The 235,916-nt window shown below is 47.3% G+C and overlaps 1 protein-coding gene, 46 non-coding genes and 1 pseudogene across 48 annotated transcripts; 46 read left to right on the top strand and 2 right to left on the bottom strand.

Moving 5' to 3' along the window:
• The first annotated feature begins 19,165 nt into the window (after window positions 1-19,165).
• TRNAS-UGA (transfer RNA serine (anticodon UGA)) lies at window positions 19,166-19,239 on the top strand. Its single transcript has one exon. It is a non-coding gene; the product is annotated as a tRNA-Ser (tRNA).
• Window positions 19,240-33,209: 13,970 nt separating this feature from the next.
• Window positions 33,210-33,283, top strand: TRNAS-CGA (transfer RNA serine (anticodon CGA)). The gene has a single exon. It is a non-coding gene; the product is annotated as a tRNA-Ser (tRNA).
• Window positions 33,284-33,678: 395 nt separating this feature from the next.
• Window positions 33,679-33,752, top strand: TRNAS-AGA (transfer RNA serine (anticodon AGA)). The gene has a single exon. It is a non-coding gene; the product is annotated as a tRNA-Ser (tRNA).
• Window positions 33,753-35,551: 1,799 nt separating this feature from the next.
• Window positions 35,552-35,625, top strand: TRNAS-CGA (transfer RNA serine (anticodon CGA)). The gene has a single exon. It is a non-coding gene; the product is annotated as a tRNA-Ser (tRNA).
• An 861-nt stretch (window positions 35,626-36,486) lies between these two features.
• Window positions 36,487-36,560, top strand: TRNAS-CGA (transfer RNA serine (anticodon CGA)). Its single transcript has one exon. It is a non-coding gene; the product is annotated as a tRNA-Ser (tRNA).
• Window positions 36,561-38,827: 2,267 nt separating this feature from the next.
• On the top strand, window positions 38,828-38,901 carry TRNAS-CGA (transfer RNA serine (anticodon CGA)). Its single transcript has one exon. It is a non-coding gene; the product is annotated as a tRNA-Ser (tRNA).
• An 857-nt stretch (window positions 38,902-39,758) lies between these two features.
• TRNAS-CGA (transfer RNA serine (anticodon CGA)) lies at window positions 39,759-39,832 on the top strand. Its single transcript has one exon. It is a non-coding gene; the product is annotated as a tRNA-Ser (tRNA).
• An 862-nt stretch (window positions 39,833-40,694) lies between these two features.
• Window positions 40,695-40,768, top strand: TRNAS-CGA (transfer RNA serine (anticodon CGA)). Its single transcript has one exon. It is a non-coding gene; the product is annotated as a tRNA-Ser (tRNA).
• A 2,265-nt stretch (window positions 40,769-43,033) lies between these two features.
• On the top strand, window positions 43,034-43,107 carry TRNAS-CGA (transfer RNA serine (anticodon CGA)). The gene has a single exon. It is a non-coding gene; the product is annotated as a tRNA-Ser (tRNA).
• Window positions 43,108-45,374: 2,267 nt separating this feature from the next.
• On the top strand, window positions 45,375-45,448 carry TRNAS-CGA (transfer RNA serine (anticodon CGA)). The gene has a single exon. It is a non-coding gene; the product is annotated as a tRNA-Ser (tRNA).
• A 391-nt stretch (window positions 45,449-45,839) lies between these two features.
• On the top strand, window positions 45,840-45,913 carry TRNAS-CGA (transfer RNA serine (anticodon CGA)). The gene has a single exon. It is a non-coding gene; the product is annotated as a tRNA-Ser (tRNA).
• Window positions 45,914-46,775: 862 nt separating this feature from the next.
• TRNAS-CGA (transfer RNA serine (anticodon CGA)) lies at window positions 46,776-46,849 on the top strand. Its single transcript has one exon. It is a non-coding gene; the product is annotated as a tRNA-Ser (tRNA).
• A 1,327-nt stretch (window positions 46,850-48,176) lies between these two features.
• Window positions 48,177-48,250, top strand: TRNAS-CGA (transfer RNA serine (anticodon CGA)). The gene has a single exon. It is a non-coding gene; the product is annotated as a tRNA-Ser (tRNA).
• Window positions 48,251-48,645: 395 nt separating this feature from the next.
• TRNAS-AGA (transfer RNA serine (anticodon AGA)) lies at window positions 48,646-48,719 on the top strand. Its single transcript has one exon. It is a non-coding gene; the product is annotated as a tRNA-Ser (tRNA).
• A 1,799-nt stretch (window positions 48,720-50,518) lies between these two features.
• On the top strand, window positions 50,519-50,592 carry TRNAS-CGA (transfer RNA serine (anticodon CGA)). Its single transcript has one exon. It is a non-coding gene; the product is annotated as a tRNA-Ser (tRNA).
• Window positions 50,593-51,453: 861 nt separating this feature from the next.
• Window positions 51,454-51,527, top strand: TRNAS-CGA (transfer RNA serine (anticodon CGA)). Its single transcript has one exon. It is a non-coding gene; the product is annotated as a tRNA-Ser (tRNA).
• Window positions 51,528-53,794: 2,267 nt separating this feature from the next.
• On the top strand, window positions 53,795-53,868 carry TRNAS-CGA (transfer RNA serine (anticodon CGA)). Its single transcript has one exon. It is a non-coding gene; the product is annotated as a tRNA-Ser (tRNA).
• A 391-nt stretch (window positions 53,869-54,259) lies between these two features.
• Window positions 54,260-54,333, top strand: TRNAS-CGA (transfer RNA serine (anticodon CGA)). Its single transcript has one exon. It is a non-coding gene; the product is annotated as a tRNA-Ser (tRNA).
• Window positions 54,334-55,195: 862 nt separating this feature from the next.
• TRNAS-CGA (transfer RNA serine (anticodon CGA)) lies at window positions 55,196-55,269 on the top strand. The gene has a single exon. It is a non-coding gene; the product is annotated as a tRNA-Ser (tRNA).
• A 2,264-nt stretch (window positions 55,270-57,533) lies between these two features.
• On the top strand, window positions 57,534-57,607 carry TRNAS-CGA (transfer RNA serine (anticodon CGA)). Its single transcript has one exon. It is a non-coding gene; the product is annotated as a tRNA-Ser (tRNA).
• An 861-nt stretch (window positions 57,608-58,468) lies between these two features.
• TRNAS-CGA (transfer RNA serine (anticodon CGA)) lies at window positions 58,469-58,542 on the top strand. The gene has a single exon. It is a non-coding gene; the product is annotated as a tRNA-Ser (tRNA).
• Window positions 58,543-59,871: 1,329 nt separating this feature from the next.
• Window positions 59,872-59,945, top strand: TRNAS-CGA (transfer RNA serine (anticodon CGA)). The gene has a single exon. It is a non-coding gene; the product is annotated as a tRNA-Ser (tRNA).
• A 391-nt stretch (window positions 59,946-60,336) lies between these two features.
• Window positions 60,337-60,410, top strand: TRNAS-CGA (transfer RNA serine (anticodon CGA)). Its single transcript has one exon. It is a non-coding gene; the product is annotated as a tRNA-Ser (tRNA).
• An 862-nt stretch (window positions 60,411-61,272) lies between these two features.
• TRNAS-CGA (transfer RNA serine (anticodon CGA)) lies at window positions 61,273-61,346 on the top strand. The gene has a single exon. It is a non-coding gene; the product is annotated as a tRNA-Ser (tRNA).
• A 2,264-nt stretch (window positions 61,347-63,610) lies between these two features.
• On the top strand, window positions 63,611-63,684 carry TRNAS-CGA (transfer RNA serine (anticodon CGA)). Its single transcript has one exon. It is a non-coding gene; the product is annotated as a tRNA-Ser (tRNA).
• An 861-nt stretch (window positions 63,685-64,545) lies between these two features.
• TRNAS-CGA (transfer RNA serine (anticodon CGA)) lies at window positions 64,546-64,619 on the top strand. The gene has a single exon. It is a non-coding gene; the product is annotated as a tRNA-Ser (tRNA).
• Window positions 64,620-66,886: 2,267 nt separating this feature from the next.
• Window positions 66,887-66,960, top strand: TRNAS-CGA (transfer RNA serine (anticodon CGA)). Its single transcript has one exon. It is a non-coding gene; the product is annotated as a tRNA-Ser (tRNA).
• Window positions 66,961-67,351: 391 nt separating this feature from the next.
• On the top strand, window positions 67,352-67,425 carry TRNAS-CGA (transfer RNA serine (anticodon CGA)). The gene has a single exon. It is a non-coding gene; the product is annotated as a tRNA-Ser (tRNA).
• Window positions 67,426-68,287: 862 nt separating this feature from the next.
• On the top strand, window positions 68,288-68,361 carry TRNAS-CGA (transfer RNA serine (anticodon CGA)). Its single transcript has one exon. It is a non-coding gene; the product is annotated as a tRNA-Ser (tRNA).
• Window positions 68,362-70,626: 2,265 nt separating this feature from the next.
• TRNAS-CGA (transfer RNA serine (anticodon CGA)) lies at window positions 70,627-70,700 on the top strand. The gene has a single exon. It is a non-coding gene; the product is annotated as a tRNA-Ser (tRNA).
• An 861-nt stretch (window positions 70,701-71,561) lies between these two features.
• TRNAS-CGA (transfer RNA serine (anticodon CGA)) lies at window positions 71,562-71,635 on the top strand. Its single transcript has one exon. It is a non-coding gene; the product is annotated as a tRNA-Ser (tRNA).
• Window positions 71,636-73,902: 2,267 nt separating this feature from the next.
• TRNAS-CGA (transfer RNA serine (anticodon CGA)) lies at window positions 73,903-73,976 on the top strand. Its single transcript has one exon. It is a non-coding gene; the product is annotated as a tRNA-Ser (tRNA).
• A 391-nt stretch (window positions 73,977-74,367) lies between these two features.
• Window positions 74,368-74,441, top strand: TRNAS-CGA (transfer RNA serine (anticodon CGA)). The gene has a single exon. It is a non-coding gene; the product is annotated as a tRNA-Ser (tRNA).
• Window positions 74,442-75,302: 861 nt separating this feature from the next.
• Window positions 75,303-75,376, top strand: TRNAS-CGA (transfer RNA serine (anticodon CGA)). The gene has a single exon. It is a non-coding gene; the product is annotated as a tRNA-Ser (tRNA).
• Window positions 75,377-77,172: 1,796 nt separating this feature from the next.
• Window positions 77,173-77,246, top strand: TRNAL-CAA (transfer RNA leucine (anticodon CAA)). The gene has a single exon. It is a non-coding gene; the product is annotated as a tRNA-Leu (tRNA).
• Window positions 77,247-86,559: 9,313 nt separating this feature from the next.
• TRNAL-CAA (transfer RNA leucine (anticodon CAA)) lies at window positions 86,560-86,633 on the top strand. The gene has a single exon. It is a non-coding gene; the product is annotated as a tRNA-Leu (tRNA).
• A 1,805-nt stretch (window positions 86,634-88,438) lies between these two features.
• Window positions 88,439-88,512, top strand: TRNAL-CAA (transfer RNA leucine (anticodon CAA)). The gene has a single exon. It is a non-coding gene; the product is annotated as a tRNA-Leu (tRNA).
• A 3,220-nt stretch (window positions 88,513-91,732) lies between these two features.
• On the top strand, window positions 91,733-91,806 carry TRNAL-CAA (transfer RNA leucine (anticodon CAA)). Its single transcript has one exon. It is a non-coding gene; the product is annotated as a tRNA-Leu (tRNA).
• A 2,737-nt stretch (window positions 91,807-94,543) lies between these two features.
• TRNAL-CAA (transfer RNA leucine (anticodon CAA)) lies at window positions 94,544-94,617 on the top strand. Its single transcript has one exon. It is a non-coding gene; the product is annotated as a tRNA-Leu (tRNA).
• Window positions 94,618-101,117: 6,500 nt separating this feature from the next.
• TRNAS-CGA (transfer RNA serine (anticodon CGA)) lies at window positions 101,118-101,191 on the top strand. The gene has a single exon. It is a non-coding gene; the product is annotated as a tRNA-Ser (tRNA).
• A 395-nt stretch (window positions 101,192-101,586) lies between these two features.
• On the top strand, window positions 101,587-101,660 carry TRNAL-CAA (transfer RNA leucine (anticodon CAA)). The gene has a single exon. It is a non-coding gene; the product is annotated as a tRNA-Leu (tRNA).
• Window positions 101,661-102,023: 363 nt separating this feature from the next.
• Window positions 102,024-102,097, top strand: TRNAL-CAA (transfer RNA leucine (anticodon CAA)). The gene has a single exon. It is a non-coding gene; the product is annotated as a tRNA-Leu (tRNA).
• An 865-nt stretch (window positions 102,098-102,962) lies between these two features.
• Window positions 102,963-103,036, top strand: TRNAM-CAU (transfer RNA methionine (anticodon CAU)). Its single transcript has one exon. It is a non-coding gene; the product is annotated as a tRNA-Met (tRNA).
• A 4,152-nt stretch (window positions 103,037-107,188) lies between these two features.
• Window positions 107,189-107,262, top strand: TRNAM-CAU (transfer RNA methionine (anticodon CAU)). Its single transcript has one exon. It is a non-coding gene; the product is annotated as a tRNA-Met (tRNA).
• Window positions 107,263-109,073: 1,811 nt separating this feature from the next.
• TRNAM-CAU (transfer RNA methionine (anticodon CAU)) lies at window positions 109,074-109,147 on the top strand. Its single transcript has one exon. It is a non-coding gene; the product is annotated as a tRNA-Met (tRNA).
• A 3,687-nt stretch (window positions 109,148-112,834) lies between these two features.
• Window positions 112,835-112,908, top strand: TRNAM-CAU (transfer RNA methionine (anticodon CAU)). The gene has a single exon. It is a non-coding gene; the product is annotated as a tRNA-Met (tRNA).
• Window positions 112,909-125,559: 12,651 nt separating this feature from the next.
• LOC144130703 (U2 spliceosomal RNA) lies at window positions 125,560-125,699 on the bottom strand (annotated as a pseudogene).
• Window positions 125,700-152,644: 26,945 nt separating this feature from the next.
• Window positions 152,645-163,840, bottom strand: LOC144127928 (selenoprotein P-like). 2 transcript variants are annotated; one of them, XM_077660933.1, is made up of 3 exons: window positions 163,681-163,840; window positions 159,790-159,987; window positions 152,645-153,375 (listed from the first exon to the last, which is right to left on the bottom strand). In XM_077660933.1, exon 3 carries the CDS (start codon window positions 153,339-153,341, stop codon window positions 152,838-152,840), a length of 504 nt encoding a protein of 167 aa, XP_077517059.1. In that variant the 5' UTR covers window positions 153,342-153,375; window positions 159,790-159,987; window positions 163,681-163,840; the 3' UTR covers window positions 152,645-152,837. The 2 variants fall into 2 exon arrangements, with proteins under 2 accessions (XP_077517059.1, XP_077517060.1); XM_077660934.1 differs by having other exon boundaries at window positions 159,790-159,984; window positions 163,681-163,828.
• Between the last annotated feature and the right edge of the window lie 72,076 nt (window positions 163,841-235,916).

The raw sequence follows: 235,916 nt of genomic DNA, 5'->3' as shown, positions 1-235,916 counted from the left end.
CACCGGATGCGATATTCGGAGGTTGTGGGTTCGGATCCCACCGGCGACATGGTTGTTTTTTCTGCTGGTTTATAAATAATTTTCTTTAGACAAATTGATTGGCATTCGAAATTAAAAAAAGAAAACACACCCCTATGCACCTTGGATCCGGGGACTGTTGTCTTCCTTCATATGTTTGTCAAACGAGCCCCTCATATCATTTGCTTTGTCTGCTGATAGCTTAACGGGGGTCTTGGTTCTGGCAGCCTTGATGCCATATTTAGCATAAGAGGGCTCTCGCACAGTTTTCGCCCTCGCCGTTACATGACGTTCTACGTCACACGCGGTATTAGAGGACGTGCTATGTCCACCGCTATGGACGAGGGTTTCGCTGGTGAACACTTTCAAGGTTCGCTTACACGCAAAACATAGATACCCACGAAAGCAGCAAATTGGACAGTCGTCGCCGTAGCTCAGTTGGTAAGAGCACCGGACGCGATATTCGGAGGTTGTGGGTTCGGATCCCACCGGCGGCATGGTTGCTTTTTTCTGCTAGTTTATAAGTAATTTTCTTTAAACAAATTGATTGGCATTAGAAATAAAAAAAAGAAAACATTCCCCTATGCACCTTGGTTTCGGTGACTGTTGTCTTCCTTCATATGTTTGTCAAACGAGCCCCTCATTTCATTTGCCTTGTCTGCTAAATGCTTAACAGGGGTCTTGGTTCTGGCAGTCTTGATGCCATAGGTATCATGAGAGGGCTGTCGCACAGTTTCCGCCCTCGCCGTTACATGAAGTTCTACGTCACACCTGCGGTATTACAGGTCGTGCTACGTCCACCGCTATGGACGAGGGTGGTGGTGGTGAACACTCTCGAGGTTCGCTTACACGCAAAACATAGATACCCACGAAAGCAGCAGATTGCACAGCCGTCGCCGTAGCTCAGTTGGTAAGAGCACCGGATGCGATATTGGGAGCTTGTGGGTTCGGATCCCACCGGCGGCATGGTTGTTTTTTCTGCTGGTTTATAAGTAATTTTCTTTAAAGAAATTGATTGGCATTAGAAATTAAAAAAAGAAAACATTCCCTTATGCACCTTGGTTTCGGTGACTGTTGTCTTCCTTCATATGTTTGTCAAACGAGCGGCACATTTCATTTGCCTTTTCTGCTAATAGCTTAACAGGGGTCTTGGTTCTGGCAGTCTTGATGCCATAGGTAGCATGCGAGGGCTCTCGCACAGTTTCCGCCCTCGCAGTTACATGACGTTCTACGTCACACTTGCGTTATTACAGGACGTGCTACGTCCACCGCTATGGACGAGGGTGGCGCTGGTGAACACCTTCAAGGTTCGCTTACACGCAAAACATAGATACCCACGAAAGCAGCAAATTGGACAGCCGTCGCCGTAGCTGAGTTGGTAAGAGCACCGGACGCGATATTCGGAGGTTGTGGGTTCGGATCCCACCGGCGACATGGTTTTTTTGTCTGCTGGTTTATAAGTAACTTTCTTTAGACACATTGATTGGCATTCGAAATTGAAAAAAAAGAAAACACTCCCCTATGCACCTTGGTTCCGGTGACTGTTGTCTTCCTTCATATGTTTGTCAAACGAGCCCCTCATTTCATTTGCTTTGTCTGCTGAAAGCTTAATGGGGGTCTTGGTTCTGGCAGTCTTGATTCCATAGGTAGCATAAGAGAGCTCTCGCACAGATTTCGCCCTCGCCGTTACATGACCTTCTACGTCACACTTGCGGTATTACAGGACATGCTACGTCCACCGCTGTGGACGAGGGTGGCGCTGGTGAACACTTTCAAGGTTCGCTTACACGCAAAACATAGATACCTATGAAAGCAACAAATTGGACAGCCGTCGCCGTAGCTGGGTTGGTAAGAGCACCGGACGCGATATTCGGAGGTTGTGGGTTCAAATCCCACCGGCGGCAAGGTTGTTTTTCTGCTCGTTTATAAGTATATTTCTTTAAAACAAATTGATTGGCATTAGAAATTAAAAAAAAAGAAATCATTCCTCTATGCACCTTGGTTTCGGTGACTGTTGTCTTCCTTCATAAGTTTGTCAAACGAGCCCCTCATTTTATTTGCCTTTTCTGCTAATAGCTTAACGGGGGTCTTTGTTCTGGCAGTCTTGATGCCATATTTATCATAAGAGGGCTCTCGCACAGTTTTCGCCCTCGCCGTTACATGACGTTCTACGTCACACTTGCGTTATTACAGGACGTGCTACGTCCACCGCTATGAACGAGGGTGGCGCTGGAGACCACTTTCAAGGTTCGCTTACACGCAAAACATAGATACCCACGAAAGCAGCAAATTGGACAGCCGTCGCCGTAGCTGAGTTGGTAAGAGCACCGGACGCGATATTCGGAGCTTGTGGATTCGGATCCCACCGGCGGCATGGTTGTTTTTTCTGCTGGTTTATAAGTAATTTTCTTTAAACAAAGTGATTGGCATTAGAAATTAAAAAAGAAAACATTCCCCTATGCACCTTGGTTTCGGTGACTGTTGTCTTCCTTCATATGTTTGTCAAACGAGCCCCACATTTCATTTGCCTTTTCTGCTAATAGCTTAACAGGGGTCTTGGTTCTGGCAGTCTTGATGCCATAGGTAGCATGAGTGGGCTCTCGCACAGTTTCCGCCCTCGCCGTTACATGACGTTCTACGTCACACTTGCGGTATATCAGGACGTGCTACGTCCACCGCTATGGACGAGTGTGGCGCTGGTGAACACTCTCTACGTTCCCTTACACGCAAAACATAGATACCCACAAAAGCAGCAGATTGGACAGCCGTCGCCGTAGCTCAGTTGGTAAGAGCACCGGATGCGATATTCGGAGGTTGTGGGTTCGGATCCCACCGGCGACATGGTTGTTTTTTCTGCTTGTTTATAAATAATTTTCTTTAGACAAATTGATTGGCAGTCGAAATTAAAAAAAGAAAACACACCCCTATGCACCTTGGTTCCGGTGACAGTTGTCTTCCTTCATATGTTTGTCAAACGAGCCCCTCATATCATTTGCTTTGTCTGCTGATAGCTTAACGGGGGTCTTGGTTCTGGCAGTCTTGATGCCATAGGTAGCATAAGAGGGCTCACGCACAGTTTTCGCCCTCCCCGTTACATGACGTTCTACGTCACACTTGCGTTATTACAGGACGTGCTACGTCCACCGCTATGGACGAGGGTGGCGCTGGTGAACACCTTCAAGTTCGCTTACACGCAAAACATAGATACCCACGAAAGCAGCGAATTGGACAGCCGTCGCCATAGCTGAGTTGGTAAGAGCACCGGACGTGATATTCGGAGTTTGTGGGTTCGGATCCCACCGGCGGCATGGTTGCTTTTTTCTGCTGGTTTATAAGTAATTTTCTTTAAACAAAGTGATTGGCATTAGAAATTAAAAAAGAAAACATTCCTCTATGCGCCTTGGTTTCGGTGACTGTTGTCTTCCTTCATATGTTTGTCAAACGAGCGGCACATTTCATTTGCCTTTTCTGCTAATAGCTTAACAGGGGTCTTGGTTCTGGCAGTCTTGATGCCATAGGTAGCATGAGAGGGCTCTCGCACAGTTTCCGCCCTCGCAGTTACATGACGTTCTACGTCACACTTGCGGTATATCAGGACGTGCTACGTCCACCGCTATGGACGAGTGTGGCGCTGGTGAACACTCTCTAGGTTCGCTTACACGCAAAACATAGATACCCACGAAAGCAGCAGATTGGACAGCCGTCGCCGTAGCTCAGTTGGTAAGAGCACCGGAAGCGATATTCGGAGGTTGTGGGTTCAGATCCCACCGGCGACATGCTTGTTTTTTCTGCTGGTTTATAAATAATTTTCTTTAGACAAATTGATTGGCATTCGAAATTAAAAAAAAGAAAACACTCCCCTTTGCACCTTGGTTCCGGTGACTGTTGTCTTTCTTCATATGTTTGTCAAACGAGTCCCTCATTTCATTTGCTTTGTCTGCTGATAGCTTAACGGGGGTCTTGGTTCTGGCAGTCTTGATGCCATAGGTAGCATAAGAGGGCTCACGCACAGTTTTCGCCCTCCCCGTTACATGACGTTCTACGTCACACTTGCGTTATTACAGGACGTGCTACGTCCACCGCTATGGACGAGGGTGGCGCTGGTGAACACCTTCAAGTTCGCTTACACGCAAAACATAGATACCCACGAAAGCAGCGAATTGGACAGCCGTCGCCATAGCTGAGTTGGTAAGAGCACCGGACGTGATATTCGGAGTTTGTGGGTTCGGATCCCACCGGCGGCATGGTTGCTTTTTTCTGCTGGTTTATAAGTGATTTTCTTTAAACAAATTGATTGGAATTAGAAATAAAAAAAAGAAAACATTCCCCTATGCACCTTGGTTTCGGTGACTGTTGTCTTCCTTCATATGTTTGTCAAACGAGTCCCTCATTTCATTTGCCTTTTCTGCTAACAGCTTAACGGGGATCTTTGTTCTGGCAGTCTTGATGCCATAGGTAGCATAAGAGGTTTCTCGCACAGTTTCCGCCCTCACCATTACATGACGTTCTACGTCACACTTGCGGTATTACAGGACGTGCTACGTCCACCGCTACGGACGAGGGTGGAGCTGGTGAACACTCTCTAGGTTCGCTTACACGCAAAACATAGATACCCACGAAAGCAGCAGATTGGACAGCCGTCGCCGTAGCTCAGTTGGTAAGAGCACCGGACGCGATATTCGGAGGTTGTGGGTTCGGATCCCACCGGCGACATGGTTTTTTTTTCTGCTGGTTTATAAGTAACTTTCTTTAGACACATTGATTGGCATTCGAAATTGAAAAAAAAGAAAACACTCCCCTATGCACCTTGGTTCCGGTGACTGTTGTCTTCCTTCATATGTTTGTCAAACGAGCCCCTCATTTCATTTGCTTTGTCTGCTGATAGCTTAATGGGGGTCTTTGTTCTGGCAGTCTTGATTCCATAGGTAGCATAAGAGAGCTCTCGCACAGTTTTCGCCCTCGCCGTTACATGACGTTCTACGTCACACTTGCGGTATTACAGGACATGCTACGTCCACCGCTGTGGACGAGGGTGGCGCTGGTGAACACTTTCAAGGTTCGCTTACACGCAAAACATAGATACCTACGAAAGCAGCAAATTGGACAGCCGTCGCCGTAGCTGGGTTGGTAAGAGCACCGGACGCGATATTCGGAGGTTGTGGGTTCAAATCCCACCGGCGGCATGGTTGTTTTTCTGCTCGTTTATAAGTATATTTCTTTAAAACAAATTGATTGGCATTAGAAATTAAAAAAAAGAAAACATTCCTCTATGCACCTTGGTTTCGGTGACTGTTGTCTTCCTTCATAAGTTTGTCAAACGAGCCCCTCATTTTATTTGCCTTTTCTGCTAATAGCTTAACGGGGGTCTTTGTTCTGGCAGTCTTGATGCCATAGGTAGCATAAGAGGGTTCTCGCACAGTTTCCGCCCTCGCCGTTACATGACGTTCTACGTCACACTTGCGGTATTACAGGACGTGCTACGTCCACCGCTATGGACGAGGGTGGCGCTGGTGAACACTCTCAAGGTTCGTTTACACGCAAAACATAGATACCCACGAAAGCAGCAGATTTGACAGCCGTCGCCGTTTCTCAGTTGGTAAGAGCACCGGACGCGATATTCGGAGGTTGTGGGTTCGGATCCCACCGGCGGCATGGTTGCTTTTTTTGCTGGTTTATAAGTAATTTTCTTTAAACAAATTGATTGGCATTAGAAATTTAAAAAAGAAAACATTCCCCTATGCACCTTGGTTTCGGTGACTGTTGTCTTCCTTCATATGTTTGTCAAACGAGCCCCTCATTTCATTTGCCTTGTCTGCAAAATGCTTAACAGGGGTCTTGGTTCTGGCAGTCTTGATGCCATAGGTAGCATGAGAGGGCTGTCGCACAGTTTCCGCCCTCGCCGTTACATGAAGTTCTACGTCACACTTGCGGTATTACAGGTCGTGCTACGTCCACCGCTATGGACGAGGGTGGTGGTGGTGAACACTCTCGTGGTTCGCTTACACGCAAAACATAGATACCCACGAAAGCAGCAGATGCACAGCCGTCGCCGTAGCTCAGTTGGTAAGGGCACCGGACGCGATCTTCGGACGTTGTGGTTTGGGATCCCACCGGCGGCATGTTTTTTTCTGCTGGCTTATAAGTAATTTTCTTTAAACAAATTGATTGGCATTAGAAATTAAAAAAAGAAAACATTCCCCTATGCAACTTGGTTCCGGTGACTGTTGTCTTCCTTCATATGTTTGTCAAACGAGCCCCACATTTCATTTGCTTTGTCTGCTGATAGCTTAACGGGGGTCTTGGTTCTGGCAGTCTTGATGCCATAGGTAGCATAAGAGGGCTCTCGCACAGTTTTCGCCCTCGCCGTTACATGACGTTCTACGTCACACTTGCGGTATTACAGGACGTGCTACGTCCACCGCTATGGACGAGGGTGGCGCTGGTGAACACTTTCAAGGTTCGCTTACACGCAAAACATAGATACCCACGAAAGCAGCAAATTGGACAGCCGTCGCCGTAGCTGAGTTGGTAAGAGCACCGTACACGATATTCGGAGCTTGTGGATTCGGATCCCACCGGCGGCATGATTGTTTTTTCTGTTGGTTTATAAGTAATTTTCTTTAAACAAATTGATTGGCATTAGAAATTAAAAAAAGAAAACATTCCCCTATGCACCTTGGTTTCGGTGACTGTTGTCTTCCTTCATATGTTTGTCAAACGAGCCCCACATTTCATTTGCCTTTTCTGCTAATAGCTTAACAGGGTTCTTGGTTCTGGCAGTCTTGATGCCATAGGTAGCATGAGTGGGCTCTCGCACAGTTTCCGCCCTAGCCGTTACATGACGTTCTACGTCACACGCGGTATTAGAGGACGTGCTATGTCCACCGCTATGGACGAGGGTTTCGCTGGAGAACACTTTCAAGGTTCGCTTACACGCAAAACATAGATACCCACGAAAGCAGCAAATTGGACAGTCGTCGCCGTAGCTCAGTTGGTAAGAGCACCGGACGCGATATTCGGAAGTTGTGGGTTCGGATCCCACCGGCGGCATGGTTGCTTTTTTCTGCTAGTTTATAAGTAATTTTCTTTAAACAAATTGATTGGCATTAGAAATAAAAAAAAGGAAACATTCCCCTATGCACCTTGGTTTCGGTGACTGTTGTCTTCCTTCATATGTTTGTCAAACGAGCGGCACATTTCATTTGCCTTTTCTGCTAATAGCTTAACAGGGGTCTTGGTTCTGGCAGTCTTGATGCCATAGGTAGCATGAGAGGGCTCTCGCACAGTTTCCGCCCTCGCAGTTACATGACGTTCTACGTCACACTTGCGTTATTACAGGACGTGCTACGTCCACCGCTATGGACGAGGGTGGCGCTGGTGAACACCTTCAAGGTTCGCTTACACGCAAAACATAGATACCCACGAAAGCAGCAAATTGGACAGCCGTCGCCGTAGCTGAGTTGGTAAGAGCACCGCACGCGATATTCGGAGGTTGTGGGTTCGGATCCCACCGGCGACATGGTTTTTTTGTCTGCTGGTTTATAAGTAACTTTCTTTAGACACATTGATTGGCATTCGAAATTGAAAAAAAAAGAAAACACTCCCCTATGCACCTTGGTTCCGGTGACTGTTGTCTTCCTTCATATGTTTGTCAAACGAGAACCTCATTTCATTTGCTTTGTCTGCTGATAGCTTAATGGGGGTCTTGGTTCTGGCAGTCTTGATTCCATAGGTAGCATAAGAGAGCTCTCGCACAGTTTTCGCCCTCGCCGTTACATGACCTTCTACGTCACACTTGCGGTATTACAGGACATGCTACGTCCACCGCTGTGGACGAGGGTGGCGCTGGTGAACACTTTCAAGGTTCGCTTACACGCAAAACATAGATACCTACGAAAGCAGCAAATTGGACAGCCGTCGCCGTAGCTGGGTTGGTAAGAGCACCGGACGCGATATTCGGAGGTTGTGGGTTCAAATCCCACCGGCGGCAAGGTTGTTTTTCTGCTCGTTTATAAGTATATTTCTTTAAAACAAATTGATTGGCATTAGAAATTAAAAAAAAGAAATCATTCCTCTATGCACCTTGGTTTCGGTGACTGTTGTCTTCCTTCATAAGTTTGTCAAACGAGCCCCTCATTTTATTTGCCTTTTCTGCTAATAGCTGAACGGGGGTCTTGGTTCTGGCAGTCTTGATGCCATAGGTAGCATAAGAGGGCTCTCGCACAGTTTTCGCCCTCACCGTTACATGACGTTCTACGTCACACTTGCGTTATTACAGGACGTGCTACGTCCACCGCTATGGACGAGGGTGGCGCTGGTGAACACTTTCAAGGTTCGCTTACACGCAAAACATAGATACCCACGAAAGCAGCAAATTGGACAGCCGTCGCCGTAGCTGAGTTGGTAAGAGCACCGGACGCGATATTCAGAGCTTGTGGATTCGGATCCCACCGGCGGCATGGTTGTTTTTTCTGCTGGTTTATAAGTAATTTTCTTTAAACAAATTGATTGGCATTAGAAATTAAAAAAAGAAAACATTCCCCTATGCACCTTGGTTTCGGTGACTGTTGTCTTCCTTCATATGTTTGTCAAACGAGCCCCACATTTCATTTGCCTTTTCTGCTAATAGCTTAACAGGGGTCTTGGTTCTGGCAGTCTTGATGCCATAGGTAGCATGAGTGCGCTCTCGCACAGTTTCCGCCCTCGCCGTTACATGACGTTCTACGTCACACTTGCGGTATTACAGGACGTGCTACGTCCACCGCTACGGACGAGGGTGGAGCTGGTGAACACTCTCTAGGTTCGCTTACACGCAAAACATAGATACCCAGAAAAGCAGCAGATTGGATAGCCGTCGCCGTAGCTCAGTTGGTAAGAGCACCGGACGCGATATTCGGAGGTTGTGGGTTCGGAACCCACCGGCGACATGGTTTTTTTTTCTGCTGGTTTATAAGTAACTTTCTTTAGAAAAATTGATTGGCATTCGAAATTGAAAAAAAGAAAACGCTCCCCTATGCACCTTGGTTCCGGGGACTGTTGTCTTCCTTCATATGTTTGTCAAACGAGCCCCTCATTTCATTTGCTTTGCCTGCTGATAGCTTAGCGGGGGTCTTGGTTCTGGCAGTCTTGATGCCATAGGTAGCATAAGAGGGTTCTCGCACAGTTTCGGCCCTCGCCGTTACATGAAGTTCTACGTCACACTTGCGGTATTTCAGGTCGTGCTACGTCCACCGCTATGGACGAGGGTGGTGGTGGTGAACACTCTCGAGGTTCGCTTACACGCAAAACATAGATACCCACGAAAGCAGCAGATTGCACAGCCGTCGCCGTAGCTCAGTTGGTAAGAGCACCGGACGCGATATTCGGACGTTGTGTGTTCGGATCCCACCGGCGGCATGGTTTTGTTTCTGCTGGTTTATAAGTAATTTTATTTAAACAAATTGAATGGCATTAGAAATTAAAAAAAGAAAACATTCCCCTATGCACCTTGGTTCCGGTGACTGCTGTCTTCCTTCATATGTTTGTCAAACGAGCCCCTCATTTCATTTGCTTTGTCTGCTGATAGCCTAACGGGGGTCTTGGTTCTGGCAGTCTTGATGCCATAGGTAGCATAAGAGGGTTCTCGCACAGTTTTCGCCCTCGCCGTTACATGACGTTCTACGTCACACTTGCGGTATTACAGGACGTGCAACGTCCACCGCTATGAACGAGGGTGGCGCTGGTGAACACTCTCAAGGTTCGCTTACACGCAAAACATAGATACCCACGAAAGCAGCACATTGGACAGTCGTCGCCGTAGCTCAGTTGGAAAGAGCACCGGACGCGATATCCGGAGGTTGTGGGTTCGGATCCCACCGTCGGCATGGTTGCTTTTTTCTGCTGGTTTATAAGTAATTTTCTTTAGACACATTGATTGGCATTCGAAATTGAAAAAAAAGAAAACACTCCCCTATGCACCTTGGTTCCGGTGACTGTTGTCTTCCTTCATATGTTTGTCAAACGAGCCCCTCATTTCATTTGCTTTGTCTGCTGATAGCTTAATGGGGGTCTTGGTTCTGGCAGTCTTGATTCCATAGGTAGCAAAAGAGAGCTCTCGCACAGTTTTCGCCCTCGCCGTACATGACGTTCTACGTCACACTTGCGGTATTACAGGACATGCTACGTCCACCGCTGTGGACGAGGGTGGCGCTGGTGAACACTTTCAAGGCTCGCTTACATGCAAAACATAGATACCGACGAAAGCAGCAAATTGGACAGCCCTCGCCGTAGCTGGGTTGGTAAGAGCACCGGACGCGATATTCTGAGGTTGTGGGTTCAAATCCCACCGGCGGCAAGGTTGTTTTTCTGCTCGTTTATAAGTATATTTCTTTAAAACAAATTGATTAGCATTAGAAATTAAAAAAAGAAAACATTCCTCTATGCACCTTGGTTTCGGAGACTGTTGTCTTCCTTCATAAGTTTGTCAAACGAGCCCCTCATTTCATTTGCCTTGTCTGCAAAATGCTTAACAGGGGTCTTGGTTCTGGCAGTCTTGATGCCATAGGTAGCATGAGAGGGCTGTCGCACAGTTTCCGCCCTCGCCGTTACATGAAGTTCTACGTCACACTTGCGGTATTACAGGTCGTGCTACGTCCACCACTATGGACGAGGGTGGTGGTGGTGAACACTCTCGTGGTTCGCTTACACGCAAAACATAGATACCCACGAAAGCAGCAGATGCACAGCCGTCGCCGTAGCTCAGTTGGTAAGGGCACCGGACGCGATCTTCGGACGTTGTGTTTTGGGATCCCACCGGCGGCATATTTTTTTCTGCTGGTTTATAAGTAATTTTCTTTAAACAAATTGATTGGCATTAGAAATTAAAAAAAGAAAACATTCCCCTATGCAACTTGGTTCCGGTGACTGTTGTCTTCCTTCATATGTTTGTCAAACGAGCCCCACATTTCATTTGCTTTGTCTGCTGATAGCTTAACGGGGGTCTTGGTTCTGGCAGTCTTGATGCCATAGGTAGCATAAGAGGGCTCTCGCACAGTTTTCGCCCTCGCCGTTACATGACGTTCTACGTCACACTTGCGGTATTACAGGACGTGCTACGTCCACCGCTATGGACGAGGGTGGCGCTGGTGAACACTTTCAAGGTTCGCTTACACGCAAAACATAGATACCCATGAAAGCAGCAAATTGGACAGCCGTCGCCGTAGCTGAGTTGGTAAGAGCACCGTACGCGATATTCGTAGCTTGTGGATTCGGATCCCACCGGCGGCATGGTTGTTTTTTCTGTTGGTTTATAAGTAATTTTCTTTAAACAAATTGATTGGCATTAGAAATTAAAAAAAGAAAACATTCCCCTATGCACCTTGGTTTCGGTGACTGTTGTCTTCCTTCATATGTTTGTCAAACGAGCCCCACATTTCATTGCCTTTTCTGCTAATAGCTTAACAGGGTTCTTGGTTCTGGCAGTCTTGATGCCATAGGTAGCATGAGTGGGCTCTCGCACAGTTTCCGCCCTCGCCGTTACATGACGTTCTACGTCACACTTGCGGTATATGAGGACGTGCTATGTCCACCGCAATGGACGAGTGTGGCGCTGGTGAACACTCTCTAGGTTCGCTTACAAGCAAAACATAGATACCCACAAAAGCAGCAGATTGGACAGCCGTCGCGGTAGCTCAGTTGGTAAGAGCACCGGATGCGATATTCGGAGGTTGTGGGTTCGGATCCCACCGGCGACATGGTTGTTTTTTCTGCTGGTTTATAAATAATTTTCTTTAGACAAATTGATTGGCATTCGAAATTAAAAAAAGAAAACACACCCCTATGCACCTTGGATCCGGGGACTGTTGTCTTCCTTCATATGTTTGTCAAACGAGCCCCTCATATCATTTGCTTTGTCTGCTGATAGCTTAACGGGGGTCTTGGTTCTGGCAGCCTTGATGCCATATTTAGCATAAGAGGGCTCTCGCACAGTTTTCGCCCTCGCCGTTACATGACGTTCTACGTCACACGCGGTATTAGAGGACGTGCTATGTCCACCGCTATGGACGAGGGTTTCGCTGGTGAACACTTTCAAGGTTCGCTTACACGCAAAACATAGATACCCACGAAAGCAGCAAATTGGACAGTCGTCGCCGTAGCTCAGTTGGTAAGAGCACCGGACGCGATATTCGGAGGTTGTGGGTTCGGATCCCACCGGCGGCATGGTTGCTTTTTTCTGCTAGTTTATAAGTAATTTTCTTTAAACAAATTGATTGGCATTAGAAATAAAAAAAAGAAAACATTCCCCTATGCACCTTGGTTTCGGTGACTGTTGTCTTCCTTCATATGTTTGTCAAACGAGCCCCTCATTTCATTTGCCTTGTCTGCTAAATGCTTAACAGGGGTCTTGGTTCTGGCAGTCTTGATGCCATAGGTATCATGAGAGGGCTGTCGCACAGTTTCCGCCCTCGCCGTTACATGAAGTTCTACGTCACACCTGCGGTATTACAGGTCGTGCTACGTCCACCGCTATGGACGAGGGTGGTGGTGGTGAACACTCTCGAGGTTCGCTTACACGCAAAACATAGATACCCACGAAAGCAGCAGATTGCACAGCCGTCGCCGTAGCTCAGTTGGTAAGAGCACCGGATGCGATATTGGGAGCTTGTGGGTTCGGATCCCACCGGCGGCATGGTTGTTTTTTCTGCTGGTTTATAAGTAATTTTCTTTAAAGAAATTGATTGGCATTAGAAATTAAAAAAAGAAAACATTCCCTTATGCACCTTGGTTTCGGTGACTGTTGTCTTCCTTCATATGTTTGTCAAACGAGCGGCACATTTCATTTGCCTTTTCTGCTAATAGCTTAACAGGGGTCTTGGTTCTGGCAGTCTTGATGCCATAGGTAGCATGCGAGGGCTCTCGCACAGTTTCCGCCCTCGCAGTTACATGACGTTCTACGTCACACTTGCGTTATTACAGGACGTGCTACGTCCACCGCTATGGACGAGGGTGGCGCTGGTGAACACCTTCAAGGTTCGCTTACACGCAAAACATAGATACCCACGAAAGCAGCAAATTGGACAGCCGTCGCCGTAGCTGAGTTGGTAAGAGCACCGGACGCGATATTCGGAGGTTGTGGGTTCGGATCCCACCGGCGACATGGTTTTTTTGTCTGCTGGTTTATAAGTAACTTTCTTTAGACACATTGATTGGCATTCGAAATTGAAAAAAAAGAAAACACTCCCCTATGCACCTTGGTTCCGGTGACTGTTGTCTTCCTTCATATGTTTGTCAAACGAGCCCCTCATTTCATTTGCTTTGTCTGCTGAAAGCTTAATGGGGGTCTTGGTTCTGGCAGTCTTGATTCCATAGGTAGCATAAGAGAGCTCTCGCACAGATTTCGCCCTCGCCGTTACATGACCTTCTACGTCACACTTGCGGTATTACAGGACATGCTACGTCCACCGCTGTGGACGAGGGTGGCGCTGGTGAACACTTTCAAGGTTCGCTTACACGCAAAACATAGATACCTATGAAAGCAACAAATTGGACAGCCGTCGCCGTAGCTGGGTTGGTAAGAGCACCGGACGCGATATTCGGAGGTTGTGGGTTCAAATCCCACCGGCGGCAAGGTTGTTTTTCTGCTCGTTTATAAGTATATTTCTTTAAAACAAATTGATTGGCATTAGAAATTAAAAAAAAAGAAATCATTCCTCTATGCACCTTGGTTTCGGTGACTGTTGTCTTCCTTCATAAGTTTGTCAAACGAGCCCCTCATTTTATTTGCCTTTTCTGCTAATAGCTTAACGGGGGTCTTTGTTCTGGCAGTCTTGATGCCATATTTATCATAAGAGGGCTCTCGCACAGTTTTCGCCCTCGCCGTTACATGACGTTCTACGTCACACTTGCGTTATTACAGGACGTGCTACGTCCACCGCTATGAACGAGGGTGGCGCTGGAGACCACTTTCAAGGTTCGCTTACACGCAAAACATAGATACCCACGAAAGCAGCAAATTGGACAGCCGTCGCCGTAGCTGAGTTGGTAAGAGCACCGGACGCGATATTCGGAGCTTGTGGATTCGGATCCCACCGGCGGCATGGTTGTTTTTTCTGCTGGTTTATAAGTAATTTTCTTTAAACAAAGTGATTGGCATTAGAAATTAAAAAAGAAAACATTCCCCTATGCACCTTGGTTTCGGTGACTGTTGTCTTCCTTCATATGTTTGTCAAACGAGCCCCACATTTCATTTGCCTTTTCTGCTAATAGCTTAACAGGGGTCTTGGTTCTGGCAGTCTTGATGCCATAGGTAGCATGAGTGGGCTCTCGCACAGTTTCCGCCCTCGCCGTTACATGACGTTCTACGTCACACTTGCGGTATATCAGGACGTGCTACGTCCACCGCTATGGACGAGTGTGGCGCTGGTGAACACTCTCTACGTTCCCTTACACGCAAAACATAGATACCCACAAAAGCAGCAGATTGGACAGCCGTCGCCGTAGCTCAGTTGGTAAGAGCACCGGATGCGATATTCGGAGGTTGTGGGTTCGGATCCCACCGGCGACATGGTTGTTTTTTCTGCTTGTTTATAAATAATTTTCTTTAGACAAATTGATTGGCAGTCGAAATTAAAAAAAGAAAACACACCCCTATGCACCTTGGTTCCGGTGACAGTTGTCTTCCTTCATATGTTTGTCAAACGAGCCCCTCATATCATTTGCTTTGTCTGCTGATAGCTTAACGGGGGTCTTGGTTCTGGCAGTCTTGATGCCATAGGTAGCATAAGAGGGCTCACGCACAGTTTTCGCCCTCCCCGTTACATGACGTTCTACGTCACACTTGCGTTATTACAGGACGTGCTACGTCCACCGCTATGGACGAGGGTGGCGCTGGTGAACACCTTCAAGTTCGCTTACACGCAAAACATAGATACCCACGAAAGCAGCGAATTGGACAGCCGTCGCCATAGCTGAGTTGGTAAGAGCACCGGACGTGATATTCGGAGTTTGTGGGTTCGGATCCCACCGGCGGCATGGTTGCTTTTTTCTGCTGGTTTATAAGTAATTTTCTTTAAACAAAGTGATTGGCATTAGAAATTAAAAAAGAAAACATTCCTCTATGCGCCTTGGTTTCGGTGACTGTTGTCTTCCTTCATATGTTTGTCAAACGAGCGGCACATTTCATTTGCCTTTTCTGCTAATAGCTTAACAGGGGTCTTGGTTCTGGCAGTCTTGATGCCATAGGTAGCATGAGAGGGCTCTCGCACAGTTTCCGCCCTCGCAGTTACATGACGTTCTACGTCACACTTGCGGTATATCAGGACGTGCTACGTCCACCGCTATGGACGAGTGTGGCGCTGGTGAACACTCTCTAGGTTCGCTTACACGCAAAACATAGATACCCACGAAAGCAGCAGATTGGACAGCCGTCGCCGTAGCTCAGTTGGTAAGAGCACCGGAAGCGATATTCGGAGGTTGTGGGTTCAGATCCCACCGGCGACATGCTTGTTTTTTCTGCTGGTTTATAAATAATTTTCTTTAGACAAATTGATTGGCATTCGAAATTAAAAAAAAGAAAACACTCCCCTTTGCACCTTGGTTCCGGTGACTGTTGTCTTTCTTCATATGTTTGTCAAACGAGTCCCTCATTTCATTTGCTTTGTCTGCTGATAGCTTAACGGGGGTCTTGGTTCTGGCAGTCTTGATGCCATAGGTAGCATAAGAGGGCTCACGCACAGTTTTCGCCCTCCCCGTTACATGACGTTCTACGTCACACTTGCGTTATTACAGGACGTGCTACGTCCACCGCTATGGACGAGGGTGGCGCTGGTGAACACCTTCAAGTTCGCTTACACGCAAAACATAGATACCCACGAAAGCAGCGAATTGGACAGCCGTCGCCATAGCTGAGTTGGTAAGAGCACCGGACGTGATATTCGGAGTTTGTGGGTTCGGATCCCACCGGCGGCATGGTTGCTTTTTTCTGCTGGTTTATAAGTGATTTTCTTTAAACAAATTGATTGGAATTAGAAATAAAAAAAAGAAAACATTCCCCTATGCACCTTGGTTTCGGTGACTGTTGTCTTCCTTCATATGTTTGTCAAACGAGTCCCTCATTTCATTTGCCTTTTCTGCTAACAGCTTAACGGGGATCTTTGTTCTGGCAGTCTTGATGCCATAGGTAGCATAAGAGGTTTCTCGCACAGTTTCCGCCCTCACCATTACATGACGTTCTACGTCACACTTGCGGTATTACAGGACGTGCTACGTCCACCGCTACGGACGAGGGTGGAGCTGGTGAACACTCTCTAGGTTCGCTTACACGCAAAACATAGATACCCACGAAAGCAGCAGATTGGACAGCCGTCGCCGTAGCTCAGTTGGTAAGAGCACCGGACGCGATATTCGGAGGTTGTGGGTTCGGATCCCACCGGCGACATGGTTTTTTTTTCTGCTGGTTTATAAGTAACTTTCTTTAGACACATTGATTGGCATTCGAAATTGAAAAAAAAGAAAACACTCCCCTATGCACCTTGGTTCCGGTGACTGTTGTCTTCCTTCATATGTTTGTCAAACGAGCCCCTCATTTCATTTGCTTTGTCTGCTGATAGCTTAATGGGGGTCTTTGTTCTGGCAGTCTTGATTCCATAGGTAGCATAAGAGAGCTCTCGCACAGTTTTCGCCCTCGCCGTTACATGACGTTCTACGTCACACTTGCGGTATTACAGGACATGCTACGTCCACCGCTGTGGACGAGGGTGGCGCTGGTGAACACTTTCAAGGTTCGCTTACACGCAAAACATAGATACCTACGAAAGCAGCAAATTGGACAGCCGTCGCCGTAGCTGGGTTGGTAAGAGCACCGGACGCGATATTCGGAGGTTGTGGGTTCAAATCCCACCGGCGGCATGGTTGTTTTTCTGCTCGTTTATAAGTATATTTCTTTAAAACAAATTGATTGGCATTAGAAATTAAAAAAAAGAAAACATTCCTCTATGCACCTTGGTTTCGGTGACTGTTGTCTTCCTTCATAAGTTTGTCAAACGAGCCCCTCATTTTATTTGCCTTTTCTGCTAATAGCTTAACGGGGGTCTTTGTTCTGGCAGTCTTGATGCCATAGGTAGCATAAGAGGGTTCTCGCACAGTTTCCGCCCTCGCCGTTACATGACGTTCTACGTCACACTTGCGGTATTACAGGACGTGCTACGTCCACCGCTATGGACGAGGGTGGCGCTGGTGAACACTCTCAAGGTTCGTTTACACGCAAAACATAGATACCCACGAAAGCAGCAGATTTGACAGCCGTCGCCGTTTCTCAGTTGGTAAGAGCACCGGACGCGATATTCGGAGGTTGTGGGTTCGGATCCCACCGGCGGCATGGTTGCTTTTTTTGCTGGTTTATAAGTAATTTTCTTTAAACAAATTGATTGGCATTAGAAATTTAAAAAAGAAAACATTCCCCTATGCACCTTGGTTTCGGTGACTGTTGTCTTCCTTCATATGTTTGTCAAACGAGCCCCTCATTTCATTTGCCTTGTCTGCTAAATGCTTAACAGGGGTCTTGGTTCTGGCAGTCTTGATGCCATAGGTAGCATGAGAGGGCTGTCGCACAGTTTCCGCCCTCGCCGTTACATGAAGTTCTACGTCACACTTGCGGTATTACAGGTCGTGCTACGTCCACCGCTATGGACGAGGGTGGTGGTGGTGCACACTCTCGTGGTTCGCTTACACGCAAAACATAGATACCCACGAAAGCAGCAGATGCACAGCCGTCGCCGTAGCTCAGTTGTTAAGGGCACCGGACGCGATATTCGGACGTTGTGTTTTGGGATCTCACCGGCGGCATGGTTTTTTTCTGCTGGTTTATAAGTAATTTTCTTTAAACAAATTGATTGGCATTAGAAAAATAAAAAAAAGAAAACATTCCCCTATGCAACTTGGTTCCGGTGACTGTTGTCTTCCTTCATATGTTTGTCAAACGAGCCCCTCATTTCATTTGCTTTGTCTGCTGATAGCTTAACGGGGGTCTTGGTTCTGGCAGTCTTGATGCCATAGGTAGCATAAGAGGGCTCTCGCACAGTTTTCGCCCTCGCCGTTACATGACGTTCTACGTCACACTTGCGTTATTACAGGACGTGCTACGTCCACCGCTATGGACGAGGGTGGCGCTGGTGAACACTTTCAAGGTTCGCTTACACGCAAAACATAGATACCCACAAAAGCAGCAAATTGGACAGCCGTCGCCGTAGCTGAGTTGGTAAGAGCACCGGACGCGATATTCGGAGCTTGTGGATTCGGATCCCACCGGCGGCATGGTTGTTTTTTCTGCTGGTTTATAACTAATTGTCTTTAAACAAACTGATTGGCATTAGAAATTAAAAAAGAAAACATTCCCCTAAGCACCTTGGTTTCGGTGACTGTTGTCTTCCTTCATATGTTTGTCAAACGAGCCCCACATTTCATTTGCCTTTTCTGCTAATAGCTTAACAGGGGTCTTGGTTCTGGCAGTCTTGATGCCATAGGTAGCATGAGTGGGCTCTCGCACAGTTTCCGCCCTCGCCGTTACATGACGTTCTACGTCACACTTGCGGTATATCAGGACGTGCTACGTCCACCGCTATGGACGAGTGTGGCGCTGGTGAACACTCTCTAGGTTCGCTTACACGCAAAACATAGATACCCACAAAAGCAGCAGATTGGACAGCCGTCGCCCTAGCTCAGTTGGTAAGAGCACCGGATGCGATATTCGGAGGTTGTGGGTTCGGATCCCACCGGCGACATGGTTGTTTTTTCTGCTGGTTTATAAATAATTTTCTTTAGACAAATTGATTGGCAGTCGAAATTAAAAAAAGAAAACATTCCCCTATGCACCTTGGTTCCGGTGACTGTTGTCTTCCTTCATATGTTTGTCAAACGAGCCCCTCATATCATTTGCTTTGTCTGCTGATAGCTTAACGGGGGTCTTGGTTCTGGCAGCCTTGATGCCATATTTATCATAAGAGGGCTCTCGCACAGTTTTCGCCCTCGCCTTTACATGACGTTCTACGTCACACGCGGTATTAGAGGACGTGCTTTGTCCACCGCTATGGACGAGGGTTTCGCTGGTGAACACTTTCAAGGTTCGCTTACACGCAAAACATAGATGCCCACGAAAGCAGCAAATTGGACAGTCGTCGCCGTAGCTCAGTTGGTAAGAGCACCGGACGTGATATTCGGAGGTTGTGGGTTTGGATCCCACCGGCGGCATGGTTGCTTTTTTCTGCTGGTTTATAAGTAATTTTCTTTAAACAAATTGATTGGCATTAGAAATAAAAAAAGAAAACATTCCCCTATGCACCTTGGTTTCGGTGACTGTTGTCTTCCTTCATATGTTTGTCAAACGAGTCCGTCATTTCATTTGCCTTTTCTGCTTTTAGCTTAACGGGGATCTTTGTTCTGGCAGTCTTGATGCCATAGGTAGCATAAGAGGGTTCTCGCACAGTTTCCGCCCACGCCGTTACATGACGTTCTACGTCACACTAGTGGTATTACAGGACGTGCTACGTCCACCGCTACGGACGAGGGTGGAGCTGGTGAACACTCTCTAGGTTCGCTTACACGCAAAACATAGATACCCAGGAAAGCAGCAGATTGGATAGCCGTCGCCGTAGCTCAGTTGGTAAGAGCACCGGACGCGATATTCGGAGGTTGTGGGTTCGGAACCCACCGGCGACATGGTTTTTTTTCTGCTGGTTTATAAGTAACTTTCTTTAGAAAAATTGATTGGCATTCGAAATTGAAAAAAAGAAAACGCTCCCCTATGCACCTTGGTTCCGGTGACTGTTGTCTTCCTTCATATGTTTGTCAAACGAGCCCCTCAATTCATTTGCTTTGTCTGCTGATAGCTTAACGGGGGTCTTGGTTCTGGCAGTCTTGATTCCATAGGTAGCATAAGAGGGTTCTCGCACAGTTTCGGCCCTCGCCGTTACATGAAGTTCTACGTCACACTTGCGGTATTACAGGTCGTGCTACGTCCACCGCTATGGACGAGGGTGGTGGTGGTGAACACTCTCGAGGTTCGCTTACACGCAAAACATCGATACCCACGAAAGCAGCAGATTGCACAGCCGTCGCCGTAGCTCAGTTGGTAAGAGCACCGGACGCGATATTCGGACGTTGTGTGTTCGGATCCCACCGGCGGCATGGTTTTTTTTCTGCTGGTTTATAAGTAATTTTATTTAAACAAATTGAATGGCATTAGAAATTAAAAAAAAGAAAACATTCCCCTATGCACCTTGGTTTCGGTGACTGTTGTCTTCCTTCATATGTTTGTCTAACGATTCCCTCATTTCATTTGCATTTTCTGCTAATAGCTTAACGGGGATCTTTGTTCTGGCAGTCTTGATGCCATAGGTAGCATAAGAGGGTTCTCGCACAGTTTTCGCCCTCGCCGTTACATGACGTTCTACGTCACACTTGCGGTATTACAGGTCGTGCTACGTCCACCGCTGTGGACGAGGGTGGCGCTGGTGAACACTTTCAAGGTTCGCTTACATGCAAAACATAGATACCCACGAAAGCAGCAAATTGGACAGCCGTCGCCGTAGCTGGGTTGGTAAGAGCACCGGACGCGATATTCGGAGGTTGTGGGCTCGAATCCCACCGGCGGCATGGTTGTTTTTCTGCTGGTTTATAAGTAATTTTCTTTAAACAAATTGACTGGCATTAAAATTAAAAAAAGAAAACATTCCTCTATGCACCTTGGTTTCGGTGACTGTTGTCTTCCTTCATATGTTTGTCAAACAAGCGGCACATTTCATTTGCCTTTTCTGCTAATAGCTTAACGGGGGTCTTGGTTCTGGCAGTCTTCATGCCATAGGTAGCATAAGAGGGCTCACGCACAGTTTTCGCCCTCGCCGTTACATGACGTTCTACGTCACACTTGCGTTATTACAGGACGTGCTACGTCCACCGCTATGGACGAGGGTGGCGCTGGTGAACACCTTCAAGGTTCGCTTACACGCAAAACATAGATACCCACGAAAGCAGCAAATTGGACAGCCGTCGCCGTAGCTGAGTTGGTAAGAGCACCGGACGCGATATTCGGAGTTTGTGGGTTCGGATTCCACCGGCGGCATGGTTGCTTTTTTCTGCTGGTTTATAAGTGATTTTCTTTAAACAAATTGATTGGAATTAGAAATAAAAAAAAGAATACATTCCCCTATGCACCTTGGTTTCGGTGACTGTTGTCTTCCTTCATATCTTTGTCAAACGAGTCCCTCATTTCATTTGCCTTTTCTGCTAAAAGCTTAACGGGGATCTTTGTTCTGGCAGTCTTGATGCCATAGGTAGCATAAGAGGTTTCTCGCACAGTTTCCGCCCTCACCATTACATGACGTTCTACGTCACACTTGCGGTATTACAGGACGTGCTACGTCCACCGCTACGGACGAGGGTGGAGCTGGTGAACACTCTCTAGGTTCGTTTACACGCAAAACATAGATACCCACGAAAGCAGCAGATTGGACAGCCGTCGCCGTAGCTCAGTTGGTAAGAGCACCGGACGCGATATTCGGAGGTTGTGGGTTCGGATCCCACCGGCGACATGGTTGTTTTTTCTGCTGGTTTATAAGTAACTTTCTTTAGACAAACTGATTGGCATTCGAAAGGAAAAAAAAAGAAAACACTCCCCTATGCACCTTGGTTCCGGTGACTGTTGTCTTCCTTCATATGTTTGTCAAACGAGCCCCTGATTTCATTTGCCTTGCCTGCTAATAGCTTAACAGGGGTCTTGGTTCTGCCAGTCTTGATGCCATAGGTAGCATGAGAGGGCTCTCGCACAGTTTCCGCCCTCGCCGTTACATGAAGTTCTACGTGACACTTGCGGTATTACAGGTCGTGCTACGTCCACTGCTATGGACGAGGGTGGCGGTGGTGAACACTCTCGAGGTTCGCTTACACGCAAAACATAGATACCCACGAAAGCAGCAGATAGCACAGCCGTCGCCGTAGCTCAGTTGGTAAGAGCACCGGATGCGATATTGGGAGCTTGTGGGTTCGGATCCCACCGGCGGCATGGTTGTTTTTCTGCTGGTTTATAAGTAATTTTCTTTAAACAAATTGATTGGCATTAGAAATTAAAAAAAAGAAAACATTCCTCTATGCACGTTGGTTTCGGTGACTGTTGTCTTCCTTCATATGTTTGTCAAACGAGCCCCTCATTTCATTTGCCTTTTCTGCTAATAGCTTAACGGGGGTCTTTGTTCTGGCAGTCTTGATGCCATAGGTAGCATAAAAGGGTTCTCGCACAGTTTCCGCCCTCGACGTTACATGACGTTCTACGTCACACTTGCGGTAATACAGGACGTGCTACGTCCACCGCTATGGACGAGGGTGGCGCTGGTGAAAACTCTCAAGGTTCGCTTACACGCAAAACATAGATACCCACGAAAGCAGCACATTGGACAGTCGTCACCGTAGCTCAGTTGGTAGGAGCACCGGACGCGATATTCGGAGGTTGTGGGTTCGGATCCCACCGGCGGCATGGTTGCTTTTTTCTGCTGGTTTATAAGTAATTTTCTTTAAACAAATTGATTGGCATTAGAAATAAAAAAAGAAAACATTTCCCTATGCACCTTGGTTTCGGTGACTGTTGTCTTCCTTCATATGTTTGTCAAACGAGCCCCTCATTTCATTTGCCTTTTCTGCTGATAGCTTAACGGGGGTCTTTGTTCTGGCAGTCTTGATGCCATAGGTAGCATAAGAGGGTTCTCGCACAGTTTCCGCCCTCGCCGTTTCATGATGTTCTACGTCACACTTGCGGTATTACAGGACGTGCTACGTCCACCGCTATGGACGAGGGTGGCCCTGGTGAACACTCTCAAGGTTCGCTTACACGCAAAACATAGATACCCACGAAAGCTGCAGATTGGACAGCCGTCGCCGTAGCTGAGTTGGTAAGAGCACCGGACGCGATATTCGGAGGTTGTGGGTTCGGATCCCACCGGCGGCATGGTTGCATTTTTCTGCTGGTTTATATCTAATTTTCTTTAAACAAATTGACTGCCATTAGAAATTAAAAAAAGAAAACATTCCCCTATGCTCCTTGGTTTCGGTGACTGTTGTCTTCCTTCATATGTTTGTCAAACGAGCCCTTCATTTCATTTGACTCTTCTGCTAATAGCTTAACAGGGGTCTTGGTTCTGCCAGTCTTGATGCCATGGGTAGCATGAGAGGGCTCTCGCACAGTTTCCGCCCTCGCCGTTACATGAAGTTCTACGTGACACTTGCGGTATTACAGGTCGTGTTACGTCCACCGCTATGGACGAGGGTGGTGGTGGTGAACACTCTCGAGGTTCGCTTACACGCAAAACATAGATACCCACGAAAGCAGCAGATTGCACAGCCGTCGCCGTAGCTCAGTTGGTAAGAGCACCGGACGCGATATTGGGAGCTTGTGGGTTCGGATCCCACCGGCGGCATGGTTGTTTTTTCTGCTGGTTTATAAGTAATTTTCTTTAAACAAATTGATTGGCATTAGATATTAAAAAAAGAAAACATTCCCTTATGCACCTTGGTTTCGGTGACTGTTGTCTTCCTTCATATGTTTGTCAAACGAGTCCCTCATTTCATTTGCCTTTTCTGCTAAAAGCTTAACAGGGATCTTTGTTCTGGCAGTCTTGATGCCATAGGTAGCATAAGAGGTTTCTCGCACAGTTTCCGCCCTCACCATTACATGACGTTCTACGTTACACTTGCGGTATTACAGGACGTGCTACGTCCACCGCTACGGACGAGGGTGGAGCTGGTGAACACTCTCTAGGTTCGCTTACACGCAAAACATAGATACCCACGAAAGCAGCAGATTGGACAGCCGTCGCCGTAGCTCAGTTGGTAAGAGCACCGGACGCGATATTCGGAGGTTGTGGGTTCGGATCCCACCGGCGACATGGTTGTTTTTTCTGCTGGTATATAAGTAACTTTCTTTAGACAAACTGATTGGCATTCGAAAGGAAAAAAAAAGAAAACACTCCCCTATGCACCTTGGTTCCGGTGACTGTTGTCTTCCTTCATATGTTTGTCAAACGAGCCCCTGATTTCATTTGCCTTGCCTGCTTATAGCTTAACAGGGGTCTTGGTTCTGGCAGTCTTGATGCCATAGGTAGCATAAGAGGTTTCTCGCACAGTTTCCGCCCTCACCATTACATGACGTTCTACGTCACACTTGCGGTATTACAGGACGTGCTACGTCCACCGCTACGGACGAGGGTGCAGCTGGTGAACACTCTCTAGGTTCGCTTACACGCAAAACATAGATACCCACGAAAGTAGCAGATTGGACAGCCGTCGCCGTAGCTCAGTTGGTAGGAGCACCGGACGCGATATTCAAAGGTTGTGGGTTCGGATCCCACCGGCGGCATGGTTGTTTTTCTGCTGGTTTATAAGTAATTTTCTTTAAACAAATTGATTGCCATTAGAAATTAAAAAAAGAAAACATTCCCCTATGCTCCTTGGTTTCGGTGACTGTTGTCTTCCTTCATATGCTTGTCAAACGAGTCCTTCATTTCTTTTGACTTTTCTGCTAATAGCTTAACAGGGGTCTTGGTTCTGGCAGTCTTGATGCCATAGGTAGCATGAGAGGGCTCTCGCACAGTTTCCGCCCTCGCCGTTACATGACGTTCTACGTCACAGTTGCGGTATTACAGGACGTGCTACGTCCACCGCTATGGACGAGGGTGGCGCTGGTGAACACTCTCAAGGTTCGCTTACACGCAAAACATAGATACCCAAGAAAGCAGCAGATTGGACAGCCGTCGCCGTAGCTCAGTTGGTAAGAGCACCGGACGCGATATTCGGAGGTTGTGGGTTCGGATCCCACCGGCGACATGGTTGTTTTTCTGCTGGTTTATAATTAACTTTCTTCAGACAAATTGATTGCCATTAGAAATTAAAAAAAGAAAACATTCCCCTATGCTCCTTGGTTTCGGTGACTGTTGTCTTCCTTCATATGCTTGTCAAACGAGCCCCTCATTTCATTTGCCTTTTCTGCTAATAGCTTAACAGGGGTCTTGGTTCTGGCAGTCTTGATGCCATAGGTAGCATGAGAGGGCTCTCGTACAGTTTCCGCCCTCGCCGTTACATGATGTTCTACGTCACACTTGCGGTATTACAGGACGTGCTACGTCCACCGCTATAGACGAGGGTGGCGCTGGTGAACACTCTCAAGGTTCGCTTACACGCAAAACATAGATACCCACGAAAGCAGCAGATTGGACAGCCGTCGCCGTAGCTGAGTTGGTAAGAGCACCGGACGCGATATTCGGAGGTTGTGGGTTCGGATCCCACCGGCGGCATGGTTTCATTTCTCTGCTGGTTTATATCTAATTTTCTTTAAACAAATTGATTGGCATTAGAAATTAAAAAAAGAAAACATTCCCCTATGCACCTCGGTTTCGGTTACTGTTGTCTTCCTTCATATGTTTGTCAAACGAGCCCCTCATTTCATTTGCCTTTTCTGCTAATAGCTTAACAGGGGTCTTTGTTCTGGCAGTCTTGATGCCATAGGTAGCATAAGAGGGTTCTCGCACAGTTTCCGCCCTCACCATTACATGACGTTCTACGTCACACTTGCGGTATTACAGGACGTGCTACGTCCACCGCTACGGACGAGGGTGCAGCTGGTGAACACTCTCTAGGTTCGCTTACACGCAAAACATAGATACCCACGAAAGTAGCAGATTGGACAGCCGTCGCCGTAGCTCAGTTGGTAGGAGCACCGGACGCGATATTCAAAGGTTGTGGGTTCGGATCCCACCGGCGGCATGGTTGTTTTTCTGCTGGTTTATAAGTAATTTTCTTTAAACAAATTGATTGCCATTAGAAATTAAAAAAAGAAAACATTCCCCTATGCTCCTTGGTTTCGGTGACTGTTGTCTTCCTTCATATGCTTGTCAAACGAGCCCCTCATTTCATTTGCCTTTTCTGCTAATATCCTAACGGGGGTCTTGGATCTGGCAGTCTTGATGCCATAGGTAGCATAAGAGGGCTCTCGCACAATTTCCGCCCTCGCCGTTATATGACGTTCTAGGTCACACTAGCGGTATTGCAGGACGTGCTACGTCCACCGTTATGGACGAGGGTGGCGCTGGTGAACATTTTCATGGTTCGCTTACACGCAAAACATAGATACCCACAAAAACAGCAGATTGGACAGCCGTCGCCGTAGCTCAGTTGGTAAGAGCACCGGACGCGATATTCGGAGGTTGTGGGCTCGGATCCCACCGGCGACATGGTTGTTTTTCTGCTGGTTTATCAGTATTTCCTTAAAACAAATTGATTGGCATTAGAAAAATAAAAAAAGAAAACATTCCTCTATGCACCTTGGTTTCGGTGACTGTTGTCTTCCTTCATATGTTTGTCAAACGAGCCCTTCATTTCATTTGACTTTTCTGCTAATAGCTTAACAGGGGTCTTGGTTCTGGCAGTCTTGATACCATAGGTAGCATAAGAGGTTTCTCGCACAGTTTCCGCCCTCACCATTACATGACGTTCTACGTCACACTTGTGGTATTACAGGACGTGTTACGTCCACCGCTACGGACGAGGGTGGATCTGGTGAACACTCTCTAGGTTCGCTTACACGCAAAACATTGATACCCACGAAAGCAGCAGATTGGACAGCCGTCGCCGTAGCTCAGTTGGTAAGAGCACCGGACGCGATATTCGGAGGTTGTGGGTTCGGATCCCACCGGCGACATGGTTGTTTTTCTGCTGGTTTAAAAGTAACTTTCTTTAGACAAACTGATTGGCATTCGAAAGGAAAAAAAAAAGAAAACACTCCCCTATGCACCTTGGTTTCGGTGACTGTTGTCTTCCTTCATATGTTTGTCAAACGAGCCCCTGATTTCATTTGCCTTACCTGCTAATAGCTTAACAGGAGTCTTGGTTCTGCCAGTCTTGATGCCATAGGTAGCATGAGAGGGCTCTCGCACAGTTTCCGCCCTCGCCGTTACATGAAGTTCTACGTGACACTTGCGGTATTACAGGTCGTGCTACGTCCACCGCTATGGACGAGGGTTGTGGTGGTGGACACTCTCGAGGTTCGCTTACACGCAAAACATAGATACCCACGAAAGCAGCAGATTGCACAGCCGTCGCCGTAGCTCAGTTGGTAAGAGCACCGGACGCGATATTCGGAGGTTGTGGGTTCGGATCCCACCGGCGACATGCTTGTTTTTTCTGCTGGTTTATAAATAATTTTCTTTAGACAAATTGATTGGCATTCAAAATTAAAAAAAAGAAAAAACTCCCCTATGCACCTTGGTTCCGGTGACTGTTGTCTTCCTTCATATGTTTGTCAAACGAGTCCCTCATTTCATTTGCTTTGTCTGCTGATAGCTTAACGGGGGCCTTGGTTCTGGCAGTCTTGATGCCATAGGTAGCATAAGAGGGCTCACGCACAGTTTTCGCCCTCGCCGTTACATGACGTTCTACGTCACACTTGCGTTATTACAGGACGTGCTACGTCCACCGCTATGGACGAGGGCGGCGCTGGTGAACACCTTCAAGGTTCGCTTACACGCAAAACATAGATACCCACGAAAGCAGCAAATTGGACAGCCGTTGCCGTAGCTGAGTTGGTAAGAGCACCGGACGCGATATTCGGAGTTTGTGGGTTCGGATTCTAACGGCGGCATGGTTGCTTTTTTCTGCTGGTTTATAAGTGATTTTCTTTAAACAAATTGATTGGCATTAGAAATTAAAAAAAAAGAAAACATTCCTCTATGCACCTTGGTTTCGGTGACTGTTGTCTTCCTTCATATCTTTGTCAAGCGAGCCCCTCATTTCCTTTGCCTTTTCTGCTAATAGCTTAACGGGGGTCTTTGTTCTGGCAGTCTTGATGCCATAGGTAGCATAAGAGGGTTCTCGCACAGTTTCCGCCCTCGCCGTTACATGACGTTCTACGTCACACTTGCGGTATTACAGGACGTGCTACGTCCACCGCTATGGACGAGGGTGGCGCTGGTGAACACTCTCTAGGTTCGCTTACACGCAAAACATAGATACCCACGAAAGCAGCAGATTGGACAGCCGTCACCGTAGCTCAGCTGGTGAGAGCACCGGACGCGATATTCGGACGTTGTGGGTTCGGATCCCACCGGCGGCATGGTTGTTTTTTCTGCTGGTTTATAAGTAATTTTCTTTAAACAAATCGATTGGCATTAGAAATTAAAAAAAAACATTCCCTTATGCACCTTGGTTTCGGTGACTGTTGTCTTCCTTCATATGTTTGTCAAACGAGCGGCACATTTCATTTGCCTTTTCTGCTAATTGCTTAACAGGGGTCTTGGTTCTGGCAGTCTTGATGCCATAGGTAGCATAAGAGGGTTCTCGCACAGTTTCCGCCCTCGCCGTTTCATGATGTTCATCGTCACACTTGCGGTATTACAGGACGTGCTACGTCCACCGCTATGGACGAGTGTGGCGCTGGTGAACACTCTCTAGGTTCGCTTACACGCAAAACATAGATACCCACGAAAGCAGCAGATTGGACAGCCGTCGCCGTAGCTCAGTTGGTAAGAGCACCGGACGCGATATTCGGAGGTTGTGGGTTCGGATCGCACCGGCGACATGCTTGTTTTTTCTGCTGGTTTATAAATAATTTTCTTTAGACAAATTGATTGGCACTAGAAATTATAAAAAAGAAAACATTCCTCTATGCACGTTGGTTTCGGTGACTGTTGTCTTCCTTCATATGTTTGTCAAACGAGCCCCTCATTTCATTTGCCTTTTCTGCTAATAGCTTAACGGGGGTCTTTGTTCTGGCAGTCTTGATGCCATAGGTAGCATAAGAGGGTTCTCCCACAGTTTCCGCCCTCGCCGTTTCATGATGTTCATCGTCACACTTGCGGTATTACAGGACGTGCTACGTCCACCGCTATGGACGAGGGTGGCCCTGGTGAACACTCTCAAGGCTCGCTTACACGCAAAACATAGATACCCACGAAAGCTGCAGATTGGACAGCCGTCACCGTAGCTGAGTTGGTAAGAGCACCGGACGCGATATTCGGAGGTTGTGGGCTCGGATCCCACAGGCGGCATGGTTGCATTTTTCTGCTGGTTTATATCTAATTTTCTTTAAACAAATTGATTGCCATTAGAAATTAAAAAAAGAAAACATTCCCCTATGCTCCTTGGTTTCGGTGACTGTTGTCTTCCTTCATATGTTTGTCAAACGAGTCCTTCATTTCTTTTGACTTTTCTGCTAATAGCTTAACAGGGGTCTTGGTTCTGGCAGTCTTGATGCCATAGGTAGCATGAGAGGGCTCTCGCACAGTTTCCGCCCTCGCCGTTTCTAGACGTTCTACGTCACACTTGCGGTATTACAGGACGTGCTACGTCCACCGCTATGGACGAGTGTGGCGCTGGTGAACACTCTCTAGGTTCGCTTACACGCAAAGCATAGATACCCACGAAAGCAGCAGATTGGACTGCCGTCGCCGTAGCTCAGTTGGTAAGAGCACCGGACGCGATATTCGGAGGTTGTGGGTTCGGATCCCACCGGCGACATGGTTGTTTTTCTGCTGGTTTATAAGTAACTTTCTTTAGACAAATTGATTGGCATTCGAAAGTAAAAAAAAGAAAACACTCCCCTATGCACCTTGGTTCCGGTGACTGTTGTCTTCCTTCATATGTTTGTCAAACGAGCCCCTCATTTCATTTGCCTTTTCTGCTAATAGCTTAACAGGGGTCTTGGTTCTGGCAGTCTTGATGCCATAGGTAGCATGAGAGGGCTCTCGCACAGTTTCCGCCCTCGCTGTTACTAGACGTTCTACGTCACACTTGCGGTATTACAGGACGTGCTACGTCCACCGCTATGGACGAGTGTGGCGGTGGTGAACACTCTCTAGGTTCGCTTACACGCAAAACATAGATACCCACGAAAGCAGCAGATTGGACAGCCGTCGCCGCAGCTCAGTTGGTAATAGCACCGGACGCGATATTCGAGGGTTGTGGGTCCGGATCCCACCGGCGATATGGTTGTTTTTTCTGCTGGTTTATACGTAATTTTCTTTAAACAAATTGATTGGTATTAGAAATAAAAAAGGGAAACATTCCCCTATGCACCTTGGTTTCGGTGACTGTTGTCTTCCTTCATATGTTTGTCAAACGAGTTCCTCATTTCATTTGCCTTTTCTGCTAATAGCTTAACGGGGGTCTTGGATCTGGCAGTCTTGATGTCATAGGTAGCATAAGAGGGTTCTCGCACAACTTCCGCCCTCGCCGTTATATGACGTTCTACGTCACACTTGCGGTATTGCAGGACGTGCTACGTCCACCGCTATGGACGAGGGTGGCGCTGGTGAACACTCTCAAGGTTCGCTTACACGCAAAACGTAGATACCCACGAAACCAGCAGATTGGACAGCCGTCGCCGTAGCTGAGTTGGTAAGAGCACCGGACGAGATATTCAGAGGTTATGGGTTGGGATCCCACCGGCGGCATGGTTGCATTTTTCTGCTGGTTTATATCTAATTTTCTTTAAACAAATTGATTGGCATTCGAAATTAAAAACAAGAAAACACTCCCCTATGCACCTTGGTTCCGGTGACTGTTGTCTTCCTTCATATGTTTGTCAAACGAGCCCTTATTTCATTTGCTTTGTCTGCTGATAGCTTAACGGGGGTCTTGGTTCTGGCAGTCTTGATGCCATAGGTAGCATAAGAAGGCTCTCGCACAGTTTTCGCCCTCGCCGTTATATGACGTACTACGTCACACTAGCGGTATTGCAGGACGTGCTACGTCCACCGTTATGGACGAGGGTGGCGCTGGTGAACATTTTCATGGTTCGCTTACAAGCAAAACATAGATACCCACGAAAGCAGCAGATTGGACAGCCGTCGCCGTAGCTCAGTTGGTAAGAGCACCGGACGCGATATTCGGAGGTTGTGGGTTCGGATCCCACCGGCGACATGGTTGTTTTTCTGCTGGTTTATCAGTATTTTCTTAAAACAAATTGATTGGCATTAGAAATTAAAAAAAGAAAACATTCCTCTATGCACCTTGGTTTCCGTGACTGTTGTCTTCCTTCATATGTTTGTCAAACGAGCCCTTCATTTCATTTGACTTTTCTGCTAATAGCTTAACAGGGGTCTTGGTTCTGGCAGTCTTGATACCATAGGTAGCATAAGAGGTTTCTCGCACAGTTTCCGCCCTCACCATTACATGACGTTCTACGTCACACTTGTGGTATTACAGGACGTGTTACGTCCACCGCTACGGACGAGGGTGGATCTGGTGAACACTCTCTAGGTTCGCTTACACGCAAAACATAGATACCCACGAAAGCAGCAGATTGGACAGCCGTCGCCGTAGCTCAGTTGGTAAGAGCACCGGACGCGATATTCGGAGGTTGTGGGTTCGGATCCCAACGGCGACATGGTTGTTTTTCTGCTGGTTTAAAAGTAACTTTCTTTAGACAAACTGATTGGCATTCGAAAGGAAAAAAAAAGAAAACACTCCCCTATGCACCTTGGTTCCGGTGACTGTTGTCTTCCTTCATATGTTTGTCAAACGAGCCCCTGATTTCATTTGCCTTGCCTGCTAATAGCTTAACAGGGGTCTTGGTTCTGCCAGTCTTGATGCCATAGGTAGCATGCGAGGGCTCTCGCACAGTTTCCGCCCTCGCCGTTACATGAAGTTCTACGTGACACTTGCGGTATTACAGGTCGTGCTACGTCCACCGCTATGGACGAGGGTGGTGGTGGTGAACACTCTCGAGGTTCGCTTACACGCAAAACATAGATACCCACGAAAGCAGCAGATTGCACAGCCGTCGCCGTAGCTCAGTTGGTAAGAGCACCGGACGCGATATTCGGAGGTTGTGGGTTCGGATCCCACCGGCGACATGCTTGTTTTTTCTGCTGGTTTATAAATAAGTTTCTTTAGACAAATTGATTGGCATTCAAATTTAAAAAAAAAGAAAAAACTCCCCTATGCACCTTGGTTCCGGTGACTGTTGTCTTCCTTCATATGTTTGTCAAACGAGTCCCTCATTTCATTTGCTTTGTCTGCTGATAGCTTAACGGGGGTCTTGGTTCTGGCAGTCTTGATGCCATAGGTAGCATAAGAGGGCTCACGCACAGTTTTCGCCCTCGCCGTTACATGACGTTCTACGTCACACTTGCGTTATTACAGGACGTGCTACGTCCACCGCTATGGACGAGGGCGGCGCTGGTGAACACCTTCAAGGTTCGCTTACACGCAAAACATAGATACCCACGAAAGCAGCAAATTGGACAGCCGTTGCCGTAGCTGAGTTGGTAAGAGCACCGGACGCGATATTCGGAGTTTGTGGGTTCGGATTCCAACGGCGGCATGGTTGCTTTTTTCTGCTGGTTTATAAGTGATTTTCTTTAAACAAATTGATTGGAATTAGAAATAAAAAAGAAAACATTCCCCTATGCACCTTGGTTTCGGTGACTGTTGTCTTCCTTCATATCTTTGTCAAACGAGCCCCTCATTTCCTTTGCCTTTTCTGCTAATAGCTTAACGGGGGTCTTTGTTCTGGCAGTCTTGATGCCATAGGTAGCATAAGAGGGTTCTCGCACAGTTTCCGCCCTCGCCGTTACATGACGTTCTACGTCACACTTGCGGTATTACAGGACGTGCTACGTCCACCGCTATGGACGAGGGTGGCGCTGGTGAACACTCTCAAGGTTCGCTTACACGCAAAACATTGATGCCCACGAAAGCAGCCGATTTGACAGCCGTCGCCGTTGCTCAGTTGGTAAGAGCACCGGACGCGATATTCGGAGGTTGTGGGCTCGGATCCCACCGGCGGGATGGTTGCTTTTTTTGCTGGTTTATAAGTTTTTCTTTAAACAAATTGATTGGAATTAGAAATAAAAAAAAGAAAACATTCCCCTATGCACCTTGGTTTCGGTGACTGTTGTCTTCCTTCATATGTTTGTCAAACGAGTCCCTCATTTCATTTGCCTTTTCTGCTAAAAGCTTAACGGGGATCTTTGTTCTGGCAGTCTTGATGCCATATGTAGCATAAGAGGTTTCTCGCACAGTTTCCGCCCTCACCATTACATGACGTTCTACGTCACACTTGCGGTATTACAGGACGTGCTACGTCCACCGCTACGGACGAGGGTGGAGCTGGTGAACACTCTCTAGGTTCGCTTACACGCAAAACATAGATACATACGAAAGCAGCAGATTGGACAGCCGTCGCCGTAGCTCAGTTGGTAAGAGCACCGGACGCGATATTCGGAGGTTGTGGGTTCGGATCCCACCGGCGACATGGTTGTTTTTTCTGCTGGTTTATAAGTAACTTTCTTTAGACAAACTGATTGGCATTCGAAAGGAAAAAAAAGAAAACACTCCCCTATGCTCCTTGGTTCCGGTGACTGTTGTCTTCCTTCATATGTTTGTCAAACGAGCCCCTGATTTCATTTGCCTTGCCTGCTAATAGCTTAACAGGGGTCTTGATTCTGCCAGTCTTGATGCCATAGGTAGCATGAGAGGGCTCTCGCACAGTTTCCGCCCTCGCCGTTACATGAAGTTTTACGTGACACTTGCGGTATTACAGGTCGTGCTACGTCCACCGCTATGGACGAGGGTGGCGGTGGTGAACACTCTCGAGGTTCGCTTACACGCAAAACATAGATACCCACGAAAGCAGCAGATAGCACAGCCGTCGCCGTAGCTCAGTTGGTAAGAGCACCGGACGAGATATTCGGAGGCTGTGGGTTCGAATCCCACCGGCGGCATGGTTGTTTTTCTGCTGGTTTATAAGTAATTTTCTTTAAACAAATTGATTGGCACTAGAAATTAAAAAAAAGAAAACATTCCTCTATGCACGTTGGTTTCGGTGACTGTTGTCTTCCTTCATATGTTTGTCAAACGAGCCCCTCATTTCATTTGCCTTTTCTGCTAATAGCTTAACGGGGGTCTTTGTTCTGGCAGTCTTGATGCCATAGGTAGCATAAGAGGGTTCTCGCACAGTTTCCGCCCTCGCCGTTTCATGATGTTCTACGTCACACTTGCGGTATTACAGGACGTGCTACGTCCACCGCTATGGACGAGTGTGGCGCTGGTGAACACTCTCAAGGCTCGGTTACACGCAAAACATAGATACCCACGAAAGCTGCAGATTGGACAGCCGTCGCCGTAGCTGAGTTGGTAAGAGCACCGGACGCGATATTCGGAGGTTGTGGGTTCGGATCCCACAGGGGGCATGGTTGCATTTTTCTGCTGGTTTATATCTAATTTTCTTTAAACAAATTGATTGCCATTAGAAATTAAAAAAAGAAAACATTCCCCTATGCTCCTTGGTTTCGGTGACTGTTGTCTTCCTTCATATGTTTGTCAAACGAGTCCTTCATTTCTTTTGACTTTTCTGCTAATAGCTTAACAGGGGTCTTGGTTCTGGCAGTCTTGATGCCATAGGTAGCATGAGAGGGCTCTCGCACAGTTTCCGCCCTCGCCGTTACTAGACGTTCTACGTCACACTTGCGGTATTACAGGACGTGCTACGTCCACCGCTATGGACGAGTGTGGCGCTGGTGAACACTCTCTAGGTTCGCTTACACGCAAAGCATAGATACCCACGAAAGCAGCAGATTGGACTGCCGTCGCCGTAGCTCAGTTGGTAAGAGCACCGGACGCGATATTCGGAGGTTGTGGGTCCGGATCCCTCCGGCGACATGGTTGTTTTTCTGCTGGTTTATAAGTAACTTTCTTTAGACAAATTGATTGGCATTCGAAAGTAAAAAAAGAAAACACTCCCCTATGCACCTTGGTTCCGGTGACTGTTGTCTTCCTTCATATGTTTGTCAAACGAGCCCCTCATTTCATTTGCCTTTTCTGCTAATAGCTTAACAGGGGTCTTGGTTCTGGCAGTCTTGATGCCATAGGTAGCATAAGAGGGTTCTCGCACAATTTCCGCCCTCGCCGTTATATGACGTTCTACGTCACACTTGCGGTATTGCAGGACGTGCTACGTCCACCGCTATGGACGAGGGTGGCGCTGGTGAACACTCTCAAGGTTCGCTTACACGCAAAACGTAGATACCCACGAAACCAGCAGATTGGACAGCCGTCGCCGTAGCTGAGTTGGTAAGAGCACCGGACGCGATATTCGGAGGTTATCGGTTCGGATCCCACCGGCGGCATGGTTGCATTTTTCTGCTGGTTTATATCTAATTTTCTCTAAACAAATTCATTGGCATTCGAAATTAAAAACAAGAAAACACTCCCCTATGCACCTTGGTTCCGGTGACTGTTGTCTTCCTTCATATGTTTGTCAAACGAGCCCTTATTTCATTTGCTTTGTCTGCTGATAGCTTAACGGGGGTCTTGGTTCTGGCAGTCTTGATGTCATAGGTAGCATAAGAGGGCTCTCGCACTGTTTTCGCCCTCGCCGTTACATGACGCTCTACGTCACACTTGCGGTATTACAGGACGTGCTACGTCCACCGCTATGGACGAGGGTGACGCTGGTGAACACTTTCAAGGTTCGCTTACATGCAAAACATAGATACCCACCAAAGCAGCAGATTGGACAGCCGTCGCCGTAGCTCAGTTGGTAAGAGCACCGGACGCGATATTCGGAGGTTGTGGGTTCGGATCCCACCGGCGACATGGTTGGTTTTCTGCGTGGTTTATAAATAATTTTCTTTAAACAAATTGATTGACATTAGAAATTAAAAAAGAAAACATGCCTCTATGCACCTTGGTTTCGGTGACTGTTGTCTTCCTTTATATGTTTGTCAAACGAGCCCCTCATTTCATTTGCCTTTTCTGCTAATATCCTAACGGGGGTCTTTGTTCTGGCAGTCTTGATGCCATAGGTAGCATAAGAGGGTTCTCGCACAGTTTCCGCCCTCGCCGTTACATGACGTTCTACGTCAAACTTGCGGTATTACAGGACGTGCTACGTCCACCGCTATTGACGAGGGTGGCGCTGGTGAACACTCTCAAGGTTCGCTTACACGCAAAACATAGATACCCACGAAAGCAGCACATTGGACAGTCGTCGCCGTAGCTCAGGTGGTAAGAGCACCGGACGCGATATTCGGAGGTTGTGGGTTCGGATCCCACCGGTGGCATGGTTGCTTTTTTCTGCTGGTTTATAAGTATTTCCTTAAAAGAAATTGATTGGCATTAGAAATTAAAAAAAGAAAACATTCCTCTATGCACCTTGGTTTCGGTGACTGTTGTCTTCCTTCATATGTTTGTCAAACGAGCCCCTCATTTCATTTGCCTTTTCTGCTAATAGCTTAACGGGGGTCTTGGTTCTGGCAGTCTTGATGTCATAGGTAGCATAAGAGGGCTCTCGCACAGTTTTCGCCCTCGCCGTTACGTGACGTTCTACGTCACACTTGCGGTATTACAGGACGTGCTACGTCCACCGCTATGGACGAGGGTGACGCTGGTGAACACTTTCAAGGTTCGCTTACACGCAAAAATTGGATACCCACCAAAGCAGCAGATTGGACAGCCGTCGCCGTAGCTCAGTTGGTAAGAGCACCGGACGCGATATTCGGAGGTTGTGGGTTCGGATCCCACCGGCGACATGGTTGGTTTTCTGCTGGTTTATAAATAATTTTCTTTAAACAAATTGATTGACATTAGAAATTAAAAAAAGAAAACATTCCTCTATGCACCTTGGTTTCGGTGACTGTTGTCTTCCTTCATATGTTTGTCAAACGAGTCCCTCATTTCATTTGCCTTTTCTGCTAATAGCTTAACGGGGGTCTTGGATCTGGCAGTCTTGATGCCATAGGTAGCATAAGAGGGCTCTCGCACAATTTCCGCCCTCGCCGTTATATGACGTTCTACGTCACACTAGCGGTATTGCAGGACGTGCTACGTCCACCGCTATGGACGAGGGTGGCGCTGGTGAACAGTTTCATGGTTCGCTTACACGCAAAACATAGATACCCACGAAAGCAGCAGATTGGACATCCGTCGCCGTAGCTCAGTTGGTAAGAGCACCGGACGCGATATTCGGAGGTTGTGGGTTCGGATCCCACCGGCGGCATGGTTGCATTTTTCTGCTGGTTTATATCTAATTTTCTTTAAACAAATTGATTGGCATTAGAAATTAAAAAAAGAAAACATTCCCCTATGCACCTTGGTTTCGGTGACTGTTGTCTTCCTTCATATGTTTGTCAAACGAGCCCCTCATTTCATTTGCCTTTTCTGCTAATAGCTTAACAGGGGTCTTGGTTCTGGCAGTCTTGATGTCATAGGTAGCATGAGAGGGCTCTCGCACAGTTTCCGCCCTCGCCGTTACTGCACGTTCTACGTCACACTTGCGGTATTACAGGACGTGCTACGTCTACCGCTATGGACGAGTGGGGCGCTGGTGAACACTCTCTAGGTTCGCTTGCACGCAAAACATAGATACCCACGAAAGCAGCAGATTGGACAGCCGTCGCCGTAGCTCAGTTGGTAAGAGCACCGGGCGCGATATTCGGAGGTTGTGGGTTCGGATCCCACCGGCGACATGGTTGTTTTTTCTGCTGGTTTATAAATAATTTTCTTTAGACAAATTGATTAGCATTCGAAATTAAAAAAAAAGAAAACACTCCCCTATGCACCTTGGTTCCGGTGACTGTTGTCTTCCTTCATATGTTTGTCAAACGAGCCCTTATTTCATTTGCTTTGTCTGCTGATAGCTTAACGGGGGTCTTCGTTCTGGCAGTCTTGATGTCATAGGTAGCATAAGAGGGCTCTCGCACAGTTTTCGCCCTCGCCGTTACATGACGTTCTACGTCACACATGCGGTATTACAGGACGTGCTACGTCCACCGCTATGGACGAGGGTGATGCTGGTGAACACTTTCAAGGTTCGCTTACACGCAAAACATAGATACCCACCAAAGCAGCAGATTGGACAGCCGTCGCCGTAGCTCAGTTGGTAAGAGCACTGGACGCGATATTCGGAGGTTGTGGGTTCGGATCCAACCGGCGACATGGTTGGTTTTCTGCTGGTTTATAAATAATTTTCTTTAAACAAATTGATTGACATTAGAAATTAAAAAAAGAAAACATTCCTCTATGCACCTTGGTTTCGGTGACTGTTGTCTTCCTTTATATGTTTGTCAAACGAGCCCCTCATTTCATTTGCCTTTTCTGCTAATATCCTAACGGGGGTCTTTGTTCTGGCAGTCTTGATGCCATAGGTAGCATAAGAGGGTTCTCGCACAGTTTCCGCCCTCGCCGTTACATGACGTTCTACGTCACACTTGCGGTATTACAGGACGTGCTACGTCCACCGCTATTGACGAGGGTGGCGCTGGTGAACACTCTCAAGGTTCGCTTACACGCAAAACATAGATACCCACGAAAGCAGCACATTGGACAGTCGTCGCCGTAGCTCAGGTGGTAAGAGCACCGGACGCGATATTCGGAGGTTGTGGGTTCGGATCCCACCGGTGGCATGGTTGCTTTTTTCTGCTGGTTTATATCTAATTTTCTTTAAACAAATTGATTGGCATTAGAAATTAAAAAAAGAAAACATTCCCCTATGCACCTTGGTTTCAGTGACTGTTGTCTTCCTTCATATGTTTGTCAAACGAGTCCCTCATTTCATTTGCCTTTTCTGCTAATTGCTTAACGGGGGTCTTGGATCTGGCAGTCTTGATGCCATAGGTAGCATAAGAGGGCTCTCGCACAATTTCCGCCCTCGCCGTTATATGACGTTCTACGTCACACTTGCGGTATTACAGGACGTGCTACGTCCACCGCTATGGACGAGGGTGACGATGGTGAACACTTTCAAGGTTCGCTTACACGCAAAACATAGATACCAGCCAAAGCAGCAGATTGGACAGCCGTCGCCGTAGCTCAGTTGGTAAGAGCACCGGACGCGATATTCGGAGGTTGTGGGTTCGGATCCCACCGGCGACATGGTTGGTTTTCTGCTGGTTTATAAATAATTTTCTTTAAACAAATTGATTGACATTAGAAATTAATAAAAGAAAACATTCCTCTATGCACCTTGGTTTCGGTGACTGTTGTCTTCCTTCATATGTTTGTCAAACGAGCCCTTATTTCATTTGCTTTGTCTGCTGATAGCTTAACGGGGGTCTTGGTTCTGGCAGTCTTGATGTCATAGGTAGCATAAGAGGGTTCTCGCACAGTTTCCGCCCTCGCCGTTACATGACGTTCTACGTCACACTTGCGGTATTGCAGGACGTGCTACGTCCACCGTTATGGACGAGGGTGGCGCTGGTGAACATTTTCATGGTTCGCTTACACGCAAAACATAGATACCCACGAAAGCAGCAGATTGGACAGCCGTCGCCGTCGCTCAGTTGGTAAGAGCACCGGACGCGATATTCGGAGGTTGTGGGTTCGGATCCCACCGGCGACATGGTTGTTTTTCTGCTGGTTTATAAGTATTTCCTTAAAACAAATTGATTGGCATTAGAAATTAAAAAAAGAAAACATTCCTCTATGCACCTTGGTTCCGGTGACTGTTGTCTTCCTTCATATGTTTGTCAAACGAGCCCTTATTTCATTTGCTTTGTCTGCTGATAGCTTAACGGGGGTCTTGGTTCTGGCAGTCTTGATGTCATAGGTAGCATAAGAGGGCTCTCGCACAGTTTTCGCTCTCGCCGTTACATGACGTTCTACGTCACACTTGCGGTATTACAGGACGTGCTACGTCCACCGCTATGGACGAGGGTGACGATGGTGAACACTTTCAAGGTTCGCTTACACGCAAAACATAGATACCAGCCAAAGCAGCAGATTGGACAGCCGTCGCCGTAGCTCAGTTGGTAAGAGCACCGGACGCGATATTCGGAGGTTGTGGGTTCGGATCCCACCGGCGACATGGTTGGTTTTCTGCTGGTTTATAAATAATTTTCTTTAAACAAATTGATTGACATTAGAAATTAATAAAAGAAAACATTCCTCTATGCACCTTGGTTTCGGTGACTGTTGTCTTCCTTCATATGTTTGTCAAACGAGCCCCTCATTTCATTTGCCTTTTCTGCTAATATCCTAACGGGGGTCTTTGTTCTGGCAGTCTTGATGCCATAGGTAGCATAAGAGGGTTCTCGCACAGTTTCCGCCCTCGCCGTTACATGACGTTCTACGTCACACTTGCGGTATTACAGGACGTGCTACGTCCACCGCTATGGACGAGGGTGGCGCTGGTGAACACTCTCAAGGTTCGCTTTCACGCAAAACATAGATACCCACGAAAGCAGCACATTGGACAGTCGTCGCCATAGCTCATGTGGTAAGAGCACCGGACGCGATATTCGGAGGTTGTGGGTTCGGATCCCACCGGTGGCATGGTTGCTTTTTTCTGCTGGTTTATAAGTAATTTTCTTTAAACAAATTGATTGGCATTAGAAATAAAAAAAAGAAAACATTCCCCTATGCACCTTGGTTTCGGTGACTGTTGTCTTCCTTCATATGTTTGTCAAACGAGTCCCTCATTTCATTTGCCTTTTCTGCTAATAGCTTAACGGGGGTCTTGGATCTGGCAGTCTTGATGCCATAGGTAGCATAAGAGGGCTCACGCACAATTTCCGCCCTCGCCGTTATATGACGTTCTACGTCACACTAGCGGTATTGCAGGACGTGCTACGTCCACCGCTATGGACGAGGGTGGCGCTGGTGAACATTTTCATGGTTCGCTTGCACGCAAAACATAGATACCCACGAAAGCAGCAGATTGGACAGCCGTCGCCGTAGCTCAGTTGGTAAGAGCACCGGACGCGATATTCGGAGGTTGTGGGTTCGGATCCCACCGGCGACATGGTTGTTTTTCTGCTGGTTTATAAGTAATTTTCTTTAAACAAATTGATTGCCATTAGAAATTAAAAAATGAAAACATTCCTCTATGCACCTTGGTTTCGGTGACTGTTGTCTTCCTTCATATGTTTGTCAAACGAGCCCCTCATTTCATTTGCCTTTTCTGCTAATATCCTAACGGGGGTCTTTGTTCTGGCAGTCTTGATGCCATAGGTAGCATAAGAGCGTTCTCGCACAGTTTCCGCCCTCGCCGTTACATGACGTTCTACGTCACACTTGCGGTATTACAGGACGTGCTACGTCCACCGCTATGGACGAGGGTGGCGCTGGTGAACATTTTCAAGGTTCGCTTACACGTAAAACATAGATACCCACGAAAGCAGCAGATTGGACAGCCGTGGCCGTAGCTCAGTTGGTAAGAGCACCGGACGCGATATTCGGAGGTTGTGGGTTCGGATCGCACCGGCGACATAGTTGTTTTTCTGCTGGTTTATAAGTAACTTTCTTTAGACAAATTGATTGGCATTCGAAAGAAAAAAAAAGAAAACACTCCCCTATGCACCTTGGTTCCGGTGACTGTTGTCTTCCTTCATATGTTTGTCAAACGAGCCCCTCATTTCATTTGCTTTGTCTGCTGAAAGCTTAATGGGTGTCTTGGTTCTGGCAGTCTTGATGCCATAGGTAGCATAAGAGGGTTCTGGCACAGTTTCCGCCCTCGCAGTTACATGACGTTCTACGTCACACTTGCGGTATTACAGGAAGTGCTACGTCCACCGCTATGGACGAGGGTGGCGCTGGTGAACACTTTCAAGGTTCACTTACACGCAAAACATAGATACCCACGAAAGCAGCAGATTGGACAGCCGTCGCCGTAGCTGAGTTGGTACGAGCACCGGACGCGATATTCGGAGGTTGTGGGTTCGGATCCCACCGGCGGCATGGTTGCTTTTTCTGCTGGTTTATAAGTAATTTTCTTTAAACAAAATGATTGGCATTAGAAATTGAAAAAAAGAAAACATTCCCCTATGCACCTTGGTTTCGGTGGCTGTTGTCTTCCTTCATATGTTTTTCAAACGAGCCCCTCATTTCATTTGCCTTGCCTGCTAATAGCTTAACAGGGGTCTTGGTTCTGGCAGTCTTGATGCCATAGGTAGCATGAGAGGGCTCTCGCACAGTTTCCGCCCTCGCCGTTACATGACGTTCTACGTCACACTTGCGGTATTACAGGACGTGCTACGTCCACCGCTATGGACGAGGGTGGCGCTGGTGAACACTCTCAAGGTTCGCTTTCACGCAAAACATAGATACCCACGAAAGCAGCACATTGGACAGTCGTCGCCATAGCTCAGGTGGTAAGAGCACCGGACGCGATATTCGGAGGTTGTGGGTTCGGATCCCACCGGTGGCATGGTTGCTTTTTTCTGCTGGTTTATAAGTAATTTTCTTTAAACAAATTGATTGGCATTAGAAATAAAAAAAAAACATTCCCCTATGCACCTTGGTTTCGGTGACTGTTGTCTTCCTTCATATGTTTGTCAAACGAGTCCCTCATTTCATTTGCCTTTTCTGCTAATAGCTTAACGGGGGTCTTGGATCTGGCAGTCTTGATGCGATAGGTAGCATAAGAGGGCTCTCGCACAATTTCCGCCCTCGCCGTTATATGACGTTCTACGTCACACTAGCGGTATTGCAGGACGTGCTACGTCCACCGCTATGGACGAGGGTGGCGCTGGTGAACATTTTCATGGTTCGCTTACACGCAAAACATAGATACCCGCGAAAGCAGCAGATTGGACAGCCGTCGCCGTAGCTCAGTTGGTAAGAGCACCGGACGCGATATTCGGAGGTTATCGGTTCGGATCCCACCGGCGGCATGGTTGCATTTTTCTGCTGGTTTATATCTAATTTTCTCTAAACAAATTCATTGGCATTCGAAATTAAAAACAAGAAAACACTCCCCTATGCACCTTGGTTCCGGTGACTGTTGTCTTCCTTCATATGTTTGTCAAACGAGCCCTTATTTCATTTGCTTTGTCTGCTGATAGCTTAACGGGGGTCTTGGTTCTGGCAGTCTTGATGTCATAGGTAGCATAAGAGGGCTCTCGCACTGTTTTCGCCCTCGCCGTTACATGACGCTCTACGTCACACTTGCGGTATTACAGGACGTGCTACGTCCACCGCTATGGACGAGGGTGACGCTGGTGAACACTTTCAAGGTTCGCTTACACGCAAAACATAGATACCCACCAAAGCAGCAGATTGGACAGCCGTCGCCGTAGCTCAGTTGGTAAGAGCACCGGACGCGATATTCGGAGGTTGTGGGTTCGGATCCCACCGGCGACATGGTTGGTTTTCTGCGTGGTTTATAAATAATTTTCTTTAAACAAATTGATTGACATTAGAAATTAAAAAAGAAAACATTCCTCTATGCACCTTGGTTTCGGTGACTGTTGTCTTCCTTTATATGTTTGTCAAACGAGCCCCTCATTTCATTTGCCTTTTCTGCTAATATCCTAACTGGGGTCTTTGTTCTGGCAGTCTTGATGCCATAGGTAGCATAAGAGGGTTCTCGCACAGTTTCCGCCCTCGCCGTTACATGACGTTCTACGTCAAACTTGCGGTATTACAGGACGTGCTACGTCCACCGCTATTGACGAGGGTGGCGCTGGTGAACACTCTCAAGGTTCGCTTACACGCAAAACATAGATACCCACGAAAGCAGCAGATTGGACAGCCGTCGCCGTAGCTCAGTTGGTAAGAGCACCGGGCGCGATATTCGGAGGTTGTGGGTTCGGATCCCACCGGCGACATGGTTGTTTTTTCTGCTGGTTTATAAATAATTTTCTTTAGACAAATTGATTAGCATTCGAAATTAAAAAAAAAGAAAACACTCCCCTATGCACCTTGGTTCCGGTGACTGTTGTCTTCCTTCATATGTTTGTCAAACGAGCCCTTATTTCATTTGCTTTGTCTGCTGATAGCTTAACGGGGGTCTTCGTTCTGGCAGTCTTGATGTCATAGGTAGCATAAGAGGGCTCTCGCACAGTTTTCGCCCTCGCCGTTACATGACGTTCTACGTCACACATGCGGTATTACAGGACGTGCTACGTCCACCGCTATGGACGAGGGTGACGCTGGTGAACACTTTCAAGGTTCGCTTACACGCAAAACATAGATACCCACCAAAGCAGCAGATTGGACAGCCGTCGCCGTAGCTCAGTTGGTAAGAGCACTGGACGCGATATTCGGAGGTTGTGGGTTCGGATCCAACCGGCGACATGGTTGGTTTTCTGCTGGTTTATAAATAATTTTCTTTAAACAAATTGATTGACATTAGAAATTAAAAAAAGAAAACATTCCTCTATGCACCTTGGTTTCGGTGACTGTTGTCTTCCTTTATATGTTTGTCAAACGAGCCCCTCATTTCATTTGCCTTTTCTGCTAATATCCTAACGGGGGTCTTTGTTCTGGCAGTCTTGATGCCATAGGTAGCATAAGAGGGTTCTCGCACAGTTTCCGCCCTCGCCGTTACATGACGTTCTACGTCACTCTTGCGGTATTACAGGACGTGCTACGTCCACCGCTATGGACGAGGGTGGCGCTGGTGAACACTCTCAAGGTTCGCTTTCACGCAAAACATAGATACCCACGAAAGCAGCACATTGGACAGTCGTCGCCATAGCTCATGTGGTAAGAGCACCGGACGCGATATTCGGAGGTTGTGGGTTCGGATCCCACCGGTGGCATGGTTGCTTTTTTCTGCTGGTTTATAAGTAATTTTCTTTAAACAAATTGATTGGCATTAGAAATAAAAAAAAGAAAACATTCCCCTATGCACCTTGGTTTCGGTGACTGTTGTCTTCCTTCATATGTTTGTCAAACGAGTCCCTCATTTCATTTGCCTTTTCTGCTAATAGCTTAACGGGGGTCTTGGATCTGGCAGTCTTGATGCCATAGGTAGCATAAGAGGGCTCACGCACAATTTCCGCCCTCGCCGTTATATGACGTTCTACGTCACACTAGCGGTATTGCAGGACGTGCTACGTCCACCGCTATGGACGAGGGTGGCGCTGGTGAACACTCTCAAGGTTCGCTTACACGCAAAACATAGATACCCACGAAAGCAGCACATTGGACAGTCGTCGCCGTAGCTCAGGTGGTAAGAGCACCGGACGCGATATTCGGAGGTTGTGGGTTCGGATCCCACCGGTGGCATGGTTGCTTTTTTCTGCTGGTTTATATCTAATTTTCTTTAAACAAATTGATTGGCATTAGAAATTAAAAAAAGAAAACATTCCCCTATGCACCTTGGTTTCAGTGACTGTTGTCTTCCTTCATATGTTTGTCAAACGAGTCCCTCATTTCATTTGCCTTTTCTGCTAATTGCTTAACGGGGGTCTTGGATCTGGCAGTCTTGATGCCATAGGTAGCATAAGAGGGCTCTCGCACAATTTCCGCCCTCGCCGTTATATGACGTTCTACGTCACACTAGCGGTATTGCAGGACGTGCTACGTCCACCGTTATGGACGAGGGTGGCGCTGGTGAACATTTTCATGGTTCGCTTACACGCAAAACATAGATACCCACGAAAGCAGCAGATTGGACAGCCGTCGCCGTAGCTCAGTTGGTAAGAGCACCGGACGCGATATTCGGAGGTTGTGGGTTCGGATCCCACCGGCGACATGGTTGTTTTTCTGCTGGTTTATAAGTATTTCCTTAAAACAAATTGATTGGCATTAGAAATTAAAAAAAGAAAACATTCCTCTATGCACCTTGGTTCCGGTGACTGTTGTCTTCCTTCATATGTTTGTCAAACGAGCCCTTATTTCATTTGCTTTGTCTGCTGATAGCTTAACGGGGGTCTTGGTTCTGGCAGTCTTGATGTCATAGGTAGCATAAGAGGGCTCTCGCACAGTTTTCGCCCTCGCCGTTACATGACGTTCTACGTCACACTTGCGGTATTACAGGACGTGCTACGTCCACCGCTATGGACGAGGGTGACGATGGTGAACACTTTCAAGGTTCGCTTACACGCAAAACATAGATACCAGCCAAAGCAGCAGATTGGACAGCCGTCGCCGTAGCTCAGTTGGTAAGAGCACCGGACGCGATATTCGGAGGTTGTGGGTTCGGATCCCACCGGCGACATGGTTGGTTTTCTGCTGGTTTATAAATAATTTTCTTTAAACAAATTGATTGACATTAGAAATTAATAAAAGAAAACATTCCTCTATGCACCTTGGTTTCGGTGACTGTTGTCTTCCTTCATATGTTTGTCAAACGAGCCCCTCATTTCATTTGCCTTTTCTGCTAATATCCTAACGGGGGTCTTTGTTCTGGCAGTCTTGATGCCATAGGTAGCATAAGAGGGTTCTCGCACAGTTTCCGCCCTCGCCGTTACATGACGTTCTACGTCACACTTGCGGTATTACAGGACGTGCTACGTCCACCGCTATGGACGAGGGTGGCGCTGGTGAACACTCTCAAGGTTCGCTTTCACGCAAAACATAGATACCCACGAAAGCAGCACATTGGACAGTCGTCGCCATAGCTCATGTGGTAAGAGCACCGGACGCGATATTCGGAGGTTGTGGGTTCGGATCCCACCGGTGGCATGGTTGCTTTTTTCTGCTGGTTTATAAGTAATTTTCTTTAAACAAATTGATTGGCATTAGAAATAAAAAAAAGAAAACATTCCCCTATGCACCTTGGTTTCGGTGACTGTTGTCTTCCTTCATATGTTTGTCAAACGAGTCCCTCATTTCATTTGCCTTTTCTGCTAATAGCTTAACGGGGGTCTTGGATCTGGCAGTCTTGATGCCATAGGTAGCATAAGAGGGCTCACGCACAATTTCCGCCCTCGCCGTTATATGACGTTCTACGTCACACTAGCGGTATTGCAGGACGTGCTACGTCCACCGCTATGGACGAGGGTGGCGCTGGTGAACATTTTCATGGTTCGCTTGCACGCAAAACATAGATACCCACGAAAGCAGCAGATTGGACAGCCGTCGCCGTAGCTCAGTTGGTAAGAGCACCGGACGCGATATTCGGAGGTTGTGGGTTCGGATCCCACCGGCGACATGGTTGTTTTTCTGCTGGTTTATAAGTAATTTTCTTTAAACAAATTGATTGCCATTAGAAATTAAAAAATGAAAACATTCCTCTATGCACCTTGGTTTCGGTGACTGTTGTCTTCCTTCATATGTTTGTCAAACGAGCCCCTCATTTCATTTGCCTTTTCTGCTAATATCCTAACGGGGGTCTTTGTTCTGGCAGTCTTGATGCCATAGGTAGCATAAGAGCGTTCTCGCACAGTTTCCGCCCTCGCCGTTACATGACGTTCTACGTCACACTTGCGGTATTACAGGACGTGCTACGTCCACCGCTATGGACGAGGGTGGCGCTGGTGAACATTTTCAAGGTTCGCTTACACGCAAAACATAGATACCCACGAAAGCAGCAGATTGGACAGCCGTGGCCGTAGCTCAGTTGGTAAGAGCACCGGACGCGATATTCGGAGGTTGTGGGTTCGGATCGCACCGGCGACATAGTTGTTTTTCTGCTGGTTTATAAGTAACTTTCTTTAGACAAATTGATTGGCATTCGAAAGAAAAAAAAAGAAAACACTCCCCTATGCACCTTGGTTCCGGTGACTGTTGTCTTCCTTCATATCTTTGTCAAACGAGCCCCTCATTTCCTTTGCCTTTTCTGCTAATAGCTTAACGGGGGTCTTTGTTCTGGCAGTCTTGATGCCATAGGTAGCATAAGAGGGTTCTCGCACAGTTTCCGCCCTCGCCGTTACATGACGTTCTACGTCACACTTGCGGTATTACAGGACGTGCTACGTCCACCGCTATGGACGAGGGTGGCGCTGGTGAACACTCTCAAGGTTCGCTTACACGCAAAACATTGATGCCCAAGAAAGCAGCCGATTTGACAGCCGTCGCCGTTGCTCAGTTGGTAAGAGCACCGGACGCGATATTCGGAGGTTGTGGGCTCGGATCCCACCGGCGGGATGGTTGCTTTTTTTGCTGGTTTATAAGTTTTTCTTTAAACATATTGATTGGAATTAGAAATAAAAAAAAGAAAACATTCCCCTATGCACCTTGGTTTCGGTGACTGTTGTCTTCCTTCATATGTTTGTCAAACGAGTCCCTCATTTCATTTGCCTTTTCTGCTAAAAGCTTAACGGGGATCTTTGTTCTGGCAGTCTTGATGCCATATGTAGCATAAGAGGTTTCTCGCACAGTTTCCGCCCTCACCATTACATGACGTTCTACGTCACACTTGCGGTATTACAGGACGTGCTACGTCCACCGCTACGGACGAGGGTGGAGCTGGTGAACACTCTCTAGGTTCGCTTACACGCAAAACATAGATACATACGAAAGCAGCAGATTGGACAGCCGTCGCCGTAGCTCAGTTGGTAAGAGCACCGGACGCGATATTCGGAGGTTGTGGGTTCGGATCCCACCGGCGACATGGTTGTTTTTTCTGCTGGTTTATAAGTAACTTTCTTTAGACAAACTGATTGGCATTCGAAAGGAAAAAAAAGAAAACACTCCCCTATGCTCCTTGGTTCCGGTGACTGTTGTCTTCCTTCATATGTTTGTCAAACGAGCCCCTGATTTCATTTGCCTTGCCTGCTAATAGCTTAACAGGGGTCTTGATTCTGCCAGTCTTGATGCCATAGGTAGCATGAGAGGGCTCTCGCACAGTTTCCGCCCTCGCCGTTACATGAAGTTTTACGTGACACTTGCGGTATTACAGGTCGTGCTACGTCCACCGCTATGGACGAGGGTGGCGGTGGTGAACACTCTCGAGGTTCGCTTACACGCAAAACATAGATACCCACGAAAGCAGCAGATAGCACAGCCGTCGCCGTAGCTCAGTTGGTAAGAGCACCGGACGAGATATTCGGAGGCTGTGGGTTCGAATCCCACCGGCGGCATGGTTGTTTTTCTGCTGGTTTATAAGTAATTTTCTTTAAACAAATTGATTGGCACTAGAAATTAAAAAAAAGAAAACATTCCTCTATGCACGTTGGTTTCGGTGACTGTTGTCTTCCTTCATATGTTTGTCAAACGAGCCCCTCATTTCATTTGCCTTTTCTGCTAATAGCTTAACGGGGGTCTTTGTTCTGGCAGTCTTGATGCCATAGGTAGCATAAGAGGGTTCTCGCACAGTTTCCGCCCTCGCCGTTTCATGATGTTCTACGTCACACTTGCGGTATTACAGGACGTGCTACGTCCACCGCTATGGACGAGTGTGGCGCTGGTGAACACTCTCAAGGCTCGGTTACACGCAAAACATAGATACCCACGAAAGCTGCAGATTGGACAGCCGTCGCCGTAGCTGAGTTGGTAAGAGCACCGGACGCGATATTCGGAGGTTGTGGGTTCGGATCCCACAGGGGGCATGGTTGCATTTTTCTGCTGGTTTATATCTAATTTTCTTTAAACAAATTCATTGCCATTAGAAATTAAAAAAAGAAAACATTCCCCTATGCTCCTTGGTTTCGGTGACTGTTGTCTTCCTTCATATGTTTGTCAAACGAGTCCTTCATTTCTTTTGACTTTTCTGCTAATAGCTTAACAGGGGTCTTGGTTCTGGCAGTCTTGATGCCATAGGTAGCATGAGAGGGCTCTCGCACAGTTTCCGCCCTCGCCGTTACTAGACGTTCTACGTCACACTTGCGGTATTACAGGACGTGCTACGTCCACCGCTATGGACGAGTGTGGCGCTGGTGAACACTCTCTAGGTTCGCTTACACGCAAAGCATAGATACCCACGAAAGCAGCAGATTGGACTGCCGTCGCCGTAGCTCAGTTGGTAAGAGCACCGGACGCGATATTCGGAGGTTGTGGGTCCGGATCCCTCCGGCGACATGGTTGTTTTTCTGCTGGTTTATAAGTACCTTTCTTTAGACAAATTGATTGGCATTCGAAAGTAAAAAAAGAAAACACTCCCCTATGCACCTTGGTTCCGGTGACTGTTGTCTTCCTTCATATGTTTGTCAAACGAGCCCCTCATTTCATTTGCCTTTTCTGCTAATAGCTTAACAGGGGTCTTGGTTCTGGCAGTCTTGATGCCATAGGTAGCATAAGAGGGTTCTCGCACAATTTCCGCCCTCGCCGTTATATGACGTTCTACGTCACACTTGCGGTATTGCAGGACGTGCTACGTCCACCGCTATGGACGAGGGTGGCGCTGGTGAACACTCTCAAGGTTCGCTTACACGCAAAACGTAGATACCCACGAAACCAGCAGATTGGACAGCCGTCGCCGTAGCTGAGTTGGTAAGAGCACCGGACGCGATATTCGGAGGTTATCGGTTCGGATCCCACCGGCGGCATGGTTGCATTTTTCTGCTGGTTTATATCTAATTTTCTCTAAACAAATTCATTGGCATTCGAAATTAAAAACAAGAAAACACTCCCCTATGCACCTTGGTTCCGGTGACTGTTGTCTTCCTTCATATGTTTGTCAAACGAGCCCTTATTTCATTTGCTTTGTCTGCTGATAGCTTAACGGGGGTCTTGGTTCTGGCAGTCTTGATGTCATAGGTAGCATAAGAGGGCTCTCGCACTGTTTTCGCCCTCGCCGTTACATGACGCTCTACGTCACACTTGCGGTATTACAGGACGTGCTACGTCCACCGCTATGGACGAGGGTGACGCTGGTGAACACTTTCAAGGTTCGCTTACACGCAAAACATAGATACCCACCAAAGCAGCAGATTGGACAGCCGTCGCCGTAGCTCAGTTGGTAAGAGCACCGGACGCGATATTCGGAGGTTGTGGGTTCGGATCCCACCGGCGACATGGTTGGTTTTCTGCGTGGTTTATAAATAATTTTTTTTAAACAAATTGATTGACATTAGAAATTAAAAAAGAAAACATTCCTCTATGCACCTTGGTTTCGGTGACTGTTGTCTTCCTTTATATGTTTGTCAAACGAGCCCCTCATTTCATTTGCCTTTTCTGCTAATATCCTAACGGGGGTCTTTGTTCTGGCAGTCTTGATGCCATAGGTAGCATAAGAGGGTTCTCGCACAGTTTCCGCCCTCGCCGTTACATGACGTTCTACATCAAACTTGCGGTATTACAGGACGTGCTACGTCCACCGCTATTGACGAGGGTGGCGCTGGTGAACACTCTCAAGGTTCGCTTACACGCAAAACATAGATACCCACGAAAGCAGCACATTGGACAGTCGTCGCCGTAGCTCAGGTGGTAAGAGCACCGGACGCGATATTCGGAGGTTGTGGGTTCGGATCCCACCGGTGGCATGGTTGCTTTTTTCTGCTGGTTTATAAGTATTTCCTTAAAAGAAATTGATTGGCATTAGAAATTAAAAAAAGAAAACATTCCTCTATGCACCTTGGTTTCGGTGACTGTTGTCTTCCTTCATATGTTTGTCAAACGAGCCCCTCATTTCATTTGCCTTTTCTGCTAATAGCTTAACGGGGGTCTTGGTTCTGGCAGTCTTGATGTCATAGGTAGCATAAGAGGGCTCTCGCACAGTTTTCGCCCTCGCCGTTACGTGACGTTCTACGTCACACTTGCGGTATTACAGGACGTGCTACGTCCACCGCTATGGACGAGGGTGACGCTGGTGAACACTTTCAAGGTTCGCTTACACGCAAAAATTGGATACCCACCAAAGCAGCAGATTGGACAGCCGTCGCCGTAGCTCAGTTGGTAAGAGCACCGGACGCGATATTCGGAGGTTGTGGGTTCGGATCCCACCGGCGACATGGTTGGTTTTCTGCTGGTTTATAAATAATTTTCTTTAAACAAATTGATTGACATTAGAAATTAAAAAAAGAAAACATTCCTCTATGCACCTTGGTTTCGGTGACTGTTGTCTTCCTTCATATGTTTGTCAAACGAGTCCCTCATTTCATTTGCCTTTTCTGCTAATAGCTTAACGGGGGTCTTGGATCTGGCAGTCTTGATGCCATAGGTAGCATAAGAGGGCTCTCGCACAATTTCCGCCCTCGCCGTTATATGACGTTCTACGTCACACTAGCGGTATTGCAGGACGTGCTACGTCCACCGCTATGGACGAGGGTGGCGCTGGTGAACAGTTTCATGGTTCGCTTACACGCAAAACATAGATACCCACGAAAGCAGCAGATTGGACATCCGTCGCCGTAGCTCAGTTGGTAAGAGCACCGGACGCGATATTCGGAGGTTGTGGGTTCGGATCCCACCGGCGGCATGGTTGCATTTTTCTGCTGGTTTATATCTAATTTTCTTTAAACAAATTGATTGGCATTAGAAATTAAAAAAAGAAAACATTCCCCTATGCACCTTGGTTTCGGTGACTGTTGTCTTCCTTCATATGTTTGTCAAACGAGCCCCTCATTTCATTTGCCTTTTCTGCTAATAGCTTAACAGGGGTCTTGGTTCTGGCAGTCTTGATGTCATAGGTAGCATGAGAGGGCTCTCGCACAGTTTCCGCCCTCGCCGTTACTGCACGTTCTACGTCACACTTGCGGTATTACAGGACGTGCTACGTCTACCGCTATGGACGAGTGGGGCGCTGGTGAACACTCTCTAGGTTCGCTTGCACGCAAAACATAGATACCCACGAAAGCAGCAGATTGGACAGCCGTCGCCGTAGCTCAGTTGGTAAGAGCACCGGGCGCGATATTCGGAGGTTGTGGGTTCGGATCCCACCGGCGACATGGTTGTTTTTTCTGCTGGTTTATAAATAATTTTCTTTAGACAAATTGATTAGCATTCGAAATTAAAAAAAAAGAAAACACTCCCCTATGCACCTTGGTTCCGGTGACTGTTGTCTTCCTTCATATGTTTGTCAAACGAGCCCTTATTTCATTTGCTTTGTCTGCTGATAGCTTAACGGGGGTCTTCGTTCTGGCAGTCTTGATGTCATAGGTAGCATAAGAGGGCTCTCGCACAGTTTTCGCCCTCGCCGTTACATGACGTTCTACGTCACACATGCGGTATTACAGGACGTGCTACGTCCACCGCTATGGACGAGGGTGACGCTGGTGAACACTTTCAAGGTTCGCTTAAACGCAAAACATAGATACCCACCAAAGCAGCAGATTGGACAGCCGTCGCCGTAGCTCAGTTGGTAAGAGCACTGGACGCGATATTCGGAGGTTGTGGGTTCGGATCCAACCGGCGACATGGTTGGTTTTCTGCTGGTTTATAAATAATTTTCTTTAAACAAATTGATTGACATTAGAAATTAAAAAAAGAAAACATTCCTCTATGCACCTTGGTTTCGGTGACTGTTGTCTTCCTTTATATGTTTGTCAAACGAGCCCCTCATTTCATTTGCCTTTTCTGCTAATATCCTAACGGGGGTCTTTGTTCTGGCAGTCTTGATGCCATAGGTAGCATAAGAGGGTTCTCGCACAGTTTCCGCCCTCGCCGTTACATGACGTTCTACGTCACACTTGCGGTATTACAGGACGTGCTACGTCCACCGCTATTGACGAGGGTGGCGCTGGTGAACACTCTCAAGGTTCGCTTACACGCAAAACATAGATACCCACGAAAGCAGCACATTGGACAGTCGTCGCCGTAGCTCAGGTGGTAAGAGCACCGGACGCGATATTCGGAGGTTGTGGGTTCGGATCCCACCGGTGGCATGGTTGCTTTTTTCTGCTGGTTTATATCTAATTTTCTTTAAACAAATTGATTGGCATTAGAAATTAAAAAAAGAAAACATTCCCCTATGCACCTTGGTTTCAGTGACTGTTGTCTTCCTTCATATGTTTGTCAAACGAGTCCCTCATTTCATTTGCCTTTTCTGCTAATTGCTTAACGGGGGTCTTGGATCTGGCAGTCTTGATGCCATAGGTAGCATAAGAGGGCTCTCGCACAATTTCCGCCCTCGCCGTTATATGACGTTCTACGTCACACTAGCGGTATTGCAGGACGTGCTACGTCCACCGTTATGGACGAGGGTGGCGCTGGTGAACATTTTCATGGTTCGCTTACACGCAAAACATAGATACCCACGAAAGCAGCAGATTGGACAGCCGTCGCCGTAGCTCAGTTGGTAAGAGCACCGGACGCGATATTCGGAGGTTGTGGGTTCGGATCCCACCGGCGACATGGTTGTTTTTCTGCTGGTTTATAAGTATTTCCTTAAAACAAATTGATTGGCATTAGAAATTAAAAAAAGAAAACATTCCTCTATGCACCTTGGTTCCGGTGACTGTTGTCTTCCTTCATATGTTTGTCAAACGAGCCCTTATTTCATTTGCTTTGTCTGCTGATAGCTTAACGGGGGTCTTGGTTCTGGCAGTCTTGATGTCATAGGTAGCATAAGAGGGCTCTCGCACAGTTTTCGCCCTCGCCGTTACATGACGTTCTACGTCACACTTGCGGTATTACAGGACGTGCTACGTCCACCGCTATGGACGAGGGTGACGATGGTGAACACTTTCAAGGTTCGCTTACACGCAAAACATAGATACCAGCCAAAGCAGCAGATTGGACAGCCGTCGCCGTAGCTCAGTTGGTAAGAGCACCGGACGCGATATTCGGAGGTTGTGGGTTCGAATCCCACCGGCGACATGGTTGGTTTTCTGCTGGTTTATAAATAATTTTCTTTAAACAAATTGATTGACATTAGAAATTAATAAAAGAAAACATTCCTCTATGCACCTTGGTTTCGGTGACTGTTGTCTTCCTTCATATGTTTGTCAAACGAGCCCCTCATTTCATTTGCCTTTTCTGCTAATATCCTAACGGGGGTCTTTGTTCTGGCAGTCTTGATGCCATAGGTAGCATAAGAGGGTTCTCGCACAGTTTCCGCCCTCGCCGTTACATGACGTTCTACGTCACACTTGCGGTATTACAGGACGTGCTACGTCCACCGCTATGGACGAGGGTGGCGCTGGTGAACACTCTCAAGGTTCGCTTTCACGCAAAACATAGATACCCACGAAACCAGCACATTGGACAGTCGTCGCCATAGCTCATGTGGTAAGAGCACCGGACGCGATATTCGGAGGTTGTGGGTTCGGATCCCACCGGTGGCATGGTTGCTTTTTTCTGCTGGTTTATAAGTAATTTTCTTTAAACAAATTGATTGGCATTAGAAATAAAAAAAAGAAAACATTCCCCTATGCACCTTGGTTTCGGTGACTGTTGTCTTCCTTCATATGTTTGTCAAACGAGTCCCTCATTTCATTTGCCTTTTCTGCTAATAGCTTAACGGGGGTCTTGGATCTGGCAGTCTTGATGCCATAGGTAGCATAAGAGGGCTCACGCACAATTTCCGCCCTCGCCGTTATATGACGTTCTACGTCACACTAGCGGTATTGCAGGACGTGCTACGTCCACCGCTATGGACGAGGGTGGCGCTGGTGAACATTTTCATGGTTCGCTTGCACGCAAAACATAGATACCCACGAAAGCAGCAGATTGGACAGCCGTCGCCGTAGCTCAGTTGGTAAGAGCACCGGACGCGATATTCGGAGGTTGTGGGTTCGGATCCCACCGGCGACATGGTTGTTTTTCTGCTGGTTTATAAGTAATTTTCTTTAAACAAATTGATTGCCATTAGAAATTAAAAAACGAAAACATTCCTCTATGCACCTTGGTTTCGGTGACTGTTGTCTTCCTTCATATGTTTGTCAAACGAGCCCCTCATTTCATTTGCCTTTTCTGCTAATATCCTAACGGGGGTCTTTGTTCTGGCAGTCTTGATGCCATAGGTAGCATAAGAGCGTTCTCGCACAGTTTCCGCCCTCGCCGTTACATGACGTTCTACGTCACACTTGCGGTATTACAGGACGTGCTACGTCCACCGCTATGGACGAGGGTGGCGCTGGTGAACATTTTCAAGGTTCGCTTACACGCAAAACATAGATACCCACGAAAGCAGCAGATTGGACAGCCGTGGCCGTAGCTCAGTTGGTAAGAGCACCGGACGCGATATTCGGAGGTTGTGGGTTCGGATCGCACCGGCGACATAGTTGTTTTTCTGCTGGTTTATAAGTAACTTTCTTTAGACAAATTGATTGGCATTCGAAAGAAAAAAAAAGAAAACACTCCCCTATGCACCTTGGTTCCGGTGACTGTTGTCTTCCTTCATATGTTTGTCAAACGAGCCCCTCATTTCATTTGCTTTGTCTGCTGAAAGCTTAATGGGGGTCTTGGTTCTGGCAGTCTTGATGCCATAGGTAGCATAAGAGGGTTCTGGCACAGTTTCCGCCCTCGCAGTTACATGACGTTCTACGTCACACTTGCGGTATTACAGGAAGTGCTACGTCCACCGCTATGGACGAGGGTGGCGCTGGTGAACACTTTCAAGGTTCACTTACACGCAAAACATAGATACCCACGAAAGCAGCAGATTGGACAGCCGTCGCCGTAGCTGAGTTGGTACGAGCACCGGACGCGATATTCGGAGGTTGTGGGTTCGGATCCCACCGGCGGCATGGTTGCTTTTTCTGCTGGTATATAAGTAATTTTCTTTAAACAAAATGATTGGCATTAGAAATTGAAAAAAAGAAAACATTCCCCTATGCACCTTGGTTTCGGTGGCTGTTGTCTTCCTTCATATGTTTTTCAAACGAGCCCCTCATTTCATTTGCCTTGCCTGCTAATAGCTTAACAGGGGTCTTGGTTCTGGCAGTCTTGATGCCATAGGTAGCATGAGAGGGCTCTCGCACAGTTTCCGCCCTCGCCGTTACATGACGTTCTACGTCACACTTGCGGTATTACAGGACGTGCTACGTCCACCGCTATGGACGAGGGTGGCGCTGGTGAACACTCTCAAGGTTCGCTTTCACGCAAAACATAGATACCCACGAAAGCAGCACATTGGACAGTCGTCGCCATAGCTCAGGTGGTAAGAGCACCGGACGCGATATTCGGAGGTTGTGGGTTCGGATCCCACCGGTGGCATGGTTGCTTTTTTCTGCTGGTTTATAAGTAATTTTCTTTAAACAAATTGATTGGCATTAGAAATAAAAAAAAACATTCCCCTATGCACCTTGGTTTCGGTGACTGTTGTCTTCCTTCATATGTTTGTCAAACGAGTCCCTCATTTCATTTGCCTTTTCTGCTAATAGCTTAACGGGGGTCTTGGATCTGGCAGTCTTGATGCGATAGGTAGCATAAGAGGGCTCTCGCACAATTTCCGCCCTCGCCGTTATATGACGTTCTACGTCACACTAGCGGTATTGCAGGACGTGCTACGTCCACCGCTATGGACGAGGGTGGCGCTGGTGAACATTTTCATGGTTCGCTTACACGCAAAACATAGATACCCGCGAAAGCAGCAGATTGGACAGCCGTCGCCGTAGCTCAGTTGGTAAGAGCACCGGACGCGATATTCGGAGGTTATCGGTTCGGATCCCACCGGCGGCATGGTTGCATTTTTCTGCTGGTTTATATCTAATTTTCTCTAAACAAATTCATTGGCATTCGAAATTAAAAACAAGAAAACACTCCCCTATGCACCTTGGTTCCGGTGACTGTTGTCTTCCTTCATATGTTTGTCAAACGAGCCCTTATTTCATTTGCTTTGTCTGCTGATAGCTTAACGGGGGTCTTGGTTCTGGCAGTCTTGATGTCATAGGTAGCATAAGAGGGCTCTCGCACTGTTTTCGCCCTCGCCGTTACATGACGCTCTACGTCACACTTGCGGTATTACAGGACGTGCTACGTCCACCGCTATGGACGAGGGTGACGCTGGTGAACACTTTCAAGGTTCGCTTACACGCAAAACATAGATACCCACCAAAGCAGCAGATTGGACAGCCGTCGCCGTAGCTCAGTTGGTAAGAGCACCGGACGCGATATTCGGAGGTTGTGGGTTCGGATCCCACCGGCGACATGGTTGGTTTTCTGCGTGGTTTATAAATAATTTTCTTTAAACAAATTGATTGACATTAGAAATTAAAAAAGAAAACATTCCTCTATGCACCTTGGTTTCGGTGACTGTTGTCTTCCTTTATATGTTTGTCAAACGAGCCCCTCATTTCATTTGCCTTTTCTGCTAATATCCTAACGGGGGTCTTTGTTCTGGCAGTCTTGATGCCATAGGTAGCATACGAGGGTTCTCGCACAGTTTCCGCCCTCGCCGTTACATGACGTTCTACGTCAAACTTGCGGTATTACAGGACGTGCTACGTCCACCGCTATTGACGAGGGTGGCGCTGGTGAACACTCTCAAGGTTCGCTTACACGCAAAACATAGATACCCACGAAAGCAGCACATTGGACAGTCGTCGCCGTAGCTCAGGTGGTAAGAGCACCGGACGCGATATTCGGAGGTTGTGGGTTCGGATCCCACCGGTGGCATGGTTGCTTTTTTCTGCTGGTTTATAAGTATTTCCTTAAAAGAAATTGATTGGCATTAGAAATTAAAAAAAGAAAACATTCCTCTATGCACCTTGGTTTCGGTGACTGTTGTCTTCCTTCATATGTTTGTCAAACGAGCCCCTCATTTCATTTGCCTTTTCTGCTAATAGCTTAACGGGGGTCTTGGTTCTGGCAGTCTTGATGTCATAGGTAGCATAAGAGGGCTCTCGCACAGTTTTCGCCCTCGCCGTTACGTGACGTTCTACGTCACACTTGCGGTATTACAGGACGTGCTACGTCCACCGCTATGGACGAGGGTGACGCTGGTGAACACTTTCAAGGTTCGCTTACACGCAAAAATTGGATACCCACCAAAGCAGCAGATTGGACAGCCGTCGCCGTAGCTCAGTTGGTAAGAGCACCGGACGCGATATTCGGAGGTTGTGGGTTCGGATCCCACCGGCGACATGGTTGGTTTTCTGCTGGTTTATAAATAATTTTCTTTAAACAAATTGATTGACATTAGAAATTAAAAAAAGAAAACATTCCTCTATGCACCTTGGTTTCGGTGACTGTTGTCTTCCTTCATATGTTTGTCAAACGAGTCCCTCATTTCATTTGCCTTTTCTGCTAATAGCTTAACGGGGGTCTTGGATCTGGCAGTCTTGATGCCATAGGTAGCATAAGAGGGCTCTCGCACAATTTCCGCCCTCGCCGTTATATGACGTTCTACGTCACACTAGCGGTATTGCAGGACGTGCTACGTCCACCGCTATGGACGAGGGTGGCGCTGGTGAACAGTTTCATGGTTCGCTTACACGCAAAACATAGATACGCACGAAAGCAGCAGATTGGACATCCGTCGCCGTAGCTCAGTTGGTAAGAGCACCGGACGCGATATTCGGAGGTTGTGGGTTCGGATCCCACCGGCGGCATGGTTGGTTTTCTGCTGGTTTATAAATAATTTTCTTTAAACAAATTGATTGACATTAGAAATTAAAAAAAGAAAACATTCCTCTATGCACCTTGGTTTCGGTGACTGTTGTCTTCCTTTATATGTTTGTCAAACGAGCCCCTCATTTCATTTGCCTTTTCTGCTAATATCCTAACGGGGGTCTTTGTTCTGGCAGTCTTGATGCCATAGGTAGCATAAGAGGGTTCTCGCACAGTTTCCGCCCTCGCCGTTACATGACGTTCTACGTCACACTTGCGGTATTACAGGACGTGCTACGTCCACCGCTATTGACGAGGGTGGCGCTGGTGAACACTCTCAAGGTTCGCTTACACGCAAAACATAGATACCCACGAAAGCAGCACATTGGACAGTCGTCGCCGTAGCTCAGGTGGTAAGAGCACCGGACGCGATATTCGGAGGTTGTGGGTTCGGATCCCACCGGTGGCATGGTTGCTTTTTTCTGCTGGTTTATATCTAATTTTCTTTAAACAAATTGATTGGCATTAGAAATTAAAAAAAGAAAACATTCCCCTATGCACCTTGGTTTCAGTGACTGTTGTCTTCCTTCATATGTTTGTCAAACGAGTCCCTCATTTCATTTGCCTTTTCTGCTAATTGCTTAACGGGGGTCTTGGATCTGGCAGTCTTGATGCCATAGGTAGCATAAGAGGGCTCTCGCACAATTTCCGCCCTCGCCGTTATATGACGTTCTACGTCACACTAGCGGTATTGCAGGACGTGCTACGTCCACCGTTATGGACGAGGGTGGCGCTGGTGAACATTTTCATGGTTCGCTTACACGCAAAACATAGATACCCACGAAAGCAGCAGATTGGACAGCCGTCGCCGTAGCTCAGTTGGTAAGAGCACCGGACGCGATATTCGGAGGTTGTGGGTTCGGATCCCACCGGCGACATGGTTGTTTTTCTGCTGGTTTATAAGTATTTCCTTAAAACAAATTGATTGGCATTAGAAATTAAAAAAAGAAAACATTCCTCTATGCACCTTGGTTCCGGTGACTGTTGTCTTCCTTCATATGTTTGTCAAACGAGCCCTTATTTCATTTGCTTTGTCTGCTGATAGCTTAACGGGGGTCTTGGTTCTGGCAGTCTTGATGTCATAGGTAGCATAAGAGGGCTCTCGCACAGTTTTCGCCCTCGCCGTTACATGACGTTCTACGTCACACTTGCGGTATTACAGGACGTGCTACGTCCACCGCTATGGACGAGGGTGACGATGGTGAACACTTTCAAGGTTCGCTTACACGCAAAACATAGATACCAGCCAAAGCAGCAGATTGGACAGCCGTCGCCGTAGCTCAGTTGGTAAGAGCACCGGACGCGATATTCGGAGGTTGTGGGTTCGAATCCCACCGGCGACATGGTTGGTTTTCTGCTGGTTTATAAATAATTTTCTTTAAACAAATTGATTGACATTAGAAATTAATAAAAGAAAACATTCCTCTATGCACCTTGGTTTCGGTGACTGTTGTCTTCCTTCATATGTTTGTCAAACGAGCCCCTCATTTCATTTGCCTTTTCTGCTAATATCCTAACGGGGGTCTTTGTTCTGGCAGTCTTGATGCCATAGGTAGCATAAGAGGGTTCTCGCACAGTTTCCGCCCTCGCCGTTACATGACGTTCTACGTCACACTTGCGGTATTACAGGACGTGCTACGTCCACCGCTATGGACGAGGGTGGCGCTGGTGAACACTCTCAAGGTTCGCTTTCACGCAAAACATAGATACCCACGAAACCAGCACATTGGACAGTCGTCGCCATAGCTCATGTGGTAAGAGCACCGGACGCGATATTCGGAGGTTGTGGGTTCGGATCCCACCGGTGGCATGGTTGCTTTTTTCTGCTGGTTTATAAGTAATTTTCTTTAAACAAATTGATTGGCATTAGAAATAAAAAAAAGAAAACATTCCCCTATGCACCTTGGTTTCGGTGACTGTTGTCTTCCTTCATATGTTTGTCAAACGAGTCCCTCATTTCATTTGCCTTTTCTGCTAATAGCTTAACGGGGGTCTTGGATCTGGCAGTCTTGATGCCATAGGTAGCATAAGAGGGCTCACGCACAATTTCCGCCCTCGCCGTTATATGACGTTCTACGTCACACTAGCGGTATTGCAGGACGTGCTACGTCCACCGCTATGGACGAGGGTGGCGCTGGTGAACATTTTCATGGTTCGCTTGCACGCAAAACATAGATACCAACGAAAGCAGCAGATTGGACAGCCGTCGCCGTAGCTCAGTTGGTAAGAGCACCGGACGCGATATTCGGAGGTTGTGGGTTCGGATCCCACCGGCGACATGGTTGTTTTTCTGCTGGTTTATAAGTAATTTTCTTTAAACAAATTGATTGCCATTAGAAATTAAAAAACGAAAACATTCCTCTATGCACCTTGGTTTCGGTGACTGTTGTCTTCCTTCATATGTTTGTCAAACGAGCCCCTCATTTCATTTGCCTTTTCTGCTAATATCCTAACGGGGGTCTTTGTTCTGGCAGTCTTGATGCCATAGGTAGCATAAGAGCGTTCTCGCACAGTTTCCGCCCTCGCCGTTACATGACGTTCTACGTCACACTTGCGGTATTACAGGACGTGCTACGTCCACCGCTATGGACGAGGGTGGCGCTGGTGAACATTTTCAAGGTTCGCTTACACGCAAAACATAGATACCCACGAAAGCAGCAGATTGGACAGCCGTGGCCGTAGCTCAGTTGGTAAGAGCACCGGACGCGATATTCGGAGGTTGTGGGTTCGGATCGCACCGGCGACATAGTTGTTTTTCTGCTGGTTTATAAGTAACTTTCTTTAGACAAATTGATTGGCATTCGAAAGAAAAAAAAAGAAAACACTCCCCTATGCACCTTGGTTCCGGTGACTGTTGTCTTCCTTCATATGTTTGTCAAACGAGCCCCTCATTTCATTTGCTTTGTCTGCTGAAAGCTTAATGGGGGTCTTGGTTCTGGCAGTCTTGATGCCATAGGTAGCATAAGAGGGTTCTGGCACAGTTTCCGCCCTCGCAGTTACATGACGTTCTACGTCACACTTGCGGTATTACAGGAAGTGCTACGTCCACCGCTATGGACGAGGGTGGCGCTGGTGAACACTTTCAAGGTTCACTTACACGCAAAACATAGATACCCACGAAAGCAGCAGATTGGACAGCCGTCGCCGTAGCTGAGTTGGTACGAGCACCGGACGCGATATTCGGAGGTTGTGGGTTCGGATCCCACCGGCGGCATGGTTGCTTTTTCTGCTGGTATATAAGTAATTTTCTTTAAACAAAATGATTGGCATTAGAAATTGAAAAAAAGAAAACATTCCCCTATGCACCTTGGTTTCGGTGGCTGTTGTCTTCCTTCATATGTTTTTCAAACGAGCCCCTCATTTCATTTGCCTTGCCTGCTAATAGCTTAACAGGGGTCTTGGTTCTGGCAGTCTTGATGCCATAGGTAGCATGAGAGGGCTCTCGCACAGTTTCCGCCCTCGCCGTTACATGACGTTCTACGTCACACTTGCGGTATTACAGGACGTGCTACGTCCACCGCTATGGACGAGGGTGGCGCTGGTGAACACTCTCAAGGTTCGCTTTCACGCAAAACATAGATACCCACGAAAGCAGCACATTGGACAGTCGTCGCCATAGCTCAGGTGGTAAGAGCACCGGACGCGATATTCGGAGGTTGTGGGTTCGGATCCCACCGGTGGCATGGTTGCTTTTTTCTGCTGGTTTATAAGTAATTTTCTTTAAACAAATTGATTGGCATTAGAAATAAAAAAAAACATTCCCCTATGCACCTTGGTTTCGGTGACTGTTGTCTTCCTTCATATGTTTGTCAAACGAGTCCCTCATTTCATTTGCCTTTTCTGCTAATAGCTTAACGGGGGTCTTGGATCTGGCAGTCTTGATGCGATAGGTAGCATAAGAGGGCTCTCGCACAATTTCCGCCCTCGCCGTTATATGACGTTCTACGTCACACTAGCGGTATTGCAGGACGTGCTACGTCCACCGCTATGGACGAGGGTGGCGCTGGTGAACATTTTCATGGTTCGCTTACACGCAAAACATAGATACCCGCGAAAGCAGCAGATTGGACAGCCGTCGCCGTAGCTCAGTTGGTAAGAGCACCGGACGCGATATTCGGAGGTTATCGGTTCGGATCCCACCGGCGGCATGGTTGCATTTTTCTGCTGGTTTATATCTAATTTTCTCTAAACAAATTCATTGGCATTCGAAATTAAAAACAAGAAAACACTCCCCTATGCACCTTGGTTCCGGTGACTGTTGTCTTCCTTCATATGTTTGTCAAACGAGCCCTTATTTCATTTGCTTTGTCTGCTGATAGCTTAACGGGGGTCTTGGTTCTGGCAGTCTTGATGTCATAGGTAGCATAAGAGGGCTCTCGCACTGTTTTCGCCCTCGCCGTTACATGACGCTCTACGTCACACTTGCGGTATTACAGGACGTGCTACGTCCACCGCTATGGACGAGGGTGACGCTGGTGAACACTTTCAAGGTTCGCTTACACGCAAAACATAGATACCCACCAAAGCAGCAGATTGGACAGCCGTCGCCGTAGCTCAGTTGGTAAGAGCACCGGACGCGATATTCGGAGGTTGTGGGTTCGGATCCCACCGGCGACATGGTTGGTTTTCTGCGTGGTTTATAAATAATTTTCTTTAAACAAATTGATTGACATTAGAAATTAAAAAAGAAAACATTCCTCTATGCACCTTGGTTTCGGTGACTGTTGTCTTCCTTTATATGTTTGTCAAACGAGCCCCTCATTTCATTTGCCTTTTCTGCTAATATCCTAACGGGGGTCTTTGTTCTGGCAGTCTTGATGCCATAGGTAGCATACGAGGGTTCTCGCACAGTTTCCGCCCTCGCCGTTACATGACGTTCTACGTCAAACTTGCGGTATTACAGGACGTGCTACGTCCACCGCTATTGACGAGGGTGGCGCTGGTGAACACTCTCAAGGTTCGCTTACACGCAAAACATAGATACCCACGAAAGCAGCACATTGGACAGTCGTCGCCGTAGCTCAGGTGGTAAGAGCACCGGACGCGATACTCGGAGGTTGTGGGTTCGGATCCCACCGGTGGCATGGTTGCTTTTTTCTGCTGGTTTATAAGTATTTCCTTAAAAGAAATTGATTGGCATTAGAAATTAAAAAAAGAAAACATTCCTCTATGCACCTTGGTTTCGGTGACTGTTGTCTTCCTTCATATGTTTGTCAAACGAGCCCCTCATTTCATTTGCCTTTTCTGCTAATAGCTTAACGGGGGTCTTGGTTCTGGCAGTCTTGATGTCATAGGTAGCATAAGAGGGCTCTCGCACAGTTTTCGCCCTCGCCGTTACGTGACGTTCTACGTCACACTTGCGGTATTACAGGACGTGCTACGTCCACCGCTATGGACGAGGGTGACGCTGGTGAACACTTTCAAGGTTCGCTTACACGCAAAAATTGGATACCCACCAAAGCAGCAGATTGGACAGCCGTCGCCGTAGCTCAGTTGGTAAGAGCACCGGACGCGATATTCGGAGGTTGTGGGTTCGGATCCCACCGGCGACATGGTTGGTTTTCTGCTGGTTTATAAATAATTTTCTTTAAACAAATTGATTGACATTAGAAATTAAAAAAAGAAAACATTCCTCTATGCACCTTGGTTTCGGTGACTGTTGTCTTCCTTCATATGTTTGTCAAACGAGTCCCTCATTTCATTTGCCTTTTCTGCTAATAGCTTAACGGGGGTCTTGGATCTGGCAGTCTTGATGCCATAGGTAGCATAAGAGGGCTCTCGCACAATTTCCGCCCTCGCCGTTATATGACGTTCTACGTCACACTAGCGGTATTGCAGGACGTGCTACGTCCACCGCTATGGACGAGGGTGGCGCTGGTGAACAGTTTCATGGTTCGCTTACACGCAAAACATAGATACCCACGAAAGCAGCAGATTGGACATCCGTCGCCGTAGCTCAGTTGGTAAGAGCACCGGACGCGATATTCGGAGGTTGTGGGTTCGGATCCCACCGGCGGCATGGTTGCATTTTTCTGCTGGTTTATATCTAATTTTCTTTAAACAAATTGATTGGCATTAGAAATTAAAAAAAGAAAACATTCCCCTATGCACCTTGGTTTCGGTGACTGTTGTCTTCCTTCATATGTTTGTCAAACGAGCCCCTCATTTCATTTGCCTTTTCTGCTAATAGCTTAACAGGGGTCTTGGTTCTGGCAGTCTTGATGTCATAGGTAGCATGAGAGGGCTCTCGCACAGTTTCCGCCCTCGCCGTTACTGCACGTTCTACGTCACACTTGCGGTATTACAGGACGTGCTACGTCTACCGCTATGGACGAGTGGGGCGCTGGTGAACACTCTCTAGGTTCGCTTGCACGCAAAACATAGATACCCACGAAAGCAGCAGATTGGACAGCCGTCGCCGTAGCTCAGTTGGTAAGAGCACCGGGCGCGATATTCGGAGGTTGTGGGTTCGGATCCCACCGGCGACATGGTTGTTTTTTCTGCTGGTTTATAAATAATTTTCTTTAGACAAATTGATTAGCATTCGAAATTAAAAAAAAAGAAAACACTCCCCTATGCACCTTGGTTCCGGTGACTGTTGTCTTCCTTCATATGTTTGTCAAACGAGCCCTTATTTCATTTGCTTTGTCTGCTGATAGCTTAACGGGGGTCTTCGTTCTGGCAGTCTTGATGTCATAGGTAGCATAAGAGGGCTCTCGCACAGTTTTCGCCCTCGCCGTTACATGACGTTCTACGTCACACATGCGGTATTACAGGACGTGCTACGTCCACCGCTATGGACGAGGGTGACGCTGGTGAACACTTTCAAGGTTCGCTTACACGCAAAACATAGATACCCACCAAAGCAGCAGATTGGACAGCCGTCGCCGTAGCTCAGTTGGTAAGAGCACTGGACGCGATATTCGGAGGTTGTGGGTTCGGATCCAACCGGCGACATGGTTGGTTTTCTGCTGGTTTATAAATAATTTTCTTTAAACAAATTGATTGACATTAGAAATTAAAAAAAGAAAACATTCCTCTATGCACCTTGGTTTCGGTGACTGTTGTCTTCCTTTATATGTTTGTCAAACGAGCCCCTCATTTCATTTGCCTTTTCTGCTAATATCCTAACGGGGGTCTTTGTTCTGGCAGTCTTGATGCCATAGGTAGCATAAGAGGGTTCTCGCACAGTTTCCGCCCTCGCCGTTACATGACGTTCTACGTCACACTTGCGGTATTACAGGACGTGCTACGTCCACCGCTATTGACGAGGGTGGCGCTGGTGAACACTCTCAAGGTTCGCTTACACGCAAAACATAGATACCCACGAAAGCAGCACATTGGACAGTCGTCGCCGTAGCTCAGGTGGTAAGAGCACCGGACGCGATATTCGGAGGTTGTGGGTTCGGATCCCACCGGTGGCATGGTTGCTTTTTTCTGCTGGTTTATATCTAATTTTCTTTAAACAAATTGATTGGCATTAGAAATTAAAAAAAGAAAACATTCCCCTATGCACCTTGGTTTCAGTGACTGTTGTCTTCCTTCATATGTTTGTCAAACGAGTCCCTCATTTCATTTGCCTTTTCTGCTAATTGCTTAACGGGGGTCTTGGATCTGGCAGTCTTGATGCCATAGGTAGCATAAGAGGGCTCTCGCACAATTTCCGCCCTCGCCGTTATATGACGTTCTACGTCACACTAGCGGTATTGCAGGACGTGCTACGTCCACCGTTATGGACGAGGGTGGCGCTGGTGAACATTTTCATGGTTCGCTTACACGCAAAACATAGATACCCACGAAAGCAGCAGATTGGACAGCCGTCGCCGTAGCTCAGTTGGTAAGAGCACCGGACGCGATATTCGGAGGTTGTGGGTTCGGATCCCACCGGCGACATGGTTGTTTTTCTGCTGGTTTATAAGTATTTCCTTAAAACAAATTGATTGGCATTAGAAATTAAAAAAAGAAAACATTCCTCTATGCACCTTGGTTCCGGTGACTGTTGTCTTCCTTCATATGTTTGTCAAACGAGCCCTTATTTCATTTGCTTTGTCTGCTGATAGCTTAACGGGGGTCTTGGTTCTGGCAGTCTTGATGTCATAGGTAGCATAAGAGGGCTCTCGCACAGTTTTCGCCCTCGCCGTTACATGACGTTCTACGTCACACTTGCGGTATTACAGGACGTGCTACGTCCACCGCTATGGACGAGGGTGACGATGGTGAACACTTTCAAGGTTCGCTTACACGCAAAACATAGATACCAGCCAAAGCAGCAGATTGGACAGCCGTCGCCGTAGCTCAGTTGGTAAGAGCACCGGACGCGATATTCGGAGGTTGTGGGTTCGGATCCCACCGGCGACATGGTTGGTTTTCTGCTGGTTTATAAATAATTTTCTTTAAACAAATTGATTGACATTAGAAATTAATAAAAGAAAACATTCCTCTATGCACCTTGGTTTCGGTGACTGTTGTCTTCCTTCATATGTTTGTCAAACGAGCCCCTCATTTCATTTGCCTTTTCTGCTAATATCCTAACGGGGGTCTTTGTTCTGGCAGTCTTGATGCCATAGGTAGCATAAGAGGGTTCTCGCACAGTTTCCGCCCTCGCCGTTACATGACGTTCTACGTCACACTTGCGGTATTACAGGACGTGCTACGTCCACCGCTATGGACGAGGGTGGCGCTGGTGAACACTCTCAAGGTTCGCTTTCACGCAAAACATAGATACCCACGAAACCAGCACATTGGACAGTCGTCGCCATAGCTCATGTGGTAAGAGCACCGGACGCGATATTCGGAGGTTGTGGGTTCGGATCCCACCGGTGGCATGGTTGCTTTTTTCTGCTGGTTTATAAGTAATTTTCTTTAAACAAATTGATTGGCATTAGAAATAAAAAAAAGAAAACATTCCCCTATGCACCTTGGTTTCGGTGACTGTTGTCTTCCTTCATATGTTTGTCAAACGAGTCCCTCATTTCATTTGCCTTTTCTGCTAATAGCTTAACGGGGGTCTTGGATCTGGCAGTCTTGATGCCATAGGTAGCATAAGAGGGCTCACGCACAATTTCCGCCCTCGCCGTTATATGACGTTCTACGTCACACTAGCGGTATTGCAGGACGTGCTACGTCCACCGCTATGGACGAGGGTGGCGCTGGTGAACATTTTCATGGTTCGCTTGCACGCAAAACATAGATACCCACGAAAGCAGCAGATTGGACAGCCGTCGCCGTAGCTCAGTTGGTAAGAGCACCGGACGCGATATTCGGAGGTTGTGGGTTCGGATCCCACCGGCGACATGGTTGTTTTTCTGCTGGTTTATAAGTAATTTTCTTTAAACAAATTGATTGCCATTAGAAATTAAAAAATGAAAACATTCCTCTATGCACCTTGGTTTCGGTGACTGTTGTCTTCCTTCATATGTTTGTCAAACGAGCCCCTCATTTCATTTGCCTTTTCTGCTAATATCCTAACGGGGGTCTTTGTTCTGGCAGTCTTGATGCCATAGGTAGCATAAGAGCGTTCTCGCACAGTTTCCGCCCTCGCCGTTACATGACGTTCTACGTCACACTTGCGGTATTACAGGACGTGCTACGTCCACCGCTATGGACGAGGGTGGCGCTGGTGAACATTTTCAAGGTTCGCTTACACGCAAAACATAGATACCCACGAAAGCAGCAGATTGGACAGCCGTGGCCGTAGCTCAGTTGGTAAGAGCACCGGACGCGATATTCGGAGGTTGTGGGTTCGGATCGCACCGGCGACATAGTTGTTTTTCTGCTGGTTTATAAGTAACTTTCTTTAGACAAATTGATTGGCATTCGAAAGAAAAAAAAAGAAAACACTCCCCTATGCACCTTGGTTCCGGTGACTGTTGTCTTCCTTCATATGTTTGTCAAACGAGCCCCTCATTTCATTTGCTTTGTCTGCTGAAAGCTTAATGGGGGTCTTGGTTCTGGCAGTCTTGATGCCATAGGTAGCATAAGAGGGTTCTGGCACAGTTTCCGCCCTCGCAGTTACATGACGTTCTACGTCACACTTGCGGTATTACAGGAAGTGCTACGTCCACCGCTATGGACGAGGGTGGCGCTGGTGAACACTTTCAAGGTTCACTTACACGCAAAACATAGATACCCACGAAAGCAGCAGATTGGACAGCCGTCGCCGTAGCTGAGTTGGTACGAGCACCGGACGCGATATTCGGAGGTTGTGGGTTCGGATCCCACCGGCGGCATGGTTGCTTTTTCTGCTGGTTTATAAGTAATTTTCTTTAAACAAAATGATTGGCATTAGAAATTGAAAAAAAGAAAACATTCCCCTATGCACCTTGGTTTCGGTGGCTGTTGTCTTCCTTCATATGTTTTTCAAACGAGCCCCTCATTTCATTTGCCTTGCCTGCTAATAGCTTAACAGGGGTCTTGGTTCTGGCAGTCTTGATGCCATAGGTAGCATGAGAGGGCTCTCGCACAGTTTCCGCCCTCGCCGTTACATGACGTTCTACGTCACACTTGCGGTATTACAGGACGTGCTACGTCCACCGCTATGGACGAGGGTGGCGCTGGTGAACACTCTCAAGGTTCGCTTTCACGCAAAACATAGATACCCACGAAAGCAGCACATTGGACAGTCGTCGCCATAGCTCAGGTGGTAAGAGCACCGGACGCGATATTCGGAGGTTGTGGGTTCGGATCCCACCGGTGGCATGGTTGCTTTTTTCTGCTGGTTTATAAGTAATTTTCTTTAAACAAATTGATTGGCATTAGAAATAAAAAAAAAACATTCCCCTATGCACCTTGGTTTCGGTGACTGTTGTCTTCCTTCATATGTTTGTCAAACGAGTCCCTCATTTCATTTGCCTTTTCTGCTAATAGCTTAACGGGGGTCTTGGATCTGGCAGTCTTGATGCGATAGGTAGCATAAGAGGGCTCTCGCACAATTTCCGCCCTCGCCGTTATATGACGTTCTACGTCACACTAGCGGTATTGCAGGACGTGCTACGTCCACCGCTATGGACGAGGGTGGCGCTGGTGAACATTTTCATGGTTCGCTTACACGCAAAACATAGATACCCGCGAAAGCAGCAGATTGGACAGCCGTCGCCGTAGCTCAGTTGGTAAGAGCACCGGACGCGATATTCGGAGGTTATCGGTTCGGATCCCACCGGCGGCATGGTTGCATTTTTCTGCTGGTTTATATCTAATTTTCTCTAAACAAATTCATTGGCATTCGAAATTAAAAACAAGAAAACACTCCCCTATGCACCTTGGTTCCGGTGACTGTTGTCTTCCTTCATATGTTTGTCAAACGAGCCCTTATTTCATTTGCTTTGTCTGCTGATAGCTTAACGGGGGTCTTGGTTCTGGCAGTCTTGATGTCATAGGTAGCATAAGAGGGCTCTCGCACTGTTTTCGCCCTCGCCGTTACATGACGCTCTACGTCACACTTGCGGTATTACAGGACGTGCTACGTCCACCGCTATGGACGAGGGTGACGCTGGTGAACACTTTCAAGGTTCGCTTACACGCAAAACATAGATACCCACCAAAGCAGCAGATTGGACAGCCGTCGCCGTAGCTCAGTTGGTAAGAGCACCGGACGCGATATTCGGAGGTTGTGGGTTCGGATCCCACCGGCGACATGGTTGGTTTTCTGCGTGGTTTATAAATAATTTTCTTTAAACAAATTGATTGACATTAGAAATTAAAAAAGAAAACATTCCTCTATGCACCTTGGTTTCGGTGACTGTTGTCTTCCTTTATATGTTTGTCAAACGAGCCCCTCATTTCATTTGCCTTTTCTGCTAATATCCTAACGGGGGTCTTTGTTCTGGCAGTCTTGATGCCATAGGTAGCATAAGAGGGTTCTCGCACAGTTTCCGCCCTCGCCGTTACATGACGTTCTACGTCAAACTTGCGGTATTACAGGACGTGCTACGTCCACCGCTATTGACGAGGGTGGCGCTGGTGAACACTCTCAAGGTTCGCTTACACGCAAAACATAGATACCCACGAAAGCAGCACATTGGACAGTCGTCGCCGTAGCTCAGGTGGTAAGAGCACCGGACGCGATATTCGGAGGTTGTGGGTTCGGATCCCACCGGTGGCATGGTTGCTTTTTTCTGCTGGTTTATAAGTATTTCCTTAAAAGAAATTGATTGGCATTAGAAATTAAAAAAAGAAAACATTCCTCTATGCACCTTGGTTTCGGTGACTGTTGTCTTCCTTCATATGTTTGTCAAACGAGCCCCTCATTTCATTTGCCTTTTCTGCTAATAGCTTAACGGGGGTCTTGGTTCTGGCAGTCTTGATGTCATAGGTAGCATAAGAGGGCTCTCGCACAGTTTTCGCCCTCGCCGTTACGTGACGTTCTACGTCACACTTGCGGTATTACAGGACGTGCTACGTCCACCGCTATGGACGAGGGTGACGCTGGTGAACACTTTCAAGGTTCGCTTACACGCAAAAATTGGATACCCACCAAAGCAGCAGATTGGACAGCCGTCGCCGTAGCTCAGTTGGTAAGAGCACCGGACGCGATATTCGGAGGTTGTGGGTTCGGATCCCACCGGCGACATGGTTGGTTTTCTGCTGGTTTATAAATAATTTTCTTTAAACAAATTGATTGACATTAGAAATTAAAAAAAGAAAACATTCCTCTATGCACCTTGGTTTCGGTGACTGTTGTCTTCCTTCATATGTTTGTCAAACGAGTCCCTCATTTCATTTGCCTTTTCTGCTAATAGCTTAACGGGGGTCTTGGATCTGGCAGTCTTGATGCCATAGGTAGCATAAGAGGGCTCTCGCACAATTTCCGCCCTCGCCGTTATATGACGTTCTACGTCACACTAGCGGTATTGCAGGACGTGCTACGTCCACCGCTATGGACGAGGGTGGCGCTGGTGAACAGTTTCATGGTTCGCTTACACGCAAAACATAGATACCCACGAAAGCAGCAGATTGGACATCCGTCGCCGTAGCTCAGTTGGTAAGAGCACCGGACGCGATATTCGGAGGTTGTGGGTTCGGATCCCACCGGCGGCATGGTTGCATTTTTCTGCTGGTTTATATGTAATTTTCTTTAAACAAATTGATTGGCATTAGAAATTAAAAAAAGAAAACATTCCCCTATGCACCTTGGTTTCGGTGACTGTTGTCTTCCTTCATATGTTTGTCAAACGAGCCCCTCATTTCATTTGCCTTTTCTGCTAATAGCTTAACAGGGGTCTTGGTTCTGGCAGTCTTGATGTCATAGGTAGCATGAGAGGGCTCTCGCACAGTTTCCGCCCTCGCCGTTACTGCACGTTCTACGTCACACTTGCGGTATTACAGGACGTGCTACGTCTACCGCTATGGACGAGTGGGGCGCTGGTGAACACTCTCTAGGTTCGCTTGCACGCAAAACATAGATACCCACGAAAGCAGCAGATTGGACAGCCGTCGCCGTAGCTCAGTTGGTAAGAGCACCGGGCGCGATATTCGGAGGTTGTGGGTTCGGATCCCACCGGCGACATGGTTGTTTTTTCTGCTGGTTTATAAATAATTTTCTTTAGACAAATTGATTAGCATTCGAAATTAAAAAAAAAGAAAACACTCCCCTATGCACCTTGGTTCCGGTGACTGTTGTCTTCCTTCATATGTTTGTCAAACGAGCCCTTATTTCATTTGCTTTGTCTGCTGATAGCTTAACGGGGGTCTTCGTTCTGGCAGTCTTGATGTCATAGGTAGCATAAGAGGGCTCTCGCACAGTTTTCGCCCTCGCCGTTACATGACGTTCTACGTCACACATGCGGTATTACAGGACGTGCTACGTCCACCGCTATGGACGAGGGTGACGCTGGTGAACACTTTCAAGGTTCGCTTACACGCAAAACATAGATACCCACCAAAGCAGCAGATTGGACAGCCGTCGCCGTAGCTCAGTTGGTAAGAGCACTGGACGCGATATTCGGAGGTTGTGGGTTCGGATCCAACCGGCGACATGGTTGGTTTTCTGCTGGTTTATAAATAATTTTCTTTAAACAAATTGATTGACATTAGAAATTAAAAAAAGAAAACATTCCTCTATGCACCTTGGTTTCGGTGACTGTTGTCTTCCTTTATATGTTTGTCAAACGAGCCCCTCATTTCATTTGCCTTTTCTGCTAATATCCTAACGGGGGTCTTTGTTCTGGCAGTCTTGATGCCATAGGTAGCATAAGAGGGTTCTCGCACAGTTTCCGCCCTCGCCGTTACATGACGTTCTACGTCACTCTTGCGGTATTACAGGACGTGCTACGTCCACCGCTATTGACGAGGGTGGCGCTGGTGAACACTCTCAAGGTTCGCTTACACGCAAAACATAGATACCCACGAAAGCAGCACATTGGACAGTCGTCGCCGTAGCTCAGGTGGTAAGAGCACCGGACGCGATATTCGGAGGTTGTGGGTTCGGATCCCACCGGTGGCATGGTTGCTTTTTTCTGCTGGTTTATATCTAATTTTCTTTAAACAAATTGATTGGCATTAGAAATTAAAAAAAGAAAACATTCCCCTATGCACCTTGGTTTCAGTGACTGTTGTCTTCCTTCATATGTTTGTCAAACGAGTCCCTCATTTCATTTGCCTTTTCTGCTAATTGCTTAACGGGGGTCTTGGATCTGGCAGTCTTGATGCCATAGGTAGCATAAGAGGGCTCTCGCACAATTTCCGCCCTCGCCGTTATATGACGTTCTACGTCACACTAGCGGTATTGCAGGACGTGCTACGTCCACCGTTATGGACGAGGGTGGCGCTGGTGAACATTTTCATGGTTCGCTTACACGCAAAACATAGATACCCACGAAAGCAGCAGATTGGACAGCCGTCGCCGTAGCTCAGTTGGTAAGAGCACCGGACGCGATATTCGGAGGTTGTGGGTTCGGATCCCACCGGCGACATGGTTGTTTTTCTGCTGGTTTATAAGTATTTCCTTAAAACAAATTGATTGGCATTAGAAATTAAAAAAAGAAAACATTCCTCTATGCACCTTGGTTCCGGTGACTGTTGTCTTCCTTCATATGTTTGTCAAACGAGCCCTTATTTCATTTGCTTTGTCTGCTGATAGCTTAACGGGGGTCTTGGTTCTGGCAGTCTTGATGTCATAGGTAGCATAAGAGGGCTCTCGCACAGTTTTCGCCCTCGCCGTTACATGACGTTCTACGTCACACTTGCGGTATTACAGGACGTGCTACGTCCACCGCTATGGACGAGGGTGACGATGGTGAACACTTTCAAGGTTCGCTTACACGCAAAACATAGATACCAGCCAAAGCAGCAGATTGGACAGCCGTCGCCGTAGCTCAGTTGGTAAGAGCACCGGACGCGATATTCGGAGGTTGTGGGTTCGGATCCCACCGGCGACATGGTTGGTTTTCTGCTGGTTTATAAATAATTTTCTTTAAACAAATTGATTGACATTAGAAATTAATAAAAGAAAACATTCCTCTATGCACCTTGGTTTCGGTGACTGTTGTCTTCCTTCATATGTTTGTCAAACGAGCCCCTCATTTCATTTGCCTTTTCTGCTAATATCCTAACGGGGGTCTTTGTTCTGGCAGTCTTGATGCCATAGGTAGCATAAGAGGGTTCTCGCACAGTTTCCGCCCTCGCCGTTACATGACGTTCTACGTCACACTTGCGGTATTACAGGACGTGCTACGTCCACCGCTATGGACGAGGGTGGCGCTGGTGAACACTCTCAAGGTTCGCTTTCACGCAAAACATAGATACCCACGAAAGCAGCACATTGGACAGTCGTCGCCATACTCATGTGGTAAGAGCACCGGACGCGATATTCGGAGGTTGTGGGTTCGGATCCCACCGGTGGCATGGTTGCTTTTTTCTGCTGGTTTATAAGTAATTTTCTTTAAACAAATTGATTGGCATTAGAAATAAAAAAAAGAAAACATTCCCCTATGCACCTTGGTTTCGGTGACTGTTGTCTTCCTTCATATGTTTGTCAAACGAGTCCCTCATTTCATTTGCCTTTTCTGCTAATAGCTTAACGGGGGTCTTGGATCTGGCAGTCTTGATGCCATAGGTAGCATAAGAGGGCTCACGCACAATTTCCGCCCTCGCCGTTATATGACGTTCTACGTCACACTAGCGGTATTGCAGGACGTGCTACGTCCACCGCTATGGACGAGGGTGGCGCTGGTGAACATTTTCATGGTTCGCTTGCACGCAAAACATAGATACCCACGAAAGCAGCAGATTGGACAGCCGTCGCCGTAGCTCAGTTGGTAAGAGCACCGGACGCGATATTCGGAGGTTGTGGGTTCGGATCCCACCGGCGACATGGTTGTTTTTCTGCTGGTTTATAAGTAATTTTCTTTAAACAAATTGATTGCCATTAGAAATTAAAAAATGAAAACATTCCTCTATGCACCTTGGTTTCGGTGACTGTTGTCTTCCTTCATATGTTTGTCAAACGAGCCCCTCATTTCATTTGCCTTTTCTGCTAATATCCTAACGGGGGTCTTTGTTCTGGCAGTCTTGATGCCATAGGTAGCATAAGAGCGTTCTCGCACAGTTTCCGCCCTCGCCGTTACATGACGTTCTACGTCACACTTGCGGTATTACAGGACGTGCTACGTCCACCGCTATGGACGAGGGTGGCGCTGGTGAACATTTTCAAGGTTCGCTTACACGCAAAACATAGATACCCACGAAAGCAGCAGATTGGACAGCCGTGGCCGTAGCTCAGTTGGTAAGAGCACCGGACGCGATATTCGGAGGTTGTGGGTTCGGATCGCACCGGCGACATAGTTGTTTTTCTGCTGGTTTATAAGTAACTTTCTTTAGACAAATTGATTGGCATTCGAAAGAAAAAAAAAGAAAACACTCCCCTATGCACCTTGGTTCCGGTGACTGTTGTCTTCCTTCATATGTTTGTCAAACGAGCCCCTCATTTCATTTGCTTTGTCTGCTGAAAGCTTAATGGGGGTCTTGGTTCTGGCAGTCTTGATGCCATAGGTAGCATAAGAGGGTTCTGGCACAGTTTCCGCCCTCGCAGTTACATGACGTTCTACGTCACACTTGCGGTATTACAGGAAGTGCTACGTCCACCGCTATGGACGAGGGTGGCGCTGGTGAACACTTTCAAGGTTCACTTACACGCAAAACATAGATACCCACGAAAGCAGCAGATTGGACAGCCGTCGCCGTAGCTGAGTTGGTACGAGCACCGGACGCGATATTCGGAGGTTGTGGGTTCGGATCCCACCGGCGGCATGGTTGCTTTTTCTGCTGGTTTATAAGTAATTTTCTTTAAACAAAATGATTGGCATTAGAAATTGAAAAAAAGAAAACATTCCCCTATGCACCTTGGTTTCGGTGGCTGTTGTCTTCCTTCATATGTTTTTCAAACGAGCCCCTCATTTCATTTGCCTTGCCTGCTAATAGCTTAACAGGGGTCTTGGTTCTGGCAGTCTTGATGCCATAGGTAGCATGAGAGGGCTCTCGCACAGTTTCCGCCCTCGCCGTTACATGACGTTCTACGTCACACTTGCGGTATTACAGGACGTGCTACGTCCACCGCTATGGACGAGGGTGGCGCTGGTGAACACTCTCAAGGTTCGCTTTCACGCAAAACATAGATACCCACGAAAGCAGCACATTGGACAGTCGTCGCCATAGCTCAGGTGGTAAGAGCACCGGACGCGATATTCGGAGGTTGTGGGTTCGGATCCCACCGGTGGCATGGTTGCTTTTTTCTGCTGGTTTATAAGTAATTTTCTTTAAACAAATTGATTGGCATTAGAAATAAAAAAAAAACATTCCCCTATGCACCTTGGTTTCGGTGACTGTTGTCTTCCTTCATATGTTTGTCAAACGAGTCCCTCATTTCATTTGCCTTTTCTGCTAATAGCTTAACGGGGGTCTTGGATCTGGCAGTCTTGATGCGATAGGTAGCATAAGAGGGCTCTCGCACAATTTCCGCCCTCGCCGTTATATGACGTTCTACGTCACACTAGCGGTATTGCAGGACGTGCTACGTCCACCGCTATGGACGAGGGTGGCGCTGGTGAACATTTTCATGGTTCGCTTACACGCAAAACATAGATACCCGCGAAAGCAGCAGATTGGACAGCCGTCGCCGTAGCTCAGTTGGTAAGAGCACCGGACGCAATATTCGGAGGCTGTGGGTTCGGATCCCACCGGCGACATGGTTGTTTTTCTGCTGGTTTATAAGTAATTTTCTTTAAACAAATTGATTGGCATTAGAAATAAAAAAAGAAAACATTCCCCTATGCACCTTGGTTTCGGTGACTGTTGTCTTCCTTCATATGTTTGTCAAACGAGTCCCTCATTTCATTTGCCTTTTCTGCTAATAGCTTAACGGGGGTCTTGGATCTGGCAGTCTTGATGCCATAGGTAGCATAAGAGGGCTCACGCACAATTTCCGCCCTCGCCGTTATATGACGTTCTACGTCACACTAGCGGTATTGCAGGACGTGCTACGTCCACCGCTATGGACGAGGGTGGCGCTGGTGAACATTTTCATGGTTCGCTTGCACGCAAAACATAGATACCCACGAAAGCAGCAGATTGGACAGCCGTCGCCGTAGCTCAGTTGGTAAGAGCACCGGACGCGATATTCGGAGGTTGTGGGTTCGGATCCCCCCGGCGACATGGTTGTTTTTCTGCTGGTTTATAAGTAATTTTCTTTAAACAAATTGATTGCCATTAGAAATTAAAAAATGAAAACATTCCTCTATGCACCTTGGTTTCGGTGACTGTTGTCTTCCTTCATATGTTTGTCAAACGAGCCCCTCATTTCATTTGCCTTTTCTGCTAATATCCTAACGGGGGTCTTTGTTCTGGCAGTCTTGATGCCATAGGTAGCATAAGAGCGTTCTCGCACAGTTTCCGCCCTCGCCGTTACATGACGTTCTACGTCACACTTGCGGTATTACAGGACGTGCTACGTCCACCGCTATGGACGAGGGTGGCGCTGGTGAACATTTTCAAGGTTCGCTTACACGCAAAACATAGATACCCACGAAAGCAGCAGATTGGACAGCCGTGGCCGTAGCTCAGTTGGTAAGAGCACCGGACGCGATATTCGGAGGTTGTGGGTTCGGATCCCACCGGCGACATAGTTGTTTTTCTGCTGGTTTATAAGTAACTTTCTTTAGACAAATTGATTGGCATTCGAAAGTAAAAAAAAGAAAACACTCCCCTATGCACCTTGGTTCCGGTGACTGTTGTCTTCCTTCATATGTTTGTCAAACGAGCCCCTCATTTCATTTGCTTTGTCTGCTGATAGCTTAATGGGGGTCTTGGTTCTGGCAGTCTTGATGCCATAGGTAGCATAAGAGGGTTCTGGCACAGTTTCCGCCCTCGCCGTTACATGACGTTCTACGTCACACTTGCGGTATTACAGGAAGTGCTACGTCCACCGCTATGGACGAGGGTGGCGCTGGTGAACATTTTCAAGGTTCGCTTACACGCAAAACATAGATACCCACGAAAGCAGCAGATTGGACAGCCGTCGCCGTAGCTGAGTTGGTACGAGCACCGGATGCGATATTCGGAGGTTGTGGGTTCGGATCCCACCGGCGGCATGGTTGCTTTTTCTGCTGGTTTATAAGTAATTTTCTCTAAACAAAATTATTGGCATTAGAAATTGAAAAAAAGAAAACATTCCCCTATGCACCTTGGTTTCGGTGGCTGTTGTCTTCCTTCATATGTTTTTCAAACGAGCCCCTCATTTCATTTGCCTTGCCTGCTAATAGCTTAACAGGGGTCTTGGTTCTGGCAGTCTTGATGCCATAGGTAGCATGAGAGGGTTCTCGCACAGTTTCCGCCCTCGCCGTTACATGAAGTTCTACGTCACACTTGCGGTACTACAGGTCGTGCTACGTCCACCGCTATGGACGAGGGTGGCGGTGGTGAGCATTCTCGAGGTTCGCTTACACGCAAAACATAGATACCCACGAAAGCAGCAGATAGCACAGCCGTCGCCGTAGCTCAGTTGGTAAGAGCACCGGACGCGATATTCGGAGGTTGTGGGTTCGGATGCCACCGGTGGCATGGTTGCTTTTTTCTGCTGGTTTATAAGTAATTTTCTTTAAACAAATTGATTGGCATTCGAAATAAAAAAGCAAACATTCCCCTATGCACCTTGGTTTCGGTGAGTGTTGTCTTCCTTCATATGTTTGTCAAACGAGCCCCTCATTTCATATTTCATTTGCTTGCCTGCTAATAGCTTAACAGGAGTCTTGGTTCTGGCAGTCTTGATGCCATACGTAGCATGAGAGAGCGCACAGTTTCCGCCCTCGCCGTTACATGAAGTTCTACGTCACACATGCGGTATTACAGGTCGTGCTACGTCCACCGCTATGGACGAGGGTGGCGGTGGTGAGCATTCTCGAGGTTCGCTTACACTCAAAACATAGATACCCACGAAAGCAGCAGATTGGACAGCCGTCGCAGTAGCTCAGTTGGTAAGAGCACCGGACGCGATATTCGGAGGTTGTGGGCTCGGATCCCACCGACGACATGGTTGTTTTTTCTGCTGGTTTATAAGTAATTTTCTTTAAACAAACTGATTGGCATTAGAAATTTAAAAAAAAGAAAACATTACCCTATGCACCTTGGTTTCGGTGACTGTTGTCTTCCTTCATATGTTTGTCAAACGAGCCCCTCATTTCATTTGCCTTGTCTGCTAATAGCTTAACGGGGGTCTTGGTTCTGGCAGTCTTGATGCCATAGGTAGCATAAGAGGGTTCTCGCACAGTTTCCGCCCACGCCGTTACAGGACGTTCTACGTCACACTTGCGGTATTACAGGTCGTGCTACGTCCACCGCTATGGACGAGGGTGGCGCTGGTGAACACTCTCGAGGTTCGCTTACACTCAAAACATAGATACCCACGAAAGCAGCAGATTGGACAGCCGTCGCCGTAGCTGAGTTGGTACGAGCACCGGATGCGATATTCGGAGGTTGTGGGTTCGGATCCCACCGGCGGCATGGTTGCTTTTTCTGCTGGTTTATAAGTAATTTTCTCTAAACAAAATTATTGGCATTAGAAATTGAAAAAAAGAAAACATTCCCCTATGCACCTTGGTTTCGGTGGCTGTTGTCTTCCTTCATATGTTTTTCAAACGAGCCCCTCATTTCATTTGCCTTGCCTGCTAATAGCTTAACAGGGGTCTTGGTTCTGGCAGTCTTGATGCCATAGGTAGCATGAGAGGGTTCTCGCACAGTTTCCGCCCTCGCCGTTACATGAAGTTCTACGTCACACATGCGGTATTACAGGTCGTGCTACGTCCACCGCTATGGACGAGGGTGGCGCTGGTGAACACTCTCAAGGTTCGCTTACACGCAAAACTTAGATACCCACGAAAGCAGCAGATCGGACAGCCGTCGCCGTAGCTGAGTTGGTAAGAGCACCGGACGCGATATTCGGAGGTTGTGGGTTCGGATCCCACCGGCGGCATGGTTGCTTTTTCTGCCGGTTTATAAGTATTTTCTTTAAACAAATTGATTGGCATTAGAAATAAAAAAAGAAAACATTCCCCTATGCACCTTAGTTTCGGTGTCTGTTGTCTTCCTTCATATGTTTGTCAAACGAGCCCCTCATTTCATATTTCATTTGCTTGCCTGCTAATAGCTTAACAGGAGTCTTGGTTCTGGCAGTCTTGATGCCATACGTAGCATGAGAGGGCTCTCGCACAGTTTCCGCCCTCGCCGTTACATGAAGTTCTACGTCACACATGCGGTATTACAGGTCGTGCTACGTCCACCGCTATGGACGAGGGTGGCGGTGGTGAACACTCTCGAGGTTCGCTTACACTCAAAACATAGATACCCACGAAAGCAGCAGATTGGACAGCCGTCGCAGTAGCTCAGTTGGTAAGAGCACCGGACGCGATATTCGGAGGTTGTGGGTTCGGATCCCACCGACGACATGGTTGTTCTTTCTGCTGGTTTATAAGTAATTTTCTTTAAACAAACTGATTGGCATTAGAAATTTAAAAAAAAGAAAACATTCCCCTATGCACCTTGGTTTCGGTGACTGTTGTCTTCCTTCATATGTTTGTCAAACGAGCCCCTCATTTCATTTGCCTTGTCTGCTAATAGCTTAACGGGGGTCTTTGTTCTGGCAGTCTTGATGCCATAGGTAGCATAAGAGGGTTCTCGCACAGTTTCCGCCCTCGCCGTTACATGAAGTTCTACGTCACACATGCGGTATTACAGGTCGTGCTACGTCCACCGCTATGGACGAGGGTGGCGGTGGTGAACACTCTCGAGGTTCGCTTACACTCAAAACATAGATACCCACGAAAGCAGCAGATTGGACAGCCGTCGCCGTAGCTCAGTTGGTAAGAGCACCGGACGAGATATTCGGAGCTTGTGGGTTCGGATCCCACCGGCGGCATGGTGGTTTTTTTCTGCTGGTTTATAAGTAATTTTCTTTGTGGAGAATAAAACTTGTATGTATGTATGTATGTATTCCCCTATGCACCTTGGTTTCTGTGGCTGTTGTCTTCCTTCATATGTTTTTCAAACGAGCCCCTCATTTCATTTGCCTTGCCTGCTAATAGCTTAACAGGGGTTTTGGTTCTGGCAGTCTTGATGCCATAGGTAGCATGAGAGGGCTCTCGCACAGTTTCCGCCCTCGCCGTTACATGAAGTTCTACGTCACACTTGCGGTATTACACGTCGTGCTACGTCCACCGCTATGGACGAGGGTGGCGGTGGTGAACACTCTCGAGGTTCGCTTACACGCAAAACATAGATACCCACGAAAGCAGCAGATAGCACAGCCGTCGCCGTAGCTCAGTTGGTAAGAGCACCGGACGCGATATTCGGAGGTTGTGGGTTCGGATGCCACCGGTGGCATGGTTGCTTTTTTTGCTGGTTTATAAGTAATTTTCTTTAAACAAATTGATTGGCATTAGAAATAAAAAAAGAAAACATTCCCCTATGCACCTTGGTTTCTGTGGCTGTTGTCTTCCTTCATATGTTTTTCAAACGAGCCCCTCATTTCATTTGCCTTGCCTGCTAATAGCTTAACAGGGGTCTTGGTTCTGGCAGTCTTGATGCCATAGGTAGCATGAGAGGGCTCTCGCACAGTTTCCGCCCTCGCCGTTACATGAAGTTCTACGTCACACTTGCGGTATTACACGTCGTGCTACGTCCACCGCTATGGACGAGGGTGGCGGTGGTGAACACTCTCGAGGTTCGCTTACACGCAAAACATAGATACCCACGAAAGCAGCAGATAGCACAGCCGTCGCCGTAGCTCAGTTGGTAAGAGCACCGGACGCGATATTCGAAGGGTGTGGGTTCGGATGCCACCGGTGGCATGGTTGCTTTTTTCTGCTGGTTTATAAGTAATTTTCTTTAAACAAATTGATTGGCATTAGAAATAAAAAAAGAAAACATTCCCCTATGCACCTTAGTTTCGGTGTCTGTTGTCTTCCTTCATATGTTTGTCAAACGAGCCCCTCATTTCATATTTCATTTGCTTGCCTGCTAATAGCTTAACAGGAGTCTTGGTTCTGGCAGTCTTGATGCCATACGTAGCATGAGAGGGCTCTCGCACAGTTTCCGCCCTCGCCGTTACATGAAGTTCTACGTCACACATGCGGTATTACAGGTCGTGCTACGTCCACCGCTATGGACGAGGGTGGCGGTGGTGAACACTCTCGAGGTTCGCTTACACTCAAAACATAGATACCCACGAAAGCAGCAGATTGGACAGCCGTCGCAGTAGCTCAGTTGGTAAGAGCACCGGACGCGATATTCGGAGGTTGTGGGCTCGGATCCCACCGACGACATGGTTGTTTTTTCTGCTGGTTTATAAGTAATTTTCTTTAAACAAACTGATTGGCATTAGAAATTTAAAAAAAAGAAAACATTCCCCTATGCACCTTGGTTTCGGTGACTGTTGTCTTCCTTCATATGTTTGTCAAACGAGCCCCTCATTTCATTTGCCTTGTCTGCTAATAGCTTAACGGGGGTCTTTGTTCTGGCAGTCTTGATGCCATAGGTAGCATAAGAGGGTTCTCGCACAGTTTCCGCCCTCGCCGTTACATGACGTTCTACGTCACACTTGCGGTATTACAGGACGTGCTACGTCCACCGCTACGGACGAAAGTGGCGCTGGTGAACACTCTCTTGGTTTGCTTACACGCAAAACTTAGATACCCACGAAAGCAGCAGATTGGACAGCCGTCGCCGTAGCTCAGTTGGTAAGAGCACCGGACGCGATATTCGGAGGTTGTGGGTTCGGATGCCACCGGTGGCATGGTTGCTTTTTTCTGCTGGTTTATAAGTAATTTTCTTTAAACAAATTGATTGGCATTAGAAATAAAAAAAGAAAACATTCCCCTATGCACCTTGGTTTCGGTGTCTGTTGTCTTCCTTCATATGTTTGTCAAACGAGCCCCTCATTTCATATTTCATTTGCTTGCCTGCTAATAGCTTAACAGGAGTCTTGGTTCTGGCAGTCTTGATGCCATACGTAGCATGAGAGAGCGCACAGTTTCCGCCCTCGCCGTTACATGAAGTTCTACGTCACACATGCGGTATTACAGGTCGTGCTACGTCCACCGCTATGGACGAGGGTGGCGCTGGTGAACACTCTCAAGGTTCGCGTACACGCAAAACATAGGTACCCACGAAAGCAGCAGATTGGACAGCCGTCGCCGTAGCTCAGTTGGTAAGAGCACCGGACGCGATATTTGGAGGTTGTGGGTTCGGATCCCACCGACGACATGGTTGTTTTTTCTGCTGGTTTATAAGTAATTTTCTTTAAACAAACTGATTGGCATTAGAAATATAAAAAAAAGAAAACATTCCCCTATGCACCTTGGTTTCGGTGACTGTTGTCTTCCTTCATATGTTTGTCAAACGAGCCCCTCATTTCATTTGCCTTGTCTGCTAATAGCTTAACGGGGGCCTTTGTTCTGGCAGTCTTGATGCCATAGGTAGCATAAGAGGGTTCTCGCACAGTTTCCGCCCTCGCCGTTACATGACGTTCTACGTCACACTTGCGGTATTACAGGACGTGCTACGTCCACCGCTACGGACGAAAGTGGCGCTGGTGAACACTCTCTTGGTTCGCTTACACGCAAAACTTAGATACCCACGAAAGCAGCAGATTGGACAGCCGTCGCCGTAGCTCAGTTGGTAAGAGCACCGGACGCGATATTCGGAGCTTGTGGGTTCGGATCCCACCGGCGGCATGGTGGTTTTTTTCTGCTGGTTTATAAGTAATCTTCTTTAAACAAAATGATTGGCATTAGAAATTGAAAAAAAGAAAACATTCCCCTATGCACCTTGGTTTCTGTGGCTGTTGTCTTCCTTCATATGTTTTTCAAACGAGCCCCTCATTTCATTTGCCTTGCCTGCTAATAGCTTAACAGGGGTCTTGGTTCTGGCAGTCTTGATGCCATAGGTAGCATGAGAGGGCGCACAGTTTCCGCCCTCGCCGTTACATGAAGTTCTACGTCACACTTGCGGTATTACACGTCGTGCTACGTCCACTGCTATGGACGAGGGTGGCGGTGGTGAACACTCTCGAGGTTCGCTTACACGCAAAACATAGATACCCACGAAAGCAGCAGATTGGACAGCCGTCGCCGTAGCTCAGTTGGTAAGAGCACCGGACGCGATATTCGGAGGTTGTGGGTTCGGATGCCACCGGTGGCATGGTTGCTTTTTTCTGCTGGTTTATAAGTAATTTTCTTTAAACAAATTGATTGGCATTAGAAATAAAAAAAGAAAACATTCCCCCATGCACCTTAGTTTCGGTGTCTGTTGTCTTCCTTCATATGTTTGTCAAACGAGCCCCTCATTTCATATTTCATTTGCTTGCCTGCTAATAGCTTAACAGGAGTCTTGGTTCTGGCAGTCTTGATGCCATACGTAGCATGAGAGGGCTCTCGCACAGTTTCCGCCCTCGCCGTTACATGAAGTTCTACGTCACACATGCGGTATTACAGGTCGTGCTACGTCCACCGCTATGGACGAGGGTGGCGGTGGTGAACACTCTCGAGGTTCGCTTACACTCAAAACATAGATACCCACGAAAGCAGCAGATTGGACAGCCGTCGCAGTAGCTCAGTTGGTAAGAGCAAAGGACGCGATATTCGGAGGTTGTGGGTTCGGATCCCACCGACGACATGGTTGTTTTTTCTGCTGGTTTATAAGTAATTTTCTTTAAACAAACTGATTGGCATTAGAAATTTAAAAAAAAGAAAACATTCCCCTATGCACCTTGGTTTCGGTGACTGTTGTCTTCCTTCATATGTTTGTCAAACGAGCCCCTCATTTCATTTGCCTTGTCTGCTAATAGCTTAACGGGGGTCTTTGTTCTGGCAGTCTTGATGCCATAGGTAGCATAAGAGGGTTCTCGCACAGTTTCCGCCCTCGCCGTTACATGACGTTCTACGTCACACTTGCGGTATTACAGGACGTGCTACGTCCACCGCTACGGACGAAAGTGGCACTGGTGAACACTCTCTTGGTTCGCTTACACGCAAAACTTAGATACCCACGAAAGCAGCAGATTGGACAGCCGTCGCCGTAGCTCAGTTGGTAAGAGCACCGGACGCGATATTCGGAGCTTGTGGGTTCGGATCCCACCGGCGGCATGGTGGTTTTTTTCTGCTGGTTTATAAGTAATTTTCTTTAAACAAAATGATTGGCATTAGAAATTGAAAAAAAGAAAACATTCCCCTATGCACCTTGGTTTCTGTGGCTGTTGTCTTCCTTCATATGTTTTTCAAACGAGCCCCTCATTTCATTTGCCTTGCCTGCTAATAGCTTAACAGGGGTCTTGGTTCTGGCAGTCTTGATGCCATAGGTAGCATGAGAGGGCTCTCGCACAGTTTCCGCCCTCGCCGTTACATGAAGTTCTACGTCACACTTGCGGTATTACACGTCGTGCTACGTCCACTGCTATGGACGAGGGTGGCGGTGGTGAACACTCTCAAGGTTCGCTTACACGCAAAACATTGATACCCACGAAAGCAGCAGATTTGACAGCCGTCACCGTAGCTCAGTTGGTAAGAGCACCGGACGCGATATTCGGAGGTTGTGGGTTCGGATCCCACCGGCGACATGGTTGCTTTTTCTGCTGGTTTATAAGTAATTTTCATTTGACAAATTGATTGGCATTCTAAATAAAAAAAAGAAAGAAAACATTCCCCTATGCACCTTGGTTTCGGTGACTGTTGTCTTCCTTCATAAGTTTGTCAAACGAGCCCCTCATTTCATTTGCCTTGTCTGCTAATAGCTTAACGGTGGTCTTGGTTCTGGCAGTCTTGATGCCATAGGTAGCATAAGAGGGCTCTCGCACAAGTTCCGCCTTCGCCGTTAAATGACGTTCTACGTCACACTTGCGGTATTGCAGGGCGTGCTACGTCCACCGCTATGGACGAGGTTGGCGCTGGGGAACATTTTCAAGGTTCGCTTACACGCAAAACATAGATACCCACGAAAGCAGCAGATTGGACAGCCGTCGCCGTAGCTCAGATGGTAAGAGCACCGGACGCAATATTCGGAGGTTGTGGGTTCAGATCCCACCGGCGACATGGTTGTTTTTTCTGCTGGTTTGTAAGTAAATTTCTTTAAACAAATTGATTGGCATTAGAAATTTAAAAAAACGAAAACATTCCCCAATGCACATTGGTTTCGGTGACTGTTGTCTTCCTTCATATGTTTGTCAAATGAGCCCCTCATTTCATTTGCCTTGTCTGCTAATAGCTTAACGGGGGTCTTGGTTCTGGCAGTCATGATGCCATAGGTAGCATAAGAGGGTTCTCGCACAGTTTCCGCCCTCGCCGTTACATGACGTTCTACGTCACACTTGCGGTATTTCAGGTCGTGCTACGTCCACCGCTATGGACGAGGGTGGCGGTGGTGAACACTTTCAAGGTTCGCTTACACGCAAAACATAGATACCCACGAAAGCAGCAGATTGGACAGCCCTCGCCGTAGCTGAGTTCGTAAGAGCACCGGACGCGATATTCGGAGGTTGTGGGTTTTGGATCCCACCGGCGGCATGGTTGTTTTTTCCTCTGGTTAATAAGAAATTTTCTTTAAACAAATTGATTGGCATTAGAAATTAAAAAAAAGAAAACATTCCCCTATGCACCTTGGTTTCGGTGACTGTTGTCTTCCTTCATATGTTTGTCAAACTAGCCACTCATTTCATTTGCCTTGTCTGCTAATATCTTAACGGGGGTCTTGGTTCTGGCAGTCTTGATGCCATAGGTAGCATAAGAGGGCTCTCGCAGTTTCCGCCCTCGCCGTTACATGACGTTCTACGTCACACTTGCGGTATTACAGGACGTGCTACGTCCACCGCTACGGACGGGGGTGGCGCTGGTGAACACTCTCAAGGTTCGCTTACACGCAAAACATAGATACCCACGAAAGCAGCAGATTGGACAGCCGTCGCAGTAGCTCAGTTGGTAAGAGCACCGGACGCGATATTCGGAGGTTGTGGATTCGGATCCCACCGACGACATGGTTGTTTTTTCTGCTGGTTTATAAGTAATTTTCTTTAAACAAACTGATTGGCATTAGAAATTTAAAAAAAAGAAAACATTCCCCTATGCACCTTGGTTTCGGTGACTGTTGTCTTCCTTCATATGTTTGTCAAACGAGCCCCTCATTTCATTTGCCTTGTCTGCTAATAGCTTAACGGGGGTCTTGGTTCTGGCAGTCTTGATGCGATAGGTAGCATAAAAGGGCTCTCGCACAGTTTCCGCCTTCGCCGTTACATGACGTTCTACGTCAAACTTGCGGTATTGCAGGACGTGCTACGTCCACCGCTATGGACGAGGGTGGCGCTGGTGAACATTTTCAAGGTTCGCTTACACGCAAAACATAGATACCCACGAAAGCAGCAGATTGGACCGTCATCGCCGTAGCTCTGTTGGTAAGAGCACCGGACGCGATATTCGGAGGTTGTGGGCTCGGATCCCACCGGCGACATGGTTGTTTTTTCTGCTGGTTTATAAGTAATTTTCATTAGACAAATTGATTGGCATTCTAAATAAAAAAAGAAAGAAAACATTCCCCTATGCACCTTGGTTTCGGTGACTGTTGTCTTCCTTCATATGTTTGTCAAACGAGCCCCTCATTTCATTTGCCTTGTCTGCTAATAGCTTAACGGGGGTCTTGGTTCTGGCAGTCTTGATGCCATAGGTAGCATAAGAGGGCTCTCGCACAAGTTCCGCCCTCGCCGTTAAATGACGTTCTACGTCACACTTGCGGTATTGCAGGACGTGCTACGTCCACCGCTATGGACGAGGTTGGCGCTGGTGAACATTTTCAAGGTTCGCTTACACGCAAAACATAGATACCCACGAAAGCAGCAGATTGGACAGCCGTCGCCGTAGCTCAGTTGGTAAGAGCACCGGACGCAATATTCGGAGGTTGTGGGTTCGGATCCCACCGGCGACATGGTTGTTTTTTCTGCTGGTTTGTAAGTAAATTTCTTTAAACAAATTGATTGGCATTAGAAATAAAAAAAGAAAACATTCCCCTATGCACCTTGGTTTCGGTGTCTGTTGTCTTCCTTCATATGTTTGTCAAACGAGCCCCTCATTTCATTTGCCTTGTCTGCTAATAGCTTAACGGGGGTCTTTGTTCTGGCAGTCTTGATGCCATAGGTAGCATAAGAGGGTTCTCGCACAGTTTCCGCCCTCGCCGTTACATGACGTTCTACGTCACACTTGCGGTATTACACGTCGTGCTACGTCCACCGCTACGGACGAAAGTGGCGCTGGTGAACACTCTCTTGGTTCGCTTACACGCAAAACTTAGATACCCACGAAAGCAGCAGATTGGACAGCCGTCGCCGTAGCTCAGTTGGTAAGAGCACCGGACGCGATATTCGGAGCTTGTGGGTTCGGATCCCACCGGCGGCATGGTGGTTTTTTTCTGCCGGTTTATAAGTAATTTTCTTTAAACAAAATGATTGGCATTAGAAATTGAAAAAAAGAAAACATTCCCCTATGCACCTTGGTTTCTGTGGCTGTTGTCTTCCTTCATATGTTTTTCAAGCGAGCCCTTTATTTCATTTGCCTTGCCTGCTAATAGCTTAACAGGGGTCTTGGTTCTGGCAGTCTTGATGCCATAGGTAGCATGAGAGGGCTCTCGCACAGTTTCCGCCCTCGCCGTTACATGAAGTTCTACGTCACACTTGCGGTATTACACGTCGTGCTACGTCCACCGCTATGGACGAGGGTGGCGGTGGTGAACACTCTCGAGGTTCGCTTACACGCAAAACATAGATACCCACGAAAGCAGCAGATAGCACAGCCGTCGCCGTAGCTCAGTTGGTAAGAGCACCGGACGCGATATTCGGAGGTTGTGGGTTCGGATGCCACCGGTGGCTTGGTTGCTTTTTTCTGCTGGTTTATAAGTAATTTTCTTTAAACAAATTGATTGGCATTAGAAATAAAAAAAGAAAACATTCCCCTATGCACCTTGGTTTCGGTGTCTGTTGTCTTCCTTCATATGTTTGTCAAACGAGCCCCTCATTTCATATTTCATTTGCTTGCCTGCTAATAGCTTAACAGGAGTCTTGGTTCTGGCAGTCTTGATGCCATACGTAGCATGAGAGGGCTCTCGCACAGTTTCCGCCCTCGCCGTTACATGAAGTTCTACGTCACACATGCGGTATTAAAGGTCGTGCTACGTCCACCGCTATGGACGAGGGTGGCGGTGGTGAACACTCTCGAGGTTCGCTTACACTCAAAACATAGATACCCACGAAAGCAGCAGATAGCACAGCCGTCGCCGTAGCTCAGTTGGTAAGAGCACCGGACGCGATATTCGGAGGTTGTGGGTTCGGATCCCACCGACGACATGGTTGTTTTTTCTGCTGGTTTATAAGTAATTTTCTTTAAACAAACTGATTGGCATTAGAAATTAAAAAAAAAAGAAAACATTCCCCTATGCACCTTGGTTTCGGTGACGGTTGTCTTCCTTCATATGTTTGTCAAACGAGCCCCTCATTTCATTTGCCTTGTCTGCTAATAGCTTAACGGGGGTCTTTGTTCTGGCAGTCTTGATGCCATAGGTAGCATAAGAGGGTTCTCGCACAGTTTCCGCCCTCGCCGTTACATGACGTTCTACGTCACACTTGCGGTATTACAGGACGTGCTACGTCCACCGCTACGGACGAAAGTGGCGCTGGTGAACACTCTCTTGGTTCGCTTACACGCAAAACTTAGATACCCACGAAAGCAGCAGATTGGACAGCCGTCGCCGTAGCTCAGTTGGTAAGAGCACCGGACGCGATATTCTTAGCTTGTGGGTTCGGATCCCACCGGCGGCAGGGTGGTTTTTTTCTGCTGGTTTATAAGTAATTTTCTTTAAACAAAATGATTGGCATTAGAAATTGAAAAAAAGAAAACATTCCCCTATGCACCTTGGTTTCTGTGGCTGTTGTCTTCCTTCATATGTTTTTCAAACGAGCCCCTCATTTCATTTGCCTTGCCTGCTAATAGCTTAACGGGGGTCTTGGTTCTGGCAGTCTTGATGCCATAGGTAGCATGAGAGGGTTCTCGCACAGTTTCCGCCCTCGCCGTTACATGACGTTCTACGTCACACTTGCGGTATTACAGGACGTGCTACGTCCACCGCTATGGACGAGGGTGGCGGTGGTGAACACTCTCGAGGTTCGCTTACACGCAAAACGTAGATACCCACGAAAGCAGCAGATAGCACAGCCGTCGCCGTAGCTCAGTTGGTAAGAGCACCGGACGCGATATTCGGAGCTTGTGGGTTCGGATCCCACCGGCGGCATGGTGGTTTTTTTCTGCTGGTTTATAAGTAATTTTCTTTAAACAAAATGATTGGCATTTTAAATATAAAAAAAAGAAAACATTCCCCTATGCACCTTTTTTTCGGTGACTGTTGTCTACCTTCATATGTTTGTCAAACGAGCCCCTCATTTCATTTGCCTTGTCTGCTAATGGCTTAACGGGGGTCTTGGTTCTGGCAGTCTTGATGCGATAGGTAGCATAAAAGGGCCCTCGCACAGTTTCCGCCTTCGCCGTTACATGACGTTCTACGTCAAACTTGCGGTATTACAGGACGTGCTACGTCCACCGCTATGGACGAGGGTGGCGCTGGTGAACATTTTCAAGGTTCGCTTACACGCAAAACATAGATACCCACGAAAGCAGCAGATTGGACCGTCGTCGCCGTAGCTCTGTTGGTAAGAGCACCGGACGCGATATTCGGAGGTTGTGGGCTCGGATCCCACCGGCGACATGGTTGTTTTTTCTGCTGGTTTATAAGTAATTTTCACTAGACAAATTGATTGGCATTCTAAATAAAAAAAGAAAGAAAACATTCCCCTATGCACCTTGGTTTCGGTGACTGTTGTCTTCCTTCATATGTTTGTCAAACGAGCCCCTCATTTCATTTGCCTTGTCTGCTAATAGCTTAACGGGGGTCTTGGTTCTGGCAGTCTTGATGCCATAGGTAGCATAAGAGGGCTCTCGCACAAGTTCCGCCCTCGCCGTTAAATGACGTTCTACGTCACACTTGCGGTATTGCAGGACGTGCTACGTCCACCTCTATGGACGAGGTTGGCGCTGGTGAACATTTTCAAGGTTCGCTTACACGCAAAACATAGATACCCACGAAAGCAGCAGATTGGACAGCGGTCACCGTAGCTCAGTTGGTAAGAGCACCGGACGCAATATTCGGAGGTTGTGGGTTCGGATCCCACCGGCGACATGGTTGTTTTTTCTGATGGTTTGTAAGTAAATTTCTTTAAACAAATTGATTGGCATTAGAAATTTAAAAAAACGAAAACATTCCCCTATGCACCTTGGTTTCGGTGACTGTTGTCTTCCTTCATATGTTTGTCAAACGAGCCCCTCATTACATTTGCCTTGTCTGCTAACAGCTTAACGGGGGTCTTGGTTCTGGCAGTCTTGATGCCATACGTAGCATGAGAGAGCGCACAGTTTCCGCCCTCGCCGTTACATGAAGTTCTACGTCACACATGCGGTATTACAGGTCGTGCTACGTCCACCGCTATGGACGAGGGTGGCGCTGGTGAACACTCTCAAGGTTCGCGTACACGCAAAACATAGGTACCCACGAAAGCAGCAGATTGGACAGCCGTCGCCGTAGCTCAGTTGGTAAGAGCACCGGACGCGATATTTGGAGGTTGTGGGTTCGGATCCCACCGGCGGCATGGTTGTTTTTTCTGCTGGTTTATAAGTAATTTTCTTTTGACAAATTGATTGGCATTAGAAATTAAAAAAAGAAAACATTCCCCTATGCACCTTGGTTTCGGTGACTGTTGTCTTCCTTCATATGTTTGTCAAATGAGCCCCTCATTTCGTTTGCCTTGTCTGCTAATAGCTTAACGGGGGTCTTGGTTCTGGCAGTCTTGATGCCATAGGTAGCATAAGAGGGCTCTCGCAGTTTCCGCCCTCGCCGTTACATGACGTTCTACGTCACACTTGCGGTATTACAGGTCGTGCAACGTTCACCGCTATGGACGAGGGTGGCGCTGGTGAACACTCTCAAGGTTCGCTTACACGCAAAACTTAGATACCCACGAAAGTAGCAGATTGGACAGCCGTCGCCGTAGCTCAGTTGGTAAGAGCACCGGACGCGATATTCGGAGGTTGTAGGTTCGGATCCCACCGGCGACATGGTTGTTTTTTCTGCTGGTTTATAAGTAATTTTCATTAGACAAATTGATTGGCATTTTAAATTTAAAAAAGAAAACATTCCCATATGCACCTTGGTTTCGGTGACTGTTGTCTTCTTTCATATGTTTGTCAAACGAGCCCCTCATTTCATTTGCCTTGTCTGCTAATAGCTTAACGGGGGTCTTGGATCTGGCAATCTTTATGCCATAGGTAGCATAAGAGGGCTCTCGCACAATTTCCGCCCTCGGCGTTACATGACGTTCTACGTCACACTTGCGGTATTACAGGACGTGCTACGTCCACCGCTTTGGACGAGGGTGGCGCTGGTAAACACTCTCAAGGTTCGCTTACACGCAAAACATAGATACCCACGAAAGCAGCAGATTGGACAGCCGTCACCGTAGCTCAGCTGGTAAGAGCACCGGACGCGATATTCGGAGGTTGTGGGTTCGGATCCCACCGGCGACATGGTTGTTTTTCTGCTGGTTTATAAGTAATTCTCATTAGACAAATTGATTGGCATTTTAAATTAAAAAAAAGAAAACATTCCCCTATGCACCTTGGTTTCGGTGACTGTTGTCTTCCTTCATATGTTTATCAAATGAGCCCCTCATTTCATTTGCCTTGTCTGCTAATAGCTTAACGGGGGTCTTGGTTCTGGCAGTCTTGATGCCATAGGTAGCATAAGAGGGCTCTCGCGCAATTTCATCCCTCGCCGTTACACGACGTTCTACGTCACACTTGCGGTATTGCAGGACGTGCTACGTCCACCGCTATGGACGAGGGTGGCGGTGGTGAACATTTAACATTTTCAAGGTTCACTTACACGCAAAACATAGATACCCACGAAAGCAGCAGATTGGACAGCCGTCACCGTAGCTCAGTTGGTAAGAGCACCGGGCGCGATATTCGGAGGTTGTGGGTTCGGATCCCACCGGTGACATGGTTGTTCTTTCTGCTGGTTTGTAAGTAAATTTCTTTAAACAAATTGATTGGCATTAGAAATTTAAAAAATGAAAACATTCTCTTATGCACCTTGGTTTCGGTGACTGTTCTCTTCCTTCATATGTTTGTCAAACGAGCCCCTCATTACATTTGCCTTGTCTGCTAATAGTTTAACGGGGGTTTTGGTTCTGGCAGTTTTGATGCCATAGGTAGCATAAGATGGCTCTCGCAGTTTCCGCCCTCGCCGTTACATGACGTTCTACGTCACACTTGCGGTATTACAGGTCGTGCTACGTCCACCGCTATGGACGAGGGTGGCGCTGGTGAACATTTTCAAGGTTCGCTTACACGCAAAACATAGATACCCACGAAAGCAGCAGATTGGACAGTCGTCGCCGTAGCTCAGTTGGTAAGAGCACCGGACGCGATATTCGGAGGTTGTGGGGTCGGATCCCACCGGCGACATGGTTGTTTTTTCTGCTGGTTTATAAGTAATTTTCATTAGACAAATTGATTGGCATTTTAAATATAAAAAAAGAAAACATTCCCCTATGCACCTTGGTTTCGGTGACTGTTGTCTTCCTTCATATGTTTGTCAAACGAGCCCCTCATTTCTTTTGCCTTGTCTGCTAATAGCTTAACGGGGGTCTTGGATCTGGCAGTCTTGATGCCATTGGTAGCATAAGAGGGCTCTCGCACAATTTCCGCCCTCGCCGTTACATGACGTTCTACGTCACACTTGCGGTATTGCAGGACGTGCTACGTCCACCGCTATGGACGAGGGTGGCGCTGGTGAATATTTTCAATTTTCGCTTACACGCAAAACATAGATACCCACGAAAGCAGCAGATTGGACACTCGTCGCCGTAGCTCAGTTGGTAAGAGCACCGGACGCAATATTCGGAGGTTGTGGGTTCGGATCCCACCGGCGACATGGTTGTTTTTTCTGCTGGTTTGTAAGTAAACTTCTTTAAACAAAGTGATTGGCATTAGAAATTTAAAAAAAAGAAAACATTCGCCTATGCACCTTGGTTTCGGTGACTGTTGTCTTCCTTCATATGTTTGTCAAACGAGCCCCTCATTACATTTGCCTTGTCTGCTAATAGCTTAACGGGGGTCTTGGTTCTGGCAGTCTTGATGCCATAGGTAGCATAAGAGGGCTCTCGCACAGTTTCCGCCCTCGCCGTTACATGACGTTCTACGTCACACTTGCGGTATTACAGGACGTGCTACGTCCACCGCTATGGACGAGGGTGGCGCTGGTGAACACTCTCAAGGTTCGCTTACACGCAAACCATTGATACCCAAGAAAGCAGCAGATTTGACAGTCGTCGCCGTAGCTCAGTTGGTAAGAGCACTGGACGCGATATTCGGAGGTTGTGGGTTCGGATCCCACCGGCGACATGGTTGTTTTTTCTGCTGGTTTATAAGTAATTTTCATTAGACAAATTGATCGGCATTTTCAATTAAAAAAAAGAAAACATTCCCCTATGCACCTTGGTTTCGGTGACTGTTGTCTTCCTTCATATGTTTGTCAAACGAGCCCCTCATTTCATTTGCCTTTTCTGCTAATATCTTAACGGGGGTCTTGGTTCTGTCAGTCTTGATGCCATAGGTAGCATAAGAGGGCTCTCGCGCAATTTCATCCCTCGCCGTTACATGACGTTCTACGTCACACTTGCGGTATTGCAGGACGTGCTACGTCCACCGCTATGGACGAGGGTGGCGGTGGTGAACATTTAACATTTTCAAGGTTCACTTACACGCAAAACATAGATACCCACGAAAGCAGCAGATTGGACAGCCGTCACCGTAGCTGAGTTGGTAAGAGCACCGTGCGCGATATTCGGAGGATGTGGGTTCGGATCCCACCGGTGACATGGTTGTTTTTTCTGCTGGTTTGTAAGTAAATTTCTTTAAGCAAATTGATTGGCATTAGAAATTTAAAAAAATGAAAACATTCTCTTATGCACCTTGGTTTCGGTGACTGTTCTCTTCCTTCATATGTTTGTCAAACGAGCCCCTCATTACATTTGCCTTCTCTGCTAATAGCTTAACAGGGGTCTTGGTTCTGGCAGTCTTGATGGGACAGGTAGCATACGAGGGCTCTCGCACAGTGTCCGCTCTCGCTGTTACATGACGTTCTACGTCACACTTGTGGTATTACAGGACGTGCTACGTCTACCGCTATGGGCGAGGGTGGCGCTGGTGAACACTCTCAAGGTTCGCTCACACGCAAAACATTGATACCTACGAAAGCAGCAGATTTGACAGCCGTCGCCATAGCTCAGTTGGTAAGAGCACCGGACGCGATATTTGGATGTTGTGGGTTCGGATCCCACCGGCGGCATGGTTGTTTTTTCTGCTGGTTTATAAGTAATTTTCTTTTGACAAATTGATTGGCACTAGAAATTAAAAAAAAAGAAAACATTCCCCTATGCACCTTGGTTTCGGTGACTTTTGTCTTCCTTCATATGTTTGTCAAACGAGCCCCTAATTTCATTTGCCTTGTCTGCTAATAGTTTAACGGGGGTCTTGGTTCTGGCAGTCTTGATGCCATAGGTAGCATAAGAGGGCTCTCCGTCAGTTTCCGCCCTCGCCGTTACATGACGTTCTACGTCACACTTGCGGTATTGCAGGACGTGCTACGTCCACCGCTATGGACGAGGGTGGCGGTGGTGAACACTTTCAAGGTTCGCTTACACGCAAAACATAGATACCCACGAAAGCAGCGGACTGGACAGCCGTCGCCGTACACTCGGCATGTACTTCACCCTCGATGGGAGTTGTGGAAGATGAATAACGGTCTGCTCTCAGACGAAATCTTTCAGCGTGCTGTACCTACTTGTTTGAAGGACGTATGGTCACGCCGTGATCTTTCCATTTTTCAAAAGTGGGCCTTGTTTAAACAGGAGATCAAAAACATGGCAATTGAGGCCTCAGCAAGAATCGCTTTCCTGAAGAGACCCACCTTCGTGAGCTTGGGCGCACCCTAACGGAGCTACATGAGCTAGAGAGGGTAAGCCCGGGTGCCTATCTCGAAGAGATTAATAACGTAAAAACACAGCTTCAACAATTTGCGACAGACAGATATAAGGGGGCCTTGATACGATCTAGGTCCCGAAGGTTTCTTGATGAGCAACCTTCTCGTCGGGCCCTGAGTGATGAAAGAGAGAATGCTCTTGCGAAGGAAATATTGGAAATTCAGTATGGTGATTGCACATACAGTGATGCGCCTGGTATTCTTGCTGCTTTCTTCGACTATTATCGGAAGCTGTTTGGCAGTTTCGAAGATCCAAGTCAAGGTTTCGATTACAGTTCCTTGCTTGGACACTTCCCTCGACTTGATGATGAGAAGTGTGCTATAGTGAAGGGACCTATCACTTTGGATGAAATTCAATCAGCCATTTCTGCCCTGCAGAGCCAGAAATCTCCTGGGCCAGATGGTATTACTAGCGAATTCTATAAAACATTTTCGCCTTGCCTAGTGCCTGTTTTGATGGAAGTTTTCAAAGCATCTTATGATGTGGGTGTCCTGCCTCCCACTTTTTATTCTGGGCACACAATAAATATTCCCAAAAGCAAAGATACTAATCGGTTGAAAACTGTTGAGGGATATCGTCCAATTTCCCTTTGCAATGTTGATTACAAAATTTTTGCCAAAGTTCTTAGCAGTCGTCTGCAGCTCGTCATTATGGACTTGATAGGTCCGCATCAGGTCTGTGGTATTAGAGGCCGCAGTATTCAAACACATATCCATATTGCACGTTCAGTATTAGAGACAGTATCAGATGAGATAGGCCAAGTAGCTCTAATTCAAATTGACTTGGCTAAGGCGTTTGATAAAGTTCGGCACGATTTCTTGTTCGCGGTCTTGGAGTATGCAAATATTGGTGACGTCTTGCTCAAAGGCATAAGGCTGTGCTATAAGAACTCCTATACAAGGGTTATTGTTAATCAGGAGCTAACGAAACCAGTACCACTAGAAGCATCTGTTCGTCAAGGATGTCCACTGTCTCCATTGTTGTTTGCCCTATATCTGGAACCCCTCTGTCTCAGTATAATTAACAGCGCAGCTATCCGCGGTTTCTCTCTGGCTCAATGTGAAGTTAAAGTTTTAGCTTACGCTGATGATGTCGCCCTGTTTTGTTCTGACAAAAAGAGTGTACTCGAGGCTCTAAACTTGACTAAACAGTTCTGCGATGTATCAGGCGCGGCTCTTAATTTAGAGAAATCCAAAGGCTTTTGGTTGGGTCATTGGGGAACTTGGCCAAGCCAGTTTGGTGGTATATGCTGGAACTGTAGCCCTCTTGAGTACCTAGGCGTTCCGCTGCACCAAGTTTGCAACAGTACAGCCTACTCGGATTCACAAACTGTAACTCTACGGCGGCAAACACAGGCTTGGATGGGTAGGGAACTCTCAGTGTTTGCGAGGGCACAGGTCTGTAACATTTTTTTGTTTGCAAAGCTCGCGTATGTCCTTCAAGTCCTTCATTGTGCGAGGAGGAAGGTGCAAGCAATACATAGAATATTTGCAGCACTCGTTTGGCGCTCTCAATGGGAGCCGATGAGGCGTGAAAACTTGTTCCTTCCCTTAGAGGGTGGTGGAGTGGGCCTTGTTCACCTGTTCGTGCATCAACTCGTTTCCCGTTTTTTCTTTTTCAAATCGGCAAACGACCCGTTTCTGGTAGCTGTGCTCATTAGGCGGCTTAGTTTTCATTTGCCACTTATTCGCACCGACTGTGCAGGCTCGTGAGGGGACTTTATGGGGATTTCTTAAGGAGGTTGCTGACACTTTCAATTTTCTCACTGTGCGCTTCTCTTTAGATTACCTGTATAGCCTCTCGAGAAAGCAGATGACCCAGGCTCTCACTGAGTGTTTGTTCCCTACACCATTGTATCGGCAGCCTTATTTATCTGGGGTCTTTGGACATCAGTGTTCTAAAGCGTGTTGGCGGATGTGCATTCAGGCAGCCGCTAAAACGTTCTTTTTCAAACTACACACAGCGACGCTGCCTGTCAAGACATTTCTTAATGACAAGGGGATGTTTGTACCCTGGAATGTGAATTGTCGTCTGTGTAACGTGCCTGAGACAATTGATCATTGCTTCATCCTGTGCCGTGATGCCATGTTCTTTTGGGACATACTACAACGAACTCTTAAGAAGGACATTGAAATTACACCATACACCATTAGATTTCTGCCTGTTGACAAAAACTCTGTTGTGCCTTATGACGTGTTTGTGTTGATGGGACTATTCAGTCTTTGGAAAAGCCGTATGATGGACAGACATGCCGAGCCACCAAGATCATCCAAATCTGTGTTTCGGGAACAGTGTGCGTTGGTGAGGAGTGTATATGCTGCTCGCGACGAACCTCCAAGCTGGCTGCCGTGCCTAGATGCTTGTGTGTGCCTCCCTCAATTTTGATGTTTTGATGGGGATGCAGTGGTGAGTTAGGGCTATGGGGGGCTCATATTAAGCAGCCCGGTAACTTGAGACGCGAACTAGTCTGATTGAAGTTTCCTCCTTTCTACAGAAGTTCTTCCATGCAATAAAGAAAAAAACCGTCGCCGTAGCTCAGTTGGTAAGAGCACCGGATGCGATATTCGGAGGTTGTGGGTTCGGATCCCACCGGCGGAATGGTTTTTTTTCTGCTGGTTAATAAGCAATTTTCTTTAAACAAATTGATTGGCATTAGAAATAAAAAAAGAAAACATTCCCCTATGCACCTTGGTTCCGGTGACTGTTGTCTTCCTTCAGATGTTTGTCAAACGAGCCCCTCATTTCATTTGCCTTTTCTGCTAATAGCTTAACGGGGGTCTTGGTTCTGGCAGTCTTGATGCCATAGGTAGCATAAGAGGGCTCTCGCACACTTTCCGCCCTCGCCGTTACATGACGTTCTACGTCACACTTGCGGTATTACAGGTCGTGCTACGTCCACCGCTATGGACGAGGGTGGCGGTGGTGAACACTTTCAAGGTTCGCTTACACGCAAAACATAGATACCCACGAAAGCAGCGGACTGGACAGCCGTCGCCGTAGCTCAGTTGGTAAGAGCACCGGATGCGATATTCGGAGGTTGTGGGTTCGGATCCCACCGGGGGAATGGTTTTTTTTCTGCTGGTTAATAAGCAATTTTCTTTAAACAAATTGATTGGCATTAGAAATTAAAAAAAAACATTCCCCTATGCACCTTGGTTCCGGTGACTGTTGTCTTCCTTCATATGTTTGTCAAACGAGCCCCTCATTTCATTTGCCTTTTCTGCTAATAGCTTAACGGGGGTCTTGGTTCTGGCAGTCTTGATGCCATAGGTAGCATAAGTGGGCTCTCGCACAGTTTCCGCCCTCGCCGTTACATGACGTTCTACGTCACACTTGCGGTATTACAGGACGTGCTACGTCCACCGCTATGGACGAGGGTGGCGCTGGTGAACACTCTCAAGGTTCGCTTACACGCAAAACATTGATACCCACGAAAGCAGCAGATTTGACAGCCGTCGCCGTAGCTCTGTTGGTAGGAGCACCGGACGCGATATTTGGAGGCTGTGGGTTCGGATCCCACCGGCGGCATGGTTGTTTTTTCTGCTGGTTTATAAGCAATTTTCTTTTGACAAATTGATTGGCATTAGAAATTAAAAAAAGAAAACATTCCCCTATGCACCTTGGTTTCGGTGACTGTTGTCTTCCTTCATATGTTTGTCAAACTAGCCCCTCATTTCATTTGCCTTGTCTGCTAATAGCTTAACGGGGGTCTTGGTTCTGGCAGTCTTGATGCCATAGGTAGCATAAGAGGGCTCTCGCGCAATTTCCGCCCTCGCCGTTACATGACGTTCTACGTCACACTTGCGGTATTACAGGACGTGCTACGTCCACCGCTACGGACGGGGGTGGCGCTGGTGAACACTCTCAAGGTTCGCTTACACGCAAAACATAGATACCCACGAAAGCAGCAGATTGGACAGCCGTCGCAGTAGCTCAGTTGGTAAGAGCACCGGACGCGATATTCGGAGGTTGTGGGTTCGGATCCCACCGACGACATGGTTGTTTTTTCTGCTGGTTTATAAGTAATTTTCTTTAAACAAACTGATTGGCATTAGAAATTTAAAAAAAAGAAAACATTCCCCTATGCACCTTGGTTTCGGTGACTGTTGTCTTCCTTCATATGTTTGTCAAATGAGCCCCTCATTTCATTTGCCTTGCCTGCTAATAGCTTAACGGGGGTCTTGGTTCTGGCAGTCTTGATGCCATAGGTAGCATAAGAGGGCTGCCGCAGTTTCCGCCCTCGCCGTTACATGACGTTCTACGTCACACTTGCGGTATTACAGGACGTGCTACGTCCACCGCTATGGGCGAGGGTGGCGCTGGTGAACACTCTCAAGGTTCGCTTACACGCAAAACATTGATACCCACGAAAGTAGCAGATTGGACAGCCGTCGCCGTAGCTCAGTTGGTAAGAGCACCGGACGCGATATTCGGAGGTTGTGGGTTCGGATCCCACCGGCGACATGGTTGTTTTTTCTGCTGGTTTATAAGTAATTTTCATTAGACAAATTGATTGGCATTTTAAATTTAAAAAAAGAAAACATTCCCATATGCACCTTGGTTTCGGTGACTGTTGTCTTCTTTCATATGTTTGTCAAACGAGCCCCTCATTTCATTTGCCTTGTCTGCTAATAGCTTAACGGGGGTCTTGGATCTGGCAGTCTTGATGCCATAGGTAGCATAAGAGGGCTCTCGCACAATTTCTGCCGTCGCCGTTACATGACATTCTACGTCACACTTGCGGTATTGCAGGACGTGCTACGTCCACCGCTGTGGACGAGGGTGGCGCTGGTGAACATTTTCAAGGTTCGCTTACACGCAAAACATAGATACCCACGAAAGCAGCAGATTGGACAGTCGTCGCCGTAGCTCAGTTGGTAAGAGCACCGGACGCAATATTCGGAGGTTGTGGGTTCAGATCCCACCGGCGACATGGTTGTTTTTCTGCTCGTTTATAAGTAATTTTCATTAGACAAATTGATTGGCATTTTAAATTTAAAAAAAGAAAACATTCCCCTATGCACCTTGGTTTCGGTGGCTGTTGTCTTCCTTCATATGTTTGTCAAACGAGCCCCTCATTTCATTTGCCTTGTCTGCTAATAGCTTAACAGGGGTCTTGGATCTGGCAGTCTTGATGCCATAGGTAGCATAAGAGGGCTCTCGCACAATTTCCGCCCTCACCGTTACATGACGTGCTACGTCCACCGCTATGGACGAGGGTGGCGCTGGTGAACATTTTCAATTTTCTCTTACACGCAAAACATAGATACCCACGAAAGCAGCAGATTGGACACTCGTCGCCGTAGCTCAGTTGGTAAGAGCACCGGACGCAATATTCGGAGGTTGTGGGTTCGGATCCCACCGGTGACATGGTTGTTTTTTCTGCTGGTTTGTAAGTAAATTTCTTTAAACAAATTGATTGGCATTAGAAATTTAAAAAAATGAAAAGATTCCCTTTTGCACCTTGGTTTCGGTGACTGTTCTCTTCATTCATATGTTTTCCAAACGAGCCCCTCATTACATTTGCCTTCTCTGCTAATAGCTTAACAGGGGTCTTGGTTCTGGCAGTCTTGATGCGACAGGTAGCATACGAGGGCTCTCGCACAGTGTCCGGCCTCGCTGTTACATGACGTTCTACGTCACACTTGCGGTATTACAGGACGTGCTACGTCCACCGCTATGGGCGAGGGTGGCGCTGGTGAACACTCTCAAGGTTCGCTCACACGCAAAACATTGATACCCACGAAAGCAGCAGATTTGACAGCCGTCGCCATAGCTCAGTTGGTAAGAGCACCGGACGCGATATTTGGATGTTGTGGGTTCGGATCCCACCGGCGGCATGGTTGTTTTTTCTGCTGGTTTATAAGTAATTTTCTTTTGACAAATTGATTGGCATTAGAAATTAAAAAAAAGAAAACATTCTCCTATGCACCTTGGTTTCGGTGAGTTTTGTCTTCCTTCATATGTTTGTCAAACGAGCCCCTAATTTCATTTGCCTTGTCTGCTAATAGTTTAACGGGGGTCTTGGTTCAGGCAGTCTTGATGCCATAGGTAGCATAAGAGGGCTCTCGCACAGTTTCCGCCCTCGCCGTTACATGACGTTCTACGTCACACTTGCGGTATTGCAGGACGTGCTACGTCCACCGCTATGGACGAGGGTGGCGCTGGTGAAAATTTTCAAGGTTCGCTAACACGCAAAACATAGATACCCACGAAAGCAGCAGATTGGACAGCCGTCGCCGTAGCTCAGTTGGTAAGAGCACCGGACGCATTATTCGGAGGTTGTGGGTTCGGATCCCACCGGCGACATGGTTGTTTTTTCTGCTGGTTTGTAAGTAAATTTCTTTAAACAAATTGATTGGCATTAGAAATTTAAAAAAAGAAAACATTCCCCTATGCACCTTGGTTTCGGTGACTGTTGTCTTCCTTCATATGTTTGTCAAACGAGCCCCTAATTTCATTTGCCTTGTCTGCTAATAGTTTAAAGGGGGTCTTGGTTCTGGCAGTCTTGATGCCATAGGCAGCATAAGAGGGCTCTCGCACACTTTCCGCCCTCGCCGTTACATGACGTTCTAAGTCACACTTGCGGTATTACAGGTCGTGCTACGTCCACCGCTATGGACGAGGGTGGCGGTGGTGAACACTTTCAAGATTCGCTTACACGCAAAACATAGATACCCACGAAAGCAGCGGACTGGACAGCCGTCGCTGTACACTCGGCATGTACTTCACCCTCGATGGGAGTTGTGGGAGATGAATAACTGTCTGCTCTCAGACGAAATCTTTCAGCGTGCTGTACCTACTTGTTTGAAGGACGTATGGTCACGCCGTGATCTTTCCATTTTTCAAAAGTGGGCCTTGTTTAAACAGGAGATCAAAAACTTGGCAATTGAGGCCTCAGCATGAATCGCTTTCCTGAAGAGACACCACCTTCGTGAGCTTGGGCGCACCCTAACGGAGCTACATGAGCTAGAGAGGGTAAGCCCGGGTGCCTATCTCGAAGAGATTAATAACGTAAAAGCACAGCTTCAACAATTTGCGACAGACAGATATAAGGGGGCCTTGATACGATCTAGGTCCCGAAGGTTTCTTGATGAGCAACCTTCTCGTCGGGCCCTGAGTGATGAAAGAGAGAATGCTCTTGCGAAGGAAATATTGGAAATTCAGTATGGTGATTGCACATACAGTGTTGCGCCTGGTATTCTTGCTGCTTTCTTCGACTATTATCGGAAGCTGTTTGGCAGTTGCGAAGATCCAAGTCAGGGTTTCGATTACAGTTCCTTGCTTGGACACTTCCCTCGACTTGATGATGAGAAGTGTGCTATAGTGAAGGGACCTATCACTTTGGATGAAATTCAATCAGCCATTTCTGCCCTGCAGAGCCAGAAATCTCCTGGGCCAGATGGTATTACTAGCGAATTCTATAAAACATTTTCGCCTTGCCTAGTGCCTGTTTTGATGGAAGTTTTCAAAGCATCTTATGATGTGGGTGTCCTGCCTCCCACTTTTTATTTTGGGCACACAATATTAATTCCCAAAAGCAAAGATACTAATCGGTTGACAACTGTTGAGGGATATCGTCCAATTTCCCTTTGCAATGTTGATTACAAAATTTTTGCCAAAGTTCTTAGCAGTCGTCTGCAGCTCGTCATTATGGACTTGATAGGTCCGCATCAGGTCTGTGGTATTAGAGGCCGCAGTATTCAAACACATATCCATATTGCACGTTCAGTATTAGAGACAGTATCAGATGAGATAGGCCAAGTAGCTCTGATTCAAATTGACTTGGCTAAGGCGTTTGATAAAGTTCGGCACGATTTCTTGTTCGCGGTCTTGGAGTATGCAAATATTGGTGACGTCTTGCTCAAAGGCATAAGGCTGTGCTATAAGAACTCCTATTCAAGGGTTATTGTTAATCAGGAGCTAACGAAACCAGTACCACTAGAAGCATCTGTTCGTCAAGGATGTCCACTGTCTCCATTGTTGTTTGCCCTATATCTGCAACCCCTCTGTCTCAGTATAATTAACAGCGCAGCTATCCGCGGTTTCTCTCTGGCTCAATGTGAAGTTAAAGTTTTAGCTTACGCTGATGATGTCGCCCTCTTTTGTTCTGACAAAAAGAGTGTACTCGAGGCTCTAAACTTGACTAAACAGTTCTGCGATGTATCAGGCGCGGCTCTTAATTTAGAGAAATCCAAAGGCTTTTGGTTGGGTCATTGGGGAACAAGGCCAAGCCAGTTTGGTGGTATATGCTGGAACTGTAGCCCTCTTGAGTACCTAGGCGTTCCGCTGCACCAAGTTTGCAACAGTACAGCCTACTGGGATTCACAAACTGTAACTCTACGGCGGCAAACACAGGCTTGGATGGGTAGGGAACTCTCAGTGTTTGCGAGGGCACAGGTCTGTAACATTTTTTTGTTTGCAAAGCTCGCGTATGTCCTTCAAGTCCTGCATTGTGCGAGGAGGAAGGTGCAAGCAATACATAGAATATTTGATGCATTCGTTTGGCGCTCTCAATGGGAGCCGATGAGACGTGACAACTTGTTCCTTCCCTTAGAGGGTGGTGGAGTGGGCCTTGTTCACCTGTTCGTGCATCAACTCGTTTCCCGTTTTTTCTTTTTCAAATCGGCAAACGACCCGTTTCTGGTAGCTGTGCTCATTTGGCGGCTTAGTTTTCATTTGCCTTACTTATTTGCACCGACTGTGCAGGCTCGTGAGGGGACTTTATGGGGATTTCTTAAGGAGGTTGCTGACACTTTCAATTTTCTCACTGTGCGCTTCTCTTTAGATTACCTGTATAGCCTCTCGAGAAAGCAGATGACCCAGGCTCTCACTGAGTCTTTGTTCCCTACACCATTGTATCGGCAGCCTTATCTGGGGTCTTTCGACATCAGTGTTCTAAAGCGTGTTAGGCGGATGTGCATTCAGGCAGCCGCTAAAACGTTCTTTTTCAAACTACACACAGCGACGCTGCCTGTCAAGACATTTCTTAATGACAATTGGATGTTTGTACCCTGGAATGTGAATTGTCGTCTGTGTAACGTGCCTGAGACAATTGATCATTGCTTCATCCTGTGCCGTGATGCCATGTTCTTTTGGGACATACTACAACGAACTCTTAAGAAAAACATTGAAATTACACCATACACCATTAGATTTCTGCCTGTTGACAAAAACTCTGTTGTGCTTTATGACGTGTTTGTGTTGATGGGACTATTCAGTCTTTGGAAAAGCCGTATGATGGACAGACATGCCGAGCCACCAAGATCGTCCAAATCTGTGTTTCGGGAACAGTGTGCGTTGGTGAGGAGTGTATATGTGCTCGCGACGAACCTCCAAGCTGGCTGCCGTGCCTAGATGCTTGTGTGTGCCTCCCTCAATTTTGATGTTTTGATGGGGATGCAGTGGTGAGTTAGGGCTATGGGGGGCTCATATTAAGCAGCCCGGTAACTTGAGACGCGAACTAGTCTGATTGAAGTTTCCTCCTTTCTACAGAAGTTCTTCCATGCAATAAAGAAAAAAACCGTCGCCGTAGCTCAGTTGGTAAGAGCACCGGATGCGATATTCGGAGGTTGTGGGTTCGGATCCCACCGGCGGAATGGTTTTTTTTCTGCTGGTTAATAAGCAATTTTCTTTAAACAAATTGATTGGCATTAGAAATAAAAAAAGAAAACATTCCCCTATGCACCTTGGTTCCGGTGACTGTTGTCTTCCTTCAGATGTTTGTCAAACGAGCCCCTCATTTCATTTGCCTTTTCTGCTAATAGCTTAACGGGGGTCTTGGTTCTGGCAGTCTTGATGCCATAGGTAGCATAAGAGGGCTCTCGCACGCTTTCCGCCCTCGCCGTTACATGACGTTCTACGTCACACTTGCGGTATTACAGGACGTGCTACGTCCACCGCTATGGGCGAGGGTGGCGCTGGTGAACACTCTCAAGGTTCGCTGACACGCAAAACATTGATACCCACGAAAGCAGCAGATTTGACAGCCGTCGCCATAGCTCAGTTGGTAAGAGCACCGGACGCGATATTTGGAGGTTGTGGGTTCGGATCCCACCGGCGGCATGGTTGTTTTTTCTCGCTGGTTTATAAGTAATTTTCTTTTGACAAATTGATTGGCATTAGAAATTAAAAAAAAGAAAACATTCCCCTATGCACCTTTGTTTCGGTGACTTTTGTCTTCCTTCATATGTTTGTCAAACGAGCCCCTAATTTCATTTGCCTTGTCTGCTAATAGTTTAACGGGGGTCTTGGTTCTGGCAGTCTTGATGCCATAGGTAGCATAAGAGGGCTCTCGCACTGTTTCCGCCCTCGCCGTTACATGACGTTCTACGTCACACTTGCGGTATTGCAGGACGTGCTACGTCCACCGCTCTGCACGAGGGTGGCGCTGGTGAAAATTTTCAAGGTTCGCTAACACGCAAAACATAGATACCCACGAAAGCAGCAGATTGGACAGCCGTCGCCGTAGCTCAGTTGGTAAGAGCACCGGACACATTATTCGGAGGTTGTGGGTTCGGATCCCACCGGCGACATGGTTGTTTTTTCTGCTGGTATATAAGTAATTTTCATTAGACAAATTGATTGGCATTTTAAATTAAAAAAAGAAAACATTCCCCTATGCACCTTGGTTTCGGTGACTGTTGTCTTCCTTCATATGTTTGTCAAATGAGCCCCTCATTTCATTTGCCTTGTCTGCTAATAGCTTAACGGGGGTCTTGGTTCTGGCAGTCTTGATGCCATAGGTAGCATAAGAGGGCTATCGCGCAATTTCATCCCTCGCCGTTACATGACGTTCTACGTCACACTTGCGGTATTGCAGGACGTGCTACGTCCACCGCTATGGACGAGGGTGGCGGTGGTGAACAGTTAACATTTTCAAGGTTCACTTACACGCAAAACATAGATACCCACGAAAGCAGCAGATTGGACAGCCGTCACCGTAGCTCAGTTGGTAAGAGCACCGGACGCGATATTCGGAGGTTGTGGGTTCGGATCCCACTGTGACATGGTTGTTTTTTCTGCTGGTTTGTAAGTAAATTTCTTTAAACAAATTGATTGGCATTATAAATTTAAAAAAAGAAAACATTCCCTTATGCACCTTGGTTTCGGTGACTGTTCTCTTCCTTCATATGTTTGTCAAACGAGCCCCTCAATACATTTGCCTTCTCTGCTAATAGCTTAACGGGGGTCTTGGTTCTGGCAGTCTTGATGCGACAGGTAGCATACGAGGGCTCTCGCACAGTTTCCGCCCTCGCTGTTACATGACATTCTACGTCACACTTGCGGTATTACAGGACGTGCTACGTCCACCGCGTTGGACGAGGGTGGCGCTGGTGAAAATTTTCAAGGTTCGCTAACACGCAAAACATAGATACCCACGAAAGCAGCAGATTGGACAGCCGTCGCCGTAGCTCAGTTGGTAAGAGCACCGGACGCATTATTCGGAGGTTGTGGGTTCGGATCCCAGCGGCGACATGGTTGTTTTTTCTGCTGGTTTGTAAGTAAATTTCTTTAAACAAATTGATTGGCATTAGAAATTAAAAAAAGAAAACATTCCCCTATGCACCTTGGTTTCGGTGACTGTTGTCTTCCTTCATATGTTTGTCAAACGAGCCCCTAATTTCATTTGCCTTGTCTGCTAATAGTTTAAAGGGGGTCTTGGTTCTGGCAGTCTTGATGCCATAGGTAGCATAAGAGGGCTCTCGCACAATTTCATCCCTCGCCGTTACATGACTTTCTACGTCACACTTGCGGTATTGCAGGACGTGCTACGTCCACCGCTATGTACGAGGGTGGCGGTGGTGAACATTTAACATTTTCAAGGTTCACTTACACGCAAAACATAGATACCCACGAAAGCAGCAGATTGGACAGCCGTCGCCATAGCTCAGTTGGCAAGAGCACCGGACGCAATATTCGGAGATTGGGGGTTCGGATCCCACCGGTGACATGGTTGTTTTTTCTGCTGGTTTGTAAGTAAATTTCTTTAAACAAATTGATTGGCATTAGAAATTTAAAAAAAAGAAAACATTCCCTTATGCACCTTGGTTTCGGTGACTGTCTTCCTTCATATGTTTGTCAAACGAGCCCCTCATTACATTTGCCTTCTCTGCTAATAGCTTAACGGGGGTCTTGGTTCCGGCAGTCTTGATGCGACAGGTAGCATACGAGGGCTCGCGCACAGTTTCCGCCCTCGCTGTTACATGACGTTCTACGTCACACTTGCGGTATTACAGGACGTGCTACGTCCACTGCTATGGGCGAGGGTGGCGCTGGTGAACACTCTCAAGGTTCGCTCACACGCAAAACATTGATACCCACGAAAGCAGCAGATTGGACCGCCGTCGCCGTAGCTCAGTTGGTAAGAGCACCGGACGCATTATTCGGAGGTTGTGGGTTCGGATCCCACCGGCGACTTGGTTGTTTTTTCTGCTGGTTTGTAAGTAAATTTCTTTAAACAAATTGATTGGCATTAGAAATTTAAAAAAGAAAACATTCCCCTATGCACCTTGGTTTCGGTGACTGTTGTCTTCCTTCATATGTTTGTCAAACTAGCCCCTAATTTCATTTGCCTTGTCTGCTAATAGTTTAAAGGGGGTCTTGGTTCTGGCAGTCTTGATGCCATAGGTAGCATAAGAGGGCTCTCGCAGACTTTCCGCCCTCGCCGTTACATGACGTTCTACGTCACACTTGCGGTATTACAGGTCGTGCTACGTCCACCGCTATGGACGAGGGTGCCGGTGGTGAACACTTTCAAGGTTCGCTTACACGCAAAACATAGATACCCACGAAAGCAGCAGACTGGACAGCCGTCGCCGTAGCTCAGTTGGTAAGAGCACCGGATGCGATATTCGGAGGTTGTGGGTTCGGATCCCACCGGCGGAATGATTTTTTTCTGCTGGTTTATAAGCAATTTTCTTTAAACAAATTGATTGGCATTAGAAATTAAAAAAAGAAAACATTCCCCTATGCACCTTGGTTCCGGTGACTGTTGTCTTCATTCATATGTTTGTCAAACGAGCCCCTCATTTCATTTGCCTTTTCTGCTAATAGCTTAACGGGGGTCTTGGTTCTGGCAGTCTTGATGCCATAGGTAGCATAAGAGGGTTCTCGCACATTTTCCGCCCTCGGCGTTACATGACGTTCTACGTCACACTTGCGGTATTACAGGACGTGCTACGTCCACCGCTATGGACGAGGGTGGCGCTGGTGAACACTCTCAAGGTTCGCGTACACGCAAAACATAGATACCCACGAAAGCAGCAGATTGGACAGCCGTCGCCATAGCTCAGTTGGTAAGAGCACCGGACGCGATATTCGGAGGTTGTGGGTTGGGATCCCACCTTCGACATGGTTGTTTTTTCTGCTGGTTTATAAGTAATTTCCATTAGACAAATTGATCGGCATTTTAAATTAATAAAAGAAAACATTCCCCTATGCACCTTGGTTTCGGTGACTGTTGTCTTCCTTCATATGTTTGTCAAACGAGCCCCTCATTACATTTGCCTTGCCTGCTAATAGCTTAACGGGGGTCTTGGTTCTGGCAGTCTTGATGCGATAGGTAGCATAAGAGGGCTCTCGCACAGTTTCCGCCCTCGCCGTTACATGACGTTCTACGTCACACTTGCGGTATTACAGGACGTGCTACGTCCACCGCTATGGGCGAGGGTGGCGGTGGTGAACATTTAACATTTTCAAGGTTCACTTACACGCAAAACATAGATACCCACGAAAGCAGCAGATTGGACAGCCGTCGCCATAGCTCAGTTGGTAAGAGCACCGGACGCAATATTCGGAGATTGTGGGTTCGGATCCCACCGGTGACATGGTTGTTTTTTCTGCTGGTTTGTAAGTAAATTTCTTTAAACAAATTGATTGGCATTAGAAATTAAAAAAAGAAAACATTCCCCTATGCACCTTGGTTTCGGTGACTGTTGTCTTCCTTCATATGTTTGTCAAACGAGCCCCTCATTTCATTTGCCTTGTCTGCTAATAGCTTAACGGGGGTCTTGGTTCTGGCAGTTTTGATGCCATAGGTAGCATAAGAGGGCTCTCGCACAATTTCATCCCTCGCCGTTACATGACGTTCTACGTCACAGTTGCGGTATTGCAGGACGTGCTACGTCAACCGCTATGGACGAGGGTGGCGGTGGTGAACATTTAACATTTTCAAGGTTCACTTACACGCAAAACATAGATACCCACGAAAGCAGCAGATTGGACAGCCGTCGCCATAGCTCAGTTGGTAAGAGCACCGGACGCAATATTCGGAGATTGTGGGTTCGGATCCCACCGGTGACATGGTTGTTTTTTCTGCTGGTTTGTAAGTAAATTTTTTTAAACAAATGGATTGGCATTAGAAATTTAAAAAAAAGAAAACATTCCCTTATGCACCTTGGTTTCGGTGACTGTTGTCTTCCTTCATATGTCTGTCAAACGAGCCCCTCATTACATTTGCCTTCTCTGCTAATAGCTTAACGGGGGTCTTGGTTCCGGCAGTCTTGATGCGACAGGTAGCATACGAGGGCTCGCGCACAGTTTCCGCCCTCGCTGTTACATGACGTTCTACGTCACACTTGCGGTATTACAGGACGTGCTACGTCCACCGCTATTGGCGAGGGTGGCGCTGGTGAACACTCTCAAGGTTCGCTCACACGCAAAACATTGATACCCACGAAAGCAGCAGATTTGACAGCCGTCGCCATAGCTCAGTTGGTAAGAGCACCGGACGCATTATTCCGAGGTTGTGGGTTCGGATCCCACCGGCGACATGGTTGTTTTTTCTGCTGGTTTGTAAGTAAATTTCTTTAAACAAATTGATTGGCATTAGAAATTTAAAAAAAGAAAACATTCCCCTATGCACCTTGGTTTCGGTGACTGTTGTCTTCCTTCATATGTTTGTCAAACGAGCCCCTCATTACATTTGCCTTGTCTGCTAATAGCTTAACGGGGGTCTTGGTTCTGGCAGTCTTGATGCGATAGGTAGCATAAGAGGGCTCTCGCACAGTTTCCGCCCTCGCCGTTACATGACGTTCTACGTCACACTTGCGGTATTACAGGACGTGCTACGTCCACCGCTATGGGCGAGGGTGGCGCTGGTGAACACTCTCAAGCTTCGCTTACACGCAAAACATTGATACCCACGAAAGCAGCAGATTTGACAGCCGTCGCCATAGCTGTGTTGGTAAGAGCACCGGACGCGATATTTGGAGGTTGTGGGTTCGGATCCCACCGGCGGCATGGTTGTTTTTTCTGCTGGTTTATAAGTAATTTTCTTTAAACAATTTGATTGGCATTAGGAATTAAAAACAAGAAAACATTCCCCTATGCACCTTGGTTTCGGTGACTGTTGTCTTCCTTCATATGTTTGTCAAACGAGCCCCTCATTTCATTTGCCTTGTCTGATAATAGTTTAACGGGGGTCTTGGTTCTGGCAGTCCTGATGCCATAGGTAGCATAAGAAGGCTCTCGCACAGTTTTCGCCCTCGCCGTTACATGACGCTCTACGTCACACTTGCGGTATTACAGGACGTGCTACGTCCACCGCTATGGACGAGGGTGGCGCTGGTGAACACTCTCAAGGTTCGCTTACACGCAAAACATAGATACCCACGAAAGCAGCAGATTGGACAGCCGTCACCGTAGCTCAGTTGGTAAGAGCACCGGACGCGATATTCGGAGGTTGTGGGTTCGGATCCCACCGGCGACATGGTTGTTTTTTCTGCTGGTTTATATGTGATTTTCATTAGACAAATTGATTGGCATTTTAAATTAAAAAAAAGAAAACATTCCCTTATGCACCTTGGTTTCGGTGACTGTTGTCTTCCTTCATATGTTTGTCAAACGAGCCCGTCATTTCATTTGCCTTTTCTGCTAATAGCTTGACGGGGGTCTTGGTTCTGTCAGTCTTGATGCCATAGGTAGCATACGAGGGCTCTCGAACAGTTTCCGCCCTCGCCGTTACATGACGTTCTACGTCACACTTGCGGTATTGCAGGACGTGCTACGTCCACCGCTATGGACGAGGGTGGCGCTGGGAAACATTTTCAAGGTTCGCTTACAGGCAAAACATAGATACCCAAGAAAGCAGCAGATTGGACAGCCGTCGCCGTAGCTCAGTTGGTAAGAGCACCGGACGCATTATTCGGAGGTTGTGGGTTCGGATCCCACCGGCGACATGGTTGTTTTTTCTGCTGGTTTGTAAGTAAATTTCTTTAAACAAATTGATTGGCATTAAACATTTAAAAAAATAAAACATTCCCCTATGCACCTTGGTTTCGGTGACTGTTGTCTTCCTTCATATGTTTGTCAAACGAGCCCCTCATTACATTTGCCTTGTCTGCTAATAGCTTAACGGGGGTCTTGGTTCTGGCAGTCTTGATGCCATAGATAGCATAAGAGGGCTCTCGCACAGTTTCCGCCCTCGCCGTTACATGACGTTCTACATCACACTTGCGGTATTGCAGGACGTGCTACGTCCACCGCTATGGACGAGGGTGGCGCTGGTGAACATTTTCAAGGTTCGCTTACACGCATAACATAGAAACCCACGAAAGCAGCAGATTGGACAGTCGTCGCCGAAGCTCAGTTGGTTAGAGCACCGGACGCAATATTCGGAAGTTGTGGGTTCGGATCCGACCGGTGGCATGGTTGTTTTTTCTGCTGGTTTATAAGTAATTTTCTTTAAACAAATTGATTGGCATTAGAAATTAAAAAAAGAATACATTCTTCCATGCACCTTGGTTTCGGTGACTGTTGTCTTCCTTTATATATATATATATATATATATATATATATATATATATATATATATATATATATATATATATATATATATATATATATATATATTGCAGACGGTGGACCGTCTGAAACCGTTGTTGAATAAACATAGATAATCGTACCAGTTGTGACCAGTTCGATGTGCAAGTTTTCACTGGCCCGTTGAGCAACCCTGACTGCTTCCACTATACTTATATATATATATATATATATATATATATATATATATATATATATATATATATATATATATATATATATATATATATATATATAAAAGATACCAAATTCCACACAGAAAAATATAGTAAGTTAGGGAAGTTACATTGAGAAACGTAACGAAATTATTCGACGTTTCGTCCAGGGACTGGTCATTGCCAATAATGATCATACAGTGCATGGAAGCGTCTTCTTATAGCATTGGACATCGCGCACAGATGGCTTAAAAAGAAAAGTAATAAAGAAAACAGGAAGGGGGAGAGCGTAACACAGCACAGACAACTTCCCCGTGTTAGGGAAGAAAGGCGCCACGTCGCATACGCACGAACTTACTGCACACACACGAGGTTTGAGAGGGAGGCCGCGCTGGCGGGCACGCGGTTACTTCGAAAAAAAAGAGAGGAAAGCACTAACAAATAAAGAAAAAAACGGTGTTGGGGCTTAACAAAAGAAGGGAAGTGTCCGCCAATTGTGCGCGTCTGTACTCCTCTGGCCGCGTGTGTGTGGCCCCGTGCGACTCCAAAAGGTGGCCCAAGGAGGCGGCACAGGTTGTGACTGCCTACATAGTGATACGTGAGCCGCTAAAACCAGATGAGGTCCATGTGGTCCTCGTATGAAAACCTCTGAACAAGTCAACAGTAAGTCACAAGTCCGACAACATGGAAATGGCTTGCAATTCACTTTTGAAGTGCCTGAGTGTAACTGCCTGCAGTTTCTAGATATAACTATTGAGTTTTGTGAGAATCAGCTTTTTTTTAGGATTTGCTTCTCGTGCCAGAAATGGGCTCGTGCCGTATGACTCCACCCATTCGAAGTTGATAAAGAGGGGAATCGTTTCACTTTGCCTAAAATCGGCCCTCAGAAAATCGTGCCCTCAAAGGATGCAGTTTAGCTTTCAGAACCAATTGGCCTGGCTGTCTTCAGTCGGATTCCCTGATTCGGCTGTGATGGCAGTCGCCGAAAACCTACTACAAAAAATGAAGACCATGGAGGTTATAGCTGGGGAAGATCCCCCTCGAGAAGAGGTGGTGAGACCTATGGTGGCGCCCGATGTACGCAAGATGGCCCACAATTTAAAGAAGGTCGCAAGCAGGCATGGGGTGCCGCTTGTTTTTTCAGCCCCCAAATGCTATGAAGCCTATGTTCTCGTATCGTAATAATTCGTGAAGAGGAAAAAGGATGCGGCACTAAGCATGGACGACCGTTTATGAAGTGCGTCGAAGGGGCGGTGTATGAAATACCCCTCTCATGCGGTCACTCCTACGTAGGGTAAACGGGGCGCTGCGTGAGTGACCGAATTAGGGAACATGAAAGAAATGTAGTGCAAGAAAAACCGTGAAAACATACCAAAGCATATTAGGTCCTGCCCGTCACGCTCCTGTGAGCCATGTTTTTCAGGGACGCGGATTTTAGCTACCAGTAAAAAGATGAAAGCTCGGGAACTAATTAAGGCTTTTTTTTATCGGAGAGAAAGGAAGAATGTGCGTCAGCGATCCATCCGTATCTTTGAGAGATTTTTAACCACGTAAGAGAAATTTTTAACCAGTTCACTTGCATATCGATCTTAATCTCATTGTGTTCCTTGCGTCTTAGACACGTGTAAAAGTGTGTGTGGTGTGGCCCCGAATAAAGCAGTTGTAAGTGGCGCTTTGTCCGGTATACTTCCTTGCGTCTGTGTATGTTCGTGCCTAGTACCTAAGATGCATTACAGGCATTCAAACGTTTGCAGGAAACTACAAGACAAAATACATGTAACAGTGCCTTCTGAAATTAAGGTGTTGAGCATTCCTAGTTGACAGTGTCTTTTACAAAATAGTACACAAACAATTGAAGAGAAAAGCATCACTACGCCAGCTTTTCGAGCCCTCAGCACGGCTGCAAGCTTTACCTTGAATGTAGCTAGAGGTCAAACAAGGAAATGACGCCTATCTCACATATCTCGGTGGGCACCCGAACCGCGCAGTAAGGGAAGAAAAGTGAAATGAAAGTTGGTTTAAAGATAGGAAATTACGCCTGTCTCACATTTCTCGGTGGACACCCGAACCGCGCCGTATGCGAAGGAATATGAAAGTTCGTTTTAAGAAAAGGAAATGACGCCTGTTTCACTTATCTCGGTGGACACCCGAAACGCGCCGTAAGGGAAGGAAAGTGAATAATAATAATAATTGGTTTTTGGGGAAAAGAAATGCGCCATTTCTTTTCTCCAAAAAACCAATATTTTTTTTCAATTTGGCTTCCTGAAATTATCTCCAGTGTTTGCGCGTCGTTTGGAAACGTATTTGGTTCCATACCTCCACATACAACGGAAAATAATACAGTTGTAAATATCACCGAAGTTGTATCAAATATATACTCCCTTGTGTGAGCACCTTTAATGTCGTTTCGAAGAATGCAAGATGCTTAACAAATAAAATAAAAATGCCTACTACTGTGTGTGTCTCAGTATGGCTATCTATAGAAACCGCCAGTCGCTCGACAACAAACGTGGGCAGGGAGATGCAGCTTTTCGCTTTCGACCAGGGTTAACCAGGGCTAAACCACCAGAAATTTTTAAACCATCATTTACCACCTGCAGCTTTGCATAGTCTGAATCCACATTTGTAAGCACTACATAAATTCTACATTAAAGCCAGACCGCCCATGAGTTAAATCTGTATAACACAAAGTGAAACTCCACCAGAACGAACGCCAGTTTATCAGTTGACCATTTTCAAGAGCCTCATGTCCACCAAGCATGCATCTGGTGCCCTTTGGTTTGATTTCACAACTTCAGAATGGCTACGGTATGGAGGAAGCTTCATTCCACTTCATTAAAACCCATCAATTTTTTGCACCCACATTTAATATCGCATTCTGATATTGTCGCCGACAAACTTAGCGCGCCTCAATAAAGGAGCTTTTAATCGAACGGCCAAGCAGACCCGCAGCACGCACCCGAGCGGAAGCGCCATCTTCATCGCTCCGTCACGAGCCACGCATGGCGGCGTTGGCAGAATGTGAGCAGTATGGCGGTGCCAAGAGGCATCGCCTCGGTGCCATCGTCCAGGAGGGGGGGGGGCAGTATAGAGGCATCGAAAGTGCAAAGGCATGTGCGGCTCCTGCACTAAATGTAAACCCCGGCATGGTCTAACGGGCGTAATGCGGTTTCATGCGCTACACGGGGACGACTTCCGATTTGAGCGGTCGAGAAGAGCAAACAATTCCTTGCGGGAACACTTCATAGTTCACCTCGCCGAGTTGACGTAGCATCTGTTAGGGGCCGAAGTAGCGGCGTAGAAACTTTTCAGAGCTCCCGCGCAAACTTATTGGGCTCGATACCCAGAGGTGCTCGCCAGGCTTTCAAATCACCTCCCTGTGGCGGAGGTTGTAGCTCCAGGCGTCGATTTCCTGCCGGTGTCGAATCCGGTGTCTAGCAAGGTGGCGAGCAGCTTTACGTCACGAACAAATTGGTCAGCGCCCGCGAGAGATGAGAGGGCACAATCCGGGACCAGCATGGCGTCCAGCTTGGTCAGGGCGTCACGGCCATAATACACCAAATGGAACGGAGTGAAGCGCGTTCATTCTTGGAGGGTGGTGTCATAGGCAAACGTGATGTAATGGAGTATTTCTTCCCTGTTGCGATGGTCAGCGTCGACATACATAGAAATATCTACAATGGTCTTGTTCAGCCTCTTGGTAAGTCCATTCGTTTGAGAATGGTAAGCAGTCGTTTTTTTTTATGACTGGTGGCACTGAGACGCAGGACCTCACGTATAAGAGCGCACATAAACGCGGTTCTCTGGTCAGCTAATAGAGAGTTTTAGTTTCACGTACGTAGAGGGTTCATGTACGCAAACGTGAGAAGTCTACGTAGCCTGCACGCAGGTCTTTTGAAACCATTATAGTTACACGTACACGACGCACGCCGCGCTTTATTCCTGGCGCCATCTACTAAGAAACACAGGCACTGGTTGTAGCCTAAATCATCCAAGACAAGTCTTTAAGCCAAGCCATTCGGTCTGTTCTAGTGTTTGGCGGTTCGGCTGTGTTTGGCTGGTTTGGGGCTCTCTCAGTTCGAGATCTCGCGAGACCGTTGCTATGACGACGACCAACGCTACTTCGTCAAGCTTAACAGCTGAAAAATCGTCCTTCTGTCTGAAAAACAAAAGCTATTTGTTGCTTGAAACCTTATGCTAGGGTAAGAATGGGCAAATCGAAGGCGAATGCACCAGTTTAGAACACGATATCGCGTCGAGGGATTAGCGAAGAAGCTGTTATCGCTGTGAAGAGGCGGGCAGGGCGCCGCCATGTTTGTGAACGCTACGTACGCAAGCAACGCAAACACCGCAACGTAAAAATCCGAATCTCACGTACGTACGTGAGACTTGCGCATACCCTTTGCGTTCTGCGCATGCGCACTGGTCACCCGTAAGAGCTCTAGGTACGTGAAGCATCCACGTACGTGAAACTAAAACTCTAATACAACCGCGGGGGCGCCGTGGCGAAGCCAATGTGGTGAACAATGAGCTGTGCAATTTCAGCCTCGGTGCCACGAAGAAGAGTTTTGATCTCACAGTGGTGACTGAGATAGTCAGAGGCAACAACAATATACCGGTTACCCATGGAGGGCACCGAGAATGGGGCTAGGAAGTCCATGCCTACTGGGCCCAAAATAAGTCCATGCCTGAAATGAGATTTTCGGTGTATCAATTGGCTTCAGAAGGCCGGCCGGTTTTGTCGGCGGTATCTTCAGGAGTTGACACTCGCGACAGGTTCTAACGTAGCGTTGGACAACCTCAGAAAGCCGAGGCCAGCTGTACTTGTGGAGGAGGCGTCCCAGTGTTCTGGTAAAACAGAGGTGACCAGACGAAAGGCCGTCGTGGCATGCAGTGAGAACTTCATGACATTCGACAACGTAGAGATACGCAGTGTCCGTTGGGCCTTAGTTTTTCTTGTAGAGGACTTGATCTCGCAAGCATAACGACGAGAGTCCGCGCGAGAAGAGTCGGGGTGGAGACGGAGTGGTTCCTTCGAGGTACTCGATGAGAGGCAGCAGTTCGCGGTTGGTCCTGCGGTGTTGGGCAAGGGTGGATGTGGTGACCGCGACGAGGAAAGCACAATTATCTTCAGAGTAATCTGGTGGGCACGGAAGAGGACCTCGGGACAGACAGTCAGGATCCTTATGTTTCTGACCTCACTTGTACACGATTGTGAAGTCTTACTCTCGCAACCGAAGGCTCCACCGTGCAAGCCGCCCCTGTGGATCTTTCAGGTTCGCAAGCCAACACAAGGAGTGACGATCACTCACGACTCAAAGCGGGTGGCCGTACAGGTAGGGACGAAATTTAGCGACTACCCACACAATAGCCAGACACTCTTCAGGGGCGGAATAATTCACTTCGGAACGAGACAAAGTGCGACTTGCGTATGCGATCACGCGTTCTACACCGTCTTGCACAATCACCGCACCGAGGCCAACATTGCTGGCACCTGTGTGTAGTTCCGTGTCGGCTTCCTCGTCGAAGTGGCCAAGGTATAGGCGTACATTGGAGGGGGCCTTCAGTTCTGTGAAGGCTTTTTTCTGATCGTCATATTAGGCCGATGTAAGAGTACGCGTGCGTAGTAGTGCGTTCTGAAGAGAAGCTAGAGCGCATTAAAAAAATGTTGCAAGATTCGTCACCAAAGTCTTCCACCACAGTATTAGAGGTTCACAAATCAAGCAAAGTCTAAGGGTGGAAGGCGCTGTCTGCAGGCAGAAAGATAAGCAGGATAAAGTTACTGCAGAACGTTAAGAGCAGTTAAAAAGAATCGACAAAAATATGCAGGGTGTTTCACCTAAGGCGTTATGGACTATATAAAAAGAAGCTTTCTGAGTTAGACTAGCGCTTTTTTCGGCATAGCGTGCAGTCTCAGGCGCATAACGCATCAGAATAGAGCTAAGGCGCGCGAACAGCACGCTGGTTAACTAATACTGAACAGTCAAAATTTTAACTATTACTGATAGGCTCCTTAATTATTGAGAGGCATGTAGCTCACGATAAGTAACATTCATATCAGTTTTTATAATTACGAAAACACGGTTACCCTTGGGAGTGTGGCCCAACAAAATTTCGCTATTTCGACGAGTTACGTGCACTGGAGAGGTTGCTTTGCGTGCAAGCTTTTTGAAAGCACATGCACTTTGGCGCGATGTAGCCATAATTTTTTGGGACACAGCGCCGAGGGTAACCGCGTTTTCGAAATTCTAAAAACCGATATGGATATTACTTTCGGTGGGCTACACGGCTCCCTATAATTAATTAGTCAAACTGTAATATTTAAAAGTTAATTAATGAATATTAGTTATCCCGTTAGCTAGTTACATCGTCTTAGATGCATTCTGATGCGCTACATCACTCGCACTGCTATGCCGAAAAAATCACTCCTCTGATAGAAAAAGCCTGTTTTTAAATGTTATCTAAAATCTTAGGTGAAACATGCTGTATATTTAATACAACCACATTATCAACGCATGAGACGAGACAACACCAAAAATAAGGTCACAACAAAGTCGCAAAAATGTGTTTAATTTTCTATATTTACTTAATACCTGGATCGCCTATAAACGAATACAACTTAAGTCTGCAGTGAAGCTCCGTCCACATTTAAGTCCGGTGCACAGAATCCCTCCACGACAAAAATGTAGTCTAGGACTTCTTGTTGGGCTAGTTGGTGCATTGCTCTGAAGAACCAGATTGAGCATTCAAAAGAGACAAACGCAGGAAAAGGCCAAGAAGACGGAAAGAGCGCAAACTATCAATTGAGTTTATTTGTGTAAAAGTGCCTTATATATGCAGAATCTTAATAGCATATTTTCAGCCGCCATTGACCGCTCCCCAAATGAGGAGTTTGCTAATATTGGGGTACTGACGTGTTTTAGATATGTTGACGATTTTTTTGTTGTTTTATCCAAACAAATAACATTGACCCACACTGATTTAGTGAGTAGAATTTTAACTGTCTTTAGACAGTATGGGCGAGGCTTGACCTTTACGCATGATATTCCTTCTAATGGGTCGTTGCAGTTTTTAGATCTTAACCTGAACTTCGGCTTACAACATGCCTGCTGGCACTACGCTAACGAGCAAAGAAATAGCTACTGTCGTATGATTCCGCGCATTCGAAAGTAGTCAAGAAAGCAATTGCAAGCTACTACCTGGAATCTGTTCTTACCAAGTCATGCCAGCATGCAATGAATATAAGCTTTAATAATCATATTGGTTGCTTTCAGCCGGCTTTCCCTGCGACATCATAAAAGCTGTGGCCGAGAATCTTCTTAGGAGGATAAAAATAAGAAATCAAGGTAACGCGAATGAGTCGCTGCCAAAAAAGAAGATCGTGGTGGTTGCAAATATACACAAAGTGGCGCACAATGTAAAAAAGTGGCCAAGAGGCACGGTGTCCCTGTCGTATTTCCTGCCCCCCAGAAACTCGCAGGCTTGTGGCCGAGAATCGGTAACCAAAGAGCTAGAGGCAGTGGATGCGGCATAAAACATGCTGAAACGTTTGTCAAATGTGCCACGGGCGTGGTTTATGAAATCCCGCTTAAGTGTGGAGGCACCTACGTGGGACAAACAAGCCGTTGCGTGAATTAATGTGCAGGGGAACATGTCCGATCAATTCGATATAAGGAAGGAGCGAATCTGCCCGCTCATTGCCTTGCCTGCAGTGCATACGAGCCACTGCTTAAGAAGATAAAAATTCTAGGAAAAAGTAAAAACAAAACAGCGCGTGAGCTTTTGGAGGTCTACCACATAAAATAAAACGGACGGTGATAAATGTATAAGCGACACTTCAGTCAAGTTGTACAAGAAGGAGAAGAATTTTCTGCGCGCCTGTTGTTGATGAGGAGATGACCGGTTTCACCCCCTCTCTCATTCCCCTTGTCGTTTTGCTGTGGTTCTGCATATATAAGGCACCTTCGCACAAAAAAACTCAGTTGATAGTTTGTGCTCTTTCCGTCTCCTTGGCCTTTCCCTTTGTTTGTCTCTTTTGAATGCGCAACGTGGTTCTTCAAAAAAAAATGTAGTCCCTTGTTAAAACTTATTTTGTCACCTAAACAAGAAGCTTGTCACGAGAAAAAAGTTATAAGCTCTAGATTTTTTATACCTTGCTTGTTTAATAAAGTCAAACATTAAAAGGTGATTTCATTTACGTTTGTGACCATGGCTAGCGGAGTAATACAGTATGCCGCGGACCGTGGCCTAGTACTAACAACTGCTGTTTTTTTTGTAAGTTGCATCCTACAATAGGCGGCGTTACAGCCGAAGGGAATGACTAAAAAACACTTATATGATGAACATATTATATCAATGACTACGGCCTTCTAAACGTCTCTATATCACTTCTGCTTAAAGCTTAGATCGACGGAAGGAACGAAAAATGTTCAACTACATTAAAGGACCTTTGATGCCATCAACGCGTAGCGTGCACGGTTTTAGGAGAACTTTTGCAAGTCTTGCAAAACAACAATGATAAATCTCAGGAACAAATACATCGCAGAAATAAATATTAGGTCGGATCATAAAGAGTGGTTTATAGTAAGCCTGAAATGTCTCCTAAGCAGGAAAAATCGCCTCTATCGATCAGGAAATACATCTAACTGCTCTGCTTCATGGGGCAGATTTTATCAGTTGCGCAAAACATATATTGAAAGCCTAGCTTCTGCAAAGAATAAATTCTTTTCCAACCATCTACATTCAATCCTACAATAGAACCCCAACAAATTCTGGCGCATCCTATCTCCTAAGTCTCAGCTGAACCAAATAGCCCTTATGAGAACTAATGGTGAATCAGACAAACCAGAACAGTGTGCCATCGTTTTCAATCGCTAAATCACTTAGGTGTTTTCCCCTGAAACAACCCTACAGCCATGTCTTCAGAATTCTCACCAGTTACGATGCCTGAAAGTTGATGCCAGCGTTATCAGTAACCTTATCTCTTCTCTAAAATTGTCTTCGTCAGCAGGCTGTGAACAAATCAATAGTAAAGAAAACAAGAACTCATTTGCGACCTTGGCCTAGATAGTAAAATTAATGTTCAACCATTCTTTACAATAGTCTTAGATGCCGGTTGACTGGAAAATTGCCCAAATAATTCCAGTCTTTAAAGCCGGTGACAGATAATCAGCCTCTAGTTAGCGTCTCATTTCTATAGCAACTGTCCCATCAACACTTCTCGAACACATATCCATGAACATAATGATCATTTTCAATCTAACAACTTTTATCCAGAACTGCATGGTTTTAGAAAACGCCTCACATGTGAAACCGAGCTTGCCGAGTTCATACACGAGTTGCTCGTATCCATGGACGATAACCTGGAAATAGTTGCTTTATTCCTCGAATACTACAAAGTATTTGATCGGGTCCCACACAATCATTTACTTCAAAGGCTTTTATCACTAGGAATTGTCATTAACCTAATCCGTTGGATCGAAAATTTTCTTTCAGGACGCAAGCAGTTCCCTTCTACAAATGATAGCCACTCACCTCCCTCTGTCAAATGTAACATCGGGAGTCCCTCAGGGCGCTGGAATATCCCTACTACTATTCCTAATTAACATTAGTGACCTCTCTTGCAATGTACAGCCTTTGTTCGTAAATTTCCGAGGGTGAGTCAATTAAAAAATGCGTTTAACATTGAAATTATTTGCGCAACACCCCTTTGGAATAGTCTCCCTTACAGTCTATACAGCTTCCAACGCTTCTTGAGGTCTTGGAAACAGTTGGAAAACGCTTCTTTTGGCAGAGCTGTCAGCTCCTTCGTCATGGCGTCTTGAACGGCCTACACGATCCCCATCCAGCGACCTTTTAGGGCCCTCTTCAGACGAGGAAACAGGAAAACATCGCATGGGTAGAGGTCAGGCGAGTATGGCGGATGGGGGAAGTACAGTAATGCTGTGCTTGGCGAAACATTTTGTCGCACTGAGAGCAGTGTGCGGCCTTGCGTTATCATGGAGAAGCCTCCATTGTCCAGATGCCCATAAGTCAGGGCGACGGCGCTGCAGTGCGTGACGCATGAGTTGGAGCACGCGGCTATAAAAATCTTGATTCACAGTCTGCCCTTGTGGGACGAACTCGTTGTGTACGACACCTCTGGCACCGAAAAAAACTATTAGCATCGTCTTTGCTTTGGTCTTCTGTCGCCGCACCTTTCTCGACGCCGGAGAGCTTGTGGAGCGTCATTCGGCGCTTTGCCTCTTTGTTTGAGGGTCGTATTGAAAACACCACATTTCGTCTTCAGCAATGATGCTGTCAACGAATGCAGCATTCTTCTCTGCCTCGGAGAACAAATCAGCACTCACTGATGCCCGCGTGCCCTTCTGGTCCTGTGTGAGGAAGTGCGGCACAATTCTGGCATTCACCTTTCGTTTCCGCGACTGGTCACGCAAAATTTGGTGGCATGTTGTCTTACTTATGTCGAGAGCATTTGATAGCATACGGACTTTAGTGGTGCGGTCTTGCTCTACGATTTCCCTAATCCGAGCCACGTTGTTTTCATTCCGTGAGGCTGAAGTGCGCCCCTGCCTTGTGTCGTCTTCCACCGACGTTCTCCCCGAATCGAACTCCTTGTGCCAATCGTAAACTCGCGGTCGCAATAATGTCTCGTTGCCGTAAGCGTCACGAAGGAGCTCAAACGTCTGTGTGGCTGTCTTGCCAAGCTTCACACAGAATTTTATGTTTACACGCTGTTCGAGGCGGGCGTCCATATCACCACATTCACTTGCAGTAAAACGCACAGACGACTAGTGACAACGCATTTTTCTACATGTAGTGCCATCTAGGGGCTGCCGGAGCAATAAACATAAATAGCTCAGGTTAGCCCGAAAAAACGGCGCTACGCGTAAGCACCAACATTTGTTTTGGGGAATCATTTCTAGAGAAGAAAATAAATCAGTCTTGAAACTTTACGGACAAAGATTGTACAATCGGAATTGCGGCTTTGTTCGGATGATTTCGTCGTATACAGAGCATTTGTGTGAGGAACTATTCATCTTTGCTTCAGTCAGATCTTGGCACAGTCGCCTTTTTGTGTGTGAAATTCCTCCTCCCCTTAAACAATAGTGTCGCGAATTCGTAGCGCGTCCCGACTTTCCAAATGTCAATGCTATCGCGTGCAGTTTGTAACAAGACAACAAACAGCTAAAAGAAATCAAAACAAAGCCGTGTTTACAATTTAAAGGGAAAGAGGCAATAAGAAAAGAAAACAGTAAGAAATACACACATTCTACACGCGTACACACTACAGAATAAAGGAAAGAGTTGACCAGAACTTGAGCATTCCAGGTGCCCTGTAGAAACGGCGGACGCGGGTAGAAAAAGTGCTACGCGTCGCTGGCGTTGCGTCGAAGGAAGCGGCGGAAAGGATCCAGGTGGTAGTAGGAGCGGAGAGGACTGCAGGAAGACGCCGGCGGACTCCCGTCAGCCGCCCCAAGAACTTGGCAGCCGCAGGAGAAGCGTTGCTAGGACCCGTCGACGGCATCCCGAAAGGCCGTAAGCTTAATACAGGCTGTCCAAGGGAGCTTCTCGGCGGCACGGACCCTCAATCCATCGGATGCCACCTCCAAACTTGAAAGGGACGCAGGAGGCTAGCGTCGGGCATCCAAGCAAGCTCCCCCGGCAGCGCGGACCCAACGTCCGACGGCTGCCACCTCCACGCTTGGCTCACCCGTCTGCTGCTGCCAGGAAGAAAGAAAGGAAAGTGCACAGGCCTGCACACTGGCTCGAGACGAGCCACAATCGCTACCACGTGCAGATAGAAGGAGAGCTGAAAGATGGGAGAGAAAGACAGGATAGTAAAGACGCGCTAAAGACAAGGCCGATCCCGGAGGTAGTGCAATACCGGGCCAACCGGTGGCGGGAGTGAAGCATCCTTCAAACTCTCCGCCACATTTCCAAAAATAAGTCTAACTTGAACCCGTAACAGATACTCTACGGGGTCCGGACATTCGCTGCGCTCTCTGGCTCACCATCCGATCTCCGCTGCGCTGTCTCCCTTCACGCCCAAGTTTTCTGACACGTCAGCTCTCCGCTCCACATGGTTGTCACGCTCGTCGTCGCCGTCGCCTCGCACACACTATTCGCACGCGCACATGCGCAACGCTGGGCTGGCACGCGCAGCGCTCCACTGTCGACGCACCACTGTCGGCGGAACGCACTCAAAAAATCCCCCGACGATTTCGTGTGCACATCACAATTAGGCAATGCAAATCCATGTCGTTCACCAGAAAGCGCACTGCGATTCAGCATCAATATAGTATTGGCTCATTTTTGTTGACCCCGCCTTATCATACAGATATATTGGCCTCCATCTAGCACCATCGCTATCATCGGTCACGTTCGTTCAAAGCAACTGCGCTGAATCCTCACGCACACTCCGATACCTGCGCAGTAAATTGAAGGCCCCATCCCCTGGCATGAAAAAACTAGCATATATACATTTCTTCGCCAAAAACTAAAATATGCATATTCCATCTGCAACCCATCACAAGCGTATCTCGCCGCTGACATTGAAGCGGCAGAGAATCGCGCCATCCGATTTATAACATCTTGCTTTTCGAGGGAAAGCCAGTATCGCCGCGCTGAAACAGTCCCTTGGCATCCCATCATTAAAGTCACGCTGCGTCATATCTCGCCTCTGTCTTCATTTCTATTATCACCCACGCACGAGACACGAAAAGCTACAACCTCCGCAGAGGACCTCTAGCCGCCTAAGCCATGATCATAGCTTTGCACACATTGCACGCATCAACGCGACAAAGAACGAAAGACCAAAGCAAAATTCATATAACAATTTTAAAATATGCAGAAATGCATGAAAAAAAGGTAAGAAAGAAAAAGTACAAGTGGAACCACAAACAGTCATAACCGCAAAAACACTTCACACATATGTCTTGCGGAACAAGTGAGCACATCGATATTACACCTGGAAAGATCATTCAGTAAACTGGGCAGCCGGTGGCATAACACTTGCGAACCATAGTACGTAGGTGAGGAACACGCCATGTCTCGAGAGCGCGATTTTTTTTAGGTGCTGCGCTTTTTGTGAGATCAATGAGAGAGCAGCAATCTTAAGGCAGGCAATTTTAGGACTCTAAGCGCTCTCTAAAGAGGAGCGGATATAAAGTCGTGAAGCTTATGGCATATCAAACGAAGAACATTCTTCTGAAAAACGAAGCAGATTATGAATCTATGTGTTTGATGTTGTCTACCATACGGGATAGCAGTAATTAAGGTGACTGAGAAAAAGTACAATTTAAATGAGTAGTTTTACGGATTGAGGCAGGTACCTGAGGAAATGTACAACACCGAGCACCTATGACAGTTTGCCAGCGAGAAAATTTATATGGGAGCGCCAGGATATATTTATATCTAGGTCCACGTCCAAGCATTTGATTGATCGCACAACTTCAATTGTACATGTGTATAGCACTATATCTACAGGTAACGTGGCATCTATATATTTTTTGAACGAAAGAGTAAGGCTTTGGTTTTTCGGTGTTGATAATTAGAATGTTTTCGAGAGACCACTGACGTAATTTTAGAAAGCACGCTACTTTCACGTAGGACTAAATCATTTGGGATTTGGAAGAAAAGAGAAGTGTGGTGTCATCAGCGTACATAATGTATATGGTGCCGGGATCAATGTTAATAACATATTTCACGAAAAAGAGAAGGATCGAAATGTGACCAGAAAGGGGCAGGGACGTTAACTATACTCCGTCTCACAAGATGTTTGCAGCACTACGAAAGGTACAGCTCTCTCGTCCAATCAGGATGGCGCGCACTACATTAGTGTGTTCCTATGCGCCTGTGGCTCGATCCACCTGATGTCCAGGTGGCTTCTTTCTACCTCTATTTATAGTAGCACCGAGCCACAGGTGTTCCACCGCGCAGCGCCGCGCCTTTCCTCAAAATCCAACTTTCAATTTTCAGTTTTCTCTCGCTTCTTTCCCTCCTTTATCTCTTCCTTTACGATGCGGTTCGGGTGTCCACCGAGATATTGTCTTTCTTCTTTCCCTCCCTCCTTTATCTCTTCCTTTACTGCGCGGTTCGGGTGTCCACCGATATATGTGAGACAACCAGGGTACTGTTCTCATCAGTTCCTCTGTTGTCGCGTCGCAGTAAATTTCAGTAATCGTGTCATGTGCATATAAATTTATTTACTCCAGCGTGCCGAGGCAGCCGAGTGTCGATGGTGGCGAAATGCAAAACAAGCCCATGTGCTGCGCGAGAGGCAACGCACGTTAAACGGGTTCGATCATCTCATCGTCCTCATAACAACTGAATTCAGCACTGCTGGTTGTGTCGTCCTCCAGGTTGACAACAATGGCCGGTCCCTGGTCAACAACATCGTCGATGATGTGGTCCAGTTTTCTCATCACATCTTCCTCACTGATAATATGCTGCACGTAATTCTTCCATTTCTCAACAGTCACTTGCGTGATGCCTTGCCAAACCAGAGGCTCGACGTCTTGGAGCTTAAACGTCTTGTTTTGGCTGGCCACGAAACCCTTGACGTCGCTCCAGACAAGCTCTATCGGGTTCAGTTGGCAGTGGTACGGTGGCAGGCGCACAACGAGATGGCCAGCAGCTTTAGCAATGCAGTCGACACGGTATTGCTCCCCACCTGTGTTCACATTGCTGACAAGCTGCATGAGCTCGGCCTTCACCATGCCGCTGCTCCAGGTGACACCTTTTCCGGACAGCCAAGCCTGTATGTCCTTTTTGAGGCTACTCATCCGCGGCACTTTATCCTGCTTCACAGAATGATATGGCGCGTTGTCCATCACTATAACGCTGCCGGGTGGTAGTAGTGGGAGAAGTCTCCTGGAGAACGAGTTATCGTAGTGTTCCCCGTTCATTTCCTCGTGGTAATCGCCCGAGTTTTTCTTCGCTCGGAAAACTTCCGCTGCGCCTTCGACAAAACCTTGCTCACTACCGCAATGCGTCACAATAAGCCTGCCACCTTTGCCACTGGGGTTTTGTAGACCAGTCGACAGTCCGGATCGATGCGCTTGGTGTGCAGATTGGATGGTGCAGTCAGTCCACACTCGACTTCGCGTGTGGCCGGCGTTAACCCACGTTTCGTCGGTGAAGAAAATAGGCCTACCCTGGCGTCGCAGCTCCGCTATCTGGCGCAGGTACCGGCGGCGACACTACACAATGTGCGTCGCTTCGATTAACATCGCATTCCGAGAGCGCTTCTTATATCGGAAGCCAAGTTTCTTCAACATCCTCTGCATTGTCGCTGCGGACACGGTCGGTAGCGTTTCGTCCTCTTCGAAATGCGCAACCACCTTCGCGATAGTTGGAATTTCCCCTCTCTGGAAAAAGGTGTGTACCACCCTTCGCAACACGCTCAGGTCAAAATCGTCCAGCTTCTTCGTCCGCTCGCGGCCTCTTCCGCCAGCACGCTTCTTCGTTGACAACACTCGGCCCGCGTTCAACGTCTCCGTTGTCCACTTGTAAAGCGTTCGCTCGCTCACCTGCGTGAGTTTTGCCGTCCTCTTGATGAGCGCATTTGTACTCCAACTGCCCCCGCACTCGACGCGAAGCGCTTCAAGAACATTTAAAGCCACCTGCTTCGCCTGCTTGGGGAAACAGCGCACTGTCGGTGTAGAGCACACAGGAGACACAACAGACTCGTCCGACGCCATGTTGGAAAGTGGCGACGCATCACTACCTCGCAGCAGGCCTCCGCAGAGCTGTGTCCGTACGGGCTTTGTCTGGTAATTTCACCAGTGATTGAAACACTCCCTACCATTTAAATATACCTGTCCAAATCATGTTTTTAGTTGCAATGCTTATTGTTTTGATTAATAGTCATACACTCCTCAAATATTCGAGGGACTATTTTCTGCGTTTCTGCAGCCCTGATTGGACGACAGAGCTCTACCTTCCGTAGTGCTGCAAACATCTTGTGAGACGAAGTATAGGCGGCGCCCAGTACATAACTCCACACGTAAGAAGAATAACGGAGAGAGGGGGGAAAAGGGAGAGAGGAAAGAGAGATCACATTTTAACATGTTAAACAAAAGAGGGCCCAAGATGCATCTTTGCGGGACACCTACATGAAGAGGGTGGACATTAGATGATAAGTCATTTATATGCACAAATTGCTTTCTGTGACTAAAGTATGATTCAAGTAAGTCGTGGACCGTATCTATAAAAATATAATAAGGCAGTTTACGAAATCAACAGTTTATGATCAATGGAATCGAAGACTTTGGACTAGTCGACGGAAACACGCAAGGTTAATAAACCGGCCTGAGAGTTTTCTAGAATTTGTTCTTTCTTCCTAAGGAGTGCCAGTTAAGTCGACATGCATTTGTGAAAGGAATGCGGATGCAGAGTTAATAACATATGCTTGTCAAAAAAGTGAGCTAAAATACAAAATAGTACCTTCTCAAGTCCTTTGGAGAAAATCTGGGGTATGGAGCTAGGTCGATAGTTAGAAATTCGTGTTTTCTGTCCTTTTTTTGAAGAGAACAAGGAGCCTTTCCACCTGCATTCTTTCCGGAAACTGGCCTTGTGAGAGATATATATTGTAAAGATGAGCAAGAACAGGCGAAATAATGTCAAGCACATACTTGAAGGGACCCATCTGCACGTCATCAGCATCACAGCAACTACTGCTACTTTGTTCCATAGGAAAAGCAGGGTATTTCAAGTTCATTTATAGGGTTGAAAAATATCGGATATATTTTTGAATTACAACTGATTCGATAATTGATAGCGCTATTCTTTTCCCCTTTGTGTTTGTAAATAACGCCTACGATAATGCCCAACGGTGCTGTAGCTATTCATAATAAAGAAATAAAAAATTCGGAAGGCACACTTAAGCCTCCTTACGCGTGGGAATGCGAATGCATTACTGTGCCTGCGTGCATTGATACCTCGACCTCCCCCCCCCCCCTCCCACACACACACACGCGCGCGCGCTTATGATACCACTCGGAACGCTGTAGGACAAAAGGTTGCATCACAATATTGATAAGAAAATTGCTTTTTGAGGAAAGGGAATGGCGTAGTAACTGTCTCACTCTAGGTAGACACCTTAACTGCGCCTTAAAGGGTCCATGACATGGTCGTTCTTCATATTGCAGTTATCTGCTTCACTAACTAATGCAAGAGCTTATGATTCAATTTCCGAAATTTGGCTGCCCTGGACGCGCTGTATTTTCCGAAAAAAACGACCGAAATTGAGACCGGGGGCCCTATTCTCGACATTTCGCCATTTTGTTGAAATTGTGACGTAGGCGTGACGTAATCATGAAGGCGGTGCCAGGTTACGTACCCACAGAATCTGATTACGTGAACAGAAAAAAAAAGTAAAAACTGATCTAGAAATAAATACCGTCGTCTGCTACTAATTGCGCCAAGTACGGAACAAGACGCCGCTTCGGGAGCTTGCGCTGAGCCTCTGCGTTGCAATCTTCGGTGCATACGCGTCGAGGGGCAGTGCGAAGGAGTGAATTATGTTGCGGCATCTTGAGTATCATGTCGGATGTCCGGCAGCAGCTAAGGGCAGACCGACTTAGGCTACTCAGTGCGAAAGACTCGCACGTCGGTTGTCAAAGGATTCATCGAGTTCGATGCGGCGGTGCGAGCGAGGGCGCAGCCTAGACGACTTTTCAGTCGAGGTGAACTGATGGCGTACCCGCGAGTCACTAGCGGCGCCACACGCGTGCATACTGTTGCCCAGAGAAGCTGGCGAACATCAGGAACGGGGCAAGGGTATTCGTAATGGCGTACGTGCCGAATTAGAGCGGAAAGTGAAAGCTTTGGCCGGCATGATGCCTTTGTGGCATTGCTCCTTATAACGATCGACGACAGCTTCGCACATTTGCTTACCAGCCACAGTTGAATGCAGTAACTGAGACTAAGGCAGCTTTCTGGGGGAAAAGTCATCTCGTCCGGGCCAGGAAAGGAACCAACGGGAGCTATATTTTTAGAGTGGTGCCGCCACTGCTGAAAAGGCGCCCGAAACGGCGCCTAAATACGCGCAGGCCAGCAGTCCCTGTCTGAGGACAACGCTCGCATACTTAGCGTTGTAAACTCTGCGGAAACCCACTGTTTCCTAGGCGCCGCGTCAGCTACCGTCAGGTCAGCAAAGGTGCTAAAGCTTTTAATCGCTACGTATCGGCTTTAACAGAGAGCGGGGTGCAGCGGAGTTGTATCTGTGTGCGCTTGGAAGGCCTCCCAGATGTGTTTAGTGCTGAAATGCATGCTTGGCAAGGCAAGCCGATGTGCACATTTTAGGCAACGCGTTGCACCAGACTCTGTTGTTAGTCATGTTAGCATGCACCCGCGCACGAAACGAAACTGCAAAGCGCGGAATATCGGAGTAAATCTCGTCAAGGAGAACATACCGAGTGCGCATCCCTTATTATCAACTTAAATGTGCAAAGCCGGCGAAAAAAGATTCTTTTCTGGCATTAATAACAAACAACATAAAACAAAGCGAAAACTCCCCCCCCCCCCCCACACGCACACACACAACATAATTTGAATAGAGCGTATCCTCACAAAATTCAGTGATGTACTCATATTTTGCTTCGCAAGCCTGCACGCATGCACTTTTGTGATGTAAGTGGCACATATATTACTTCATAAAAATACAAATGCCGTCAGCAATTTTGCTTGTTTTTCCCTTCCTAGAAAGGCATAAATTTTTTCTACTTGTTCAAGTGAATGCGTAACACTCACGACCACCACACAGAAGCAGCTACACTATATGTGCGATGCAAGTAAGCACAACATTCTGTGAGGTGGGGCAAAATTATTTTCTTGAGCACTTACAGGCCGCCTCACCTCCCTTGCTGTCCACACAAGCAACACGAGTCAGGCAGCGTCTTGAAGTTTCTTCGTTGTAGATTAACAGTTATGCACCTACCATGAAATCAAGCAGCTCCTTTAGATGCCTGATCAAGTACAGTACAGCAAGCTTCCAAGTAAGAGAGAAAGCTATATGCCAGAAAAGGTGGAGAGGTCGGATAAGGAAAAGTTCCTTCACCTGTTATTCCACAAAGGGGCAGGGGAGGAACATAGAGCTAGAGGGTAAATATCGGTGACGACACCATATTACAGTAAGACACATGCAATGTGCAAGATACTTGCTTTGTTTTATGGGGTTTATGATCCCAAAGCGACTCAAGCTATGAGAGATGCTGTAGTAGAGAGCTCTCGATAATTTCGATCCCCTCTGGTTCTTTGCCGTGAACTGGCATCACACAGTACACAGGCCTCTACCGCTGCGGCCGGGATTGAACCTGCATCTTTCGGGTCAGCAGCCAACCACCATAACCACTGAGCCACCGCGGCAGGTTTATTTGTGTGATGCAAGAAACTTAATTTAATGTTCATGTATGCACACTCATTGCCTAGTACACGTCACACAAAGCCCGAACATGTGTTTTGGGTCCAAGCATTCCAGTTGGTCTTGCACGCAGTATTTAAAGAGACAACTAAGTGGCACCATGAGCCAAAGAGCTGAAGGAGAACAAAAACATGACAGTAAACTTAGGAGCACTACAGACAAGGAGGAAATTAATTTATTTCCATACTCTGAAGGCCCGGAAGTATACAAAGAAGAGTGGGGGAACACATAAAATTGGTAACCGCTTTTTTGAATTTAATACAGCCAAATATTGCAGCAATAGAGGCAGGAACATGGCAGGAAAAACACAAGCGTAAGATTAGACAGAAAATAGGCAAGACATTCAATGTTGATGTCTCCCTCAGGACAACATATGGGAGGCAATAATACAGACAGCGGTAGTGTTCTGGTTAGGGTACTATTAAGATAGAAGTCTCCAGGATGCACAAAAAGCAATCTAGCCAGCGACGGTAGCCACTGGCTTTCGGTAGGTTTTTTAATGTGTGCACCACATAGGATGTATTCATGATAATTAATAAACCACAGGAGATTGTTCAACACGAAATAAATTATCCTCACAGCACCATACAATACACAGCTAAAAGCAGAAGTCAGCAGTAGGAATTGCACTGATACGGTGCATGTAGACCCCTACGTGAAGACTTCACGCCACAGGGTTCACTTTTTAGCTGTGTAGTGGAGTATTCAAGGCACCCATCATGATATAAACTTCTGCAAGGTGAGGAAAACCCTTGTTTTAGCCTTTCAAGGCCCTTTAAGCTTCAAGAATACTGAGTTTTGCACTTCGGGGATCAAAAGCAGACCATGTGGCGTGAAGACTTGACTACAACCCTGCAATTCATTGCAATTGAAGACAGCTGGCGCACCATTAAAAACCAAAACAGAAATGCCAAATACAAAGCAGAACAAGCATTCCAATTTTTGATCTAGGCATTGTTTACAAACATACATACTGGAACAGTTGCTATGCTGTTGTATTCTGCCAGAAAAATATGTGCTGCAACCATAAAAAGCACCCTATTTAGAGGACGATGGATGCTAAATGGGATTGAAATGAATAAATCAGTGACAACTAAAGCAAACCACGAGGAAAATTATTTCGCAATGTACGCAGTTGTGTACAAAGTGCCCTAAAGGGTTGAATGCAATTTTCTCATGCATTTGGTCATTTGCATCTTTTTTTTGGCGAACATCAGCACAGCCACGCATGCATAGATAATTTTACATAGAGGTGGGATTAGACATTGGTGGCACTGACACAGTTAATCGCAAGGGAAGGCCTGAGTACTGGGTAAAGTAGACAATAAACTGGTGATCAGGATAGATGTAAGTGAAACGTGCATTTTATTGACTAAACAAATCAGCTGTGATACAAAGGCAGAGAAAACTGCAATATGTTAGTGGAAATTGAGTGCACTGGAAGATATATTGCACAAAATTTGAGCCCCCTGAAATATTAGCTTGTTTTAAAAAATCAATTGCTTTGCTTCCAATTTTCTTTTGAAGCTCAAGCAAAATTGCGGAGCAAGGAACAAACTTCCTTTCTGCAAAGTATCACAACAAACACATTTGTTTTTGATGCAAAAGAAAATTTCATGACTGCTGCAGGACATGTGATGGCAATGACAGTAATGAGCCGATTGCTGCTGCCACACAGCAAAAGTGGTAAAATCCCGCACACATCAGGGTCACAGAGGCAGATTTCTCCAGTAACAAGACAAGTTGCAATGCGTGAAAGAAGTGTGATGCGGTATATGTGCACATTGATAATGCCCATTTCACGAAGTGCCAAATCCAGTAGATTCCTGTGTTGAATCAAAAAATAGCAATGCGTCCATTGATGCCCCAGTTTAACCAAAGAAACATAGGTTGAACAGATTGTCTGGAATGTTTGTCAAATTCGCCTAACAGCATTAGCAGCAGCCAAGAAGCAAAGTGCCAGCAACAAGGTTGGTAAAAGCGGGGCGTTACACAGCGAAACTGGTCGAACTAGCAGACAGCTGCCTTGTCTTTCATTCATACAAGCTTGGCAGATGGCAAACATGAAAGAGTTTCCTCACTTTTTGCTCAGAGGAAAACTAGTGGATTGCTGTATCACTACACATAGCATTTAAAAGCAACAGTAGAAAACAGGCACAGAGGTAAAGAAATGTCAGGAGACAAAGCTTGCTTTGCTCTGTGAGCACACACAGATGACACATTAGGGACCTCCTATCGGACGAACAGTTGCCTACAAAATCAGACTGCGCCCTGAGCAAGATGTGATAAATGACTGCATACACATCCCTATGTTTCGTGCATGTCAAGAAATTTCAGTGAAGCAGTAATCACGTCATGGAGCACAAACTTCTAACAGGAATCAAAGAGAAGTACTGGTTCAAATCTCTGCTGGCAGGACAAAAACATTTTGGTGACTTCCTCTGTTTCACTGGACTAAAGCACCAACATGCACATTCTGCATAAAGAGAGCACACAGCATTGCAGTACATTAAGAATTAGCAACCGTTCAGTAGCGTTAAAGCATGTGTTTAAGCACACATCCGGCCAATTTGCAGATGGTAGGATTAAAGTTTCTTCTGCGATTCCTGTCACGTGGAGAACTGCAGCATTAGAGAAAAGCCTAGTCTACACATCAAACGCACCTGTCATTACACACTCTAGTGACAAACTGAAAGCAAAATTTGGTCCTGTTTAAAGAGCAGCACAAAAATCACAGACTTGAACAGCTTTATTGCTGTGTGCAATGAAACTTGAAGCACAAAAAATGTTTACATAGACTGATCATAGCATCACTACAGGTGAAAACTGTGGCAGTGAGTCCTGCAGCTAAGTGCGGATGCATGCAATGTGTCGCACAGTGCAAGTTGTGATCGCCTTTGAAAAGCATCCTGTTCCATGTGTACAGCACTTGACACCTGTGAAGACATCCAATGCAACCCTTCCAAAGAATGATTCTTTGCTTGAGAAGCACTCTAGCTGAGAGGTGAACGATGTTGAACCTTGCAGCAGCATTCCTCAGCACATGACTTCCTAGGATTGCAGTGATGCATCGAACAGGCACATTATACACATGTCACCTGGAAGGCAATCAACACTGTCTTTAGTGTGTGAGCTTGAGTGCAATGCAAGTTTCATACACACAAGAGAAAAGACTTTCAAATACGAGACATCACAGAGCTGTAATTATTAAACTGAAGTTTCATGTATGACCGTAACTACTACTCAAATAAACTGCTTTTGTAACAGTTATATTTTATTGGTCATCTCTATCAAAATGATGGAGGAAGTACAACAAAACTGTGAAAACAGCTTGACTACAGCCAGACTGATGGGTATAAATAATTACTACATATTTATTTTTATTGTGTTGCAGTGAAGGCAACTGCTACAAGGCACATTGTAGGGGAAGTCCAAGGTTAACTTTACCTCAGAATATTTAACTGCACTAAAATCTCACTACACGAATGCTTTTGCAACTGCGTTTATCAAAATGCAGATGCCAAGCCATTGCGTTTGTGTGCAACGAAAGAGAACCATAGACATGCAGACGCCCTACGAGTCACCCACATCCGCATATTGTAGTAATCTGAAAACTCGTTGTGCGTTTTACTTTACAGACAAGACTATTTTGAAATGCTGTTTTTATTTGCGCAAGGCTTCCTCGCTTAATAGGCTACAAATAAATGGGCCATGAGATTCATAGCTGTTTGCATGTGACCAAAAAAGGGTAGGAACATAAGGGACTTGTTATTACACACCTGAAGAAAGCCACCAGCCATCAATATGAACTTTGCATGCAGCCGTCAGAAGAAAGTCAACAGCAATTTTTCGTTGCTGTTTCCCTTACCTCATCGATGCTCGAGACGATGTACCTGGCACATGTACGCTGCCTTGCTGACACCGCTGTCTTCAGAAACTGCCCTTATGCACACAGACACTGATGCACACAAATTAAGCACACTGATGAGCACACTCCCGCCGACAAGCCGAACACATTCTGGAAGCATGTTGCTCAGCCGGCAGACAACCCTTTGTGCCACCCTCTCATCACTCACGCAGTTGAATATCAGGTCAGCGACAGCGTGTAAATAGAGGCAAACACTGAACTAATTGGTGTCCAGACGTTCACAGCTACCGATCGCGCCTTGAAACACAGGATCAGAGTAAAGGCCGGAGCACCTACAATACCATGTTTAAGGCAGACCAGTGTGCTCACGCGCTGCCCCTTTCCGCAAATCTTCTTGCACAGCCACCACACCATATATCGCTGGCCAGGCAGTCACACTCACGAACCGGGCAGTCCTTCGGAAACACTGAGGCGCACTCACGAATGCTTCGCTTCTCGCAGCCCGTGACAACAAACAGCAGCTACGGACGCCGCCATATCCGCGCTGTAGCAACCGCGACCGCGCGGACCGGTAATTTCTTAGCATGAGAGAAGCGTTTGAAATGGGAGCGCAGCTAGAGTCCTCACGCGGGTGTAAAATTACGCTCTGATAATTAAGGCTCTAAAAGGCTGCTTAATTAAGATATACCATTATAACGCCGTTTCAATGCTTCTACATTCAAAACAACCCTGTTTCTGAACAGTTTATTACTTCAAATAAGCACCTACCAAACTACGGTGAGCTAACAGCCGTATAAATCAGTGTGGTCATAATTCGACTATGTCCACCATAATTCGACCATCTTGCGGCCGTCTCAAATTATGGCGGCCAAATGGGGCATTTTTCAGCAATGGCAGCATTTCCTTTCCGTCCCTGAACGTCATTTTTACCTCACTGAATTATGCTTGCGTATCACGTGAATCACGTGACATTCCTCCAGCCAATCACATTCTAGGAAGCAACCCTCACAGTACGAACTTTTTTTTTCTCAAAATTGCTAAAACGAGCCAAGTGTTTTCTTCCATGCCAGCTGTAGCTTCGTTTCTCCTCCACAGACATTTAAATTTACCAACCCGGCACAAAATATAACTGTGCTAAAATCAGTCTTCAAGTACACGTCATTTTGACGTCACGGCAGAAAGCTATTTCGAAGCCTGATGGTTTCGCGCCACAAATTTAAAACTCGTGACTTGCACGTGATCGCCCAATGAGCCAATCAGAGAGACAATATGGCGGCGAACGGCGGCCATGCGTGTCGAGAATAGGGCCCCGGGAGAGTCCTCCCACCGGCAGCGACCGCCATATTGAAAGCTTTCGTGACGTCACTAGCACATGCATGGAGCAACGTCGTCTGCTCTCGTTGCTGCAATATGCGCCGCGAGGCCTCATTCCCCCCTGTTCTTGCGCGGGCGATCTAAGTAGCAGTCGTCCCCCATATATGAATGACTGGTACCGCAAAAGCGATAATAACAGTAACGCGAGTTTTTCTTCGGTATAGGTAGGGTCCGGTCACACAATAGGCCCATGCGACGGCGATCGACGGTCGGTGGGCTGATCGGTACGCAAATACCGTCGCTTACGCACTGGTCTGTCACGCTAGACCGACGACGACGCCAGCACGATCAACGATCACGTATCGTAGTAAAGTTAAACAGTCAGCGTATAGGGTAGCAGAAGAGAGTGGTAGGGGACTAGTTGGTATGACGTTCTATAAACTTGAGAATTTTAAAACTTACTGGACCTTTTGCTAGCCACGGTGACATGCGCGATTTGCGTTCACCAGCGAAGATGTGATTTCATTCGGGGCCTGCGCATAGAACCAATCGGCGAGGCAAGCGACACGGGCAGAAAACGCCGCACGACGGTACCGCTCCCCGCCGTCGCCTGGGCTTGTGCGGTCAAGCGAAAGCTTCACGCCCGGTGAGGTGACGGTCAGAAAAACTGCGCTTGTGTACCTTATCCGTATCGGAAAAAAGCGAAGCAAGCGGCTACATATCATATCTTCACACTTTGTTACTAATCAGTGAAGAACTTTTGCCATATTCTTGAATTTCGGTTGACGGTGGACCGCCGGCTCCTTTTGTGACGAGGCCTAGCGAGTACGCAGGATTCGTGTGTGCAATTTCGGCGATTGCGGAGAGCGAATTCACAAGTTTTAGCACCTGCAAGTAGCTGTCGAGCGTAGTCTCGTCTACAGTGCCCTCAAAGCGACGACTGCCTACATTGCAGGACGCCAGTACAACAAGGGGGAAGTGCCGATATATGTGACCTGGTCTGCATAGCATGTGCAGAAGGCAGCCGGTAGCAGCCGTCGGCGTCGACTGTGGACAACAAATCTGGTTGTTTGCATTAATTCAAGTAATGTCCGAACGTATTTTTAGCTAAACCGATCTAAAATTAAATTTTGGTGACATAAGAGAAAGCAGATACATTTAGCGGAAAGTGCCGGTTCCCTACGCGAAGCGTTTCCCAAGCAGGCACTTATTGCAGTGTTATCATGGTGTGTAAATGAGCAGAAGTGCAATTTGTGAGCAAGACTACGTAGCATTTAAGGTAAAGATAACCCACCTGGTATTTTATGCCACGCAGACGAGCAGTACTGTTTGCGCACCGCCATGTAAACAACTTCAGCGCGGGGCTGCAGTTGTCGTAATCGTCGCACTCCTGGGGCACAATGCGCACGCACAGCAAAGTGCTGTACTATTATTTCGAAGCACTCATTTAGACGGCAGCGACTATTCATCGGTGCTGACAGTGAAAGCATTCGAGTCACGCAGGGTTTTGCAAGCGGCTTGGTTGTTGCAAAAAGGTTCTATGAGTCGAAGGAAATGTATGTTCGACTTACAAACGCGTACATCCAGCGCGGAAGTCGTCGCACTGGGCGCTTTTCTCTGCTCCTTTCGTGCATCAAGGTTACTGCAGTGAACCTTTTGATAATTTCAGTTTAATTATCGAGCGATGAATAGCGGACAAGAACTTGGTAGCTAGCTACAGAACGCCCCGGCTTTCACGGCGCACATCGGCGAAGGCATGCACGGCACGCGCCGCTTTTCGCATATGGGATCACTTGACTCCTCAAAAGAGACCACACTCATAACATGCGGACAGCATGCTTCTAAGCGTAAATAATAAAGCAGGGTTACATCGATTTCTGTTTCCTCAACAATTGGAAATTGGGCGCCACGAGCAAGTCCGCTTTCCCAAGGATCACTCAGCTCGCGTTCTAAGTTGAAGGCTTCCCAAAAGAGAACACGGAAAATGCATTCTATTTCGCTAGGCTAAAAGAAAAAATCTTTTCGAGCGACCGCTGTCTACGGTTGCATGCAAGCACCTCAAAAGCTCGCAGCAGGCGACGCGTGACGTGTATGCGCTCGTGACGTCAGCGATCAGAGGTTGCCAGACCAGCAAGCAGTTCGCAAAAAAACGAAAAAAAAAATGTTTTAAAAATATTTACCGCACAGAATGAACTGAAAACTGGGGGAATTGTAATTTAACCTGTTGGCAAGTAAAGGCGATGAGCAGGGCATGCGTGAAAATAGGCTGTCATGTCCCCTTTAAGGGAAGCGGTAAGAAGTCTGGCAAGGCATATAATTGAAGGTGCATATGTCGTCGGTTGGAATCTCTGTCGCAAGCGAGCCTCGAACTTGACTAGCACATGTAAGTTATATCCAACGAGAAATTGTATGACACCACTCAGAACGCTGTGCGACAAACGGTTGCTCAAATTTTGGTACGAATGTTTCGGGAAAACTGGCGCCGCGTGGAACTCGGCCAGTGGCGAGTGTATATAGATGAACGACATGTATATGATTGTCTTAACCGGTGGTGGTTGCGAAAATCATTTATTTCGCTATATTTACCGAGAGGCTCTCGGGGAGAGGCCCAAGTGGGTTTCGCCGATTACAATACAAGGCGGAGTCCCTCATTCCGGGATCCCGTTAGTCTTAACCGCTGCGGAGGTCCGCCGAACCAGGGCCTGTTGAGCCGATAATTCTTGGCAGCCGAGCAGGGCCGCCTCCCAGTCCTCTCGGGTAGGGGAAGTGATGATGGTTGGGGGGGGGGGGGGGGGGGGGATTTTGCCTGCATGCCCAAACCATGCGGAAGGTGCCGGGCACCTCCCCGTAGAATGAGCAGCGGCCGTCAAAAGGATCAAGGTGCTTGAGAAACGCCGGGCACAGCAGGGTGTTTGTAAAGAGCCTAAGGAGAGTTCGTTCGCCTGCTTTACCCAGTACCTTCATAGTAACCGGGTAGAACAGGTGTTCGGAACGACAGTGCTCAGTAATATCTTAAAGAGAAAGAAGAGGGCTGTCGTCTGAGTTGACGTCCTCCTAAGGGACGCCTGGTCCCGGTAAGTGAGTGTGCGGACTGCCTCATGAACGGCTCGTAACCTGGCAGGCCTTGGTGGCCGGGGACCAATATGATTGATGGAAGAGTTGGAGCGCGGCGCTTGGCTTGGTGTGTGCGTCGTACGGCCGTTAGATAACGTCAGCGCATTTTTCTGGCCATTGCTGAGATTTTCTGCGCCACCTTTCGAGTCCCCCTCCCCCCCCCCCCCCCCCCCCCCCCGCACACACAGTAGCGGGACTAGTGATGCTTTCGAATAAATAAATAAATTTGAAACAGGACGATCGCAAGGGTGCAACTACGGTCCTTGCCTTTCTTAGAAATTCTGATGAAGCTTATAGAAAGATAAAATTATATAACTATTAGAAGAAACCTAGACCTATTGAACATAATTTAGTGGGTGGGGTCTAAAGAATTAATTCTAAAGTATCTACTTCGTTTTTCTACCTTGCTTCATCCAAGTTGTGCTCTTGGTAAATAACTGACAGTCATAATCCTGAGAAACAATTTTACCTACGATATTTTTTTCCGATTCAATCGAGTAGGTGCACGATATTTGTTTGAACATTGGCTATTTGACAGTAACACGGACAATTGAGCTTCTTACCTAGTAGTGCTTCTTACCTCAGTATACTCCTTTTCCGAGCATTGCTTTTCACTTTAAAAGACCATATGAACTTTCATTCCTGCTGTATTTTTTTTTCTAGGCAGTTGTTGCGCGCAAAAGAATTCACATCCGACGGACAGGTATGTTCTCCATAGTGGAAGTCCACGACCAATGCGTATAGCATTCAATTAGAATCCGAAATTTCTCAATGACAGAACATCCATATTAGCAATATGTTCTAAGAGGACCTTGGTGTGGGCTAGTTGGTTCATACTGCTACGACACAGACTGACAAAGCACAACGGAACTGGGACGAGTCGAAGAAACACAAATCACAGGACAGGCGCTACTACCAACTTTTATTGCGTCATAAAAAACCAGCACAATTCATACCATTCACATGGACCACGTTATACACTGTCAGCCAGTGGAAACTGCGAAGGAAAACGCCTCCCAACGCTGGCGATCATTACGTAGTGAAAAAGCACTCAAGACACGTGCAATCAGTCACACACAAAGACACTACTAATCTAAAGATAACCGGATAACAGAAACATTAGAGTTGCGCTTGTGCCTCTGCCATACACATCGGTGGTGCCAGGAGCAGTAACGAGTAGAAGAAGCGCGGCGAAGCAAATAACAAGGGAAAGGCGATGAAAGGGATGTGTACAATCAGCTGGAGTATGAATAAAAAGAATGACAACTTGCTATGCAAAAGGCACCGTCAGCAAAATAAAAGTTACAATAAAAAGTAACCGTCAGCAAAATAAAAGTTACAATACAAGTAAAATAAAAAGAGAAAGATACGCTTAAGGCCAACAGTCAACACGGCAAAAAAACTAAGATCAAAAAATAAAAACACAAACAAACAGGTAAGGTGCCAGGAAAAACTCTGTCAGGATGCCTAGATGTGGTTAACATGCAGGAACCGCGCCCGTTCTAAGAAGGACCTTTCTTTCTAGACGGGCTGCTGATGCACTTGTCCCCAGCCTTTTCAATCAAAAATCCCTCAATAACTTCCCTCTCTATTTTACTCCTTGCTGTTGCCAGAAACTTAGTGGCTGTTAACATAGGCCGACATTCGTGGCAGGGCTGATTGCAATGAACTGCCATGTGGCTCCCAGACGTTGAGGAGGTGTTCGTTTGCTCTGTCATTGAAAGAGCGTCCGGTCTGGCCGATGTACACTTTGCCACACGTGAGGGGAATCTGATAAACCACTCCGGAGCGACATTCGGTGTTCTGATTCGAGTGGTTAACTGTGCAGGTCGCCTGTTTTTTGCGGTTCACCATCGGGCATATCTTAGCCAACTTACACGAGGCAGAAAAAACAACGTTAACATCATACCTGGCTGCAACCTTTTTGACATTGTGCGAGAGTTTGTGGATGTATGGAATGACAGCCAAACGTTTTCAAGACAACAACCTAACTGTGATGCAGTCAGACAATGAAGGTGGATTTGTGGTCATGCCGAATGGTATTTTTAACGAGAAAGCACTGACTGCCATAGCAAGAAGTTTCAAGATTGTAAAGTCTAGAGAGACAAGTAAGAAATCAGCTGCGTTACGTATGTTAAAAGAATGCCATCTGGAATCAATAGCAATAAAAGTGGAGAAATCAAAATTTAGATGCCTTGAAATGTTCTTCCCAGGCAAAACCCATAAGCCAGAATGCCCGCTACGAACAATAGTTTCAGAAAATGGCACATGGCAGGAACACCTTGGGCATTATCTTCGTGACAGCTTGAACTGTCTGACTGGAGCTGATCCGTTCCAAGTGCGCAGCTGGTTGAAAGTAGTCAAAGACCTACGCAAGGGTTTGCAAGGTGCTGCGACGGCCTTTTCTATTGACGTAGAGGATCTTTTTTACTCTATTCCACATGAAGGTCTATTCGCAGCTGTCCTCCAAAGAATAGACGAGATCGGCGCCATCAGCTTTCAGAATGCAACCGGAATAAACCAAGACAGATTCATCAGCCTACTTGAGTTTTACCTGAAGTCCACAGTAGTGTCCTACAATGAGCAATTTTTAATACAAAAATCGGGAATCTGTATTGGTTCGTCCGTCGCCCCAGTGGTCTCAGACATTTACTTGTCCGCCATGGATAGGAGAGTTCAAGAACATCTGCATGACAGGCACATCGTTAAGATATACCGTTATGTGGATGATTTCCTAATTGTGTTAGACAGTGAAGCGGCCATCGACATGCTTGAAGCAGTAAAGGACATCGTAGGGGTGTTAAAGGCCTCGTCTGGTGGAATGAACTTTACGTGGGAAATGCCAAAAGAGAACAGGATCCAATTTTTAGATCTGATGCTGGTTTTTACCGACGAGCGGGTGTGTTGGTCATATAACGTTAGGTCGAAGAAAGGTTTGCTCCCCTTCGACAGTGCGCATTCTAAACTTGTTAAGCGGGCAGTCGTAACTGGTGCACTTAATGCGTCACTAACAAAGAGTTGTGAACACATGACTGATTATAGCTTCGACAACCAGGTTCAACGCCTTCTTTCGGCTGGCTACCTACCTTTCCTTTTATCAGGCCTGTGCGAAGCCTTACTCCAGAAAGTGAAGCTAGGCAAAACAGGGAGGGAGCCCAAGGAAAAGAAACGTTTAGCTGTCATTCCATACATCCACAAACTCTCGCACAATGTCAAAAAGGTTGCAGCGAGGTATGATGTTAACGTTGTTTTTTCTGCCCCGTGTAAGTTGGCTAAAATATGCCCGATGGTGAACCGGAAAAAACAGGCGACCTGCACAGTTAACCACTCGAATCAGTACACCGAAAGTCGCTCCGGAGTGGTTTATCAGATTCCCCTCACGTGTGGCAAAGTATACATCGTCCAGACCGGACGCTGTTTCAATGACAGAGCAGGCGAAAACCTCCTCACCGTAAAAAACAAGTATGGGAGCCACATGGCAGTTCATCGCAATCAACCCTGCCACGAATGTCGGCCTATGTTATCAGCCACTAAGTTTCTGGTGACAGCAAGGAGTAAAATAGAGAGGGAAGTTATTGAGGGATTTTTGATTGAAAAGGCTGGGGACAAGTGCATCAGCAGCCCGTCTGTCTGTCTACTGGAGAAAGAAAGGTCCTTCTTAGAACGGGCGCGGTTCCTGCGGTTCCGGGCTCGGCAGACCGAGTGGGCTCGGCAGACCAGGTAGCGGCATGTGGCCTTACGCACCCTTCCTCTGTCTAACCCAGGTATTCCTGCTTGGTCATGCCGGAGCGGACTATCAGCACAACTTTCATCAAGAGCCTGATGACGTCATGAATCTGGCAACGTGGTTCACGCCTACAGCGCCGCCGCATCAGCATGTGACCTCACCGGACATCCCTTTAAATAGCCGACCGCAAGAATTTCACTTCAGTGGGCTCGGCAGACCAGGCAGCGGCATGTGGCCTTACGCACCCTTCCTCTGTCTAACCCAGGTTGGTGCCTATTATTGTACATTTAAAAGTGATTGTCGTGGTATTCTGGTTCTGCATTGCCCCCAGCAGTGCATTCGTATCGCATGTGATGTATATCTAATCTGCGAGTTGATGTTGTGTGGTGACGTCGAACTGAATCCTGGCCCCGAGACAGACTCTGACAGTATGAGCGCGCAAGAGATGTTGTAGCAACTGATTCTGGGAGAGCAAAAATTGACAGACGAAATGGCAGCATTAAGGACGCATAACGCGAAGATGGAAAAAATATTCTGCGAATTCACCCAACAGCTGGATCTATTAAAAGACCAATCAACCCGTGTAGAAAACCAGGAAAGAACAGTCACCTTCCTACGCGAAAAAATTATTGACTTGGAGGACAGAAGTAGGCGTTCCAACTTAGTTGTGTTTGGGGTAGATGAAGCCAGCGATGAAACAAGATCTGTCCTTAGGGAGAAAGTTATTTCTGAGGTTTTTCAAGAGAAGCTTGGTGTGACATGCAACTCAGTCGCCAGAATCCACCGTATTGGCAAAGCTGAAAAAAAGCGACCCGTCATATTGTTCTTCCAGGACTTTAATGAAAAACAAGAAGTAATGCGGAATGTCCGCAAGCTTAAAGGAACCAAATATTCGGTACAAAATGACTATTCGCGTGACACGCTCAGAATAAGGAAACTCTTATGGGACAGTACAAAAATCGATAGGGATCAAGGCAAGAAGCCTATTCTGGTGCATGATAAACTAAAAATGGACGGGCAGATTTTTGCGTGGGATGAGGCCAACAATTGCAGAATCAAGGTACGAAATGAGCAGAGTAAAGAGTGACTCGCATCACCGCTTATCAAGGAAATCAGGCTTCTAAACATAAATGCGCGCAGCGTGGTAAATAAAAGCGATCATCTTGAATCCACAATTCTAGGGTATCAGCCACACATTGTTGTAATCACAGAGACTTGGCTGCACAAAGGAATTGATGATGATGCTTTCCCTCCCCTTTACCGGGTGTTCCGTCGGGACAGATCTACCAGAGGAGGCGGTGTTGCCGTACTCGTAAAACATGGCATCGACACTTCTTTCCTAACTCAAATTGAAAGCCATGAAAGCCTCGCGTTAAAACTTTCTTGTTTTGGGCGGTCCTTTCTAGTAATTGCAGTTTACAGAGCTCCCACTTCCCCTCCGCAGTTTCTACGTGAACTGTCTGATTTCATGAATGATTTTCATCATGACAGATTCTTGTTAATTGGTGATTTAAACCTTCCATCAATTAACTGGGACAAGCCCTTTCTCAATCCCGATCATGCTGCTCATGAAGAGCACATATTTAATATTATGTTGAGACATGACTTGCAGCAAGTAGCGAGGCAGCCAACGCGTGTACATGGTTGTACTTCTTCTCTACTTGACCTTATCTTTGTAAGCCGATCTATTAGTGACTACCACTTTTCAATTGAGCAGGGAATTTCCGATCATGATTTGGTATATTGTTCCTTCCCTGTCCATATTGTTTGCAAAAAGCCTGTGGCCAAAGTGTGCTATGTAAAGGACTTCTCGCGTGCGAAAGATGAAAGCGTGTTGGATTATTTAGATTTTTGCCTCAGCAGTTTCCGAGGCAGTAATGCTGATGAGCTATGGAATAAATTTAAAACACTGTGCACTCACTGCCTTGAGAACTTCGTCCCTAATAAAATAATAAAATCTCGCAAAGCTTCTCTCTGGATCACATGTGAAGTCCTGCAATTGAAAAGAAAAGTGAAACGTTTGAAACGTGGAGGTGCCAGTCGTTTCGTTATTCAGTCTTTTCAAATATCTCTTAATGCAGCTGTGAGGTCCGCTAAACGTCATTACTTTGAATACAGACTGCCTAATTTCATTCGAACTTCACCTGAAAAATTTTGGAACCACTTATGTCAAAAGAAAAAACCTATTGACCGAATAATGCACGACGGCAAGCCTCTCACAGATAAAAATGATATTGCTACGCAATTTAACCGCTACTTCCACAATGTCTTTGCTAATGCAAGTGGTGAACATTATTCTTTTGAAACGCCCTCCACTATGCCTTCTATTACGATATCAAGACCTGGCATTGTTGAATTGCTGCTAAACCTGAAAACTAAAGCATCGCCAGGCCCTGATAAAATTCCAAACGCTTTCTTGCGCCGGTATGCCGAAAAGCTTTCCGAGTTTCTGGTTCTTATTTTTTGCGCATCTCTTTCATCAGCTGTGATTCCTTCAGAGTGCAAAACTGCACGTGTTGTTCCTGTTCTAAAGAAAGGGGACGCATCACTGATATCAAATTATCGTCCCATCTCTCTCACTTCAACCTGTTGCAAATTACTAGAACACATAATCGCCAAGTACATCATCGGTTTTCTTGACGATAACAATAACCTTTCTAACGTTCAACACGCGTTTAGGAAGGGCTTTTCTACTGTAGCTCAACTAACATCGGTTGTTCATAGTTTTGCATCTGTACTTGATAAATCCGGCCAGGCTGATATTATTTTTATAGATTTTAGTAAAGCATTTCACCTCGTCTCCCATTCTAAATTAATTGACAAGCTTAAACAAGTTGGTCTTCCTAACTTTATAGTTAACTGGGTTTCAGCTTACGTATCTAACCGACAGTAGTTTGTTAGTATTGACGACCATTATTCAAACAGCCTGCCTGTCTCTTCTGGTGTTCCCCAAGGAAGTGTCCTCGGTCCCCTGTTATTTTTATATATGTGAATGACATTGTAAAAGTAGTCACTCATGCCATTCAAATCCGGCTATTTGCCGATGACTGTGTTTTGTTTAATATAATTACTTGTCGTGAAGACCAACTATTACTCAATTTAAACCTAAAGAATATTCTGGATTGGTGCAACCAGTGGGACATGAAACTTAACGCTCAGAAAACCGTATTTATGAGATTAACCAAAAAAAAAACAGCCTTTTATACCCTTACGCTCTTCCATCATTTCCACTTTCGGAGGTAACTGAATATAAATATCTTGGCGTGACGATAACTAATAATCTAAGCTGGAACAAACATATAGGTAACGTATGTGCATCAGGTTTTCGTAAACTTTGTGTCCTCAAGCACAAATTGAAGCATGCTCCTGCAGACTTGAAATTTTTAGCCTATTCATCATTAATCAGACCCAAGTTAGAATACGCTTGCATTGTCTGGGACCCATTTACTAAAACTAACATTCAAGTGCTTGAAATGATCCAGCGCAAGGCCATTCGATTCATCTTTTCAAAATACCGTTCAACCGATTCACCTACTGCCATAATGCGAGCACACCAAATTCAAACATTGCAGGTACGACGTAAAATTCTCAGATTAAAATTTCTTTTCCTTCTCAAACATAACAAGTTGTCAATGTGCCCGGATCCCTACGTCAAGCCATTTTCCGCTCCACGACCAACAAGACCTCGCCACTCTGATTCACTAACTCCATTCACCGCCAGAACTAACCTATTTAAATACTCCTTCTTCCCTCGCACCGAAACTGAATGGAATACTTTACCTTTAACAGCACTATGTGACATAGATTCCATTGAAAAAATAGAAGATTGACGCCATCAAACTTATTTTGCTTTGTGTTTCAAATTTTCTTTCAGTGTTTTTTTGTATATTCATGTTGCACTGTATTGCCCCTCCTGCTAGGGCCCAGAAGGGCCTGCAGTATTTTGTAAATAAATAAATAAATAAAATAAAATCTAGGCATCCTGACAAAGAGTTTTCCTCGCACCTTACCTGTTTGTTTGTGTTTTTATTTTTTGATCTTAGTTTTTTTTGCCGTGTTGACTGCTGGCCTTAAGCGTATCTTTCTCTTTTTATTTTACTTGTATTGTAACTTTTATTTTGCTGATGATTACTTTTTATTGTAACTTTTATTTTGCTGATGATTACTTTTTATTGTAACTTTTATTTTGCTGACGGTGCCTTTTGCATAGCAAGTTGTCATTCTTTTTATTCATGCTCGAGCTGATTGTACACATCCCTTTCATCGCCTGTCCCTTGTTATTTGCTTCGCCGCGCTTCTTCTACTCGTTACTGCTCCTGGCACCACCGATGTGTACGGCAGAGGCACAAGCGCAACTCTAATGTTTCTGTTATCCGGTTATCTTTAGATTAGTAGTGTCTTTGCGTGTTGCTGATTGCACGTGTCTTGAGTGCTTTTTCACTACGTAATGATCGCCAGCGTTGGGAGGCGTTTTCCTTCGCAATTTCCACTGGCTGACAGTGTATCACGTGGTCCATGTGAATGGTATAAATTGGGCTGGTTTTTTATGGCGCAATAAAAGTTGGTAGTAGCGCCTGTCCTGTGTTTCGTGTTTCTTCTACTCGTCCTAGTTCCGTTGCGTTTTGTCAGTCTGTGTCGTAGCATATTAGCAAGGCTTCTGGGAAGTGTCGCCTCTCTCCTAGAGCGGAGAGCTACGCTCACTGAGCGGTCCCTGTAGATACTTTCCGGAATATTTATATATTCTTCCTAGACGCCATATAGTTTCATCACTGCTTCACTCCTTACGTTTAGCTAAACTTGTCGCCGGTGTATTGTGTCTTCTAAATTTGAACCTTCACTTTAGGCTGTAGTTTTGTTTGTAACATCTGCAGCAGTGAGGCAACATACAATCACTAAGAACGACGCTAAACAGTAAGGCCGCCAACAGTTGTCGATTTGGTCCTAGCTTCCCAAAAAAATGTCAGGATGTAAAGCTGCTTTAATGCTGAAATGAAAAAAGTGCTTAAACTACATAACAAGTAAATGTTCTGGGGACTGGATAGCTCTCACAAGCTTGAACAGAGATCCCAGATATGTGCGGTAAAGATGCGATAGATGAATGAATAAATTCGCCTAAAAAAAAAACAAGGTGGTTTATATGAGCAATTGGCGACAAGATCTGTTGGAGGGTGGTCTGGAAGAGTCTGCTGTCCCAGGATGTCTGAGCGCTGTCACGGTATCCTCCGTAGTATTTGCTCCCGGGGATCCCGGGCTATTTGGTGTTGTTCTCGATGTAGATGCAGCTGTCGGTTTAGAAAAAGCGACACGTCGAGAGCCTCGCAGTACGTGCTGTTCTGGAACGAGGTGAAATTAAGCTTGCGGTGTGGCTAAACAGCTACAGTTTAGTCGCCGCTCTCTGAGGATGTTCTTGTGCTTATCCTTAATGATGTTGCGGTTTGTTAACAGGTCACATTCGCCGGGTCAAGCATGGGAGCGATGAACATAATTTTGTTGATGTAGTGTAGCTGGTGAAGGCATGTGCAAAATGGTTTCCTGAATCCTCATAGTGATCTGGAGTCCACTGGATGATGGCTCCAAAGTGTGGATAAAATTGAAATTAGTGTTCTAGTGCTCTATACAGGCAAGGGGGAATAATGGTGCCAACTATGACTCTGCAGGCAGGGTGAATTTCCGCACAAATCAAGGACTGAAATGGTGCGCAAGGAAAGAAGGGTGGCTCCACAGATGTGCCTAGATTGTCGTTAACTTCAGAGTATGCAGACCCTTTCTTGAATAGCGATGTCGTTTCCACGTGATTAGGCAAGGTTGCGTCTGCTTAGTAAGTAGCAGTTTGGTCCGATGGGGTATTAGTGGAAGAAAAGTGCTTGGCAGGGGTGCCGCGTTAGCCGGTCGATATTCCGCGGATTAGGGAGAGCAGATAATGTGGCCCCTTATGAATGTATGGTTATAAGGAACACTGGAATATCGAAAAAAACATTTACGAGAGAAAAATAAAAATATATGCATAAAGCGGCCACCTTTCGACGCTCCTCTGTCAGGAAAAACATTTCACACGCGCTCGAATTTTAGAACACCACTGTTGGCTTACGTGGGAGCTTGGCAGGGTTGTCGGGCTTGTTGGAGTTTTCTACTCCTTTTTGCAACGTACTTGTAGCAGTGTTGGAAAGAACTGGAGCGGACAGTTAAGCTTCGTTTTAAGTGTAAGGCTCGATACCATTAATGGGTAAATGTCTATATATGCGGAATTTGGTCATTCACTACTTTACATTAATAGATCGCTCGGAGTCCACATATCACTATGGTACAGCGGTTAGGCGATACGCCACTGCACCGGCAAGTGGCTGTTTCAAGTACAGCTATTGGTGGAGCTTGTGAGACCGAGGTTGCTCTTCGCAAGCAACCTCTCGCGACCAACGATTAATTGAACTGCCACCGTTGGCAGTTGACTCACTATCAGGTGGGCAGGCTGCCACCAGCCACGGTGAGCTGGGTGTGAAGAGCTCATCATGTCACATGACCTACCAATGTGGCAGGGGGGTCACCTGTTTCTGTAAGGATTTTTCGCTCACGCCGCCGCGCTGCTGCTGACGATGACGACACCAGGATTTCAGCGAACGGTACCCTTAAGGCTGTCGTGTTAAAATTCCAATTTTTGTTTTGGTCCAGTTGAGCGGACGTCCCTTTTAGTGAGGCCCTGTGTCTCCCGGTGCTCCCGGCCTGAGGCACGAGACTACGAGTTTGCGGACACGCCTACTGACACCCCGGCTCTTAAGGTTAAGTAATAGAGAAAATCGTAGTGCTGTAGAGTTGCGTGAATGGAGCTCTCCTTTCTTTATTGTGGTATAGCTGGCTTGGGTAGTTTTTACCGCCAAATATTACTGCCCGTAAAATTTACAGAACCTGAAAAATTCCGCTAAAGACGTTATATTGCTGAGATAAAAACGGCTTGTCAAAAGAAGAACTAATACCTGTACCGAAGTACACTAAGCTTCAGTAGGATGTCCCGCCGCTGAAGAGCGAGGAACCATTCTAGTGTCACCGCCTCTGAACTAGCGTTTTAATAGCAATTTTAAAAGGGTAACATGAGAGAAGAGTTCTTGCGAACAGCAGTGCTCTGCATTAAAGTGGAAAGCTGAATGAATCGGAAGAAAAATAGGCTTTGCATCAATGAGACGCGGCGCGGCGACTGTTTTACCTTCATGTGCCTTTCCGCCTTATGTTTTCCGTCTTTGAGGTACGTCGCTTTTGGGCAAAAAGTGCGTGCTCTCTCTCGTGATAACTATTTGGCACAGGCGACTGCATTACTGAACAGGATTCTCGACAAGCTTCCTCGCCTGCATAATGATTGTCTACATCCAGGCTTGCGGCAGTGCTGAGACAGAGCGACGTCTTTAAAAGCTACCGAATTTAAAAAGCGCTGCTGAAGAAACCATCGCTACGTAATCTGGCCCCACTCGTAGAGGCGAAGTCGTGAATGAAATAAGACATGTTTTTCCAGAGACCACCCGAGAACCTCCTTTTACTGCGCGTCGCAGTCGAGGGCATCCCCAGGCCGCGGCGCGCACGTGGCGCCTTCCGACACGTGAGCCTCGGGCGACCGTTTAGCTCAGCGTCTTCATGGTGACCGGGACCCTTGTGAGAGGCCCGCGTTCGGAGGACTCGACCGGGTGGCTCTACTGTCATCAGGAGCCGCAGGCGGCCGCCAACTCCGAGCAGCTCGGCGCTTGCTGGCAGAAGGGGCTCTCCGTGCGGCTGTTCGGGTGGCAGCACGTGCGAAGCTCCAAGGCCTTGCGAGCGTCGCATGTCGACTCGCCTTCCTCCCCGTCGCTGGAGAACATGTGCAAGATCCGCCAGCCGAGCGAGTGCCGATGGGCGGCCCGCGTGGCCCGGTCGGTGTTGTCCTGGCACATGAGGCCGCACGGAGTTCCGTCGTAGGTACGGCGCAGTGCGTCTTCGACCACGGGCAGGTACCCGGGCAGAACAAGGCTGATCGGGAACGGCACGTAGTACGAGAGGCGGCCGCAGCGGTCAAAGATGAACACGTCGTCTTTGGATCCGCCCATGATGGACCACACGGGCTCCTGCTCGCTCTCCTGGTGCACGGCGAAGGAAACGCGCTGCTCCAGGTGCTCGCGGAGATGTGCCGACTGCCGGTCGTTGACAACCAGGAACTGCAGGTCGCTCATGTTTGGCCGAAGCTGTTGCAGCAGGGACTCCAGACTGCGCCAAAAGTGAAATAAGACCAACAAAGACACATTAGAGAGCTTTTGAATACGAAACCTAAACGAAGAGGCTTCTTTTCGAACTATGTATGGCGGTATCGCGGTATGTATGTGTGAAAACATTTTATCATAGGGGGCTACCGCATCCATAGTGTCATATATTTTTGCAGCGGCACGTAGGCCGGAAAGGGAAAAGCTTAATTATAAGCTGGTATTCCAGTATTCTACCATTATGTCGTACATGATGACTGGGGCCAGGAGAAAGCCCTGCACCCCTGACATTTTTCATCAGCACAGCGGTCGAGATGAATATCGTTTATTAAAATGAAAAAGAGACGACAAAATGGAGAGTAAGCCAGCATAAAATGGCACTTTCAAGGTAAAAACTACACCATCAGAGGAAAACACAAAAAGCATACAGCGATACTAAAAATTGAGAACTTTGGAACAAAGGACAGTGAAGAGAACAAAATGCGGAAACCAATAACATTCCGACGAAATGCTCTCTCAAGATAAACAAGCTTTGAGACCAAGACAAATTGTGTGTGCGAGGGAAACATTTCCACTAAAATTTTGCACGATATCTCTTCCAAACTGATGTTTTGTTCCAGAATTACATGAAATATTCCTGGCAGCCAATTTAAAAATGTGTGCAGACCATGAATAGTATGATCCATTTTTATGTTCCATGGGTTCCAGATATCTGCTGCATATGTCGGAGATCGGTTTTTTGTCTGGCTTGTGTTTGAAGAAAATACGTAGGATAAGTCAATTCTTGTTTAAGAACTCGACATGGACGACAAAGAGAAATTTTTGGTACGACAGTTATTTTATACTGAAGGAAATGTTTGGCGCTGTCGTAACATTGTGCAACTTTTTCAAGGCGGCAGGGGACATTTTTTTTGCTCAATTTTTTTTTAACATTGCCTGAGTTGTCCCGGGGAGTGAACTATATGATGTCGAAAATCAAATAGGTAGGGAGAAAGTAAAGGAAAACTAAAGCAGAATACTCAGTAAAGAGACATTAATAGAGTAGCATGACGTTATAGAAAAAAATGCCTTCCGATTAACATGCTAAGCACGAAATATTGCGCGAAAGAACAGATTTTTGCAGGCGGACACTACCGCCACGTGCCTGAAATCGCGATGGAGGTTTCCACTGACTCATGAAGATGAAGCCAGTTCAATGCGCGTCTTAATTTTTTGATCGCCAGTCTCAAAGTACCCAATGTACGGCGGCGGCTAATGCTCCAGTGCGGCGTTTTGCAGTGATGTTGGCAACGCCAACCCGTATTGCTCTAGTGCTGTGTTTCTGCCACAACGTTCTCGACACTATTTTCCTTTGTAAATTCACTGCCTATATATTGTCTACAAAAAAGAGGACTAAAAGTCATCATTATCATCAGCCTGACTACGCCCACTGCAGGGCAAATACCTCTCCCATGTCTCTCCCATTAACGCTGTTCTTTGCCAGCTGCGCCCACCATATCCCCGCAAAGTTTTTAATCTCATCCGCCCACCCGACTTTCTGCCACCTCCTGATAGGCTTGCCTTCTCTTGGAATCCCCTTCATTACCCTTAAGGACGAGCGGTTATCTTGCTTTCATATTACATGCCCTGCCTGGGCACATTCATCTTAATTTCGACTGGAATATCATTAACGCACGTTTGTTCTCTCACCCACTCTGGCAGCTTCATGTCTCTTAACATTACACCAATCATTCTTCACTCCACAGCTCTCTGCGTTGTCCTTAACGTAGGCTGAACCCTTTTCGTTATCCTCCATGTTTCTGCTTCATAGCTGACTTCGGGTAAGATACAGCTGTTGTGCACTTTTCTCTTGAGGGTAATTTGTAAACTTTCATTCATGATCTGAGAAAACCTGCCATATGCACTCTACTCTATTCTTATTCTACTAGTTATTTTTCTCATGATACGCATCAGCGGCCACTATCTGCCCTATGTACACGTATTTCCTGACCACTTCCAGCACCTCGCTATCAGTTGTGGACTGCTGTTCCCTTCTGAGGCTATTGAACATCACTTTGGTTTGGTTTTGTGTGTTATAATTTTAATATCTACCGTTCTGCTCGGCCTGTCTGACTCATAGATCATGCTGTGGAGCTAATCTCCTGAGCGACTTACCAAGACAATGTCATCAACGAATCGCAAATTACTTAAGTATTCCCCATTAACTCTTATGTCCAACTGTTCCCAGTTCACGCCTCGGAACATCTGTAAACAGGCGGTGAATGGCATTCTCCCTGCCTGATACCCTTCCTTGTTGAAATTTTATTGCTGAATTTATGAAGGATTAATGTAGCTGTGCAGTCGTTATACATGTGTTCCAGTATTTTCACATAATACCCCTCTACACCATGATTCCGCGATGCCTATAGAACTTCTGATGCTTGCAATGAGTCAAATGCTTTCTCGTAATGAATGGGGTTGTTTATATACGGCGCATTTCCGTACCACCTGATTGATAGTGTGAATACAGTCTATTGCCGAGTACCTTTTACGAAAGCCTACCTGACCATTTGGTAGATTGAAGTCTAAGAAAGTCCTGCCATAAATGTATACATCACCTACTGTCTACTGGATTTTTATTGCCTATAGATTACTTTATAGGAGTTGTCTATAGAAAGTCTGTAGACGTCTTAGACAAAAGTGTATGGACAGTCTGCAGACTTGCTGAAAAAATTCACATGGGTTTGGTGTTTTGTTCTGACCGCATTTTGGGCACCAAAACGCTTGGTGGCATGGACACTGCTTCATTCTCTCAGGCGCTTTATTCTTGTTATTAAGGCGAAAGCCTTTAATGGCTCCCCTTGTCCATGCGTCCGTCCGTCCGAGAAATGTGACACACTACAGATGTCAATCAAACGCGGTTCGGTGTCCATCGAGATATGTGCGACCGGGGTAATTTCCTCAATACCAATTTTCATTTCCATTTCTTTCAGTTACGGCGCGGTGTGGGTGTCCACCGCGATATGTGCGCAGGCCTCATTTCGGTTCCTTAAAACCAATTTTCCTTTCATTTTCCCGCCGCGGTGGCTCAGTGGTTAGGGCGCTCAACTACTGATCCGGAGTTCCCGGGTTCGAACCCGACCGCGGCGGCTGCGTTTTTATGGAGGAAAAACGCTAAGGCGCCCGTGTGCTGTGCGATGTCAGTGCACGTTAAAGATCCCCAGGTGGTCGAAATTATTCCGGAGCCCTCCACTACGGCACCTATTCTACCTTCATTCACTCCCTCCTTTATCCCTTCCCTTACGGCGCGGTTCAGGTGTCCAAAGATATATGAGACAGATACTGCGCCATTTCCTTTCTCCAAAAACCAATTATTATTATTATTATTATTATTATTATTATTAATATTATTATTATTATTATTATTCATTTTCCTTCTCTTAAGGCGCGGTTCGGGTGTCCAGCGAGATATGTGATACAGGCGTCATTTCCTTTCCTTAAAACAAAATTCCATTTCATTTTACTTCCCTTACTGAGCGTACCCGCCGCGGTGGCTCATTGGTTAGCGTGCTCTGCTACTGACCCAGAGTTCCCGAGTTCGAACCCGACCGCGGCGGCTGCGTTTTTATGGAGGCATAACGCTAAGGCGCCTGTGTGCTCTGCGATGTCAGTGCACGTTAAGGATCCGTAGGGGGTCGAAATTATAACGGAGCCCTCCACTACGGCACCCCTTTCTTCCTTTCTTCTTTCAGTCCATCCTTTATCCGTTCGCTTACGGCGCGGTTGAGGTGTCCAACGATATATGAGACAGATATTGCGCCATTTTCTTTCCCCCAAAACTAATTATTATTAATTATTATTCCCTTACGGCGCGGTTCAGGTGTCCGCCGATATATGAGACAGATACTGCGCCATTTCCTTTCCCCAAAAACCAATTATTATTATTATTATTATTATTATTATTTTTATTATTGCTACTATTATTATTATTATTATTATTATGTCTTGCGAAACCAAAACTACTGCCAGTTGTTCTTTTTGGTTTCAAAGCTTGCCGCTTGCTGTACCCCTCTCTAGGATGGCCACACCGTACCAAATAAAAACCCTAATTGCCAAATACCACTAAAAAATTCAGCGGCCACTTTACTGACCCAAAGCGCGGTGAAGCGAAAGCCCTTAGCGTGGTGTTACTGCTTATGTCACTAATGTGTGATGAAAATGTTGATTAAAGACTACAAAGAGCGTTTAGGCGGCATCCTTCCAGATCAGCTTTAAGGAGGCTTCCAGCAAGATTGCCTGGAGAGCGCTCCTCTCGAACGATGGTGGAGCGACTCAATGACGTCACATGCTCATAAGCCCCACGGCTTTATCATTTTTTTTCCGATGCCACCAGACCTATCTCGATTGATCGCGGCTGCGCGCAACTGTTTCCACTTTGGAGAGCCCTTAAGCTTCGTCTTTAATATTGGGACGCGACAGCGTGTTGCAGCATTGCCAAGGGGTCCACGGAGCGCCATCGCGCGTTAGGCGCGATGCCTTGCCCGTTGGACAATTTAAGGAAATTGGTTTTTTTGGGGGGGGGAGGAAATGGCGCAGTATCTGTCTCAAATATCGTTGGACACCTGAACCGCGCCGTAAGGGAAGGGATAAAGGAGAGAGTGAAAGAAGAAAGGAAGAGATAGGTGCTGTAGTGGAGGGCTCCGGAATATTTTGGACCACCTGGGGATCTTTAACGTGCGCTGGCATCGCACAGCACACGGGCGCCTTAGCGTTTTTCCACCATAAAAACGCAGCCGCCGCGGTCGGGTTCGAACCCGACCGCGGCGGCTGTGAGCGACTGGCTTGAGGGACCAATTGTGACTGTGCCCTTCGCCTCTTCTCTCTTTCCCTTCTATATCCCATCATTCCTCTCTTCCCCAGGGAAGGATAGCCAACCAGAACACTCTTCTGGGTAACATCTCTGCCTTCCCTTTTCCTCTTTATCTCTCTCTCTCTCTGGTTGGTAGAATGACTAGTTCGGGAAGACGGTGGTAGTCTTTGGAGGGAAACCTTGTCAAAAAAAAAAGAACTAAGAAAACCTATACAACTATATGGCCATATGGCTGCATAGAAAAGTTGTATAGGTTTCCTTAGTTCTTTTTTTTTCACAAGGTTTCCCTCCAAAGGCGACCACCATCTTCCCGAACTAGTCATTCTACCAACCAGAGAGAGAGAGAGAGATAAAGAGGAAAAGGGAAGGCAGAGATGTTAACCAGAAGAGTGTTCTGGTTGGCTACCCTTCCCTGGGAAGAGAGGAATGATGGGATATAGAAGGGAAAGAGAGAAGAGGCGAAGGGCACAGTCACAATTGGTCCCTCAAGCCAGTCGCTCACAGGAAGCGAAACAGTGCTTTGTATGCCTTGAGGACAGTCAATTCCTGTGGCCGGGGTAACAGGATCTTACCTTCTGTTAAAGAGCGAGGATAGAGGCGGCGCAGGGCGAAATGTCTGGTCGCGAAATCAGGGCACTCGCACAGCAGATGTACAATTCTCTTCGCAGCCACATCTTCTGCCAACCTAGCTTGCCAGGAGGGGTAGGAGGTAGCACGGCGAGGCCGAATTCCTCAACTCTCTAAGTGGGAAGGGCCTTAGTCCAATGTGTTTTGGGGGAATATCCCAAAGTGGCGCGAGTTTTAAATAAAAGAGTTATTGCTCACTAAAATGCACCCGAGTGTGGCCATATGGCTGCATAGAAAAGTTGTATAGGTTTCCTTAGTTCTTTTTTTTTCACAAGGTTTCCCTCCAAAGGCTTCCATAAAATTGCTTTGGGCCGCACCCGCGGAGCAGGAATGCAAAGAAAATTCTTTGTTGCTCTATACCTTAATTATTAAGCTGCCCATAACTCGTCGATGTTGATGTTACTCCCAGTTCTAAAGACAATTTAGGCGTTCTCACTTCTGAAACTTTGTGGAGCCAATTTTTTTCCTCCAGTTTTTCCTTGAACGCGAGGACTCAAATTTTTTTCTTCCCTGAATAATTCTGCTCTATCAACTGAACTGATTTGTTTTCGAGCATGCATGTCTTGGCGTTTTTTCTCATTTTGTCAGATCAGTTATGCCTGGATTATTCGTGAGAATATATCTGTTTGCGTTGTTGCTTCAGCAAAGAGACGGGCTGAGCGCCGCAAAAATTGCAGTTTGAAACTTAATTGCTTCTTTAATGCCACCACAAAACTTTATATTGCCTTCAAATAAATATTTCATTCATTCATAGCTAAGAAAACCTAGATAACTAAGTGGTTCGACATCAAATTGCAACGCGCTAAAAACAGTGCCCTAAAATAGCATTAGTGGGGCGCTAGCTTCAAAGCATAGCTGTCTGCTTTGTTACAACACTCGACGCTCCCAAACTGGATGCATTTGAGCGTGCTAGTGCTGCAGCGAGAGCACTGATGTCCTACGCACCCGGAGGCCTGCTGCCTGCACAAAGATCAGGAGGCCTTGAGCAGCGCGACGAGCGTGACGTTGCCCCGGTGTTCGGAGAGCGGATCGCGGCCGCCGTCCACAGTCCACGGCTCAGGCGAGCCGCAGATGGGTGTCCGGGCTGCTGACGCCTGCAGGCACCCCGCCAGCAGAAGCAGCGCCAGTCGGACCGCCATCCTGCTGCAAGAGGACAAAAGGGGAGGATTGTGCCGCCTCAGGTTCTCACTTTCAAAAGCAGTGCACCGGAAAACATCTTGGTTTAGACAATTACTAGCTGTCTTGAACAATCCTAAGCATCCATATGCACAGGAGGCTTCAGCGCACAAAATCAGAGGTAGGGGACAAGACAGCGCGCAACTTACAAGCGAGTTTGTATTGACAGGAATATTTTAGCATAACGATGCGGACAGACATAAAAACTAGAAAAATCAAACAGAAAATGATGAACCACGAAATAATGCGTGTCCACGGATAACAACTGCTATATGTGTCATCCTCTATAGAGATGCAATACAGGTTTATTATTAATGTGAGCCGCTTATGGCTTTCTCTGGCCTACTCACATGCGTTCACTGAACAAGAGGCACTCAGTCTTCGTCGCTTGCTGACTGCACACTTTATCGTGACCCTCAAAAATGTCTTCACCATCAGTGCAGCCTCACACAGCGGAACTTGGCCCCTGCTGTCTCATCAAAATTGCCAGCTACAATGCCCCTTCACACGCGAAGCATATGTTCGGTGATGGGCGTATCTGTGCCTGTGCCTTGTCTACGAAGCGTGGTGGATTCGGCGAATTGGTCATGCAGCGATTGAGACTTTAGCGCCCACACAGGGTGGAATATGAGACAAGGAGACACAGGTGCTGCGAAGGCGCACACTTGGCAAGAAAGGCAAAGCTTATCGAGGGAGTTTTGGTGGACGGTTGAGTGTTGGCTGTCGGAACCACGATAACAAACATGCGTGGCCGCTTAAAAAACTACTGGCTTCATGCACTGTCGGCGTTTCCGCGATGCTTACAGCGGAGCCCTGCTCTGCAGTGAGATGGACAGCGTAACTTACGAAGTTTATCCGTGAGTAATAAATAAGAGCTTATGCCTATCATCTGCGTCTGCGCGTCATCTGACGAGATGGTGCGGCGGCGGAAGAGTGTTGGCTGAGTGCTGGCCTTTTCATATCAGCAGTTTGGGGCTGCACAAGTAGCCCGAAGCCGTTCACTGAATTAGCTGCGGGCGCTTAGGCACAGCATGGAGTCAATACCTGGACCTCAGGGTCCAGATATTGAAGCTACAATGACGAAAGGCTGCTGCTTTTATTTATGAAAATGTATAATGCCACTGAGCTCTCAAGATGCTGTTTTCATGCGAGATGCAAAAACACAGAAACAGATATGGAAACATGATTTGTGCATTCCTGCAGGAGAAATTGGTTCCGTTTCTATAGTGACAATTTTGAACGACAAACGTGATTTCAGAGATTTGTGGAAAAAATCCATTATCACAAATGGCCTGCAGGCTCTGTAGCGCTCATTGATCTGCATTGCTCTTGCTTGTTCAGGTATCCTGACTTTTATGTTTCTTTTTATGACAGACCTGCTGTCAGACAAAATTTGCCAATCGTAAGCCAAGCTCTGATTTTATTATATGAATATGCGTGTGTGCTTTTATTTCAATTTTTGCCATTGTTATCATAGCCACTGTTGCCGCTATGTACTTTACTGCTGTCTTTAGGACTGAAATGTTAGCTACGCTATAAGCCACACTGTAGGTTGCTAATAACATGACCATCTGTGCTGGCTGACTTTTTCTTGCCTCTTTTTAAGACCGCAGTTATATCTAATTATTCCTGTTCACGAGGTTTCTGAGTTTCGTGCGGTGACGCGCGTTTTTTTAAGTTCGCTTATGTACAGCTGGCACGCCATACAACAAACATTAAACACTCGCCACGTCCCGCCTTTGCGTTTATTGTTTCTTAGCCCTGCCTGATCGTGCAGGTATCCGCTTTCATCAGTCCTATTTGTGGATGCGCAGCGCTCACCACTTGAAATCCGGTAGAGTGCAACGGACTAGAAGACGACGAATTGTGCAGTGGCACGGTCTGGAGTGCTCGCGCTAGGCCGTTCGCCGTTAAATAATCTCATTGCCATCAGGTAACCCGTCTCATTCATCGGCTTGCCGTAACGTAACATGTGGTGTGAGGTGCGGAGCTCATCCGCATCCTGGTACTGGAGCTTCGGCGCATGCGTCAGCCGTGGTCGTCGGCCGTGAGTTCTTAGCCTGCGTCGCCCGGCCGAGCCCCAGCCTTTCAGGCCCGAACAGATCTCGCCGTTGACCCCCCCTCCCCCCCCGCCCCGTCCCCCGCCCAGACCACTCGACACCACGACGAACTGAACTTTACGCAAGAACCCAACCTGCCGACCCCACCAACCCGAGACGCGGCCCACACGTGGCGACACTGTTCCCCTGCCCCTGCCGTTCGGTGCGTCCAAGGGCCTCGGCAGTCGGCTCCTCATAACCTGCGGCCCGCGTGCTTTGTGGACCGGGACTCATTCGCCAATCGTCTCATCCACCGTGGCGCCAAGCCGTTCACTTCCTTCTATATTCAACTATTTTTCAAGCCCATCGTCTTCTACAGCATTTCGTCTTCAGTGCCAATCTTCTCGTTCCCGATCGGGACCATCCCGCGGAGGCCCCCGGTAGTGCAACGGACTAGATGTCGACGAATCGGGCAGTGGTTCGGGCAGGAGTTCTCGCGCCGTGCCGTCCGCCATTAAATCTTCCTGTAATCATCTCTCATATCATCTCATTCATCGGCTTGCCATCACGTAACAATACCATCTTATTAGTAGTTATGTGGATTCATTCATTCCATGCATATTGAACAAATTGGCCACATCCTCTCCACTTTTGTCGCTGCAAAAAGACACTCCACCAAATTCAAGGAAGTTCTGAAGCCGTGAAAAGGAAGTCGAGAATTTTATTTCTTTCCCCGATTTTTTCTTTAATGCCTCCGGACACTGAGCGTAATGAAATGCCTAAAGACACCATCCCATAAAAACATGCTTCCGTCCGCGTAACACACGTAGATGCAATGTTTCATTTATGTGAGAACTACATGTAACTGTGCGTCTGCTTCTTTAAGATGCTAAATAATTTTTCTCTATTGCATGGTAAAAGACTGACGTACTGTCAGAATATAATGCAAGATTAGTGAATTTCAAGGATTAGATTTCAAGCAGTTCTTGAGAGTTCCCATTCAATTATTTAACTCTGTCTTTCACCCGCGGTTTTGGTTTTGTCTTTTAGAGGAAATATATAAGACCTGCTAGTGTCGAAATTGCGTCACTCGTTAACTGCTCAAGTTTATCTTATATACCAAAAAAATGTCTGGTGAAATGCCTGGTGCGGATTACTTCCTTTCATTTGATTTCTAGTTTCCTCGAATACGAAACTTGCCAGGAGTGGTTTCTTGCTACATTTGACTGGGCTGATTCCGAACACCAGTACGTCTTCGTATATTGCAGCTTCTGCGCACCAAACTGAACAACCGAAGGCAAATGAGATAATTAATTACACGATGAGCGCGTGCACGCATGCATCACTTCCCTCGAGAGGCTTATATATCGCCCATTGTGCCGATACGGTAGCGTAATTAGAACACAAGTCGGAAGAGATGTCGCTGATAGAGGCAAAGTTATTCGAAAGGAAAGTGCTGACAAGAAGAAACACGCAAAGAAACGGATCCTAACGGATTCAGGATGCTCCGCCACAAATGTTAGTCCAATAGACGTCACTTTGGGTGTTGAGGCGACACAAAATCCTCAGGCAACATAACGATAAGTGAGCGTTGCGACTCGGCATGGCAGATCAATCTCACCTGCTTGGCGTAGTCCAAAGCGACTGCTGTCGTCAGGGCCTCTGGCACCTCGAGCGTCTGGCTGCTGCTCTTCTGGCGGCAATCTGAGCAGCCTCCAGCTTTATAGATAAGGCACTTCCTTGGCCACTTCACGCGGCGTCCGCAGAATAAGGATGCTCTGCGTCAGACGCGCTGTTGTCGGCGCTCTGCTCGCTCGAGGAGGACATGACCTTCGGTTGAGTGGCGGCAGTCCGTGCTCTCCTTCCGATACGCACGTGGGCCGGTCTTATCGGGACCAGACTTGGCGGGGGCTTCGAGTGGACGAGGGCAGTTAGAACACCGTCGAGATGTGTTTCGAAGTATGGCGTCGAAAGTGGAAGACGGACAACGAGGAGTTCGAAACACACCCTATTCGTCGGCGGGCTTCTTATTTAGGTCTGTGGGAACGTCGCTTGAGTGCGATACGTAAATGTATGGATGAACAGACGCACGAACAAGAGGCGGCGCGGCGGCTTCCGGCTATTATCACCCGCTATGCTTCCGCTCTCCCTATGCAGCGTTTTGCATAATGTGGTAACTTTGTCTGTGCGACGTCTGCTAGAGTGAAGCAGGAAGCAGTGCCATTGGTGCCTACATTACAATGTCTAGAATATAGTGGCTAGTGTGCCTATCGAGAGAGCTGAGGTGGCACCGGGAGCAATGATTGAAAGCGGCTGCCGTGTAGGCGCGCTGCCGACTGGGAGTGAGCTAAAGACTGGGCGTGCTGCGTTTTCCTGACGAAAGTGGCGGTTTTGTGTTATTACTTTATTTTCAGTGTGAACCATTTTAACGCGATAGCGATAAAGGCACCGTTACGCAGAAAATCCGGCCTCACCATTGTCGGCGTTGTAAGCGAAAAATCAAGGGCACAACTCTGGCAGGTAGTCCCCAGGGACTACCCTAGAAGGCAGGTGGCCCATCTAGGTCACGTGACCTTGCGGCAACAGAATATCCGGCAATACCACGTTTACAATATCAGATACTACATCAGTGTCGCGAAATTTCACACGATTAGACAAGTTCACGAGTTAGATCAAAGCGACCAAGAAGAAACTTACAGCAAAGCTTTCAGTCATAGTCGATGCCTTGGAGCCGCTCTCACCTTCTGAGTCTGCCGGATTGCAGATACGTGCTCTCAAGGCGTATCGTCCAACTGCTCGCTCTGCCAGTCATAGACGCGCTGTCTCTAGCATTCCTCAAAAAGTTCAGCAGTATACTATTCATCTTGCTCATCCTGATTGGCAGTTGCTGCGCCACTGCAAGGACCGCGCACATATTTTGCCCTATTCTTAGACACAAGCGGCAGACTGATCCATCCCAAGTTATGGCCCGGAAATTAAGTCTCATCGTCTCAGCTAGCTATACAAACAGGGAAAGTCTTTTTATGCACACTGGGAATGTGAATGTTTTTCCTGCGGAACCCCCATTAGATACACCCCGTGAATACGACGTCCCGTTCGTAATAGAAGAAGTAGATGCCGCCTTGCTTGATTTCAAACATAATAGCGCTCTGGGGTCAGTAGGTGTACGTTACACAACACTTCTCAACCTTCCCAAGTCGCACAAACTGCCCCTGTTGAAACAGATTAATGAATATGGGACCAACCGTTGTCTTCACCTCCCTAAAAGGAATCGGTCATACCAATTCCAAAATCTATCAAGCCGACTTGCAAATTACAAGACCTCAGGCTGATATCCCTAACGTCCAGCTATTGTAATGCGATAGAACGCAGGGGGCTGTAAGGAAACGAATGTTCTTTTTGCAAGTACAATGTCCGGTCCTCTGTGCAAGTAGACTTTCGCCGAGTGCTCTGCTCACAAGATATTTTCAGAAGGGTTGATATTGACGTTCTCGCAAACCCTTACAGCCAACAGCTCAGAGCTGTCATTGGGGTAGACGTGAAAACACATTTGACTCCATGCCCCACTCTGCCATATTTCACCGGCTTCAGGCAGTAGAGATAGGCGGGAACCTGTACCGCTTCGTTAAAGCTTTTGTTATGGACAGAACGTTCTCAGTGATGGTTGGGAATAATCAGGCTTATGGCAATGCAATTACACCAGCCTGCCCCAATGTGCTGTTCAATCTCCCGCCGCTTTTAACACTGCTGTACCAGGCAAGCTAAGGTGTTGGGCGAGTTGGTGACGGTATCCCATTATTACAGAGCGACGAACGGCACAGAGAAGAGAAGAACAGGCAGAGACATAACACAGCGCCGACTCACATCTGAAATCTTTACTAGCTAACCAGCCGGAACATGCAGCCAATTGGCGAGCACAAATGGATAGCAATGCACAGAACGAATGCGTAACGAAAGAAAAAAAACATTAAAGAACAACAGGAACGTGCGAACATTCGCAATCAAGCTTGCGCTGTCATAAAAACAAAAGTGTTGCCTTGTTTACCTTGTGCCTCCTTTTACATCCCGGCTTTTTGTTCCCACCGGTCATGCGTCGGCCGAACTGGCCAAGCTTCCGAGGGTTCAATACCTTTTTGAGACGGTCGGAGATTTTGTGTATGCAAGGCACCACTTCAAGGCTTACCTTATACTGAGGAGGGCATATTTTCTGTTTGCCAGCTGCGAGCTTCCGACCACAACAACCGACTCATGGAAGCAGGCAGCCTCAAGAATAGGCAATTGATTCCTAAAATTATCTTGCATAACATGTACACACGAATTTCGCAGTGCACATACCAAGCAGAGTTTAGCGATCCGCCGTTTCTTATTTTTTAATTGCACGAACTATACGGCAGTAGTTATTTTCGTGCTTTGTGTGAGTACGCCCAGCTTACGCGCTCATTCATGAACCTGTTTCATGACTATGCCAATTCGCGAATTCGTGTTGGCGTTTAGATCTACCATCGCTTGCTAAAGTAATCACAAGCAAATTCGCATAATTGTGAAAGCGTTTAGATCTTTTTCCGCTTGCTAAAGCGATCTCAAATAGCAAAAGTGGTGGGTTGCAGGTGTTTTACAATTTTAAGTGAAAGGGACACATGGCAGAACAATGTCAGCAGATTTCTTCGAAGGCTATTGAATGGTTTCAAGATATGTGATACATTTGTAACGAAAACATGTAATGAATGTATTTCAGTTCCTTGAGGACAACAGGGATATACGCTATGCCTTTTCAGACGACGTTGACGACCTTTTCTGTTCTGTTCCGCATCAACTATTTGGTGCTGTCGCAGAATGCATTGATAACGGTCCCGTTTCCTTTCAGAATGCTTCGGGAATGATGGTCTAGATTTTTTTAGCGCTTTTAGAACTTTAACGGTGTAGTACTTTTATGGCCTTTCGCAAAGAGTTTTGTCCGCAAAATGAAGGCATTAGCAATGGGTCCTGTGTTGTCCTGGTTTTATGTAACATGTTTTTAGCTTGCACGGATCGCCGTTTAGACGACTTTTTTCACTAAAAGAAGGTTGTTTGATTTCGTAAAGTGTTTTATTACGTGGATGAATTTTTAATTGTTTAAAGCAACAAATGTGCTATTCCAATTGAGTATACACCGAGGGGAGTAATGAATGACTTTCAAAAGCGTATTAAAGGGCTCTCTTTCACCTATACGAGATCCTGGTTGAAGCCATCCTTCAATTCTTGGATATAAGAGTCAGGTTCATGAATAAATACGTATTCTGGGCGTACTCAGCCACACCACAAAACGAACTTGCGCCGTATAATCCATCACATTCAAAAATAGGGAAAGGGGGATCAATAAACTCTGATTGGAATCTGCACTCCGGAAATGAAGTGTATATGATATGCAAGATAGTTTTAGGAATCAGTTGTTTAGGTATGAGGCTGCCGGCTTCTCTGGGTCGGTTGTTGCGGCTGTCGCCGAAACGTTCCTGAAGGAGCTGACAAGGAGGCGGTATGACCTCCGCAGGATAAAGTAAGACCTGAAGTGGCGGCTTACTTGCACAGAATCTCCCATGGCATCAAAAAGATGGCAAACCGGCACAACACGCCATTAACTTTTTGATACTCTCGGAAGCTTGGCCAGTTGGGCCGACGTATCACCGGTGGGGAAAAAACCTGGGCTGTAAGGAGGCATAGGAACCGTTTTGTGGAAAGTGCCATTGACGTGGTAAACCAAATCCTATTGACGTGTGGCAGGTGATAAATCTAACAGACAGGGCGTCGCGTCAACGACTGCCTCAGGGAGCACGCAAGAGATCTGAAGAATCGGGAACGTGCAAAACTTGTCGAGCACTGCAGTACTTTCAAGGATTGTGCAGCGAGATTTTCAAGTGTGGAGATTATTAGCAGAAGCAGATTTCAAACCACACGTGAGCTGATAGAGGCCTTTGATATAAAAAAAAATGGTTCACAATTTGCTAGCGATGGTTCACTTGTATTAGAAAGCCAAGAAAATGCGCTCCATAGTTTTTGAGATATAGGTGTTACGCGCTTCTTTTCTCTCTGTACGGTGTGCGCTAGAGCTCGTCTGAGGCCATTTAGGCTGTGTTTCTATCTCTAAATTTATAGTGATCAGTCAGCGCTTTGTTTCGTCCTTCTTCTCCCCTTCTTTGGCCCTGTGCCATTGGGCTAGAAAACTACGAATTTAAATCAAAGCACAACAGCCACGTATCAACTTTAGCAATCAAGGTGACATTTTTCGTTTTGTGACAACTTTACTTGATTGCGGATGTTTTACACATGCCTGTTGTTCTATAATGTTTTTTTGTTCGTTACGCATTCCTTCTGTGCATTGTTATCCATTTGTGGTCGCCAGATGGGTGCATGTTCCGGCTGGTTAGATAGTAATGATTTCGTTGTGAGTCGTCGCTGTGTTCTGTACCTGCGTGTTCCTTTCTCCTCTGTCCGTTCGTCGCTCTGTAATAATGGGATACCGTCACCAACTCGCCCAACAATTTAGCCTGCCTGGCACAGCAGTGTTAAAAGCAGCGGGAGATTGAACAGCACACTGGGGCAGGCTGATGTAATTGCATTGCCATAAGCCTGATTATTCCCAACTACCACTGAGAGCATTCTGTCCATAAGAAAGGCTTTAACGAAGCGGTACAGGTTCCCGCCTATCTCTACTGCCTGAAGCCGGTGAAATATGGCAGAGTGGGGCATGGAGTCAAATGTGTTTTCACGTCTACCCCAATCACAGCTCTGAGCTGTTGGCTGTAAGGGTTTGCGAGAACGTCAATATCAACCCTTCTGAAAATATCTTGTGCGCAGAGCACTCGGCGAAAGTCTACTTGCACAGAGGACCACCCGCCGCGGTGGCTCAGTGGTTAGGGCGCTCGACTACTGTTCCGGAGTTCCCGAGTTCGAAACCGACCGCGGCGGCTGCATTTTTATGGAGGAAAAACGCTAAGGCGCCCGTGTGCTGTGCGATGTCAGTGCACGTTAAAGATCCCAAGGTGGTCGAAATTATTCCGGAGCCCTCCACTACGGCACCTCTTTCTTCCTTTCTTCTTTCACTCCCTTCTTTATCCCTTCCCTTACGGCGCGGTTCGGGTGTCCAACGATATATGAGACAGATACTGCGCCATTTCCTTTCCCCAAAAAGCAATTATTATTATTAATCACAGAGGACCGTACATTGTACTTGCAAAAAGAACATTCGTTTCCTAACAGTCCCCTGCGTTCTATCGCATTACAATAGCTGGACGTTAGGGATATCAGCCTGAGGTCTTGTAATTTGCAAGTCGGCTTGATAGATTTTGGAATTGGTATGACCGATTCCTTTTAGGGAGGGGAAGACAACGGTTGGTCCCATATTCATTCATCTGTTTCAACAGGGCCAGTTTGTGCGACTTGGGAAGGTTGAGAAGTGTTGTGTAATGTACACCATCTGACCCCAGAGCGCTATTATGTTTGAAATCATGCAAGGGGGCGTCTACTTCTTCTATTGCGAACGGGACGTCGTATTCACGTGGTGTATCTAATGGGGGGTCCGCCGGCAAAACATTCACGTTCCCAGTGTGCATAAAAAGGCTTTCCTTGTTTGTATAGCTAGCTGAGACGATGAGACTTTTAATTTCTGGGCCATACCTTTTGATGGATAAGTCTGACGCTTGCGTCTAAGAATAGCGCAAAGTATGTGCCCGGTCCTGGCAGTGGCACAGCAACTGCCAATCACGATGAGCAAGATGCATAGTATACTGCTGAACTTTTTGAGGAATGCTAGAGATAGCGCGTCTATGACTGGCAGAGCGAGCAGTTGGACTATACGTCTTGAGAGCACGTAGCTGCAATCCGGCAGACTCAGAAGGTGAGAGCAGCTCCGAGGCATTGACTATGACTGAAAGCTTTGTTGTAAGTTTCTCCTTGGCCGCTTTAATCTAACTCGTGAACTTGTCTGATCGTGTGGAATTTTGCGACACTGGGGTAGTATCTTATTTTGTAACCGTGGTATTGTGGAATATTTTGTATATGTAAACTATACTTCGCCTTGCATCAGCAAACTCCACCGTTGGGAGCCCAGCACCATTCTCTGCCCGTCTCCCCTCGTTCTTGATTACTGTTTATCATGCTTTAAGAGTAGCTTCCCATCACTCTTTTACACGTTACGGAAAACGAGCGATTGAATTCAATACAGCTGATACATCTGAAATCTAACTAGTTATAGTGGAAAAAGCAGCACTAGCGGACCACAAACAAGGAAATGAAGTGGACACAACTGCGTTTGTCATTGTCCCCGTTTGGTCATTGTACGTTGTCCACCTGGGGTGATTTTCTCAGAACGATTACGAACCAGCTCAACCAGCAACATATCTTGCTCTAGTTATAGTGGTCAATTAGTGCCGCCGAATAGTAACGAAACGGTAACCAAGTACAGTTGACCTTCCTTGTAATGGGTGCACAGTTATAACGATCGTTTGCTTATTACGAAAAAGGGTGGTGCTACTGTGAAAATATGTATTATGGCTCTGGAAGCACCACTGTCATACAGGCACAGTCACTATCGAAGATACATGTATCTTCGATAGTATCTTTCGATACATTTTGTGTATCGGTATTAAGTATCGCTTGCTAAAATGAAAATTTCGGAGCACTGGCATCGAAAACTTAGTTTTAGTGTATCGTGTATGTTAACAATACTCGATACTCAAAAAACCTGTGGCGCAGTTTTTGAGGCTTCTGTGAGTCGGACTTTAGTCCAACACGCTCGCTCAGGAGGTAGAGAGATGAATAAAGGAATAAAAGTGGTAGAGACTTAACGTAGCTAAACCGAGCAGACGTGTGAATGCAGGTGTTTAGTCTGCCTGGCTCGTGGTTTGGCTTTGCTGCGTCACCGGCACGTCCGGCGATGGTATTAGCCACAGGTTAAGCTGTCATAGAAGTTAAGCTGATCCGACCTGTTCACGCCGCAAGTAGAAGTTGATGAAGACGACGATGTGCAGTGTACAACGAGATTGTGCGTTGCAGTTAGTGGGTTGCTCGGTGGCTCAGCAACCCTGGCTGCGGGGCAGCGGCTAAGGACCTGACGGTGTTGCGCTAGCTTGCTAAATTTTTCCTCCTTTTTTGTCTGTGCCTTCTTGCTCCTGTTCTAGGATGATTGGGCGCGGGACGAGAGCTTAATGTCTACTTCTCCCGGCCGGGGGTTTTCCCCATTGGTCGGCATCTCTTCCTTAAGACCAGCTCCCAATTGATCTCTTTTTCCGCAGTGGAGTTTCGAGCATTCCGATCGCTTTAGTGCCTTCCGATGGAGGCGCGATCCGACTGAACAACCCGGAGGCAGTACAGGCGGCTCTTCAGTCAACATCGAAGAACTTCATGCGCATTACCGATGTCCAGCAGTTCGGCAGGGGTGGTATTTTGTGCAGGTCATCGGATAAAGACTGTATTGAAGACCTGCTAAAGTCTACGACCTTCGCCAACCACCCGGTGAGCGCGTTCATTCCGCCTCATCTAGCATGTTCCAAGGGCTTGGTCCGAGGGGTCGACTCTCGATTGAGCCCTATGGAAACGCTTGAGAGCCTCTCGCCTGCGGGAGTTATTGCTGTCCATCGATGCAGCAGGATGGTTGACGGAGTAAAAATTCCTACAGAGTCCGTCATTGTCACATTTGCAGGAATATTGTGCCCGTCAGAGATTAAGGTGTGGCCATTGGTTTTTCGAGTAGATGCCTTTAACGCACGGCTCCTTCAATGTCAAATTTGCTGGCGATTTGGCCACAGCGGCAAAGCCTGCAAATCGGCCTTACGCTGCTGTGCCTGTGGAGAACGTCACTGCAGAGAGGAATGTGCTGAACAGCAAGAGAAATGTTGTTTGTGTGGTGGTGCTCACCCTGCTGATTCACCTGACTGTCCTGCACGAGCACATGAAGTTCAGGTGCTTGAGCTTATAGACAAGCGCAGATGCACGCGGAGAGAGGCTTTTGCCGCAGTCAAGGAGAGAGCCTGAGGCTACTCTAGTGTGGCCGCCAAATGCCCACCCATAATGGATTCTAGTTGGTCCCAGGCTATTACAGCGGCAGTTGAGAAGGCTGTGGCAAATGCAGTGGATCGCATTATGGAAACCGTATCCACGTGCATTTCGCAGGTCATAGCTGCTCAGATGACCAATCTTCTGCAGGTGTCTACCACTCCGCTCTTGCCTTCTTTGGCTTCGGAAGCTACTCCTCCTTCTGTAGTCATCGATTCCGCTCCACAGGGCCAAGAACAATGTCAGCAACAAAAGACCTCTCAGGCCTCTCCTTCGAACAGCGTTATAGACGCATCTTCTATGGACTGTATGGATATGGAGTCTGATCTCCGCGCCCAGAAACGAAATGGGTCTCCTCTGGATATTGCAGGTCCATCTTGCCCCCAGTCAAAGACAAAGAAAAGTAACGCAAGTCAAATTGCTAAGACCAGGATTCTAGAAAACGCATTCGCGGCTGCGGCACTCCCGCCAAGATAGGGCTCCTAAGTGTACTCCAGTGGAATTGTCGATCTATGTTCTCAGCGTCAACAGATATAAATTGCCTATGCAATCAGCTTCTACCAGATTTAGTTGCTATACAGGAAGCATGGCGCCTAAAAATTTCAATTATCATCTCATGGATTACCGTCCGTTCCGGCTTGACCGGTCATCACGAGGGGGAGGGCTGTTAGTGCTCATCTCTACAAAAGTTTGCCACAGGGCGTGCATTTCTTTCCAATATACGGACAATGAATGTGAAATCCTTGCGGTTGACCTCAGTGTCCCAGGTCAGCAGCCCTTTACGGTAGATAATGCATACTTCCTGTCTGGCGTGCGTGACACTCGGCCCCTTGACTCACTCATGTATATAGTAGCCGATCTCAGGTTCTATTACTTGGAGACTTCACTTCGCACCATGTGACGTGGGGGTTTAAACAGACAGCTTTGGTTCTAGGCTTTTTGATTGGGCTTCGGACAACAACTTGATCTGCAACAATTCCGGATTACCTACCGTTCGGAGTCCATGTCGCTCTACCTTGGATTTAACTTTTTCCTCCCCAGGAGTCTCTGTTATGTCTTGGGCGCCTGTTGACTGGGCAAAAAACAGTGATCATCTACAGATTAGTTTCGAGTTTGCGTGTAAATTACCTCTTCCTGAGCGACATCAGCGCACGTTAATAAATTACAGTTGCTTTAAAGACACGCTAAAATCAGCCCTCCAAATTACTTCAGACCGTGCGCTCAGACAAGTGCCGAAAGCAAGGCTGCACATCTATGTTCAGTACTGGACCATTCAAGGAAAAAGTCTGAATTTTTGGTTAAGAGAACCAAGGGTGCAATCACGAACAATTGGTGGAATGCTGAGTGCACGCGTGCTAGACCACGGAAAGCAGCTTGAAAGAAGCTTCTCATCAATTAATGTCCAATAAATTGGATGTCCAAAAAATTGGTTGGATTATAAGTATGTTGCAGCAACATTTAAGCGCACTGTCGCCAGTGCAAAGGAGGAGTATAATGCAAATCATTATGATTTCCTTTCAGAATCAGGAAACAAACTAGGTTTGTTTAAATTCATGAGGCGCAACAAGGTGATTCCCCCGGCTGCCAACATTGAATCCCTAGTTCAGTCCCGTGCTGAGATCGCAAAGGCCTTAGAGGATATTGCGTGTGGCCTAGAGCTTCGCTTTACATCTGCTCTACCTTCTCCTGCTATATTCACATGCACCTCAAGTGATTTCACTGAGGTCTCTATGCCTGAGCAGTCGCAAATTGTTCTGCGCTTATGCCTAGCGGCTCTTGGCCCCGATAAGGTCACTTCATCTATGATCAAAAATTTGTTCAATGAATCTCCTGCATACCTGTTGGCTCTAGTTAACCATTCTATTAAAGATCCATGGATACCTCATGAGTGGCGTCTTGCGGAAATAGTTCCGTTGCTTAAAAAGCAAGGGGAGGGCTTAGCTTTAGACAACATACGCCCAATTTCATTAACTAAGAACCTAGTGAAATTGGTGGAAAGCGTCCTTCTTAGCCGCGTCATGTCATTCATCGCGAAAAATGCTCTCATGAATCCATGGCAAATTGGTTTCAGGTCAAGTTGTTCAATTTGGTGTGCTCATATTGGCCTAGAGAGTCGTATTAAATTAGCTCGCAATAGAAAACAGTTTGCTGCGCTCGTCACCTTGGATGTCAGTAAAGCATACGAAGGAAGTGAACTTCCCAAGCTATTTTGTAGCCTGGATTCCTGTTTTTTTGGAAAATAGAGGATTTTACTGCTTCCAAAATGGTGTTTCCTCAAGGGGATTTCCACAGACAAGAGGTGTACCGCAAGGATCAGTTCTCTCATGCGTTCTTTTTAAAATTTTTCTAAGCTCAATTTCATGCGTTCAAATTGTGAAAACTTATGTGTGCGCCGATGATATTGCATTTTTTGCATCAGCAGGTGAAATTCACACTATTTATCGAACCCTGCAAAATTACCTCAATGTTCTTGACAACTGGTTAGGAAGAATCCATCTGTCCCTCAATGTGAAGAAATGCGCATTGTTAGTATTTCCAGTTTCTGTTCCTGTAAATATCTGCCTGGTCTATACAAATAACATAATACCTCAAGTTCAGACAATGAAGTATCTCGGAGTAATATATGACTCTACTCTATCCTGGCGGCCACACATTGAGCAAGTTTCTGCAAAAGGAGTTCGGGCCATTAGCATCCTTCGCAAGCTTTGTAGCGCTAGGTCAGGTATGAGAAGGCATACACTTCTGATGATTTATAAAATGTACGTGGTGGTGGTAGTGGGTTTATTAAAATAATAGTAAAAAGGAAGGAAAAGATTTTTGCTAGCCCCGGCATCTGCCATCGATACTGAAGCACCTGAGCTGGGGCAGCGGAAATAAAGGATAGCAGGCAGAAGGAGAAATGAAATGAAAGAGGTGAGGGGACAAGAAGAGAGGATAGGGGGAGAAGTAATATGTACAAACTATTTACACAATAAGAAATGTGTCCAGGTTGTGCGCGTGATTAGTTCATTTTAGAGGAATTAAATCACACACGCGCACAGCACTGTGTTGGTTACAACTGGAGTGGGGCGTCCAGTTATAAATCGTTCAAGGTAGAACTCGCGGAGCATTCGGCCACTGCGTGCAACTACCTGATGTAGAACAGACGGGACGTCAAGCCCGTGTGTTCAAGGAATGCACAGAGGCTCACCAAAGTTCGCTCACAAGTGCCCGCACTGCCCTGCGGCCACAATAGCGTCTTGATGGAGTCTGGTAGTATGCCCTGCGCCCTATAGGCCGCGAGCATATCGCGACGAGCATCGGCGAACGCGGTACAGTGTAGGAGCAGGTGTTCTAGTGTTTCCACTGCACCGCATCCGTCACACACGTCACTCGTCGCGATTCCGTGACGCACCCGTCGTTCCCCGGGCCACACGCAGCCAATTCGCGCGCGGAGGATCATTGCACGTTGTGACCGTGTAAGTGCGCGACAGCCGGTGACACTGTCGATGCGCTCACCTCCCTCGATGCGTGGGTCGGGGTGCTGCTTTCGCAGATGGTCGTGGATGGCCGCACGCATGTCCTCCAGCACAAGGGGCAGATCGCTGGCAGGTATTTGGTGTGCAGCGGTCGCGATGTCGTCAGCTTCTTCGTTGCCTGCGATGCCGCAGTGACCTGGCACCCACTGTGTACGCACGGCACAACCTCTCTACGCGAGGCACTCGATGCGCGAGGGAATTTCCCGCACTAGTGGGGTACCGCGGCCGTTAGATTGCAGGCGGCTGAGGGCGGCGCGGGAGTCAAACAGCACAGCACTCCTGGGCGGCGGAGGGCCTAGGGTGAGCAGCAGGTCCAGCCCGAGCGGGATCCCCATCAACTCCGCCGTGGTAGAGGAGCCCTGGAAGGCTGCGTGTTGCTGGCTGTGCAGTCGCAGGGCGGGGATAGTGGCCGCCGCAGCAAGGGAGCCGCTGTCGCGGGCCACTGAGCCGTCGGTGTACAACAGCTGCTCTCTTGCTGCGGCGGCCACCATCGCCGCCCTGCGACTGCACAGCCAGCAACACGCAGCCTTCCTGGGCCCCTCGACCACGGCGGAGTTGATGGGGATACATCCGCCCAATTTTGGAGTTAGGGTGTGTTTTATTCTCAGGAGCTCCTGCCTATAAACTTCGCCCTCTTGTGCTGTTGGAGCGTGAGGCGTTGCGCCTTTGTCTGGGGCTTCCAAAATATGTCACCAATGCTGTTCTGCACCTTGAGGCGCGAATGCCATCCTTATCAGCTAGGTTTCGCCTTTTAACAGTTCAAACATTTTTAAAATTGTGCGACTCACCTCTCCACGCTTCCAGTAAAATATTTCTTCGTCAACCTTCCGCCTTTTTTGTGCCGCCTGGTCTCGTTTTCATACTCCGCAGATCTGTTATGTGCAGTCCCTCCTTGATCCCATAAATATTCATTTCACAGATGTCCGCCAAATGTATAACAACTCATCATCTGTCCAGATTGAATTCGATGACATTTTTTCATGGAATGCAAAACTGCAGCCCTTCCCGCTTCTTCAGGGTCGGTTGCAGGACCACCTAAGGTCCTTTCCCTCTCATGTTCTTATTGCTACCGATGCCTCGCAGGATCGCGAAAAGGCAGGTGTGGGAATTTCTTCGCCTTCACTGATTTGGTCTTTTTCTCTCCATCTTCCTGATTTCACTGCATTTTTTCTGGCTGAATTATTAGCAGTAATCTTAGCCTTGCCAAAATTAGAAACTACCGTTTCCAAGGTCGTAGTTATGACAGACTCTCAGTCAATTTGCTCTTCATTCTCCTCACCCACTGAGCCTCGGGCATTACGCCTCTGTAAGTTCCTGATTCTGCTCCATCTAAATTCGGTAAGGTTGCTTTGGGTACCAGGTCACATGGGTTTTCACTTAAATGAGGTTGCAGATTCCTTAGCTGGAGCCTCTCTCTGCGGCCCAATTGTTGCTGTCCTGCCAACCTGTGCATATGCAGCTGCGGTGAGGTTTCGCAGCTACACAATATATCAGGAATTTGCTGCCTCGGCTCTCACATCATCTCCCGAATATCAGCATCTTCTGCATCCTTAGAGTAGCAAATACTGGCGCTCGCGCAGACTAGAGGTCTCTTTCACGCGTTTGCGTTGCCGGGTTCCCCTTCTAAATTTCTACCTTCACAGATCTGGCCTGGCGGCTTCCCCATTGTGCCCTTTTTGTGCCGAACCTGAGATAATAGATCACTTCCTGCTGTTCTGCCACCGCTTCTCTCATTTGAGGAAGCGTCTTTTGCAAATTCCATTTCATCAACTAGGCTTGCCTGTGTCTTCCGCGGTTGCTCTTTCTATTGGCGCTTCTTTGCTTGGACGAAGCGACAGGAGTGTGCGCTCTACTTTGCAAAATCTTCTTCAAGAAACGCAGCGACTCCCATTCTAATTCCTTTTTCCCGCTCTCAGTCAGTACGACATTGAAACACTTGTATACTATTATGCACATTAAGCCATTGTCCCGTCCTCGATCTCCAAGTTAACAGGACCCCTGTCCTTCCGTCTTCCAATCTGTCAGACTACATACTATTACCACTCTTTTTCCCGTCAAAACTTTCCTGTATCCAGCAATTAACCGCCTGTGTCTTGGCCACTCCTCCGTAGTGGGTATGTACCAGCACCTTCTGAGGCCTTCCTTCCTTCCAGTTTAACACGAGGCGTGATCGGCTGCGGTGGCAGCACAGTGCCCTCATGCAGTGGACAGCGAACCTCATCTGTTTGCGTCGCCGCGGGTTCAAAACCAATCGCGGGAATATTTATTTTATTTACGCATGGGGTATGCTATGCTAAGTTCTGCCGATGCCACCTTCAAGGTCTGTCTTCACACGAACTTGGAGAGCTGGTTAGACCTCGTGAAGGCGTACTTTCGCACTAAAATTGAGAAGAGGCAGCGCTCATACCGTTGGCCTTGTCAGTCGTCTTTTTTCCTACGTTCGTTTTTCGGTATATAGACGATATATATATTTCACTGCTGCAGATTCAATGACCGAAGGGACGAAGAGGCAGGCTCAGCTTTATTGTAGAAACAACTCCTCTGCATCCTTATTTCAACTTGTGGTGGTTAACAACAGAAACGAAAGACTTGCGCCATCATGCTCAAGAGCTTACAGTACATTTGTTGTTTACTTTGTAGCACAATAAAGGTCACGCACTCTTCCACACGCGGGTCAATGGGGTCGCCAGTGCCACCAGCGTCACAGACATCAGCTCCCGCATTCTTTTGGGTTACAGGAGCAACGTTACAACACTTAATTCTCAATAGGCGTAAGTAAAACATGAGTTTCTTAACTCCATCTCGAGGATCGTCGAGTCGACTTGGATACATGCTTCGATCTTAGCCGTAGATGGGAGGCATGTTGATAGAAGGCAACGTGCTGCTGCGCTCCTGTAGCGAAGCTTTTTCATTTGCTTCGCATAAGGTGCGGCCGCATAGTGGGGCTCTTCCGGACCAACGGTTTGAGGAAATACTGTCGCTTACTACCGTTGAGTAAAACAAAAACATTTAAATAAGCGAGAAGTGCAAGATATACTTTGCCTATTAAAACTTTTGAGCTCTTCCTTTTTGTTTCCTTTCTAGCCTTCAAGGAAGAATGTTCAAATGGAAATGTGTGTTAAACATAGTAGTGAGAAAAAATCTGGCTTTCTCAAGCGCACAGAGCTTGCACCTTCTAGTACAGGGCAAATGCAACTGGAAAATACTGCAGTAACAAACGAAGAGCATCAGAAACAGTTTGAAGTTTATGGTTTATGGGGGTTTAACGTCCCAAAGCTAATAAAGCTATGAGAGACGGCGTAGTGAAGAGCTCCGGAAACTTCGGCCACCTGATGCTCTTTAACGAGCACTGGCATCAAACAGCACACGGGCTTCTAACATTTAGCCTTCGTCGAAATGTGACCGGCACGTACAGGATCAAACCTGCTTCTTTTAGGTCAGCAGCTGAGCGCCTTAACCACCGAGCAACCCCGGCGGCTTTGCTTCAAGTTTATTCGTATGTGGTGAAGTGATCAGAGACCGGTTCGCATCAAGAACATTGTCTTCGAAAACAGTTTTGCTAGGCTGCTTATGAAAATGATCGTTGCAACGTTCGCATAGACTCACACCGATGCCAAATTTTTAACGAAACTGCCTGCTCTTACCATAGAGCTTAGAGAAATCCCTACGGTTGGATTCGTCAAAACCTTTTCAAATGCAGTGTGCTACATCTAAAGCACTAAAAAAAATTCAGAAACCGCGGAGAAAATGTTTAATATTGTTATTGTTAAAATTGGTAATATTGGTGAATTCGGTGGTATCTATCAAAGTATCGACGTTGCAATGTCCGGTATCTCCGTCGGAAATTAGTTTTTGACTGGAATTTTTCATCGGTATAGAATATTCAATGTTTGAAGGTATCGGACACCGGTATAGCGTTCGAGGAGGCGCCGTAAACACACCCCGCCTGGATAAAGAGTGTACATCACAGAGCGTCTATCAGCCGCCATGGAAACCTCTCCCCCCCCCCCCTCCGAATATAACATGGCAAGAAAAGAAAAGCCTAAATATGACCGCACTGACCGCGATGCCCTACAAGGTCATTGATGGGGTGCATGAGTGCCTGCTGGGTAAGGCATGTAAAAACAGAAAGAAGCGCAGTGGATATAAGATGGATAGTGGCGAAAGCGACGCTGATAGAGATGAACTAACAGCAGCGATTGAAGAAGTTTGTACCCCTTACTGGCCACGCTGGTCACATGGTATGTTTTGCCCGGTCAGTCGGTTTTTCACATTTTGCGCTGCTAGAGTGTCAAGGCAGCGCGCAGGAAGCAGACAGTAGAGCGTAAAATTTTTTTTGTATGCACCTGCCCTTTTCATCGTTTCCTGCACCCAGGAACGATCGCTGGCGCTGTCCAAACCCACGTGATCTGACGCATGTGGATTTGGGGCAACGCTTCGTTGATGTACAGCTGATCGGATGTTTCGTGGGATGACTTTGATCTGTTGACGCCGACACCGCAGAGATGTGCTCCAACTCCGACATGGTAACTAGCGCTAAGAAAACGGGGACACACGCTAGAACAGGAGTTGAGTTGACATATGTGACGGAGAGATCTTGACAGATACAAGAGGTTGTACCCGAGCCCAATACACAAGAAATAGTCGCAGGTACCGCTCTTAACAACATTCATCATCGCTATCATCAGCATGACTATGGCCACTTCAGAGCAAAACCCTGTCATGTCTCTCCAATTAATTAACCCTGTCCTTTGCCGGCGGCAGCCAACGTATCCTGCTAACTTCTTAATCGCAATTCACACCGTCATGTGTGCCACTGGATGACGCAGGCGAGAAACCACCGCCAACATATCGGCCGGCCGCTGGTGTGAGGTCGTCGAGTCAAGGCTTCAGGTGATTTCGTTTGCTCAAACCACGCTTAAGAACAGCGCTATCTTGGCACGCAAATGCGTTAGTCACGTGGTTTATTTTGCATTTCGCGGGCTTCCTTTGTAGCTGGGAAAAAGACACACGTGAGGGTTTCCTTATCGTCAATGATGGAATGGGGGTTTTGAAAGCGAGAGCTTTACTGGCCTCGAACTTGCGATTTCGCCGTGGCGGTGCTCCGAGGAGGCAGATGACGTCACAACGCGCGCTTCGCCGCGGATATTTCTCTCTGTCTCTTGCTCCCTAGTTACTACTGCCGATGCGCTACTTGTAGCACCGAGCCACAGGTGCCCCGCAGCTGCGCCGCGCAGCACATTTCCTCAAAATCCAACTTTCAATTTTCAGTTTTCTCTTCCTTCTTTTCCTCCGTCCTTTATCCCTTCCTTCATGGCGCGGTTCGGGTGTCTACCGAGATATCTGAGACGATTTCTGTGCCATTTCCTTTCCTCAAAAACGGAACAAAACAAGTGAGCCGACGGAGTTCATAGTGTTCATTTGCGTTGACAACTTTCCAAAGGCCGTTCATTTTCACGAAACGAAAGGCGCACAACCGACTCCGTGCGTCAGTGGAGACCTCAATCTGTTTCATGTAGGTGGTGTTGGTGTCCAACTGCAAAAGCCTGCTTTGAATGCGTTCCGCCCGCGCACCCTCCCTGCCACCCAGGGAGGTGGCATGCAGTTAACGGTTGATCGCGTGAGATTGATTGCCAAATGAACGCTGCGGCCTAGCAATTGCTGCAGTGCCGCATGTCAGCCACAACGCTGTCAGCGCTAATGCATTCAGGTCACATCTCTCTCACCACCGCCACATGTATCAAAGTGAGGCGTCCCCATACCCAGGGAGCCAGTTACGCGCCCTTCCTTTCCTCATAGCCATCGCCCGTCTAGAAAATTGTCAACGCCAACGCCAATGAACACAGTGAACGCCGACATCTTTCGCTTTGTATATCCTATATTAGCGGAGCTAATCCACATAAATTTTTGAAGGTGCTCGACAACTCTTCAAATGCAAATTATAGCCTATAAAGTCAATATGTATTAACTTAGATAAGTTAAATAATTAAACTATTAATTCATTGCGAAACAAAAAACTGCCTGTGGTGCGCAAGATGGCTGTCACGAATACGAAACTCGTTTCACTCGCCTGTCCCTAAAAACTTAATTTAATCCCCTGGCTCAAGTAAGCTGGGACACTCTGTATATAGGGGTCGGTTATATTCTGCGCACAGCATGCTCGATTCTATCCATATTAAACATCCTTATGTTGGCTATTATGCGCTTATTGATTAGCTTAGCTCTGTTAGTTCTATTTTGTCTGTAGGGTCAGACGCTTTCATGCTTTAGCGTTTCTTAAACAGATTTTTCGCCTCCTGAGACAGCTTCCTATTATCCTGTCGGACCATCCTACCTCCCTCTTCTACTGGGCACTGCGTAATGATAGCTGTGAGATTATCGTTCATTGCTTGTACATTAATCTTGAGAAGCCTTAAGATTGGGATCCGCTTCACTAGTGTCTTCCGTTCCCCCTTCAATTCTAAGATAATTCAAGACATAACCAATCTGTGGTCGCTACAGCGCACCTTTCCGGGGACGTGCACATCATACAAGATGCCAGGGTGAACGCATATACTATTAAGACTATTTCATTTTTAGTCTCAGCACTGAGACTCTTCCACGTCCACTTCCTGCTCTCTCGTTTGCGGAAAAAGATATTCATAATCCATAAATTATTCCTATCTGCGAACTCTACTAATAACTCCTCCTTGCTATTCCTAGGACATGTGCCATAAGGGCCCACCGCTTGGTCTCTGGCCTGGTTTTTGCCTACCTTCGCATGGAATTCCCCCATAAATACAGTGTATTGTGATCTTACTTTGTTCATTGCCGATTCCACGTTTTCTTGGAAGCTTTCAACGATCTAGTCATCATTGCTGTATCATGGCTCAGTGACGTTCTTGGTCGAGGTAGCAATAGCCCGGATTCGCTGATTACTGTAAATGATCGTGAGCTCTTACGTAGAGAGCTGACAAATCACTTTATAATCACTTTTCTACTTTAGCTGCTGCTGATAAGGGTTCTATAGTTACAGAAGTCACACAAGTAAACGCTAGTCGTAGTATATCTTTGAAGCCAGCAGATGACCGAGAAGTCTGTGACACATTTGTTGTCCCTAAAAGATAGTAAATCGTCTGACATCGATAATCTGCAAATAAAGCCAGTTGATACGTCTTAATCGAAGATACAAGGCGCAGGAGTAGACAGGACGACCAAAGAAGGAACACGGACAAGGCGCTTACTGCAACTGCAGCTTAGAAGAATCGACTGCTGGGTGATTTGGTGCATGACTCGAAGATACAAGGTGCAGGAGTAGACAGGACGGCCAAAGAAGGAACACGGACAAGGCGCTTACGGCAACTGCAGTTTATTGCACGAGCTCGACTTTTTTAGCAAGGTGCAAGGAAAAATAACCAAACGAAACACACGCATGATAGTGACGATAGGTGTGTCGATATCAAATCGCGCTTTCGGCCAAATACACAAGCTCTTTTTTGCCAAAGCTACAGAGGGGGTGCTCACACATTCCTCACCTGCTGTTTTGATTAGGAAGGTTTCAACTATTTCTCTGGTGTCATTTTCTTTATGGTTCCTAACGACACGTGCATTGCAAGATTTCAGAGTACGTTCTTTGCCGCCTGTGCAATGCGCAACAAGGTGGCCTTTCATGGCTACTTTTTTTGCGTCGTTATGATGCTCAAGCAGGCGTTCGTCTGACCTCCCATCTCGTCAATACTAGGCCATATTTTTAACCCATCTTTGCGAACAGGAGTTTTTCCCTACCGCAAAAAGTATGCAAGAATTTCTGGAATCTATAAAAGCGGCGACAAAGATTTTTCCATAAACTATAGGCCTATATCGGTACTTCCATTGTTATCTAAAGATTTCGAGAAAAATATTGCATGTCACATAAAAACTTCTTTGATAAGTCAAATAGCTTTAAATTCCTAACAACGCCAGAGACTTACAATAAAGCTTCGAGGTTCCCCTGCTATGTTAATCGCCCTTTGCCTTGCCTGATACCTGTACGCAGAACGACGACACCGTTAAAATGCGCAGTTTCGGGTTCTCCCAAGAAGGAAATTGCATGCAAGCTTCCACGGCGCGTGTGCAACGCGTCATCTTTCGTTTTAATGCTCTGGTTTCAATTATTACTTTTGAGCGGGTGTCTGGAACGCAGTGAAAAAAAATCACAGTGACACTTCCAGTGTAGGAAAGCAACCAAAGGCAGCGCGAATGCACAAATGCAGTTTTATGTTTTATAGGAAAAAGGTTCCCATTCGACGGAACTTTCCTTTCGCCGTGTTGCATGAACTGGTACGAAAGCAGCTCTCTCTCCAAATTGGGCCGCTGTCCGCCAACTGGGTACAGAGATGGGCCAGCTAGTGTATTAGGTATCGGTAGGAGTTAGCACACAAACGTACTGTTAGCCAACGTTTTAGTTTGAAAAACGTTCAGAATTTAAAATGGCTTTCTGGTTGAAAAATGTGCTCTGAATTTACTGAAACTACAATTGAAGTATCTGATATACTTAAAGCCTACAGGTGCAATTGTTTTCATGTGCTTAATTCTTCTAACCTTTCTATCAGAAGGAGCCCCCCTTGACGTCGTGCCTTGTAACCATCGACAACAAAACATGCCTGCATGTCAAAAACACTCCTCCTATTTAAACAAGGGCTAAGGACTCGGTTTGCTGCAAACATCCAAAGGGAACTGCAGGCGATATGACTCCCATGCTTTGTATCAGTTAAAAAAATTGTTCAAAATCAGCCACCCTGGAACACAAAGCTTCAAAATTAAGCATGCATGGGAGCACTATATTTCAAATGAGCACCCTTATGAAGTGAAATATACTCCTCTGGACATCATAAAGGCTGCCTTGTAGAGGGACAAATTACTCCTAATATTCACTGTAAAAACTACTTCAACGAAACAGACGCATACTCCCGAGATAAACTATAATGTCCACTGAAAATGAGCGCATATTACTTCTGCTATTTTCCGTGATAACACTTCTGTGAGCAGAACAGAACTTCTACTCCAATATATACTCTTGTCTAGTGCGCGGTAACACTTTGATCCTTTTGATCTCCTCAAATACTACTTCATAAAAAGGAGTAGAATATGTGCTCTTTTTCTGAGGAGTACCTGAACCACGGTGTAAGAACAGAAAGGTGTCTCAATGAGCGCTCTGCAGGTGGCACAGAACCGCTCGCAGCTCTCGGCGCTCGGCCAGATGGCGCCGCACGACTGCGATCGCTTTTGAAGTTCGATACTGCGAAGTAAATTGGGCAGCAATAGAATTTATCAAGTAAATGTTCGAATGTTGGGGAAGTATACACTGAGAGCCAATGATAACAACTAGTTTAAATAGAAAGCTTAGCCAAAATTATTAAATAACCAAAAAATAAGGTGCACATTTTCCGATTATTCTCAGTGTTTGTCAGTCATACTCGTGGCCTTGAGGCTATTTAGCGTGTGCGAAACATTGGGAATTCCAACAATTCGCTTGCGACCAGGGCGGAAAAAAGTGAATGCCTGTATTGATCGGTTCTCCGGAACCCGTCAAACTGATAAACATTCAGGGGATTTAGTCCAGCAGGGCGTGCAGGCTGTCTGAACGGTGGTGCGGACAGCGGTGAGGGATCTGAGCAGAATCTGACAGCTTCTATTTTCTGTACTACAGACATTGAATAAATTAAACTTGAAATTCTTGGCATAGAGTATCTCACGCACGCCAAAGGAGTGCAGACCTGCCTGCGAATCGGTGCGCATGCTACTAAAACTGCGTAATATTGCACTCGTATACCTTCATTCGGCATATATGACCAGCTTTATTGTAAAAGAAAGTAAGAATATCTAAAATAGGCAGTGTTGTAGGCGTTACTGAAAAAAGTAACTAAATATGCTACTCTTTTCGCTAAAAAAATAGGAACGCGTTACCGCCCTACGTTACCTATAAAAAAGGTAGCGCGTTACCGTTACCGTTACCGAAGGAAAGTACCGCACGTTACTTTGCCGTTACTCCATGACCATAAATTTTATGAGTGCGTCTTTGCTGCAAGAACTCAGGATAACAATTTTTGAGGATAACAAATCTTCACTTGTTGGTGGGTTTGAAATTGATTGCATATATTTAGATTTTTGTCGCCCTTTCAATAAAGTGTCTCACAGTGTCCTTCTTTAAAAACTTAGTAAGCTTAATATTGACCAAAACGTGCTCAAATGGATTGAATGCTATTTAACTTATCGCACCCAAATCGTTCGCCCTAATGGCTACCTGTCCTCATCAGTTTATGTAACTTCAGGCATCCCACAGGGATCCGTGCTTGGTCCTCTTTTATTTCTCAGCTACATCAACGACTTGTCTAATAATAACCTGAAATCATCAGTCAGACTTTTTTTTCGATGATTGTGTCATATATCGGCCAATAAGAACTACTAACGACGTCGGTGTGCTTCAAGTTGATCTTTTGATCTTGATGCGGTTTCCGACTGGTGCTCTGCATGGAATATGACACTCAACACGACTAATTGTAAAGTAATGCGCTTTCCTCGTCGCGGAATTTTTGTCCTATTTAATATAACCTTAATGGGGCCTCATTGACATCAGTAACATCATGTAAGTACCTTGGAGTTACGGCCGCACCATACTTAACTTGGAATGAACATATTATTTTCATTATCGCAAACGCAAACCGCATGCTAGGCTATATTAAACTTAATTTTTCTAAGGCGCCATTATCTTTAAAACTACTACTTTATAAATCACTCGTTCGTTCTAAACTGGAATATAGTGCGTCAGTATGGGATGCTCACACAGATTTATTAACCAATGCTCTAGAATCAGCTCAGAATCGCGCCGCACGTTTCATTCTCAGTGAGTATTATTGTTTATCAAGCGTAGCAGTCATGCAAGACACATTATCACAAGAACTTTTGTCACTACGCAGAAAAATCTCCCGCTTATGTCTGTTCTTTAAAACTGATCACACTAATCTAACCCTGAAAAATGAACTGACCACGCCACCGGCACATGTCTCATCGCGTGTCGATAACCTCCCTTCATCGGAGCGGAAATGCCTGCCTGGAACACTGGTGATTGCTGACAGTGTCGAGGAATTCAAAGGAAACCAATGTGTACATTGCAATGCCGCTTGATTTCTTTTAGCCAAATGTTCTTGCAGGTCAGGTTGTGCACTTTTGCCTAATAGCGATCATGTTCCGCGTTGTACGCGACTTCAGACCTGCTTCATTTCTTGCTACATAGAGTGCTACTGCCTGTATGCATATCTTGCGAGTCTTTGCTTTTTAGGTTGCTGATACCGCCCTGCCCGGTGTTTTTAGCATCAAATAATTTGCTACTTACGTGTGTACTTTTGTTCTGCTTGCTATAGTATAATTTATCATGTAATCTCTGTATTTTCATACCTCATTTGGCTTCATAACTGTTAATGTTATGTAGCCCTGTTTCCCCTCCCCCTCTCTTTATTTTGTTTGTCAAGCCCCACTCCCCTCTATAGTGCCCACCGGGCCTCGAGGCCAACTGAAATAAATAAAGCTCATATTTCACATAAAACTGATATAACGAGAATATTTTGCACAAATGTGCAGGAGCTTACCAGTGCTACAGTGGCCTAAAGTTGCCTGTAGAGTTACATGTAATGGCTTCTAACTCTGTGACACAATGGTGAAGCCATTTTCTGAATCTGACATTAAACACAAAATGACGCTTCCCCGACCATTCTAACTTCACAAAGAAAACAGCGCTGAACTGTCAACAAATTTACAGTAATTGTGAAAAATGTGATGTTCCAAAAATGATAGACATGCTTCCGCTTTTTAGTGAGTGGTGTGTGTGAGCGGTTTGGGAAGAGGAGGTAGGTGAGGCAAGTGTGTAAATGTGTGTTCGTGCGCGTGTTTCGTGCTTTATGGGTATTCTGTCTTTTTCTTTGGGTTGGGAGCGTTGTCAAGGGCAGGTGTTTTCTGGTAAGTATGCGAGCCGCAACAAGGGTCATTGAGAGCACCGGTACATTTCTTTATTTGCAACATCAATCGAGGTGTTCTGCGCATATTTTTTTTAAAGAAGGGGTGGGGAGGGGGACAATTGGAATAAAAAGTAACTAGTAACGTAACGCCTCACGTTACCGGAAAATGTTAACGTAAGTATGTTACGCGTTACAGTTCGGAAATGGTAACGAGTACGTTACTAAGTTACAAAAAAAGTAACGTGTTACCGGTAACGCCGTTACTTGTAACACGTTACCGCCAACACTGAAAAACAGTGTCACTGATGAGCGAAAGTGCGTATGTACGATCTACAAGAAAGACAGCACGGAAATTAGACCTCGTTTTTCTCGCTTTAGAAACTAAAACCCCGGCCTTTCCACGTTGCAATCTAGAATATACTTGGGAAAGCTTTGACAGTTTGCTAAGTGTTTGTGTCCTTCTGCCCATTTATTTTTTCCTTGCTTTGCAGTACTGACGCATCCTCATTCACGTAGTTCGCGTGCGTAGTTCGCTCTTTCCAATGTCGCCATTTGTTAAGCATTTGGTGGAGACTTGAAACGAAATCTACGTGTTCCAGCTGCCTGACCTGTCTTCGCTAACCGCTTTCCGCGGAGTCACAAGGTGTTCGAGAAACTGAAGCATCTTGGACAGGTGCTTAGACCTGTCTGCAGAATAAACTTGCGTTGCTTGTGCCGCCACTTCCCGGCTGAACTCGGGGATAAGTCTCTCAATTTGGTTCACCACGACACAAAACAGCGCATCATCGACTTGTTTGAGCAAAGCGGGCACATTTTCGGCGCTTCGTGCATCACTTGGCAGCTGAAATTTATGTAGTGAGGTTTTTCTTCCCGGTATGCAACAGCCTTCATTGTCATGTCCTCAGTGACGTCTACGACCCTTGTCAACACGACTGGAGGAGATGGGACTGCCGATACTGTCAAGTGGTCAATTGCAACTTTGATGCGCTCAGCTTTCCAAAGTACACGCTATTGATTCCATCTAGTTCGAGTCGATGGCAGCCCCAAGAGCTACAAGATAAAATGTTCGGCGACACTTCAAACAAGTAGTTGAAGCTGCGTGATGTGGTGTCCGAGGAGTATGATTCTTGCGGGCCCTCCTCTGTAGACGGGTCTTGATTTGCCGCTTCCTCTTGAGGACCGTCGCGCGGCTCGTGAAGCACACTGCGTTTAATTGGCACCGGAATATCCTGTCTCTCAGCTGGCCTCTGCCGTTCCTTCCTGACTTTCCACCGGTGCGCAGGGCAGTCAGGGAACCTTGTTGGCACCGCATCTTTCGCAAGACACTGTCGCCGCGGTGTACATGCGAGTACGTGTATGGCCTTTGTACATGGCTTCCCTCGTTTTCGACACGAGATGAGGCTCGAAATGCTTCTCACATAAATAGTCTGAAGGTTGCAGCAAAAGGCCCTTAAGTGGGACGGCATTTCTCCACATCTTCAAACGTCCTTTGTCCTTAGGTGCCGAAAACAGCGACAATTGTATCTTTTCTTTGCACGACTTGTACGACTCGTGCATCGCGGAGCAAAGCGCTTTCGTCCCATCGTCGAAGCACCGAAGCGCCGGCGACAGCGCCATACACCAGCATAATCAAAATACAGTCATATTTCAGTAAAAGAACAGCAACTAAAACCGAATTGGAAGTCCGTGCCGAACAAAACACGTTCAACGGCGCCTTCACAGCAAGCAGACTCAACAACGCGAACGGCGGGAAGGCCCGCTGCTCTGTGTCACCACCTGTCAGCAGGCAGCGAAACTGCGAGACTAATCGTGTAAAGTTCCGAGCGCAGGATAAGCGGCGCCGTTCGTACACCTTTCTATTCTTACACCGTGACCTGAACTACCATTTCGGGAGTGCGCTACACGACAAGCCATTTACCCGCATCCGAGTGGTTTTATGTTTGCAGTGTAGGAGCATGCATGTAATTTTCACAGCCAGCCATGCCCACGTTCACGACTTCTATGCTTAGTATTTTTCGAAACTTTTCAAACCGCTTTGTCGTGCCTACACAGAAAATCGAACTCAGCCTAATACAAGTTCGTCAAAGCATCGCTTAAGCATTGGCTTGCGTTTTTGTTAATGTGTTACTATTTTAGCGCAGCCCGTGTCTTTATCATCTTTTTTTCTGCTTAGAATCCTCGCAATGTCAAATCGTGCCTCGCACTTCCACGTGTCAACATGCATGACCAAACTGGCATATTTATCTCTATTATTTGCAAAAGTTTTTTCATGTTCCTAAGACGACCGTTAACGCACCGCCCGGCTTGTCCTATATAGGACTTTTCTCAGGTAAGGCGAATTTCATAAACCACTCTTACCACGCAGCGGCCGTACGGTGGCTCATGCTTTGTCTTGCATCTGGGGCCCTGTGCTAACATTGTGCAAGATTTAATTTTAACCTTCCAATTTGCCATAATGCGTACGGAGAAAGACGAATAGAATTTACAGGAGCGAAAATTTGGAACTCGTTGCCAATTGAAATAAAGCAAGCTAGGAATTTCAAACTGACATGCAAGAAACATTTTTTGGGAATGGAAGCAAGGCTACAAAGTTAGTTTTTCTTCAATGTGTTTGTGATTGCTGTCCTATATGTTATTTTGTATTGGACCGCTTACTAGCCTCATTGGCTATCGGTCCAAATATCTGTGTATACATTTTGTTTGTGTTACTCAATAAAGACTTCTTGACTCTCTTAATCAGATGTTGTTGGAGGAGACATTGAATGTTTTTGTAGGTTATATTTTTAGCGGTATGTGAGCAGAATTGTCCAGCTGTCGGCCTCAACTACGTGATGAACAGTGGAGAAACCACGGAACATTAATGCTGAGCTCTCTCAGCACAGACATGGTGGTCGTTTTTCTACTGAAACTCTATCTGCCCAACCCAGATTGAATATAGTGCGTTAAGCCAGACGAACAATCACACCATGAATTCAACACGAAAACATCCAGAATTTTGTGTCGAGAATGGCCAACTCGGGCATGGTGGCCAATTTTTCGTTGAATGTCAACTCTGCCTGACATTTGCCTCAAAACAAGCCCTTCCTGGTCCCAACACAAATTCAACATGGCATGCTGATACTGCTCATCAGAACACGAAGACAGCCTCTACAAAAAAATTATGAGGGAAGGGATACGACACGATCTTGAGAGGATACTCGGAGGCCCTCGTGGAACTACGGGAAAGATTGCTTAGGTGAAAACGTAACAAGCGAGCCACCCCCGTGGCAGGCATGCTGCAGAGCGGTGCTTGTACCACACTGGCCGGGTGTAGTCGTTTGACCAGTGCAATATACTGTAATTAGTGCCAGAAAAAAAAATGGTCCAGTCCGCTTTTCAATGTGTGGCCATATCGCCAAACCATTATGACTTCAAAATCAACACCATCGATCAATGACCATCAACATAAATCGACCATCAACTTAAATATAACTACATCGTTGTTTTTGTGCCGCACTTTTTCGACGACTTGAAAAGGTTTCGGAATGTCCTGGAGGTGCTCAACTCGTCAGGACAAACTCTGAGACCAGAGAAGTGACACTTCGCGGTTGTTGTTTCGAAGTCGTATCTTAAGCAAGGGTGGAGTTCGCCCAGACCTACAGAAATACGTTGCAGTAGCACGGTGGCTTGGGCTTGTTGGTTGTTATTCATAATGCAGGAAAGTTTCGCGGCATCAATAAAACGCACACAAAACACCAGGAACAAACGAAACAGATATTATTTGAAAAAACCTCGACGTTTAGATACATTTAGTTATCATGGGGTAAAACCAACTCACATTCATCCAGAAAAGCGATCTCATTCTCCAGCAATGACAGTGGAGGCGTGCTGATGCAATTGTCACCAGCTTTCTGAATTTAAAATGCTTCGACAATTTCACGCTGATGCTTCCTTGGCGTAACCCAGAAACTCCGCTTTGTTAAACGTAAGTTTGCATTCGCAAACCTATGATCACATGATAAAGAAAACGAAAAACACTCAGGTAATTCGGTGCCTACATAAGATAGCCCACAACCTGAAGAAAATCGCGTATGGATACAACGTTGGCGTTGTATTTTCTACACCATGCAAGTTGTCAAAAATTTGCACATTGATAACAAGAAAGAAGGCGCCGTGTAATATTAAGCACGTCACAACATTTACAAATTGTATAGCAGAGGTCGTTTATAGCATTCTCCTTACCTGTAAAAAAAGTGCACATTGGCCAACCTTGGTTTAATGAAAGAGTGCTAGAACACTTTAATCTTGTAAAGGATGGTATCAGCGGCCATCTTGCTGTACACTGCCGGATATGCAAATGAAAACCTATGTTTAACAAAGCGCACTTTCTGGGTTACGCCACGGATATGCTTCAGCGTGCAATTATCGAAGGCTTTTTTTATAAAAAAAGCTGGTGATAATTGCGTCAGCACGCCTTCACTGTCATTGCTGGAGAATGAGATGGCTTCTTTGGATGAATGTGATTGGGTTTTATATCACGATCATTGAATATATTTAAACGCCGAATTTTTTCAAACAAAATAAGTCGGCAGTGCAGCACAGTCCTGTCTTTTGTGCTCCTGGTCCTCTGTGTGCGTTTTATTTATGCTTCGAAACTTGTCTTCATTATGGACCTACAGAAAACAGCTAGTAGCGCACAATTTCCGTCGGCTGTAAGAAATCTGTTCGCAGATTGCTCAGATTGTGCGCCCATTACTGAAGGTTTGTCAGCGGTTTTCGCGCATTGCCGAACCTGTCACTCAGTTGAAAAAGACAAGCGTGTTATTTAGATGACAAGCACCACAAGAGCAGAAGCCTTAAAGGAACACCACCCTCTTTAATTGTCCTCTCCGGTCCTTTACACGCAAGAACATATCTCGTTATACCGTATGCATACCCGGCAAACCGTATGCACAGCAATACCCTACGCAAAGAGCCATCAGTTTCTGGGAGTAATCATCGACCGAAATCTATTATGGAGCCCCCCCCCCCCCCCCTATATCGTACACGAAAAAGAGACTGACAGCGATTTCTCACGTTCTCGCCTTTCTTGGGGGAAAGTCGTGGGGGACATCAGTTCGGTCGATGATGCAGCTCTACAACGCCTTATTCATGGGATTTCTTCGCTACAAACTACCTGAACTTGGAAACATTCGAAAAAGAAACATATGAAGTCTGCCAAGCGTTCAAGCTCAAGCTCTCCGGACGTGCCTAGGATTGCCAAAATGTGCCTCTACGGCCGCATCTGCACTCATCGCCCAGGAGCATCCCATCCCTACCTACCTAACAGTTGACGCACTGAGGGCACATTTTCGACCATATGCCGGGTTCCCTCTCACCATCTTGCAGTCTACCTATTGCCAGGCCGCGCACATTGTTTATAAACGCCATTGATGCACATCGCGCCACCCTGCCGTCCCATTTACATCCGTCTCTAGACCATCCTCGCCACTTTGGAGCCTGCACAATACCTGTGTGCTTCTTCCAATACCTGGCATCAAGAAGAAGATTGATTTATTACCGGGAGAACTAAAACAAGTCCTTCTTGAGTATTTCCATGAGCACCATGCAAACCGGGTGCACGTGTACATCGACGGCTCAGTAAACCCTACAATTTCTTCGGGCTTCGTGGTTATCTCCGCAAGGACTACAGAAATTAGAGTTAGGATAGCTGACCAGAATTATTCGACGGGTGCAGAACTCGCTGCTCTTCGTGTCGCCATTGAACACTTCAATCAGCAGCGCCCTCAGCAGTGGTCTATTTCCACCGATTCAAAAGTTGCTCTTTAAGGCTTACAAGCTTCTCTTCGCCGTGGATTCCTTGAACAACTGGTCGCGGAAATCCGACAACTACATTACTGTACCATAAATAATGGGCACGACATTATCTTTCAACGGCTACCGGGGCACAGCGACATAGCAAGCAATCACCGAGCGGTTGAGGTCACGCGAACTGCTCACCACTACGGCGATTTTGTGTCGATCCCCTTTTCGAGGTCAGATGCAGCTGGATGGCTTCGCGCTCTTGCGCGGGACATTACGCTTGCCGCGTGGAATTCCAGCCAATTTTCCCATTCACGTTTAAAAGCCTTGGACCCAGATCTGAAGCTTCGGTTTCCATCCGGCCTACCACGACGTGAAGAAACTTTGCTGTGTCACCTGTGGCTTGGTGTGGCTTTCACCAACCGTTACTCGTTCTTAATAAGTATGGCTGATAGCCCTGCATTTACCATCTGTGGGAATGACGAGACTATATCCCACATTCTTTGTGACTGCCCTGCATATAGCGCCGATAGGCAGTCGCTCTGCCGTGCGCTGAACCGTCTAGATCCACGCCCACTGACAGAAATGAAGATTCTCGGCCACTGGCCGCGGCGATCGCCGGCGGTAAAGGCCTCCATGACACTGCTCCGCTTCTTATGAACTTCTGACCTGCATGATAGGCTGTGACTTTTACGAACGCTGACTTTTCGTAGTGACTATCCTTTCTCTTTCATTTTTGTCTCCTCACGCCTTTCCTCCCATGTAGGGTAGAAAACCGATTATTCTTCCGGTTAACCTCCCTGTCTTTACTCTTCATCCTCCTCCTTCTCCTCATCTTCCTCCTCCGAGAGCGAAATTCATACCGACGCAAGCAGCGTGTGGCCTTGGTCCCGTCCTCGTTCAGATAAGCGACAGGCTGGAGAGAGCAATCGCTTACGCTAGCCATTCAATGCCGATATTAGATATTCGACGGCTGAGGAGGGATACCGCGCCATTATCTGGGCCACATCTAAATTCCGCCTTTGCCTGTGCGATAGAACATTAAAGGTTGTCAGCGATGACCACACGCAGTGGACCTCTTCGACTATCCGCCTCTGGCTGCCCGCTTGGTGCCTGAGGTTTGCCAGAGCGTGGAGTCAGGCGCTCGATTTTCTCGGGCTGCTCCCCGCACTTCTGTTGGCTGCCCAGAACACGTTCATTTTCCTCTGGCTGGGCGGTTTTAGGCTGCCAGCGGGCAACCAGACCCAGGACGATTTGTGCTGGAAGCGCTTGTCGGGAACAAAAGAGAAGACGGAGAGGTGGCATGGCAGCGGAAAGAGCGCGCGGCCATTTTTATGGATTATAGAAGGACCGCGGTTCTTCATGCCATGTTTTCCGCGATGCGGGCGCTTGTTCCGACTAGACCACAGTGCGTATCGTCTGTGTCACCTGCAACGGCGCCCTTTGCCGTAGTTCGCGCTGTTTATTTGTTTTGGGTGCATGTGTATGATCGCAGATCGATCGTCTGACCACCTTGCAAGCACGAATGCTCGCTTCATATTACGATCGCATAGTTCTGATTCACAAAATATTTCGGCTGTTAATTGCGTGCTCCCGGCTGATATTGCTATAGTGTTTGAGGCCTTTCACGAGAACGGCTGCAGATTCCAGCCTCGAGTACGCGTTCAGACGCGCGCATATACGCATGTGCTGAACGTGCTTGGCGAGGTGATATTTGAGCGCGAAGCGAGAGCATATGGTCTTCACTACGTTCTGCGTAATGGAAAGGCGTATATACTTTGAAAAACGCTTGATTGATTGAAACCTGTGATTTATTAATAGCCCTTGCGAGCACATTGCTCGAGCCATCTATGCGGGCGCATATGTGGCCACACAGTTGTCACTTACGGCAGCTGCCGAGCGCGGCAAGTGCTGGTGCTGTCGTCGCTGAGTGTCGTAGAGCTTCATGCTCAGGCCTTCTGCAACAAATGCTTAATATACATGAGAAATATCGTAAGTATGTGTCTCCTCGCATATGGCTCATTAAGTAGATATAAAGAAGAATTTCGCAGCGCGGATCACCATGCAAGCACACAGGGTATGCGAGGCGCTGACACGCAAGGCCGGATTGTAGCGCCTTTCATTCGAGTGCCAGCCCTCTATGGTAAAGCTGTAGCATTACCGATAGGATACACAGCTAAATTTTTACAGTACAGCCGCTTGCTCTAGATGAATTGTGAACCAGCTGATATGCGCTTTTGTCGAGAATATGCGCTTTTTGCGTGGAGTCCTTCCCGGCAGCAAAAGCCGGTGGCCGACAGACTACAGTTCAATGTATCCCGATTTTGTTCTTATTACAGCCCCCAGGAAGAAGTTCACGAACGTAGAAATCGCAACGACCGCAGCAGGGTCAATCAACAAGACGGGTCGATCGTCTCCTGTCATACCAGACATAATTACTGCGTAGTACACAAACACGACATAATCCGAGAGTACGGCGTGTTGTTTGATGAGCAACGTAGGGGTTCTCCATTCCCGTGTGGTGTCGACTGAAAGACGTTAGATTGCGACCGCTCATCGCATGCTTTTGAGGATTTCTCGAAGCTTACACAGCAGACTGTGCACCGAAAGCACACGCTGGCGGAGTCGTCGCCAATGTATATGCACGATAAGCTGTTTGTTCTGCAGTCTTCGGCAGCCCTCAGCAACTTCAGGTCATTGTTTTCGATCTCAAGCTGCCTATCCGTACGCGTGCGCAGCGACGAGATGCCGCACAACACGGAGCTACAGAGAGAGAGCATCGGCCCATCGGTGGCTGGCTTGCCGCGGTTATTGCCGGCGGGTTCGTACTGGTGACCATCAGCCCACGTGACCATGAAGCATTTTTCTCCCTCTAAAAAAGTTGTGACCTTTGTCATTTTGCGCGCGTCATTTGTTGCTGAGCTGAAAACTTTTGTGGGGTGAAGTTACGCTCTTTCTCGGAGAATGAGTATTTATGCTCTTGCACATAGTGTAATGTTACGCTTTCAATACCATAAACTTGCACTGCATTAAGCAGAGTAACTCTAACCCAGCTAGGTATAATATTAAGCCTTTCTGAGGGGAGTAATTGCTCGTCCGAAGACTGCATTTACATATCCCAGCATGAAAGGTGCACGTTTGCGACTTTAGCAGGTAAATTCATGCTACGTCTAGAAGTGCAAAGTTACTTTGTCAAAGACTAAACTTATACCGTCATAAACACACCAAAGTTTGTAGCCCTGTGGTGCCAGCTTATACGCTGACATGATGGATAATGTTACCCTTCTACTGGTACAAGGAATGACCTATTGCAAAGGGTATCTGTGCACTATCCCGTGGTGTATATACATATGTATATATATATATATATATATATATATATATATATATATATATATATATATATATATATATATATATATATATATATATATATATATATATATATGTATATTGTGAAGAAGAAGGAGGGCATCATCCTATATTTACCGAGGAAAAGAAGAAGTAGCCGCACTGCCATCACTCAGACCCGGAGCCTACTGACCTGAACAGACGAGAGACTCGGTCGCCACCGTGGTTTCGCCGCCGCCTCAGCGTTGACCTAAGGCCCTCATTTGGTGGAGGTGCGGTTTAGCATCCTCGTACCACCTTGAACCTGCGCAGCTAGCCGCACGCTGCCGACCCCCACTATGCCCGCTATGCCTGAAGCCGCCCACCACAGAGCCGTGCAGGTTGGCTCACCAGTCCTCTGTTACGGCTCCCTCCGGCAGTGGGACCCGGCACTCTTCAGCGGTACTGACGATCATGACGCTGAAGACTGGCTCACATCATACGAGCGGGTGAGCACATATAAAAAGTGGGACGATACCTCCAATTTGAACAATGTCATCTTTTATTTGACCGGCGTTGCCAACCTGTGGTTTCAAAACCAGGAAGCAGACTTCCCTACGTGGACTGTCTCAAGGCGAACCTCACCGAAGTGTTTGGACGTCCTGCTGTGCGCAAGCTACGCGACGAACACCGCTTGCGCGAGCGCTCTCAGCAGTCGGGTGAGACGTTCACCAGCTACACTGAAGACGTGGTCAACCTGTGCTCGCTCGTCAACGCCCAGATGTCCGAGGCGGACAAGATCAAGCATAATCTGAAAGGCATCGATGGTGACGCCTTTCAGATGCTACTGTTGCGAGATCTCCGCACCGTTGCCGAAGTCGTCAGTCTCTGCCAGAGCTACAACGAGCTGCGCAAGCAGAAGCTTATCACACGCCAGCACGCAGCAGCGCCTGTCGAGTCGCTTGCCGGCCTGTCGGCTGCCCCCGACGACTCGCAACTGTTGGCGCACATGAAAGATTTTGTGCGTGAGGAAGTTGCACGTCAGCTGTCGCTTCTGCCATCCCCCTCCGTGCAATCTCCGTTCCTGGCGCCCGACCTTCGCACTGCCATCAGCGAACAAGTGGCTAAGGTCCTTCCACCGGTCCCTCTGCCCGCACCAGCACAGCCGCCCGCACCTGTCGCTGCACCCCTGACCAACGCTGCCGCCGCCGCATGGCCGCGGCCGCCTAACTACCGCCCAACCTACGCTCCACCTCAAGCGTCTGTGTCCCAAGCTCCTCACGCTCCGACACCTTTTTTATGACCGCTTAGACAATTCGGCAATCCCTGGCGTACTAGTGACAATCGGCCTATTTGTTACTCTTGCGGACATCCTGGACATGTGGCACGGCTTTGCCGTCGTCGTGCGCCAATCTCCTCACTAGCCGGTTACTTGCCTCCTCCCAGTGACTACTCACCGCCAGCGAAGCCGCCACAGAGTCGCCCGCTTTCACCTGATCGCACCACCTTCTCCACCCGCCGCTCACCTTCTCCTCGTCGCCACTCCCTTTATCCCATGCGTCGGCACCCGAATCTTTCGCAAGAGGAAAACTAGACGCCGCAATTCCTGAGGCGAGAACTGCGCCACCAGCGAATTGTCCAAGGCCTTAGTTATGTCCCGCCAATACGATCGCCGTTTCCGTTGAGAGTGTTGCTCTTCTGGCGCTTGTCGACACCAGTGCTGCTGTTTCTGCCATGGGCGCCTCCTTTTGCCGCTCCTTGCAAAAAGTGACGACCTCACTTTCTGGATTCTTGTTGCGCACCGCACGAACGCAGGCTGTTGTGCCGTTAGCGACGTGTACGGCTCGCGTCGTTATTCAGGAAATCCTCTACGTGATTGAATTCGTCATTTTACCAACCTGTTCTCATGAGATCATCTTGGGTTGGGACTTCCTGTCGCGCCATAACGCAGTCATCGATTGTGATCGTGCTGAACTTGAGTTCTTTGCACTCAGAGGTTCCTCGCCGCCCGATGCCCATTCTGCTGCTCCTGGCAAAGCCGTCGTTGCCGAAGACACTGAACTGCCTGCCTGTTCTTCTGTTCTTGGGGCCCTCACTTCTGACCTTGTCCGCGACCGCAACCTACTTTTTACACCATCGCCCCTCTTTCTGTGCCGCAAGTACCTGTCCATACTTCACGCCGTCCTCAGTGTGTGAGCTGGCCTTAGCGCGTTGTTCGTGACCAATCCGTTTACATATGCTTCCGCTGTGCGTCCCGGGTAGTGCCTTGGTACCGTGCAAATCATTGACTTCGTTCTCTATCGCGATGAAAATGACGATTCGCCGTCCCTTGACGTCGATGCCCTCCGCCAGCCGGTTCCTGCACCCGACACTTCGTCTCGAGACTTTTTCCTTCCCTCCATCGACGCCTCTCTTCCTGCACCTCAACAAACTTAACTTCTCGCTCTGCTTTATCAATTTCGTTCCTCCTGCGATTCACACCAACCCGCTTTGACCCGCACGTCAACTGTCGCCCGCCATACTGACACCGGTGACCACGCCCCACTGCGTCAGCGCCCATATCATGTCCTGCCAGTGAGCGCCAAGTTACTCAAGACCAAGTTGACACCATGCTTCAAAGCGGCGTGATCCAGGTCTCACACAGTCACTGGGCTTCACACGTGGTCTTTGTGAAAAAGAAAGATGGCCCTATTCGTTTCTGCGTTGATTACCACCGCCTGAATAAGGTCACACGAAAGGATGTTTATCCTCTTCCGCGCATTGATGATGCTCTGGACTGCCTTCGGAACGGAACTCTTCTCTCGACTTACGCTCTGCGTATTGGCAGGTCCCCATGGCAGCCGACGACCACCCTAAAACCGCATTTGTGACCCCTGATAGCCTGTATGAATTTACCGTCATGCCTTGTGGCTTCTGTAATGCTCCGGCTACTTTTGAGAGCATGATGGACAGCATTCTGCGCGGCCTGAAATGGAAGTCTTGCCTGTGTTAACTCGACGACATCGTGATCATTTCGCCCGACTTTGCCACTCATCTGTCCCGGCTGAAGCACGTCTTAACATGCCTTACGGACGCCGGCCTTCAACTGAACTTAAAAAAAGTGTCGATTTGCTGCTCGTGAACTGACAATTTTAGGCCACGTTGTATCAAAAGAGGGCGTCCGCCCGGACACCGCCAAACTTCATGCTGTGACTGCGTTTCCAAAACCTACTTGCATTAAGTAACTGCGCAGCTTCCTATTCCTCTGTTCCTATTTTCGACGTTATATTCGCAACTTTGCGGCCATTGCTGCCCCTTTAACTCAGCTTTTCGGCAGGAATGTGGGTTTTTCGAATTGGTCGCCTGCCTGCAACGCCTATAACACCTTGCGCAGTCTCCTCACGGCACCACCCATTTTGCGTCACTACGACCCGCAAGCCCCAACTGAAGTACACACGGACGCCAGTGGCATTGGCCTCGGGGTGTGCTCGCCCGACGCAACTCTGGATTCGCGGAATATTTGGTTGCTTACGCCAGCCGCACCATCACAAAATCTGAATCCAACTACTCCTTGACGGAAAAAGAGTGCTTGGCTATTGTCTTGGCCCATGGAAAGTTTCTACCTTATCTCTAAGGCCGTCCGTTTGACGTGGTAACCGACCACCAAGGCCTATGTTGGCTTTCTTCGCTTAAAGGATCTCTCCGGTCGCCTGGCTCGATGGGCTCTCCGTCTCCAAGAGTATAACATACGTGTCGTATATTGGTCGGGCCGCAAGCATCAGGAAGCTGATGCCCTGTCCCGCTCCCCGATACCGGCCGAGCTTGCCAGCCTCTCCGCCCTCGAATCCTCTGCGCCTTCGCTCACCACCTGCGACATGCCTTCTGAGCAGCGTAAAGATGAATATTAATTAAGTAATATTTTCTCATTGTTCAGTGCCACAAACTTAAAAAAAATAAGATCATTCCCATATGCACCTTGGTTTTGGTTACTGTTGGCTTCCTTCATAAGTTTGATAAACGAGCCCCTCATTTCCTTTCCCTTGTTTACAATAGCTTAACGAGGGTCTCGGTTCTGGCAGTCTTGATGCCACAGGGGGCAATAGAGGTTTCTCGCACAGCTTCCAGCCTCGCCTTTAGGTGACGTTCACCATCGCACTCGCGGTAATACAGGACGTACTACCTCCGTCGCTATGGACGAGGGCGGCGCTGGTGAACACTCCCAAGATTCGCTTACACGCAAAACATAAATACCCACGAGAGCACCAGATCGGACAGCGGTCGCCGTAGCTCAGTTGGTAGATTACGGGACGCGAAATTAGGAGGTCGTGGGTACGGATCCCACCGGAGCATGGTTGTTTTTTATGTTTGATAATTAATTTCCTACAAGCAACAGATTCATTGAAGTATTATACTCCCATCGATCAGCAGCACAACTAAAGAAATTATAAAAACATTCCCTTATGCACCTTGGTTTCAGTGACTGTTGGCTTTATTCATAGGTTTTTCAAGCGAGCCCCTCATTGCCTTTCCCTCGTGTGCTATATATATATATATATATATATATATATATATATATATATATATATATATATATATATATATATATATATATATATATATATGCCAAAAGTGATTTCTGGCAGCTGATTTGGTAAATATAATATAAAATCACGAAAAATTGAAGAAACATAACAGGATTTAATTCACGACGATTCGACACTCGAAAAAGACTGGTCCTCCAGCCGAAACGTCGTGAATTAAATCCTGTTATGTTTCTTCAATTTTTGGTGATCTTATATATATACAGAAATTTCCAATGCAGAAAAAGGGGCACACGAACGGAAACATATATATAAAATCTGTTTCCGTTCGTGTGCCCCTTTTTCTGCATTGGAAATTTCTGGATCCCGGAAGACTTTTGTGAAGTCTATATATGTATATATATATATATATATATATATATATATATATATATATATATATATATATATATATAGGTGACTGTTGGCTTTTTTCATATACCATCGTGACTACCATGATGGTTACAACCTGCGAGTCACGAACCACTCCTACTGCTCCCGTCTTAGTCATTGCTCCTTCCCGTGACCCCGTTACCTTTTCTGGGAACGATGGCACCGATGTCCACGACTGACTCATCCTATGTGAACGAGTGGGCACCTATAACCGGTGGGATCACACCGTGATGCTAGCGAATGTTATCTTCTATCTTAGTGGCACGGCTCGGGTCTGGTACGAAACTCACGAAGACGGACTGACAAGCTGGGACACTTTTAAAGAAAAGCTCCGTACTTTATTTGACAGATCCGATGACCGGAAGCTCTCTACGAGAAAGTAGCTCGCGTCGCGCGCCCAGTCGTCAACAGAAAGTTATGTCGAATATATTCAAGATGTGTTGGCGCTTTGACGCAAAGTTGACGCAGCCATGACCGAGTTCGACAAGGTGTGCCATGTTCTGATAGGGATTGCGGATGATGCTTTTAATTTAATTGTTTGCAAAGATTGTACTACCGTGGACACAATCATAAAAGAATGCCTTCGCTTCGAGCAGGTTAAAAGCAGCCGAATTCCACAGCAGTTCTCTCGGTATCCTATTACGGCTGCCACCTCTTCCTGCGAGCAACAGCGACTACCGTCCTGTGCGTCGTCAGATGATGTCCCCGTCACCGACACTGTAACCCGGATTGTTCGCCGTGAACTGCAAGCCCTTGCCCTTGTGATTCCCCGTCCGCCTGCACCTGATAACTCTCTACCCACTGCGTAGCTGCTTCAGGTCGTCGTGCGCCAGGAACTCGCTCACCTGAACCTCCGCCCGGAAGTGTGCGTCATCAAAAGCCCGGACACCCTCAATGTCACCTCCATCTGTTTTTCGAGGCACCTATTATTCTCCGCCGCGTTACCGCAATCCCATGAGTAGCGCACGGAAGACGGCCACCCCATCTGCATCCGGTGCTCTCGCATTGGCCACATTGCCCGACATTGCCGCAGTCCCTGGTCTTCCCCTCCATCTATAGTCCCGCCTTGTCCCGCAACTTCTCGCCCCGAGCCCCTCCGAACCGTCGCATGCAGCCGCTCCTTCTTCACGCCGATTCTCCCGCTCTCCGTCGCCGCATGGGCGCCGCTCTCGTTCCCCTTAGTCGCCTTCCAGCAGCCACTTCCATTTGGGAAACTAAATGATGCAGCTCCCGGACGTGACGCTGCATGAACGATCCGGACCACAAATCCTCTCTCGGCCACTCGACCGAATCTCCTGTACGTCACTATCGACCGTGTTTCTGTGCGCGCCCTGATTGACACCGGTGCTCATGTATCAGTGATGAATGCTGCCCTCCGCCGTCGCCTCCACAGTCTCACGCCTGCCATGTCCCGTGTGCGTGTCGCGGATGGTGGCACGCCTGTTGTTGACGGTATGTGTACCGCGCGCGTTACTATTGCCGGCCAAAGTATACCGGTTCAGTTCACCGTGCTGACCACCTGTGCCCATGACCTTATCCTCGGCTCGGATTTTTTGACTGAACATTCCGACCTCATTGACTGCTCGGAGGGTATCTTACACCTCGAACGTCCACTGCTGGATTCAGCACCAATCGATGTATCACTGCGACTGTTCAGTACCGAATATGCTCGCCTGTCATCTCGAACCGCCTCTTTCGTTCCACTGATTCCATCTCGCCCAGTTCCCGATGGCGACTATCTCGTTATGCCCAATCTTGACCTCCTGCTGAACCGTAACGTTGCTCTACCTCATACCATCTCCACCGTCTATGCCAACACCCGCTCTTTGCCTTCCTCAACTTCGGCGTCTCTTTTCAAGTGCTCCCGTCCGGCATCTGCGTGGCTACACTTTCCCCTTTCGCTCCTTGCCACGTCACTAAGTTGGCCGCCGTCCCTGTTCAAGACCCCGCTGCCGCGTGCCGGCAGTTTCCACTGTCGACAGACGCCTTCGCGACCATGATGGCCGCCGACCTCCGTCCCGACCGAACTGCCCAGCTACGTACCCTTCTCGAATTGTTTTCGGATATTTTTTATATGAACAACGCGCTGCGTCCAACTCTCGCCGTCAGTCACCGCATTGAAGCCGGCGATGCCCTTCCCATCCGCCGCCGCCCCTACCGGGCCTCTCATGTCGAGCGTCAGGTTATCAATGCGGAAGTTGCTAAAATGCTCGCGAAAAACATTATCGAATCCTCCCACAGTTCTTGGGTCTCACCCGTCGTACTTGTCAAGAAAAAGGGTGGCTCCTGGCGTCTTTGAATTGATTATTGCCACTTGAATAAAATCACTAAAAAAGACGTATACCTCCTTCCACGTATCTATGACGCGCTTGACTGCCTCCATGGTGCCAAATTCTTCTCATCCATAGACCTTCGCTCAGGCTACTAGCAAATTGCTGTAGATGACCAGGACCGTTGAAGACCGCATTTGTGACCCCTGATGGCCTTTATTAATTTAAAGATATCAGTTATCAGTTTAAAGTTTCATATTACGCAACGCGCCAGCCACATTCGAACGCATGGTGGATGCCCTTTTGCAAGGTTTTAAGTGCTCTACCTGCCTGTGCTATCTCGATGACGTCATTGTCTTTTCGCCCACATTTTCCTCTCACCTCTCTCACCCTTCCCAGATCCTTTCCCTCTTTCGTCAAGCCGGCCTGCAGCTCAGCTCGTCTAAGTGCCGTTTCGCGCCGTCAGCTCACCATCTTGGGTCATGTGTTCGACAACACGGGGATGCACCCTGACCCAGATAAGATCCCAGCCGTGAAAGACTTTCTGAAGCCACGTTCTTGTAACGACGTCCGAAGCTTCTTATGGCTGTGCTCCTACTTTTGTCGAGTTGTTGAAGGCGTTGAAGATGGCAAGCCCCCTCACCGGCCCCCTTAAAAAAGACGCCACCTTCATCTGGGCATCCGACCAAGCACAAGCGTTTTCCAACCTGATATTGAAGCTTACTACCACGCCAGTTCTGTCACACTTTGATGTGACCACTCCCACTGAAGTTCGCGCTGACGCCAGTGGCTACGGCATCGGCGCTATCCTCTCTCAGAGGCAATCCGGACAGCACCGTGTCATTGCCTACGCCAGCCGTCTCCTCTCTGTCCCGGAGCGGAATTACTCAATTACCGAACGTGTGTGCTTATCCCTTGTCTGGGCTGTTGGGAAATTCCGCCCATATTTATCACTGAGAACCATGCGTTGTGCTGGCTCTCTTCCTTGAAAGACCCTTCAGGACGGCTTGGTCGTTGGGCATTGAGCCTGCAGCAGTACCATTACTCTATATAAGTCTGGTCGCTTGCACGCTGATGCCGGCTGCCTTTACCGTTACCCCGTTGGCGCGTGTGACAGTCCTGGCACTGACAGCGAGGACGCTCGGTGCTATCTCTCTGCTCTCGCTAACATGGCCGAAGAACAGCGCTACGATGCCGAGCTGCGCTCAATTATTGAGCGCCTCCACACCGCCCCATTCGACCCTCCGATGCGCCGCTTTGTGCTCAGTGATGGCGTTTTATAACGCAGGAGCCTTAATCAAGCAGGCCCAGATCTCCTTCTCATTGTGCCCATGCACCTTCGCACTACTGTCCTCCAAGAGCTGCATGATGTCCTCACTGCTGGTCACTTGGGTGTCTCCCGCACCTACGACTGCGTGCGACGTCAAATCTTTTGGCCCCACCTCTACCGCTGTGTACGCCGCTATGTTGCTGTCTGCAACGACTGCCAGCTCCGGAAATGCCCACCACTCTTTCAGCCGGTCTGCTCCAGCCCATTGACGTCCTACCCGAACCATTCCATCGCGTCGGCTTAGAACTTTTGGGACCGTTTGCGGAATCCACCTCGAAGAATAAATGGGTAGCTGTTGCCACAGACTACGCTACTCGTTATGCGATCACGCGGGATCTCCCCACCAGGACTGCTACTGATGCTGCCGATTATCTTTTCACCAACCTCATCCTATCATGGTGCTCCCCGTCAACTTCTTACCGACCGAGGCCGATGCTTTCTCTGCAGAGTTGTCGCTGACATTCCTTAGTCGTGCTCTACAAAACATAAGTTCATCACCGCCTACCACCCGCATACAAACGGCCTCACAGAACGCCTCAAACACACTGTCACCGATATGCTGGCTATGTACGTTTCTCCGGACCATCGCGACTGGGATATCGCTCTCCCCTATGTGACCTTCGCCTACAACTTCTCCCGCCATGACACTGCCGGTTACCCCCCTTTTTATCTTTTGCACGGCCGAGAGCCCCTGCTGCCTCTGGAGACGCTGCTTCCCACTTCTACTGCCCCGCCATCTGCATATGCCCACGACGCCATTGTTCGCGCTGACCACGCCCGCCAACTCGCTTCCCAGACCTCTCGCAGGAATTCTACAACCACCGTCACCGTATGGTCTCCTTCTCCCCTGGCTCCCTCGTCCTGCATTGGTCGCCATCTCGCCGCGTGGGACTCTCTGAAAAACTTTTGTCCCGCTATATCGGCCCGTTCCGTGTCCTGCGCCATGTCGCCGCAGTAACCTACGAGATCGCTCCGGCCTTCCCTGGTGCCCCGACCTTTCAGCATCAGACTGATGTTGTGCACGTTGCCAGACTCAAACCTTACGTCTCGCAGTCCCTTCACTGCCCTGATGTACTCCGGGACGGTGCCTTTTCGACAGGGGGGCCGTGCAACGGATAATCTTCGCAAAGACGAAGTATAGGAAGTGTCCGGTGTGTGCGCGCGATCTGCTCGGTGTTCGCTGTGATCTGTGCCCTGTGCTCTGGTCGTCCTTGTGTCTGCCTAGACTTCGGGCCACGTAACATCTGTTGTGTCTCCTTTAGTTCTGTTCTGTGTCGCCAGTGTTCTTTTCTAACAGACACTTGCCCCTCTTCGCGCGCCGTCGCGAAATGCCCCCCCCCACCCCCCCCCCCACCCCCCCACGGCGGGTCTCCGCGCCCTCCTCTTTTTCTGGGAAGCCACTCCCTGCAGTGGACACCGCACCGTCCCCTCTGTTCCTCGGGCGGCCAGTTCTGCTCCCGCCTTGGTCGACGCTGGTTGCACCCTTTTTAGTAGTAAATAAACTGCGTAAAAGTGTCACGGGTCTTGAGCCCGTGCTTCGGGTTACTCCTGTAGGAACCGCTGACTGTCCTTGAACGCCATTCTGCGCTTTGTGCTTTGTGCCGTGCTGTGCTCTGTGCTTTGTGCCCGGAAAACCCATTGCAAGTGGTGGAGGTGCGGGGTGAAAGATGATCTTATCGAGCTTCATCGTGTCCCAGCGGTTGTGCGTGCTTACCATCTCATAGGACGCCAGGCAGTCCTCGACACATTGTCGCCGGTGTCGCTGTAGACAGCGGGGTCCCGGGGCCGTGGCATGCCGGTGCACCCTTGCCGGTGCCGGTGCAGATAACAGGTGCTTGCGGCATCGGTGGCGGCGTCTCTCTATCTCAGCATTTGGGTTATAGCCGTTTCGCATCTCTAGGGCGTGACCAGAGTCCACCTCCAGCACTTGCAAGGGGTTGTTCAGGCACAAAGCACAGAGCACAGTACGGCACAAAGCACAAAGCGCAGAACGGCGTTCAGAGACAGTCAGCGGTTCCAGCAGCCCCAACCCGAAGCACGCGCTCGCCGAGAGCAGTCTATCAACCGCGCGGGCACTTCTTCGTCGTTACAATATATATATAGCCAAGACAAAGGTATTGAGGGGCTCGTTTTGACGAACATATGAAGAAAGCCGACAGTCACCGAAAACAAGATGCACAGAAGGATGTTCCTATCTTTTTTTATTTGTACTACTGATCACTGGGACAATAACACTTATATTCATCTGTCGCTGAAAGGAAATTATTTATAAAGCAGCAGAAAGAACAGCTATGCTGAAGGTGGGATCCGAACCCACGACCTCCGAATATCGCGTCCGGTGCTCTACCAACTGAGATACGGCGACGCCTGTCCAATCTGCTGCTCTCGTTGGTATTTATGTTATGTTAGATGACGTTCCACGTCACAGTCGCGGTAATATAGGACGTGCTACGTCGGCCGCTATGGACGAGGGTTGCGCTGGTGAACACTCTCAAGGTTCCCTTACACGAAAAAAAGTAATTTTCTTTAAGCGCAAAATTAATATAAGTATTATTCTCCCATTTATCAACAGTACAAAAAAAAATAGAAACATCCCGCTGTGCACATTGATTTCGGTGAATATTAGCTTTCTTCATATGTTTGTCAAACGAGCCCTTCAGTTCATTTCCCTTCTCTGCTAATAGCTTAACGAGGGTTACCGTTCTGATAGTCTTGATGCCACAGGTAGCATAGGAGGGTTCTCGCACAGTTTCCGCCCTAGCCGTTGGATGACGTTCCACATCACAGTCGCGGTTACACGCAAAACATAAATACCCACGAGAGCCGCAGATTGGACAGCCGTTGCCGTAGGTCAGTTCGTAGAGCAGCGGACGCAATATTCGGAGGTCGTGGGTTCGGATCCCTCCGGGGCATGGTTATTTTTCTGCTGCTTTATAAGTAACTTTCTTTAAGCAACAGATTAATATAAGTGTTATTCTCCCATTGGGGATCAGTAGTACAAATAAAAAAGTGCACCTTGGTTTTGGTTACTGTTGGCTTCCACACACCTCGCTGACGTCGTCAACCTCCGGTTCCGCAGCCATGAAGCCGAAGTCACCAACTGAATTTCACCGAGGTATTTGGCCGTCCTTGGCTGCAGAACCTGCGCGCTGAACAGCGCTTGCGTAAGCGGGCGCTTCAGCCGGGTGGGACGTTCACCAGCTACGTGGAAGACGTGGTGGACCTGTGCAAGCGCGTCAATTCTCCAATGTCTGAGGGTGCAAAAACCGGGCACAATATGGAAGGTATCGACGAGGACGCCATTCAAATGCTTCTTGTCAGGCAGCCGGACACCGTTGCCTCCGTCATCAGCTTGTGCCAGAGCTACGATGAGCTCCTCAAGCAATGCGCCCTCGCTCGTCGCTCCATACGACAGACCGAGGTGCTGTCCGCTGAGGCCGCGGTCGCAGGAGAGCCCCAGTTCAGGCAGGAGGTCAAACGGTTCATCCGTGAAGAAGTCGCCCGTCAACTCGCGCTCGTGCATGGGGCTCCAGTTCTGTCACCAGCACTTCCTCAGGACTTTCAGCAGACCATCCAGGCCCAGGTCGCGAAAGCCCTGCAGATCACGGATGCCGTGCCACCCGTCCCTCAGCAGGCAGTGGCTGCCCCGCTTACCTTCGCCGCCGTCCTGTCCCGCCCGGCTCCTCATACCTCGGGCAATTTCTCCGACGCCACTGCAGCTCCGCCGCCTATGGTACTGCAGCCTGTTCGGTCGTATCGGGCTCACGCACAGCCATCGTTGTCCCACATGGCGCCGGTGCCCCTTCCCTACGGTCGCCCATGCCGCACTCGCGACAACAGGCCCATTTGTTTTGGCTGTGGCATTGCCGGACATGTCGCTCGCTATTGCCGCTATTAGCCCTATCCATCTACTGATGTCATGACGCCATCTGCATACGGATCTTGCACGCAGCACTACCGCATGCAGTCTCGTCCGCCACAATCTTCAATCACAACTGACAGCCAGTGTGCAACGTCGCGCCGCTCCCCTTCTCCGCGGCGCCGTTCCATCCCCCTGATGCGCCGCCGCACCAGCCCCAACGAAGCGGACAACTAGTGAGCGCATTTCACGAGGTAAGAGCAGCTTCTTCGGCGAACTTTACAAAGCCTTTGACGTCCCCCGCCAACGTCGCTGATGTGGCCGTAGACGGTGTTGCGACGTTGTGCCCTGCTTGACGCCGGAGCAGCTGTATCAGTTATGGACGCGAAATTTTGTCGCCGCATCAGGAAAGTTCTGACACGGCATTTTCAGGAGTTTTACTCCGTACTGCTGATGCCGAGCAAATTCAGCTGCTCGCCGCTTGAACTGCGAGAGCTGTTATCCAAGACATCATGTACACAATTGAGTTCATGGTCCTCTTCTACTGCCCGCATGACGTCATTCTTGGGTGGGACTTTCTGTCGGAACACTCTGATGTCGTCGACTGCGCCCTTGCTGAAGTCACCCCCTCTGTCCTACCCGACGACTCCACAGCCGAAACTCCTAAATATCCGGACAAACTTCTTTCCCGTGATGTCGAACTTCCTGCTTCCACGTCCATTGTAGTCTCCCTGTCGTGTTGCTCTCCAGCCGACCAACCCGACACACCTGTACTCTTTACTCCCTCAGAATTGTTCGTTCGCCGCAAGGACCTACCGCTTCCCTTCGCTGTTCTCACGGTGATCTCCAGAACAACAACCATGTTCATCAGCAATCATCTACCCTCTCCTGTGACTCTGCTTCGTGGTGAATGCATTGTATATGTAGCATCGGCTGAACTCCTACAAGTCGTCGACGACATCGAAGCCGCTCCTACACCGTCGCTCGATTCTCTCACTCCGGCTCCCCTGTCACACCGCCCACCCTCTGATGTCCTCTACAGTACTATCGATCGAGACCTTGATTCGACGTGCCCTAACCAATTGTGCGCCCTTTTGTGCGAATTTCATTCGTCTTTTGATGCGTGCCAAACTCCACTCGGCCGTGTTTCTGCTTTCGCACATACCATCGATACTGGCACCTATCCTCCTCTGCGCCAGCGACCATATCGCGTGTCAGCTCCGGAGCGTCGCGCCATCACCGAGCAAGTGGACGACATGTTGGAGCGCGGGATTATACAGCCCTGAAAGAGCCAATGGTCTTCCCCGGTCGTGCTCGTTCGAAAGAAAGACGCCTCTATCCAATTCTGCGTGGATTATCGACGGCTGAGCACTGCAGCCCGGAAAGACGTCTATCCTCTGCCAGGCATAGATGACGCCCTCGACTGCCTACAAGGAGGGTAATTTTTTTTCCTCACTCGATCTGCAATCTGGATATTGGCAAATACCTATGGCCGAAGCTGATTGCTAAAAAACAGCATTCGTCACTCCTGATGGGTTATATGAGTTTAACGTAATGCCATTTGGGCTTTGCAATTCCCCTGCTACATTCGAAAAAATTATGGATAATGTCCTGCGTGGTCAACACTAGAAGACGTGTCTCTGCTACCTTGACGACGTCGTCGCGCTTTCGGCCGACTTGTCGACCCATCTTACTCGTCTGCGCCAAGTGCTGACTTGCCTCACCATCGCAGGGCTGCAATTAAATTTGAAAAAATGCCATTTCGGAGTTCGCCAACTGACCATCCTCGGTCACGCACGTCGTATCTAAATACGGATCCTTCCGGATCCGTTTCGCGGGATTCTTCCGGATCCCGCAAAACTTCTTTGCGGTCGCCGAGTTTCCTAAGCCGTCCACGCCCAAAGAACTTCGGATTTTCATCGGCCTATGCTCATATTTTCGGCGCTTCATCCGGAATTTCGCCGCCATCATTTTTCCTTTGATGGGACTTCGAGCCCAATATTCCTTGTCCTCATGATGCTCAAATGTGATCATGCTTTCGCTACACTGCGCCGACTCCTTAGTTCACCCCCCATACTTCGCCATTACGACCCTGACGCTCCAACCGAGATCCACACGGGTACTAGTGGCACCGGCATTGGTGCTGTGCTTGCCCAACTGAAGCCTGGATTTAATTAATTTGTTGCCGCTTATGCCAGCCACACGCTGCCTAAAGCCGATATCCTTTATCCCGTGTCCGAAAAATAATGTTTAGCAATTTTGTGGGTAATAACCAAATTTCGACCATACCTCTACGGCCGCCCGTTTGACGTAGTCACCGACCACCATGCCTTATGTTGGCTGTCGTCCTTGAAGGATCCATCCGGCCGACTTGGTCGTTCAGGACTGCGACTTCAGGAGTACCACAATCGAGTCATCTACAGTTGCGAACGCAAGCACTCTGACGCCGACGTCCTTACCCGGTCACCGCTACTTGCCGACGATGCGACCCTCTCTAGCAATGACCCCGTGCTCTCTTCAATACGCCCTCCAAGCATGCTTCTGAAGCAGCGTACAGACGCCTGGATAACCTCTCTCGTGCACCTCCTTTCCGGCCGCACTACGCGAGCGCCCTCCCGCTCGCTTCGCCGTCAGACACGCCACTTCACTCTGCAAGACGGTCTACTTTATCGCAGGAATTACATGCCAGTTGGTCCAAGATGGCTACGTGGCATACCTCGCGTGCCCTTACGCGCTGAAGTCTGCGCATCTTTTCATGCCGAACCCCAGAACGCTCATGCTGGTCTATTAAAAACATACACATGCCTTTGGAATCGGTACTACTTGCGTGGCATGTACACATATCAGCGAAAGTACATTCTTTCATGCTTTGACTGCCAACGCCGCATGTCACCACCGCAGCGCCTTTCCGGCCCATTGCAGCTTTTACTTTGCCCTGCCCGTCTGTTTGATCGTGTGGGCATCGACCTTTATGGGCCTCTGCCGCCTTCTACTTCTTGTTGCCGCTGGATGGTCGTCACCGTTGACCATCTTACGCGCTATGCCGAGACGTCGGCTCTTTCGGCGGCTACAGCCAGCGAAGTAGCTGTCTTCATTCTCCGTCACCTCCTTCTTCGGCACGGTGCTCCCCGCGAGCTTCATAGCGACCGCGGCCGCGTGTTTTTATCAGATGCTATCCAGGCGCTCCTACAAGAATGCCGCGTAGTTCACAGAAAATGCACGGCGTACCATCCTCAGATAAACGGGCTGACCGAAATGTTTAATCGGACGCTCGGTGGCATGCTTACAATGTATGCCACTCCCGACCACTCTAACTTGGGCCTCGTACTCCCATTTCTCACATATGCCTATAATGCCTAGTCTACTACTGGGTTTTCGCCATTCGTCCTCTTTTACGGACGCTAATCTACCTGCCTGCTTGACACCATTCTCCCCTACCATCCTGATGCCTCTGACAGCTCGCCCGCTTCAGATATCGCTCAGTATGCCGAAGAATGCCGCCAACTAGCCCGATCCCTCACGTGCCATGATCAACGTCGGCAGTAAGAATGCAGTGATTATGATCAACCCTTTACCCGCCTACCTGCCGGCTCATCGTTTGGTTCTGTGTCCCTTCTGGCCCTCCTGGTCCGCCGTCCAAGTTTCTCGCCAAATACCACGGCCCTAACATATTGTCTCTCAGAGTTCTCCCGGGAACTATGTTGTGGACCACCCTGTGTTCTCGCCTGCCTCAGTCCCGTTCTGTTTTGCGGTTTCGCTCCTCACGATGTTGTGGAACCGTTCACACCCTCCTCCGACCACCCCCGCCGTGGCCGTGAAACCGTTCACAATAGCCGACTGAAGCCTGACCACGAACCCGTGATGTGCACCACGCCTTTAGTCGCCAGGATGGCTCCTCCTTTGTAACGACGTAGTGCCCGAAAAATAAGTATCCGTCCTGTTTATCAAATTTGTAGTCTCGCTGCCGCGAGACTGCTCTCGGCGAGCGCGTGCTTTAGGTTGGTGCTCCTGAAACCGCTGACTGTCTGTGAACGCAGTTCTGCACTTTGTACTTTGTGCCGTGCTGTGCTCTGTGCTTTGTACCCGAAAAACCCACTGCAATATGTATACTGTCCACACATGAGTACTATTACACTTCTGTAGCGTAAACCTGCCCATTGAATGCAGGACTAAAGTCACCCATACGATGTAAGCCGTAGTCTTTCTGGAAGTGCAGCAGTGCCAAAATGTTGTGACAAATCTTTTCTGTGGGATGGGTTTGCACAGTAGACACAAAGCATTCCTTAAACAATCGGAGAAAGAAATATACCATCGTGTTGATTGTGCCACATGCTACACGATTTTACAGCAATGACCCTGGCAGTCTTTTCCACACAGGTGGGGGTAGTAGGCGCCGTTTATTATACATGAACATAGAAGAAAGCATGCAATACATTTTCCAACCTCAAAGCTCAGTACGTCGTGCCCATGGACATAGTTAGTTCATGTCTAAAAATTTAACTGCACATAAGGCAGGGATAAATGAAGATACATGAAAACAATGCCAAAAGTGCCGCCTTCCAAGTGTTTGTTATCGACAACCAAAATCTGAAAATATATCGAGGAAAAGCAAAGCATGTTTAAATGACGGCTACTCAAACACTCGCATGCGCTCGCATATTCACAACCACACTGGCTTCTCAGGAGAAAATTCAGGCTATGCCCAACAAAACAAAAAACAACACTAGGGAACCAGAAAAATTCTTAATATTGTTCCCAGCTGCAGTGTGAAACTGAAGGCATCCCGGATAACGGACATAAACACGCGCATGGAAAATAAACTAGCAAAAGGCGAGAAAATAGAATGCATTTTAACAAATCTCTCCTTCCATTCTTCTGTATTTAGTTCTCTATATTTCCATTTGCACGTCATATATTATTCCCTCACTTTCATGTCTGCCTTTGTTTGCTGCTTTTCTATTTCATCATCTACGCATTTCTTTTCTGCTTTGAGAATTTACCTTCGCGGTGGTCTGATTTCTAGAGTGGCTAATGTTTGACGCAGCCCCTGATAACATCATCGCTCTGGTCTCTGATGCGACTATATGCTTTGTTGCCCATAGCAGGAATTTCATTCTGAAAAGGGAAGTGTAGGTGATTATCTGAGCTTCAGTGAGAGATATCGCTAGCTGTAGTTTTCTGTACGTTCTGCTTTGCTTGCATATATTACCTCTGAGTTCATTACCTAACCGTAAGCTTGTGGCTCTGATGGCATTTCTGGGTGCATACAAGTGTTGCCGCATTTTGATACAGTTTAAATACCTGGAGAAAGGTTTTGACATGACACAAAGGCTATGCACTATAAATTTTAGGGTGCCGCCCCTGGAAAACAAAGAAAAGTTGCGGGCAAAAATTGAAATAATAGCAAGACCAACTTGCACATCTAAAGAGTTGTCTCCACTCAAGCACTCAAATAGTGAAGAGGTGACGTCATACTCAAAAAATTATACGGACCATTATAAAAAAAGTGGCTTTTATTCAGGTTCATAACCAGTTTCATATTATACCTCTACATTAAGCCTGTGCCAAAAGCTTTGGTTATTGGACTGGCCTTAACTGAAAGAACACATTAACGACACAAGCAGCCCAAAATAATCTCCTTCTAAAGTACGATTTTTGCTTGAGCAAATTACAAACCTTGACTTTTTCTATACATTGTGCTGCTTCACACAATGCTTGCAGCAGAGCAGCCGCAGTGATTCTCATGAATTAAATTTTGCCAGATCAGTAGATTGCAACCTGTATATAACGTCTTTTGAGACGCTTAGCATAATAAAATTGTAAATACTGACTGACAGCATGAAAAAAAGACTATTAAAAGCATATCTGCTGTCACGTGCATGCCACCTGAGCTTAATAAAATTTAAGTGCCCTTTTGCGAAAATACAAGCTACTATGAGTGAGCTGTTGGAAGTTATTCAAATAAGTGAACATCCCCTCCCTTCTGCAAAAAGGAACTCCGAACAGTGCACAAAAGATTAACAGCTTCACACAACTGCACATCACATTTAGCTTTACATGCATAAACGCTGCTAATTATATTAGCTTGGTAGCATGCCAACCTGCCAGGCATTACCATAACTGTGCGCATGTTTTTTTACTTTTGCCATACATGCATTGCAGGCAGTAGCCTTCAAACTAATTCAATATGAAATCTTTACTGAAGTCCAGCCTATTTTTGCTGAAAAAAACTGCATCGATACTGCACGCAGTAAAAAGAGGGCACAATTATTCAAATCATTATTCAAAAATTTCTTCGCGACTAAGTCCCCAAAATCATTGAATGGCTCCAAGATCTGTGTAATAAACTAGCTGTATCTCCACAACATAGCGTACTATGTTTATTGATGGACATAAAGCAATGGTGGACTTGCTACAGTCACGTAATTCTATAGTAAAATGCGTACCGCACAAATCTAGTCTCGACCATTAGTGTGGTTTTGAAGAAGCCAGTTAGAAGTTCAGTGCCAGGAGTGACAGTGCTTGTGCACCTTTGCATACCTCCTACTGCAAGGTCCACTGCAATGGAGCATTGATAGCATTACTGTAAGGGTTGCTCATAAGTTGTATATTCATTAAACCCTTAATGACAGCAGTCGTGCTCAAAAAACAACAGGAATATTTTGATAATGAGAAAATACAACATTTCAATCCATATTTTATCCACTACAGCACTTGTCACGTATTTATAAGAGGCGTAATTGACGTAGTGCGCTAGTTTATACCGGACAGCCACTCACACAGTAAGCATAGACAAACTTCTACACTACAATGCATGAATACCAGTGAATTGTCACTAAGTGCCTAACATAATAAACATATTGTATAACGTCAGCAACTGCAGAAAGGAGAAAGAACTATATTGTTGCTGCTTACGAGATTCAAAACGTTCATAACAGAAAAAGCTTAGAAACTAGCATATTCTGCAATTCAATCTAATCCCTTAGAGTGACATCAAACTTATATTCTACACTCTCCCACAAGGATTGAGCGCTGAACTTACTTTAAGAGAATACAAGAGCACAAAAAGAGGTGCCATAGACTTAGACTGTATGGTTTTGTAATCAAATATTTGGTCACCAACAAGCCGACACCTCTTCACTTGTCAAGATAACTAAACAAGTCCACTTTTTACCACTAGGTCTCAACCTAAGAGTTACATATCAATCATTATGAAAAAACCTGGCGCTATCAAACGACGACACAGAGGGGACACAGCGCTGTGTCCCCTCTGTGTCGTCGTTTGATAGCGCCAGGTTTTTTCATAATGAACGTGTACCAACTAGCTCAACTTTCTGCCCTGTTGCAACTAGTTACATATCAACTTAGCACTATTCACACGCGTACCTTGCTTTTCGAATACGCAAAACTGCTGGGCATGATAAGACATTCTCTGGGTTAGCAGGTTTGCGTTTCAGGTTTAATGTTTTATTGTTTACTTTCTACTCGTAGTAAAAAAAAATTGACGCTTTACATTCACCTACAAGAGAGAAGAAAAAAAAGCGACCTGGCAGGAGCAGTCGTCTTATAGCGCTGAAATGATAATATGATTACTGTCCTGTGAGATTCAGATAGAGTGCAGCGGCAAAGTTATAGCACTGCTCGCAGTACGTGCCACGGAAACGCGCAAACTAATATACTCGCCCTTTTCAAACCTGAGACTGTGCTTTAGATATACCTGGCTGAATGGTCGTGAGCAAGGACACATACGTTGCGTTGAAGAGACGACAGGCGTTGCTCTTCCGCAGAGGAGACGAAGGATCACATCCTGCAGCGAAAGGAAGCATGAGAAAGATGCTTGCAGATTGCGCCGCTGAGGTCGTGTGTTGTACGCGAATCGGCTCCCTCCGGCCCCTACGCGACCGGCTCAAAGCAAGAAATAGCAACAAGTAGCGGCTCGCGCACACAATCTACGATAAAGCATCGTTACTGAATACACCATAATTTGATGACAGGCAAAAGCACGTGTAGACAAACGAAAAGACCACTTAGATGCACGGATCAAATTTGACCCAAAGAATCCGCACGATAACCTGCTCCGCGACAAGCTGCCGGCCCTGTTTCTTTCAGACGTTGACTCTTTCGCGATTATGTCGCTCATTGCAGCGTTACGCATCGATGAATCGCGCACAATGAAGCAATCGCTGAGCACAACCGAACTGAAAGCACTGACTGGTCCGTACATCGGAAAAAGAGGAACGCGCGCCGTGACTCGCAGCCACAGCACCCTGCTACAACTACGACAAGCGTGGTGAACAGCGGATTCGCCTTCTATTCTAGGGGAGCAAATAGCGAATCGAAATAGAAAGGCACGTAACCTAAAGAGCGAATGGTAAAGCTACAAAATGTATAAAAAATCATTGCTTCGCGCCTTGCTTTTGTTCGACCAGGGCGCCGCGCTTCCCTTCTTTCTCTTTTCTCCGCTGACTGAGGGAGCGCACCCCTGGTCACCCTGCATTCTCAGCAGCGCAGAGTTTCTAAATATTGCCTAGAGGGAAAGCTGGCGCCAGCGTCTATGCGAGTTTCTGAAAGAGCCTTGAAAGAGCACTTATACACCATGGGAATGCCGGGAAGACAGCAAGGCGCACTTGGCTTGGCCCTAAATACATGACTACGTCTGCAGAAATAAAAATTTTTGCAAATTATATGTTGTAAGGAAGCGCTGTTTTCTAATAAGTATGTCCTGTAATAAAATATGCTTACTGTACATCGCAGTCAATAACCAGAAAAGCAGACAAGCACCGAATTTGCCTATGGCGAGAGAGAGCTTTCATTCATGCCGCCAAACATGGCTAACCGTGAAAAATGATTTTCTGCGTTTAGCAGCCACGCGTTTTAGAACAAATATTCTTGCAAAAAAGTGTTAAATCTTAAAATACGACATTTGAGAAGCTTCTTTTTTGTGTTGTGAAAAACAGAAACATTTCATTGGTGCATTCTGCTTTTGCAGGATGCGCCATATGCCCGTGCATAGGATATGTTCGTGCCGCGATAAACTTAACCGAGTCCCCTCTTCTCTGCGATAAATTGCGAGAGTTTGCGCGCATTATGTGCCGGCTCTCGGCATGTCCTGGCGTTGCGTTTACAAGTTTTGCCAAGAAAAACATGAATTAGGAAGCGAAACCTCGCCTACCACAAGTAAGTGACGGCTGTGTTCATGCTAGCAAGTGCAATATGCGGGTATTTGTGTGAATTTATCCATGAAGTGGAAGTCGTTCCTGAAGACAATGCGCGGTCACCGCCAGTCTTCAAAATCAATCAAAAGCAATCCTATACGAGTACGGTTAACATAAGTTGCGCTTGTCGAAGTACTCTCGACTTCTAAAGGCTCTCCGAGACTCCTACGAGAAATGTGCAGAGTGGTCACAGCAGCGGACTTCTGCGTTCACAGTTCACACAAAAAAAACTTCCTCCCTTGTTTCACATTTCAGTGCACAGGTAGCACAGGTTCCCACTGAGAAAAGCCAAGCTTGCTGCATAAATTGCTCCCAGTGAGGGGGCAAACGGAGTTTAGGCTTAGGAGGCACTATTCACGGCGCTGAGGTCACTGCGAGTCAAGCGCCTTCGGATTTTTATTTATTTATTTATTTATTTATTTATTTATTTATTTATTTATTTATTTATTTATTTATTTATTTATGCCTGATGTCCTGAGGGCCAGGGTCGGGCGTCACAGAGTTGAGTAAAATACACAACATAAGCTGAATAAGAGAAAAGCCCAGCCCTACATACAGCGGTGCCAATCTAGAAATGTTAAACAGTGCAAAAAGGTTTAAATAGGAACGCTAAAATATAACGGTAAGAATCCAAGAATACAATACAAGCAAATCGAAAAATGATTAACAAGGAAAACCAAAATAAAACGGTAGGAATCCAAGAATACAAGTAAGAATACGACGGTAAGAATCGAAAACTGATAAATAGCGCGTACTATAAAGTAGGAAGACTAAAATGAGCTGTTGAAGCATTTTTGAACAAGGTGACATCTGTAATGGACACAAGAGCGTCGTAAAGGTGGTTCCACACTTTTATTGAACACGGGAGGAATTAACTGTGAAAAGCATTTGTGCAGCATGCAGAAGATCCAATTTTATGACGATGGTCTACGCGACTTTATGCGATATTTTATGCAGAAAACAAAGTCGAAGTATCTGACATCTCAGTGAGAGTTGTGGTAGGAGTAACCTGTTTATGTGCATGTTAGTTGTGCTGGCAGTACGACGATATTTACTGAGTATTTACAGAGCAGACCGATTCTGAATAGCTTCGATGGTTGTTACTCGAAAATCAAGGCCGGGATCCCATACAGAGGCAGCATGCTCAAGCTTGGGACGGAGAAGTGTTTTATAAAATTGTAGTTTAAGGGATAAAGAAAGGTTCGCAAAATTACGCTTCAGATAGCCTAAAGAATGATTAGCGTTGTTAGTTGTATAGTTGGTGTGCTGTTGCCATGATAACTTGGATGAGAAGACGTCCAGGTATTGGCAGGATGTTGCCTGTTCAAGCGGGGAATTCTCTAGGATATGAGATGAAAGTGTTAGTTCGAGATATATGCATTACTTTATACCTTTCAGAGTTAAGAGTCATTAGCCAATCCTGACACCATGCAGTTACTGAGTTTAGGTCCGATTGCAGAATCCTTTCATCATCCGGATTGGTTATTTCGCGATAAATTACACGGTCGTCTGCAAAAAGGCAAGCGCGAGATTGAATTTGGTGGGTAAGTCATTGATACAGATTAGAAAGAGTAAACGAGCATGAACTGAGCCTTGTGGCACGAGGGAATAAACTGGGATACAGTTAAAGTCGTTTTCGTTAACCATGACGTATTTGGAGCGATTAGTAAGAAAACTTCTCAACCATTCAAAACATTACGATTCAGACTGTTTGTTTAATTTAAAGAGCAACAGACTGTTAAAACTTGCCAAAGGCTCAGAAAAATCTGAAAATATACAGTCGACAACACCGCCGCGGTCAAGGATACTGTGAAGAAAGTAAATGAATGACGCCAGCTGCGTTTCACATAAGCAATGCTTTCTGAAGCCATGTTGTGAACTATTGAAGAAAGAATGACAATCAAGATGGGCAGAGATTTAGGGTGATATGGGGCGACAGTTTTTAACAACGTACTTGTCAACATTTTTATGTATGGGAACCACCTTCCCGACTGTCCAGTCATCATATAACTACCTCGTGGATAAGATTGCTCGAAAAGTTTTGTCAAAAAGATAGATGAGTAAATTTTGGTGTTTGTAAGAAATTTTGAAGTGAAACCGTCAGGACCAGAAACAGAAGAGAGCTTCCGGGAGTAAAAAAGTTTTTCCACATCAACGGGATTGACAGTAATAGGAGGCATTGGCGACAACGAGTATATGTTGAAATTGGGCTTATGACGTCTGTATGACTGGAGAAGAGGTTGTCATATAATCATGCTATCGCTCTCAGGGCCTTTTAGCATCCGCCAGTACAGTTGAGAATTAGGACGTAGCAAATTGGGGAGGGTGCGTTTAAAGAAATAGTGTTTGGATTCGCGTAAGGCGCGAGTGTAAGTAGCATTTGCCTTGCCATAGGCATACCGTCGCTCTGATAATTTTGAGGTTTTAGCTAGGTGGTACAAACGCTTCGTTTTATTGGCTAGTCTTCCAAGAGCTTTGTTATATCGTGGTGATTTGGTGAATTTAATTACTCTTGAAGGCATGTGCTTGTTGATGAGCTCGGCTACTTTGTTTTTGAACGAATCGCAGCTTAGTTGTACGCTGCGATGTTCAAAATTGAGCACAAATTCGTAACAAAAAGACGATAACGCAAGATTAATTGTTTCGTAATTTCCTCGGCTGTAGTTCCCAACAGTCTTCACTTTTCTGTGAGCAATGGGAACAGGAAATTCCAGCGTAAATACAAGGAGTTAATGGTCGCTAAAGCCGGGTAAAATGCGGGGGCTTGAAATTGATTCGGGGCACGTTGTTACGATAAGGTCAAGTGTGTTTTCGGAATGACTAGTGCATCTTGTAGGCAGTGCGAAGATTTGAGAGAAATGAGTACAAGTCGATAAAATATTTAGAATCGTAATTAGTGGAATGACTACTGGGGCTGTCTACGCTAGAAGAGACATTCTTAGCATGGGCGTACGGCTGGTATGACCAATATGGTAACCCAGTGCAGTTCCTACCGTTCTCGCGCTTGCCTTGCTACCTTTGCCATATGGTCGTAGTTACCGCTGTAGACGTATTGACGGAACACATACCGAAAAAAATATCTTAATACGGAGCCCTCCAATACGTTTTTACCGCGACAGCGTTAAGGGCCCCGTGTCGCAGAAAAGCTGGTGTCGTCGGCGTCGGCGGCGTTGGCCAAGAGCGAAAACATTGGCTATGGTTTAGCTTTGGTTAACCCTAGTTGAATTGCGAAAGCTTCGTTTCCTCGGCACGTCGTCTACACAGCGTCTCATTCCGACGCTCTCGAGAACTCAAACTAGTCTTTTCCGTAGTAGAAGAGTCACTCCGGGACGTGGCACGACTTCTTCTATAACCGCATCTTCGTTACCAAGCTTCTCGAGTCTTGCGGCACGTTCTTCTGGCGTCCCTTGAGCGCGTTGTCTCTTCCTAGCTTCGTTCTGTCGTTGTTGCGTCTCTTTCGCGCTCTCCATAACGACTAGAATACACTGAGGCGAAGCGCATATATATATATATATATATATATATATATATATATATATATATATATATATATATATATATATATATATATATATATATATATATATATATATATATATATATACATAGTTTATAAGAAGAGGGCACAGGCGAAAAGCACTTTATTACTAGCGTTTCGGCCGGGGTCCGGCCTTCGTCAGAGTGAACAATATCGTTGTTGGCGGGAGGCTTTTAAGCCAGCAACTCTCAGGATATCAAAACCTTATCACGACTAGGAACAAAGTACCGAAATCATGTGAATGCGTGGATATAATCAAGAATGACATTGAAAGATACAGAAAAAAGCGGTAATTTAAAACGTGGCACACACACGTGGTCAGCAAAATTGTTAGCGGGGCAGACAAGATAGTACACCAGGATTTTCGTTTAAACCAGCAGAAACAGTATCAGATTTGTAAATGAGATATGACTCACGGGTTTCTCTATCGTGATGTGTCCTACCCCTGATTGTAAAATGGTGACTCTTATTTTGTCGAATGAGTGATCGGGAATTCGGACGTGTTTAGATAGCGGAAGGTTGGGGAGAGAGGTACAGTGAGCTCTGTGGTTATTGAAGCGTAAACGGAATGCAGTTTCGGTTTGCCCTATGTACTGCTTGTTGCACACAGAGCACTCCAACAGATAGATTACGTTTGAAGGGTCGCAGCAAAAAGTGCCATTAATTCTCATCTGATAGTTAGACGCGGTGCTGGTAACTGTTGCTGAGGTAGTCATATGTGCGCAGATTCTGCATCTTGGCTTATTACATGGGCGGCAGCCTTCCGAGACATGCTGTGAAATTCTTGAAGAAGTCAGCAAGTCTCGTAGATTTTTTGACCGTCTGTAGGCTACTCTGGGTGGGTCTGGGAATATAAGTTTAAGGCGTTGGCTTTGTCCGATGATGTATGATGTTTGCGAAGAATGTCGGTGACGTTAGGAATAGAAGCTTAATGAGTCAGAATCAAGTTGGTTTGCTGAACTAAGTTAGGGCGATGGGATGTGTCCAAGAGAGCTCTTCGGTCAAGCTGGTCCGCACGTGCAAACGCGTCGTCGATTAGAGAAGCGGGGTACTTTTGTTGTGTTAATGCCTTTTTCAGGGCCATGCAGTTATGGTTGAAATCAGATTGTTCAGAGCAGATCCGTTTGTAGCGGAGTGCTTGGCCGTAGGGAATCCTGGTCTTGCAGTGCTTTACGTGGCTACTATGGAAGTGAAGGTACCGGTGTCTGTCAGTGGGTTTCTTGTAGAGCGTCGTGACTAGTTTGCCATCACGAAGGAGTACTGTCACATCCAAAAAGTTAATACGCTCAGCTGAGTAAGCGTGCGAAAATGATATTGAATTATGTACGTGATTAAAAGCAGTGATGAAAGAAAGGAGTTCAGGCTCGCCATGCTCCCAAATTAGGAATATGTCGTCTATGTAGCTTTTATAATAAAAAGGCTTGAGTGAGTGACCGGACAAGAAGTTGTTTTCTAATACACCCATGAATATATTCGCATAATTAGGACCGATTTTTGTACCCATCGACGTACCTCTGATTTGAACATAATGATAGTTATTAAATTCAAAATTGTTAAGCTCAAGGATTAATTTCAGCAAAGCATCAAGGGTTCCGCCATCGACACGATCGTTAATGCATAAAGTCTCATAGACTTGTTTTACGGATTGAATACCATCCTCGTGGGGTATGTTAGTGTACAGCGAACACACATCTAAGGTAATCCGATTTAATTAGGGCAATCGAACGCACAGGATAATAATTCGAAGTCTCCAAGATTGCCTGGAACGTGTATATAGAGTTCGCGCTGTAAAAAGACGAGTTCAGATTCCTCTTTAGTGCACCTTTAAAGGCGAAGCTTAAGCGTCCTCCAATTTTTCCACACTGAGTACAGTACTGGGAGATTCGACTTAAACCACTAAACCGCCACAGCTTTGATGTGCACAGATGGGGCACGTAACGCTATTGCGCGACCGCCCGGGGTCTACCGTCCGTCTACTGTAATCTGCCGAGCCGTACTGCTAACGCATGTGTACGACGCAAGGCTCACGTGCATCGATGGGGCACGCAACGCTATTGCGCACCATCCGGGGTCTACAGCTCTTGGAATGTAATCTCCCGAGCTGTACCGCTACTGCATGTGTACGAAACAAGGCTAGTTCATATGCGGACTGGCGTCTGCCACATTCTCCTTCGTAGATGCACGCGTTGCCTATTTAAAAGGCGTCGATCGAGTAGGTGCACATGTATTGAGGGCCTGCCGGCGCTCTCCTTCAGCGGCAGGCGAAGGTCAATTAGTATTATTTTCTAATGACTACTGCAGCCCCCGATACTGCACCGATATTTCGCCTGCATTGAACGATTGCCGCCACATTCGTATATTACTGCCGACAGCACACACGCCTGTAAGCGAATGCGTCATTTGAGCAAAGCCCTCGAGAGAAGCATGACGCTTCCCCGCCTTCAGGCAACTGTGCCTCCGCGGTCATCGCTAAAACCGCCCACTACTGAACATAATCGCCGCACTGTGCAGCCAATGGACATCTTCTCGCACCCGCAGCGCCCGCGTGGAATCGAGCTCAATGGGCACGAGCAGCACGCGGAGAGATTAAGCGTGCGCAGCACTCGAACGGATCAGCTCACGCGCCACTGCAGCGTCGAGTCCGACCGACAGAATTTCGCCGCTGCGGGAGGAGCCCGGCGCTGTCACTATCACGAGCCCCCGTCCACAAGCCGCCGGAAGAAGACGATTTTCTGCGACCGATAAGCGCTAGCGACTTAGCGAAACGGCAAAGCTCGTACACTGACCAGCAGCGTCTCGTTCACTATCTGGAAGACGCCGGTCCGCCAGTGCGACACGGGCTCGAGTGGAGTTTATGTAAGTAAGCGGCGTCAAGGTTGCGTTTCTGTCGCCACGGGCGTGTAGCGAATTTGAAATCGCGTGCAGGCTCGAGGAAGACAACAAACTGATCAAACAAAACGAAAGGAAGCCATGTTTAAAAATTAAAAGTGTAAACGAGACGAGCAGCATGGAAAACACGTTTTATTCAGCAACGCAGCTGTATTTAAGGACGCGTGCGATAAGCGGTCTGCGCAGGATAAATGCGCAGCGTGACATCTTGCTCTGTCACACCTTCCCTTCTTTGGAAAGAAAAAATAAGAGGAAAATTATGAACTTCTGCAAACCAAGCTTGCTTTGTTCAGTTTTACTTTCTGGCAGTGAATAATGCTGCGGTTCTCGGTGTATGCGTTCACTGCTTCGTAGAGCGCCATGAATTGCTTCCTTGGGGGGCTACTTGAAGGGACATGCACTGGATGCTCTGCTTGAGATGGAAAGACATGCGCTACGGGTTCTGTGGCCCTCAAATGCTCTCTCGTGCGGCGTAATTGCTGTCCGCTGTCTGTAGCCACGACGTAGGATTGCGCTGGTCCTGCTGGCGGGAGCCCATGTTTTGCTGCGTGTGTCGTACACAGACACACGGTTCCCAGTGCGAAGGCCTCGAATATTGCGTGTCGTTCTGTTGTAGTAGCAACACTGTTTGTGTCTTATTTCTTGTAGTCGCTGTTGAACGGCATCAGTGGGGATCGTCTTAGAGTTACAGTAGATAACCGGAAGTCGTGTTCTTATGTGACGGCCCTTTAGCCTTTCAGCCCGGGATTGCAGTCTTTCAACCCTTGGAGTGTTCCTCTATTCCAACAACGCACTATAAAATTCAAGGGAGGAAAACGGGCATTTGTTGAGCAGCTTTTTAGCTTCTTGAACGGCGCATTCTGCCAACCCGTTGCCCCGCGGATAGTATGCGCTAGACGTGGCGTGGTTGATGTTGAACTGGCTCGTAAAAAATTGGAAGTTTGCACTGCTGAAAGGAGGACCGTTGTCACTACACAACTTGGCTGGGATGCCATGCGTCGCAAATATTTCTGCACTTGCATTGATTACAGCAGCAGGGTGGGTCCGATTAAGGTTGCGAATCACGGATAAAAAAGCGTAAGCATCCTCTAGTATGAGGTATTAAGGCGAAAGCATTTAAAGGCTTATACTCGCGGGCGGGGATCTGTCCGGCGCCCGTTACGCCCAGAAACTAATCAAAGCCTTTTCCTTCGCTTACGGCGTGGTTCGCGTGTACACCGAAATGTGAGACAGGCGTCATTTCCTATCTTTAAATTGTCCAATGGGCAAGGCGTAGCGCCGAATGGGCGGTAGCGTTCTGTGGACTCCTTGGCAACGCCTAAAAATGCTGTCGCGTCCCAATCCAGACGTCTTCTGAGCGCCGATCTGGAAGGATGCCGCCTAAACGCTCTTTGTAGTCAGCGTTTAAACAACATCTTCACCACACATCAACGACATTAGCAGTAACACCGCGCTAAAGGCCTTCGCCTCACTGCACTTTAGGTGTCTGTAGCGTTTAGGCTAGACGGCGAGGTTTCTGTTGCACTCTTTCCTTGAATTCCCACAGACCAATATGTCATCCACCAAGACAGCTGCGTCTAGCAACCCTCCAACCATCTCGTGCATTGTGCGTTGAATAACCTCTGGTGCCGATGTGATGCTGAATGGCATCCGCAGAAACCTGTATCTTCCGAAGGGAGTGCTCATGGTGCAAACACTCCAAATTTCTTTATCAGGGGTGATTTGCCAAAACCCTGACGCCGCATCGACGGCGGAAAAATATTTGACTCCTTGAAGCCGCGGTAGTGCGTCTTCCAAAGTAGGCATATGGTAGTGTTCTCGTAGAATGGCCTTGTTTAAATCTGAAGGGTCCAAGTATATGCGCACCTTTCCATTTTTCAGCGCTAAAACCATCTAGCTGGACCAAGAGCACGGCTCTGTCATCGTTGCAATGACGCCGTCGTGTTTTATGTCATCTATATAGTTTTGCTTTCACGGGCTCTTGAAGCGCAGCAGCAATTTTTCTTGCTGGTTTTACTGTGGCTCGTGCTTCGCGCCTAAGCTGTAGGTGATAGGTTACGCCCCTAATTTTTCCTAGGCCTTGAAAGACATCTTCAAATTCCTTTATGCAACCCTGGCAGCCTTCCGCGTCGACCGCATTTATGCGCTGTATCAAGCCCAATCGCTCAGTGGCATCTCCGCTAAAAGTAACTGGCAAATCTTGAAGAACAACGAAGAACGTAGCTTCTGTACTTTGCGTCTTGTTAGAGAAGAGAAGCTTCATCTTCGCGATATCCTTTTCTGTGAGGCCAAAAAACGTACGTAACCTAGCCGAGCAATTTTGCGCTGGCGCTGCTGATACCTTTCGAAACATCGTTTCAGGCATGACACAACATTTGGGTTCGGCGTCTGTCCTACATTTCACTGAGACACCGGCGACATTTACCATTGCTGACCGGGGCTCGTCGCTGACGACTGCATGAACTTGCAACGTTTGAAGAAAATATTCTTCGTCGTCGGCGATTTCCACTTGTATGCACCGTCCTTCTGGCGGCGATTTCGAGTGGGGCGTGCGACACACACTCGCAGAATTATTTCGGCCGTTACATTTGTTGCAATACCACCATAATGCGGAACACCTTCCGGTTTTGTGCTGTTGTAAGCCACATCTTGAGCATGTGGTCGTCTTTGCTTTTACCGCGTGTGTGCTGTTTCTGACGCAAAATACGAGACGGTTGCTGCTTGGATCTGCGCGAACTGCTCTTGACCATGTTCCTTAGCACGACAGATTTCGACTGTTTTGGCATTGGATTGATTCCAAGATGACTATTTGCTGCAGTTCTTTGTCTGTTATATCAAGGATTATTCAGCTGCGTATAAGCTTGACCTCAAGTTCTACAAATTCGCATGGCCGCGCGAAAGTCCTGAGAGAGAGAGAGAGAGCTTTACTGTAAGGAAGCTGGCGATATTCTTTGGTCACTTCAGGCGCTCCAGGTGGCCGGCAGTTAAAGTCTGTCGGCGACCTCCTGCGCTCTTGCCGTGGCCCGGGACTGAACATCCGGGTCCGGGCTGGCGAGAACAGCTTCCTACTTTTCAAGCGTGGGAGATGTGACTAGATATGCTGGAGGCGGATCCTCCGTGCAGTCCCGGATTATGTGGTCTAAGGTGGCAGGCTCACCACACAGCTGACAACACGGATTTACCAAATTAGGAAATATATTAGAATACGTCCACGGGTTTGGCTGCGACCGCGTTTGCAGCCGCCTCTACGTGGTGGCCTGTTCGCGGCTAAGCGAAACGTGCGGAGGAGGCAGGCTCGCTATAAGCTCCCTGTACTAATTGGTTATGGCCTGATATGTAATTGACGTCTCGCCCCTGGGGACATTCGAATCCGAGACCCCCTCACCGGCTCGGCAGACAAAACCTCGAGCATACTGGTGAGCGGCCTCGTTCCCTGGAAGGCCCGCGTGGGTCGAAACCCACACCACATCTACTTCCTTCCTATCTTTTGGCATCGTACGAATAATTTCGTATTCAGTGGCGAAGATACGCCTCCTCGCGAAGTTGCGAAGGGCCGTGTTGGAATCGCCGAGAATTGTGCTGGTGCCTTCCTGAACGATCCCTAGTGCTATTGCAGCCTCTTCGGCCTCTTAAACTCGGTTCGTGACCACAGTAGCCGCTACCCTGCGGGTGATGCTCACCGTGCTCACAGCGAAAGCGTCTTTGCCTGTAATGTTATAACGTGCCGCATCAACATACACGGCACTATCGTCCCCTCAATACTGTTTGCTTAACGTCTTCGCCCTGGCCCTCCTCCGGTTTTCGTGATGGTCCGCTTGCATATTCTTGGGGACAGGTTTGACCCGAATGCGTTCGTGCATCTGTGTAGGTATAATCACCTGGCCTGAAGGGTCCTCGCCCTGTATACCTAAGCTTCGCAAAATGTAGAACCTCGCATCTGTCTACCTGAACCGCTGCTCTTGTGATGTAAGTTGTGCCTCAGTGAGCTCTTCAAGGGTGTTGTGGACCCCAATAGACAGAAGTCTTGCGGTGGACGTGTTTCTGGGGAGGCCGAGAGCCGCCTTGTACGCCTGCCTTATCAGGCAGTTCCGCTTTTCACTCTCGATCTGCTCTCTTGAGATGCAGGTAAGGGGTGGCGTACACGAGCCGACTGAGGACAAAAGCCTGAATGAGCCGACATGTGTCGCGCTCTCTCATGCCCTGTCGCCAAGTCGCCACGCGCTTAATGAGCCTTATGGCTTGCTGGACCGAGGTCGTCAACCTGTCCAGCGTTCCTATGTTGGATCTGTTGGATTGTATAAGCATTCCAAGCACCGGTAGCATGTCTACTTGCGGAATTTCGTTGCCTTGGATTTTCAGTTGCATCCTATTCGGCTCAGTTTTGCAGAGCCATCCGTTATTACGGATGACCAGCAGTTGCGACTTTTGTGGGGAGCATTCCAGTCCTGCCCAACGGGCGTGGGCGTCTACGACGTCCGCCACCTCTTGTAGGGGCCCTCGATCTGCCCGTCCGATCCGTGACTCATCCAAATCGTGACGTCATCAGCATATAGGGAATGTCTAATACCCTCTATGCCGTCAAGTTTTCTAGGGAGCGTGATCGGCGCAGTGTTGAATAAGAAGAGCGATAAAACTGACCCCGGCGGGGTACCCTTATTTCCCAGTGGTCTGTTTTCCGATTTCAGTTCCCCTATAGTTAGCTGCGTTTCCCTGTTAGACAAAAGATCTCTTATGTACGCGCGAATGTGTCGCCCTATGTTTAGTTTTGAGAGGTTGGCGAGTATAGCCTCGTGCGAGACGTTATCAAACGCTTTCTATAAATCCGACTCTAGGATGGCCCACGTACCGTGGCTGTTCCCCGGGTCTACGATTTCCCTACAGAGTGGCAGCATTACGTCTTGCGGGGACAGGTGCGGCCTAAATCCTATCATCGTGTGCGGCATGAGGCGATGGATCTCTGCGTAGCTCTGCAAACGCGTGAGAAACACGTGCTCCATGAGCTTACCCAGACACGAACTGAGGGAGATAGGTCGAAGATTCTCGATGTTCAGCTTCTGGCTTTGTTCCGATATCAAAGTGACCCTTGCATGTCTCCATGCCGGCGGGAGGCTCTTTTCTTTTCAGCACTTCTTCATGTAGTCTCTTAGCGCCTGAACGGAATCGTCATCCAGATTTCTGAGGATTTTGTTAGTTATTCCGTCCGGCCCCGCGGCCGAGGACGTTCGAAATCTCCCTATCGCAGGCATCAGTTCCGTGGCAGTGATGTCCGTGTCTAGTGCCGCATTTTCCGCCCCGTATACACCGCGACTGCGTTCCCACCTGTGTTGTGTAGAGGTATTTATCCTTCAAGTCGTTCAGTAGTTCTTCGTCCGTGCCATTGTACTGATCTACAATCCGGCTCAGGCACGTCCGAGCCGCGGACTTAGTCTGAGTTGGGTCAATGAGGCGCCGCAGCAGAAGCCACAATTTCCTATTTCCTAGTTGCCATTTAATCCGTCACATATCTGCCACCACTGTAACCTGTTGAGCTCATTGGCGTGATCATCAATCTCCCTTTCCAACCTAGGAATGCGGAGTCTCAGCCTTCTATTATGCTTGCCCGACTTCCACCTGGCCAACAGGGACGCGTGCTCCTCCCACAATTTCATGAGCCGTTTCTCTGCCGCAGGGTGCTCTTCGGTGGTGTCCACCTGTCCCGTGGCGCACTCTGCGTTTCGCTTGAGATCGATTACCGAGGCGTCCAGATGGGGGATGCCACCACCTGCCCGCGTCTCTCTTATGGTGCGGAATCTATCCCAAATAACCGGGTCGTTCTGCGTTTTTGTTGAGCCGTGTCTAAGGTAACAGCGACCACATAGTCGTTGCTGCCCAATGGCACTCCAGTATTGAACAACTCAGCCCTCTGAATGTTCTTCGTCAACGTGAGGTCGTGGCTCGTTTCTTTATTAACGCTATTGCCTGTTCGGGTTGGTTCTTGTGGGTAGTTCAAGATGGTTGAGACCAGGCCTTGAATGATTTCCCACAGCTTCGCGCCCTTCGGGTCGCGTTTAGGATTCCGCACGCCGGATGTCGCACGTTGAAGACTCCAGAGAAGACAAGCTGCAGCCTACCCACAAGCTTTACCGCGCGCTTGAGGATGTCCAGGACACCCGAGTTCCTGTCCTTAGGGGTGCTGTATACGTTAAGGATGAAGACGTTTGGTTCCCATTTTTTTCTAGGAACCACCTCTACTAGCGTGGAATCCGCTTTGGCGCCTTCTATGTCATGCTGGATCGCTGTGATATTCCTGTGAACTAGGATGTTGGTGAGTAAATCCCACTTCTCCGCCACGCCTAATTGAGGATGTGCTTTATAACTAGCTAGAGAAACTAGCTCCCTGTTTTCTTGGAGCGCTATAATATCGGGCTTCATCTCAATATTTGGAATGTGCAGGTGCAAGTTGCTTTTCTTCCTACCAACCCCCTGAAGTTCCATTGCCACACCATAATTTGTTGTGGGCGTTTGTTGCGCGCCATCTTGAATTCCGAGTTTCTGACAAATGTGCTGCGTGAGCTCGTCAAATCTTCCTTTCTTGTATACAACTAAGTGCTCCAATTTGGTCTCTAGGGTAGGGACCCTGGCTTCTAGCCGATTATCGAGGGCATTCATTCTAGCGTCCATGCGCTCTTTCAGCTGCGTTAAGAGGTCCGCTCTAGCCTTGAAAGCGGACCTGAGCACCTCCGAGGAAACCTGCCTCCTCTTCGGCTCGTTCTGCTCAGCCTCCACCTGTTTATCGGTAGGGGCCTGCCTTTTGAGCGTGTTCAACGTTTCAGTGTCCATCGCGTTTTGTTGCGAAAGCAACACTGCGCCAGCCAGCCAGCCATTTCGGCTCGTCGCGTGGTCGCACTTCAGCCGTACGCCATGGTGTTGCCTAGCAACACCGCAGCCGCGCTCCAACAGATGGCGCCGTCGTCGACGCCACTGCCGTCGCCGCTCGCTCCACCAGATCTACTCCGCTGGGGTAGAGGGAGAGGAGGGGTCGCCTCGCGGGCGGTATAGACATAAGCGCTTCGCCTCGGTGTATTGTGGTCGTTATGGAGAGCGCTAAAGAGAGGCAACAACGAAAGAACGAAGCGATGAAGATACAACGCGCTCAAGAGACGGCAGAAGAAGGCGGCGCACGACTCGAGAAGCGTCGTAACGACGATGCGGCTATAAGAATTTGTGCCACGTTCCGGAGTGACTCTTCAACTTCGGAAGAGACAGGTTTGAGTTCTCGAGTGCGTCGGAATGAGATCCTGCGTAGACGACGTGCCGAGGAAACGAAAACGAAGCTTTCGCAATTTAACTAGGGTTAACCAGAGCTAAACCACACCCAATTTTTTTTCTGGGTTCCATCCGCGGAGTCAACATGCGTTCCTGTCGCGGGCGGTGCGCTCTTAGTCGCTTTTGGTGCCTGTACTGGCATGTCTGCCACCACTTTTGTGCTCGATTTTTGTTTTGGCTTGTTGCGTTCCTTAATCTAGGACTGCAGATCTAGAATGGTATTAGACATCTCCCTCACCTGCTTACAAAGACGTGCTATTTCCTGGCCCTGTTTCCACCACACCCACTTGCGGTCGACCGATGGGCTTCTCTCCCAGCTGGAACTCCTCTTTCTCGAGGGGATGCGGCCTTTTGACGAGGACCGTCCACGATCATATTTCAGAGGCGGGAAGGATGATTAACGACTCCTGTACCCGTTCTCCGGCTGGTGCTTGTGGGGTCTGGACCTGCCTCGCTCATCTGCTCGACCATCCGTCCCATGCTTCACATAGGTGTAAACGCTACTCCAAAACTTGCGCTTGATGAAGTGGGCCTTCAGTTTCTGCTACCGGTGGTGTGGCCCCCGGTGCATATGATGCACTTGGTGGTGTATGTAGGGGCTGCGCCCCTTCCGGCGGGGGTGGAGGCCTCCCGCCACAACGGCGACACAGGTTCCGGCGAGGTAACGGGCACATATCTGTGCGATGCCCCGTCTTCCGGCAGTTATAACATACCTCGACATGGTCATGAAAAGGAAAGAGTCGAAGGTCACATGCCAGGAATCAGATCCCTTTCGGCAGCTGCGTCCCTGCTATCGGGACTAACATGTCTTGATTTGCCCAGCTGGCGTCCGCCGACGAGGTTGAGGTTTCGGTTACGCTTCTGGAACTCGGCATAAATCTCCTCGTCCGTTTCGTAGCTGGAGGCATTGAAGACGATTCCTTGCCTTGAGTTGTCTGGCGTGGAACGTATGCGTTGATCTCGTACTTTTCCTCTCCGACGCTGAGGCTCTTCAGCGCTGCGTAGGTTCGGGCACGCGTCTTGTCCAGCGTGCTTACGGTAAATGTGTTGTTTCCCTGGTGAATCCGCAGCTCGTCGTTGTAGGCCGCCACCTGTCCCGGAATGTTCTATGCGGGGTTAAACAGCGTGTAATAGTTGAGCCACACCGAAGTCCGTGAGCTTGACGGGGCAGCGGGGACGAAATACGATCTTATACTCACCGTCCGGCAGTCATGTAATCATGTCCCTTCTCGTCTTGGGTGGTGGTCGGGGCTTCATTTTGCTTGCTGTGTAGGATGTGGTGCCCTTCTTTTTTGTTGCCTCAACCCCAGTACTGGCGGTTGGCTGCGTCGCTGATGGGCAGGAAGGTGCCGCTGCACTGGCGTCCCTCCGGCATCTCCTGCGGCGGCTTGATTAACGATCTTCGGTTCGCGTCCGAATTTCTTTTGCAAGGAAAGCATTTTACAAGTCCCGTCGAAGGGTTCGGCTTCAATTCCGGTGGTTCCTTCAACCGCATATGGTGCTCCGGGACCAGAGAGATCCATGTCGACCAGCGTGGTGTCGGCGTTAGGCCTAGCCATGGGTGGAAATGCCCGCGTTAACGCCGTCGAAAAGGGGCCGCGAAATGCCGAAACTTCGCATGCCTGAGCCGAAAGTAGTGTCCGTGGGTGCCGCTTGACTTCGCGGATCTTTCGATACCGGTTTCAGAACCATGACAAAAAAACGACTGCCGAAAAAGTAGAATAACTGCGGATCCCATGCGACACACGTCCGTACAGCTCCGACACCTAGCAGTCAAAGAAGAAAGAGTCCTGAGCTCCGTGAGCCAATCGTTGAGTGACTCGCCATGCCTCTGGTTCCTGCAAACAAACCAGAACTCGTTGAACGTGAGGTTTGTGGCCTGTTTGTAATACTCTTCAAACTGCAGGATTAAAAACGTCATATCCTTTCCTCCCCCACTTTTTCAAACTTAATGGTATGGAATGTGCGCCTTGCCTCTTCGCCGATAGCCGTTAAAAAAGTAGTGGCCTGAATCTCTTGGGATTGTACCTTCAGCTTCGTCGCGGTTGCAAAAAGTTCGAACACACATTCCCGGATAGTCGAGTTGTGCAAAACGTCGCCTGTAGCGCCGAGAGGCTTTGGCGGAGGTAGCGGGGTCGAACTCATCGTTGTTGCTGTGTTCAGAAAGACCAGCTGTCTCAAACTATGGCCTCCGGGACACTCGCCAGTCATTAACGTGACGACTTCGTTCACAAGCTACAGCTTGCTGCTCGGCAGAAACAGACTGCCGGCGCCACTTTTGACACCATGTAAACGAGACGAGTAGCAGGGAAGAAAAGACGTTTTATTCAGCAACGCAGCTGTATTTAAGGACACGCGCGGTCAGCGGTCTGAGCAGGATACATGCGCAGTTGTTTGGTTTACAAGCAAGCCCTCCACTACGGCACCTCTTCCTTCCTTTCTGCTTTCACTCCCTCCTTTATCCCTTCCCTTACGACGCGGTTCAGGTGTCCAAAGATATATGAGACAGATACTGCGCCATTTCCTTTCCCCCAAAACCAATTATTATTATTATTATCATTTTGTTTTCACAAAAGGTAAAGAGCCAATAAGAAAGTAAACCTCAAAGATAAAAGTAGACATTATCCATTACCAAAAACTCAGCGAACAACGCACTCAACGCGCGCACACTACTACAGGTCAAAGGAAAGGGTTCACCGGAACTTTAGCGTCCCAGGTGAAGCGGAAATTAAAATGAAAATTGATTTTGAGGAAAGGAAATGACGCAGTAACTCTCTCACTTATCTCGGTGGACACCCGAACCGCGCGATAAGAACGGGATAAAGGAGGGAGTGAAAGAAGAAAGGGAGAAAGAGGCGGCGTAGTGGATGTCTCCGGATTAATTTCGAACACCTGGGGATCTTTAACGTGCGCTCACATGCTTGCAGACAGGGCGGACGCTGGTGGAAGAACCGCAACGCGTCGCTGGCGTTGCATAGTAGCAAGCTGCGGAAGGGAGCCAAGTGGTAGTAAGAGCGGAGATCACCACAGGTTGACGCCGGTGGATTCCCGTCAACAGCCCCAGGAACTTGGCAGCAGGAGAAAAAGTGTAGCCAGGACCCGTCGACGGCGTCACGAAGCGTTTTAGGCTTAATGCAGGCTATCCAAGGAAGCCTCTCGGCAGCGCGGACCCACAGTGCATCGGCCGCCACCTGCACGCTTGAATGGGGCGCAGGAGGCTTGCGTCGGTGATACAAGGTTGGTCCACGGGGGCACAGACCCACAGTCAATCAGCTGCTACCTCCACGCTTGAATGGGACGCAGGAGCCTTGCTTCGGTGACCCAAGGTAGGTCCACGGCGGCACGGACACAACGTCTGACGACTGCCACCTTCAGGCTTGAATTGGACGCATGAGAATTGCGTCGGTGATCCAATGGATGTCATCAGAAGCACGGACCAAACGTTCCACAGATCCCACCTCCACGCCTGAATGGCACGACCTGCGCTGCGCTGTCTCCCTTCACACCTCGGTTTCTTCACACGTCAGCTCTCCGCTCCTCGTGCTCGCCACGCTCATCGTTGTCGTCGCCTCGCAATCACTGTTCGCAAGTGCACACGCGGAACGCTGGGCTGGCACGTGCAGCGCTCCGTTGTCGACGCACCACTGTCAATGTACCGCACTCAAAAATCTCCCGAAGGTTTGTTGTGCGCCTCACAGGGCGTGACCTCGTTCGGATGTCCTACTTCGATGGGAGAAACTACTAATGACAGAAAACCATATGGAAGGGAAAAGAAACAACTCGAAACGAAATACACCCCGAAGTGTTCGCCGAATGATTGCAGCCACACGCAACTGCCTCCACATTTTTCATGATTGCTGCGGCTTCGTTTGCTG

The sequence above is a fragment of the Amblyomma americanum genome, chromosome 4, assembly GCF_052857255.1.
Source record: "Amblyomma americanum isolate KBUSLIRL-KWMA chromosome 4, ASM5285725v1, whole genome shotgun sequence".
Taxonomy (NCBI): domain Eukaryota; kingdom Metazoa; phylum Arthropoda; class Arachnida; order Ixodida; family Ixodidae; genus Amblyomma; species Amblyomma americanum.
The sequence above is the reverse complement of the archived record's forward strand: the minus strand, read 5'-3'. Positions and strand labels throughout refer to the sequence as shown.

What these genes read in the sequence shown, in the direction of transcription:
- LOC144127928 (XM_077660933.1), bottom strand. Translation starts at nt 153,341, where the DNA reads ATGAGCGACCTGCAGTTCCTGGTTGTCAACGACCGGCAGTCGGCACAT.